The 288358-nt window shown below is 42.1% G+C and overlaps 2 long non-coding RNA genes across 2 annotated transcripts in view; both read left to right on the top strand.

Moving 5' to 3' along the window:
- Positions 1–79194: 79194 nt before the first annotated feature.
- Positions 79195–273172, top strand: LOC135329889 (uncharacterized). The gene is made up of 4 exons (XR_010391522.1): positions 79195–79251; positions 147270–147342; positions 249562–249680; positions 273087–273172. It is a non-coding gene; the product is annotated as an uncharacterized LOC135329889 (long non-coding RNA).
- A 14326-nt stretch (positions 273173–287498) lies between these two features.
- Positions 287499–288358, top strand: part of LOC112981037 (uncharacterized) — a 19516-nt gene continuing 18656 nt past the window's right edge. The window contains exon 1 of the long non-coding RNA XR_003258582.2: positions 287499–287558. This is a non-coding gene — a long non-coding RNA (uncharacterized LOC112981037). The remainder of the gene's footprint in view (positions 287559–288358) is intronic.

Raw genomic sequence — 288358 nt, 5'->3', positions numbered from 1 at the left:
GAATGACGTTAGCATGGGGTGAAGGAAGGCTAAAAGTACTTCTAGATCCAAGATCTGATCCTTATTTTCTTGCCTGGAATAGACATTCAGTGCAGGCCCTATGCTGTTTCCCTTCCATGCTGGTGCGTGCGTGTGTGCGTGTGCGTGCAGGTATGTGCCCTGTATCCGCACCAACAAAGGATGCATCTCCCGCAGTAGCAGGAGCAGGGATGCTGACTACATGCGCGTTGTGCCACTAGCTTTAGTTCTCTAGGATTTAACTCCTGGTATGCAACAACAGCTCTGTTGTGACACTAAAAAGCAATGAAACGTGCGGGTTTGCCACTTTCAAAAAGCAGGCACCTTGAATTATATCCCTGAAGGGACCTGGGAAGGTGAATGCCATTTTAGGTGTCCAGTGAGGCAACATTCAGGGCCAGGAGCCCTGAATATTGAATTTTTATTGTATATGTTAAAAAGAAAAATCTAAGAGTGAGAACTGGGGTGAGGGGGAGGTAGAGGTGAGCACCATGCCCACCAAAACCATGCTGAAAGCATGCGCAAATAGACATGGGAGTTGCTTCTAAAATACTGTCTTGGCTCAACTTAGTGCAGGACTTCCAAATGTTTTGTGCACATACTAGAAAGCTATCATACGTATAGTGGGTCACGTTGTTCTCGTTGCTTCTGTTAAAGAGCTTCCATTTTACCTACGTAATTAGCCACTGAGAAATTCTTCTCCCATGGTTTGGGTGCTGCCCTGGCTTCCAGCCCCTGACAGGGATGGGCCGGAGGGACCCCAGGCCTCCCAGGCCCCAGCCGCCTGCTGAACAAGGCGGCCCTGAGGCCTTTCCCTGCTGTTTCCTGGCGGGGAGGTTGGCTGCCCTGAGGTTCCCCGTTGGTTCAGGTTCCTGGTTGGTTTATAAACGAGAATCCGAGCTGGGGAAAAGCTCGCTGTCTTTAAGGCACTTCACAGCGCACCAGTCTGCTTCTCAGTGCTTTCCATGGCTTGGTTTAGTTGGTCTTCTGTTTGCTTTGAAATACCTAGGCACCACGTGGGCAGCCCCAGTGCCGAGCCAATTTAGTGAGCCCGGTGTTCAGCAAAAGGCCTGCAAGCCTGGAGTTCAGTGCATAGGAAAACTGTTAAATAAAACATAAGCGAGTGCAAAAGTAATCATTTAATGGACATTATGAAAGGACAGTAAACCAAACAGTTTGGTCCAATGGATGATGTATAACATCTGAACAAATATGACAACTAATTAAGGATTAGGTTCTGCATTTTGGATGACAGGCCTTATAAAAATGAACTGTTAGGTTATGTCGGGAAAAAAAAAAAAGCTGCATTTTGCAAATGTCAGGCAGACGGCTCAGTAAGCAGAAAAGCTCAGTTATCCAATTAAAATAAATGTGCAGTGTTCTCAATATAAAAAGCTAAAGCATCCTTATGTTGAGGAGTTAAGATCCTGAAATCTAAGTGGAGCAAAAAGTGCTCTCTATAAAGATTAATGTAATCTATCAAGATTAACATTTTGCATGCTGGCAAAGGCATATAGTAATGTGGTTCAATTCTTGAAATTGCAACCATTAGATTAAGGTCAGTACCAATTTTTAAACACCAGGTAACCCCAAATATTGAATTCAGTTCATTATTTACAACCACAACAGGCTAATAAACTTGCCCTGAGGGCTTGTTATGGGGAATAGATCCCTACAGTAGGTGCTACGCTTTCTTATCTCCGTCTGATCTTTCATGTGAAATGTAAAAGGAAAGCTGCAAAAGCCTTCATCTAAAAGTGATTTCTGATTTATTCAGGAGTTTGATTCCTGTTCTAAGGAAGAATGAGGATGTTTTTGCACGTTGTCGTGTGGCTGGGTGCCATGAGAGAGGCGGCAGACTTGCAAGGCAACCAGTGGGGCCACAGTTGTGGTGATGGTGGTGCTTTTTGTCAATAGATGACTATTGCGTAGCATTGGAAAGCCAGTGGTGGGAAGGGATAGCTGTAATAAAGTAGAATATTGTCTTTTAGAGGAAAAAGAAGCCTCAGCTTTAAGGACTGTTCCCATAAACACCCTAACCCTTTCCTATAGCCCGGTATTGCCCTTTTTCTCTGAACTTAAGGCCATTGGAGAGTTCCGCCAGTCAGTAAGTCACAACAGAGGAATAAGAGCAGGTGCCAAATATTAATATTTTAGTGTGAATTTCAGTATTGACACTGGTATAACATCCCTTCCTCCCGCCACAGTCCCTTTCGTGCATCCCCACACCTCGCCCCGCTTTGTTCACCCCGGAACACCCAGGTCCCCAGAGGCTCCTGCCGCTCGTGAGTAAGGAAACCTGCTCTGCAGCGCTGCTGCGTGCGGCGAAGGGGCGGCACCGTGAGCAGGGTCCTCCCTGAACACGCATCTGAGGGACATGGGCCGGGCTTCAGCTGACAGCCGGCTCGGCAAACCAGCCCTGCATGATCGTCCTCAGCATGGTTAGACATTATACAAGAGAGAAATTTCCACAGATAACTTTTTCTGTTGTTTCTTGTAACATGGCCACGAGCTTATTGCTCATTTCTATTAAAGGGGACTCCTGCAGAGAGACAAGTCTGGGCACGTTTGTATGATACTTCTATTGTTTTATTTTCCTACTTCCTTTTCATTAATGTTGTCAACATTGAAATTTCTGTAAGTCTCCTAGGTCGTTAGACCCAGTGTCCTGCCATTGTAGAATCGATCTCGTATATGGTTTAGTATACCACTCGAGCTGTGCCACATAACGCAGTCTCGCCAACATTTACATTAATTACTCTTTAGTGTCCTTTTTGGATTTATTCCAACTTCTGTATTTAAATAGAAATTCTGAAGGAAGTTTCTAGAGACGGTATATATACCACATGCTTGCTTTTACTTAGCAGCACAGGGCCCGCTCCCTCTCTCATAATTTCAGGGAAGCGGCTATGTATTGGAGGCTATTGAAAAATTATAGCTGGGAATGGCTTGATTTAACTTACACATTTCTTCATGCTTTGCTTGCTTTTGTTTTCATGCCCTTTACCTAATGTCTCATTGGGTGAAATTTTGTTCAGCATGAATCCCCAGTTCAGCTTTCCATATAATCAGTTGGCAACAAACAGAGCTGATTGATAGACGAAAGGAAGTATTATCTAATGCACTGATGAAAAGATCTGCATCTGTGTTGCTGCAATTCATGTAACAAGGTCCAAATGCAAAGTCTCTAACATCCCTGTGGGCTCGCTTTGGAGTTGGCCCAAAGCCCTCAGCCTTGTCTACAATCTTATGTACAGCTGAATCAGTATAGTATAGCTGTACAGCTATATACTTTTCTCACTGCTACATACAACATCTTGTTTAAAACAATGTTCTGAGTCTATGAATTCACGGATTTTTGCATGTCTTTGTGCGTTTGTATTTGCAGCTTAAGGCAGCTCTGAGAACTTAAACAGAGCTGCCCGATTTCTTTTTTTTTAATGTTACCTGGGAAGAGCAAGCCCAACCGTTCCTGAAGTCTGCAGCAGATGAGAATATTTTTACATTTAGGTTTTTTACATGAACTTAGTAGGCTGAAGCAGTTACCTAGAATCATGACCTGCAAGTTAAAGAAAAGGAGTCACTGTAGGAGCCTGCAGCTGCCGCGCTGTTGCACCACCGACTGCGGCCAATTATTCAGCTGCCGCTCGCCAGCACTGGAGCCCGTGGTGAAATCCCCACACTTTGCCTTTGACTAAAACCCCTAGCAAACCATGTGTTTTGAGGCCAAAGGTTTTATATAACGCTGAACAGAATGTGCCTTCTCCTTACATTGTCTTATGATACTCTGCTCAGATCACACTTTGCTGACCTCAAAATTCATCTTTTCAGGTTGTGAAGACAAACCCAATCACATTGGAAGTGCTCTATTTTTATTGTGTCTTCAAATGGGTAACATTTGTCATTTTTAATAGAAAACAATAAAGACAGCCTTCAGGTAGCCTGTATAGAGCAATGGGTTTTTGTCTGCTTGTTTTTCAGACAATTTCAAAGTGCAATTTTAAATATTTGGGAAATGTGAAGTTGTAATCGGGAGGGGCTAAAAGAGCAGAGAAATGCGTCTTCTCTGTGCGTTTTCATTGTCGGACAGGCAGCGGACTCTTCCCGACCTTCATGATAACTGACAGCAGAGCAGATCTTTGCTTTAAGCCAGGATTTAAATCTGCCCCTTTGACCAGGGCTCCAGAACCGGCTCAAAAGCCTTCAAAGGCTGGAAACTTATAACCACATATATATTTTCTAAAAGGATATTCAAGGCATTTGCAACAGAGTTAGCATGAAACAGGGATTTCCCAGAGTTGTGCTCTTTTCCCTTTCTCTAAGCTATCTAACAAGCAAGCCACAGCCAAAGAAGAAATTGTAGACACAGCTCACTTGCCATTAGGTGACTGCAACAGCCCTAGAATGAAAACTCGTGGGGAGGAAGCATGCTTGTTTTCCCAGGCTCCCCCTGTCCCCCCCGTCAGATGGTTTTTAAAGCAGAAAGCAGTAAATGATTCCTGGGAGGGACGTGCGCTTTGGGCTTTACCAAGGAGCGTCAGAAAGGAATTGAAGTTTGTGAGGCCCCCCCGTTCATAACAGCATTTCTGTCCAGTGTTGTCGTGAGAGGTGGGAACATCAGGCAGCTGTGCCAGAGGGAGAACGGGCACGCGGGGCCGTAATGCTCCTGCCTGGTGCGATCCTACCGCCCCCGAAACGCCACGGTTCCCGCGAGGCGCCTTGTGCGGGACCGTCGCCCCCCGCGGCGCTGAGCACCTCCGCCAGCCCCACCGCTCCGCTTCCAGGAGCTGCCGTCACGTCGTCTTGAACACCGCCTCCGATGTCCACCCCGAAGGGCAGCGGCCCGACTCCCTAGCGTCTGAGAGGAGTGATGGCCCTGGGGATGCGGATGTTGTTAGTTTACAGGTTCAGCTGATAAAAGGTATAGGTGAGGTTTCATCACAGACATGAAAGATCTGGAGCCCTGTTGCTATACAGTTGGAAAGCAAACCAAGTTGTCTCGGGGAAAACAAGAAAGGAGAAAAGGAAAAGAACAGTTTTATCTGGGAGCCTGAAAAGCAGCTTTTATCGTGTACTCTCGCACAGCTCTCATGCACTGAGCTTAGCGAGAGGCATGCGCCTGTTGCCAAAGGTGGTAAGCTCTGCCGTGCAGAGGAGATGCCTGTGGGATTTCTCTGGATTCCAGTTCTCAAAGCAGCCTACTGCTAAGCCGTGTTACAAAAACTCTCCACTTTCCCTTGTTTTCCGTTGACTTTGTCCCCTATTAGGGGTTTCTTATAGTAAGAATAGCTGCATGCCTGGGCAGGCACAGGTGTCATTTGTGCATGGAGATGCAGTTGGCCAGGTCTCGCCACAGCATGCAGTGCTGCTCATCCTGTCCGAATCCAGGCCCAGATCCCTCCCTCTGGAAAATGAGCGGTGGTGCCGTGAATGCGGTAAGCAGAAGGACACGACCTGCTTTCTGATAGCCGCCCTTTAGAGCTTTGTTCTCGGTGGCTTTGAGGGGACATTAATAGAGAAATCTTTTTGTCCGGCTCCGAAATAGAAGGTACACATGCAAATTCGTGCTCTCATGCAGTTGTCCACCTCCTCGTCATTTGGGCAACCTGCAGCCTGGCACTGCTGTGTAGAACTTTACACCTGTGGAGATCCCATCATGGGGTATGGGATGGGAGATGGACTATCATTACTGGAGCATCCTGGAAAACACGGCCCCGGGAGGATGGATTAGTGTAAGAGAGTGGGAGATTTTTAAAAGCAGAAATCAGGTATCTTACTCATAGGGAAGGTTGGGAGGAACGACCTCTCAGCAATTACCGCGGCAGCAAAGGCGCCGAGTCAGCTGAAATGTGGGTCACGGATCTGCCCGAAAGGGGTGGGAGAGCTTCAGGGAGTTCCCATCACACAGCAGGCTGTGGACAGGATTAGTGCGCACTCCCCCGAAGCTGGTTCCATGAGTGTGGTGCTATTTCAGTGTTTTCAAGCTGTTTTGTATAAAAACCAGTCAGTGTTTTAAAGGCCTGGAGTAACCTAACGGGGCACGGTCCAATTCTGGCAGATGCAGAAGATGGTTCCTCTGCGTTTGCCTAGGTCTTTGACAAAGGACACCTCCAAGATCTCTTTTTTAACCTTGGCATTTCTACACGTGTTTCCAAATTGGAAAATTTGTTTTCTCCCTTCTTTTTCCATTTTTCCATTCCTAAACCTAAAAGTTCATTCTGTTCATGATTAAAAGAGACAATGTAGAGTCGATTTTTTTTAAATTTAGATTAAATAGAAATTAAGACCTTAATTTGCCGATTAGTAGATTCTCTCTAAAAGATGTATTATATGAAGCTCTGTTAATGTGCTAGAATACTTACAAATAAAAGCATTGTCTTTATTTATCTTTGATGATTTAAAAAAAAACTGTATTTTTAAATACAGCGTCTGAACTAATGCAGACAGCTGACAAGAAAAAAAAATGCCTGCAATTTTCTAGACCTTACATGTTGCTTCTTTTTATTGTTTTGCTGAAAAGTGACCGTTGAACTGTGTATAATAGTGACTATATAGTATACATCATGCAAATATTGCCAGTTGCTTTTAAACTGTGGCTCCTTAACCTTGTTAGAATCAGAAAGGATACAACTTTTTATTTTGTCAGCTTGCGTTAGCAGCTTACTACTTATTTTCTTATGCACTAAGAAAACTCTAATGCTAAGCCTTACTGCAGCTCTTGGCTTGACTCTCTCCTGCCTGCGTAAAACATGCTCTAAAAACATGCTCACAGACTAACGTCACTGAATTTTCTCAGAAACTCACTTGCTTTTGCTCTTCCTCACAAATAGCAAAACTCAACCTCAGACAGCCTCTTCAGTGGACAAGCAGCTGTGCTGCAAAAAGTAGGTGATACACTGCACTTTTAGCCAAATAATCTGGCTACTGTTGTTAGCAAGGTAATCTGGATTAGTTTCCTCCTGCCAGAATTACATTTAAAATTAAAAAAAAAAAAAAAAGAAAAATAAAGAAAAGTGCATTTATGCAGGTATGTGGAAGGAAGCTACTTCTGAGGCACGGAAGGAGTGTTGCTGAGTCAGCAGAAGCTCGGAGGCTGAAATAACTTTAAGGTTGCCAAGAGGAAAAGGCGTAATGTCTCTGGTGCTCGCGATCATTCTGCAGAAAACCAGGTAGCATTAAAAGAGAAAAGCCTCAACGAGCTTTTGTCTAAGAACATGCATGCAACAGTATCAGTAGCGTATTTTAATCAAATGAGAGACAATGGTATAAATTTGATATTTCTGTGATTATCTGCAGAGCTCTGCCCTACTAGATCAGCATCTAAAGGGACCAGTTTTCCATACATTCAAGAGCGGATGCCGAAAAGCAAAATTATAGAGGAGGTAAACATTTTCTGCTAGGGAGATAGGAAGCCTACAGATTTTTCAAATGAGCTGAGTAAAAAACTAATTTTGGGCAGATCTGTATATTTTTCATGTGCCATAGGCTAGCTTGTCTTTAATCCTTGCCCACCAGATTTCCCTGACAGAAGGAGCCACAGACCTAGCAGCGTGTAGTTTCAGTGTAAAAAGATGGCTTTTGAAGTCATTGAGGGGATTTAGTTTTTGGCTGAAAATTCTGCCAAAGCAGGAGAATCCACAGCTGTCCTCCTCCTGAACGAGCCCACGTGGCAATGGCCCTCTTTCAGCCATCTCTTGCAGTTGCTGAAGCTGAATTTGACCTTAAAGAGTTTACTGCGGCCTTGCTCCTTCTCCGCGGCATCCCTTCACACCCACCGCGCAAGCGCAAGAGCCGCCCCGAGCTCGCGCCCGCCCCAGCGCTGTGTGTAACGGCCCGAGCTAGGCTTAAAGGGTAATTGAAAACTGAACTTTCCCTAGAATACCAGCTGCAAGAGCAAAGCAACTCTGCTGTGAGTCCATTGATCATGTGGAGAAAAAGGAGGAACCGTTACATAGGAGGACGAAGCCGATGATAGTCTCTGGGAGCAGTAACTTTGCCCATTAAGCTGCTTCTAATTGATCCCCTCTCCAATGGAGAAACCCCCAGGAGCTTATAGCACACCCGTGGGACGCTCCGGCCTTAAACCGTAGCGGAAACTTGTGCTACAAGGTGACAGAAAACAGCAACAGAAACGCTGCCTACGGACAGCGACGCGCGCTGGCATGCCCTCGTTGGGCCTGGCCACCTTCCTGTCAGAAAGGCGGACCTGGAACTGGAAAAGCCTAGAGGTGGGCTACCCCAGGTCTGGGAAACTGCCTTACGGTGGGCGTTTGCAAAAGCCTTGGGACTTCCCCTAGTAACAGGTGGTGTTGCCCGTAGTGGAGTGGGTTTTACTGGCAATATTACTCTAGTTCTAAAGATTAGTACTAAAAGTTAGTAGCTGCAATTGCAGTGTTTCCAGGAGTAATTGCATTCCTACAGTGCAGCTCATGAAGGTTTTCTGAGACCTTATTTTGCATTTGGTCTAGGAGGCAGCAGTTTACTTAAACAACTCGGGGGGGGGGGGGGTTGTTCTTTTAAAGACTGTCTCTTACGATTCCCAATATTCAACGAGAGGAGCTTGAGAAGATCAAACAGAGAGTAAAGATTTAAAAAGCATAACAGAGTTGGGCATTGGGAAAAATCCCAACCAACCAAATAAATGAAGTTCTCCCAAAGATTCCTGCTCCCTCGTATCTTAACCAGACTTTCAGGGGAAGCTGTTCACTAACCGCCATAACTGTCTTTAGAAAGGACTCAGAGAAGCGATGTGTTTGCAGAGGAGCAGCCCCCGACGCCCTGGTTGGAGCCCTGCTTTCTGCAGACAGTGCTGACGAGCAGAGTAAAAAGCAATTTTAAGGGGCTGCTCCTTCCACAGCTACCTTCGCTTTCCAAGGCAGGATCATCTGTGCTGCGAAAAGCACAGAGGCACTTGCGTTTCACTTTTTGCAGCCAAGACATGTCGCAAACCAAGTCAGACCCTGGTTTTAAGGCCTTTGTTATTAGCTCCTGACTGATATATAGCACTGCGACAGGCATAAGTTTTCTCCTTATTCAGCATGAAATTAACTTGACATGTTCAAAGCCTCAAAGCTGTCAAGCTAGGATCATAATCACCATTAGCTTCTTCAGGGGCATCTTCACAGCCAAACACTAAAACGTAATCTGTGCATGCAACTACTCCCACGAGCACGGCTTGCACTGCAGCAGTCGTTCCACACATGCTCAAGAGCAGCCGTGCCCTGGCCAGCCTTGCAAAGGGGCAAAATAAGGAGCGAATATTCCTCGTGCCCTCCCTCTGCCTTCCCACCGTAGCCCCAAAGTTGTCGCAATCCAGCCCAAAAGTATTGTTTTAAACATGCTTGTAATGAGTAAATGCACCCGTAGCCATTTGGATCTGGTATTTTAAATGTTTAAATGCCTTTTGGGAAGCTTTTAGGCTGAAACATTTTTGTTAAGACACTGAAATATTAGTAAATCTTGCAAACGACACAAGTTTTAATGTTCCTCATTTCTGTGGTGCTACATGCTGTGCTAATGACCCGGTGACTGGATTTTCTGCTTTTGAAAGCAGAGCTGCGTGCTGTAAAACTTTCATCTAAGTTGAGCTGCCTCTCTCTAATGAATTTTTTATTTGTTTACTCGTTGTTTCACTAGAATTTAAAAGTAGCAATTAAAAAAAAAAAAAGAGCACACCCCCTAACGAGGAACTCGCCTTAACTCTAAGTCACTAACTCTAACATCATGATGGGAAAAGCATCATGCTATGTCCACTAAAGTGAAAAGAGGTAAAGAAAATGCATATTCTTTACATTTTGCATGATAAGAGATGCATTATTCATGTGACGATGCTGTATTTCACATTAGCAAATATATCTGTGGTGGCCAAGCAGCTGTGCCTATGCATGCCACTGCATAAGCACAGTGTGCTGCTCGTTTGTCTCACATTCCTGGTGACTCTTGCACATATCATCAGGCCCAGCTTACTCTCTTTCCAATCTGGTTTGCTCATGTCTTCCATACTTAATATAGGATAACATAAATTATATCAAAATAGCAGACAAGATTCTGGGTCTGTTCCTTTACAAGCATAGGACATGCAGTTCCCTCATACATTAATTCCATGCTTAGTCATGATGGTGTTTAGTACTTAGACTGGAGACCCTCTGAGACCCAAACGCTCTTTCACGTGTGACCATGATGATTTTATGGGATGATTTCCTTGATCTCCATTTTATTTATTTGTTTATTTTCCTCTGCTATGATTGTGACATTCTTAAATTTTCCAGCTGGTTGCTCCATTCTGTCACAGAAAGGTGTGACATACCTAGGACAGCCAAAGCTGCCCTTAATCCAGTGTAGATGGAGGAGGCGGAAGCCTGTGGCTTACGGCAGCAGAAGGAAAGCTCCCCGTCCACCTGCAGACCTGCAGCTGTGAAACGGGTCCGGCACCAACAAGGGGAAACCAGTGCCAGCAAGGGAGGCATCAAAGCCACCCAAGCCTGAGCCAGGCATCCACACCAAGGGGATGCAGCTGGTGCCAGGAGTTGGAGGCACCTTTTTGCTGCCTTAATATCTCGGGAGGTTCATTACTTGCTGGTGATTTAGGGATCTTGAGGAGAGACTGCCAAGATTTGTCTAGTTTTCAGACTATTACCTCCTGCTCATCCACGTGGGCACCAACAATCCTGCCGGGAGAAACCTTTTCTTTCCACATCAAGGCAGGATGCCTTGAAGGGCAAAGGGGCCCAGGAGAGATCTTCATGGCCATCCTCCTCAAAGCACAAGAAAGGTCTACGCTGACTTGCAGGAAGTCAAATGTAAGTGGCAGGTAAATGTAAGGCTGGTCTAGATGAACAGGGTACTTCTGAGTGAGCTCCAACAATAAAAAAGGAAGTGCACAGAAGGTGGAAACAGGAAGGGGCTACCTGAAAGGATTATACAGACACGGCTCGTGTATGCGAGAATGAGGTTAGGAAGGCCAATGCTCAGCTGGAGTTGGAACTAGTGGAAAATAAGAGGGGCTTCTTTAAGTACGTAGCAGCAAAAGGAAGACCAAGCAAACTGTGGGGCAATTTCTCAAGGGGTAGGGGACCTAATGTCAAAAGACATGGAAAAGGCCAAGACCATTGGCATTTTCATTTCATCAGATCTTATTGGTGAGGTTTGCCCTAAGGTCTCCCAGGTCCCTGAGCCTAGTGGTTGAGACTGGGAGAGAGATGCATTAACTACAGTAAAGGAGGATTTGAGTTAGGCACCATTTTAACAAATTGGACCTACATGGAGCCAGATGGAGGTGTCCAAGGGATGCATCCAAGAGCTGACCAGTGTCACTGCAAGGTCTCTTGAGATCATCTTTGAGGGGTGATCAGTGGAAGTTTCTGATGACTGGAAAAGGGGCAAATGTCCCACCATCCTTAAGGCAAGGAGGCAGAGCCAGGCAGCTACAGGCTGCTCAGTCCCGCCTCAGTCCCTGTAAAGGTTATGGAGCAACTGTGAGACCTCACCACAGTACTCACTCCAGCAGCCTGTCCAGTTTTGGGCCCCCAGTACAGGACAAACATTGGCAAACCAGAGTGAGTTCAGAGGAGGGCTACCAAGATGGTCAGGGGGCTGCAGCACACGGCATATGAGGAGAGGCAGAGAGACCTGGGGCTGTTCAGCCCGGAGAAGAGAAGCCTTCCTGGAGCTGTGCAGCAAAAGGACAAGAGGCAACATCCACCAGCTGCAGCAAGAGAAATTCTGATAGCTATAAGGAAAAAAATTTTCATCATGGGGATGGTCGAACCCTGAAACAGGCTGCCCAGAGACGCTGCAGGAACTCCAGCCTTGGAGACATTCAAAAATGTGGCTGACCAAGGCACTGAACAACCTGCTCTAGTTGATGCTGCCCTGAGCAGGAGGTTGGACTGGACAGCCTTCAACCAACCTGCATGGCCATAGGGTCCATGGAGCTCAAGCTCAGAGAGGTGAGGCAGCAGCCACTTGACCATTAGGCAACTGTGAGAGCAGATTAAAACCAGCTCAGGCCAAAGCCAGCCCAGACAACTCCTGAGGCATTCCTTGCCCACACTCCATCTCTGAGGTCAATATAAAACCTACAGCCTTTCACTAGAAATGGCAAAACCCATCATTACTGGGCTACAACTTGTATCTAGTCCATGTGCAGTAGATACTCCTCAGAGTCTCCGCCAAGTCCCAAGTAGTACCTGTTGCGTTGCCCTAAGACTTAATTAGTGTGTGCATGCATCTTTTTAAACCAAAATGCCCCAAACAAAGCAAGTACTATGCTGCATCCCCCTGGAATTGTTCTTTTTTTTTTTTTTTTTTTTTTTTTTTTTTAATAGCATGACTCAGTGGTTATGGGTTACATTTGAAAGTGCAAAACCTTTAGGTTAGGCCTGTCCCCGGTGAAGGAGGCCAGGCTGGTGTGGTCTGCATTTCCATAGCTGGTTTGAAGCAGACCTTGCAACAAACTGTCCTGACAACTGCGCACGGCTTTTCTGCCAGAGGGGATCCGCTGGCACGCTCCACCCTCCTCCACGTTCAGCCATGGGAGAGCTGCGTGGCCCTGCAGGACAAAAGGCCTAGGCTGTACTTACCCAGGTGGTCATTATCAAGCTCGATGCTGCGATCATTGATCGTTCTGGCTGAATTCGCCAGTTGAACCATGGGACACAACAAGGTGGGCCCGGCGATGCCTCCTGGCCTCGGTCTCCATCTCCTCTGCCATCCTTGGAGTCGCCGCATCGCCCTGAGACATCCTGAAGGGATTAACTGGCATTTTGTCCCATGGTTGGTTTTGCCCAAGAGCAGAAAACATAATGTGCATACAAAAATTAAACCCCCAAACAACACTTTTGTTAAAAAAGCACAGCAGAGACCAATATTTACATCTTGCTTACTTACAGTAGAGTTGGTCAAAACATGTAGTTAGAAAAATATATGGTTGCAATATAGTTATTTTTGCCTTATTTCCAAGCCAACTATAAAGATAAAAATTGCTTAGTTCAGGTGCATAGGCAGCCAGTAAAAGTTTGCACATACTGGGAATACCTGACGTTTCCCTTTTTGTGCCTCTCCTCAAATTGGCTCTTACTTACCTCTTCCGACGCAAAGCTGGGTCTGGCGGGGAGCCTCGTGTGCATAGGAGCATTGGGCTGCCAGTCCCCGGCCACGGCTCGCTGCTGTCCAAAATGCACTGACGCTCATCCATGGAGCGGTGCGGGTCACCACACCAATCAATGACTTCAGTTAAAAAGGACAGGAGGAAAAAAAAAAAAAATCATGTTCTGGGTGAGTTTTGCTCATCTGCATCCTTTCCATGCCAGAGGTGCAGCCCCAAAGCAATAACAACAGCATCAGCGGGAGCAGGAGGCTTTGGTGCATGGACAGAAACGAGCTATTGGGGGAGAAAGCACAAGTTTTTTCAGTGCTGCTGATGGAGGCAGTGCAGATCTGCACCCCAAGACATTTGGCTGTGATGCTGAGCTGCCCTCAACGTGAAGCCTCTCCTCCTCCCTGTCTTTTTTCTAAGCTGCCCTCCAAGACTTCCTGTTGCAGATCCTAAAGCAGAGACAACTGTGTTTTTGAGAGCTGTAGGTCTTTATTATGGTAAAATTATAACATCTAAAATCCAATTCAGGCCTTGCTATAAATAAGGATAATGAAGAATTTAATGATATTTCCACTAAAATTATTTAGAAGGCAAACTTTAAAAAATGACACAGATCATTAACTGGGAATATTTCTCAGAAGAGATCTGTTATATTAAAAAGGCCCTGAAATTACTAGCGTTAATCAACTGTATTGTATTAAAAACTCTGTATAGATTAATTAAGTACTTTATATATGAAGGAATAAAAAAAAATGGTGGTATGGGGGGGAATCACAGGCTTGAATCTTGGTCTTCTGTTGTGCTGCTTTCCCTGCACTTCTTGAGTACCTAATTTAATAAGAATTCAGATGAAATAATTTCCTCTTGGTTGGCCTAAGCTCCTTTTAATACCCAAAGTCCTATGCAACAAAGTTCCTGGGTAGGAGATGGGCACCGCTTTTCCTGCCGTTTCCTCCAATTCAGACTCTGGCCTCTTTTACCCCCCCCCGGCTGCATCTGGTCAGTAAGGGCCAAATGGCACCTGCCAAATACAGCTTCTGCATTTTAACATTCAGCTGTGATTCCTTGGCTCCCGCCTACAATACCCGGCATTTCGAGGTGGTCTCCTGTCCAAACAAATCTGTTATTATGGCTTAGCCATTAAGGTCAGACAAGGTGTGTGTCCACCCCGTGCACCTAACGCTCTGTCTGCTCGTGAGGGCAGCTGAGCCTCTACATTACCAAAACCCGTAGGTACAAACGCCCTTGCGCAGCAATGTCCCATCAAACCAACCCCATTTAAAAATACAGAAATATTTTTTTAAGATGTTGTCAAACAGGTAGGCCACGGTCTGTCTTTCTCCTTACAGCAACCAAATGAAGCTGCTGCTCCTCCCTCGGGCTGACACAGCCTTGCGCAACGCTGCAGACCAAGGCAGTTTATCTGCTGATGGATCTGCAGCAGGATCAGGCCTGCAGGAACCTCTTCAACATCATAGTCAAGGGCTCCAGGAGCACACGGTCTGCTCCTGCAGCAACTTACATCATTGGCATGTGCGTTTTATAAAATATTGGAATATTCAGCTAGCCCTTTTAGAAAAATGTGCTTTGCTATTACGGCACATGAAAAGCAAACTTTTATTTGCCTCACTGAATGTTGCAACAACATTTTTCCAGTTCAGCTTTTCTCAGATTCACTTGCACTGGAGATATGCAAGAACTACAAAGAAATACCTGAAGCGCTCCCTCTGCCTACTGCGCTTTTACAGTAAAGAAGCACCTGTAACAGTGGTCGATAAAGCTGTCTTCTCCCTACCCTGAGATAAAAGGCAAAAATGTCTTTTCTTCTAGAAAGGCCTATGATGAGATTTATAAATGAAGAAACTTTGGACTAGTCTTCCTCCCATCCTACAGCTGCACACATCATGACGCAGCCCCCTAAAATAGTGAGAACTTGCTAGCAGACATCGGGAATCTCGGGCGTTTGCGAAAGACCCACCCGTACGTTGTCTCCAAGCCCTTACGTTAGCACTACAAACACAGTTTGCTCTAGATATCCTCTGGGCCAGTAACTGCAACTGAAAATGTAACCCAGGAGTAGAACATTACATTGTTTTAAAGTAAATAATTAAAGTCAAAAGCTGGGTGGTTTAAATATCAAGAAACTTCTTCTCAGGAGACTTAGATATTTTTAAAAAGCGGGCTTAATATTAAGCAAATAAAAAAACATGCTTGTACTGTTTGGCTCACTAGTAGGTATTGTGATATATTTTTGGGTCCTACCTTTTTATTTCTACTGCATGGTGTTTTTCATGATATTGGGCAATACAGCAGATTGTGTATCTGAAGCAGGTCACCTGCTGATTTGCTGCAGCTGCTATATAGAAAAATTCCTTAAAACATAAAAGCTCTTCAGCCAAGTCCCCGGTGCTCGGGGAGTCATTCTGTATAAAGGCAGTTTTGTTATAGCGCATTGCACAGTCTGGGCACGCTCTTTAGTTATGTGATAAAAATACTGACATACATTCATGTAAAATGCGAGTGCACTTAAAATAGCCTCAAATGTTTGTAGTGGCAGACTATCACTCAGAAGGAATGAGCTAACTTCATCTTTTTTTTTTTCTAATTTTATTTTATGGAGACAGTAAATCAGAGAATTCCTTCACCTGTGAAGTTCAGCTCAAAGGATACACTTGTAATTATATTAATTGAAACATCTGGGCACTCTCTTACCCTGGAATTAGGCTGATGCTCCATGCAAGACTTATTTTCCGCAATTATTTTAAAAAGCGCAAAATAAGCACTTTTCTGGTGGTTTTGCATTTTCCACTTTTCCCGGTGGTATTTTTTTTAAATCCCCCTCCGCCCCCATCAGCAGCAGCCACTTGCGATCGATCGGCGGCGGTGGGGCAGAGTCCCGGGGCAGCGGCAGCTGGGGCTCCCTGGCCGCCCCCCTGGAGCCCGCAGGAGGAGCGCGGCTGCCTTTGCCGCAGCGTCTCTGGACACCTGCGCCAGTCGTGTTTGTCCTGCCTCAGCCTTTCTTCCTGGTGGAGGCAAGTTTGGAAAAGAAAAGAAAAACCATCTTATTTTAAGTGGTTGGAGGCAGTGCTGAATGCAGAAAGCAAAGCCTTGGGGTGCAGCTTGTGCCAGGCTGCTGAGGTGGCGCCGGGTGCCTGGGGTGAGGATGAGGATGGTGATGGTGATGAGGGGTGACACTGATGTGCTCAGCTGGAGGTAGCAGGGTGACAGGGACTGCGAAGGTTAAGCCAGGCAGGAGGAACATGAGGTGTTTGGCTGAGGAGGAAACAGTGGTTGAGGGTTGTTGGTTTTTAAAGCAATCTGATAATGTTACGTTAACCACACTAATGATGAAAAAGCTTTTGTGTAAATGCAAAGGCAAATGCAAGGAGTGTGTGTGGAGTCCCAAGACAACTGGGGAAAAAAGGAGCATGAGGCTTTTGATGTGCTCTTATCCCTGAAAAATAGGTGGTGGTTTGCGTGCTGCGTACAGACAGTATCACATCACGCTGCAGCGTGTCCCCGCAAAGCAGGGGCGAGAAGCACTGTGCAAGGCAGGCTGTAGCCGGCTCTGGGTGCGAGGGGTCTGCTGCGGTGCGGGGGCTCCCGGCTGCCAGCGCTTAGCCAGGCAGGAGGGAACGTGGGCCCCTGCAAAACAAACGTACAAAAACCCCAAACGAGCAACAAACACACAAAACAAAATCCTCTGAGTGTGTGGCCTGCCAGCGGGAGATGCACCGCTTCCATGGTGCACGATTAGAAACTTAAAGTGGTTGTTTGGCACAAGAACCCATGTGAACTGGAGTAAAAGCCTCTCAACTGGCTTTTTTCTTTTTCCCACCTTTTGTTGGGAGATGCCAGTTAAGAAGCCTGGACTCTACTATAAAGTTGTTTGAGAGGGCAACAAGGTCAAAGCAAAAAAAGCTGTGAACTTGGATGAGGGGAGGTTAAGGAAGATCAGCTGAGCCTCTGCCTTAGGGGAAGACTCTCCTAATCTGTGAAACACTCTTACAGCCAGCAGCAGGAGTGCAGGTTTGAAGAAGGAAAAAAAGTAAATAAATCCCTAGAGGAGCTACTGCAGTCCCTTAGGGGAAAGGGGAGGGAGGAGGGGGAAACCTCACAGCTGGGAGCAGGAGTGGGGGGAAGGTGGAAATTTAGGGTGAAAATGTTCTCTGGGCAGCACCGAAAAACTCCCTCCAAACTGCCCATCTTCTTGCTCGGTTTGTATTTGCGAGGCTCTTAATCTCTCTTAATTCAGCAGCAGCAGCTGGTTTGCCTGTATTACTAGTTTCCTTCAGGTGATACCTGGTCACCAGTGTTATTGTGCGTAGTGCTAGCTGCAGGAGTACAAAGACTATCTATACTGTAATAGAGAAGCCATTTTCTATAGAAACATTTCATGCCGGCCTTAACGACCCGGCGGTGAGCGTGCTGCAGGAAGGGTCCCGTCCTCCGGTGCTCGCTCCTGCTGGCCTCCCCGTCTGTGCTGGTGGAGCCAGGTCATTGCCTAGAGGCAGCGGGCGCAGAAGTGGGGGAGAGAGGTAATACAGCAATCACGCAGATTTAATGTACTTTCTCTGTAAGCCGTTCACAGTATAAGTGCCTTGTGGTTGGACAGACCTGTTAATATAGCATGAAAATACGCTTCTAAGTTAGCGTGTCTCAGTGAAGGTTCACGCGCATAGACTATAGGTTCATCAGGTGGATGGTGTGTCTTCACAGTCATTCAGACTGTGCTTAGAAGAAAATTGATAGGGAATCTCCAGATCACTGTGATTTCAGTTGTCTGAGCTGATGCAAGCAACCAATGCTTCTTATAAGGCATTGTGTTTTTAGGGCATGTGTTATTTGAGGGTAAAGAATATTTGCACAGATATTAAACATAACTGAGAAGAACTGGGCAGAACTTGTCCTGCACTGGGGTTATGAATATCCATATCTGAGGGCTTCTCTTTTTTTTTCCCCAGAAATTTTGGTGTGGAGAATTTTAAGTACTTTATTTTGTTTAGGCTTGCTAAATGTATAGGAAGCAGCTTAGGGCCAGGTTAGTGCTGGCAAGCCCAGTGCTTTCAGGAAGCCTCAGCTTTGCTGCATGTGCACCTCCTCCGTGGGTAGGATTCTGGGATGTATGGGCTGAGCATGCTGTGCGTGTGCTACCTAATTCTGATGTGTGCACCAAATTAGCTTCAGCATGCATAAACTGGGAGTTTGTACGTTCTGGCAGCCTCGGAAGTGCTCTGTGTGTGTAGGTGTGTTCTTAAAATAGGTTCCTGTGCGTTTAATTGGTACCTTAAACTGAAACACAGGACTACACTATTCGGATCTGAATAAGACATAGGAAACTAAAATAGAGCTAAAATTGAGCTGACTTGCTGCATAAGCGAGAGGTTTACTTTTCAGCAGTAGTTTGCATTAGCGGTAGACAACCGTCGTGATGTTCTTGCTTGTTCTGTTATGGCTGCAATGCCCTGCGATGCAGACCTGGCACTTCTGCCCCTGTGCAGCTATTGCCGGGAAGCGAACGAGCTATTGAAAGGAGACTTGGACTTCAGACCCTGCAGCAGATGCCTGGGTTCCCCCTCCCCGGGCATCGAAGCGGGGAGCCCGGCCCTCCGCGTGGGGCACAGCACGCTGCCCTGCCTTCCCGAACAGGTGGGCCTGCACCTCCCACGGTCTCCTACTTAATTTATTTATTTTTAACAGCTGGGTCAAAAGTAGAGATGGAAAAAACCCCAGGAAACTGAAATTAGAAAAGCAGTTATTCCCAGCATTGCGTTAGTATTAAGCATAAATTACCAAAGAGAGTAGGTCAGATGCAGTTGGACGGCTGCGAGCCCTTGCCAGGAAGGCATTTACACGATGTACAGTAAGTCGTCAGCGCTGCTGTGTCACCTGGGAAAGCTGTATTTACATCTCTGCCTACGTTACCGTTTCCAAACAGCGCTATAAACTGGGGGCTGGAGATGGTATTCCCATAATGTGTAGGGTAGATACTTGAACAAAAGTATAGCTTAAAGATCATCATTGTTTTGACCTTTCTTTTCCTTTTCTTCTTGATGCATAATGTGATCAATCAATAGCTGCTCTGGGAGCACGGGGTCAATATAATTTGAGCCAGTTAGTATGTCAGAGTGATGCCGCTTCCAACACTGCAACGTTGAAACCTGGCTCTATAAGTAAAGAAGCATGTAGTAGAAACTAGTTTGGTAAGGGGAAGGACACTTTTCTCTGAAAATCTGTTTAATGGTTTACTTATTTTAATGATGAGGTATCACTTTTGCATTATTCCTAAGCTGACAAGTCTGGATTTATGCTAATATAAATGATTTTGGAAAACAGAGATGGTCAAAAACCTCTGGGAGATCTACCCTGATCTGAAGCAGGTGAAAGGAGAGATGGAGACAGATTGTGTACGTGTGAGAAATTAGCTTTGACTCTCCTTAACCAGGTTAGCCTGAAAAATTCTGGTTCTTTAAATCTAAACATGAACTATAGAAAAATAGCATAATTTTCACTGCGTGCCAGACTTCTGATTTACAAAGTAGCATGTTAGCTTGACCAAACTCCTTACTTGACCGAGGTTTTTTGTTTCTCTGTAAGAAAAGTGAGCGTTATTTTACGGGTGGAATTTTTTTTGCCCTGTGAGTGCTGAGAAGCCTTTGGGGCACCACGTACTGATTGGGGTAAGCCTTCAGTTCATGGTACTCTTCCAAAGACTTTTTTTTTTTTTTTTTTTTTGTAGACAAAGAAAATCTTAGCTTACAGACTTAATGGAAAACATGAACCATCTGTGAATGTTACTTGCAGCTCATTTGCTTCATTGGCAAATATTAAACTGTGTTGTAAAGATCCAGTGAAATTATGGAAATGGGTTTTAACATTAAAATCAAAGTGCAATTAGAACATTTCACTGCATAATTGTTTGGCAGACTAAGATAGTAAGCAGAAGATACCCAGCTTTCTGATTTATTGGTCACAGGTTGTTTCTTTAGAACTACAGAAGCTGGGATACATTTTTATATTTATATTTTTTAAATGATCTACACAGTCATGAAAAGACAGTGCATACATATGTAGTTTTCCTTTTTTGTATGACTGGTTTTTACATTTTCAACCTGTTATCTCCATTTTCTCTAGCCCAGCATAAGCTGCAACTTGCGTGTTTCAAGGAAGCAGAGACGGCAGTACCTTCGTGTTTTACTGTTGTGTTTGTCCTTGTGTAGAAGGTATAGCCTACTTGTTTTTCTTATGTCTAAGTAATAATTAAAAATGTTTAATCATCAATGTGACAGAGAGTATTTTGTAAGTAAACACCACATTGCAACAGACATACAAATAATTACAAAACATACCAATTAAATGTGTTCAGAATTGAGAAAGAGGTTAAAAATGGTATCGATGTAGTGTTGAAATCTCTTAAAAGAAAATAATTAAGTGTGTGTGTGTATGTGTATATATATATAAAAATATATAGTTAGTCATGCTTTTGGCAAATAAGTTGCACTTGTGATACGAATGGTCTCTGCTTTGTTGCCTTCTATGGATCCATGAAAAATTGTAAGAGCTGACCAGTGATACGTGTAGTCCTTGTGCTTTTTATTTGTGTACAGGATGCTCAGGGTAAGGTTACATTTATCGCCTTGAGCAGCTGGACACTAGGAGCTCAGCCCTGGACATGGAGCTCCAAGTAGCTGAAGTTACTGCACAGTTGTATTTTGTGTAAAAGCTTTTTGAAGCGAAGACTGTTTTGGAGATTTTTTTTTTCTATTCAATATTTGTACAATAAGGTCCTATATGTGACTGGATTCCAAGGTACTACTTTAGTGCAAATAATTTTTTTTAATTGCATACTGTGAGCTCCAGACTAGCTTCAAGAGTAAATATTTAAGTACCTCTAATATTGAACATTTGCTGAATGCCTTAGTATTCCTGTTTGTAAGTGTTTAGTTTGCTTATTTGGGGAATAATGTTAGTCTAAGGAGGAGAGGGAAAAAAAGTGTGGCTTTCCAGATTATCTTGTTAGTGAGTTCAGCTGGAGTTAGGAGTCCTCAGCACTTTGCTAGATAAGGTGAGGAAAGAGAAGCGTGGTGGATGACTCCAGCCCTAAGCTGAAGCTATATAAGCAGTATTGCTCCTTGTGAGGTCAGAGCCATATTTCCATGCAGTATGAGGGTTAGTTACTCCTCCGGGAGCCCTGTTGCTCTGGGGAAGACGTACATCGCTTTCCTATTTGAGTTGGGAGCAGCTGGGTATTGCTGGTTCCTGGGGGTGCAGCAGGCAGACTGGTGGTTTCCAGCAGTGCAGCTGGGGCAGGCGTGAAGCACGTGCCCGTAGCACACAAGGGCAACGCGGAGAAGCGGTCCTTCCCGTGACAGTCGGTTCCAAAGCCAGGCGTTTCCAGCGGCAACCTTAGCTGCGGCAAGAAGGTTTCAGTCTTGGTAAGTGCTTCAAACACAGAAGCATTGAACCTGGGGAAGGGCTTTGATTCGGCTTGTTCCCGCTCACCTGTGTGTAAAGGGATGGGCTGCTTGTCTCCAACAGGAGATCCCGTGCTCACGGTGGTTTTGGACGTATCAGGGCTCTTACCACTATGTAGCTCCAGTTACGCACCAAAGTTGTGCTGTTGTTGAAAAATTACGTAAAGTAGTTCTCCAGTTTCTACTGTTCTGATGAGAAAAATGCGTTCATTTAGCCATTTACTTCCAGACCACTGTTGCGTTTGTCTAGCTCCCTTTGACAAGCTGGCGGCCGCTGTGAAAGCATCGCCGTGGCTGGCGCTGTGCGTTAAGTAGTGCTCAAACTTTTGAGGCCTTTTAAGGTGCCAGGGGACTGGTAATCACCTGTGTCCCAGCAAGCTCCAGTTTTTCCTCAGTTGGTGGAAATGCTGTTTTTGTGCATGTGTGCATGTTAACCATGATACCTTTGCCAACAATATCTTTGGGCAGGGAGGAGATGTCAGGGCTAAGGGGTTTTGGCTCGATTTTTGGCACAGACCTGCTAGCAGTGGCTAAAGCAAGCCCTTTTATCTGGCCCGTAATAACCTCTGTAGCTACCTCGTGTGTCTGCATCCGGGAAGGATAGTTCTCCTTGAAGCAGCATCCGCAGATGTGCCCTTGTTGGGGCAATCTTTCAGAGATGTGCCGTGTTGCGGTGGAGCCTGGGAAGCCTGTTAGGTGCTCAGGATCCGGAGCTAAGGGTGGGAACCAGGTGGTAGCTGAAGGCCAGGCAGCAAATCGGGAAGTGGAAAAGGAGGCCGAAGGCTGTTGTTCCCCAGCCCTACTTTAATCCCAGACTCTCATCCTGACGCTGGGCTGGCACTTCGGATAGGGTCTGTGCTGGCTTCGGGGACCTGAGCTCGTTCTGGCTCTGCACAGCGTTGCCTGGAAATGTGAGCTAAGACGTGCTGACACGGGTTTCGGCAGGAGACCCACCTCTTTGGTTTTGAATTGGGGAGTCTGCCAAGCCCGAGTGAGCTGAGACGTTTTGGAGCAAAGGCAGGCAGCTTGCTTTGTGTATGCTGGACCGGCTTTCTCGAATGTGCTATAGGTGTTGGTGTGCTGTGCCTGACAGTCTGCTTTTCTTAGTGCCGCTATATATACACATCAAACATTTCTCTAAAGATAAAGAAAGAGCTTAAACAAAAACAAAAAAAACCTTGGCAAGCATCATGCAAATGAACCTGTCTGCTCAATAGCGTTTCCCTGCAAACACCAACACAGCGTAGGTCTTTGTAACATGACAAATCAGCTGCAGCAGCAGGAACCTAACTGAAAAATAGCAGCTTTTTTCTGAGCACCTCTGGAGGTTAATTGATGAAAGGATTTCAAGTTGATGAACACAACAGGAGGATTTGGATGTTTTCTCTTGGACGACAACCTGTATAGTCTGTGCTGCTAAGTATTTAGGTAGTGAGAACTGTAAGGATGAACAAATTGAGATGATCTTTTCTCAAAAAATAACTTATATATTTCATATGAGTATGACTTTCTCCATTTCGGTTCGAAATACCTTCCTCTTGCTGCGAAGTCTCAGCTCATTTCAGATCTCTTTGGGGACCTTGGGCTTAGATGCATGTGCACAATAATCCACAAAGCGGACGCAGCAGGAAGATGACCTCTTAGCTGCGAGTCCCTGTGGATGGGAAGCAAACAGAAAGGAATGGACTAAGGCAGCTTCGCAATATGAGGCCGGCACACGGTGGTGATAAACGCTGGCACAACGCTGTTGTCTAGCTTTCAACAGAGCTTAAGTCTTGCTACCACCACTGGGAAAACTAATAACATAACAAATGAAACTATTGTTCAGTTTCATTAAAAAGAAATCAGATAAGATGGGCACAATTGAATTAGCCGCTCTCGGCGGAGCTGCTGCTCGTTGGCGCACGAGGGATAGTGCCTCTAATAGGATGTGTCCCGGGGAGCTGGGGCTGGTCCAGCCGCGGCCGCGTGCCCCTCGCGTGCAGGGCCGGCGCAGCCCGCCAACGCCAGCATCCCTGGCTCAGCGCTGCCGTCTCAGCACGCTTTCTGCAGCAGCCTTAGCTTGTGTTTGCAAGGTTGGAATGCTCGTGCCCCTTAGCCTTCGCTCGGAATTATTATAGGTAAACTTATCAATTATGTGCTCATTTTATGTTGGAAAACTAAATAGTTTTTGCCCTACAATTAACTAACATGGTAGTTATATACCTCGACCTTCTTTTGGCTTTGAGAAAGCTGTTGAAGGAGTCGCTGTTGAGACCTGCTGGGATTTCCGAGCTACGTATTGACATGACCCGATTCTCTCTGTAATTTATGTCACTGCAAAGTGTCTGCAAGCACAAACAGAGCAAACTGGGACGCAGTGCTTTGTATTTATGTAATGCAAGATAACGAGAGCGTAGAAATGCCTTTTATACCTTCAGGTAGTGTGTGAGCATATCTATCTAACCTGTAGTGCATGGAGCAATGTTTTGTTTGCAAAAGTATACAAAGTCAATGTTTGGTAAAAGTTGAGGTAAAAAGGGGTGAAAGGATGTATGCTTTTTTTTGTTTTTGGGTTTTTTGATATTTTAAGACAGCAACGCTAGCTAAAATCAAGGCAGTAATCACCTGTGGAAAACTTTTTTGGGGGAGAAACTTAAAAACTGCAGAAATGATGGAAGCTCTTAGGCTTTAAAATAATACCTGGGGAAGGCGGGGTGGGGTGGGGGGTGGTGACGCAGGATCATCAAGTGATACTTTACTTCAGGTTGGTGCAATAAATCATAGATAATACAAACACCATATATATGATGTTTGACAAGGAAAGGCATGTTTAAGGAGGCTAATCTGAATTAAGATTTGCAGGGGATTACCTAGCTTGCATTAAACCCCTTTGAAGTCTTAGTGTTAGAATGTCCTTAATTCAGCTTAGACTCTTTATTTCTTATATAAATTAAGGTTATTTAATTCTGAACTAGAGACTTAACAGTGCTTATTTTTGCACCTTTATTCTGCTAAAATTAATTTTTCAGACTTCTTTTTAGTAAGCTTTCAGCTGGCTTCCGCTAATCAGAGCGGCGTTGCTATAGAGAGGCTTTCTTCTTGCTCCCCAGCATGGTAGTCTGGGGACTTTAAAGGAGGGCAGTAGCCATTTTGTAATACTCTATTACATTGTTGCATCTTCTAAAATATCTCTTATGTCCTCTCATTCTTGTGGAAGTGGCGCGTTCCTGCCTTTCAGGTTTAAATAATATATTATGAGATTTAAAAGCCTACTGTCCTTACATGATCAGAGTGAACTACTTCATTTTCAGTGTGTGAGGAAATGAAACATTTTGTAATAGAAACTTAAATCTTCTGCCTGTGGAATGAAATGACCTTGCATGGAACAAGATTTAGATTTAAGCCAATGGGCACTAAAACCTGCTATATAGAGTCTTGTATTTTCTGCTAGCTGCCGTTTTGTAAAATCAAAATGGAAATTGTATTCTGAACGCTTTTATTTTAGCAGATTTAAATATAGTCATATAAATAAAAGTATTAGATGTCGAAGATTGAGAGTTAAAGAGGAGAAGGGAAGATTTGAGCGCTGATATTCTGGAGAGACTGAGGACGTGTGGAAGTGTGTCCCCGAGGGAAGGCTCTTGAGCTGCCCCGGCGATGGGCACGCTCCTGCAGTGTGAGCCTGCAGCGGGGAGGGGGACGAGCGCAAGTGTGATGTGACTCTCTAAAACCAGAATTAGATTAGGCAATTTATCTTCCTTTTTCTATTTTTAGTGTAGTTTCCAACGTTCAGCTTTATAGTGCTGTAGCTTTTGTTACTTAGAAGAAATTGTGTTTTGTTTTGGCAGAACAGAAAACAAAGCAGGCTAATGTTCAAAGTCATGCTGGAATCGATAGGTATTAAGTAGGTGACTGTTAAATTTTATAGTAAAATCACATGAGGATTCTGCATGGAAGGAAAAGGAGGTATATTGAGCTCCTGCTGATTGACCTCTCTGCAGCTCTCTTAGTTTTGGCCTTTTGGTGTCCAAAGCAAAATTAGAATTTGATTCACAAAAATCCACTTTCAGAATGGATTAGTCTGAAGAGGAGTTAGGACATTCACACATGCGGCTGTTCAGAAATGGATACTGGAGTTTAAATTTGTGCCATCTCTTAATCCAGGTCAACTTTCAAGAATAGGGAAGTCCTATTAAGTAGGTTTTAACCCAGTTCATTTAACAGGCTATCCAAGTTTAGTACTGGAAAATCTTAGCTTTACTGTAAAATATGTGTTCCTAGTGATTAATACTAAATGTCTGCTTTTTTTTTTTAAAAAAAAGGTACATGTTGAGTATGTATTGTAATATGACTGTACAAACATGTTCCAAAGCATCTCTAATATCATTAGTGATAACTTTCATTAGTGTGCCTTTATCTCTGCATTTCTTTGCATGACAAGTAAAATGATACTGAAGCATTCTTCCAAGCTATCTTCTATAAGATAATGTTTGTAAGCACTCTGAGGTATTCAGATAACTTCTTAATGAAATGTGAAAGTATTTGTATTGCGTATTATTGGATAACTTCACTGTAGTTCCAAGGAACTACAATACGTACTGTTTTTTGCTGTTCTTAAGTTTCATCCTTACATTTCATTTCTTTACTGAAGGAGGATCCATTAAAACTCTAAATGCACCTTAGGGCCTACTGCCTACGTTGATGTTTGTCTTTCTGTAGAACATAATACTTTTATTAAACTGATGCTTTAGTTTTATCGCTTAAACAGAGTTGTGACCAGGGTGACACCAGTTGTGACAATCTGTTATCAACCAGTTATGAGAAACAGGGAAACAAGTCCACAGTGGAAAAAATTGGGAGGGAGAATATTGAAAAGAGGTCTTAGCTCAAAGGCAAAATATAGGCCATCTGTAAGTATTCAGTGCAAGCAATGGCCTATTTTAAAACACTGTCCAGATTTCTTAGGCATGCATGAGGTGAAAATTAAAGCAAGTAAGGTAGTATTTTCCTGTAAGACTTCGTGAATGGTTTTTCACATACTTATGATACTGAAATGTTTTAACTGAAGACAATATAATTTCTATATGTATATTTTTCCCTTATAAAAGTTCTTCTTGTGACCACATTCTCAATTCACCTGGCCTATGGCCATCTTTGGGGAACATTCCCAGAAGTTGTAGTCCCTCTATTTAATCATGGATCTAGGAGACTTTCAAAAGGGACAGTGGGTTACTGGTAGCATGTGGTGATGCTGAAGCTGAACTTTAGCTGTCTTGGCTGGGAGCAGGAAGAAATTCAGTTGTTCACTGTATTTGTTGTTTCCCTTCTTTCCTATATCCACTTTTGTTTTTCAGCTATATGACTTTAGAGGCTTTTAGAAATAACAGTCACATTCGCATCAAATTGTGAACTCAAAGGTTGATAGAAACTGCTCGCTCAGCTTGCTCTTGGATCTTGGGAAAACTCAACCGCTGTTCAATGATGCTTTGCACCCTCTTGCTGGGGCATGAACAGCAGCTCCCAGTAGTGCCCGACTGCCAGAGCGCTCCTGAGCTGGCCGTTTGTCCTCTGATACCCTGGACTTGGCTTCAGCGGTGTCATTTGTTGAAGCCTGCAGCCCAGGCGATGGTTTCAGTCCCTGCGTAATCCACGCCGTGGCTGCCTGGCTGCCTTGGCTTCCCTTCCCAAAAGGGAGCGGAGGTGCCTGCGCTGCCGTGGCACCGTCGGCGGCCTTCAGGCCTGCCGCTCCTCCAGCGAAACGGGGCGCCCGCGAGCCTTTCCGCAGGGTACGGGCACCGCCAAAGCAGCCGGGTTTTAACTCAGTGCTGTGAAGTCCCTGCGGGTAAAAGAGCGAACGCATGGAGTGAAGGTTAAAGCACTGCCCAGATAGTTATACGTTAATTTTTCTTAATGCTTGTGGGTTCTCTGCCCAGTCGACTGCCCCTTCTGGTAAGGGGGACAGACTGTTCCACTCGATTTCCAAGCCTTTCAGTAAAGGGGGTTAGTGGACAACTGTTCCCTCCTTTTCTTGTACGGATTTGCATGTTCACAGAACTAGCTTCCTTTGACGTTACTGTTTGAGAGTGGTTTTCCTTTTTGCTTTCTTCTTTTCGGTATCTGCAAGAGATGTGTCCCACCTGGCTGTTGGCATCCACCCCTGCGTTCCTCAAAGGAGCTGAGGGTTCTGCGAAGAGCTCTGCAGGCTCCCGCCGTGTCGGCGTCCGCGCCACCCCTCCGCTCACCTAACGCGCTGCTCCTTGGCACCCAAAGTGGGTGCGTGGCTAAAACCTTTCCACGTACTGTGCGTGCGGGTTAGCAAGGTGGGAGGACCGTATGGCTTCAGACTGAATACTGGCTTGAAGGAGAGTCAAAATCCTGTGGTCGTTACTGAGAAAAGGCACTCGCTGTGACACCAGTGCTGCACAGGCATCTCGGCAGGGAGGCAGCTGTCCCGGCTCCTGCAGCGACGGGTCGGGGCTTGGAACGGGCAGTCGCACCTGCAGGGTTTTGAAACTATTGGCCCCAAAAGAAATGGCGCACTGAACTTCCCATGGTGAAGTTTTGTACTCCAGCAGGTAAGTTTAATGTGAATGAGAGAAAATTGGTGGTGCCAAACTAATAGTGCTGTTTAGCCCTTAACATTTACTCTGTACTTAACATTTTCAACAGAGGATAAAAACCATTTACTCCTTAAGAGGCCTTCTGTTTTTTTTGTCTTTCCTGTTGCTCAAAAGTGAATATTCAGACTAGGATGAAACGGTAAGTAAAATGAAACAAGAAGATAAGCATCTAATGCAAGTTACTTCCACTGGAAGATGGCTCTGGTTTACAAAATGGCAGCCGCAGAGGGCAGCTTCTTGGAAAAGTAATGGTGGTATGATATGAAAAGCAGTGAAGCCACAGCTGCTGTGTAACTCTGTACCTTGCAGGCTGGTGTATGTCATCCAAACATAGTCAAATTTAGAGGAATTGCCTTCTGTAAAGTGAGAGCGGTGTTTATTTAGGTCTGACTCTTGTTCTACAGGTCTCGTTCCAGTCAGCTTAAGCGGAAATAAAAACCAGTCCCAGTTCTGGCCTTAACCCCTTTGTTTTGTCAAGTGGGACTGCCAGTGTGCCCAGCTCCTGTTACCCCAATCGTATGGGGAAAGCTGAGAGGAATCGTTCCTGGGGATTGTTATAATAACTGTAAGTGCAGAGTCGACCCGTAATCCAGATTGCTTCTCCTGCATAGCTTAGCTTCAAGTAAAATAAACTTGCCATGATCAGCTCCTACTGAATGAATGAGTAATGCCCAAATAATGTATTCTGTATCTGCAGTGATGAAACGGCAGCACTCTTCATTGCCTTAGCATTTGTGATATTGCCACACTGACGACACACTTTTTTTTGCACTGCTTATGGTGCAGGTTCCTGTCAGTCTGAATTTAATTCATTTTACCTTATTGCACCAAAGATTAAATCATGTCATTTCTGTCTGTGGCTACATGTGGTTGATTTGTGGTATATGTCGAACTGGTGAATACATAACATAAGATTGATTACGATACCATTTCTGAGAGCGTAATGATAACTTCTCATGGCTTTCAGCTCTATCATTGTGCTGGTGTCAAGCTGCTCCAAAATGAAAGGCAGTTTGGGAACCCATGTTATATGTGTCATGTTATCTTATGGGAAAAGAAGGTGGGGAGAGTACCAATATTAAAAAAAAAAAAAAAAAAAAAAAAAAAAAAAAAAAAAAAAAACCCTGGAGAGAAAAATCACACTTATTCATTGTATTTTTCTGTAACATAAGAACTGTCAAAATACTCAGATATTTCACAACACCATGTAGAAAAGAATGCGTTCAAGACAGTACAGCGAATGGGGCTCTGTAGCATCTTAAAATGAGTAAACCAAAATCTGCATTTAAGTTTTAATGCAACATAAGTGGATTGTTTTTTTTCTAATGGTGCCTTATATGAATTGTGAAAGGTCAGTTTTCAGGTTGAAGTTGATGGGTAATGGGAAGTGCGATGGATTGCTCGGGAGCCTCTGCTCACATGGTTCATCTTTGTAAAAGAGCTCAGTGATTTGGGCGCCTCTTTAAAGGCGTCGGAAGTAACGTGATTCTTCAAAACCTATTAACTGTACGGCCTGGGTTTCCAAATGGACAAAGTGTCCCACTGATGCCATGCAGGGTACTGAAAAGCCCATGGAAAGGGAAAGCTGGCATCGGGCAGCATTTAGAATTTAAGCAGACAAAAGAAATGCAGAGTAAGCGGAAAAGAAAATTTGAGGCTGGTGCAGAAATTCAGTAGCAGATCCAGAAATATCTCTAGTGTTCTGGGCCCCCCTCACTCATCTTCAGTGGCAATGAAATGCCTGGCACCCTTGGCTTCTTGTCCTTGCCTATGCCAATTATTTCTTTATATATCTTTCTTCTGAATAACCTGACCAAAGCAGGGGAAAAAAGTGTTTTGTCAAATGTAGAATTTACCTGTGGTCTAAGCCATGAAAAAAGGCAGTTCCTACTTCTGAGGGAGCAAATAATTTAATGCCATTCATCTTGAAACCCAGCACTCCAAGGATGGATGCTTTATGTTGGAAGAAAATCAAAACCTTTTCTTTCCAATGCATGTGCTTTTGCATCTAGAGCTGACCAACCACCAAAAGCTCTATAAAGTGGGTTCCAGTGTAAATGAGCAATAGATATCCAGTGATCTTCCTGCAGTAAGTGAAAATCTAATGATTGCTGGATGCTTTCTTTCACATGTTCGCTTCGCAATTTTTTTCGTTTTCCACCCACGTGCTGTCATGCTTTGGAGGGGATGCAGGTGCTGGACTGTGGACACAGCACATGTCAAAGCCAGTGGGCGTGCTTGCTGTTTCCCTTTGCTCCAAAGCATGGGAGGACTGAGGTATGCTCCTCGCTTGTGTAGTGATCGCGGCAGCCACAGAAGTTTCTGTCCAAAGCCTGGACTGAATATAGGTGCTGTGGATGATTAACTATGCACACGTGTTAAGTGGTTGGAGCGGGCAGAGCCAGCAACAGAGCCACTGACACAGCAAGAAATGAACATGTTGGGTGACCCTGCGAGTGGGACAAGGGGCAGAGCGTTTTGGGAAGAGCATTGGCTTTGCTGATCGGCGTTGGGGCAGGGAGTGGGCGACCTGCCTCCTGCCTTGAATTTTTGTGTTTGGAGAGAGGCGTCTTCTCGTCCGTTCCCTGTAAGCAGCCAGTACTGCATCAGCAAAACACCCCGCTACTGAATTTCTGCTTGTCGGGCTCCACCTTCGTGGCTCCAAATGACAGCAGACTGTTTAGGCTAACAAGAGGTAATCATCAAAGACCATTCCAGTGCAATGATCGCTTTTATCCTCTGTCCTAGCTGGGCCTTCCTGTTTGTATAATGGTGTTTGCGAGTACAGTTTCTAAGCTGGGTAATTTAATTTAGCTCTTCAAATAACTAATACAATACTTGAAAGTAAAAGCGGATTTGATTTGTCTCTAACTACTGTACACATGCCTCAGGGACTGGCTTGTCTTACCCCTTCAAGATACAGTAATTGGACAACTGCACTGACTATTGGGTGCTAATGAGAGATAATACTATTCAAAAAGAAAATCAGCCAGCAATTAATTCTGTCATGCACCTCAGACACTGAGTTAAAAGGCTGTGGTCAGGTATGTCCTGATATGTTTTTTTAACATGGCTTTGCTAACTGCTTTTGAGCAGTTATAAAAGAAGTGTTTACTGAAAGTTGCTTCCTCCTAACATGGTATTTTCCTATGAAGCATGTTTAAGAAAATTGTTCCTCAAACTGTTTTTTTCAGATCTTGTCCCATTTAGATACTGTCTTAGTGAATATATAGATGTGGTTAATTTAACTAATTTACTTGAAGCTTGATTATGGAAGAATCAGTTATTTACAAAAAAAAAAAAATTGTGTTTTTGCTGAGTATAATCCATACTGGTAAGAAACTGGAGCAATTGCCATCCTAAACATATGAGTAGATACGAATTTTGTGGCTGTGCAGTATGTTCAAAGTATGCCTCAAGTCACAAAGGAGAAAACTGTTGTTTGAAAGTCCTGACCTAACTCGTGTCCACCTTATGGCTCCCACCTTGCTCTGAAGGACTTGGAGCCTGCTCACGAAGTGTGCTGCAGTGCCCCAGTGTAATGCCATTGACGTTTGCACCCGAAAGGTAATTTCAGAAAAAGGTAGCATTTTTTTCCAGTCTCATACCCCAAACCCCTGCAGTATGATTTGGACTTATTGCTACCTACATTGTTACTGTGAAATGTCTAAAGATATTTACGGTCTCTTTTCCCATTTCTTTGCTCTTTTACCTTTTCTAGTATCATGTTGAAGGAGTTAGTGTCTTTACAATGTCTTTCAGACTTGCTCTGAGAGAGCGCAAAACATGCGCTTGTGAGGTCTTCCCCACCTTGCTAAACTCTGGTCCTCCTAGTCTCTGAAAGCTAAAGCGTGCATTATTTCTGATGGCAAGTTCTGTAGGACTGCAAGTTGGATATAGCCAGAAAATCTTTCCAAAATACAGAAAATCACCATTTGCCAGCCTGCTTTGTATGGAAGTTAAGTACGGGATCAAATAAGGAGGTTAGGCAGTGAAAGTTTGATTGTGGGCTATTACGTTGTTCCAGAGAGACCTGGGGGATGATGCTGCTTTTGCTCAAATCAGTTCATTCATCCCAAAGAAAACTAATGTCTGCTTCCCCAAATTATTTATGATGTGGAACATATGTGCCTTAAGTCACCTCTTCCCTCTAGTCATTACAGGTGATAAATCTGTGTGACAGAGGCATAACAATTGCATAAAGTAAAGAAAAAGGAAGAGAAGAGAGGGAGTAAAGAAAGAAGTCTGTAGACTCTGACAAGGCTTTTTGTTCATTTTTTGCTTGTTTTGTGAAAATAAGCTGAGGAGTATCAAGGATCAGTTTTGCAAATATCTGTGTGGTCTTTCATTTTACATAAATTGTTGTGTGTAATGTTTGCATACCTGCATTTCCTAAAGGTTCTTTAGCTAGAATGCTGTAATTGCACCCTTGGGAACCACTATTTTTGTTTCTCTCCAGAAAAACTTCACTGAACACTCATGACTACAGCACTCCTAGCCACTTCAGTTGCTCTTTTCTAATTATTGAGACTGCCAGCAAGGGGGACCTCCCCCCAGCTTCAGCTGAAGAGCTTGTCTACTTCAAACTGAGCATCACTTCATAGTAAAACTTTTTCTTTTTGTAAAAAGAGGTGGGAGGGAAATTGTGGTATATCTTTCCCTTAGTAAATGCAACACTTTTTTTTTTTGGTCCTATTTTTACTGTGTAAGTTGCTAGGAAATTGAGTTCAGAGTACTGAGGACACAGTTCAGAAGTTTTGAACCCTAATGTACCTGCTTTACTGAAGAAGAATAATGAAGCAGGATAGCCTCAACTGCTGGAGTAGTCTCACTCGATTGAATTGCATCAGCTTCAGGCAACTCGATTTGAACTGTGACACGAGAACCAGAGTGCTGTAAATAGTGTGGCTGTGTGAGCAGCACCCTTCCTCCTTTCCTTACCAAGAAGAATGAATTTTGATAATTTTGAAATGTCTGGGCATCTGAACTCCAAGCTGTTTGAGTCGGGCACATATCTATCTTCAAACAGATATTATCTACATCTGCTGTGATTTATTCGTTCACACAGCAGTTTGTTTCCAGCTACAATTTTAAGTTGTAAAAAGGTGCTTGAAAATTTGAAGTGTTTCTAGTAGGGATAGAAGAACTGGTTCAGGCAAAATAAGATTCAGTTCAAGCACATGCTTCAACTTTTCATGAAAGTGTGGGTTAGCATCTTTGGGGTTGTGGGTTTTTTCCTCCTCACACTCCTCTGTAATTCCTAATTTTGGACAGAAGCAGATGGACTGAAATTCTGTCTTTCCCAGTCCCCCTTCCAGGAGATGATATTTTCACAGGGACAGATTCACTGGCATAATTGAGGGAGGGAACTGGCCTGCTGCATTTCTGACCTAACTGAAGTCTGGAAATAGCACAAGAAAGTGAGTTCTTGCATGATTTCTTAGGCAATGGGAAAAAAAATGCATCTTACTTAAAATTTTTCTTTAAAAATTAACCAAGATTTTTATAAGGCTCAAATTATTTAAAAGGATGTTATATGGATGTAAGTGTTGATTAATGCTGCATAGAGCAAGGAGGAGCTTCTCCCCGAGATGCCCTGGAGATGATGCGGTGCTGCCAACGTGCAGGTGTCCCAGATGAGGTGGAAGTGGTGGGAGGTCTGTGCTGTCTGCGCTCGGACCATGGGAGTGGAGCACAGGGCTGTCCTCACCCCTGTACCTGTGCAGGGACTCAGGGTTTGCTTTATGCAAGCACAGTAACTACTAATAGTTGGAGGAATAGTTGGAAGCTAGAAAGGTCTTGAGGAAAGGATCAGATAAGCTGCCACTGCTCTTGCTCTTCCTGGCAGTCTGCTTGTGGCCACAGTTGGAGACAGGAGACCGATCTTGCTGAACCCTTGTCTGAACCGGGAAGATAGCTCTTTGCTCAGCTTGTGGCATGTTATACTCTACGAAGGTGAAGCAGACCCACAACCCTGAAAGGCTGACCTCTTCCAGATACTGAATCTAAATTTTAGCAAGAACCCATCTGTGGCAAAGAGGAGAATAATTAATATTATACATTGGTTCTACTACATAAGAAAATTCTTTAATAATCCTTTTAATGTCTATACTTGAACACTAGCCAGCTGGCTTGGTAACTGCAGGGAAGAATGGCTACCCTTTTCCTCCAACAACTGTGTTTTCAATCAAGTAAGCTAAATTTTTCCAAGATCAATACGAGATGAACAGAAAATGTTTTGTTACCTCAGGAACTGTCAGTCTCTCTGATTTTTCTAAGCTGACATAAATAACTTCTGGGGCAACAAATATACGTCCTCCTGCTTTTTGTGTGTGTGTATGTTCTTTTTTTTTTTCTAATGTAATTCATGGACTGAAACTTAGCTTGAAATTGAAGCGATAAGAAGGCTTAGAATGCTGCAAAACACTGCTTTAATTTGCAGCGTAGAAGTAGCCGAAGCTGACAGCAGGAATGAAGCTTACCAGAGCACTGGAGGCGGCATAAAGCGTACGTGGTCTGATGCAAGGCAAATGTAACCTCTGTGTAAAGCACACAGCCTTGGAAGAGTCGCATCCTTATCTCTGTCCAAGTAGCATGCTCCTGAGGTATGGCCCCCACGTCCAAAATGACCGTTCCTAAAAAATATTGTTGTCTATGTGTCTATTTGCTGAAGAAAGTGAAACAAAGGTGAACCCAGCAAATTGCCTGAAACCAGGCAGCCTGGGATGCAAATCTGGGATGGATGTTGCAGTTAAATTTACTCCTTGTTTGTGTCCCATCCAGCCAAACCAAGCTTATTTTAAAATTTCCAGGTTCTTCAAATAGCAGATTTCATCATTAAAACTCAAAAGACTTGAGGAGGTCGCTGCCTTCATACTTGCTTTACAGGCTTATACTGAAGCTTGGTAAGTCCTGAGAGCAGAAACAACAAGAATACATCCTACATCGCCTATCCTGTGCTCTGAAAGTGCCTTTAAAGTGTAGTAGTGTTACCTACCTAGCAATTGTCCCCAGCAACCTCTTGAGATCTGAGCTATTAACTACCAGTGAATGAGTATATGTGCTGTGGCCTTTAACCTCTTCTTTGGGTTCTCATTTCAGATGTTTCTTTCAATAACTTCACTAGTTTCCTGCTTCTACTTTTTTGCCACTGAGAATTTTTCCAGAGCCATCTCTAACATTTTTATCCTGTATCCCCAGGATAGAAATACTTACCTTTTCTTTCATATCTTATGTGCAATTTTTTGGCCCTGACAATTCCTTTCATTCTGAAAAATATGGCTTTAGAGAAATCTGTTTTAAAACCTAGCAGCAACTCGGACTATTTTTGTCTGTAGCTGTTCCAAAGAAATACCGGTTGCCAACTTGTCTTGAATGCCGCAACAGTAATCAGCACCTCCAGGTAATGGCTTCTGACACACTTTTGTACAAAATGTTGCTGAAAGCTCGTGATCTGGCTCTTCGTTTTAGGCAAACAAAAGAAAATGCTGGGGGAGAGAAAAGATGAAAGCGTTTATTCCCTCCCCCTCTGAGTGAGTGCTGTGAAAAGGGATGAGGAGGTGTTGGGGGGGGATCCTGAGCTTGCAGTGGATGAGCAGAGGGACACCGCTGCTGTCTCTCCAAAGGAGCCGTCACTTTACATTACGATGCCGAGCTATGGCAGAAAGCCACCCGGCGTGGGCACGCTTTGAAGTGAACGTACTTGACCTGCTTCGATTTCCCAGGCACACCAGCTTGGATAATGTTGAAGGGCAGGGGAGAAGGAAAGATGCTTGCTTGCCAATGTTAAGGGAATAAATAAAAAATTAACTAAACTTTTTGCATCTGCTGTTCTAGCAACTTGAATGCTGTCCCAATGGCTTTTAACCTTTTTTGCCAGGCTTTTGAGAATAAGAAAGTTTTAAAACATGTCCTTTAAAATTCAGCTTGGGGAGAGCAGGACGCAGCTGCCCTTTCCTGTTGTGTGCTGGGAGGAGATGGAGCGCCCGTGTTGACCTGCCGCTGCCCCAGGCTTGGGTCGCCCTGGGAGAAGGTGCAGCCGCTGGTCCGAGGCAGCGTGGAGGCCAGCTCCCCTGGGTGCTGCCCAGGGCATGGTGCTCCCCTTCCTCCTCTGTCTTCTGTGGGATGCTGGTTTTGACCAGGCGCTTGGCATTCAAATGCTTTGTCTGTACGCAGCAACAGCTGCCATGATGAGGTGCTTCAGCTTCCTTTTATGTCCAGCATCGTTGTAGGCGTAGTTTCTAATCAAATAAAGCTATGATGAGTACGTTGTAATGGTGGCAATTAATTATCTGATATGAATGAGGCAACTTTTTCCTCTGAACGTGGCTAAAAGAAAAATCGCCTTCTGTTTCATGAAAGGTAGTGCTCAGATAACTTAAAGGCCTCTCAGCTGGCCTTGAAACATCTATATATCAGACAGAGGGAAGCCCATAGAGAGGTACGACCCCCCCCCCCCCCCCCCAATACTCCTTATGGCTAGGTGATGAGGAAAAGCAGGGCACGATGCATGGCCACTTTGGGCAATAGGGTGAGGAGCAGCGCTTGTGCCTGAGCATGCGTTTGCCTTTGGCAAGGAGGTGACTCATGGGCAGTGCTGCCCCAGCACCTGCAGTGCTGCAGCTGTGCAGTGAGAGTGCTAGCCGGGCCATGGCTCTTCTGCTTTGGGTTTTTTTGTGGTCTATTTTATTTTTTTTTCCCTACTCTCCCTGCTTGAAAGGCACAGGATAGTGCTGGGTCACTATGACTCCCCCTTACAAATGTTTGAGGCTTCAGCTTTTCACGAGGGCCGCTCTCGGCGCGGACTGTAGTGAGAGGCGCTTGATGACAAGTGCCACGATGGCTGGCTCTGAGAGCAAGGACTGTCCGCTAGCGGAGGGGTCCGCTGGGAGGATCAAGCACCCTGACAATGCAGGGTGACGTTTGCTCTCATATGCTGGATTTTCACCTGGTTTTAACAGCTCGTGCCAAGCTTGCAACTTGAAGACTTTCCACATAAAAACCCTTCTTGTGAGGGGCTAGGTAAACTTTTTCACAAGGGGAGTGTGTGCGTGAAAATCTATTTATCCAAGAAAATACATTATTAGTATAATTGAACCTATTTAGGATCTTGCTTAGTTATAACAGATAAAGCTAATAATGAACACTGTGTCCCATACCCTGCAATTTATTTTTGCAAAGACAGACTGATGCATTGCCTGTGTCTGGACACATCTCGGGGTTGGATCTACTGTAATATTCAGCTGCTAAAATGGTGTACTTGCTTCTAGCACTGCAGGCAAGGGAGCAATCTTTCAGCAGCATTCAGGACCTCTTATGTGGTGCTGCAAGTGTGGGATAGAAAAGGACATCTTTGAGGTGATAGGCATTTGTTTTATAGTGGAAATATGAGACTAGTTTATCCTTACTTTCTTAGATTTTGTTGTCTTTTTTTGTAGATACAGCACAGCTGTGAGTCTTTCTGCATCTTTGCAGTCTTCTATTTGATTCTTCAGTATGCTTATTTTTTTTCTCTTAACTATAACCTAGTCTTTCCATTGTTAAAACAACTTCATGTGTTATTCCCACAGAGGCTGAAAGACTTAAAAATATGTTTTGTGTTGCTCTTAATAAAAGCTCCGCCAGTCCTTTTTTAAATGTATCTCAAATGTTCAGGTGTCAGATGTCTGTGAATATTTAAAACAATACATTTAAGACTGTGTATAGTTAATAAGTCCCTTATGCTGAGGGAGACTAGGGAAGGGGTAGGAAATAATGTATCCAGCAAGAGTGTGCTCTGTATTATGGGGTCACGTAGAAATGCATTAATATCAGGGAAAAAAATTACAGTACCTTATCTCTATGAGTTAATTTTAAATCTTGTTTGTGTCCCTCTTAAGATACAGGTCTATTAAACTTTCTTTTTGTTCTCATCTATTTTTTAGGCTAAAGAACTGATCACGCCCCAAGCAAAGCCATTCTTTTTATTCTTCTTTGATACTATAATGCTTTATACAGCTGATGTAATAATATCTTTTCTTCCACCTTTGCCACCTGACATCCTAGAAATAGGATTCATCCATTACATGTTTGTTCTTTTGCATTCTCTATTCTCACACTGTAAATATTTGACATCAGTTTTGAAGTTGTTATAAAAACTTGGCTTAATTAAAAATATCAAAATACATAACTGTGCATCTACAAGAGGATGGGTTTGAACTGGCTACTTACAAATAGTTTCAATATCTTTTTATTCCTTTTTGCATAGCATCCTTCAAAGGTGGGTTTTGCAGCAAGTACAATAGGATTTCTGTAAAAGTAGATAATGAGAGAATGAAAGTTTCCATTCCATCAGGCACCTCTGTATAGAAAATTATGAGTTACCATATTTCTTGAAAGCATACTTAAAGGACATTTTAGAACATCACATGTAGTAAGGCATGCTAGCAAAAGTATTTCATAACTGCAGCTGAATTTTAAATACCCTCTTGTTTTTTATGCCTGCAATCATCTCAAAGCCCAAAAAACAGCTAGAGGTCAAACTAAATGAAATGGTGATATGATCAGGAAGCTAGGCATATAAATTTTTCATTTGCGCTAGTAATTGCTTGAAGATATAAAATAAGAGATCATCTTGCAAAGTTTTGCTGGAAGTATAAAATAAACCTATGGAGAAAGGTGTGTGAATTACTTTGATCCATGATAGTTCTGTGTTTGATGTCATGACTGAATTGTATAGTTGATCTGAAAAGCTATCTTTTTAAAATAATACCACCTAGGGCAATTAGCTGGGGACAGTGAAGGTTATCCCCCCCAGCAAGAGGAGTTTGTTGGGACGGGGGTCTGGGTATGCGGAAAGCAAGACTGCAAACAGCAGCGCTTGAGGTTTTATCCAATGCAATACCAGGTGCAGCTTGATTTCATAAAACAATAACCCCTGGCTGATGGAGTGTAATATGGCACATCTTCAAGAATAAATGAGACAAAATATTCCAATTACAGACCAATCTTACTTCTTTCTATCCTGAGCCAAGTCTTTGCCTCAATTGTTCAGCAACAGATTACCCCGGCAGCACGAAGTACCACGGAGGCTAACAAAGTGGTGTCTGCTCAGAGAGATTAACTGGTGCTGGGCTTCTTATAGGGAGAGTTCTTAAAGGGAAAAAAGCAAGCTAATTCACAGCAGATGAGACGCCAATGTCTTGTTCTTTGTCTTCAGAGGCGCCTTCTGTGCCGCGTTCACCAGGATTTTTTTTTGGAAGCTGTTTTTTGAAGATTTGTGAATGCCTTCTGCACAACACATGGTGCAAGAAAAGAAATCAAACCTACAGCAACAGTTTTATGGGGGGAGGGGACTCTTAAAGTGTAGAGCAGTGACAATTAATGCACAGTCAGGGTTTAACCTAGCCTGAAACCTTAGGATAACGTTTCACCTCGGTCTTCTTTGTTATTAAAGGCCTGGATGTAGGTTAACTGAGCTGGTTAGAGAGCTGAGGCTGTAAAGGAGAGCTCCTGATACCAGCTAGTTCCTTGCTTTCTGGAAATATCTCTTTAGTGGGAACAAGCAGTTTTTAAAAACAAAAAAATCCAGCAACTTTATGTGGTCCTATATTATTCCTGGGACAGGATAGACAGTGACTGCTGATGATTCTGCATCTGCCTGTTCTTCAGTTTAAAAACACCAGTTTTGCTGACCTTGTCTTGGATTGTATTGCGCAGTATGCGCTAAATCCCTTTCGGGTAACACCCACTGGATGTTTCCCATGGCTGGAAGGCCAGAGCGATGTTATGGAACAAATGATATAAAAAAACATTTGGAGAAAGTGATTTTTCAGAATATAAAAAAGCTTGGAGTCCTAGGGCATGATAATGAAATGTGGCACTTCATTGTGTTCAGGTGGTGGTGGTTAAGGGTTGAATAAGGTATCTGCTGTTTATTGGGGTGTGGGCTTGTTAGGTTTCAGCTGCTCAGATCATGGACAGCTTGTGGGTAGAGAGGCAAAAGCAAAAATAAGATGCAAATCCAAAGGTGCTAGCTAAGACCCAAGGCTCTGTAGGACCAGGGCTACCAGTGCTGACCAGGTGCTGCACATGGCCACAGGGTAAAACAAGAGACCGCGTTACCTTCAGCTGGAAATACTGGTGAAAAATACTTAGTTGCTTCAAAACAGCAAACTGAAGAAAGGTGTTGATGCTATTTTCTTCATGCATTGTAAGTAATCTCGGGCACTTTTGTGTCCATGTGGTGCTTGTTTGCTTCCTAAAGGCAAAGTTTCAGGACCCTTTTCTCCAGCCTGCTGTGAAAGAACTGTAGAGAAAATGTCAGACCAGACATGCAGCTCTCTCCTTCTGTACCCTACTGGGCTACACAGGTTGTACAAATAATGTTTTTTGTCTTGTTTTTTAAGGTTACATAGTTCTTAAGAGATATGATGGTTCAGAATATGTAAAGGAATGTGGCAGAAATGTAATACCTGTTGGAGGCCTTACAAATGCATTACATATGTCTTTAGGGCAAAGAAAGAAGCCTTTTTGCTAATGCCCTGAAATGTGTGCCAGGTCTTCAGGGCATGCTACGTAATGTGGCCCTGAGAAGAAGTGTCCTACTTTCTGAGATGCAGAAGTTAAGACAATGAGTTAGAGAACTAGATGGTGAGGAAATAATGAAGGAGACATCAGAACTAATTGCAGAGAGAGATGTCACAGAATTACTTCTAAAATTGTGTGCTAGGGCTATAGAAGTGGTGCCAAATTAACTTCTACATGCATGTTGAATGTATTAACCGTTTGCTTTCTTTCTGTAACGTAACTAAACAATTAAAACGTGTTCTTCGTGTAACTAACAGAAAATATTGCCCTAAGGAAAGTTTAAGGGATAAGGAAACATTTATGGGAAAATGATTTTCTGCCTATTTAGCTGTTAAGATGACAACACCACTATTTTGCTTATTCCATAATTCTTTGGGCCAGATTTAAGTAAGATGTGCATTTGAAGAGTCCTAGTGAAATTCATGGGAGTTCCTTTGCTTCTTCCAAGCTTAACTTTGCCCTATTCCTATCATTAGTTTGGGGGCAACCTGTGTCTTCAGGATATTGGATTTGCTGCACCCACCAAATACAGCAGGAAATTCTCCCTCCAAAGGCAGAAAGCAGATTTTTATTCTGATGTTTTTAAATCCACCTTTTCTTTGAATTGAGGAGGGGGGGAAATCAATTCTGCCTAGGTTACATCTAAAAATGAGTGAGGTAGCCTCACTGCAGCAAACAAGCTTAATTGAGATGCAGGTGTGTGCAATCACATTGTTCAGGCAATTGAGCGCAGTCGATAAGCTACTAGGCTTCAGCTCTCTGTGGGCCATTATAAAGGAAAAGACGCAGCATCTGTGGTATGTTTTTTCACTTTGTTTTGTGCTTGTACGTAGAGGCATAGTGATGATGATTCTGTGGTGTGATCTCTGATGTGTAGGAAATCACCAGGAGATGTTAAGGTCCTCATTGCAGACTAAATCCTGGCTTGCTGTGTTAGAAACCATTGAACAGTTGGAAGTAGCAAACCCATTTGTGACTCCAGTGGCCAAGCAGAGGGGCTGTAGAGCTCATGTGTGAGACAGGCTTCAGCTGACCACCAAAGCATCACTGTGGGAAAGAGAATTTGATTTGTTGCTCTTTGCTGCAGTTAAGGATAATTTGGATAGTTAATCAAAAGCTTTTTTTGGTTAATGCTTTCTTTTTTTTTTTTTTTTCCTGAGAGTTTAAAAAAAAAAACAAAACAAAAAACAGAATTAAGTTCTTCATTAGTAACCTTAAAAGTGAAAAGATGTTCTTGAGACATTTTCCAAATGCAGAAGCACTCTTCTGCATTTGCAGCTGTGGGACATGATGTTTCAAAGTGCGCTTCTATTTTCAGTGCCAAATACATCTTAATTTTATTTGGCACTCAGTAAATATTTATTTTTATTCTCCTAGAGATAAAGGATTTGCATGCAAGGTTTTGAGTTGCTTTGAAACAATATTTGTTTTGATAATTGGATGCATTTACCCTGTGCTGCTGTTGCTTTTTTAAAATGGGTTGGTGGTGTTCTTCGATGGGCTTTGTCCTTTAAAGATTTGTTTACAAAAACTATATTCTTTGCCTAAAATATATTACATACTGCATATTTGTTATATGATCTGTGCAGAAGGAAAATTACAAAATTGTTCTATCCATTAAATTTCTGCCAAAATAAGCAGGGGGAGGGGGTTATTTGTTCCTTTTTTAAGCTATTTCAACACCTGGTATTTATTTAGGGTGCCATCAAGGACCCATGTTGTTCTCAAATGGCTCTTCTCTGATCTCCTCTCTATTAGTCCTTGGTTGAACACGACAGACTGCTTTGCATACCTAGGAAGCTTTATTTCTCGCTAGGTAGGATCACGTGTTGACATCTCTTGGGGAGTCCCATATGCCAAGGTACCTGATCTGGTCCTTAATGCCTATCAGACATGTGACAGGCCTCAAGAGCCTCTCTCAAACTTTCTCTCCTGTCACTTCGCTGTTTGTAAAAGCTAACTTAGTGGCATGCATAGAGTATAGCAGTTACAGGTTCTTAATGTATGCCTTTCAAGAAAGAAATTAATGCTGTGCAGGCTGCCTTACCTGCAGACGTTCGTTGTTGCAGTGTTGCTGTTCTGGAGATGCCGTTAGCTCTGAAGTAGTGTTATAGTACTTCAGTTATTGGGGAGCAAAGAAGAGACACTGAAGACTGTTGCAGGTTTAAATTCCTGGAAGGAAGCATCAAATAGTTAAGTTTTGCATATTAGGAAAAGACGGGGGAAAGGGGAGTCAAGTCGGAGGGTGACTTTGCTGTACAGGAGGACAGGCTTCAGCCCCAATTACCGCTCTAGGAGATGCATCCTGGTAATTGATCAGCAGGATGTCTCTCTATTATGGCATAAACTAATTTGTTTAGATCCTCTTTGAGGAGCTGAATGTTGTTGATGACTTGTTTTTTATTCTTACTTTTCTTCAGAAAATTTCTTAAATTATTTTTTTGACACTTTCACGCTCATTTTCAGTAGTGAGCTTTTGCTGATCCTATATACACTTTTTTACAGGATTGTCCAGATTCTGTGGTTGCATATTGTTTGGTTAGTCGTATGTGTATGTTTTCTTTTACGGGTCAGCTGCTCTGTCTTTCAGACAATGTGATTCATTCTTCACTAGCCCCATTTCACAGAGGAGAGGAGGTCAAAATTCTAGAGTTTTTTTTATTAATTCTTTTTTGTTTCATTTCACTGGATTTCAAAGAAGGAAAATGAGGTTTTTTGTTTTTTTATTCCCCCCCCCCCCTCTAAAGTCTAACTATTTACTGAGCTTTAGCAACAAATGCTCTTAGTTCTGGTTGAGTTCTTTTCTAGGGTTGTGAAATAGTGGCACAAGTGCATGTGATATTCTGAATGCGTGTCTATGTGCACTTGCTGCGTTAGTATAGAAGACTAAGTTAGGTGATGTCAGTCTCTAGTTGTACGTATCAAATAAAGGGATAACAAATACTTAAAGTCATTCTAATACACCCTTGTATCTGCCACATCAGTGACTGCTCATTGCAAATGGGATTATGCAGCAATATAACAAATGTATTTTGGTTTCTATCCTCCAGCAGTAATCAGTTTAGGAGAAAGTAGGAAGAAGATTCTCTCTGTTGTATGTTTTCCCCCATGTTCTTTCTCTGATTGCTGTTTCACTTTTAAGCATTTTTTTCTTAAGCAAAGGATGAAAAATGCATATACTGTCTTGAATCATACTTAATATGATAGAATTCAGCATTTGCATGTCAGTGTGTCCTACAGCTCTGTATTTGTGCAGTAGAGAGGTGAACTAAATCTATCAGGTGGCACCTGTTTTGACGGCATCTAAACTTGTCCTTGCATTTTACATTCAACCTTTTGTGATATCTGTGCAAAGTATTAGAAAAGTAAATTCCAGTAACCAGATTTATGCCAAGCCTGAACTCTTTCGGGGAATCTGCTACACCTTGTGTATTATTAACTATGTAGTTTGGTTGTCCAGTATGAAAGTTTAGATAAGTCGATTTGGGTAGACAGAATACAAAATAAGTTTTTGGGGCTTTTCCCTTTATTACTTCATTTTGCAGTCATATTATCTCACTTCATAAATACATGTCTTGTTTGGAAAGTCTTCCTGGACCATTTATGTCAGAGACAGAAGTTCTGCGCGCGGAAGACCTTCTGTGTGAGAAGTCACTCCTGCTCTGCACCCTGCTAGCCGCAGGCACTTGTAACCTGGGAAAAGCAAACTTGCTGCCCACTCTTTTGGTGGTGGCGTGGGTGCCACATCACCCCGACGATGGCCTCAATGAAGTGATGGAGCTGTTCTCTGATGCGATACAGCTCAGATAAGCTCAGTTCTCAGAGATGGTTCTTCAGGTTGAGGCTTGAGCCACGTGAAGACGCTTACGCTATGTAGCACACAATCTTTGAATGGAGAGTTTTGTTTCCCAGGCTGTCAATTCAGGCATTTTACACCAATACTAAATTTTAAATGAAAGTCTCCTTCCAGCAACGTATGGCAGCTATGCACAGCTGTGCAGCCTGGTGCTGGCACTAATCCATCTGCAGCGCGTGCTGCAGACCAGTTGTTTATTTAAAGTGGCGTGTGAGGGTCTCCTTGGGAGAGCTCACAGCTTGGCATTGGGCAGGGCAAGAGGGTAACCTCCCTGCTGCCTTTTTGGAAATATTTCAGTGGAGGCTATAATTGGTCATAGGGTGAACCCCTCTTTTTGGGTGGAGGGAAGGGGCAGTGCTTCAATTACTGAAAGCAAATTTCAATTTTTGTTGGATGGCTTAAGATTTATCACTAGCTTTCGTTTCTCTATCTTTTAAAGTCAAGAAGATGGTACAAGGATGAATACCTGCTCTCTTCCATGCATCTGCCTTATCGGTTGCTGTGCCAAAGCATGAAAATTCCTGTGACAATGTTACCGTTTTGCTAATGGTTCATGCCCTAGTGGATACCCTCCATTGCCCTAAAATATGCAATCATTTAATTGTCATTGCAATCCTATTATATTGCCATTATGGAACGTCTGGTGGGGAAAGCTATGAACATGCTATTAGTGCTGAAAGGGACAATTTACTGAATCTCACTAAATGCCATCACTTCTCAAAAATGAATCAAAATTACTTTATTGTGCATGTCTGTCTTTAATATTCTGCTCAGATAATGATCGGGAGCCATTGATCACTTTCCGAGTTGAGATTCTTTGCACAATTTTTAGTTGGTTGCAACAGTAGGAATGCCTACATCTTGCCTGGGCTTCTTCCTGCATCCCTTGTACCAAGAAAAAATAAAAATAAAGTGAAATTGTGGGTATGGGTTTCAAGACCTTGTATGTAAGTGACCTGCGCAGCCCTATTTCATTCATTCGGGGTTCTGTTCCCTTCATTTTCTGTGTCCGTTGCTCCATGAGCTCTTCAGAGCGTAGAATACATTTCTGTGAGCATTTGAAATAACATTGTACTATGCTGTGTACAATCTCACTTGAGGTCTCTAATTACTACCAAAGTACAAATAATTAACTTGCTGTGTGTGGCTCTTGCGCTCGAAGAGGACTGGTTGCATTTGAAGCACGTGCAGCCCTTTCTCGGTGTGGGAGAATGTGCTTATCAAGTGAGCTTAAAATTATAGGCTATTCCCAGAGATGGTTTTGGGGATCGGTGAAGTCGAACTTCTTATTGATTCTAGAAATTGCATTTCCTTCCATGGATGGCAAGTTGCAAGTAAGGCTGAATGGATTATTCCCTCATCTTTGAAATTACCATGCAAAGAGCTATGGGAAATCCAAAAGAAAATGTCTTTGTGGAACACTATAGGGAGCAACAGGGCCTTCTCCAATGTATTATAAATGCTGGAGAAAAAGCTATTTTAACTATAATGAAAAAACTATCTTACAAGTCCCTTAACATCTTTATAGTTCAATGTCTTTGTAAGTGCACATAAAACAAACCGAAGAGTATTACATGCAAATTATGATTAATAATTTGAGCTCAGGGGGGCATTAGAAATCTTAAGGTGTGATAATTGAGAAATGTATCAGGATTAAGAATGTGGATATATGCTTATGCTGCAAGTATGCTGCAAGTGTGTCTCCAAGCAAAGCAAGAATAATTTGTTTTGACTCTTTCCTCATTTTAATGCATGTGGTATATTTATCTATTTCATAGGGGTTCTGCAAAGACTTTTTTTTTAATCTTTGTTTTCTTCGTGGTAATTTTGAATTTGTAGTTCTGGGACAGCTGATACAACACAAACAGAATTATTACTATATAACTTAGTTTGGAAAGGGGGTTTTGAAAAGCAGTTTTGAATTGGCTTGTGGCAATTTTGTTGTACATAAACTCACTTTAACTGCATAAAAACTACTATACTGCACTTAGAAACCGCAGTGAATGTTCATTTAGACATTATGAATAACTGCAGTTAAGTAGAAGTGAAACTGAAATAAATCTGAATTTTATTTGCACTTTTCCTTCAGTTTATGCCATTAAAGCTGCTACCTTTTTCTCAAGCTATGCCACTGAGCATAAAAGCGTGTGTGTGTATATCTGTGAAATGCTGAAGTGCCGCTTGCCTACACACACCGTGGTTTGTAACTACAGAGGCTATGCAGTGAAATTTTGACTGCTGGACATTATTCCACAGTTGTTTGTTCCTGTCATGGAAATGCAGTAACACTAATGTGAGATATGGCACAGAAACGTGAATATAAACTTGAATAAATATTTCTGTGAACTTATGCGTAGGGGATAGTCGATGTCTCGGTGACACCTATGCCTTGAGAACGGAGATGCTGCTGAAGGGCATGGTGGGGGGAAGGTGGGTGAGGGCCTCCTCCTGCTCGGGGTGTCCTAGGTCGGGCTTGCGACGTGCCAGAGCTGGCTTGGTCCTGCCAGCACAGCCGTGAGGGTCACCCTCATCCTTTGGTCTACATCAGAGTTTGGACTGAAGGACTGCAAGTAACTGTGGGTCAAAATTTCCGAAGGACTTTAGTGATTCAGGCACCTGCTTCTCGTTTTCAGAGGTGACTTACCCGCTTGGGGAAGCGGGTCCACAGAAGGTTAACGCGCTGCGCCTGCCGAGTCGGTTAACAGCTCCCGGAGGCTTCGCCACCACAACGGGGGGTTGCTGACAGCTTCCTCCATTTGTCAGACTGCAACCGCTTGTATTTTTTTCCTGCTGTTCTCGTTTTGTGTCGTCAGCTCTCCCGATGGGCACGGCAGGGACCCAAAGGGGCGGTGGTCGCGCCTCGCGTGCCAGCGAGGCTGCGTTCGCGGCCTTGCCGGGGGGCTGGGAGGCCGCAGCCGTCGGCGGGTTTGGCGCTGCAGTAGGACGGCGCGGACGGGGCTGCAGGTCTGCTGGGACGTGTGCAGTGCGTGGGTCTGGAGGACCTCCAGCCCCTCAGCAGTGTCAGTGCAGTTTCATCTCTGCTGTCAGTCTCTAAAAATAACCCCCAAAGCTGAACCTTGCTTAAACTCAAACCCGAGTTGCCTCCTCAGTGGGGTGTCGGAAGTGCAAGGCCTGCTCCTGCTGTGGAGTCGTTGGGGTAGGTGTTAAATACATGGGGATCGGTCCCCAGAAGAAATTTTTGTCTCATGAACACTTCATTTGATGTATCAGGAAAAAAAGTTGGTATTTTGTGTAACCGTACCCCTGCTATGAAGAAGGAGACATAATTATATTCCCGCTATATTTCCTTCTCTGTTTTAGAAAAACAAGTATCAACGTAATGATATGTCTGAGAATGGTTTGAGCACCCAAACGTGTATTTTCTGCTTAACAGCTGAGATTAAAGCAGAGCTAATAGTGAAACGTGACTCAGATGAGGCCATGATTTCACCACCCAGAATTATCTTTATTTTCTCTCCCACTGTTTCGCATTCGTGTGTTTGAGTCACGTTCCTTCACCGTTAGACTCACGGTAGCGTGCCTCCTCGTCTGGCAGCGCAGTAGTGCCGTATTGCCCGCGCTGGCGGCAGGCCACAGGCTTTGCAGTGAGTTTGCAAGGGCTCAGGAGCGTGGCTGCTCAGGCTGGCTTTGTGCAGACTTGCCTTGACCTTCCTGGAGATTTTTTTGCTTGGCTTATCTGTAACAGCAACTTTTCTAATGATCAAGGGGCTATGCCTAATTTGCTTCATGTTTGATTATCTGTGTATGGTGTAACCACGGCTTTTATATAGCCGGTAGTAACGGGGAGCGACTCTGGGCAGCACGAGGGGTTTCTGTCTCTGGCCTGTGGCAACCACTGCCGTTGTCCGAGGAAGGCCGGCGCCCGCAGCCGTGGGGTCCGGAGGGGTGAGCCTCACCCCGGAAAAAGGGCTCAACAGCAATACCGGGCGTACAGCAGTGTCGGCGGTGTCACTGAGATTATGCAGTCGCTTCTTCACTTTCTGTAATAATTAAATCTGGACTAATAATAATTCTTGGATTAGACTGTTAATATTTGAGTAATACTCATAACAGGTCTCTGCCTGTACATACCAGGTGTACTTTCTTTTTGCCCATAGCAAGAATTTGAGTGCAACTTTGAGCCCTGGGCTTACCATGGGACAAATGAGAAGCAAAAACCTTGCGGTTTGCTGGAACGAAGACTGGCGAGAACCTGAGCAGTGGCTCCAGGATTTATCCCGCAGTGCCGTGGTCGTCCTCCTCCTATGTAACTTCTAGCCTCTTTCATCATGTCCATGCCCTTTCCCCTTGAATGAGTTATCTACATGACTGAGGATTCAAATAACCTGGAAAATTTTTAATTCAGGCCCCAATTAATGAATATAATATATACCTGTGGTGATAATAACTTTATTAGCATGGAAACTGTAGACATCAAAGCATCATACCAGGCAAAACCATCTATTTCTAATTTAAGAGAATGAAAATTAAGGTGTATTTTGTCTGAATGGAATCACATCATAACTGGAGTTCTGCATAGTGAGCAGAAATCCTTCCATCCTAAATTGAAGATTAATAACATGGTAGGTTTTTATGTGCAGTGTGGCAACTGAAGCATTAGGTTGCAATACAAGCTTAACATCACCAAACACTTTGAATTCATTCTTTTAACACCTGCCAAGTGTCTGAAGAGGTATATGCATGAACATTATTTTTGCTTTATAAATAAGCTTGAAACAGTGTTCCTACCTTAAAGTGAACACTTTCAATAAAGAGGAAATGCTGCAGCTTTTGGAGCAATAATCCATTGCCTCTGTGGATAAACTGAGGCTGAAGGCAAAGTAGTTTATCTCTATGTAGCGTTGTAACTACATTATCTTTTGCCTTATAAAAATGAGAACCTTCCTGTTAGACTACAGGCAATGTAGAGGCTTTTTCTGCAGCTTCTTTAGTTTCTTTTCCAAATTCGTCTCCTGTTAATCCTATCCTGTAATTATTTGTTAAAGATTTGCTTGTTTTTTTTTTTGGTGTTTCCTCATCTCTCCAAAGTGGGAAGTTTATTCTTTCTACTGAAATATGATGTTTGAGGTTTATTGTGTAAAATCTGAGTGTGTTTATTTTGGCAAAATTCTGTCATCTCGTTTTCCTTTCTGAGAACAAGGGGACTGGTCGTGTTTAATACCATCTGCTCAAGCAGTGTCGTGTAGGGATGACAACTGTCCTATGTGGTTGTGGGGTCAAGTGCAGCTGGTTCGGGAATCTGCCCCTTGGGATGGGGACGTGAGGGGCAAAGGTGATGCTAAATTTGTTTGATAGGAAAGATGATAGCCAAGCTGAAAAACTTTCCCACTATTTAGGGGTTGATTGTCATATTCTGTAGATCAAGTTCACATTTATCTTCCCTCAAGAAGGATAAAGGGACCAATAAGTGTGTTTTCTCATCCCTTATCCTTTTTGCCTCTTTCTTTCATGGATTCTTAGATTTACTTTTGTCTTGGAAAAAGCTGAAATCTACTGGTGCAGCAGGTTAGCTTTTATAGTTACAAAATTTAGGAGGCAGTGATATCCTTTCCATCCAGCTTTGAGTGCTTTCTAAAATCTTTATTGCTGTAATCTTTCAAATTCAGTAAGAATCCCTGACCTTTGCTTCCTCCATTATTTTGGAGATGTTACACCATTTCAATTCCCCAGTACTGCACCGTAGGGCAAAATATCTTTCCTTATGGAAATGGTATAGCTACATGAATGAGATCAACAAGTCTTCCCTCTTTCAGGTTATCACAGTAGATGCTGTAGCAGAAGGAAGAGAATCGGACTGTGCTTGTTTACAGATGTAACTACTACTACATCGTAGAATAGGTATAATTAAAGTGGACAGATGCTACCTAAAATGGAGTGAAATACACTCCTAACCTCTGAAGATTAACTATAAATAAACTTACCAGTCTTTAAAAAAAAACTGAAAAGGCACTTCTTTGAGAAAATAATTTTTTTCCTTATGCTTCAAATTTTACAAAGAAGACTCATTTCCATTCTATTCTAAATTTTGGGGTCCAAGTAACAATCCCAAAACTTATGGGGTAGCTGCTAGAAACAGTGGATTCTTCCTAATCTTTTCCCATCTCTGTACATATTTGTTGTCTCTCTACAACATATAAGTATCTTTGGATGTAATCAGTTTAAGTGTGTGTGTATATACATAATATACAATGTATATATGTGTGTGTATTAGACACACACATACATGTACCTACATCTATATGTAGATTTGCTCACAGAACTGTGGCATGGGAGGAACCTCTTATTTGAGTTATAAACTGGGATTAAATGTGGAAGATGTGAAGACGTTCATGAAAGGCAAAGACCTCTCTAGCAGGTGGAAACATTTCTGCACAATCTAACCATCTTTACTGTATGGGTGGAGGAATGACTGTGAAGAGTTGCTGCTTGTCAAAGTTAATGACACTGTGTGTTTTTACACTTGTGCTGATGCATTAAATGATGTCAGAAGTGCCCAGAAGACCACAGTAATACTTTTCATTTAAGAATTTATTAAAGTATGTTTAACATTTTCAGTTACTTTGCAAGTTTGAAGGAAAAAAAGTACAGTATCTCATAGGAATATATTTGAGTCTCTGAGGAAAGCATTTTAAAACACACGTAAAGGGCACCGTAAGTCCAATTAACATATGAAAGTTGCAGTCGTGGAGTTCCTTGAAGGAAATTAAGAAAAATGTGGGGAGGAATATTTACAGTATACAGTTTTACACTGATCAACAGCTCTGTGCTCATTAACAGGCACATCCCTTCTAATTTGTGATCTCATTTGTACGGTGTCAACAGCTCTCAGCAGCGCCTCTTCACCTTCTATTTACTTAAAACATTTTTTTTTAATCAAAAAGAAAACTGGGAGCAGACTCAGCTCTTCAAACCCAGCAGTCATACCGGGACCTATGCGCTCTGCTGATAACCGGCAGGGCAGTTTCGGTGAAGTTGCTGGCATTTTCTATACGTGTCAGTCTTTTCACATCTGAGTCCCAAACTGTTCAATATTTTCAGTGAATTACTGCAGGCTTTGTGTCATCTTAAAAGGGTTTAAGAACTGACCTTTTTTCTTAATGCCGTATTATCAAAGTAATCTTTTCTCTCACATTTTGTGATGTGATAAAAACATGAGACTGCTGTGATTTATACAGGCAAATTTGGCAGTCTTTGCCTGTTTACTTGAACTGTAAGATATAAATCAAATTTGTCCATCCCAATGAATAAGTTATTTGTTATCTGAAAAAGTACATAGTGTGTTAGCGGATCAGGCATAGATAAGGTGTTGCTATAATAACTGTGTGGGTTAGGCTTGATTTATTTACAGTTTAAGCTGTTTTCCCCCACTTAATTTAATGTGCTTTTTTTGGTTTGGTTACGTGAGGTGTAGTTGACTTTTTTGTAATTTTTGTAATGTACTTTAATACAAAAGAAACTTCTATGATGCCAGAAAATATTTTCCATATGGCTCAGCAATTTTTTTCTTTATAGGAGAAAATATATTTTTCCATTCATTATATACAATTTTCTGCAGGCAACGGCTATTTTTAAATTTTTTTAGTGTGTTCCAGTATGTCTTGTAACTTTGATCACATGAATTGTCATGAGTCTGCTTAGGAGAGATGCTCAGACCGACTCAAGTAGTTTGACTCCTTTCCCTCTTGTCTTCAGCAAAGCTTAAGTCCTGTGAAATTGGGTCTCACCAGCATGAGTTGGGCCCACTGTTTATCAAAAACCTGAGTGGGAAAAAATTACAAAATTCATGTGACTATTTGGTTAGCTACGATCCTGCTAGTACTTGTTCCTTTGCTGGATTCATCTCAACTCATGCTCTGATTATTGTAGAAACTCACAGATGCACAGAAGCAGAAATTGGGAAGGAAAAGTAGTATTCTGTACTCCAGGAATTATTTTTAAAGAGCTCGTTGGTAGTAGTGTTATTTTATATAAACTCTGTCTCTCTGACTAGTGGACTAAGAGGCATAGGACTAGCGGGGAGAGAGATCGTGACCCCTTTGGCTGCCTGAGGGTTTGTGAGTTTGCAGGAGTTAATGTACCCATTCCTGGTAAAGCAGCTTCTGGTTTGGTGCTGTCGGGAAGGCAGAGCAGTTTTTGCCGTCTCCCCGCTCCCCACCCATCTGGAGCACCCACGCAACGAGGCCTCCAGAAACAGCTTGCGGTTATACACTGCGAAATCTCTCCCAGTGAAAAACAGCAGGGGGAAAAATAGCAGGGTTAAACCAAGAGCATTTGGTTATGCAGTCGGCTGAAGTGTAGGCTAAAAAGGTTTGAGATATCGCTACCCATCAAGAAATGAATTAAAATCAAATGGAGTGGACTGAAGGCAGCCGTGCACGCTTCTTATGTGCGGTGTAATATAGTTCTGCAGCGATCAAAATAGCTCTGTGTATACTTGGTTAAAAACTTTGGCTAGTCCTCATTACAGCCATCTACTCTAATACTGCTCCTCTTCCCTGCCGCACTATCGATAAGAGGGGAAAGGAGGCCTGGCAGCGCTGCTGTGGAGTGCGTCTTTTCCCAGCTCCCGAAGAGAAGACAAGCTTTTACAGCGGTAGAGCGAGTGAGAAGCCAAGCTCTTTCCTCAAAGCACAGTCTCTGCTTAATGGCATTTCTCGCTACGGTGCTGTTATTGAAATTTGTGTGGGTGATGTCAGTTTGATAGGCTCAGCACTTTTAGGGGACATTGACAGAAACTAAATTGGAAAAATGCAACAAATGTTAGGTTTTAGCAGAGTATTGACTTAATATAGATTGAACAGAGGAGAAAAATATTGCGTGGTGTGCAACTTGAACTTCACATTGTCTCATTAAAGACTCTGCAATGGATAACGCTGTCTGTCTGTTTTGCCCTCAGCTGTAGACCTAGCAGATCATTCATGTAAGCAGTAATAATATACCACTCTGTGGCACTTCGCTAGAACTGCCACAAGGTATTTTGAAAATCTGTTTTTATTACTTACAAAAATCTACCCTCCATTTATTTCTGTATAACTGTTTATTTGCTCCTTCCCCACTTTATTTTCCCTGGTCCTGCATCTGTTTCTTACTCATTTGTTTGACCCAAATGTCTGTCTTATACATAGCAGGCAATCATCTGTCCCTTGAAACCCCCAAGTCCCCAAACCTACGTATATAATTAGATGTATTTGCCTTTTTTTCTCCTCCTTTTAGTAGTGTATCCAAGGAAAATGTGTTGGAAGAAATACTAGTTTCTATCAGTGGGAATACTTTCTTGGTGTCTGGATTAAACTGATTACCTGAAAAATTGATAACTGAGCCAATCAACTTAGATTCTCATAAGATAAAACAATAAAAGTCTTGCAACAAAAGCACAGTGTTAGCTTTAGATTTTTTGTGTTTACATGCTTTTCTGTTATTAACTTCAAGCCTCCACTCGGGAGGTGCCGAGGCTGTGGCCGGAGCGCGCAGCCCGGGCTCGGTCCTCCCGGCGCTGCCGTTGCCGGTGCGCACCCGGAGCAGCTCGGTCTGACGTGAGCCCCGTTGGAGCCCAGCAGCGCGGGCTGGCCTGGCCTGCTGCCCCGGTGGGGAGGACGTGCCGTGTCACCAGCAGCACAGAGACATCCGTGTTGCCGATGGTAGACCCAGCTGGAAAATGCTCAGCTGCTGGGAAGTCTGAGGTAGCGCCATGGCGATTTTCCTCCTGACTTCCACCGAAGCCATCCATAGCTCTTTGCCCGTTCTGGAACTACAGTCCTCCATTACAAGGCTGGCTTCTTGCACCTTTACCTTGCCAAAGCAATTCAATTTAGCTTATTTCTGTGATAGTTTCCTAGAAATTGAAATCTCTTCCTTTGAGAGCGCTGCCCGTGAACTGCAGCAGCGCTCTGGTGGTGTGGTTATTTCCTCGGAGAGCTCCTGGGGCCTGTAAACGCGCTGGGTAGTTAATTGTACATGGCGCGGTTTGGAAACACAACTGCGTCCTCAGACTCATGTAGGACTTGTACTTTCCACAACTGTATTTAAATCAAGCCTGGATCTGTAAATATGTTTTATTTTTAGTTTATTAAGGCTTGCTTCAGGTTCTTGGGAATTGTTGATATTGAAAAAATATAGGTTCTTCTCTGTCTTTTCATTTCACAGCTCATGTGTGATGCGCTGCTGTACATATCACATGTTACTTTGTAGCATTTAAAATATTTGCATTGGCGTTGTTACAAATAGAGGAAACCTAAACAAGGTTTTGCTTAGGTAGGAAGAACTTCCAGAATGTAATCAGCGGTGATTGGGCAGTAATAGGGTCCACTAACACATCAGAAATAACGTAATGCTCTGCCTCGAGCTGAACTTTGCTGACGTGGCTGTGAGGAGCAACTCCTACCGGGTTTCAGTTGGGTGTTTCATGTGGAAGTGGGCAGAGGTTTGTATCTCCTCAGGGAGAATGGCTTTGGTATTGAATGTTTGTATCTGCCTGAGAAGGGAGAAGGTCTTGGTGAGATGGTGGACCTGTCTGCAGCATGCTCCCTTTGACTGCCACCACTGTTGGTGGTGAAGAGCAACTGGGTCGGTTACTCCCCGTGAACTGGTTAATATGGTCTTATTGCTTCCCACTCAGAAAATAAAATGTATAGCTAAAACATAATTGCCGAACAGTAAGCTTTTGGGCAGCAGGAACTCACAGCATTTGTGGAAAGCCTCCTGTAATGGATGTGTGCCTCGATCATGACTTTTACAGGTGGGGAAGGCTGTAATACTGGTGCTTAGAGCATCCTATTTTCTAAACGGTAATTCTACAAAACTCAATATTTACATCCAGCATTGGCCAAAAGCTTTTTTTAAAGATCACAGTATGAGTTTATGGAATAGCTTCTGGAATAATACTGAGTTTTGCACCACTTGAGCAAGAAAAGGTGTTTGTCTACTCTTTAAAAGGCATATACGACCCTTCCTGACCAAAGCATAATGTGACTGTTAAATCCTACAAGAGCCATAGCAAAGAATATTATTAATATTTCTCCAGCTTGTATTTATTTCATGACTGCAATGCAAACATTGGATATGATTTCCTGTTTCGAAACAAATGCAGTTATAAGTCTTCTATCCAGTCTGCCAAGGAAAGATGCAACATCCAGACAGTTCTTTGTACTGTCAAATGAAATGAGGCTATTTTGACTAGTGTTTAGAATAAACAACATATGGCATACTGCTGATTTTTGCTTGTGAAGGATCATATTGGATTCCCGTATGTGATGATATAATTCCAACTACATCCCACAAAATAATGAAATGGCAACTCAGCATGTTCTTTAAACAATGTCTGAACCATAAAAAGTTATAGTTCTTCTTGGCTTTGTTCCCATACTTTCCCCCTTTTATTAAGGCTAATTTCTTAGCCTTTGAGTAATTTCAGTTGTCTCGAAGGATAACAAAAATATGTTATGCAGACTTTCTCCTTTCTGGAAGACAAGTATTTTGCTTTTTTAATTTTTTTTTTTTTTTTTTGCTTTTTTTTCCCCTCTCCCTGCAACAGCCATTGATAGTGACTGTGGTTTCAGTCTTCTGACAATAACTAACCTTCAATCTAAAAACACATCAAGGACAGCAATACATGAGTACTGCCAAGTAATCCCTGAGTTTTGGGAAAGTAGCTTGTTTGTGACTCCCTGCAGAGGAGGTTTGGAAATTGGAGGCCACAGCACCGATGGGCAATGTGATTGGCATTTGAAGTGTCTTTCAATATTCATCTGAAGCTGCTGCTCTCGGAGCTGGGCAGTAGAGAGAGTCTTATGTCTTCCATACTGTGAGGCCTTATTAAGATTCATGTTTTATAAGGACTGGTATTGCAAACAAAAATGACATACATCCACTGTTTTAATGAACACATCCAGTATTTTGTCATTTTCAGGCTAATCTCATGTTGATCAGGCTTTTCCAGAATGTGAAGATAGTGATTTTTAAGATACTTAAAGCTTGGCTGTGAAATGTGGTTTTGTGGTTAAGTAAACTTAAGGCTGTGCTATATCCTTCCTTCCCCTTGCACCTGCGGATTTGCTTCTGCCTTGTGTCGGCATTGCCGGTTATTCAGCGAGTTTGTTCCATTCTCTGGTGTGGCTGAGCTGCCTGGTGGCTGATTTTCTTCAATTAAAAGAAAAGAAAAAGGAGGAAAAAAAAAAAAAGAGGCTGATCAGCTGTTGTGTGTCTCTTGTTAGAAAAACAGTGAGCATTAGCTTTAGTAAACACGTTTAGACCTTTGGGTTCATGCAAGTCCTGTATCTCCAAAACCTATTGCACTGCCCTCTTAAATCACCCAGTCTGTTTAAACCCTAGCTTGGATTATGCGCTTAGAAAACAGATCGGTCACTTCATGTAGGGGCCTTCATTTGGCTGTGCGCGCTCTGGAGTTACCTGGTATGATGCATGTGAACGCTCCACCTGTGCTCTGCTGTTAAAGATTACCAACACCAGGTGCTTTCTCTTAATGTGTTAGCTGTGTAATCCAATATATATTGTGATTGTGCCCCCTCTTTACTTGTCTTACACAAATTTTATATTATTTCTATTGTACTTGTTGCAGTTTTCCTGCAGTCTAATTTTCCAGGAGCATTAGATTTCTACAGGCTGAAAAGTACCTCAGGGAAAGAGCTCGTTAATTGGTTATTCTTTTTTGTAAAGAGCTATTTTTGTCACTCTTATAATTCCTTCCCATCTGTGTGGTTGCTTTCTCAAAAAAGAATAGCAAATCTACTATATCAGAGAGCTGATATGCCTATTTTTCTCCTAACTTTTTGCTGTTATCTTCTTAGGAGTTCCTGATGATACATATGTTGTGTATGAACTAGATGCCCTTTCTGCATTCCCTTTTATTCCTTTCTTCCCAAAGGCTTCACGTTCCTAAAATTTTAATGTAAAAACATTTTTTTTGTTTTAAATCTGTCTTATTCTCAGATGATCCTTAACTCTGTTTTATGCAACCATTAAATTATAAGGTGTCAGCTTTTTATTTCTGCCATTTCCTTTGCCTGATCCGCAAGCCCCCAACCCGAAAGCGAACTTCAATTCTCAAGTCTTCTGAAAACACTCCCGTTCCTGGGAGCTGCTGGTGGTGGTACTCGGTGGCTGTGTTTTGGAGCAGTTGCAGGCGGCGGACCCGTCTGGGCTGTGCTCGCTCTGGAGGCAGGCGCGAGTCGGCGAATGTGCAAGCGCTGGACGACAGCTGGCCTGCAGGTGTACCAGCACGGATTTCTGACTGGGTGCTTAGAGGGGAAATAAATGACACATTTTTAACCCCATGACTATCTTCATGACTGGTATTAAGTTCCCCATACCAAATAATGATGGGATTTGGGTAGGTTATAGACAGTATAGGGGAAAACAGATTTTTTTTTTTTTTTTTTTTAAACCAATGCTAGACTTTTCTAAACCATGTTCTCAAAAAAAAGTGTGTAATAATTTTTGCAGCGACGTTGTAGAAAACAGTGCCAGGCAATGAGATGTCAAACATCAGCACTTCACGCTGGAGTTTCCTGGGGAGAGCTGTGAGGCTCCCAGTGGGCCGTGCAGATTCGGGTCCGGGCTGCCGTGTCTCGTGGCAGTGCAGCTTCAGCTGGCTAGCTTAGCTGGTCTGATCTGGGTTAACCTAGCGATGATTGCAAGGCAATTTGGGTTGGTAATTTTCTTGGCAGCTCGGTCCCATGGGAAGGCTAAAGGTGAGGTAAGAATGGCAACTCAAGTTGCACAACACAACATGGGTTGTGCTGTGTTTGCTGCTATTTTAAATCAAGTTGCTTAACACAGTTTAAGGAGAATATATACCTATATTTATTTTTCTCCTGGTAAAGGCATTCTGTAGGGTAGTCTCCACATATGCCTCAGTGCCAGTTAAGTATTGCAAAAAATATTTAAAAATGGTTAAAATGAGTGAGATGCACAGAACTGAACCTGAATTGAGCAAAGCTCAATGAATGAGGCAATATATTCCTGACCACATGATCTCTGTTGCAAATGGGGATTGATGGCAAAGCAGACTGACTGTAACGCATTGTTTTCAGATAATCTGTACATCTTTCATCTGTCTTTCAGTCTGGGAGCTATGCAGCTATTCTCTTTTAAGAAGTAAGTAGGAAACACAAGGTTGTTCAGTGGGGCCAACTCTGACTTAACTAACAAATCAGGCAGGTCCTAATGGCCAGGTCATTTCAAAAAGTAATGCAGATGTCTGTACATTTATAGTGTTAATCCTCTGTATATAAAGCCTGGAAGCTTGAAGATTACAGATAAAAAAAGAATGGTTATCTGTGACACAGTATATTTTGAAGAACTTTTCATGCCTAGTGACCTTTAGACGGTATAAAAGTTGTTGGGAGGCTTTTCCTGTTTGTGCTAAAACCAGACTGTTTATAGAATTGTTTAATGGATCTTAGCTCTTGTACAGGTATAAATCAGCAATTGTAAATCTCATGTTTTTCATCTTCATTTCTGCTACTGATGACTCTGATTTTGAAGTTATCTATTTAAATCCGTGTGTGCACACAGACACACATGTAAAAATAAAACTTCTGGCCTCCACTTAGTAAGCTAAACCAAACAAATGTGTATGGCCAATGTTTATTGCTGGGAATAATGGACTAACTATTTTCCTGTTAGACTTCACATAGCCTTGTTATAATAGGGTTTCCTCAATGTAAGCGGAAAGAATTTTGTGTATAATCTCTACGTATTTATCAAAAGGGTTGTTATCTGTGTTGTAATTACAGTATGCAGACTGCTTTTATGTAGCAAGAGAACTAAAGCTGTAATAAAGCCAGGGATGAGTCAAAAAAAAAAAACAAAAAAAAAAACAAAAAAAAAAAAAACCGCAACGAAGTGGTGATGTTGCTAAAACTCATGGTTACTGTCATCTTTCTAGCCTTGTCAAGGTGCTGAGGAAGCTCCACCAGGAGGAAACCCTCCCACAATTAACATGTCAGTCTACAACATGATCAAGCCGTGCTGAAGTCTTTAGGAAGCAATTATTTTTAGATGTTTATGTTCTACTCTGCTTTTCCTATTCTTGTTCTGAGATGAGGATGCAAGTTAGTAGATAGGATTGTAAGATAGCTGAGTTTTTTTTTCTGTAGGTCTAAAAGTTTATATTGTACAATTAATTTCTTTGAAGCATGGAGCTTTACCTGTAACAGATTTTTTTTGTTGATGAAACCTTAACGTTGACATTTGATATTATATGGCTTTGTTACCTATTGAAAAATTTGCCCTGTGTATCTATTCCATAACAACATTAGGAAGAATGCTAAGCAAACAGATTTAACTAAGAGGACAACTGTGCCAGAAATGTTACTAGAATATACAGTAGTTCAGGTGCTGATGGCTTTTCCTAAAGAAGTATGGATCTATGGTGAATTTTGTATATAATCCAGCCTTACCGTTGGACAAAACCTTAAATACATGACAGTGGCGTAGCGGCATTCAGCTCAGATGTGACTGCGTAAAAAATATTGACTCTACTTGTGTTAATGCTGTACTGAAAGGTACTTTGCACAAGAACTGTTTGAAATTAGTTCAGTTTGCTCCCCCACTGTAACATATGACATTTTTCTAATTAGGGCAATGTTTAATTTACTGTCTCATGGCTTTTTGAATAAATATAAATTGTCATACTAAAGTGACAGGTGTAAAACCCTGGGTAGCTGTGTTAGAGAGGTTAATTTGCTCTTAATCAAATCAGTTCTGCTTCACTTTCTCATGGGGAGTGAGAGATAATAGGCCTGTTTAACTGGAGATTAGGCAGCCTTTTTCCTGGAATTCCCAAAGGCTTCACCTGAGACTTATTGTGTCGTATTCTCTATAAAGATATTTGAATGCATCAACATTTAAATAGGTGCTATGTCTACTCACAAGGGTATTGCATCACCTGCTTTTGGTTCAGCAGCGACGAAGGGGGACTTAGGACTAGAGGAACTGGAGAAATGTGATCGTGTGGAGAGTGGCAATAAACCACCCAGGAAGAGACCACCAATCCCTGCCCGTAATAGACTATGCTTCTTGAGTTTGGAAAAGAAAGAGGGATCAGGCTTTTTCTGCTCATTGAACTAGGAAGGAGGAGAAGGTCCTTGCACCATCTTTATATTCTGTAGTGAGAAAGGTGTCAATATGCACTCTTCTGGGAGGTGATAAGAGAGGTAAGAAAAATACATAAACCAGCTGGCCAGTTTGCAGGAAGGGAGGACAAGGCAGGGATTCATCGGGGAACGTGTGAGCACGAATAAGAAGTTTGCTTTGAGGATCATGGATGGAGGCTCTGTGCCAGAAGGGCTCTCGCTGCAGCAAGTAGAAGGATTTGATGAGAAGGGGCAACGCAAGTGTCCTGCCATGAGGGGTGCAGGGGAAGAGCTGTATAATGTGAAAAACACTGAGCAAGCCAACTTGGGGGAAGACAAGAACAGGCTGTAGAAATTTTATGTACCAAGAGAGTAATCCAGTGTGTTGAGGAATGTCTGAGGCTATGGATTGGAGCAATCAAAGTCTGGTTTGCCCGTTGCATTTGAGAGAAGTGTTTGGCCTGGGATTCTGGGTCAAATTCTAAGCTTATTTTTGTCATCTTCAAATTATGTCCAGGCATCCCGCCGCGGGAGTCCATGCGCACTGGGCGAGTGCAGCAGGGTGGGTTGCTGCTGGTTCATGCACAGGGGAAGGGATGTAACAGGTGGGTATTCATCTGCCTCAGCATCAGGGCAAAACTCTAAACAGTATTAACTGCAGTGGGATTTGAAGCTGAACGTGTGCTGGATTTGGGCCTTGAGTTACTAAAACGGGAGAGAAAGGTATCTCTTGACCAAGTCTGTACGTGAGGGAGAATCGGGAAAAGTGGCTATGCTAGATGCAGAGGTCTATGTGAATTCCTCCCTAGGCGATTATGCGTGAAGAAAACCCACCTTACCTTTAATAATTTAGGAACTGGGAAATTAATTTTTGTAGTCCCTGTCCATAAATGAATTCTGCGCTAGATTAAGTCTGACTGTTGTTTGCGTGTGTATCCTTTATTCTTGGGTTTAACATGCAAAGGCAGATTCCCACCATGACCAACTCTATTTATTTGAATGGGATTTGTGTGAGCAAAATACTCAGAGAAATGTACCTGGTTTTATTTTTGCATAACCTCTGTTGATATGTAAAACAGGCAAATCCTCTGACATGTTTCGAGCCCTATATACTGGATGCGCTGAGTAAAATAAGAAAGATAGATACTATCGCTCTTCTATTATTTATGAACTATAAAGTCTTTACAGTGGCATTGACAAAGGGTTTATAGTCAGTACACAAGCTGGTTATACCATAAATTGTAATGTTATATGATAAACTGGAAGTTTATAGCAGTAGTAGATATCAAAGAAAAAAAATGAATTTTGGTCTGAAATGATCTATCATGGGATGGAGTTGCTACACGTTTAAATATTCAGCCATTTTTGTCTTCATTTATTTTGAAGTTACTGATAATTCATGTGCTACAGAACCAGGATTTATAGGTTTATTTAGAGACTGCTGTGGGGGGAGGTAGGAATAGACCCTTTAAACTTGAGAACAACATATTCTGGTGCAGTAGCTGAGAAACACTGATGCAATTAAATTGATTCAAGTCTTTGGTTTCCAGCTCTAGAGATGGCAAACAGAGCTGTTGCTAAATATTTGGTCTGTTGCTACAGGGCTCCCAACAATGCAATAAAATAGTTGGATTACTATTTCTAGGAATGTAAATGGAAACTACTTACAGCAAAAATGTCTTAAACATAATTTAATTGCTTTGAGTTTACATAAAAACTAAAAGCAGTAAAATGTCAACAAATGTTAATTCCCCTTCCTTTGTGAGTCTCGCGCCTTCCTTTAGCTAATGATTCTGTAAACAAAAAACAAAAATATTCTTACTGTTTACTTACAACACTTTTCATTTAATTCAAAATAGCTCTTTGTAATTTTTCCCATTGTAAGGAAGTGTGATGTATTAAATTCTTAATTTCTCATGGTTCTTTTCTCCATTTCATGATTTTTTTTGTGTATAAGCACATTACAGATTGAATGACACTACAAACTTAACTAAGAATTTGCAGGTAAAATCAGATTTTGCCAGCTTTTAGAACTGACTTGAAATATAAAGTGTATCATAGGAATTGCTGGTAAGCTTTGCTACCAAGCTTTGATAACTGTTGTATTATCTTAATTTGCTCTATGCACTAGAGTTAGATATATCCAGGGTTTGTGAAAGCTTAAGATTTAGGAGAGGTTTACCCTCTTTGTAGCTGAATATTTATGGCCGTTGCCCAGGTGCCAGCCTCCGAGGAGGACTTTGTTGCTGGTGGTAACTGCAGCATGGTGGTAAGACCTAGGTTCACCAACTGGAGCTAAACTCTCTGCGTTGGGCGGTAGGGAGGCAGATGTAGGATGCAAGCAAAGCTAGTGCTGCCTGCCTACCTTTATCAAACAGTTTTCCGTGCTTTGTCTCCAGTGGTGCAAGCGAGCAAGTCCTCCCGTTCTCTCTGCCTGGCGTTTCCTCCGGGGGCCTGCGCTGCTCTCTGTGGCCGAGGTGTTCCTCAGAGGTGAGGATATGTATGTGGTGAGGGGAGAGGAGCTTTAAAACCTCTTCAGCGCTCAGCAGAATGGCATGAAAAATGATGCTTGGGAGCAAAATAGGAGCCATATTTCAGTCTCTCCCTATTGCCAGGGGCCCAGGTAATGTCGGAGCGTATGTGCAGCACATATTTGGCTTTCCTCCAAGCTCCCTTCTAGTGTGGCTAAATAATGAATATGTATGAAAGCGGAAATGGGGGCGTGCTTTTTTTTTCTTTTTCTTCTCCTTTCCTCCAAAAGAAATGTTTTTGTTTCTGGAGAGAAGTAACTGATGCTTTTCCCTGAAGTACAGATCTTGCATTGTGTACATTGTTAACGTACAATGCTAAGGATGAAACGCTGTATCTCCCCAAGCCATTTCTCCCTTATTTCTTGAGCTGTTTTTTCATGCAACATAGCTGTTTTCAGTTGTGTCATGTAGCAGTCGGGCGGTCTTGTTTGTTTTAGTTACAGCAGAGGAATCTTTTGAAGAAATAAATAAATAAATAAATTGGGGGGTTAGACTTTCTGCTTGTTTTCCACCTTCTATAATCTTTGATGCTCCCACAAAGGTAGCGAAAAATTGGGATTGGTAGCCTTTCCTGATTTGCAATGGTGTAAAGAAACATGTATAGTAAGACCCGGATTTTGGACATCTGCTCTCTCTCCATCACTGATGAACACAAAGAATAGCTCCTCAGAAATTTCAAGTAGTGGAGCTTTATGGCTGCTTTGGCCACTGTTCTACCCTGTAAACAATAATAAAGTCAACATTAGTGGGTACAAGAAAGGGTTTTGTGGAGATGGGCTTGGGTTTGTGGTCACCCCTGCCGCTGCAGAGGAGCACCGGGGTGTTCCCAGTGGGGCGAGTTCGCCGTTTAGGCAGGACGCTCACAGGAGAGCGGGGGAAAAGGCGCAAGGAAATGCTGTTTACCTGCTGGTGGCTTTTGTTTGTGCCTGGTAGGTAATGGGACTGGAGGGAAAGAGCTGAAATGAATGTTGGGGGCCTGAATGAGGTCATCATTGATATCCGTGAAATACTCTTAAGGTATTGCTACCTCGTAAAAATCTATAATGAGCAGTCATAGGACTGCATACATTTGTGAGGATTTATGGGTTGTTCATGATGTATTCAGTCATGAATATGATATACACCGTTTTAATATGAAATACTTCTTTGGGTCATAGTTGTTCCTTTTTAATTTCCTGAGCAGAGTGGTTTCTTCTATGAACTATGCTAGTATTAAACACATCTTTAGCTCTTCACTGTAGGTAGCAATTGAAAGCTTAAGCTATCACTGTGATAGGCACTAACTTGAACTTGTCAGTGAGTCTCAGCTGTGGAATTGAGCTCTGGATTTGGTGGCTCTGGTCTCTCCCTTCATGTGGGAGAAGCTCATTTAAATTGGTGCAAAGTGTAATATCATTAGAGGCCCTTTAAAAAAAAAAAAAAAAAAAAAGTGCTGAACTTGTGTTTCTGATACAGCACTTGCTCTCTCTCTCTGCCTCTGAGGTAGTTCCCAAAGGTAGGTGGGATATTTCTGGAAATCTGTGCGAGAGTAGGCTGTCCTTCCTGTGGCCATGCTGCCTGTGGTCTGGGAGGATGGAGAATTACCTAAGACATGCAACAAAAATGCCTTTAATGTAATTTCTGCTATAGAGGAAAACTGCCTGTTATACAAGCTAAGATAACCCATATTTTGGTACCTCCCTGGTGTGTGCTTGCTAAAGAGTCAGTTGTAAGTACAGGTGTGCTTTAGTACAGTGCTTGGGTCTCTGGTAGCTCAAGCAATTTCACTCATCTACTCTAGCTGTGTGGAAGTACCTCTGAGTCTCTTTAGACTGCTAAAGACAGCTGGCGTCTTGTCCTAGTCATGAATATTTTCCTAATAAATGCAGTACAGTATGAATTATTTTCTTTGGGGAACCCCAAAATGCAAGCCTGTGTTATACCTTAAATTGAGGTGGAGAGATGTTTTCTGCACTCTCATTGTATGTGTGAAGCTGGTCTTCACTACAGTTACTCTAGAAAGAAGAGTGGAGGTTGATCTCTGCTTGTGCGCACCTCAAGCCGACGTGCCCGGCTCTGGAGCACATCATCCCGCAGCACGTTGCGGGGACACCGTTCAGCTCTGCGCAGTCAAAAGAATGGGCCTCTGCAGCCGCAGTGAGGGGGCTGCGGAGATGTGCTACCGCTTCTCATCTGTCGCTTCACCAAGCTTGTCCCAACAAACTATTAGCGTTGGGATTTTTAACTATGCAGTTACAACACCATCAACTCTGTATGATCAAGAAGAAATATGGATCATGACTGACATCTGAGAAGGTTGGTTATATTTTGTTTAGAGTCTTACTTTTTTTTTTTTTTTTTTTTTTTTTTTTTTTTTTTTTTTTTTTTGCTTCATGTCTTGGCACACCCTAAGAATGTAAGCAGAGCTTTGGATTGAAAAGATAACATCACTTTAGCTTGCATTTTAAAGCTCGAGCAAACGTACGCTAAAGATGTGTATGTTATACCTTAAATGCATGTAGTTCCTCTTAAGTCTTCTAATAGCAATTGTGGCTTACATAGCTCAAAGCTAATTTTGCAACAAAATCTTCCAAGTATGGCATTTAGAATACCAAATTATGCTTACTGACTGAAATTAATCCTGACTGTGGAAGGCCCTGCATACAACTTAAACCTTCCATTAAGAGCTCAAGTGATCCTTCTGAATTGGGTGTAACTTCACCCCAACAGAGAAGAGGGGTAGCACAGTGAGAACAGTCTAACCTCTACAAAAGAGGCAAAAGCCTGAGCAGCTAATTGGTTTGGATCCCTGCAAGAACACTGTGGGTGAGCCCATCGCACAGAGCTTAGGGACAGTAGGCCCTCTGCTCTATGTTCTCATATTAAGCATCCAAAACTTTTTTCAAGACACTTGTTTGAACACCGTCTGTTTGAAAGATCTTTGATTTTTCCCCCCTGCCAATTATACAAAGTGCCCCTCCTCCTCTCCTGAAATTTTAAATGATAGAGTCATGAAAAGATGACTGAATATTTTTTTCCAAAATGGAAAGCGTACTTTTTTTTTTTTTTTTTTTTTTTGAAAACTATGGTATATATGGAGAAATTGTGTATTTTGGGAAGAAACTTTGCACCGGAACATGTAGTTCTTTCACCGACTTTGTATAAGTGAATAAAAGATTCACATACATGAATCATATGAGCTCATGGTATGTATGGGTAATGGTTCTGGAAATACATATAGGCAGCTTTCTGTATATTTCTACTGTGTAATGTGATATTAAAGATACCGAGCCCTGTCACTAGAAGCGTATGGCAGCACAGCGTGGAGCTCTGTGCTAGCCCTGAGTAGCAGGGTAGGAACATCAGCGTGCCACAGCGGCTGTGCGGTGTCCGCATCTGAAGTCAGCTCACTGCCACAGGCTGGCGAATTCTCTGCGCTTCTGTGTTATATCTCTTGTGATGCTGATTTGCCAACTTTGCTTTTGTGGTATGTTTTTGCAATTCATGAGTTATTTCTCTAAAAAAAATTATGTTAAGGAATGTTTGCAGCACAGGCGTGTGATGGTCAACCCCTGGTTGTGATGGCATGAGTCCAATTAATGCACTTCTGCTATAACTGTCTTTTTAGCATTTTCAGTGAGAAGTAATTGAAAGCATAAGACTTTTGAGATGTGTATGCTGCTGACAGTATCATTATATAGGCACACTGGTTTGCTTAAAAAGAGGTTTCAGTAAATATGCTGAAGCTTTCAATTGGCATAACAAAAATGTCTAGAGTTTACTTAAAATGTCTTAATTCTATGTAACCCCAACTAAAATACCTGAAGTCTGCATGTTTGGGGATTTTTACTTAGACATGCAAGGAGAAATGTTCAGAGTTTCCTTCTCATCTCTGCTACTCTGCTGCCTGAGGCAGAGAGCCAAATTTGAATCTGTCCATGCTTTCCTCATTAGGAGAGGAAAGGACGTGTCCCAGGTCCTCTCGAGCTAACACTGTAACACCTGTCTGGCTTTAAACATCGTCAGGCCTGTGAAGGAAGAGGGAGCTAATTCAGGACGAGGAAGGTAATGGCCAGGGTCACCTCTGCCCCTCCAGCGAGGGTGGGAGCTGTGTCGGGGTTGGGGCACCGGCTGTCACGGTGCTCGGGGAAGGCACGCGGCTGTCTCTGGGTGCTGAAGCTGGGAACAGGGCAGGGTTCCCCTGCACTTTATTGCCATAACTCGCTTTTAGCTTGTTCTCTAAGAAAATGAGGCTTGTGCAATTCCATTGCCATTTATCTGCTGGTTTGTCTTTCAAACTTGCAGTCTGTAGACCATCTCAAATTTGAAAGAGGAGTTTCAAAGACAAATAGAATCCTGGGATTTGGGGATATGCATCTGGTAGAGGAGACACAGGGAAACAACTGCCATGCGAGCTTATCCTGGTTAGCACCAGTGAATTCACACGTGAGAGAATTGCTATAAATGGCTCATTAGCAGGATGCTGTTCAATCAGAAGTCACAAGGAGCTTCCAATGTGCAACAATCAGGCTTCTTTATTTATGTAGCTATTTGCCTCAATACCTTCAATATGGGGATGTGCATTTTAGAAACGTAGTCCACAGCCTTAGACCTTTTGGTTTTGCTCTTATATGTAATTGCATCTATATTGCTTTGGGATTTTTCAGTCTGTCTCACTACTTAATGTGGTATGTTGTGTATTGTTTGGGTACTCTACAACTATCTTGTCCTCTCTTCCAGCAGTATAAGATGATTACATCACTTTATAGTAGCGGTTTGTGTCAGCCTTTGAAGCCTACATGAATGCAGAACTTGGTATAGGAAAGCTAAAACAAAGGAAAAGGGAAGAACTCTCTAAAATAATTAAGCAAGTTTAGCTAGTTACTCGTTTTGCACTACTCAATATGCCTGCATAATTTTTGTTGCCCAAGCCATCCAGAGATTAAAGTAAAGCTTTCCTATAAAAAGGAAATACTTCCTCTATCTGTGCGACTCCCTATAAGGCAGAGGAACACATATGTGCATATTTTACAATACCACTAAGCCTACATTTTTCATTCTTTTTAAGTCTTGGTAGGTTTGTGTGGCTGTGACCGTTGGGCCTTTGATCAGCCTTGCTGCTTGAAATCACGGAGTGGCTAATAGCTTCCTGTTAGCGAGTGGGTGGAGATGAGCACTGAGGCTTACCATCGCAATCAGTTGCTCGGGGAACTCCTGAACCGAAGAGTTTTGGAGTGATTTTAAAGCAGGAGTTTGAATTCACAGAGTTTGAAGTTTGCACTGATACCAGAGCCTCAGCATGGAAATGACATAAGATCTTTCTAAAGAGTGAGTTTGTGAAAGCAAACACAGAGGGTGCACAGGACACAAGTGGGCATAACTGATCAGATCAACCAGAAGAGCAGCCCGTAGAGAGATGTTGGTCTATGTAAGGAAGATCCAGATTTGTCCTAGTGCTATTGAGAATCAGAAGACCGTCCTGTAGCTCTCTGACCTGTAGGCCTGTCCCTTCTCATCTCAAATGCAGGGTCAGAGGCTGCATTCAGCCTGAATAAGGGAATCGGTGATGTCCTTAGCGCTATTCTGCGCTATGGGAGACCTTACAGATAGGACCGTGGATGCTGGAAGAAAGGCCGAGAAATCCAAGAAATGTTTTTAAGTGTCTTTTCTTTAAGATAAATGAGATGGAAAGTGAAAAGTCTCTTAAGCGAACTTCTGGGCATATCAACAGTGTGACAATATATATAGTACTGACTTTGAGAGCCAGTGGTGGTCTTTTGGTGAAAGAAAATTTGTACATTTGGGTGGCCTCTAGATCAGTAGAGTGGTGAAAACTAGTAACAAGGGAAGAAATAATAAATTAATACTTATTTTGTGTAAAAGCATGATAATGAAGAGAAAATTAAGTGAGATACCATGGAACTTAGAGAAATTGAATTTTTATGTGACTTGTATCCCAGTACTAGGAGCCTGCTTAATAAAAGGGCATAACTGGAAGTACTGCTTCATGAGTCTGACTCATGAGGCCCCTTACTGAAATAGGTGACATGACTCACATGCCTGAAGTGTTAGAAATCAATAGTTATGACTTATTTAGGAGTGATCTGGGAGGGATCTAGAGTTCCTATCTTTTTCAGGAAGGATGCTGAGTCAAATGGGGAAAGGGTGATTATTTTTTGCCTTTTCCAGAAGGCTTTTTCTGTGTTTCCCCCAAAGTTTGTACCAGTAAAAGTTGTTCTGTTCTTGGCCTGAAACAGAATTTTCATCTAAGCTTTTTACTATTACAAAATCCTAATAAAAAACCAAAATAGCAGTAAAACAATTTTGCCAAAGAGCTTCTTGGAGATCTCTTGTCTGTTTAAAGACCATTATTTGATGCTAAAAAAAATATGGCAAAACATTAAGTAAATGCAAGAAGAGCTTTAGAGGACAATGTTCTGCAAATCCACGGTTCTTATTCTCTCTCCTGAATAGTGCATCCGATCCCTGACTGTCAGATGAATTGGACCTTGAACTGCAAAAGGCATTATCTTCCATTGGGAAACAATGTTTGGGAGGCATCAAGGAGTACACTGAGAACAAGAGCATCGTTTAAGGAATGAGTAGCTGCTGACTCACCAGAAAAATTCTGCAGTGGCAGCTAATTTACGTATAACGATACTTAGGATTTGTAAACATTGCCTTGCATCTACTGAGAACTGTGCAAACATCTAATCATATATCACTTACACAAACAGATTAGTTCTGCTAGCCGCTTTGGACTCCTCCTTCCTGAGAGATAGAATCCAATCTGTAGTCTCAATTTACCTTGTTTATCCTTTGTCACAGTAGTTTGTCGGGACAGGAGGAAGTAAAAGTCCCAGAGTTTTCCAAGTTGCTTTAGGGAGTTAGGTATCCAACTCCTGTGGAATTTCAATTCAATTCACATCTTGCCTACAAGAGATGGTAACACAGAAATGTCTTTATTTCTTACGCATAAAACATTTATCTGCCTCGAGAGTTTCACTGTGAGGCTGAGAAACACCTTGAATAAATAGGAGGAGGGAAGCAGATTGACATGGGAGGTGGGGGGGGGGGGACTTTGAGACTATAGCTCAGGATGTATGTTGGTGTTCTGTAAATTGTAATACTTGGCTTTTCAACCCCCTTGCTAAGTGACCCTGTTTGGTAGATGAAAATGAATAGATTCAGTCCTTTCTAGACCTTTTCAGGCCGTTAATATCTCAGTCCAATGGTCCTTTCTAGACCTTTTCATGATGTTAATATCTCAGTCCAATGGGGCCGGAAGGGTGTAAAATGAGAGTGATATTTGACTGCTTTTAAGTAGTTAGCTTGATCTTCCTGTCAAACCAAGCTAGAAATGATAAATAAATTTACCCATCTGAAGACAATCTTCTCCAAAATTTTTCCAGCTATGCATCTTAAAATTTGTCTTCATGATTTTTTTCATCTTCCTCTGCTTAAACAGAATTTCTTTTTAACAATAAGTGCTTGCTAGCAACACTGAGAAATCAGGATTGCCCCGGAGAGGAATGGGAAGGGGTAGCTGTCTGACCAAGGCCACCAGACCACAGCAAATCACCTTGAATCCAGAGAGCTTGTGTGAAGCAAGTAGTAAAGGGCAGCTCTACAGTGAAATGAACTCCTGTAATGGAAAATATGGTATTTCAAAAGGTACTTAGTGTTCAATGCCTTTGACTTATGATTTTCTGCCAGAAATGGTTACACCAATGGAACTTAGGGAAATAATGATTGACAGACCTGGGACTCCTAATCACCCAGAATGATTTCAAAATGGAGACTTAGTCTCCCAAAGCTTTGCACTGATGTCCTCCTCTCGTTCTAGGCACGTGGGTTGAACGGGCAGATGTTGTTATGCCTGACCCTTGACAACATGAGAGCTCGTATGAGTGCTTCTTCCTTGATTCAGACAAACTCAAGCAGGTTAATTCAAGCCACCTTTTTTGATAATTAAATGCTTCTGAATCTGCTTATCTGGATGTTTTCATCCATTGAAATGGAGAAACAGGCAGAAGGGAACCTCATGGAGTTCAGCAAAGGAAATGACACATCCTGCACCTGGGTTGGAATATCCCTGTGCAGCCAGGGCGACCCGCTGGAAAGCAGCTCTGCAGAAAAAGGTCCAGCTACTTTTCTTTCTTTGTGTAAAACTCAAGCCACCAGGTGGGCACACAAGCTACTGTGACATTATGGTTGCTATTGCTTTTCAGTGGGCTCTGCCCTTTGGGCTTGAGGATGCTCTTTTTGGGCAGCTCTGATGGACCAGGCACTCAACTAGGCCTCCGTGACTCTGGGCCGAATTTCTGCCCCAGCCATGAGCTGTTGTACATTCTCAAAAAGTCTTTTTGCTCTTAAATGATAGTTTAATAAAATACCATGGATCTGTGAGAATGAAGCCATAACAAGTTCATAGCATAGAAGACCGTGTATGTATACATCCATAGTGTGGAACAGTAGAGGCAGAAGGGTTAAAACATTGGAGCAGGTTACCAGAAAACCTGCATGAGTATCAAAAATATGCATGTTTCTTTATTTCATTTACTTTTTCACAAGCAAAAATGGGCCTTTTGAAAAGCTGCCTAGAAACCGTTCTTACTAAGCCATAAAGGCAACACGTAAGTGCCCAGAAGGCTTCCTTTCTTTTCTTTTATATGTGTGTAGGTGGGGGTAAAGCAAAAAAAAAAAAAAAAAAAAAAAAAAAAAAAAAAAAAGACTTCAAAGATAGATGTAAAATAATTTTCCTTTATCTATTATCTTGCCTACTGCAATGCACTAAAGCAGTTTTGAGAATGCTATGGAATTTAACATTAAACAAAAATAAGCAGAAACAAAAATCTGTTTTAATTTCCTCCTAATTACTTGCTCAGAATCTATCAAGCTGCGAGTCGGGAGAATTGAAGACAACAGGCAGAGTAATATTTCAGTATCTTTGTTTTATATACAAAATGTGGTCATTTTGTTACTGGACAAAAACAAAGTTGTGGAATTTGGTTATAAATATAGATAGTCAATTATTTCTCCCCAAAATATTTTTAGTGATCTCAAGGGAAGTTAATCTTGTGATCGCTCTTCCCAGCACTGTTGGCTAAGAAAGGATTCCTTCCAAATCCCAGGGAGGTTCCTGTAAAGCTGCTAAACAATATCATAAATTAAAGTAATATTGTTTTAAGGGCACTACAGCTCAGCATTTTCATTCCTATTTTCAAAGAAGAGAAGTATTAGCAAATATTTTTCTAAAGACTGGAAAAAGAAACAGTTGGAGACTGGAATTTCTCTTGCCTCTGTACTAGTGGGTCTTCTACACCTCACTACAACTCACAAAAATGTTGTCTCGTGTAACTGAAAGGAATGCACGGGCTTAACATTTGCACAGTGTTACCTGATCTGTAGGACAGTACTAAATATATTTGGATTATTCTTATTTTGTTTGTTATTTTGTTTCTCTATTCCAGGTTTCAAGTGTTATCTACTATGCTTGGGAAAGTATCCGATTTGTTTTCTGAGCAAATTGTGCTCCTAAATTCCTTTGAAAAATTGCTCTCACTAAATCTGTTATGGCTGTAATTTTTTCTAGAGATAAACAACATCATGTGTCTTTTCCTTCTTTGTTTGCCTAACAAAATAGTTCGATTAATTCTACACTACAGGTATGGCAAGTAGTTATAACAAATATATAAACGGGGAGAATTTTACAGTTTTTTGTTTCTGTTTTTTTTAGCTCTATTAAAGTTGAGAGGTTTGTATTTAAGCCATCACAGACCATATACAAGGGCCTCATCTTTCTCTGCCTAAAGCTGAGGCTTGAGTTTGTTAGGTATTTTTTCTATGTTGGTATATTTCTATAAAACAATGGTAACAAGGTTTCTGAAGTTCTCCGATATTAAGATGTGGGAGAGAAAGCAATACCTACACAAAATTTTCCTTATGAAATATTGTGTAAAGGATTTTGGTAATCTATAAAATTCTGGTAGGAAAAAATCTGCTTTCCCTGGATTCCCCTTGTGAGGGGCTTTTTCTTATAGCAACAGCAAACAAAACTGACCCCCCCACCCCCTGGAACAGCATAACTTCACCTCTTCCACTTTGCCAAAACTTCAAGGATTTAAATAGTGGTAAGAATGCACTTAGCTCACGGACAGACGCCTGAAGCCCGGATCCAGCTTTTGGGAGAAGGTGGGGGGGAAGAGGGAAGGACTCTGCTCAGCATGAGATGCATTTATATAATGACCCATGGAAAGCAATTATTGTTTTTGGTTTTGCCTTTCTTATTTTATTGTTTATCTGCATATAGCTTTTCTTTCTTAGCTAACATGTGTTTTCCAAGTTGAACTTCGTTGAACACTTCAAATAATCACGTTCCAGCTTATTATTCTTCTGTGGAAAAACTCATTTTCCTTGCTGACCTTCTCTTTGATTTTGGTCATTTACTGCACTCAGTGGTGAGTTCTGCTTAGTGACTGAATTACTGGGACATCTATAGAAAGGGGAGTTTCAAAAAATCCTGTTGTGGCCATTAAAATGTTTGCCTGAGCCTAAGAGGGATTTCTGCAGGCTCACAAAGAAACTTCTGGTGTAAGTATTGTTGCACAAGATCATGGTTTGGATACAAACTTTATTTTTCGGCGGCATTATCTACTTACTCCACCACTGTAAACCCCTATTTTCCTTGGCTTCCTCGTCCTGAGTGAGAACTATAAATGTCACAATATGCTGAGTTAATGAGGGAGCACCAGCCTGGGCTCTCTGCATGTCTTTGCTTTGTGGTTTTAAATCAGAAAATCAGATCCTTAAATTTATCTGAACATAGCGTCTTTTTTGCCTGTGTGGTTTAATGTGGCTTAATTAACGGATGTCTTAAGTGAGGATTCAAGTGCCCATGTAGATTAAATGAGCCAATTTAGGATCCTGCAGGAGCCGAGTCCCTCTGAAAATACATTACATCTTTTCTCCCACAAAGGAATACAGAAAACGCTTAGAAGCCATGAAAGGAAAATGGAGCAGACAAGGACAGGAAACTTTGCTTTTTCCTTCATTAGAGGTTTCCATACAAGACCCCTGGAAACGGAGCATTTTGCTCTCATCCTCCAGGCTCTTGGTCCTGGCGCCCCAGGAAAGGAGAGCAGGAGGAGCTCCTGCGGGCCCTCTCCGGCAGCGTCCCTCGCTGCTCCACGGAGCCCGGGGCGCGGGGAGCGCTGGCAAGGGCTAGCAAGCACGCGCGGATAACCTTCCAGGGGTATTAATGAATTAGAAGGCTCGTTACTGTCTAACGTTAGATACTTTGGACTGTTGCTGTTAAAACCTTAATTGGGCTGACAACAATTTCTGGGCTTGGCGTCTCCCTGGGGCGTTCCCGTTGGCCCGGGAGAGGCTCCGCGTGCTCGTCGGGGCTGGCAGATGCGATTTTGCAAGCAGCATCATGGCCGGTGCTCTGCTGCCCCAGCAGCCCCATGTCACTTGAAGGCATGGTCAGGGGCTGAGCAGTGTTTGGCATTTTGGGAAATTTCCAGTTATTTTCTCATGTGTGCTCCTTTTTACGTGGTTGAATATTCATCACAATTGCAAAGCAGCCTCCTAAGCTACGAAGCCAACTTGTGCATAAATGAGGACACTGTAAAGTTCCTTATGTAGAAAAATTTTAGAGATCTAACAGCAAGTCAAGGAACTCTGTGTTATGATATTTAATTTCCACAGAGACGTATCACATCAAGAGGGAGGAAGGAGAACGATGTAGTTGTTAACAGCTACCAAAAGCAGACACTGGGTTTAGAATTAAAGATACACGAGTCAGAATCAAAAGACTTCTCTGAATTTAGCATCTGAATCATACTACAGATGATGTTACTGTTGAACTAGGAGAAGTGTTAGTATTAAGGGTATTAAGCGGCAAGCTCCTATGCGTACTGTGGTAAGAAGTTATCCAGAACTGCATCCTTTCTGTGAAAGGGCATTTATGGAGAGAGGGGGGGAAAAAAAAGAAGTAGAGGCTCATCACAACTTGCACAGACTCTGAGGCAATTAACGGTGAAGACTTCAGGAAACAGAAATGGGATTTGATAACTAATTGCTAAGAGTAAACATGGCAGAAATGCTGAGGTCCTGGTTTCAGGGGGGAGCAAGGCTTCTCAGTCTATCAGGTGCTCTTGCAGATGTTGCCATTAGTTATCTCTCTGTAGCGTTTCAGTGTGCAAGTGCCTGTTTTGAGATACTTTGGGCCTGACTGAAAAATAACAGTGACGACTGAGCACCTGGGATGCCTGCAGCATTCAGTCCGGATATGTGGGTGCAAGAAACGGAGTCACCACTGTCAGTGACCGAGCTGCCAAGAGCTATTTCAGTATGTAATTTATCATGAGAAGGTATGTTTTGGGGGACTATTCAGGTTTTGCCATCTGAGCGGCTCTGTTGTCCTGCTTGGTTCGAAACGGGCCGTGGCGATGCGGTGACCTGCCCAGAGGGCTGGGGCTGAAGAGACAGGCTTGGAGAGACCTCCGGACCCGGACTGGAGCCCACAGCCTTGAATTTTCAGCTGGGCTGCTGGCTCTTCCGTGGGGGATATGAGATCTGTCTCGTTCTTTAGCTTCCCCCATTAGAAGGCTTGTTTTCTTCCAGATGAGAAGTAGGAAAGCATCTTCAATTTTAGAAACATTTATGATACAAGAAACTGTTTTTTGCTCAGCTCTTTTTGCAGCTGTAGTGAAATAATAAGACATCTTGGTGGAGACGAATTGGAATCCTAGAAGTAGTATTGGAAAATATTCTTCCAGCTCTTTAATACAAATACTTAGCTTACATGGACATTTTATTGTGAACCTTGTTGCATGTAGCTGTTTTTGTGAAGCTATTCTGATGCTCCTGAGTACCCTGCACAAAAGAAAACATCCTCATTTTGTTACTTACTACTTGCAGAAATTACTTTGCTTCTTATGTATAACCTAAATATAGATCTGTGGCTTTGTCTTGATTGTTATGCCCTATTGAAGTAAAAATACGGTTATATACAGTTATACTAAAGCAGCAGTAGAGGAAAAAAATTCTGTGGTTTGTGTAGGTAGCTATTGCACTCTCTCATTTTGCTGGGTTGGCTTACAAGACAAAAATGTTCATTCTTTATTTGTGTGAACAGCCAACTGTAGCAGCACCAATGTCTGTAACTGGATTTCATTATGGAAATTCAGCTAAAAAGGGCCACAGGCACAAAAATCCATTAAAATGTTTCTATTGCTTTACATATTCTTCTGTGATAAAAATAGCCCTATATTTGAATTTAAGAAGCTTTAGCCTAAAGGGTAGCAGATGGATATTAAGGAGATTATAATAAAGAAGGGTATTATCAAAAAAAAAAAGAAAGAAAGAAAGAAAAAAGGCAGATGGGGGAGTACCATTCTTTCATCTTTAGGGAAACCGTTTGTAAGAGCAAAGGGTATTCCAAAAGTCTGATCCCTTCCTAGGTAATCAATAAAGACCTGTTGATTGTTTGTGTTGCTACCGGAGTGCTCGATTAAAGGGGGGAAAAAAAAGGGGGGGGGGTGGTTCTGTAAGAAACTGATACAACTGGCAGCTGAAAAGTTGGATGGATATAGGAAACTTGCACGGTTGTCAGTGTGACAAGGTAAAATATGATGTGTGGCTGCAATTTGAGTGTATTTTGAAATAAACAGCAAATGCTGCTTGGTGTATTAGGAGCTCGAAGACAGCCCAAAGAAGTTTTTGAGGATGTTCAACCATTGCCGATTTTAGAGACAATTTCCCCTGCTGCAGGGCAACTTCATGTCCAGACTTGTTTTTCTACCCTTGCAAATGTGTCCAGACAGATTTAAAGGGTTTCTTATGTTTCTTGGAAATTTCTGGTTCCCTCACAGTGCAGAAAGAGCTTTCCAGCAGGTAGGTCAGGGTTGCTGCTTAAAATACAGAAATACATATTTGCCTATGGTGGCCGCACAGGTTGGTCGCACGGTTGGCGGGGTGGGGTGGGGTGGGGTGGGAGACTCCTGGGTCGCTGGAGGGTGGCTCCGTCCCCTGAGGTCTGTGACGCGAGGGGGAGGCGAGCCCTGCTCTCGCGTGCGCTGGTCCGAGGTGGCCCGTTTCAGTCTGCTGGGATTAGCTGGCTTCAGTGGACTTGACGTCTGCGTGAGTCAGGTTGGACTTTTCCATCGCTTTGGAGGCTGCCTGCCTTCCCCTAAGAGCATCTCAGCGATTGCTTTCCTTTTCTTTGCTCCCTGCTTCTTGGCAGAATATCGCGAGCTGTGTTATAAAGAGAGATTTGCTAGACATTGCTCACGGTGCTTGAGTGAGCCCTGGGACTTTTCCAGTGCAAGATAAGGGAAGAAAGGGAGAGGGAAAAAAGGAAACAATTGCAGGTCTTAATAACTAAGAAGGGTTAAACAAAGAGATGACTGCTGCAGTGCCTAAATGTTTTTGGCATCCCTTTAATGTGAAACCTTTTCATCTGCGTTACACCTTCAGAAGTCAGATCTCGCTAGACTCCCTTTGAGTTTTGTGTTCCCATTTCTGTCCTAATTACCCCTCTCAGAGTGGGATTGCTTTTCTGTCTTAGCAGAGGGGGACTTTTTTAATGCAGCGTTGTATTTTTATATATATATCTGGAGAGAGAGTCGGATTCAAGTCTTTTGTTCTTGGCACTCACCATATGCTACTGTTTAATATTTAATCAGCCCCACCTCATCAGAAACACTGCTGGCCTCATTAGATAATTAATGGCTGCCTGCGTCTCATTTGCTTCAGTTGATACATCTGCAGCCAGTAATTAGAGCAGGAGTTTATTAGTTGCACTGGCTTAGTTTATTTGTGGAGCAATCTCTCCTTTGATTGAAGCCGCTGGGACTGGCATATGTGGCCAGCCTGCCTCCCTGTTCAGCAGGGCTCTTTTGTTTACATTTTTGCTACAGTTTTGCAACACTGCACATCCTGGCAGTCCTAGGAACAGTTGGTGGTGAAGATTTGCCTTTTATAATTTAGAAGATAATTGGGTAATTCAATGCGGTAAAGCTACTGCAAAGCAATTCTCCTACTTTGGGGAGGGGGGAGGGGGAAATCTGGTAGACAATTTGTTCATTTATAGGTTTTTTTTTGTTTGTTTTAATTTTTCAAACATCTTCATAAAAATCCTCTGGACCTGTGAAGGGTGTGTGTAGAAGCTGCAGAGCACAACGTCGAGCAGGCTTTGAGTTCGCAATTTTTGTCTTGATGTATTAGCTAAAGCCAAACGAGCGTTCGTAAGCGCTGGTGAGTGATCACACGCCGGTATCGGTAACCTGCCTTACTTAATGAATTCCAGCGCTAAACCTCTCTCCTTGGTCTGTCTCCTCATTTGCAAATGTATAAAATTTACTGTGATATTTTCCTCTGGCCCTGTGAATTTTATGACAAGTCTCTCACTGAGCAGTCTAAAAGAAAATGGACTATATTAAAATGATGAGATGAATTGTTCCTGCCTTTGAGAAACAACACAAAACCTCGTCGTGTCGGGATTCAGTCCGAGAGCGCCTTTCCTGTCATTATACCTTTTCAGGTACAAAGGCAATTCTGATTAAGTGGGTTTGTTTTCCCCCACAACAAGCGTCTTACAGGTTTTTTTTTTCTCCTCCTGTTAAGTAGGTTTCTGTACTGATGCTTATCCAGCCGGTGTAAATGAGGAGCTGCTCCCTCCTCTTGCCTGGTTTTGCCTCGTGTCTTTGCCTTGGCGTTGCTTTTGGATGTGTATCGGCTCCTGGAATGGCATTTGGGTGTGTTGAGTAGCCTGTAGCAGGATGCAAGAGTTAACAGTTAATGCTGGGAAGAGATCTGTATCCTATTCAATTATCTTTAGTACTGTGAATAGAAAGGCAAAGAAAATTATGTTTATTTTTTTGCATTTTTATTCTCAAAAGGGCCAGATTATTCAGTCGGCACTGATTTCCCTCCCCCCGGCCCAGTGAGAAAAGGCAACGCCGGCTGTTAGCTTTGCTGTTGCCCTCGGCGAGCACTGCTCTACGGTGAGTATCTCTGCTTAGGTCTCGCCCCCGGGTTAGCCTGGCAGCTCTAACCACGCTTGCCCGTGTCCAGCCTCGCTTCTGCCGTAGCGCTGGTGTCTCCGCGAGGCTGCGTGCCCCGAGGCGTGCGGTCGAGCGGCTGCGCCCCGCGGTGGCCTGTGCCCCGCGTCACCTCACGGCGGGAGGGCCGGGGCAGGCCGTGCAGCGGGGCCCTCCGCCTGGCCGCGGGGTAGGCGGGTCGCGGTCCAGAGGAAACCAGCCCTTCCTTCCTCACCCGAGGTAAAGCACTTCCAGGCTGGAAGCGTCCTCGGCTTCTGGAGGGCTGAGCTAGGAGCTGTCCTGGGTTAATTATGCAGTTAGAGACCCAACTGCTTGATGAGAACTGGGGCCACCAGCTCCCCGCTCCTGTGCTTTTCACACAGTAGTCCAGCGCTGCTGCCATCCCCATGAGAACTTCCTCCCATTTTTCTGTGGGTTTGGGGTTTTGTGTCTGTTTGGTTGTTTTTTCCCTTCACTTTGTGAGCCCAGTTTTGCAGTGAGCCCAGCAACCTTGGTCTCACAGCTAGGAGGGGTGCCAGCAAGCAGTAGTTGCACCATAGCTCCAAGCACTGGCTTCCTTATCAGTCTTCGCAACCTTACAAAGTCCTTTCTTCTCCCAGATAATCCTTTATCGTCCCCCTAGCTCCGCTCCGCCCCGCCCCGCCGGCGCTGGCAGACGGGCAGCTCTGACAGCTCTGCCCTGGTGCGGAGGCTGCTGCTGGCTTTGCAACTGGCGTCCCCAGAAGCGGCTCCTGGGCTCCGTTTTGCTTCTGTTGTTCAGCCACGTCACCGGAGCTTTTTGTTTGTGTTTTTGTGTCGGTTCCTCCGCAGCGAGGAGAGCTTTGCAGAAACGGGTTTAGCTCCTCGCTCCGGAGCAGCCCTGGGGCGGGAGAGCCTCGGAGCAGGGAGCGCTGCCGGTGCCGCGGGCTGCCCGGCAACAAGTGCTCTTCCCTCTCGGACCTCCCCCGGCTGCGTGCCTTTGGTCCTGCGTCCTCGTCACGGCTGGCTTTTGCTTTACCCCATTACTGGTACGGGGCCATCTGCTAAACCATGTTTGGGTAACTTTCTAAATAACAGTGCTAGGTGTGCCAACAGGACTGATTTTAGCACTGGGTATCCGTAAGTGTTGCCAGTACCGCTTCATGCGTTCTGCCTATTTGAAATGATTGTATATGTGGGTTAAAAAATAAAAAAATATGCAAACACCAGCTCTTTGCTGACCCCTCCAATGTCCCATGAACGCTGTTTCAAATGCCAGGTTTTTGATGGCCGAGTTTTTAACAGTGTTACGTTCCCGGATCGTCTGTGTGCTTGCAGAGCTGGGTAGTTAACTTCCCACGGGGGCATCAGAAATCGCGGTTCTGTCGCGGGGTCCCCAAGGCCGTGCCCCGTTTCTGCTTCCCGCACACGGGAGCGTGCTGCAGGGCTCCCACGCCGGGCGCGGGCACCGTGGGGGCACCCGGAGCCGGCTCCTCAGCGCCCTGGCCTTCCTCCCCTGCTTGGCGCTTCGTGCAGCCCCCGCGCACCATCTCTTCGGGCTGGGGAGCATTATTCACCCATTTTACATAACCCTACCAGCAAGACTTAGGAGACTAAAGAACTGCTCTTAAAATTTCACAAGGTAAGGAAAAATTTCCAGACTTTCGTTGGAAACTTTGACGTAATTCAAGCATGAAACAGATTTCTGCAAGCTGAAATGTGAGAGAAATTCCGTTGACATCTCATATAATAGTGCAGCAGACCCTAGGACGCGCACTACCTCAATTATAAAATGATGAAAGGTTACAATAAATCTCCCCGTATGTGTCACTTTTCCTCTCATTCTTAAAACGCTGTAATATCCTTGTTGTCAAGTTTATATATTCAGAGCCTATCTCCTCGCAGTAATCTTGGGCTCGCTGTTCTCTCCGAGGAACACAATTATGTTAGTTCCAAATAAGGGCTCTTTGATCTCTTTTTATTCCTCCTTTGTTTCTGCACAATGAAAGCGAGAGGAACTCAATTAAAGTGCCTTAGTCCGCTCTCTTGACAGAAGTTGTTACAAGTGAAGGGTTTGATTCTCTCCTCGGTTAAACTGGTGTTTTGCCAGCGTAGCTACGCTGATGTGATCAGGGTTGTGTTGATGGAAAGCTGGTATAACGGAAAAAAGGATCAATCCTGAAGTTTCTCCAAACAGGCCATTTGAACGAGCTGCTACTTTCTTTTTCTCAGCTGAATTGAAGTCAATTTAATTGGCTTTCAAAGCAGGCTATTCAGTGAAAGAGCCCCAAACTGAAGGTGACCATATTTTCAACATGAAATGGGAAAGACATGTCAGGGGCAGTATTTTTGTTTGCATTAATATTTTGTAATCCTATAAAAATAAATTTAAAAAGTGCCTGTAGCTGTCCCTGCTGCCAGTCTCTAATCCAGGAGTGTTACTCCTGGGTTTTTTCCCCACAGTAAGCTGATGCCCTTGTCATGCACCAAGTGTTACTACCGTCTCTTTCAAGCAAAGGCACGGGTTTCAGGTAGTACGCCTTCCTTCAGCTTTTGTTTTCCATCCAGATAATATTCCCCATCCTGAACGCATGTTTTTTAGGTATTACATCAGTCTGTTCATGGTTAGATCCAAAGATAGTTTTTGCTACAGCCTGCAGATGTGGAGGAAACACTTGGTAATTAGGAATGAAATAATTCTTTTGAGGAAATGGAAGATTTGAACATAACTAGATATATTTTTCTCCAGAAAGTAACTTCAGACATGAACGCATAATTAGAAACTTGGAATATCCCAGTGAAAATAGAATACATAGACTCTTTACCCTATACGAAATATAGTGGTGGGTCATTAGTACTTTGTATAACTGCAGTTTTTCACACAATATTTGGCTTTTCCCTGTTCAGTTCTTAATTTGGGTGTTAATAAGAGTTAGGCCCTTTGGAATATGTCTGGACAGATGATGTGTTTTAGACACAACTTTAAAGGAATGAGACCAAATCTGACTGGTAAGGCTAATCTTTTCAGTGTGTTTTGTTTTGGCTTATGGGGTTTTTTTTAGATGCTTTTGCCCCCTTTTATATGTGATTTTAATTCTTTTAGCCAATTTCTTTTGAAGATTTCTCTACTTGTGCGTGTGTGGAAAGGGAAACATGGGTTATATGTATACAACACAGCCATATCTAAAAGAGCATTGTTAGTACTATAACACACATCAAATGTTTTCTCTCTTTTGTATGTTTTCTTTTGAGAGACCATTTTGTCATTATTTCTGGTGCAAGGGTTTGTACCAGTCCTTGGGGTTATCCCAAGCTGCTGGCACAGGGCGCATCAGCCTTGTTCATCTGTAACGCTGTTGTGAAGCTCATGGCCATTGGGCTCTGCAACGTGTTGGAGGCTCCTTGTCAAGCCCTGTCTGGGACATGGTTTGGTTTGGCTTCTCCCTCGGGATGCAGTTATCCCGGTGCATGATGTGTTCGGAGCCGCTTTTCCTGTTAGCCCCCAGAGGTATGAGAAAACCAGTCCACGTAGTCAGGTTAGTTACCGTCCCCCCGAGTCATCTCCTCCCTTCAGCCTTACCACCCTTCTCGCTTGGATCCATTTCCTGAGCCTGGGTCTGCCCCTTCCTTGCCAAATCTCATCTGGTTTGCAAACACCATCGCCCTGCTTTACAATGCTGCCTGTGTGCTGCCAGATGAGACTAAGGAGAAACTTGGTGACACGTAACACTAGCAGTACTGGACATTGCCATCAGAGGAACGCCTCAAAACTTTTGTTTTTCTGAAACCATTCTTCCCCTTTTCTCATGTTTCTAAGTAATAAGGATGAAAAAAGCTGATGTGCTTGCTACCCAGATGATTGAAATTACGTGCAAGCAACTGATGAAGGGCAAGTAAAGAATGTAAATATGGGAGGGGTTTTGCTTTCTTCTCCAACCTTATAGTCAATGTGGACTTGTGTAGAATGCCTCTAATGACTTCTGGGATATTGTATTAATTCTTGTTCAAGCGAGTTTTCTCCTTGGATTCAGAGCCAATTCAGTGATTAGGGAATGCTTTAGACAACTCTATTTCCTTGGTGTTTTTTTCACCACATGCAATTTCTAATGCCAAAGTGTGATAGTCTAAAAGAGTCTGGTGAGAGATATTATTTAGATGATAAAATAGGGAGATAGCAAATTCTGAGATTTTCTGAAAGATATTTCTCAGAGGTGATTTGTTGCTGGATCTGGCTGCTGTATCATGCTGTACCTCATATGCTTAGAGGAACAAAAATAACCAAAGAAAATGTGCTTTAAAAATGTTTAGGGGGGAAAAAAATCAGATATACATAGAAAATCTTCACTGCCGTGTAACAAGACTATTACATTTTTAATATATAGCATAATGAAATAGTTCAATCAATGCTATTTATCCTGTCTGTAATCCAAGAACAGTGGGCCAGTCAATGAGATTAAAGGGCAGGAATTTTTCCAATAAAAAGAAATACAAAGAATATTACTTGTAATATGTAGTTTATGACATTCAAGATCCAGGGGGGTCATGTATTGAAAATACAGCCATGACTGAAACTAAAGGTGCAGATAGAGCTGTTCAAGAATTTTCTGATTAAATATTATTTAATTATAAAACATAATCACTCACAATGTGAGTGTTTTGTGTTGGGGTGGAGGGAAAACCGTGCGTGAGCTTCAGCTGGAAGACCTTGGTGGCCTCCTGCCATCTCGCTGGCTGGGTGCCTCTGCCTGGGCTTCTGCGCCCACGTCCTGGGGAGGGGTTACACAGGTCCCACCTTGCAGAAGGCTCTCGGGAGCCGGACCGCCATCCTCTTGCCTAGGGATTTGTAGCCCATCTTGGGCTGTGCTCTCAGCCTGCTCCTACCTAGGATCTTTGCAGAGTATATTCCATTTTTCTATGCATGAAGTAGTTGAACAAATTGGGGTGTTTTCTTGTTTATTTTTTTAGCTTTTGGGAAAGAATACTTTTGAGTTCTCTTTTTCTATGGCAAATAGAACTACTAGTTTCGTCTTTCTGTAGAATGAAAACTTTTTAATGTTAACATTTTATCTGGCCTGCATATGGAGCTTTGACTATCTAATTCATTTGCTTGTTAGTGAAATCCAGGGTGAGAGATTTGTGTTTCAGAATCTTGCGTTTTAGGTGTGGCAGGAAAGTCACCTGCTTGCGCAGATGCGAATCTGCTCACACGTAATGCTGGAGCGCAGCACTAAGACATCGTGTGTAGCAGTACTACACTGAGCTTTCTAATCTGCTGCACCGACTTAAATGGCAAATACTACCCTAGAAAGGATGAGGAGGAGAAAGATGAGTTAATACTCAGTTTCTGCCTATGTTTTTTGGTATAGTAACAAGATACAGTTATGATACAGTGGCTTCATTTCATATCTAATTCTGCTTCCCCCCATTCACTGGCACAGGATGTATATTTGCTCCGAGGAACCTGTCCTTTCTTTTTATCTGCTGTGCACAATGTAGGAGGTGGTTGTGGGAGCAACGCAAATCCACTTAGTCATGTGCAACCTCCCATGCATTTGGGCCCTACAGTACTATAGCACGATTTTTCTTTTTCCCTCCTTCAGTTTTACCAAGAGGGGAGGTTTGTATTGCGAAAGTGAGCTCAGTGTGAGCAAAGGGGTCTAAATGCTGAGCCATCTCTAGCTTGGTTCACTCTTCCCTGGCAGAAGGAATGCTATTTGCACCTGTAATGCAGACAGTCATCTTTTCAATATTAGAGTGTTTTATTCTTATTTATCTTGCTTTAATTTGGGAGTTCTAAAGCACTGTTCAAAGTAATCAGGTATGACAGGGCTAGGGTTAATTAACAGTTGGTGTGCTGCCAGCAGCGTCTCGGTGATGGTATTGATGATGATACTGATCTCATCTGATAGGCTTTGCGAGGAAAAAAATCCTCTCGGAAGAAGCAAAGAGATGATGATGTGAATGCGTAGGGATGGCAGGTGTCCTTCCTGCTGCTTTATGAATGTGTCTGAAGGGTTTCCTATGTGAGCAAGAACAGAGGCTCCACCTAACCCTTATCTGTACCAGACCACCAAAATGCATCTTCAAATGACATCAAACACTTGTCTTAAAACCACAAAGCAAAGAAGTATAAAGCAGAGTCTGCAAACCCGTCTGCGTGAGCGCACCAAAGCAGCGTCGTCCGTGTGCTCCTGAGGGCCGCTTGCTGCGGGAAGGCGTGAGCAGGTGCTGTCCGCGGGCTTTGGACTCGCCGTAGTTCAGGTTCCAGATGGGCAGATGCTCGTGGATGCCGGCCTCACTGGGAGCCGCGCCGGGGTCGGTGCCGGGTGGCTCTGGAGGCTGGGAAGCGTTTGCTCTCGGCGCAGCTGCCGGGCAGGCAGTGAGGATGTTCGCGCCCTGCCGCTTTCCGCTGTCGAGTGCACTGCGAGGGTTTTCCCCTCGCGTTGTCTACTGCAAACAAAACAGGCAATAGCATGTGAAGAAATACCTTAAGAAATACAGAATATTACAAGCAATAGGACAAGATCACGTGAGCGTTTCTGAGAAGCTTTCTGGTGAAGCAGGTCGGTTTTTAAAGATGTGCATTATAAGACACGGACAAATAACTTCATCCTTCGTGGGCCAAACCATTCTTTTACATTTACAAAGCTGTCCATGAACAGAATGCTCCTGATTGATTTTTTTATGTAGACAAGCTGCAGATTTACTGTGTGTTCTGAAATTATTTATATTTTTTCAAAGCATTCAGATCTCAGAATAAAACTTAGTTTGACCTGATGCATTTAGATGCCAGACTCTCATTGACCTCCCCCCCCCCCAACAAAATTTATACTTTCTTGGTTCTTTTGGATTTCTGTTGCAAATATTCCTGATTAAAAGCTTAACGTTTGTGGTGTTTAATGTTCACGTGTGTATATGATGTCATGTTTTGTCAGCTTTTTGACTCCACTTAAATTTGATTCTTTCCTGTGCAGCTTCTGACATTGCAACCATTTTATTTGTCAGACTTGCCTCTAAAACTTGTGGCTGCTGCTTCCTTAGCACCTTCTAGACTCTTTTCTTGAGCACAGATATACTAGTGTTTTGTTGTAAACTATACTAATTGTGCCCATATAGTGAAACATTGTTTTCAGAAGCAGGCTAAGCACTTACATTTCAGTAACAAGTCAGATTAGGTTTATCCAAACTACTTAGTTTGATTTTCAGAATAAGACTCGTATTCTGTGACACTGAAGAATTTTTTTTAAAAGAACTGCCTTCAACTCTTATCTCCAGCCAAAAGCTGAAATACGGACATGATTCTGACCATATGATTATGCCAACTGGCGAACTTAAAGTTATAGTCATGCATAAGTGCTTTTCTGAATAATAGCCAAAACTGACAGTATGGCTAGTTTAAAGTTGGCTGTTTTTTAACAGCAAACAAAAACAAGTGTGTTTTTGAAAATTTTCTGTTTTATACAAACAGCAATTACAATAGGCTAGAACATGATTCTCGGGCCTAGCTGTTTTGCTTTCAGTATTAGTTATCATTTTCAAGTACTGAGTACTATTATTGTTTATTTTATCAAAGCATGGCAAGAATTGGAACCAAACTGTGTTTTGTTCTCCGTGACTGCAGTAAAAAGAACCTTGCATACTCCAAAGGGTTTGCAGTCTGGAAAGTAAATAACTTTCCCTGACTTTTTTTTTTCTTTTTTTGAGCTCTGACAATGGTAGAACAATATTTGTACAAGGGAGTTAGTTTGCTAGGTTTCTGCCAAGATCAGAAGGGGGGGGGGAAAAAGAGGATATTTTTAGGGGGGCTTTGATACCTTTGCCTATGCTTTCTTGTAACCTGCCAAAAAGCATTCTGTGTTGTCCGCACTTTGCACAATGGAATGAAAATCCTGCCCATAATGAGTCCAAGCTTCAAGCTGTGAGATGAATCTTTAAAGTCAGAGTGGCCTTAGGGAAGCAGTTGAACCGAACGTTTATACTAACCTGCTGGTTGCACCAGTCCAGTGCTGCAAGGGCACTTCGCCCGGTGTCAGTCCTGTCCGACGTCCCCCAAGTGGGGCTTGTGATTGCTCTCCCCTGAGTTGCCTGTCGCTCAGATACTGCTCTGATACCGCATATGTTTTTCTCTGAGGGTTTAAAGGGTTTCCAAGACATGGGGAGGTCTCGGGTTGGCCACCGGCAAAGGAAAGCCCATCGCGCTTTGTGACTTCGTGGTACGTAGACCAAAATGCCGAGGTGAATGTTGTAGATGGTGTAATCGGTGTTCAGGAGAGACCTCTCAACGTGTTCAGTGCACGTGGTTGAAAACAGGAAGATGTAAAGTGTTCCTAAGAGTTACAGGATTACCCCTTAATTGTTGTTGTCATTGCTTTTTTGACCAGAGGAGCCATAATGCCTGTTCACAGGCTAAACTGTCTGCTCTGTCCTCAGTAAGCTTGTTGTCAGCAGTGACCCTGCTAGTTGGTGATCTCTCTTCAAATCAAAGTCCCTTGTCACTTTGTTTCATGGGTAGCCTCAGCATTAAGTTTGTTTGTTTATTTATTTATTTATTTTTATTTTTTTTTTTTTGAAAAAAGAAAAATCCTATCTGTTGGCACTTTTTGCCCCAGCATTTCCATGTGGAAATGGGCTGCACACACCTGGATACTTAGTTCACGTTGGGGCGTTCTCCTGGGGGACTTGGGCTGCTGCAGGATGTGCGTGCAGCTTCCCCGAGCTCAGGGGTAACGTGTAGCTGGGTGGAGGCATCAGCTTTTCTGGTAAGCATCATTTCTGTGTGCCAAAGCAAGGCCTTCCAGGTTTGTCTAAGAGGGAGGAGATTAAGGACAATATTCAGCAGACCTGGGGTTTTCTTCAAAGTGTTGTTTTTATAGGCAAGTATCTTATTTGTTTCAGGGATCAGTGTAACCATCCGTTACTAGCCTTAAAAACCCAAACAAACCTAAAACCCAACAACGATAATTTTTGTATTGGTCTGATTTAAAGTGTGGAAATTTATAGCTTTGATGATGGAATTTGACTGCTGAAAATCTGCCCTGGGCTGCTTTTGTCCTCCAGTAAGTCCCCAAAGCAGCTGTATAAACTCTAAATTAGTGGGGAATGGAGGTGCATATGGCTTTTGCTGGGACTTTGGTAAGGTAACCAAAGATGAGAATTTATTTTTATGCACAACTTGGAGCAGATTCTCAATCCTTATTAGCAAATCAAGTATTTCTCTTTTTAATTGCAAAATCTTTCTTTGGACAGAACCAGTAGAGAAGGGATTTGTTTGACAGTTTTTGTTCTAGTTTTCTTTCTGGGGGATATTTTCAAGAAAACAGGCAAAACAGAGTTTTACGTTAAGGTTTAGTCAAGGGCAAGTGATAACCTGTCTAAATAAAATATACCTCTCTCCATTTAGAAAGAGAAGTTCTGGCAGTAGTTTGCTCTGCAGTATTTTTGGACCCTGAATTTCCTGCAAGAACTCTGAACGAGCAATTGCACCAAGGATTTTGTTGTTTCCATGTTTCCATCATGCAAAGACGCAGAATGCTGTAGGGAAATTCAATATATTGATGACCCTGGTGTTAATGTTAACTTGGGGGGCAAAGGATGAGAGATGAGCCTGCATCACAGAGAACAACTACAGATTTAAATCGGACCTTGAATGTCTTATTTGAGCTGCTTGGTTTTGTGATACCTGTTTAGACCATCTGTATTTTGATAATAACAAGCTGTGCAAAACAAAAACAAAAGCCCTCCAAACAAAATGTTGACAACAAGATATATGGTGTAGATCCTTTTATGAGTTTAGTTTAAAATAAATGTACTTCACTTCTCACAGGAACCTCTTCTTTTAAAATGTCCCCTCCTCTAATTTTCGTAAGTATAAGCAAATGAGCTTACTTTTTTCTCAAACATACGGTACTTTATCAAACTTGTATATAAATTACTTGATTCTTCATACTGCTGATATTCTTTCAATTGTTTTAATAGACTATAAAAATGGTAATACTGTGGTAAACCATTAAACGCTTAGCCATTTAGCCCAGCAGTATTCCTTGTTTAATAGTTTTACTCATTTAACACTTACGATTTGTAACAGAGTAAATCTAATTTTAAAGTAGGTTGAGGAAGTTAAACCACCTCTGGGGAATAAATCTACACTCCCTTACCTGGAGGGCAATACTAATTGCTATCTAGACCCCGAACAGGCTCAAATGAAGTCAAGCTCAAAGGATTACTAATGAGTGAGGCCTATATTGTATGAGCTAAAAGTCTTTAAATGCTATTTTTTCCTTGAGAAACTGGCTGAACAAAAATTTTCTGTCTGAAAAAATCCATGCAGGCAGTAGACTGCCGGTGCTTTTAAGCATTAGTAATTATCAGCCTTCCTCCTTGGGATGTTAATGATAGTGGTTTGACCTTACCCCAGCATCCCTATCTAAATGTATAACTTAGCCATCAGTTTGCTTTAAATCAAGCACTAAATCTGTCTGAGTGCCATTTCATATGGATATTAAAAAAACCATCAGGGTCTACTTGGCAGTTTTTGTCAGCTAAATCTTGGGCAATTCTGTAAATAAATTAATGGATTAAACTGACTTTTTTGTTGTTTTATAAGTTTTGCATTCCCTTGAAGAGGAACATACCTCTATTTATTTTAGTGCAGATGATCTACTCCCAGATATACGTGTGTGTTTGTGTGTGTGTTTGGAGTTGTGTAGTTATATCAGTGGCAAGGCAGGAGAACTGCTTTGGGTGGACACCTTCATCCTTTCCATCAATTTTCTGCTCTTTATGTGCAAATCTTGAGCTAGCTCTATCTTGCGTTTGTTCTGTTTCCCCCCTTTGCCCACACTGAGTTTGGTTCCTTTAGTTCCAGTGAAATCTTTCAGGTCCTTTAGTTTTGGTGCTATATGGGAATGGAAGCATCAAAAATTGATTAAAAATAAATTAGCAGGCTGCCAAATCAAAGTATGAAAGTGCTTGCAATGATTAGCTAAAAATGTTAACAGTGGATAAATTGTAATGTAAGAAGCTTTGCTGGGCATAAGAGGTTGGGAGAAAGAAGGTTAGGTGTCTGTTCCTCATTTAAATCCTGTTCAAGCCCAGAGGGTTTAATAGATACTTAAGTGGTGCCCCAGAGAGCGCGACTGGAACTCGCATGATGCAAATACCTTCATCTGACTTTCTGCAGCAGCTGAATTTTGCCCCCAATGGCCAAGCTCAGTAAAACCTAGCCCTTTTCTTTGAATAATGAAGCTGTGGAAAATCCAGCAAGTACATGGAAATCAGAACTAGGAACAGACCCTAGAGGATTTTTAACCTAAATAGAAGAAGCTGTATCTTCAGCTCTGAAAGCTGTTACTGTTTCACTATTCTTTCTTTTTGCCTCTGGGATATTCCCGAAACGCGCGCATCTTCTGTTTTATGAGATGTACTTGGCTCCCTTAGATGTGCAGCGAAACAGGAGGAGGTGGACGATGGCATGGCCTCCAGCACTTTGTTTATGAGAACATCCTTCTAGCAATTTGATGTCTGCATGAGGCAGAAGAATTGTTTCCAGTCTGCCCTTGAGCTGTGGATCAAGCATTTTACTTCCTCTTGCTCTTTTCTGCTTTAAAGCATTATGCTCCTATTCCGGAGTCTTTAGACAGATGAGATTTTTGTCATTTGTACTGGTGTTTGAAGCACTTCGAGCTGCCTCTCTTTTTCCTAGCCGTCTTTCACAGTTGATCAAGTGTTTCTCACTCTGCCAGAGAGCCATCCCGAGACCAGCCCCAGCGTGTTGTTGCTTGTGCGTGGTAGCTGTGGGAAGGTGATATGGTACAGTCATTGCCTCTAACTTATTTTGTTGTTCAGTATCTCATAGCTTAGGCTAATGAAAGGGGATTGACTACTCTGCTGGCCAAAACTGCGCCTGAGGCTGTGTATCTATCCGCAGCTTTGCCCATACGAGGCTTGGAGAGCTGCTGTGACCCTGGCCAGCTCCCTCCTGGGACAACCACCATCTCCACCCGACCCTTCTCTAGTCCTGCTGCTGCTCATGTTCAACAGTCCTCAGCTTCTCTAAAAGAAATGTGTGACTCCTAGGATGTTTGTTTATGTGTTTTCTTTCTTTTTTTTTTTTCTCTCATAATGGAAAATAACCTAGCAAGTGATCATTTGTGTATCAGCTAGTTGCTAGGGCCAAACTGGGGAGCAGCACTGGATATATTCCAGTGCTAGGAGAAGATGAGAAGATGTGCTGTCCTTCGGACTCCTAGCCCACGGTGCATCCCGTCCGGGGCCGCCGTGCTGCTGGCAGGCAGCCTTCCACCTGCCTGTATTTATGTCCAAAATACCGCTGAAAAGTCCTGTGTTTGCTGTTGGAAATTAAATATTGACCCTTGCTACATTGCCAGATTTATTTGTGATAAAAACGATCGTGTTTTTCTTCCTTCGTAACTCACGTCCTCCGTATGTGGTGTCTGAAGGGTTGGGGATTATCTGATGTGTTAGTTGCCTCCTCCAACGAATTACAGGCGTTGCCCTGCTGTGCCCTTGTTTATGTGGCCGGTTGATGCCAGGTTTAATTCATATAATAAGACCCAGAAATATCTGTTGCTGAAATACCACTGCATCATCTGCTGGCAATGCCGCTTCCTTAATGGTGATGACTGCACATAGTACTGCCTAGTTATCGTATTGCTAATTTACAGAAATGAATTTCCTTATCCATCGAACGTTGAGACACATACGTGCAATTTGCTAGTTGTACCTTGTGCTATTAGCTCTTATCCCTCCACAACAATTTGCCAAAATAATTGCCTGAGCCACAATGACCTTGTTATGTGATGTTTCTGAGTGTAAGATATGCAACAATTTTTTTCTTACTGTAGCTTTCTTGTTTAAATTAGCATAATTTCTTCTTAAAAACAACCAGATCTGACTCCCCTCCATTCAGCAGTAGCACAGACAGAAATTGCTTATGCCATTTTTACTTTCTGTTATTATTTTAAGTTGTGTTTTTATCTTGTTTTGGAAGATAACTAACAGTAAGATTAAGAAGTAAACAGCAGCTTTTATGGAGCGATTCTTTATCATCTAGTTTGTTTCTGTAATAATAGCTTTAACACCAATGGCAAAGTGAAATTTATAATAAGGAATATTTTCCTGAAGAGTTTGCTTTTGTGAAATCTGTCTGAAAATCTGGGCAGATCAGAATTATAAGGGTATTTCCTACCCTTTGTTTCCTGCCTCTTTTCCAGTTATTAATTTACAAGAGGACCTTTCTTCTTACTCTGTGACAGTCCGTAGTGAGAAACTGTGCCAAAATTTTTGGGGAACACAGATGAATTGTGTTGATCGGATCACCCTTTCTCACTGGCCTTACTGCAAGATTTGGGGGCATGGCCTCCCTCCGCAATGCTGACTCTCTCTGAAGTCTTTGGTGTTTAATGCAGGATGTACACATTTTGGTGTTTGTTATGATTTCTACCAACCTACCCATTCCAGAGGTCAGGCTTCCTGGTCCTCCGATATTGTGCTTATGATATTCCATACCACCATATCTACTGGTGTTAACACTAGGTAAAGTTGTACGTTACAATACACAGACAGTCACAGGTTTGCTACTTGAATCCCTTGAGAGCTGTTGGGTGCAGACCATCTGTTCCTGGGGATTAGTTACTATTCATTTCATCAAATTATTCTAAAACCTTGACAGGTCAGTTTTAGGCTGTATCTCCTGCTCACCGCATGCAGAGAATCCCTCCAGTCTGGAAGTACCACGGAGCTGCTCTGTGGTGAACACCCCCGTGCTGGATTCCTTTAGTTTGCCTTCTAGTATGGTCTCCTTTCACATCCGTCAGCCCCACGTGCTTGGAAAGGCTTGGTGCTTCTTACGAGTATTTGAAAAAGTTCACCCTTCATTTTCAGTCCTTATGTTCAGCTTGCAAAAATCCTTCCTAACCACACTTACTCTTTCTGAACTTCTCCTCAGTTCCTGCTTTATATGGCAATTACTCTAATACACTCTGGACTCTATCACCCATTGTGTACATGACTCTTGACTAATTTGAGTTAATTGCAAGTTAATTACTATTTAACAGATTTGATTTTCTTCATTATTTGCTGAGCTACATGTTAAATTATGCTGTCTTTATGAGGAAATGACTGGCTGCAATTACAGATATATTCCATGTTCAGACCATTTGGCACTGTTAGATCTGGCCATAACTTCTTTGCTTATGCTGTTTCTTTTGTTTATTCTGAAACCCAATTCTGGAATATAGATTGCCTTTTTACTCTCTGACACTTCTGCTTCTATCTCCAGGAGTACAAAAAGCTCTTCTGTATGTCCAAGACAATGTTTCTGGAAACTTTATAATAGATGTGCAAGTTTGGGAAAGACATGATACTTTCTCCTAGTGGCATTAATTGCTCTGTGACCAAACAAACTTTACTATAAGTTGTGTAAGATTTTTATTCAGCTAATGTAAAGCTAATGGAGACAGGCTATACAGCATATGCAGCAAAGTTGAACAAAATGCTGTTTCAGTTTCTTTTGTATGATAAATGTTTGATAGAATGGTTTCTGTAAAATTTGGAATCACAGAAAACTGATTAAAAAGAGAGAGATCATTCTAGAATACATTTTGTAATTGAAAGTGATTCCATCTCTGAAGTACATAGTGAATATTGGATTAATGCTTTTAATTGTTGTTTTGTGCAGGGAGTTTTTGATGGAAAAAGGTTGCAACTGTTTGCATGGATGATCGTGTCAGAGAGCTCCATGTCTGTAGATCACAGAAAATAGAGAATTAAAAATATCTTTCATTATGACCTGTGCCTTCTAATAAATGGATCTATCTGACTTCTTGCAATGACTTCTTGTAGATGCGGTCTTAGGTGGTAGAGCTGGTATTTATCTTCTAATTTCAGAGAACTATGGTCCCTTGTTAATATGGTGCACGTGGTATTATTTTGTATAGTTTAAGTAGGTTACAGTACTGTGCAGTTCCTTGGTAACTACTAAAAAAACCCAGCATAGCCAAATATGATTCCCCAGGTATTTACCAATTGTCACAGGTTTCATAGCTTTTTCTGAACAGTATGTATGGACATAAGGTGGTATTTGCTTATTCTACAAGTAATCTGAATAAAATACTTGAGGAAAAAATGGAGCAGTGTGTGTGGGGGGGTCAGAGTCAGAAATCTGAATTCTAAAGTGTCCCAGTCTCAAAAACTGGGTCCCGTCCCCATTCACCTCCCCTGTTTTTGCTTAGCTGGGTGAGTGCTGTACTATTAACTGTTCAACTACAGTTTGGACTTGCAGTGTTTTCATTGTACAAGATATGTTTATGACCCCAGAAATGCAAAGTTTTTTAATTACCTATTTTTATTCTGCAAGCCGCTTCTTTCATCCCTGGAAAGGGGAGGAACTCCATTCCCTTGTCTCTTCTCCTCCACTCTGACCTGCCTCCTGGCAACCGAAGTCTTGACCATTTAATGTTTAAAACTTTCTGAAGGTTTTGTTAATGGACACATCCATCTTGCTTTTGTCACATGTGGGTTTCCTCATCTGCTCTCATTTTGTGAGTGTCACTTGCAACTTATAAGCAGCCTTGAATTTTGGTCTGTTTTCTACTTACAGAATTAACTTTATCATGTAATTTTGAATTTCTGTCTGAAGATGGGCTCACATATTTGTGTTCTTGGAGGAATCACAGATTTAGAAAACATTTATTTTCTTACTGAGACCCGTCCTGTTCCATTTGAGGCAAGAATAAAAACTCGGTAGGTAAACTTTCTTAAACCCACAGTAATTTTATGTGTTACTGAAACAAAAAGATTTAATTCTGAAGGAGAAAAATGCGTCTGTGGCAGTGTGTCTGTGTATTTTAATTCCTTCTGTCTGACTTTTAATTGTCTCTTCGAAAAGAGGGAGTAGGTAGTTATATGCCATGCGTTCAGATTGTAGACTTAATCTCTGCGTAAGAGAGGTGGATGTTTGTGGTAAATGTGTCTTTCTTAATGAGGACTTGCTGTTTGCTATGAGCCACTGTCACAAATGATAACAAACAGCACCCAGGTCCTGTGGTTGCAATAGGAATAAAAAATGGCTAGTGAATCTTTCCTCCACAACCATGTCTTATAAGGAACAGCAGGTCCTCATTACCTGTCCACAGTAGCCGAAAACTGATTTATCCCCCGACGGCCAGAGTGCTGCCTAAGCTTGTTGTCTTTGCTGAATTATTTTGAGAGGCAAAAAAAAATATTTTCTTCTTTTTCAAACCACTTTTGTTGGAGCTGCACTGAGGATGATTATGTTACATCCAATCCATTAGCTTGCTAATGGACTTTCTGGACACTGAGCCCGTGAGCGGTAAGAATTGCAAACGCGTGTGATTCAGACAGAGCTCCCCAGCTGACAGGTAATCATCTGATTAAGAAGTGGGAAATCAGATTGCGATCTCTTTCAGAGAGGATTTGCCTTATTGTTCCTGCTTTAGTGGCCAGTGCACAAGACCCTGCTCTCCATATGGAGAATATGAGAAGTTCTGTAATGCTTTTATGAATAATATTGCCTCCTTCAGCTTTCCTGCGTGGTGTTTTTCACCGGACTTCAGTTACCCTGGGCTGCAGGAAGGAAGCAAGCATAGGAGAAGCAGCAGAAACGTATTTGGCTTGAAAGGAAAGAATGAATCAAGATCTGAAGAGGGTGACCGCTTCAGGGAGGTTACTTTGGTGAAAGGAATGGAAACCCTGATTATTGAGTGTTCGTTTTTAATGAAGTCAAAAGGAACCATGGAAGGTTGATGGAAGGAGACCAGTTTTAATCTACCTTGCAGCCCAGCATAAATATTTACAAGACTTTCCACAGATGCCAGGCTAGACAACTTAAAACACAACAGTAGACCTGTCTTGGCTAGCCTGGGTCTTCATGCTGAGTCTTTGAGTAGATGAGCGGTAAAGCCGGGCCTTTGTGGAAAAGGCTATTACGTATCCCATAGCTGCTGATGGTTATTGCCCTTCATTTAATGAGCATGACCACACCAAGAAAGAGCTGCCTTGGAGTCTCCAGGGCCTTACTGGGACCCTGGAGACTCCTAGATGCAAGCCTCAGCCTTGAAGTTGAAAGATACATATCCTTGTCTGAATTATGCCTGCTGCAGGCTCCATGATATGCTCCACATCACTTTGTCAAAACCTAAAAAATGACCCCTCCCCTTAAAAGGTCCACATTTTGTAAATATTTAGAAGCTTCTGGTTCCTGGAGTGTCAGTCCCAAGGAACCTTACAGGAAAGACTACGGTTAAAATAGCTGTGAGTTCTGTGGTTCTGTTTTCCAGTGGTAAAATGGAATTAAAAGAGAGGAGGAACAGATGAGAAACCTTTGTTGGAGCTAATTAGAGATGTTTCTGAATGGGGTGAGTTATGTGAGCAGTCCATTCTGTCCAAAGCCAGAGATGCCTGATTTCGGCAAACTGAATGAGAAAGGAAGTGGTAGGCTATCTCCAGAGGAAATTCCTTTAGGAATGGGAGGGAAAACTTCATGATCAGTAGGGTCTCTTTTGTGTTGTTCCCTCTCAGAAAGGAGTTTGCACCAGTCTAAAGCTTGTACAATTACTGCTTCTTTGCAGCAAATCACTGAAGCAACTGACATGAGGAGGGGAAAAAGATCTAATTCTGTGCCAGTTGCTGTAGGATTTGAGACAGCCTTCACTGTCACAAAAAGGAAACCGTGAGGCAGCAATAGCCATATGCTGGAGTGGATGCAGGCTCTCAGGATGAAGATGAGCATGGGTGTTCTTGGTTTATGGCGGGTTGATTTGGGGTAAGGATGACAATTCTTTTTTTTATGGAGTCTCCGATAGGAGCCAAGAGCTTTTTATGAGCTGGATACCTCCATCTTTCCCCCTCACCTTCTCAATATATGCCAAGAGAAATGTTCCTAGAGGCATGGCTTGGGATGTGAGCAATGTTGGGAGTTTAAGGAATCTCTGGATTCACTTCTGTTTATGCCCGCTGTGTTGTGGGGTGAGGGTTCTGGTCCAGTGCTTGTGGCTGCATCTATTTCTCCATGCTGCGTGTGAGATGACTGTGTAAGTAGAACAGTTAATATTATAAGGACATCTTGCAAATCGTTCCTTTTTGGGTCTTAGTTCAAATAGATGTTATCCTCATTGTTAAATGTGTTCAAGCCTCTCTCTGCCCCTTACGTGTCTGATTAGCCTTTGTGTCTCAACCTTTACCTCCAAGCTCCTCTAAAGTTGAAAGTTATGACTACATTGTGTGTCCCCAGCGTAAATGTTTTTGCTAATATCACCCACATAAATGATTTTTTAAATATATTTAAAAAAAATAGACTTGGTTTAAGACAGTTAATATTGTCAGGGTGCAGCAAGGGCTGGTAGCGATGGGGCTCCCCGTGGCAGCAGAGCAGGGCCTGTCCCGCTGCCAAGTGCGGGAGCAGAGCAGTCGGGACAGCCTGAGGCATCGGGGGGCTGGCCAGGCCACTAGTGCCCTCAGGACCCTGACAAATGTGTTTTTCATGTACAGATAATGCTATTGAACAACCAGTACAAGACACCCACACCAAAACCATGGTCTTTTTGATGAGCTGATGCTGGTCTGGAGGCTTTGCACTATAGCTATTAGAGCAACTTAAAATAAACACGCATTTATACAACGCTCTTCTAGTTTAAAAATCCAACTTTGTTAGCGTGTGATTAAAACACATTGGGTTTTATCAATTTTAAAAGGTAATTGTTGAAACAAATTGGTGTATCTCATTTCATTAATACTGAAACAAGATATTTCTATGTAATGAGCTTTTGTTTCAGCTTTCTCCTGTAGTCATTTAGTATTCATTTCATAGTGATATATCAATTTCATTAATTAAAAATGTTTAATATGGATAGAATATCTTTAATATGAGTATTAACCTCTCTCACATTGTGAAGCAAAAGATGTCTCACCAAAGGCGCAACTACTGGGCTCAGGAGTTTTTCTGTCTTGAGGCTGTGAAGGTCTATCTGCCCGCTGCCGTGAGGTTAGCAACACGTATTTTCAGTGCTGTCTGGTGGGATATGCTCTCCGGTGCTTCAGCTGCCCATGCCAGGCAGGGCTGATCTCTGTTCCCATAGAGAAGACATGCCAGAAACTAAGTGTTTGCTTTTGCTCAAAAAGAGACCCTTCATTTTTTCCCAGTTAACAGGAACAGTGATGTGTGTTCCCATTTTCAAAAATTCTAGTGGAGTAGTAAGTGGAGAATTTGAGGAAGGATTTGGGAGAAGTATGAGAGTTCTAGTTAATAATTTTTATGAATAAGTTGGCTAGGAGGTGTGTGGGGCAAAGGTAAGAAGCTGCTTTGTCTGTCTGCCATATATTTTTTGGATTTTTATCCTGATATTTCATTGGAAAAAAATAATTCTTTTTTGGTGGTGTTTCCATCTGTGCAAAGAGTAAGATGGCATATTTGTTTTTTAATGCAACAAATTAGGCCAGACTTCTGTGTCGTGGACATGTGCAGTTGGAGCAAGATGGGAAGCAATGGTTCCTCTACCATGAAAGTGGTGTATATGTTTGTTTGTTTTTAAAGTAGCTCAATATGATGCTATCTAAAAGAGAGCCTGATGGATCTCTGCTTAATTCTTACAGTGAATTGAGTGTCTCAGATCTTTGCCCTGGCACCTGGACCATTTTTTTGAATTTGGGGGGTTGAGGAGAACATTCATCTGGATGTCTCTGTATTTTGACCAGAAATTTCTCTTTTGTGCTGGAAAAACATTTCTAATAAGCCTCCCATGCTGCTATGTTATTGCAGAAAGTTTCAGTTTTGTTAAATCAGTATTTCTCAAAGCAAAATTCAACAGAAAATGAAAAACTGGCCTTGTTAAGGCAAGAGTGGGGAGCTGCCATCCTCTGTCAGACTGGGGAAGAGGAGGCTAGTAGCTATTACCAGGGATGATCTTGTAGAGGAGAGCTATGAGCATAATTCAGAAAACCTTCTTGGTGCATGACTTTAAAAGATAGGCATCATATCTGTGTCAAAATTATACTGAAAACTTCTCTGGTATGGGTGAGCAATTTGAACTTTTTATGTTTCAGGGCTTTTACATTTGCTTCATGTGTTTTTTGGACGTGGTTGGTTTTTCTTTGAAAAACAAGATGCTTCACAGATCACAAAAGGAGAGGTGATGTGGCCAGCAGATTACTCTGTTCCTTTTTCTTCTCTAGTTTTATCTTCTGTCCCCGAGTTCCAGATTGGACTTAGTTTGCTGTTCCCATGAGGTGATGGGAAGAGGGGAAGTATGTGACCTGAAATATCAAGGTCTGAGCTAAAAGGTGAAGCAGAGAGTTTATAATATGACAATGAAATGTCTGGAGGCAAATAAGTATCATATTAAATTTGTGTTAACAAAAATGACGTAGAACGTGCAAAGCTTGATTTTTTTTTTTTTTTTTTTTAATCTTCTCCCCATGAGACAAAGTTTTTTGCATTGTTTTGGAATGATATCGGCACAAATTAATGCCCCCCCCCCCCCCAACTCCAGAACACTCCTCATTTCTTTGACAGCGTTCTTCAGCGCAGGAATTTTTTACACAGTATGCTAAACGTTACTAAGTCTTCATTCATCTGTTCATCTCCAGTAGTATCTTAATTTCTTAAAAGCATCTCAGCTGAAAACTTAGAGTTTTTATTTTTGTATGATTCCTGGTGAAAGAATTATCGGATGGTAACTCAGACTTGCTGTGATCCCTGTTGGCAATATTCACAGAGGCTTTAATATGATTTTCTTAATCTTTAGAGGGATTTGTGTAAGCATGAAGTATTCAGATGAACTGAAATTCAGAAGAGCATTTCATCATTCTTTGTTACTGGGTTCTTCAGAGAACTGGACTTCTGCTGCTTGGCATTTCTGCTTCACGCAAACACACTGGGGCTGTTGCTTCTCCAGAAGTAGTGCTCACTGGAACAGCCAAGACTTACAAATTTGGCTAGAGGTTTCATCATGTCTTAATTTCAGATTTTCACAAGGAAATTACCTATCTGAAGTGCTGTGTTTCTCTTTTACCAAAGTTAGCTACCCTCAAATGGTAACATCTGAGATCCATGTTCAGGTAACAGATTTTGTGAACGTACCCGCTAATGCTAGCATACAAATCTTCCTCATTTTCTCTGTATCACTCTTTCCAGTCTCTGTTTCTTAGAGTCTTGGAAAGCTTACAGCTTTTCAGGAAACCCCATGATGTTTATAGCACTATTTATGTCTTTTTGTTGTGTTTTAGTGAGGTTTTTGTTTAATCATCTTTTCAGAAACTTACACCTAGGTCTTTGGAAAATTATTTCAGTCACAGGTTATTCCTTGGGTATTAAATTCTAGGAGTTGGAGCAGCCACACAAGATGAGCAGCTCTTTATTCTTTTGCATACCTGGTTTGCAGTAGCTTAGTTTGCTTGTAAGTTCTTTTTCTGTGAATATCAGTAACTCACGAAGGGTGTACAGACAAACTTGTGCTTGCTTCATTTTCCCAGAATCTTTAGAAGTGTATTCCTTGGAAAGTGCCATTTTTATAATAGATAAAAGCTCAAAGCTTTTATTTTATTTTATTATTATTTTTAAGCTGATCCTGTAGTGGGCAGAGCCTAGACAACGGGAAAGGAGAGCCCTTCCCTTTTGAGATCCAGGTAGGTCTTCCAAACTGCACTGGAGGAAGACTTTTACTGTTTTTTGTTTGTTTGTTTTTTTAATGTTTGGAAGATGAGGTACAATGGACAGTGTTCTTCATGTGAATGCTCATAGGGGATGCTTTGTTAAAATACTGAATGTACTTTGAACATCTGTAGAAAAGAGCCTTCAAAAGGAGGAAGGGACTGTTCTTGCTGTAAGGCATCAGGGAGAGCTCGAACTCCAGAGTCCCTCTTTGAATTCTGCACAGCTTTGAGCATTGGCTTAATTTCTGTGTACTTTACTGTACTTCACTGCATTTTGAGAAGTTTGCATATGAAACTGGTGAGAGTTCAGAGCCAGAAAATATCTTGAAGTATGTTAATCACATAACAAGATGGAGTTAAAAAGACCGTTTGGCTTGCAGTCTCCAATGTAACCGAAATAAAGAGGAGGAGAAGGAGGAGGAAAAAAAAACAAAAAAACCCCACAACCTTCATGCCTAAAATGAATGTAATACATGAAGGTAATACAAAGGCGAAAGACAAATTGTTCTCTCAAATCTTTTGAGTTCTAATAATGTGTTTTTAATACCTCAGATAAAGAAATAGATTCTTTATATCTGATTTCTGTCTTGCATCTGGTTTTCTGTAACCACTAAAATATTTGTGGTGTCTGTTTGAGAAAAGTCTCTGTCCAAGCTTTTTAATGTATTTATTAAAACGACGGTACGGTTCCATTCCTTGCTGTGATCAGGGTTCCCCTGGCCGGGCGGCTCCCGTGCTGCACCCAGCGAGCGTGCCTGCATTTCTGCATCGCTGGTGGAGGGCTTCGGCCGTAATGGATGTCATAACCCGCTGCTGGAGCTTTGGAAAAAATTGGCCATCAATCATAACATATAGTCTTTTCAATCATAGTCCCCAGTAAATGTGTTTTCTTTGTTTGTTTGGATGCCGTTATGCTGTCATTTAACAGCACAAGGGAAAGGGGGAAAAAGTCCTTTTAATGAGGCTTTGTGTTCTTTTAATAACAATGGATTGTTTCATGTTCAATTTAAAGCGTGCAGCGCACAAATTCCTTAGCAAATAGTCTTTTAGTTGGTTCACATAATCAAAAGCAGTGCAACTGGAATACGGGTTTCTGCTCTGATCCTTGCTTTCTAATACCCTGGAAAGAACAAACATTTTTTTGCCATTTTATACTTTGAAAAGTCAAAACTTTCTTCCTCGTGTAATTGCCCTCGCAGACCTCATCAACGACGGTTCACATGCTGTGTTTCCCTGATCGCAGACACGTCAAAGCTTGCTTTTTGCGGAATGAGAGGGTCTTTCGCCACCATCACCAAGCCAGCCCTGTTCCCTGCTTCACGCTAGTTCTTGCCTTTTGGCTTTATCTTCTTTCCGGATGCCTATTTAATGTGTTCAGGTTTTGTACTGCCGCACGGCACAGCAGGACCCCGGCGTACAACTTGTTCCACAATAGCTGAGTTCTTGTTTGACCTTGTGGGGTTTCTTTCCCTCCCTTTTCAGGATGAACGCGTAAGTTGTTGGGGCTCTGTGTGGTTGGGGTGTGAGAGTTTAAAATGATTAAATTCTTATTATTATTTTTAGGTCACTTTGGTAATGAATTGATATAGTCAGTATTCTGATAAAGGAATCATGTTGGCATGCCACTGTATGAGGGAAGCAGTTTATAGATTCCTTATTTAAGAACCTTCTAGTTGTTTTAGCTACCAGCTTTATTCTGAGGAAAAGCTATTTTAACACAGTAAAGCTTAGTAAAATTCATAAATATGACCGCATTCCTGTTCTGACTTTCATGACTTCATGATGGTTGTGGAAACATTGTCAGAGACTGAAAACAGTTGCATCAGCTCTGTGATTTAATAGAAGCCTGTGGTATTCAAGAACTTTTCAGGAAAAACTATCATATGGGCTTTTCATAATAATTGTTCCTTACAGGACAGTCAACAAATACGTATCTCTTTTCCTCTAGCAGTTTCACACTGTAAAGTACACCTACAATTCTGCATTTTTTTCTTGTTCTGGAAGCATCTACACAATGTCCTCCTGTGAAGAACTTGTGGGTAAACTTCAGTCTAAAATTAGAGAGAAACCTTTGTCTAAAACTAGAGCGCTGAAATTATGGAAGACAAAGCATGTTCACAGCAGTGTTAGAGAGACTACTTCTATCACACTTCTTTTTTTAGTCTCAAATATCTAAGTGAATTTGAAGTATTCACTGCTTTTGTGACAACCATTAGCTAATAATGCAAGTAGTAGATACTCATCATTTTATATACAACCAGAAAAAGAGTAAATGATGTAATACAAACACAAGACAGAAGTAGAAGAAATGTTTGGATTAACAGGTAATCATTTCTTTTAAACAGATTGTCTGTCAGAAAATAGTGCAAAAATGTAGTTTAAGTGGCTTGTTTCTTTCTTTAAGAGATTGCATTTTATCTTGAGCACAGGTTTTCCTTGCCGTGTGATGTAAAGGTAGCCATGGTAACTAAACATTTTAATTACTCCTTTACAGTGCATTAAGTAAAGAGTATATAGAACACTCACTTGATGGCTGCACTATTTAATTCTGCTTTCTTTTAAGTAATATTTCAAGACAACTGTTCTTATTTAAAAATAAATAAATAATGCAAAAATAAACCTGTCCTTAAACCTAAACTAAGAGTTATAGCTAGAAGCTTTCTTTTTAAGATTTCTATTTTATAAAATCATATGTCTACTGCAACTCATACCTCAATACTTACATAGACCATAGCATACATAATACATTTTTTTTAATATGCAGAAAACCAAGATGCTGAATCTGCAAAGGAGACCAGAACATTGCTTTTGAAAGTCTGTTGCTGCATCTGACTGGCTGAATGATGGTGAATTTCTGTGCTTGTAAAATCCTCAGCTTTCATGAAGAGCAGGACAGCCCGTGACTCTAGCAAAGTGCTCCTACTTTGTGCTGCTGTAAGTCAGCAGCAGCTCTGCAGACACTGGGCCCTGGGCAGATGTGGTGCCTCCGAGAGGGTTAAAGGAGCGCTTGAGTTAGTGGCAGTCGCTATATATACCTCCTCCATCAGCTACGGCAGGCTCTTCTCACAGTGCTCTTGCCAATTTTTTGGCACAAAATGAAAACAAATATTGAACTCTTTCCCTAATCTGTAAAATATTTTCAGTTGCTGTATGCATGTGGAAAAAAGATGTGCCTGTAGTTTGGTGTCTGGATCTACGTTGTAGGGGAAGCTTGTCAAGATGGAAAATGAACAAGATTGTCAAGATTGAAAATTAATGTTTTTTCTTTGGATTTTGGATATGTGAATACTCCAAAACTCCATAGACTGTGTGAAAAAAGTTTGGCAGTGGGCTTTGTCATTATGTGGTACTTAGAGTTTATGCCTGCCTTATGTTCTTGCTAGCCAACAACATTATATTTCTGTGTATTTGTTTATTATTATCAGAGTTGACTACTATGTATATTTAGTACAGCCTGTGGTCCTCTAATTTATCAGTTCAGCAAACTTCTTGTGCTGAGATATGTCCCATGTGCTGCTCTCCTAATAAGGAGTGTGGCTTTTTAGGGGAAAGTTTTAGTTTGCCAACTTTCTTTTCTGTGGAAAAAGCGAAGAGGTGCTGGTGTCACGCGCTTGATAAGGATTTTGAGCTCTGACCATCCCATGGGCACTGCAGTTGAGGCACTGGCTGACAAAAAATGCAGTCAATGCATTTTCTTCATGTCAGATTAAGTAGTAAACTTCCTGTCAACAGTTGTAAACCTCTTGTAATAAACCTCCTCAAAAACCACTGGAATCTTCATACCTTGGAAATCTTCATTCTGGTTCTTTTGGATGGCATGGGAGCTAATAAAATGGAATTACCATGGTAGACTTAATATTTATAGAACATTTCTTTTTTAAAGAAAGAAAAAAAGCAGTTATTTCACAGCAGTTAAGATTCTCCAGTCTTGAATCTTTTTCAGAATCTCACAGTTGTATGATTTAATTGAGAAGAAGAAGAAAACAATGAGACTGACAGCTTGGAGGCAGCTTACCATTTAGGAGTCGCTTACAAACCAGTGCATTGAAGTAGTTTCTTTGGCGCATTGGTACTTACCTCGCCTTTGAGTCACAGGTGTATCAATGCGCTGGCAGTGAAGAGACATTGCGGGTGAGTGATGGTTTTCCCTGTTGTACATAGTTTTAGGCTTCCTGGAAGGTGTGCAGAGGGTAAGCAAGCCTGTGGCATTTGGTGTGTCCTTTCAAGTGTGGTCAACAAAAAAGCTTGGGCTGCACAGCCCAAACCCTCATCCTTTATATTCTGAAATGGTCACTTGGTCCTTCCTGAAGCCGTAGGAGGGTAGTGGCAGGATGGGTGACTTTGAAGGGGTGTAGCTCGCTGTGCTTACACACGTCAAAGCAGCGATGCTGTTTGAGTGGAGGCACTGGGGAAGCGGGAGAGATCCCTCAGCATGGCAGCAAGTGCAGCAAGTTAGAGCAGCAAAGTGTGGATGAATCCAAGCGAGGAACTGAGGGAAGCAAAGGCTTTGTGCACCTGGCATGTCTCCTTTTGAAGCCAAAAATTATGCCGGATCCCACATGTGGGTTGCATTTGCATTTGTAGAGGTTTCTTGCACATTTGCTGTGGGGAAAGATGCAGATTTCTTTATCTGCAGTTGTACTTGTGCAAGGAAACGTGGATTTAAGATACAGAGAAAACATGTCTTTGATTTCCTTAAAATAGAAGAAGAAAAATACTTGATCCAAACCTTCCACAAGATTTATGGAGAGACTGCTCAGGGGTTATTGGGAGCATGGTGTTGCCTGCCAGGCACCGTGCTTCCCAAATGTGCAGAGCAGCTGAGCAATCTGACTGTGCTTTTTGCAAACTGGGTGCCTGGGACATAGCCAAATTAGATAGGTAGTTTCTCAGTCTTGGTACGTGAATAAAGGAAGGTTGCATCTCCAAGTGTCTGCCCCTTAGACTGCAGGGAAAACAACTAAAAGGGGTTGATAAGAACGAATTCCCTAAACCACAATGCACTAGAAATTTTAAAAACAAACAGACAAACAAAAAAACCTCTCTTCTGCTTCTGTTTGAATATTTCTTCAGAGTGGACCCTACAGGAAGAACTAGTAAGTTGTGTTTCATTTTGAAAGGGAGAGGGTACTCATTAATCAAGTGGAGAATAATCTGAGAGTCAAAGGTCCCTAATTAGGTTTCCACTTGGTATGTGTTTTGTTTGTCCGACAGACCTCTTTGGCAGCAATGCAAAGAGGCCCTGAGATATTTAGAGCTGTTTGTATTCGATATATGAACTATCACCCACGTCTCTAGGCAAAGAGTTCGCACACACACAAATGAAAATTCACCTGCCCTTCTCCGAGGTGAAGGGGTTAATCCCCAAATGGCTGCAAACCGTATGTATGTACGAGAAGTCGAGATTGCAGAGCAGGGCGGTAGATGCTGAATGTGCAGAATGGCTTAATTTCCCGCGTGTAGGTCTGAGCAAGGTTATTAAGAGGCCCTTTCAAGTTGAAGATTTTCCCCAGGGAAGCTCCAGAAACACAGCTGCCTTAAAAGGAGAGAGAGAGAGGAAAAAAAGTAAAAATAAAAAGGGGCTGAAACGTGCAGAGGCTGGCTATGTGCTGCATAGAGTCTGGGAGCAATATTTCATATAAACCCAAGGTGAGGCAAGGCAGCAGCGGAGGGAGGAGGGACTGGGTTTTTGTCGGTGCTGCTCTGGCTCCTGATACCTTACTTAGATGTGTTGCAGGTGTAGAGAGTTGCTGACACATGAGAGAATAAAACCTGCGAGTGCTGCGCAAGTGAGCGTTAAATCAACAGCTATAGCTGAGAAAAGGAGGAGAGAAAAAAGTATGGGCTTGTTCTGGCTGATGGTGGCTCTGGAATCGGTCCATGCACAACTCATGATTTGATGACATTTCCAATGATGCAGCAATGTCAGTGTGAGCAGCATCCACTAGCTGCTGTCAGGGTTGTGCCACATATATCGTGGACCATAAATAATGAAGGATTATTCAGCTTTGATAATGGCTCGTTCTAATGGGAGAGCTTGGGAATAACAGGCTAAAAGCAGGCAGGAAAACCCCAGCTGCTCCACTGCCAGCACCTGGAGCTCAGCAGAATGGGGTTGCTCTGGTGCCTGAGCAAGGAGATCAAATATTGGTGGTTCAAGATCTGGAACAACATGGAGCCCTAGCGATTTGAGGTCCACACAGCCCAAAGCTGCTGAACAAGTGGTGCCTCGTAGCAGTGCTCGGTGCGTGTCCGGGAAGAACGAGGGCACGTTGCCCTGGTGGGAGAGGGGCCTGCCTGAGGGAAGCAGCAGCCAAAGTCAAAGAAATCTTTTGTAAGGTAAGAGAATACATGCTATAGTTTGCAACAGCTGTGTTCCTAAAAGGGTTAAGATCTCTGAGAGATTTTTCTAGAACTTCTCCAAAACATTGACCTAACTCATGAGAAAAACAAAAATGTGATGCAGAAATGGAGGAAAAAGCAGCATCTACATGAGGATGTGTGCAATTTTTGAGCTATGTGAAGAGAAGTTAATGGATTCAAAAATGCTTTGCAGAATGAACATCCACTTTCAGTACGGTCATATGTCCCTAAATAAGTCCCGAAGAGTCAAGAGCGTGGAACAACTGGAGCCATTGCTAGTCTTGGAGCCAAATAGCCATAGAGTCCCTCTTTTGTAAAATGGTAGCAGAAAAGGTCTGCTCCAGAAGAGCTGGAGCCTACAAGATCTTGAAAAGCCATGAGCAGTTAGATGGTGCGGAGAGTGCCAAAACCGCGTTACTTCTTTGCAGTAGTTGTGGTGGTTCAGGATTACCTTTTGTATGTGGACACGTGAGCATTTTTCCCTCTTAGACCGTGTATCTAGAGCTATTTACTGGGAAAAGGAGTCAGGAAGTATACTTTGTGGCTGAGAACTCAGATCTGAGTAACTAACGGCCCAGAGAAGTTGTAGAGTCTCAGTCCTTGGAGATATTTAAAAGCTGTTCGGATGTGGTCCAGGGCAACGTGCTGTAGATGACCCTGCTTGAGCAGGGGGGTTGGACCAGATGATCTCCAGAGGTCCCTTCCAACCTCAACCATTCTGTGAGTCTGTGAACTTTTTAATATAAGTATTTAACAATTAATTATTAAGTAGTTAAATAAAACAATGTTCAGTTCACACACAAGCTGAGCAGACTGGGAAATGCTGACAGAGAACATGTTCAGTCCTGGATGTGCTTGCAGTGAAAGTGGTGTGCACGTACCACACGACGGCTGAGCTGCGAGCAAGAGTCATTCTTGTGTATTTGGATCAGAAGCTAAATACTAGCACGATCGCTGTCCCACACACGGTAAATTTGTCCTGAGCCTTTCTCCAGCGAAATGCTAGTGGAGGGAGGCTGCAGTATGGAGAACAGGTCCATCTAACTGCATTGCATCTTGTGCAGTTGTGGCTGTATAAAACACTGCTCAAAGTCCTGGCTGACTTTGTTCCTTGGCAGACTTGATTATCTTTGAGGAATGCTATGTAGCGTCTCAGGCAATGAGATGTTTAGTTCTTTCTTTAAGATGAGCGATTAAAATAGTTATTTCTATAGTTTTGTCTCAAAAATAACCCAATATAAGTAGGTACCTGAGAGAACAAAGTATAAAATAACTAAAAGTTTGCATATCATATAGCCTATCAGTGTTGGCTTGCACAAGTGCTGAATTTTACTCTGAAAGAGTAGAAATATTTTGTGGTGCCTTGGTAAGAGTTTTTTGCATTCTAGAAATGGAAATTTTCAGGACCCCTACCATGTTCTGAAACGTGTATCATATGGCATCATTTTCTACTTTCTAATTAAAAAAAAAATCCTCTTGGATTTCATATAAGGAGTGTGAGAGACAGGATTATAGGATAGAGCAATTTTTAAAGCGGCCTAATGACTGACAACAGGAAAAATCATGTTAAATAGCTCAAACCAGCTGTTTATCAGCACTGGGCAGGTTTGCATAATATGTTTGTTTTGGAAAGATGCTAAGGAGAAAAAAAAAAGAAAAAAGGTTTCCTGGAAGGAGACACATCTATGGAAATGTACTGGAAAAAAGTTGGGAGTTTGGTTGTTTGTTTGTTTAAAACAGGGCTGCTTTTCTGGTGCTGTCAAGTGCAGAACTGAAAATACAGAATAGAGTTCTTAACAATATCAGCGTGCCTTTGTACAGATAATGAGAATTAGATAATACTTATGCAAAAATCCATTCCTGCTTGTTCCAAGTTTTGATAGTGGTAGAGGAGGATGACTCATTCTTTAGTGTAAATAACTTTTACTTAATCATCCACATGACTTTTGAATCATATTCTATGTATCTGATGTACCCTGACAAGCGTTTTACCCAGCTTAGGTTGCATATAGGAGAAATCTTTGTTTCACTCTTAGTATTCAGACTCATGCATAGTTGTATTTTAACCTTCTCCTTGTTCAACTCTTTAATGGTTTTAAGTAGACTAAAGAGCTAGAGTGGTATTTTTCAGATTTCAGATGATATTTATGCCAAACTTCTGAAAAGCATGCAATAATTTTTTGGATACTTGGTGAGAAAGGTTAAATTTTATAAAATGTAGATTATTCCCTCTGAATTTTTTTTTCAGGAGGGGGGCAATTAGCCCATAATTAATTTAGTGGAGTAATTAGCTGAGCTTCAGTTAGGCCTGCAAATGATTAGCACTTCCAGAAATGAAATAATCTTGCTGAAACTTCCAAACTTTATCTTAGAGTTTTCTGGAGTAGCAATTTAGGTCTCCACTGGGTTTGGAAAAAATGCACTTTTAGCCAGCAGTGTCATGTAGCTACTGTGCTGTGACCCCAGGCTGTAGTACCATGAGAAATCATTCCTTCCGCTATTTGAAATTTGTGACTCATGTCTCTGGGTACCATGAAAAGGGTTTTTTGACCTGTAGCAAGAGTCCAATGCTAGAAAAGTCACTCATCAAAGTGTTATAAGAGCCCAGGCCACAGGAAACGGCGTAGGATTGTAACAGAGATGCAAAGGGCCTGTCGTGTCCCAGCAGGCTATTCTAGTCCTTGTTGCCATACCTCAGGGCAAATGTGGAAAACAGCACTCAAAAATTGCCCAAAGTTGCAAAGCTGTCGTTCTTACAGCGGGGGCGTGTATCTACGGGAGACGTGGTAGTGAAAAGAGTTACCTGCCATAGGAGTGACCTTCAGCTTAATATGCGGTTGTCTGTATTGATTTTATCTTACAGTATGTTAGTGAGCAGGAGAGCAAGATGAGCCAAATCCTCCTTATTGTTCTTGAGTGCAGCAAGACTCCTTATGTGAATACGGGGACCAGGAGGTGACTCTATAAAAAGAATATTTAGCTGGGTTTTTAGATCATCTGCCAGATTCTAATCTCTGTAGGCATAGAAACAGTTTTTTTTTCTTTGACAGCCATGCATCTGAAATTAGAGTTTAACTCCTACAGTTGTCAAAATAGATTTTCTGTGGTGTCAGAGCTTTCTCTGGCATCAAAAGAGTATTCTGTTTAAGTTTCATCTGTGTCTTATGAAGACTTAGGTTAGGCTTTTACATAGGCTGCTTTCTCCTCTTCAGTTAGAAGCCTAGGTGCAGCTTTGCATGCCCCCCAATTATTATAATTTCCCCTAAAGGGAACAAAGCTTATAAGTAGCTTAGATGATGTATGCCATTGAAAATTATACTTGTATACTGTATCTAACTGTAATAAATTTATTGTAACTCAGTGGCTAATACTCTAGGTATATTTTTATTCTAGACTTTTTTTATATATATAATTTCAACCTAAGGAGCACTGAGGCAGTTGAAGTCTTCTGTGTAGGTCAGAATGAGGGCTGTTATAATGCAAGAAGATGCACTCCTCAGCCAGGAGGAGTTTCTAGAGGTGGCCCAGTGAATTTGTAACCTGAGCACAGGTAGGAAATGTTGCAAAACTTCTTCTCTGAGAGTTTTTTTTTTTCTCAGTCTGGAATCATTGCCTCTTTCTTTTTGCTTTCTTTATTCCCATTTCCAAACAAAACACAGCATTAAAATATACATAAAATCAATAATTTAAATCGGTGCATCTAAGATGGTGCTAAACACTTTACCCTCAGCACAGATTTTATTCCATGAAAATAGTGAGCAGCTTCATAAAGTTCCCTTTGGGACCATACTACTACTGCAGTGTGGTGCGGCTGGCAGCCAGACAGATGACATGGAGTTGAAAGGTCATATAAAAATATCACAGGAAATAACACATTTCCTTTTTCTCTGAAGTAGGACTTTCTGACAACAACAGGCTTTATCAAGTGTGAGGAAAGAGACTACACTAAATATTAGGTAACTACAAGTGTGAAAACTCTTTAGGCAAAGTAACTAAGGGGATTGCGTATGCGAGAAGACCACTTATCTCATGCCCTTAACTGGCCACTAGGAAATGATATGCTCCCATTTGTTTTAGATTTCCTGCAAAGCTTATTTCCTCCATGATAAAAGTTGGAGGGCTGGGATTCCTTTTTTCCTTCGCTGTAGGTAAATGAAATTTATGCTTTGAATTAAACTCGCCTTCTGCGTTTGGAGTCAGTCCATTCGAGATCCTACGCTAGGAAATTCAATTTTCCAATTTGGAGAAAGTAGAGCTGGTAGAGATCTTAGTCATCTTGTCTATCATCCCGCTCCAAGGCAGGATCAACTGTGCTTTTTTCATCCCCAACAGATGAGTACATAACTGTTCTTAAAGATCTCCAGTTAAGAAGCCTTTGCAGCTTCCTCAGGGTAATCTATGCTAAGCTTAAGTGTTCTTACAATTAGAAAGATTTTCCTAGTATCTAACATAAATCTCCTTAGCTGCAAGTTAAGCTCATTAATTCTTGTAGTATCCCAAGTAAAAATGGTGAAGACATTCATCCCTTCCTTTTAGTATCAAGTCTGTTACCTCATTCTCTTCCCTTCCAGTAGACTGAGCATCAACAGTTTATTTAAGCTTTTCTTGTAGGGCAAATTTAAGACTTTTGATCTTTTTTTTTCTTTTTTTGTCCCAATTCTTTTTTCCAAATTCAAGCTTTTCTTGAACAGCAGTGCCCAAAATAGATATACTATTTCAGATGATACCTAGATCAAAAGGTGTAGACAGAGTTGTTATTTCTGGAACATAGCAGGATATACTTTTGTTTACACTTCCCCCATGTACTTCCCTTTCTTTTAGGGGCATGGCATTTGCTGAGTTGTAAATAACTTAAGATCTACTATCATCTTCTGAGCTAGTCTTTGGGACTCTTACTGAATGTTCACTGTGCTGTGTTCGTGCCTCTAATTTTCCATGTCCCTTTTGGATTGCATTTGTTTTTTCCAGATTGCTTCTCCAATTAATCATAGTTGGGGGGGGGGAGTCTGGGGGGAGTTTGCTTTGTTTGCACAGCTTTGGAGTTCTTTTGGAACGCTGCATTTATTTGAGTGCTCTTAAAAAAAAAAAAAAAAAAAAAAAGTGTACCCTCTCTAATTCCGTTGCAGAAAATATCAAACAGTATGAGACCCAGTCCAGACTGGAAGGAACCTGGTTTGATGCATTTCTCTTTCTGACCATGGATCCTTAAAAGCTGCAGAAAGTGGTTTTCCATTCAATTCTACATCAGCATTAGATAAATCTAGTTCATGGGTGGGTTTCTTGTTTTCTTTTTTTTTTTTTTTCTTGATTGCTCCTAAGAATGTGTCAACAAACTCAAAGTATCGAGACGTTTAGCATCTTTGTTTTTCCATTTTCCACAGGCCTTGTCATAAAAAGCAATTAGATTTGTTTCTTGCGGCTGTTTTGCCAAACCTGTTTTGACTGCTTCTCATCCCTAGAAGTTTCCAAACGGTTTGATTATTTGTCCCAACGTTTTTCCAGGAGAGTAAGCTGGCTCTTCTGCAACTGTCTGCCCTCTGCTCCCCCCGGCGCGTTAACCGCCGACCGGCGCGGTGTGTGTCCTTCTCCTGCTCGTCCAGAGCTGCACCATTCGCATGAGTGACAAATGATCGTTAACTCTGACATTGCCTCAGTCGGGTCTCTACGTAGCTCATGAAAATTTAACCTGCTCCAGCGGTTTTGAAAACATTTAGCTTATCTAAATATTCCTAAATTGTTCTTTCTCTGTTCTGGAGAGAGATTTTCTGCCCAGAGTCATTGGTATTACTCATTCTTGCTACCTGCTTGCAGTTGATCTCACTAGTGCAGACTGAAGCAAAAAAGAGATTAAACTTCTTGACCTTCTCCCATTTCCTCTCTCTAGCTTTCCTTCTCTATTAGTAGCAGTTCGGTAGCTCTTTTTTTGGTGTCCCTCTTATTACTAAAATGCTTTCAGAATGATTTCAGGTAACTCTTAGGTCCCTCGCTGGTTGTGTCTAATTGTGTGCTCTTGGCTGTGCTGTGCTGCGTGTGTGCCTGTGCTATTCTTTTGTACTTTTCCTTGTAATTCAAAACATTTTTCACTCTGTGGCCTTTGACATCAATAAAGAGATCTGTGATTTAGAGAAATGACTACCTGATAATTTTCTGTTTCACCTGCGCACTCAGTTTGTGTTTGCAGTTTTACTGTTTTTTGTAAAGGAACTGCTGGCTCTCCTTTATCTCTGATTTTTCTCTCTTTATCTTTACATTTTTCTCTCTTTATCATTAAAATTTGCCTGTTGGAGATCTGACTGTAAGAGGTCTGGCAGTTCTTGAATCTTATTCAAAGCATATTGAATTCTGCTCTCATGAAGTCTGTTGGTTTTATTTAGCTGTATTCCCTCTCCCCTTTCCACGTGATGGCAAGCTATTAGCCGACGGCGCCTGTCGCGGGCGAGCAGCACGAGGGATGCTAGCGCTGCGCTAGCGTCGGGCCGAGGAACTCGTTTCCTCTATCACAGGCAACGGGAAATGTGGCGGAGCGACCTGCTTGGGTGTCGGGGAAGCGCAGGAGCTAAGGGGTTTTTGAAGAAATGGAAACAGGGTTGGGGAGGGACAAATCCTGCAGGAAAACTTAAGCAGTGCGTGTGATGTGACAGCTTCAACACTGCAGTCTGTTTGTATCCTCAAATCAAAAAAAAACATATGGAAGTTGCGTGATGTGTTTCTCTTGGAGCATGTCCCCCAGTCCCCGTGCTTAGCAGCTTTTAGTGTTTCTTTGGGGTGTGTTTTCCTCCTTGGGCTGGGGAACGTGAGGCCGCTGAGGACTCTGCCGAGTTGGCTTGGTATTAGAGAGGAAACTCTTCACAAAAGAAGGATGAAGGGAAAATATTAAAATAGTATACGCTACCATGAGAAAAAACAGTGAGCAATTGTGACTGAGGTTTCTGTTACTGGTCTACACAGGCAGGAAGGGTTTTATGTTTTGCTTTTTGTTTGTTTGTTTTTTTAAGGTATTTTTGTGTTGATTGTTGCCTATGACCCAAAGCAGAATACCTGATAATCTAATAGGAGCAAATATTATATGTGACGGAGAAACTTTTCCGAAAAGTCTGGATAAAGCCAACATGACTGATATTCTCACTTTAAGAAGCCTTTCACTTCAGGATATGGCTAATGAAAAGCTATACACACTGATTTCCCATTGTAAGTGCATAACTTAAATTTTCATGCCTCGGAACAAATCTATTCCCCTTCCCAGTCAAGTTTTTCTAAGACAACGTTAAATTGGATGAGTAAATGAGCTGGCAAAATCACTACTGAAAGGCCCTTGACAACACACCAATTTCAACCATTATTTATGGTTTTTTTAGTTTTAGGAGACCACAGTAGATATTGTCCGTAAAAGCTAAAGATTTATGTCATAGACATATATGGGGGGTTTTTTCAGTGCTTTGTGAACTGCACATTAAGTGTATTTGTCACATGAAATACAATTCAAAAAGGTACCTGGTGAAGATTGTCTATTTGTTCTTCCTTGTTTTATTCCTTGCCTGCATCCGCAAGGGAGTAGCTAGTTATTTTAGTGTTTGGAGAATTCTAGAAAGGATCAGATTGGGCTTTCTTTTCTGAATCCATTGCGTGGGGCAAATACAGATAGTTAAATCACTGAATTTGCTAAATGTACCATCTACTTCATAGTTTATATTGCTTATTTTGGGAGGAGGGAGAGTGACGTGATTTTTTCCCCTAATCTTCTCTGCAGTAAAAAATTGAAAGAATTCTCTTATTTTAATTCCACAATGATATCTACCGTGTAATGTTTTTCTGTGCACAATGTACTGTATAATCTTAAGATCAATGAATTTTCTGTTTTGCACAAAAGTGCTATGTGCATCAAAAAACATGTGGCAAAAATGGATTTTATGCATATTTTAGATGCCTACTGTACCTTTCATAGTGAACAAGATTATGAGCATCTGAAAACGATCACTGAGCGTAACTGGGAAGATCAGCCCCAATGGAAATGCACCATCTAAAGCAGCTTTATAAGCATAAAATATTAAGAAAGCAAATGTGTCAAATAATAACTTAATAACACTTTTTAGTAAACGTTCTGATGCTTTTGTCTGCTGCTGCTAAATCACCTTGTGCTTTACATAGTAGTTTCAGTACAGGCTTCAGTGCTTTGAAACCTGCGTAGAGCGTTAACAGAAAGAACTTTATTTTGTATGCTTCTCTGGGGCCAGGATAGATTTCTCCAAAAGGGGAGTTGCTATGCCTCAAGTTAGGGTAAATTTGCAGTGCGGTGGTAAATTTGGAGGCTGTAGCACGTGGCGCACAGAGAGGCCCAGGACTGGGTTGGTTCAGCCTGGAGGAGAGAAGGGTTGGGGGCACCTTGCTGCTGTCTGCTACTGCCTGAGGGGAGGGTGGAGAGTCCAGGTGGAGCCGGGCTCCGCTCGAGGGTGTCTGGCGATAGGTCGGAGCAGTGCTGGCGGGTTGGCATGGGGGAAATTCCAGCTGGATGTAAGGAAAAAAACCTTTTCACCGTAACAACAGTAAATTATTGGAAGGGGGCCCAGAGGGGTTCTCCATGCCTGGAGTTGTTCAAAGCTTGCGTGGGCAGAGCCCCAATCAACCTGCCTTAACTGCGCTTGCTTTGCATGGGGATTTGGGCTAGAGGCTGCTGGAGATCCCCTCCTGCCTTCTGTGATTCTGGGCATCACGACCTAGATATCTGTCATCTATCCTCATCATGTCTTTGCTTTTGTAAAGAATATCAGTGCTTCCAAAGCCAGTTTATCTCAAAGGAATGAAATGTCCAGGAATGTTTCTTAGTCAAATACCTGAAGAATTTCAGGTAGACGTGAAGGCTTTCAGGTTTTTCTAGAACCAACCAAACCTCAATTCTCAGTTTTGCAGACTGTCCCTTGCAGTTCTGGATTTGCCCTTTAAATTGTGCAGTAGCCTCCTGAATAAATTCTAGAGGGCATAACTCACTTCTAAGCAAAGAAATACAGAATGAGATAGACTGTGCTCTGAACCAGAGCAATAAATGCATATGTCACATGATGATGAGTCCTAGAAGAAGCTGCATATGGGGAACTGAATTGTCTGACCTTTGTATGGTCATTTCATCCTTTGGTATGTTTGATTAATGTCTACATAGCTACTTGCTGTGTACGTTATTTTTATTCTTTTTTTTCCCCAAAAAATTCTGTAAAATACACCAGTAACATATAATTTTTACAGAATTATACCTTTCTATATGAATTTTATATTCTATCATAGAAAGATAATACTTTTTTTCCCTCCAAAATTAAATAAACATTTAATTAAAGATTTTCTCTTCAAAATGGAGTCTACAAATATGTAATCCCAGAGCTACAATTTCTCAGCCTTCCTCCTCTTCTATGAGATGTTGCTATGGTTATTACCCTGCTGGGTAGTGAAATGCAGTAATTTGTTTAGCGATTCCTTTCTTCCACAGTACCGTACACATATATAGGCGTCTTGCATTTAGTAAGTGCACCAGTGTGACAAGTACACTGTTTCTCACAAATCCTTCTAATCTGAGTGATGGTTTGTAAAGCATATATCTTTTGCAGTAGTAACTGAAATTCTTATGTAGTAGGAATAAATTTATCTAGTAGCAAATATAAATGTAAAGAAAACTACTCTAAGTATTTCCTTTTCCTCTCTCTAATTTGATGACCCTTTTCTTTGATGTAAGGGGCAGCAGATATCATGGATGGTATCTTTTTTGTATTACTAGGACATGATTTACTTACATGGCAAAAAAATCCAAAGGTTGAAAGACAGTGCTTCACGGGCCGTAATCAAGGTTAGATTAAGAGCAGCAGAATGGTAGGGACCTATTTAAGAAAAAGGAGGATAAAATATTCCTGTTATATCTGTTATGTTTTAGTATGATCTGGCTTTCTTCAAATCTTAAAGCACCATAGTAATATAAATGATAAGCAATAAGAAGATGCACAAGGGTTACTTTGAATAAGGCATGCATCTTGAAAATTGCACAGTATTTGCAAGCTAGGTAGTTTATAGGATTATAATTCCTGAAACAGTGGGGCAGCATTGAATTTAGAGAAGTATTTGGAAATGTAGAGGAAGGTTTTGTGGTGGCAAATGGGAGGAAAAGTTTGGATTTTACTTGATAGATGGCAGGTATTCAAGGCATAAAGTTGCAGAGGAGCTGAATATGATTGCTGTGTTAGCAAGGTGCTGCATGGCAGAGGTAGTTTTCAAGGCTTAAAAGGGCAAAGAGAAATGAACTGGTATGTAATAAAAAGATGCAAGGAAACAGGCTGCAGGTTAAAGAAGAGTGCGGTCTATTTAGATACAAAGCCTGGAAGATGGATGTCTGGGAAACCTAGCAGAATAAATCGGTAGCACACTTTTTGCTTTGGTAATTCACAGGAAGAGATGAGGTTTGATGCTGCCCTGTCAGCACTGAACATACGTGTATGCATCTCTTGATGCTATTTTTCCAAGAGGATACGTATGTGCACCTGAGAAAAGGGCACAGACTAGTTAGGCTTTCTGCTGGAGGGAGGCGGAGGAGGAGTCCCTCCTCTGCCTGGCAGCGAGGCTGAAGGTGGCACATGCTGCTTTTGCGAGTCCCTCTGCTGCATGCACAATAAGTGGTTTAGCAAGATACCGTTCTTCTGCCACAGTGATGCGTCTTTAGCTTCGGTATCGTTACTGCCCCCATTCCTTTTCATATTGCAGGAATCTATTCTCTTGTCCAACCTCCGCCTATAGGAACCAGCAGGCTTTTTGTTTCAATTGGCAAATTTCATTTTTAGACAACTTAAAGTTGAAAGATACCTACTAAACGTGTACAGTACAGCTTTATCCAGGCACACGGTGGTTATTCTACTGTGGATTCTCCTTTGTTTCATTCAGTCTTATTAGGAATATTTCAAGTGGTAAAAAATCTACCTCTCCTTCGGGAGAGTATTTGTTCTGTAGCCTAATTAATCCTACAATCAGGTTGGTTTTTCATGTTATTTGAACGGGATGTTCTTAATTAAATCCCAGCCCTTCTTGCTTTGCATGCTCAGCACAGGGCACTAGGACTGATGGTCTACAGTCGTTCTTATCGCTTTTTGTGTACCAGAGCAGCTGCCTCCTCAAATCTTTGCAGCCGTACTCCGAAGGCTTTTTTTCTACCATTTTGTCCATGCTATCTGCATGCTTTACGCATCTGTCGCTAGTGTCTCAACACACTCTTCTGTTCATTTTCCTGGGATGAAGTCAGTTTTTCTTGCAATTGTCTGGAATATTCTTTGTTCAGTCTTGCTGAAAGGATACGTCTGTCAAATGCACCTGTTTATCTGTACCGAGTTGTCAAAAATTGATGCATTTTTTTCCCCCGGAAGTATACACAGAGATAAATCATAGTGCTGAGAACAACTCACTTTTACTTTCACAACTGCCTAGGATTCTCCTAGCCTTTTATTTGCCTCACGATCATATAGTAAAGTCACAGTAGACTGTAAGTTCACACTGTTTTTGCTGTTGAGGTGTATCTATATTTCTGCTTCAGGCACTGGTGTAAGCCTGTGAGATATTTCCTCAAGCTTGTAGATACTTCAATGTACAGAACAGTACAGGACCTGAAGTTTTGTGGAAGTTTTGACGGTCGGTATGACATGCTTCCAACTTTTATTAGTTTCCATTATTTAATTTTTCTGCAAGTCTTTCATCACTGTATTCCCTGCTTTCACAGTCTTCTCTCTTACTTTTCCTCAACCAAACAAGGCAAATATAACTTGAACTTGGCAATAGATATCTTCAGGAAGCCCTTGGGAAAGAGTGTGTGTTTTTAAAGGAAGGAGCTCAGGGAATGAGCTTAAGTGAAAACAGAATTCTTGAATGTGATGTGCAACCTTTAAATTCTGTGCAAAGTAGGAAGAAGAATACAGAGATGGTTTTTCCTCTGAAATATTAATTGCAATAGTAATACTGGAAAAAAACCTGTAGATTATGATCAACAAATTATAATTGCATTGATTGTAAATCAGGTCGGCTTGCTTATGACCTTGCCCACTCAAGTTTGGAATATCTCTAAGGATGGAGAGTTCACAACCTCCCTGCGCCTTTCATCTAGTGGCTGAATATCCTCATCGTGGACTAAAATTTACCTTTGGTGAATGTGTGTGTTGGCTCTTCCTAGTTCTGTCATGTCCTTGGAAATGGCTTCCAGGAGAATTTGCTTCATAACCTTCCCAAGGACTCAGGTGGAGCTGTCCCGACTATATTTCTGTGGATCCTCCTCTTTGCCCTTCTTGAAGATGGATGTGAAATGTGCATTTTTCCCAGTCCTCAGGAATCTCCCCTGACAGCTGTGCCATTTGGAAGGTGACAGAGCTGCCTCACGGTGCTGTTGGCCACTTCCCTCGGCACCCTCAGATGTGTCCCTGCTTGCTGCTTGGATGTGAGTACGTCCCGTTTGCTTAAACGGTAGCAGTCTTCCTCTGTTGTCATAGCGCGTTGCTCTGCCAGGGCTGCCGCTACTCAGAGGGACCCAGGTGGCCTGTGGGTGGATCTGGCCATTTAAGCCTGAGGAATTAAATACTTCAGTCCTTCCCGTATCCCTTGTCACTAGGTCCTTCACCTCATTCAGCAGTGGGCCTTCATTTTCCTTAGTTTTCCTTTTGCTACCACTGCGCCTATAGAAGTCCTTCTTCCCGCTCTTCGCACCTCTTGCCGGGGGTGTTTCTCCATGCTTTGCCCGTGTTGAGGGGTTCTGGCCTTGGAGCAGCCGAACTGGGAGCGTCGGCACGCGGTGGCGTGGTCCCCGTGCGTGGCTCCAGCAGCTGCGTGAGGACCGCGTGTCCGTCGGCGCGGGCAGGGAGCAGCTCCCGCTCGCTGCGGCAGGGGAGAGCCGGCACCTGCGCTGACGAACGGGAGCGTGCCCGGGAGCGCAGGCCTGGTGAGCGCAGCGCGGCAAGCTCTCTGCTCTTTTCCCTGCAAGGAGTTTCACCTTAGTAGACTGCTTCAGGCAGGGTGTGTGTGTGTGAAATAAAGTACAGGTTTACAGAAAATGACCCTGGGTGCTGTTGTAGAGAAACTCCTTTAAACTCTTATTCAGCAATAAAACATTAAAAGCTTATTTCCTCTATTCTTTCGACATCTGTGTCTTAATGACCTGGAAAAGAGGTATTCAAGCAAAATATAGCAGGACTTTAAAGCCCTAAGGGAATTCCATCACTAAATTCTCTACAATTATTTGACACCCACGTGTGCTGGCTTAATGTATTAGCCTGAGAATATGTTGACGAGTTCACCAGCAGTTTCACATTAAAATCATTGAGTGGAGTGTGGAGATTGTTTTTTGATCTTTACGTGGTGAAGCAAGTTTAATAAATATTTCATGAATATAATTATTTTATGTTAACTATATCTTAGCATCCATTATTTTAAAAGTAACTATTAAACTGATAGGAAGTGAGAAAATACATATAGTTATACTACTAAAGGGCAGTGAATATTTTGTGAACTGGCTTCATCATCAAAGTAAAGAGGTATATAAATGGAGAGAAAGTGCAGTTGAAATATTTTACTTTTTTGTGTTCTCATCTTTCTTAAGGAGCAAATCTGGGAACCTGATTTTTTTTTCTTCTTCTCTCTCCAGTGAAAAATGATGATAAGATTCTTTCTTCTGTGTAGAGTTAAAGGTTGGATCCTTTAGCCTCAACTAAAATGATAGTGGTTAATGGAAGAAGTGTATCTTGTAAATTTGTAAAGTGAGGGCAAATTTTTTAAACTCCCCCCCTTCATAAAATGATTAAAGAGAAAAGGTAGCATAAAGATTAAACAAAGTTTGGTTAGTGTGACCTTATGTCCTTGTTAAATCCTACTGATAAATAAGAAAGGCTTTAGACTGGAATGAAAGTAAAATTGGTTGGAGAGAGGCTATACACATAGTTTTTCTGATTTCTCAGAGGTGCTAGAAATAAAGCCAGGAAGCTTTTTTTTGAGGTGTACCCAGATTTTCAATGTAAGTTCAGGAAACCCAGGTAAAAATGAGTTGACCTTAAACAGCATAAACTTTATGAACACTGTGGGAAAAATATCAATCACTTCAGGGAAATCTGGCTGAATATCACAAAAACATATTAATTTTGATTGAAATTATTATTTCACTATCTTTATCTTTTAGGCGAACAGGCATTCCAGTGGTTTGCCAAAAATCTAAGGTCTAATACGTTCCTGGTAGTTGATGTTGGGCAAGGTAGTATTATGCCTCAGTTTCCCTGTCTGTAAGTGGGGATAGTGATACTTATCTCTCATAAATTGCTTTGGGAACTTTAGATTATAAAAGTTGAATATAATTATTCATTATATTTGCTTCCTATGAATATTCTAGTGAAAGCATTTCACAAGGGGATGATTAATTTTCAACAAATATCGGAGACTTGAGAAAATGAGTTTATATCCTCATAAATATAAATGTTCTGTTTCAGATATTGAGGAAATGTGGCATATTTGTGCTCCATACAAATGAAGGCAGTAATCTGAAACCAGCGACACTGAGCCCACACGTGTTCATCACGTGTTCTGTCATGCCAAGGGCTAGCAATATTCCCTCATGCCAAGAGGGAATGATTCTGAGTAAGGGATATATATAAAAATATATATATATATATATATATATATATATAAATATATATATAAATATATATATATTTATATATATATATATTTATATATATATATTTATATATAGATGTGTTTTAGATGATAGTAAGGAAGAGAAATAGATGCATAATATACTAAGCTGTGATTATTTCCACATATGACCGAGGTAAAACATAAAGGATGTTCAGTCTGACAAGGTTTAAGACTACAAAGAAACCATTGTATCCATCAGTTTGTGTGGTATGACACAGGTTGTGACTATCCCGTGAATATCACAAATGTCATTCAAGTATCGCCATATGGATAGCGTTGTTTGAATAGGGTATATATTTGGAAAGGCCTGGAGATGTAAAGAAACGATGCATCTGTGATTTGCTTTTACCGGTTTTGAATTAATCTCCGTTCAGCTTCTCGCTATTGTTTTTCTTTCTCTGCCCATTCATTCCAGTATTTTCTCTCCATGAAGCTGCCAAGACTTCTTTTAGGTGGCTAAAGAGATGGCGTCTTTGTCTATCAGTAGTAAGATGCGTTTTCTGACCTTGAAATTGTATTTGTGATATATGTGCACTCACCCTTTAATTTCTGAGCTTTCTCTAAAACTGTGACTACCAGATGCCGTATAATCATATGGATGGTAGCAATGTCTTGTTCTCGCTCTTTACTGGTCTTTCTCTATCAGATATTGGATTAGTTGTTGTTGTTGTTGTAACTAGCCACCTAATAGAATATATGAATTATCTTCCTGCTGTGCTCTCTACTTTTCCAGAATTTGCCAGAATTGAGGCTCTTGGGGATTCAGCGAGTCATATGCTAGGCAGGTCCTGCGTTCCTTGCTCCCGCCTCTGTAATTCTGCTTTGCGACTGTTTCAGTGCAACTTTATTAGGAGACCTGTCATTCACCATGGCTTTTGTCACTGTGTCATCCACAAATTTTATTAGTGGTATTTGCATTAGCCTTCAACCTGGGGATCAAAATGATTCTTGTTTTAGTGATTCTTCTCTTCCTGCCCGCCTACCCCATGGATATGCTGGGATCTGCTAGCATCTTTTGCCAAAGAACAATTTATATGTGTATGGGGATGTTTTACCTTTTAAAAAAATGTCTCAGTGTAGGAATGTTCATAACTTCAGAGCATGACAAGAAGAAAAACAGTTCATAGTCTAAATAATTAAATCTAATAAAAAGCACAAAAAGCATATTAGAATATTAGAATAAATAAAAAAGCATATTAGAGTATCAAAACTGTCATTTTCATCTTGCCAGATTTTGAAAAAGGACATGTAGGCAATAGCTTTTCAATTGTTTGAGAAAAATATTGGAATGTAGTGCAACCACAAAATATTGGACTATAAGAAAACACAATTGTATTTCACTTTGAGGATCATGAGTTAAGAAGTGAGCAGGAGCGAGAGAGACCCATCTCCATTTGTGCATAGAGCAAAACGATTACAGGTTTTATTACAACTTACTCTGTGCCCGAGAAGCTATGGACAAAATAGCAGGACTGCTCAGAAATGTGTTGCATTGGCAGAGGCACTTTGGGGCTGGCTAATCCTGAATTTAATTGGTGACATTATTAAATAGCTCTTTTCATCAGCAATGAAAATTGAGCCCTCTCTGGAAAGACATGTCTGAAGCTGTCGGTAATCCATGTAAGGAGCAATCTCCGTTTCTCGTGGTGGGAGACCAGAGGTGGCAGCACTGACGCGGGGGACAGGAGCCAAGGAAAAGCTTCGGATAGTCCGAAACAAGTAAAGCAGCACCAAAGAACGCTGTCAAGCTTTCTCTAGGATGACTTGACGAAAATTATTTTCACTTACGGAAGCGTAATGAGTAATTACTGCCCTGTGGCAGGTTATAGGTCAGCAAACATTTGCTCTGACCCGGGCTAACGAGCTGAGGAGGTGAGTGACTTCATTAGTGGGGGTGTTACAACAGCAGAACAAAAACCCCAGCAAAATCAAGCAAACAAGCCAAAGAGCTTTATAGTTTTGTGAACTTTTATTTTGTTTTTGGCAGAAGTGTGAACAGATATTGAATTGTGCCTGAAATTTGTGATTGTTTTGTCACTCTTGCTGCACCAAGGGATTTTTTTTTTTTTTTTTTTGGTGGTTATCGTTAAATAAAAACTGCCAGTGAAAGAGTTGAGCTAGAGGAACATATTTGAAAGATTCCTGCACCAGTCAAACTCGCTTAGCCCCTTAATCCCTTACATTGGCAGCTGAATCCAAGAGACATGTAGTAGTGCACCGAGGAGCTATAAACAAACAAAGCTGGAAGCTCTTGGCACCTTAAAAAAATTGCCTGTTTCTCGTAAATACATTGCAATAAAACAATAGCTGCTAAACATTAGTGGAGAAGGAAATCAGCCATGAAAAACTCAAAGTAGGTGGCCTTCCAACTGTGGGGGAAAAGCACCAAGAGAGAGGTTGAGATAAATCCTGCAAATACTATATGAGTTTTTGAGGGCTTGTTAATAAAATACAGTGGTAGAACACGTGCAGAAAACTAAACTGGTTGATCCTATGGAGAGTGGAGTATTAGTCTCATGCATACAGACACTCAGTCTCCTGCTCTTTAAATTTTCTTTGATTACCTGTTATACTACACCCGCCTTCACCCTTTCTTACCCCATGAGTGCTCACATTCCACTACCTTTTTCCTATAGAATATGGGAAAGAATTAAACAAAACTAGATGTCAAATTTTTAAAGTGCAGCAATGACAGGAAGAATTCATTCTCATCATGAAGAATGTTTTACTGTGAATAGTTTGAGTATCCTGTGAAAAATGCAATGCAAAGAATTTTTGTGCTGACTTAATGATGCATGTACCTAACACTGAAAAAAAGCAGCATTCGAAATTCCGTTAAGTTTTACTGGGTTGCAACTCTGCTACATTTAAAATGTTACACTCCTGTAAAATACAGACTGAGGGAGAAATAGTGGCTATGTGAAATAGATGGCATATAGACAAATTAAAGTTTCTTAATTGTCACGTTAGTACATGTAAGACGCGTGGCTCTGACTAAGCAGAGGGGGCTCTGGTTGTTTGGGAACCTTTGCACCACCGAGCATCCTAGATGTGCCCGATAGTGCCATTTGGTGTTGCTGGCCATGAGAGACAGAATATGTATGTATATTTTTGTTGTTAGCAGCAGGCTTCTCAGGGCAGTCAGCACCGCAGGAGAAGTGTTAAGTAGCTGGTGCAGGAGACACATCCTTCCCAACAGTGCATGTGCAGCTCAGTCACTGGAGTCAAGATATGCCATAACGTGTCGTTAATTCACCACAGAGTATTAACCGTGTGCCTCAATGCTGTTTTCTCTGGAGATGAGAGAAACTCTTTGTTGGCTAAGTATGAGTTAAATAGATATTCCCTTTTTATTTTGCAGTACTCAAAAAGCCCTCAAGTTGGGATGGTATTTTAATGGCGTGTTTTCCATCCACATCCTGAGGTTTGTTCACTGTTTTGCATTTGCTACGTCATAATTTTGTCCTAGAATTCAACTGAGACTTATCTTCACTTACCTGAAGATCTCCTCCTCACGCTGTCCTGTCAGTGGAAAGGAGACAAAGTGGGAGTAAATTGCACTAACGTTCAGTGCTGCTGCATTGTCACCGAGATGTAAAGCAGTATTATTGTAAGTGAATATTGTGTCCATCTGCTCACTTCGATTCCCATCAAAAAGGAATTCTCTCCTTAGCTAAAGGGATTCAGCAGGAGATGGTGAGCAAACTAGCTTAGATTAACGGGAATGACAGTAGCACTTTTTGTTACGTGCCTGATTTAAGCCAGTGGAAAAGAACTGAGTACTGTTACTGGTTTTCTAAGCAATCATGGTTCCCAAAAGGTACCATACTGCTACCTCAGTTTAAGGAAGGGCTCACTGGGGAAAAGTTATCGTCTCCTCACTGGTATTTTAGAAGAGAGAACCTCTGTGTGTGCGTGTGTGTGTGCACATGCTGTGTCTAGCAGTACAATGAAAAATTAATTAGTACTGGGGAGCAATGATGGCTTGTTAAAATGAAGTGCTTGCTTCAGAGGGGTATTCTTACAACGTGTGTCCAGTGCGATTTATTAAAAAACCAAGTTAAGGGGAGGGATCCCTAATGTGTTTAGAGAAGCCGTGATTTGGTATTTGAGCCCTGTATGATAACAGGATAGCTTTTGAAATCCATCTAAGATCTTCCTACCAGCTGGGTTTCATTTCAGAATCCAATGCCATCGTTAAAGGACAAGAAAGCTATTTGGTCTCTCATCTGCATATCCCGCTGCACCAATTTTCTTAAAAACCAGCAATATATTTAATGGAGGATTACTCTGTAAGACTCTCTTAAAACTTCTGATCTCGACTGTGACTTGTGTTGACTGATGCCAACATTAACTTTATGAATAATAATATCTGTTTAGTGTCAAAAGCAATCACTAATACTATAGTATCTGGTGCTCTGAAATTTTCTTTACCATATATAAGACCTCTGTGTTTTTGCAGAATAACATCATGTGTTTAAGAAAAAACAACATAAGTTATGGTTCTAAATATTTCACTCTTCTGTTCTTTGTCCTACATTTAATTTCACAGGCTTGTTGCAAAGTGAGTATGTTATGGTTTTGGCAAATTCAGATGACATCCTTGCAGAACGTGTGGGACGTAGCTGTCCGTAGTGCTAGAAATTCAGAAAGCTAAGTTCACGAACGAGTTTGGCAAAAGCTGTGAAAAGTTGGGAGTCAGTGGTTGTTTTTTGTTTTATGGAAAGAAATAATTCAAGAATATGTTCTGGCTGAGTTAATATTGACCTTTTGGAAGAGGATAAAATGAAATGCTTTTATGATACTTTTAAGAAGTAAAAATGGCAGAGTATAGAAAATAGATTATTATGCAGATATGAAATTTGAGAAGAGTGTGTAGAAAGGTTGCAATAAATGAAATTAAGGAAGACAGTTTTCCTCCTATAATTAAGTTTAGACCAGTTGCAAGTTCTGGCCATCTAAAGGTGTACAGCATCTAGCACAGCGTGAAGTTATGGTCTTTGAGGACTCTTAAATGTTACCCTAATATTAATGTATATTGCCACCAACTTTGATTGTACGTATAACATCTTAACAAATCAGTTTCATACAAAACATGGACCCTGAGAGAACAGGTCTCTACTAATCTGCTTCTGTAGTGTGTCTAATATAAAAGAATTACCTGCGTTATTTCTGACTCTAGGTACAGATGCAGAGTGTTGAGGGTCATTACTACACCCCAAACTATCTATCTCTTTAAAGTGCAGCTGGACACACGTGCAGAAAGGATGCTGCGGAAAAGACTCTGTTCTTGATCAAAGAAAGTGACGGTCTGGAGAAAAGTGGCATTTACAGTCTCTTCTCTGTGGCTGTGTTATTTGAGCCTAAAACACAAACAAAGTAAGCATATATTGGTGACATCTGCTTTTGGATCAGGAATAGGTTTTGTAGACAATTTAGTCTTATTATAGAAAGAGAAGAGCAGTCACTGAGTTGACGTGCGTTACTGTGGATCTGTCACTCTTTGTGGAATTCCAGTCCCACGAGTAGATCGCCTGCGGGCAGAGACCGGGGTGCGAAGCCTGAGGTTCAGGGAGGGTTTCTGTTGAGGTGATAGCGAATCAGTTGTCTGATGGCTATTTCTGAAGAGTGGGGACTAGTGTGGTAATCTCGGTGAATGGGAAAAAGCATTAATGCCATTTACATGCCTCTGTAATTGTATAGAATCAATAGAAACAGGAAATAGGGGCAAAGAAAATGTTTCTGATTCTAATGCTTTCTTGTAATCCGGTAATGATCACTAATGATTAAACCTGGCAAACATGAGTAATTTTTGATTAAGATGTTATTTGTAGCTGCCTTCTTTCATGAAGGGCTCACAGAAGCAGAAGGCTCGTTACTGGCCAGCAAAGATGTGGGTTTTTTCGTTTTTTTTTTTTTTTTCTTGAGATGAATGGTAAACCCCCAAAGCTAGCAGTAGCAAGAAGTAGGGTGAAGGGGGCTGTGAGTGAGGAGAATGACCACGTAGCGTCAGCTGGGTCATACTGGTCGGTGCCTGTGTGGGAGCATGTATGGGCTTTATCGTTTGAGTCCCTGGTCTCTCTCTGGCTTTCAGCAACTCCGGCCAGATAGTGATAACGGTGAGTTCACAGGTTTTAGAGGTGCGGCATGGCAGCTGTGATGGTGTGCTTGATCCTTTCACTCCACGCTTTCTCTTAGTGTCAGTGTGAACTTAAAATCTCAAAACCAGCATATTGAGGGAAGAAAGTGAGAGGCAAATAGCTTTTACTTGCATTATTTTATTCACTAATTGGGTTTAACTTCCAGCACTGCTATTTTGGCCCATTAATTTCTGACTTCACGCTCCCCTTGTTTACCAGAAATTATCTCAACACAGCTGTTTAGTTTTATGAGTAGGCAGTTTTGGTTTGGATTAATTCAGTCTTTCTGTCTTCAGCTTTTGTTGACTTCACTGAAATGGTTTTATGCATCAGCCTGAACTTCTATTCTCTTGGATAACTAAAATAGATTTCTCTGTGCAATTGGAGCTATAGAAAATAGAAGTAGTATTGTCTTTATTTCACTGACATACACTTGCTGTTTTAATTTGTTCTTTTCTCCCCTCATTTTCATAGTGAACTCCAGGAAACTGGAGCAAAAGTAATAGTTTAAAAAGAAAAGTCAGTTCAAGAACATATGAACCTTATTTTATATTCCAACATGAATTTTAACACTCTGCCTTTGCTTAAGAGAAAATTTGGAGGAAGATTAAATTTACTGTGTATACTTAAATGTACTACCGTTTTTAACTGAAGCATTTGTGCTGAGAGCTTGGCTGTTTGGTAAGCAAGCATTTGCATTACTGCAAAATGAAAAAAACCCTACATCTTAATCTCATGTAGAGATGAAAAGAGGGAAGAATGATAACTCAGTTCAGTTTAAAAGTAGCAATTAGCTAAAGCTCTAATAAATCTATAGATTTCTTTTCTTGATCAGAGATTTAAACTGCTTTTAATGGAAAGGATTGTGATACATTTCTGTGATTTTTTCCATGCTATTATAGCATAAAATTCAATGGTCATGTAGGACAGCATAGCACCATTGTCCACAGATTCCAGATTAGAAACTATAGGGAAAATATAGAGCTCTACAAATCTGTATTTTATCTTGTATAATGTTCACTAAAGCTTTACAGCAGGCTTAATCAGTTGAACATGAATTAGTGATGGATATCAAACAAAAAATAATGAATTCCAAATAAATACTTATTGCATAATTGAAGTTGCAAGAATTGTCTATGAATAAAATATATTTGTATTTACAATGCATAAATTCAGTTGTGACACTGTTGGCCATAAACAGCTTTCTGATGGAAGCATTGATGAGCTGTGTTAAATTAGTAATAGGCTGAATACATTTCTTAATTATGTCACCAACTTCATGTGCAGGAATGTTGTCTGAAATAAATTGGGTGCCATTTGTTCTGTCTGCACTATAGGAATAAAATGGTGGGGTTTTTTTGTTTTTTGTTTTGTTTTGGTTTTTTTTTAACTGTAATATATGCTCAAGAGCCTCAGTTAATGACAAAATCTTTAGAATTAGTCTTTTTCCATGTGTGTGTATGGGGGGGATACTATGTAATTTACTTCTGCTTTGCCAAATTTTTATGTATGTGTATATATATATATATATATATATGTGTGTGTGTGTGTGTGTGTATATATATATATATATATATATATTTTTTTTTCATCAGCACAATAATTAGTATATGTTTACATGTGTTGCCGAAAAACATAACTCTGCTGTTCTGGGCCCTTCTTAAAAATCGGGAAGAGTTATAAAAACACTGAAGATTTATATGCATATTGTAGTTTTCACAGAAAATATTTTCCAGTTGAAAAGAAAAAGAAAAAAATATATATAATTTGGGGATACTCCAAGGGTAGTTCTGGAATGAGGAGTTACCTATGCAGCTGCAATGGAGACAGTAAACTCTGCTGAAAAACTCAGCTTTAGGAAGAGGGAGTCTCAGAAGAGCGGCAGCTTGGCCGTGTCCAGGTCTCTGGGAGGCCGTGTTATGTTATTTAGTGGTTAGGGAGAGTAATGATTTCCAGACCTAGCTGTACTTTGTGACTGACTCAGCGTGTGACCTTTGTAAACCACATTTGCTTTCTGTACATCAGTTTCCTGTGTGTAAAATGGGAACAATATTTACAGACACGGCTAGGGCACTGTGAAGTTTATGTCACGTTTTTAATCCATGGAGCTGAGCAATGGTCGGTCACTACAGCGGTAGTTTTTGAAAGGTGATTTGGGCAGTGCCACACGTTTCCATAAAAAGCATAGATGAGGGAAATCTGCTTTTTCACGTATGTCGAGCGTAGAGCAGAGCCCGCCTCGGCAACGCCGTGACCGCAGACGCTATCCGGATGTGAGAGCTGTGGTTACGGGCCATGGAGAAATGGGAGCTCTAAGGAGGTTCCTGCAGGGAACAAATACTGAGCTTTGTAACGGGGAGCTGCCCCTAAGTGCGAAGTGCAAAATGGAAAGATGCTTGTTTGACACTGTTAGAGGTGGGTAAGAGATGGCGGAGGGGCGTGAGGCCAAGCGCGGTGGCAGGGGAAACAAGGAGGGAGGCTGGCATCACTTGAGCCAGGGATGGCATCAGAGGAGGAGGGTAAAGAAATGGCTATATTTGAGAAAGACGAATGTGGTGGGGAAATCAAGCTGAATAATGTCAACCAGAGCTTCTGTCAACTTCAGCAGTATCAGTCTATGACGAATATGCCCAGGCGCTGTAGCTGGGAGCCCTGGGGAAGCAGTGGTGACCTGTCCTTTCTAACCCATGTAGGTAAATGAGTGGAAAATTAACGTATGGATCCGTTCTCACTGGTGCACTTAGCACACAATTTCTGAAGTATGGAAACATGTTAAAGCAAAATATTTCGGTGGATGAATGAAGGGCAGAATGGAAAAATAGCAATCCATGTACGCAATGGCTGCTTTCTGACCGACGGTGCACCCCTGTGAGTACCTGCTGCGTGGTGCCAGCGTTCACTTGGGCTGCACACAGCTTGACTCACTGCGCTGAAGTGCATTATAATCCGTTTGCTGCAAGCAGCATTGGGTTCACATTGGAAAAAGTGCTTGCGATCTCTGAGAATTGTGACAGTCTCTTCTGGAAAGCTCACGGCAGCTGTTTCCGCAGCCTCTTGCTCCCCTCTGTTGAAATGTGGAAATGCTTCAAGTCGCAGTATTGCCTTTAGCCTGGTCATCAGGAAATTTCTAGATCTGGGCTATGGAATAAATCCTTTTATGAGTGGTAAAGTTCTTCACCTTGTATGTTTAAATTTTACTGGGAAAAAATCATAGGAAGTAGGAATCCTATGATGAAGGGTAGTGTGAATAGCATAGGTGGGATCTCCACTTTTTTTTTTCCTCCTCCCTTCTTGGGATACTGTGAATGGTCTTCAAATGAATGAATATAGATAAGGCACCTTGTTTGCTTCATCTTTTCATCTTTACTGTGTGTTCTGCTAGCTGAGAAAAGATCACAAAGGATAAAACCGAGAGTGCCTTTTTTTTGCTTGGAATAATGACAAGTCAGAGCACAAGCACGCATGTAGGCAGTGTTGCTTGAACCCCGATGGGTCTCAAATTCTGGTTCTGCCCGAGGCCAGTGCCAGCCTCCATTCACTTCTGCTGTGTCTGTCCACAAAAGAATTGAACTGTTGAGTTTTTTGCTGTTTATAGTCTTTAAGAAAGTGATGAAACCGACATTGTCCTTCAGAAATCTGTTTTATTATGGCATGCTACTTTACGACGAGCATAATATTTTGGTTCTACACACATTTGTGGAAGAACCATTAAAACAAAACCCTGCAATATCTGTGGGCTAGGTTTTGAGGGGAAAAAATGGCATCACACAAAATATTCTTTAGAGGAACTTAGCAAGAGCACCACTATTTTAGCACTTGGATAGAGTAAACTTTTACATCCTTGTGGCAGTTCCAGTTGTGTTCTGTTTTTCAAGTGTTGTCAAAAATTATAAAACATAAAAGCTTTCAAGCACTGAAGATTAATCCTTCCTCCCAGAAAGATATAGATTGTAGTCAAATTCTATAAACCTTGTTTTGCTTCCAGCTACATATTTTTAAGTATAATTCTGAAGCAATATCAAAGCAGATGGTACAACAGCAGCATTGAAAAAGCATTTGGTGTATTGTAAGTGTCAGGTTAGAACTCACAACCTGATGAATTGCACTCAAGTTCAGTGCTAAAATGGTGCCATTTCTGTCTTAAAATAACTAAGTTAAAAACTATTTTCAGAAGCAGAATTAAAGTAAAAGAGAAAATGAATAACCCATATGTCCCTTGTTATTTTTAAATATTTAAGTGTCAACTGCAATTGTGAAGGCGATGGTTGTGCTTATTGTATTGCTGTAAAGCTTTCCATTTGTTCAGAATTTTCACGCTGTGTGAACATGTTTTCAGAGACCTTTGTAGCTGGTAGTGCTAGCAGATACGGTAGTTTGGAGTTTTACGTAATACTTTGAGAACAAACACACTTTTGCCTCTGAAAAACTTTGTTTTAAAGGTAGCAAATTCTCAGCAATATCACCGACTCATCGGGCGATAGATGAAAATTGCCCTTTCTAACTATGAGCTATGTCAAGTGCTGAAGCAATGAAAGTTCAGTTTCTTCACAAATGTAAGGTTAGATGCTATTCAATATTTCTGTTCAGATATAGGGTGCTGAAGAAAAAAATACCTTAGGATTTTTCCAAACTATAGATAAGAGTCTGCAAGAGGCAGCCATTTAGTTGGCAATTTCCACAAAGAAATTCGAGATTTTATTCCCCTGTTTCAGGTTTTTTTTTTAGAAACTAGGAAGAGAGAGGGCTGGGAGAAACTCTGGAAGAAGACGTTTCCGTGCTCTCCTTCTTAGCAGGAGCATCCCCCATGGGCAGGTTCATAGCGAGGATGTAGAGCTGTGTGGATTTGCTGTCCGATGGGCTCTGACAGCAGCAGTTATCTTGTCTTGACCATTGACCTTACCTCATCAATGGCAGTGCTGCCCAAGAGGCGGCTTTGGGAGGAGAGCCAGATGCTGGTTTGTGTCTGGAGCTATGCTGGTTCATGGGAGGCTCTGTGACCTTTGAGAAACTTGGAAATGCAAAGCACGGCTTGCTCCTAAAATGTGCCACTGCTCTGAAACATGCTTTTGTAATGGCAACCCATACCCCGCGAGACGTGCGTGTTCAGCGCTGGTGTCGCCGATCCCCGTGGGGGGGGGGTGGTGGTGGTGATGAGAACACATGTCTCCTTAGGCTGGGTCTCCCGGATTAGCTTCGTATTTCAGTTGTGCCTTTGTTTCTCCCTCACGTTGATGGCTTTTGGCAGCCTTAGCTGTAGATTCCTACTTCTATTTTTGATTACTCAGATCCTGACTTAGAGACGCACTTTAGGAGTGCAAGAGGTGTGTGCCTGTGTCTTTGGACACGGTTACCAGCAGGCTGGAGCACCACTCGCACAAAACCACGTTTGGTAATAAAACTTCCACATCGCTTCTGGAGTTCGGTGCATCTTCAGTGTGAAGTGGAAAGATGCTGGCAGTGCACATCATCACACATATCCCAGAGACAGGTGATGTGACTAGTTCATGCTACTGAGAACATGAAAGGCTTCCTCCTGTGAGGTTTTCTGTGACTTCTAACATGCAGAAGTCAGCTGTATCTGAAGAGACTATCAAACCGAAATGCCTATCCAGAAGAGTTTGTGCATAATAGGTTTGTTGCTGTAGACATAATACAGAGGGCATATTGTCGGAGAGAGATCTGAAACGCATTGCTGAAAACAGCAACAACAACAATCAAATTCTGAAGTGAGGAAAGACAAAGGTGCTGCTGAGCCTGGGAGAGGGACACAGAGCCGGGCATGCGGGACCTTAACGCTGCTAATGAGGGGGGTGGGAAATCCTTGTTTTTCCTCTTCTTTCCTCTGGGGTAAGTCTGTGCTTTCGTAATTAACTGTCACCTTAGCAGGAAACTTGGGGAATATCTGCATTTGTTTAACCTCCTCAGAGCCCTGTGCATAAACTGCCAGTAGTGCTAAATAAAGAGTTAATGAATGAGATGTTTGTAGATGCTTTACGTATTTGCACCTAAAATGTGGGTTTTTTTCCTGTAATTCAAACTGGCATCTAGATCTGCAGGTTTTGACTGACTTTTAATGTAAAGGAGTTGAACAAGATATTCAGAGACAGTAGCATAGGATTTGAATCCAGATCTGATAGTTTTTATTTTCTTTCTTTCTTTTTTTTTCTGGCTCAGACTTGGGTAGAAGTGTGTACTGCTAACTTATGCAACTGTGAGCTAATAAGTGATGTGCACATAGAATAGGGATCAACTAACAGAAGTTTAGCTGAGCTCTTATGGCACAGCCAGCAGAGGAAATGTAGCTCACTTAACTCGTGTAAACTTTCTTTTTTGCAATGTGACTGGAACTGGGACTACCAAGGAAAGTCATTGCTAAAGTCTTTCTGTTATGGGATGAATGATCAAGTAGTATCATGTGGGATTTGTTTGCTTCTAGCTAGTGTAAGTGCAAGTTTTGTGCAGTCCTGAGGCTGTCCCCTTTCCTAGCCTTCTGAGGCTCACGTTGAGAAGAGGGCATCATTTGAAAATTTGGAAGTGAACAAAGTGATTGTGGTATGTTGTGTTATTTCCTTGGATGATGTTTAGATAGTAGGAGATAGTGAAATACAAGCTAATTCCGTAGTCTCAAATCAAGGAAAGACAGTGTTTTCTACCGTGCAGGACCTACCACAAAACGCGAACATTTGGGCAGCTTCACTTTGCTTCCCGCCGTGGCCAGCCCCCGCCGCGCACCTGCTTGGCACATGCAGCACCCTGGGGCCACACGCGGTGGCCTCGGCCCTGGGGGCCCTGCTACAGGATTACCTGTGCTCGGAAATACTTCCTAACTTCCTAACGAGGCCCCTGGTGTCGCTTATTAGCAGTAAAGTGTGCAGCTGCCTTCATCGGCATCAGCCACCTGTTTGCACATGTGGAAACGAGCCCGCCTTGATGGTGCACGGCATCTCCTGGAGCTTTTCCTGTTGGAGGAGGAACCTCGCTTGCTCTGGGCCGGACGCTGCCACCTGGCACGCGCCTCTCCGGTTTGTGCGTTTCTTTCTCTGCTCATGGTATCGGTTTCGGCCTCCTGCCCCGAGCGGAGGAGTGCCTGGGGGGGCGGCGAGGCGAGGCGAGGCGTGCTGCCCGTGCCGGGGTGGCCCTGGCACCGCAGCGCTGCATCACCGCTGGCGGCCTCGCCGTCTCCGCAGCCTCGCCTTTTTGGAAATCTGACGCCTTTGTGAGGATGCTGGTTTGGTTTCCTTTGAAATGCAAGCCAAAATATTAACTTTCTAAGGGAATACTTTAGAAATAAATGAGTGTAGGACTAATTTTATTTTTCTTTTCCTGTTATTACATAGGAAATAGAGAGATGAATAAGATATTCGAAAAGATAAGTCACATATCCACTGTCAAAAGAATTTAAGTTGCAAGGCAAGTTCTGGGCAAAAAGCTCCGCTTTGAGGGGCTTTTTTCCTTTGTTCTGTTTTGGGGGTTGTTGGAGGGGTCAGACTGGTTTATTGTGCGGTAATTAGTGCTTCATTATCCTGCAGATATTACAGTGGTACTTGCAGGCTGTGCTGAAATGATTGCTGAAGACTAAATTGACAAATAAAAGGAAACAAGGGAAAGGAAACTAAACGCTAGTACCAGATTTGTTGCCTCTCTCAGAGCTGGGGAAGGAGGAGAGAAGCGGGGGAGAGAGAGGGGCGTTTTCCTGCCCCTGTCGAGTGGGTGGGTTTGTCCCCCGGCCGCGGGAAGGTGTCTGGAGGGAAGCCGCCAGAGGAACCAGAACGAATACAAGGATTTCATTTTAAATCCGAAAGATCTTTTGCTATTATCTTTTAATTAAAAATCCTGGAAAATACAAGCCTGAAAAGCTGAAAGAGACTAGGAGCATCTAGTGAGTAGATGGCCTCTTCCAGCACTCACCGCTCAGGGGCCTTCAAGAGCCTCTTTGCGTCAGGGTCGAGTTCCTCTAATCGGAGCTTTGCGTACGCTGCTGTATCCTGAGATCAGTATCTTCTGAGTACTGAGCTGCTTTCTTGTCATTAAGAGTTGATGTTTCTGCTCATCATGGCTGCTTCGCTGCAATAACCTGTCCCTGGAGGATATTCGTGCCTGAAGCCACGGATGCCGGGAGGGGGCCGCACGTGAAGCGGGGAGGAAAGGCCTGGTGCTGCCGGACGAAGGCTGGAGGGCAGTGCCGGTAGCGGGGCACGCCGCGCGTGTTCAGGCAAGGGGGTATAGAAATCGGAGAAGAAAGATGGACTATTAGGTCTTCCATCTAGTGCAATCCCTCACTAACATGGGATCATTTTCCTACGGAAAATTCACCTGGGTTTTGTATGGTCAAGTTTTAAGTGTTTCTCATGATAGGACGTTTGGCACTTTCGTTGTGAGATTGTGCTGGAGCCAGGACGTTTCACCAGTCAGTAGCGTGCTAATATTCTGTAAAAAAAAAAAAAAAGTTCCCTGTGGAGAAATACTAATGAAATACTGCCACTGCAGAAATTCTGCCCATAAAGAGCCTGCAAGAAAAATGAATGGCAAAACTCCAGAGACAGAAAAAAGATTAAATTCAAAATGGCAAACAATGAAGGAGAGAGTTCTTTAACTAGTACAAATCTAAATTGTTTGAACTTCATTATCTAAAAGGTCTCCCTACCCGAAACCTGTGTTGCTTTCACCACCATCTCTTAATTACAATGAAAAAGTCCCTTGAATACCTGACACTGTATATTATCTGATCTCATTCGTTGTTGCTCATGATACTCTCATCATTAAAATTGTTATTTTTATATATATATATATATATATATGCATGCTTATTATATATTTCAAAAAAGAGTGGAGAGGTTCCTGTGAACCGCAAGCTATGAGCTGTAATTTAATTACTTTTTCCCCTTACATATGAACGAGAATTTGCATAATTATCCCCCAAAATTCACACACCAAAAAAAAACCCCAAGAGCAGTAAACACCAGCACCAAAAATCTTTCAAAATGTCTTTCTGGGAATGAAGAGTTAGGTTATCAGTGTGATTTCACACTGCCCTCTAACCTTTCTGTATTTATTCTAATTCCCTCTAAATTGTAGTTATGCTTTTATCTATACCCTATGGTTGTCAGGAATGTTGAAGCTATATTTGCTTTCCTATGGCCATATCCTTTATCCTGGCTACTGGGGACAGTAAGCGGGTATTTGCTTCTCTGCCCAAGAGAGATTATTATTTTTTTTTTTGTCATGGGAGGAAATAAAATAATCGTTTCCTCTCTTTTTATGCTTGGATCTTCCACAGGGTATCTCAGAGCATTCATTTTCCAAGTAGAAAGATGCAAGCTGTTGCTACTTTACTAAAGTTAAGAATTTTCCTCTTACTTTTCTTTTTAAAACTCTTGAAAGTTCCAAGTTCTGACTTTTTTTCCCATGTAATAGTAATTTCAAAATAATAATTCCATTTAATTTTGCATGAGTATTTGCAAAGATGTCTGTAAACTAATAAATAGCTGAAGAGACTCCAAGCCCAAAATTATGCAAAATACCTGTCAGGTTGGTTGTCTTTATCTCAGAGTAACTCTTTGCAATGGCAAGGTAAGAGAGCTAGGCTGTGAGGAAGGCAGACCTCAGATGTGGCAACTGCTCGTGCTGTGGGTAAACTTCTTTTGACTAATAATTATTCTTTTAAGTAAGTTTTCATCTAATATATCATATTACCTGAGAAAGAATAGTCCAGTGAACCACTTAAATATTGTAAAACTTTCTTTTGCATTCTTCTGTAGTAAATGCTCCTCTCAGTACTGACCGAAGCCTGCACATCTACAGATGTCAAGAAAGGGTGCAAGAGCCTTGTGGACTCAAGTGTCAAGGCTGAAATCCAAGAAGTTGCTACTGACTGCTGTCTACCCAAATATTCTGCTTTTGCATGTGCAAATGCCTTCACAGGGCTGAGTGTCTTGGAGACTGTCTCGAGCCTGCCTGTGGTGGAGCAGATATTTCCCAGCTGAGCCTCCCAAAGGGCTCTTGCTGGTTGGTATCCTCAGCGTACGCACTCCCTCCCTGCATCATTGACTACTTAAAGAAAATTGCATCCGTTTTGAACATTTTTTAACACATGCTAGAAAATGGCTACAATGACACCTCCCTTTTATGTAATAACATTAGAAAAAAAATACCAGAATTGTAGGATGTCTGAAAATCTGTATTTATGAATTTAGGTTGTCATACTAAGCATTTTTTTCCTACCCCTATCTGTGGCATCTCGTGTCCTTGTCAAGTGAATGACAGTGTCCAGCAAAGTCAGAGCAGTCATACTGGACCCTGCTAAATCTCCCTGGCTTCAGAAAGTCAAGTGAGTTGAAGAGGACTTTAGAGGTGTCTGATAATCATCTGCTCTTCCTGCAAATACATTTAGATTAGTAGAGATATATAAAAAAAAAAGAGCAGTTGAACACTTTTCCACATACTTCAGATACCTGAGATGGAACTCATAAGGGATATCTGAAAACAGAGCGGTACAGTTTAGTGTGACCTGCCACCAGCAAGGCTGAAATTGGAGACTCAGACCTTCCCTCTTCTCTTTCCTATCTTGCATCAGACTATGCACCAAGCCAGGTATGGCTGTTGCTTGTGTTTGTGGGCTCACTCTCTCTTCTTCTGGAAATAATCCTTTCCTCTTCTCAAAGATGCTAAATGACGAAGTCATGACTCCCTGACTCAAGTGTGTAAAGAAGTTCAGTTAGAGGAGGAGGGACAGATACTTCAGCTGTAACCTGTTTGCTTGTTCAGCGGCCTTCTTGGAGGAGCAGGCTGTTGTTCACAGTAAGCACCCGCTGGTGCCGTTCCTCCTGGATGTCTGCTGCCAGGAGAGTTGTGATCAGGCCTTGTGATTTGGTGGGGACAGTATGCTGCCAACAGAGTCTTGGGTTATCTGGTTCTTTTGCTCATCATCTCCTGAGGAGTCTCACCTGCGTCTTCTACCAATAATGCACTGTCCCCATTCCTGATGCCAGTTATGCTGGGAATCCTGCCATAGGCTTTATTCAGTATAGCTCAGCGTAAGTCTAAATCAATATGATGTTTGTAATTGCCAGCGAGAGCCTGACTTTGCTCAGCTTTCAATGCCGCTAACATCAGTGAAGCTGAATCAGCTTAGCAATGGTGGGAAGACGAGGAAGAAAGGCTCCCAGCAGCAAAAGTCTTGGGATACCTGTCGTCCCTGGAGGACGGCTCCTCTGCTGCGTCTCGCACCCCGGTGGGGCTGGTCGTGACGACTGGGCCTCTGCCAGGCCTCGCGCGGGGCGGCCGAGCCTCTGTGCAGGACGGGCCACCGACTCCTCGGTGCCCTTGGAGTCTCTGCTTTCCGGTTCGGCCGTGCCTCCCTGTCACACTAGAAATGGCAACTTTGCAAGTGGCAAACCTTTGGGTGATAATGATCAGCCCAGTTTAGCTGTCATTCTTTTAATTACAAGTATGGAAAATAGGATCCTTAAATAGCTCTGGCTTCCCTGTGTATGTTAATAATCTAAGAATTAATATAAGAAGATATGTGGGGATAGGGGCTGGTTGAAGCAAAGCCTTCAGAAAGGAGAAGACCTGATAAAAGGGCAGATCATGGTTACAAAACAAACATGGTTAAGGTATTTTTATAAAACACGTAGAATTAATGGGATAAATGTATTTATTTGGATTTTTTGTCCTTTGAGAGTGATACAAGGAAATTGTCTAATATAGTGCCACCGATATAAACTGTAACTTTCAGGACAATTCCACTGTAGTGCTGCAATCTTTTTATAATGGTGAGCACCTCCCTTTCTCTTTTCCAATATTTATTTTGCACAGCCCTTCAAAAATAGTGCTCTCCCTTTCAGCAAGGATTTTGTATAATCGCAGAGTGTTTGCAGTTACGATTAAGGTACATGCTGTACTTGCGGCCAATTAGTTTAATTGATGTGAAGGTCTGAGTACGTCTTAAGAGGCCAGGATTTCCCCAGCCGAATGAGCTGGCTTTAAAGAGCAGCAGGAACAGGGTTTGCAGAGGAGAGAAGGTGGGAACTGTGAACACGACAGCCTCTAATGGCATCTAGACCGGGTCAGAACTGGATTTGGGGACGCAGGTTTATGTATGACACTAGTGGGCTAGATGCAACTTCATCTGCTTAAATTTTTTTTGAACTTCAATCTTTTTTTAATCTAATCTGCTAACTGACCTTGTCTGCTCCCCAATGGTAACAAACTTTGCATCGGAATTTTCACTCAAGTTTTTTTACGTTTAGTATAATTTAGATGGAGTGCAGTCTGGGCCCTGATTCAGGCTGGTGTCTGCTTCTCCTGAACATCATAGAAAGAAGGGGGGCAACAACAACCTCCGAGTTTAACCTTTTGGTGAGGGGGAAGGTTTTCACAGCAGCTGCCAAGCAAGATGAGAAGAAGCTGGGAAATCACAACGGGCAAACAGCGTGGGGAGGGGGACGGGGAATGTCATGCTCCGATGGCTCGTTTGGCTGTCTTCGCTTTGGGCTGCTCTTTGGTGCAGTGCCCGTGTCCCTCTCCAGGCTCGAAGTGCACATGTTTTCAAAACAGTTGCCGGGAGGAAGAAAGGAGGGGAAAATGAATCTCTTTAAAGAAATTCAAAGATTTGAAATGGTAAGATGCCGTACGGTGACTGAGTGCTGCTCCCTTGCAGTGTCAGATGATTCCTTTACTCACCGACATTTTAGGTTCCCTGTTTTTATTTTTATTTGGCTCAGCTCCGCTCGCAACTGTAACCCTTTAGGACTTCTGTCTAGTAAACTCCCGTTCAACCCATTGGGGATTTCAACAATCTGTCGCCGCAGTCTTTTACCGCGTTTTCTTGTTATTTATAGATTGGATCTTGCATCACTGAAATATTTCTGCCATATTGTTCGAGATAAAGCCAGTAAATTCAATATGCCATTGTGTAGCCCCTGACTTGCCTCCAAGGCCTTGTTTTTCACAGAGTAAAGAAATACTTTATAGAAGAGTGGGAGCTGTCTGACTGCGAAATGGGCTTGAATAATAACACCAGTCTCTCAGCTGAAATTTTATACTCTAGATGAATCATCAAGTGCTCATTAAACATCTATCTGCTGGAGGAATAGATAACAAATCTTCCTCTTGATGTTACCCTTAGGATCAGGACAAAAATAATTTTATACCGGAATGTGAAAATGGCAAACTTGACCAAATCGTAAGAAGTCATTCCACTTCCATTTGATTCTAACCTGCAAAACACTTGTCTTTTGATGTTATAATAACACAACATAAGAGCACTCATTATCCTTGGAAAACCTGCTAGTGAGGCAGGGAAGGGGCAGTGTCACATTCCAGGCTTCTCGGACAAATTGTCTTTTGGCTTAGATATTAAAGGAGTATCTCATTGCACCAGAACACTGAAGGGCATCGGGGCACATCATGAAACCGAAGAAAACATGCAGCTTTTTCTAAGACCCTCTTTATTTTGACTTGTGTCTTCCTCCTGTGAGCTGAATTTGGTGGCGGGAGGGAAGCTTAAAAGTGGTTATGAATCAGTTTTCTCTTCCACAACCCCATTTTGGGAATGACAAATGTGGATGAGGCTGAATATTTTGATGCAACTCCTTGCTATATGGTTTGAATGCTGTAGCTTTTCCTTAGAAGTAAGGGTTTGCCTGTGCAGTGCCATGACCGTGTTTGATGCCACAGCGGCAGCTCTGCCATGCTACCATTGAACTTAATTTCCTCCTCCTTCCTCATGATGTATGACTCCTTATTTGCACTGTGTTCAAAACGTGGGGTAATGGCTACGCTCATTGTGTTTGCGTTGTAATCTTGTATTTTAATCGCATTTCATTTCAATGCAAGTTAAACTTATTACTGCAGGGACATATACTGTTTAATATCATGACTATACCTTGAGTCATTCCAGCATGGGTGATACTTGCATGGGAGCAGATGAGCAGTATTGTTGGGTGTGTCGACGCATGTTAAATGGAGTAAATTGAAGCTGTGCCCAACGCTTTCCCCTTCTTTGTGCTCAGCTGCAAGGTGTGGGGGAGAATGGAGGACTGGCCTTGCGGCAGCCTTACCCTGAGGAGGTTAACTACACCTGCCGTGTCTTAATCTTCCTGGTGCGATTTGATCACAAGGATGTGATCAAGCTTATAGTCCTGCATTTATATATGGAATTCTCCATGCTTAAAACTGTTCAGGCCTGAGTGCCAGATGATCAGAGCTCTCCCAAATCCCTGTTTTCAGAGTAATAAAAATCTCTGGGCTGAGCTAACCCAAGGTCTTAATGAAGAGACAGCAATTGTGTTTTTGAGCTGGGTTAGCTGGTTGAAGAAAATTGAGTGAGTAGGAGAACAAGTTAACAGTAAAACCTATTGAACATTTAGGCAAACTGGCTGTCAAACTGAGCAGTCCTCTCTTTAATCAATAAATTGTCAACTTTAGTTTTGCACAAAATTTTGATTTTTGATGTTTTCACAGGGTAATCTAACTCTGCAACCTTAGTGAATAAAATTTTCAGTTCTACCAAATTACATACCATAACCTTGATGTATACTTTCCAAGTGATTTGCTGTTTTTTTTCATCCCCCATTTAAATGAGAAGCCACAAGGAGCAGTTTTCAGCTTCTTATTACTTAATCTTAATTGCAATATCTATTAATTTAGATGGCAGTAGTGCTTTAATGATATGAGAGTCAGTAGATGGGTATTGTTCATTAGGCACAAAAATGCTGTGTGTTTTGTTTTGTTGGTGGGTTTTTTTTAACCTACTTAATGTCAGTCTTGTTAGATGTAGAATACTGTAAGGATGAATGGGGTAAAGATGTTTCGTTTACAGCAGACTGAGATGTCTTTGAAGTGGTCTTGGTAGAATAAATGAGTTGAGTTGCTACGAGCAAATGTCCCTCAATTAAACCTGCCTTTACAGGTGTTCAGCTTCTTGTGATTCACAATTAAAACAGTGAACTTAGTTGACCTTTTTTTGGCAGTTCATGTTTTGTTTACTGGACAGGACTTCCTGTCAGGCTGGTGTTTGCATTGCTGCAGCTGACACATGCTTTTTGGAAGTCTTGACTAAAAAAAAGCAGAGTCCGAAGAAGCTGGCCGGGTACCGTGGTGGCCAGCGGCCTGTCCCGTGCTGCGGCTGGTGCCGCTCGGCAGCACCACATCCACCTATGGATTTCCAACGTTTAACGTTCCATGTGATGTGATCCGTCAAATCACTGCTGAGGGCAGAGAATTAGCGATGAAGCCCTGTGCTTTATGTGGATAACGGTGTCTTGCTACCAGCTTGCTCTTGTCTAATGGCAAATACAAGGCTAAAGAAGCAAGCACAGAGGAAGGAGTTGTGGCTGCAGTTAAGGATGTTCTTGTGGTGTTTTGGTTTGATGGCTTTGTCCTGTTATGAGGTGATACTTGTGAGAGGCAATCACAGTTATCCCCACTCTGTGCTTCATCCTAAGAAAGGAAAAAGAGGTGATAAAACTTGTCTCTGTTTAGAGCTAGTGGCTGGAGCTCATCCTTGGCCTGACTTGCCTCTGGTATATCCCCATGTCCCTGCCCGTGGCGGAAAAAAGTGACCAGCCTTCTGCTGTGATGGAGACAAGTCAGAGGAGGTGAAGGACTTGGTTTGGTTTGCTCAGCCATGTGTGAGGAACAAGAAATACTGGGAGGATTTTTTTTTTGGCTAGGGGGTGGGAGCAGCTTGCTTTCTCCCCACTTGGTTTGTGTATGAGGAAAATGAATTAGAGCAGCTGGAGTCACAGAGCACCTTCCAACCACGCTTGGTCCTCTTCACCTGCAAAAGCGAGGCAAATGGCTGCTTTTTCCAGATATCTTTTTGATGTCTGGTAGGGAAATCAGGCTGTAAAGTAAGTTGAGGTTGTTAAAGTCCCATGTACTCATGCCTTTGAGCCGCTTAACAATGTGCACTCCACCAACAGCAATGTTACACTGCTGCCTTTGGAAATTCTTTGAATTACTCTGCTTTTTCACTATGGTAATAAGACCTTCTGAATCATAATAGAATTTATGATACTAAAAGCGACAAGAGAGATCATTTAGGTTCTGATGAAAATATGCATTATTGTATTCTAAACTAAGAAAGAGAAAGCACTTAGGAGTCAAGACATATATTCTCTTTCATGTGGTGCAGCCTTTTTATGGAATTATTTGCCTTTTTTTATCTAGGTTCCATTATGGCCTGGATATCAGATCCAATAATATATTTATATTACGAAAAAGACGTTATTTTCAGATATATGAGCACTCAAAAAATCTTTCTTTTAGATGATAATAATAATAATAATGATGACACTTCCCATTTAGAGAGAGCTTTGCATTTTCAAACTGCTGTGCAAGCATTAATAAATTGGGTCCGATCCTGCAAACTCTTAGCAACTAAATAGGTGACTGCAATGGGACTTCCTTTGTAAGGAGCTGCAGGAAGCGGGCCCATTATATGGATGAATTTGCAACCTCCAAATGTTGGAGTAGCCATGTATCCAAAGAGATGTGTTTGTGTTGTTTATGTGCACTACACACACACTCTCCCTTTGCATCTTCTTGGAGTTGCGTGTATGTATGCATATATAAATATTCAAGGAGCTAAATTGCATACTTCCGCTGTTCCTCCTCGATTCCCTCTCTCCTTGGATATCCGCCCATTTTCCAAGTGAGGATGATATGACAGAAATCTGCCTGTTTTCCATTTTATCAGGGAGGATGTTACTTGGCTAGGATCTAGAGCTAAAACAAGCTGTGCTGGGGAGCGTTTTGTGCTCTGTACGGCTGGGCTGGGGTTGCAGGTGAAGGAAAATATTTGATGCAGTGGCCACCAGGTATCTCCTCTCCATCTCTGCGAAGCAGCGTCTTACTGTAGAGCTGCTTCTACCACTAAATACCATCTTTGTTGGAAACTCTTTATTTCATGATCTGACATGATTGACTTAAGCTGCCAGACAGGACTTGCTGTAAAAACAAAAAATCCCACTTTCATCTTTCTGTTCTTTTCTTGACAGTCCTCGGTACAAAGTTGTCAAATAAATAAATAAAAAGCAGCTGGTTGCTACATGCTGCCTCCATCTTCTACTCTTTGCAGGATCACTGGTGGCTCCTTTTAGCCTTCAACCCCTCTTCCATTCTTTTTACAGCAGGTGAATGCACCAGTGGTTCTTAGGTCCCATTTAAAATCAATGAAATTGATCATTTAAAAATGAACTATGTTGGCCCTACTTTTTAATATTTCTGCAAAGTGGAAGTGAGTATGAAGTAATGTTGTATTAAAAAAAACACACACAATATAGCAAAGTAAAGGATTGTAAACCAAAAATATAAAGCCAGTAGCATTAATTGTGATCTTGTGATCACAAATTATAGTGGTAATTAAGAGCATCTCCTTTTGTTATATAGAACAATTGAATAAAATAAAGGACTTGCCCAGATAGTTAGGTGGTAAATCATTTGGAAATATTTCAGAGGAAAGTCAGTAACCAAGGAAACATGAGTTTTACCATCCCAAGTTTGACTAGAGGTTGATTGGGGTAGTGCTGAGGTTTAGCTGAAAAGTTTTTACTTCCCCAGAAACTTGAGTCCAGCTCGCAATAAAGAAAGAACCACTAGGACAAATGGTTGCATCAGTTACACAGTTCTAAAAATGCTTTTAAACTGTATATGAGCAATTGCAACAGGTTTTGATGTTAATTTAATGTACCTTGTTAGCACTGCAGATACCACTGTAATAGTCACTTTTCATTACAGCTTCAGCACTAGCACTATTTTTTGTGTATGTGGTGAGAAAGAGGTCTTTTTTACTAGTAGTATTTAGTAGCTGTTACCAATATTTTCTATTCGGCTTTTAAGGTTTTAGTAAAATTTGCAGATTTATCACAGTCTGGAGCAAGATTTCCCTGTTTTTTCAATAATGCTCTTTCAAAGCCAGCATTGGTCATTTACATTTCTGCTCAGTCTCAGGGTGATGCTCATATAACATAAGACTTTTGGAGATTTCCTTTCTAAAACTCAGAATTACTCTATGCATTTTATGAAAAGATACACAAAATATAATTAATTCTCCTGTTCAAGTGGTGAGGAAAATTTACTTGAGTTCGGGCAGTTTAACTGTCAAATTTGAATGAGTACATCTGTGCAAAAAGTATTTGCAGCCCTTGTTGTAAAGGCCGCTGGTAATTCCTGCTTTAAATGGATGGATAAATAAGACAACATGCAAGAATCGTAAAGTTTAAAATTGAATTTTTGTACTGGCTGACTGATCAGTGGTGTTTTAGAGGAAGCTCATTGAACGGCTCTTTGAAAGGACTCTCAAGGAAAGTTGTGCAAATCGTTAGGGCTGTTTGATTTGTGTGTCCCTCAAATCGAGGGAGGTCATCCCAAGTGAGAGAGACTTCACGTTGTCTCTTGTTTGTGCTTTCCTTGAAAAATGAAGTACTTCTGTATTTCAGGCCTAGTGTCTTAACTGATGCAGCTTCCTTAATGCCTTTATAATAGGAAGGAGGAAAGGAAAACCTATCAGTGAGGAGCTCTTAATCACATGCATATATTACACTCTGCAGGATTTTTCTGGCTCATTTACTAGATTCCTGATGCCCCAGTAATTCTGTCTTTCAAATATTGCCTATTTTAATCAGCTGTTAAGTAAAACTCCAAACATTTCTCAATCTTTTCACATCAAATGCAGGTAAAGACGTTAGAAAGCATGTGAGTGGCAGTTCATTAAAATTGTTTAAAAGAACAAATTATTATATTGATGTGTAAAGGAAGCAATAAATAATTCCATCAACCTGCTACTGAAATGGTCTGTGGAAATGTACAGTGCAATTGCATGTGGCAAATGGATCTTCTGTAACTGAATTTTTCTGAAAGAAGCCTAGCAGTTTTCTCACTGTTTTGTTATGTATACACTGATATATGGGGATAAGAGTTGCTATTGGTTTGAATTGAGCAAAATATTTATTTTTATTTAACAACAGTATGCCTTGGCTGTGTATTTTGATCTTCTGAGTACGAAACAGTATCAAATCTTAGGCAGCATGGATTTTCCTTAGCTGAGGTTTGTGTTTTAACGTTTTTGAAGGAGGACTTGCCGTTGCAGTAATACTGATCATGCTTCTTTGTTCAAATCTGCAGGGCCAGGCGTGCTCTGGTGCCACCACCTCCTTGCTCCGGGGATCTGCTCAGTTTGGCGACTGCATTTCGAGAGGTAGGAAATGTCATATTCCACATCCCCCACAGGGAGAGAGATTGTGCGGTGAAATCTGTAGCCAAAAGAAGTTATACCTAAACTCACTGTTGGTGTGCAGCTAAAGATGTGTGTGACAGTCATTGAGCGACTGCCCAGTTCCTGCCATACTTACTAGCTGCCGCTTTCGTGCTCATCCAACAAGAGGAAATGTGGGTGTTGCTTTGATCTACCAGGTCACTCCCACTTTATTCTTGCCATGACAAACGATGTTAAATTTTAGTTATTTTCATTTGTACTATTACAGTGCCCTGATTCCTTGCACAATTATGGGGAAAAAAGATTCGGAGTTCTCTTTCCTGTAAGTAGGAACATCCATGACAGCAACGGGTGTGCACAAAGCAGAGCTGCTCACTGAATTCACAAAAAGGGATTTCCCATGCCGCTTTGGCAGGAGCGGTTAGAGGGGTGCTTTGCAGAATGTCTGGTTCTTTGCAAATATTTAGTAGTAGAGGTGAAAGCAGGTGGTGCCGAAGAGGCTGTGGTATAGTCACCTGGGTTTTTTGACTAATTAAACTCCTCGTGTAGCTGCTAAGGTTTGTGTCTGTTTATAAATGCTTTCAAGCAGAACTTGACCTTAACTTCTGCCGCTCAACCTAATTGCGTAACTTTATGGTAACTCTGTTGTGTGCCTTCACCCCTCCCGTAACACCTCAAATCGGAAGGAATCCCTCTTTTTCTGTGGTTCTCCTTAGCCAGCTAGAGAGACTTTTTTTTTATGGGTCTTTTGAGTGTGGCTGTACTGGGAGACCCCCCAGTGAACGGGACTTGTGGAGTGCGTGCCCCTGGCAAGCACAGCCCCGTCCCACGCGTTCACCGCCTCGCTCCGGACATCTCCTTCTGCACAGAGCTATTTCCTTTACTTTTAAATTATATTTAGACAAACAGAGAACTAAGCAGACTCGCACATATAAACAGTGGACCCCCCATGCAGGTTGATAGCTGCCTTGGAAGGAAGCACGACTGCAGAAAAACAACGCAGTAAATTACACTGATAGGAAAACAAAGCAGTTAATCTCCTTCCACGTGCCCTTCACCGAAGGCAAAACGCTCCCCTGCCCCTCTGCGCGCTGCCATTTACCACGCAAGCAAACAAAACAGAAACCTAATTGTCTGAACTGATCCAGCCTGTTTCCAGCGCTGCAGTGGCGGGATCGTCCTATTGAAACGGGCTTTCATCTGGCAGGTCCATTTGTCAAAAGCAGAATGCGTTGGAGAACGTTTTGATAAATTTCTGGTGAAATATGGATAGGTCTCTCAAAAAGCCATTCAGCAGGTAACTTGGTGAGGTGCTCTGGAGATGTCTGAGGTTAATATTGGTGGGGTGTGTAAGTCCCAGGAGCCCCAAAGAGGCACGGGGGAGCAGGAGGCCCTCATTCCTGGATCGGTGGTGGGCTAGGTGAGGAATAAATGATAAGTTCTGGATCATCTGCCTGCAAGAGCAGATTAGAGACTGGGAAATAAATAGCCGCAAGCTTTAGATTGGCTTGGTGCCAAACTTTATGATTTTTAAGCAGTTTCAAGTTTTTTGTTTCACATAAAATTACACAATGTATTTTTTTCTTACAAAGCACAGTTATAAAGAAGAAAACAACTTTTGAGAGTTGAAAAATATCAACTCCATTTTCATGAAGCAGATCTCTGTTAGACTATGCCGCTGAATTTCAAATGTCTGAAATCCTGTACTTTGGAGGTAATTCCATGATCCAAAACACCTGTTTGTACCAAGAGATTTTGGTTTTCTTTTTCTGAACCGTTTTGGCTTTTCAAAGATGAAAACAGTGTGTCTGGTCTGTAAAACGCTTTGATTTATCAGCGGTAAGCCATGTTGTTAGCAGAGATAAAGGACCTTGTTTACAAGGTGTCTATATCCTCAGAAAAAAAGGAGTGTCCAATAATTGAATCAGGTGTCCTGAATGTATAGATTAAACTAGAAGGCCAACAGCAAACATGATGAACTTCAAACGAACAGCTTCTCATCTCTCTGGGGACCTTCATTAGCGAGTCACCAGAAAGGCAATTACTGTACAGTTCTTGTAATGACCAGGATCAGACACAAGCAATCAGCACAGTAGGCAGCAAGAAAGCAAGCAGAAAAAACCTGTGAAAATATGCCATTAAATCTTAATTATTCTTCAAAAGAAAACAAGCACAACTAGGGGGCAAATAACTGTAAGGAATATATAAAGCTGTATCAAAACCTGCTGGCTCAGGGCAATGCTCTTTAGTTATGAGCAGCGGCAGCGTTTATTTAAAGCTAAGCACTATGCTCACAGACCACTCAGACGTAAAAGCCGGAGTAAGAGCTACTCTTTGCTTCCACAGGATCATTCCTCAGATTAAGAGCCCGTCTATTGTTATTGTCTGTGCTATTGTCTGTATTCTGCCTGTAGAAGCCACGGGCAAGGCTGGGGCCCAGGTGTACCGACACGCTGTGAAAGGCAGTTTTTCCCAGAAAGAATAGCTTAAATTGCAAAGGGGGAAAGGCTGTGATAGGAACACAAAAAGGTGGGGTCGGGAAGGCTGCGCAGCAAAGCTGGGTTTCACCACACCCCAGCCCAACCTCCTGGCCACTGGGCTTGTCTGCAGCGTATTTGGTGCCTGGTCTGTGGGGCGAATTTACCCAGTGATGGTCCCCAACTCCTGGATCGTAGGAGCTGTTTCTTGGCTGCTAAGTGTCCTGCTGAGCTTGCGGCAATGCCCTGGGAAAAGCCTTTGGCGATTATGGCAACAGGAGTTTCTTAATTAGGCTCAGTCTTCTTCATAAGACATAACTATCAACTTATAAATAAGGTTATTGGGAAGAAGTATTCAGAAAAGGAGATGAGTGCAAGGTTACTAACAGTGCATAGTGTAATGTGGGTCTATGGCGTGACTCTCCTTGCACAACATGACACATGTCTGTTTTTGTATGTGTTATTTCCATCTTTCAAAAAGATAAAGCTGTTCAGGATCAAGAGGACAAAAAGGCAGAACAAAAAACTGTCCTGCTGTTAGCGTAAGATTCACCTTTCTGAAGCCGAATTTCTACAAGGTGCAAAAGGTTGAGGTTTGGGGCACGCACTCGGGCTCGTTGCTTCTTGTTGCAAAACACATCCGTAAGGAAGGCTGCCGAAAAGAGGGGGGGAGCCACCCAGCAGAGGGATAGTGGTACTTGTAATGGCTATATAAAATTGATCTGTTTATTTGATAAGCACATGTAAATTCTCTGAAACTTACTGGCTGCCTCCACACGGAGGGAGGTTTGACCATAACACCGATAACTCGCCCCGAATATCCTTCCTTCACAGAAGTGCGTTGGGGCAGTTACTTACTTGCCCTGTTTTGTGGATATGGCTCCAGAGTATTGTATGAGTAATTGTCTAATGACTTTTTCCTGAGTGTGTTTTCCATAGTGGACCATATTTTCCCTGCAGAAAGAATAATTATGTAAATAACTATTATCAGAATATAGTGTGCAGCTAAAAAGTGTAAGATGTATTATATGATCATATATTTGTATAGTAAGTCTGGTTCTGTAAAAGATAAAAGTGAATATTGAAACTGTGGTACTTTATTTTTATCTGTTCCTGTGCATGTATCACCTAAGGTATTTGAACAGTTTAAAGATTTGTTATATCTGATACAGGCTATTCAATGTGGGAAATTACCCAAAGGAAACAGTGGAGTGTTTTGCATCCAGAACTCCCAAATATGAGGACAAATTGGTGATGCATCAGTGCTTTCGATTTTAGTGTTGACTGTCGTAGTGGTATTCCCTCAGTAAGGATTCCTTTAGTTTTCTTGGGAAATCAAACAAGATAACAGGAATAATTAATCTGTTGTGCTTCTAAGTATTGGCTGATCTCCCCCCCCTCCAGCCCCCCCCCCCCCCCCAAATTGCCTAGTTTTTCATCTTTTTATGTGCTAAATTGCTGGTTAACTTGGTCTGTAGGATAAGTCTTAGTTTTAAGTCTAGAGAAGGATGTGGTGTGTCCTAAAGCTGGTTGGAGGAAGAAGGATGCATTTTCCAGTGTTCTGCTTTCAGCGACCACTAATAGAGAAAAAGTTGAGATGACATATCGCAGTAGAACAACACATTACATTCACAGAACTGAAGTTCATCCTATGGTAATGTCCTTCAAAATACCTTATTAGACCTAAATCAAGCTAGTTCCTAAATACTTCTGATCAACGTGCTCTACTGGTGCAGTTGGAAGATGGCTAGGTTTATTTTCAGTAAAGCTAGATTAGAAAATAGAGAAATATAGATGAGTAACACTTCTTGCTAAAAACACCTATCTGTTGTTTTAGCATAATTATTGAGCTAATATATGTTGTAGACTAAATCTCAGTTCTGAAAACCAGATTTTCTGTGTATGAACTCATGGTAGTTTCCTGGATCCTTAACGCTTACGACTTCATATTACAGTTTTGTAGTATGCATATATTTCCTCCTTTCCCCTCCCCCCAGTGTGCCTTTAAAATATGCCACTGTTGTTTTCTCTCAAGCAGCCAGAGCGAGAGAGTTAAAATTAACCTGCATAATTACCCAATGAATCAAAACGAACCAGGTAATTGAGGCGCTGCGCGAGCTGTTTCGTGAGCAGCCGGTCGTGCAGCCGCGCGGTGCCGGTGCGCCCGATTCTTGTGACTGCGAGTCTGGTTTGAGCATGAGTGCCGCTTCTGCTGGGGTCTGTCTCCCCAGCTGAGAACTGCAGCTAATGGTGCATATGAATATTTACTTGGTGGTTATCGAATGCCTTGCCATAGTTTATAAACTCTGCTTTTGCCAACCCGTGTGCAGACCAGGGATGCGTGCACCTTCAGAACATCCTTCACAGGAAGCCTCAACTGCAGCGCGCCTGAAACGTAGCTGCTTTGCAGAATCGGTGTGTACTAAGCAAAACCTAATCAACAGATTTTCATGTTCTTGTCTTCCTTTGGCACCTGCAATGTTTTATCAAGTTCTCCATGAACCTAATGTGAATTAATCAATGTGAATAAACAGGTATTCATAGGGCCGCCATATTTCTGCCAGCAAAAAAGAGCAAAACCCTCTTACAGGCATCTTTTTTTGACTGCCAACCCTTGCCATTGACCTAGGTCTCCATGTGCCACTATGGCCAGCTGTTTGAAACACCTGAATCATGAAGTACCTCCACACATTTACCATAACTGTGTCTGCAGAGTACATTTGATACATATGAAGATGACATCCAGGAAAAACTGGATTTATAGTAGCCATAGGCAGGCTGCCACATATCCAGAACCGTAAGTGTTATTTCAAGCTATACATGGGTCTCTGGAACAGTGAGGTCAAGTGACTTGCCAAGGTTATCTAAACAAACTGTCACACTTGGCACTAAAATTCAGCAACTCATGGCTCCCCAATTCCATGTTCAGTTTATTATCAGTGCCTATCCTTCAAGTGCTATACAGTCTTTATTTTTGCATCAGCGTGCTCTGTTTTAACAATTAGTATCAACTGTCCCTACTTTGCTCCGTTTCTGTATGAGGTTAACAGGTATTTATTGCCAGCTCCCATGAGACTGTGACATGAGTTCATAACCAGAGTGGAGAGGTCCTTTATGGCAAGACATTTTCTTTCCAAGCCTTCCTTTTTGTTACTTTATATTTGTTCTTTGCCTTCCTGTTCACCCTTTCCTATTTTTCTTGACAACTTTGAAGTCAATTGGGCTGACAGGTCAAAGGCAGCAATAGTCTTTTCTTATGATCAGATGAAGCATATCACCTATGAAATATTCTTAGATGGTGATGTGACCTGGAGCAAATCTCAGTTTGTTCCCAAATACTGATCTTCGCAATTGTGTTAATTTTCTGAGCAAAAAGTGGTATTGAATTCTTTAAATATATATTGTTCCAAAAATAGTTTTTAATATTAAACTTGAACAGCTTTATTTGTTGCATTGTTGGTGCTAACTTCTTAATGTTTTTGGCACATTTTGTGTCAAGCTTCTTTTTGGAGTTTGCTCTCTTCTCATCTGTGTCAGTACCTGAGCTCTGACACGGTTCAGATCATGCTACAGGGTTTTGTTGTTGTTCAGCGAGATTTTTGATTGAACATTTTGTCCTGGCCATGATGCATGACAAAGAAAGATAATATTTTGCTGCTCTAGTCTGGCTACGCATGTATACTTTTGAAAGCAATTGAAGCACCATCTGGAACTGTAAGAGAAATGTAATGGGGAAAAGGAGGAGGTACACAAGGTAGCTGCATAACAGTGGTGCTTTGTTTTAGAAATCTCAGAGTAAATGTAAAGTTGCTGTTTATCTTTGAGCAGTTCATCTTCAGATGGATACCTACTAGAAGCCAAAGCCTTTAAAAAAATAGCTACAGATTATTAATTTTCCAGCTTGAGTTATCTTCTTGGTGTTTGATTTCTACTGGGACATACTCTCGGCAATCAAACCCTTTAAAGACTTCTGTCACTAGGTCTGCAAAACTGGAAGCACTAGAAAACATGGCTAAATACTCTCGAGTCTTACAGGTTGGTGCCTTTTCTGGTAGCAGCTCGCTCACAGGTGCTTCCTTCTTTTGCTTCTTTAAGCTTGCCTTTAGGAAGCTCCTAATGTGGGAGAGTTGAAAATGTATATATGACAATAATAGTATAATGCCACCTCTTTCCCAAAAGGGAAAATTGTATCAAGATACAAAGGAGTTTGTTTATAATTTCCTTTAGTTTTAATAGCAGCTAATCTATGTGAATGGATGGCACTGCAGAACATTTCAGTTTCTTACTCCTCTGTTACTTTTTTCAGACCTAAAGGGTCAAGCAAAATATATGTTCAAAAAAAAAAAAAAAAAAAAAAAAAGAAAAGAAAAAAAAAGAAAAAAAAAAAGAAAAATCAGTTTAGGAAAGTTTTTCAGCATAATTATTCTATTTGACTGCTTTTTTTTTTCCTGGTTTCTTATTGCGTATTGAAGTTTCGTGTTTTTGTCAATGAGTTTTGTGCCCAGCCTTTCTAGGTTCAACAGCTCTCCTGCCTTTGAACTGAGTTTTGCCCTCGTTAGCTGGATTAGCAGAGTTGACACAACAGGGTACGAGCGTGCCCAGTGTCCCCACGCTGTAACCAGACAACTTTTTTAATACGAGGAGCAGCAAAACCAAGAAACACAGTAGCTACATGTTTAATTAATACCTTACCTTGTGTTTGCTTTGCCCCTAGAAGTTCAAGACTTAGTTGCTGTGAATTTCATACTGTGCCTGTGTGTTTTATTCTGGAGATGCTGTGAGATCTAGGTTGTCCGGCTCCTGAAAATACTTTATGGATTTCCTCCACACTCTGGAAGGGAGGAGCATTTTCAGCTGTGGTTATTGTTCTGGTCTCTTCACTCTCAGCCTGGTGAAACACCCTAACTTTTCCATAACTAATGGTGCAAGTAATTATTATTTTTAACAACTCATTTGCCAGGAGATGTTTTATCTAGAGTCATCTAGATCATTCTCTTTCAACCGCCTTTTCCCAAACCAACCCATAGGGCAAACTAAGTTTTTATTGTAAATATTTCCCTGACCTGGTCTAGCCACAAAGTATTATTGTGTTATTGAAGATCATTTCCATGTCCTTCATTTCTGTTTACATCATTAGATAGATGAGTAGCAGATAAAAAAAAAAAAACTAGTACTTTCTATCTGAAGGCATTTAAAATTAATTTAGAAGATTAAGCATACCTGTTTCAACAGCAGGAAGCACTTTGCGGTACTTGACTGTTAGCAACAGCTAATGAAAGACCAAAGGAAACGTTTTTACTCCATTCACAATGAATAATTTTGCCTTACTGCTAGTTTTCTTCTTGAAATATAAGCCAGAGATATATTTCATCATTAACCTTTTGAACCAGGCCAAGTATAATTGGCAATTCTCCTGCAACCTCCATTTGTCTGTATTATGCATTCCTTTTATAGAAGAAGTAATTGTCATTTTTTCTGTGTACCGTTTTTTCAGCCAACCTTTGTAAAGGATCAGAAACATTATAAAGCCCCTAAATGATATCCTATTCCATCCAGATTTAGCCAAACAACAGTCTGTGATGGTATTTCAATCTTTTCAACGTGAAAGAGGAATACAATTGAGAAATTCTGTAAAAATGAATAAATGAGAGTCTCTAATTCGTTGGATTCTTACACTTCCCTCTGTTTAAGTCAGGTTAAAAGGTTCTTGGAGATGCTGATGCTACCTCTTAACATATCGTAACACCCAACAGTGACTTGAAAGTTGTGCCATGACGTACACCTATCTTGTCTGAAATCATCTGGTGTCAGTGATGATGCCCTGTGTTTACTGAAGAGGTAATCAAAGATTTGGCCAACTGTAGCTGGAATTGCTTTTTAATATCTTAGCTGTCAACCTGCAAATATGTCTTTTTGACAGTATATTTGTGGGAATATATATGACATTGTAACAGATAACAGAACAGCCTTAACGTCAGGAGGAGAAAAGACTAGCTTCAATCAAGATGAAGGATGATATGTTTCAGTGCTTTTATGACAAGTGGCAGAAGACTTCAGAAAAGGGCTACACTAAGATTTCTGATGGGCTTTACTTACTGAATCAGTATCGCCCACCCCATTGCTTGCTTGCTGATTGCCCTTTCCATCTAATCATTATTTAATAAATTAAAAAAAAATCAGGGATGTGATTTTTATTTCTCTTACTAGTTATGCTTCTGCTGAGTGCGCTGTTCACTAGCGGGTACTAGCATGCTGCTTTACAATAGAAATGGCACAGAAGCGGCATAGATTTTCATAAGAAATGCAATTATCAGGCTGGTAGTTGACGGTTTACCACTCCTTTGGCCCACAGTTTGTCATGTGAGACAGAAGCTGGAGTAGTGTTTTGATATATTTGCACTAGTCCAGCTAACTTTTGAAGTCTGTGGGAGCTGTGCCCTTGGCCTCCTCCTGAGCTGAGCATAGAGCACTTGGCAGGTGGATTAGCATCTTGAGATCTACAGATAAAAGTCATTAGAGGGGAACTGGAGGGTATCCAGTGGTGGCTTTGCTTTCATTATACAGTGCTATATGCTTTCTGCATCAGATCTGCCCTCTTTTGCCTTTTCACATCTCCAAATTAACTCTAGGCTGAATTGCTAGTCATGAAAAGTTGCCGTTAGGGATATGGTGAGTCAGTGGCCTCTGAACGTTACCAGTTCATGCATCCATTTCTTAAAAACTTATGGTGGAGTGACTTAGTGGCCCATCGGTGTCTTGGTTTGGGAACCCCAAATCTTTATACAGCTTCTTCTGAGAGTTCAGACTATGTCCCATAAGAGGGTGTATGCATCCAGCAGGTAGAACAGCGTACCATCACAGCTGACTTGCATATCTCTGCTGATTGCATCAACAGGCTGGCTTTGAATCGGGTGGGTCTGGAGACTAGATGGTTTGCTCTCATACCTGTGGGCTGTGACAGCTATCCCAGAAATGCAAATCTCAGGGGTTTACAGTGCCCTGATCGTGATGTTTCTTTCCACCAGAGAAGAGGGAAGGTAGGAAGGGTAGAGAACTTGTATTTTCTGCAGTTTTCATCAGATGTCCTTCACGTAGCTAGGAAACTAGGAGTCCAGGGATTGCATTAGCTAGTCAGTTGTAATAATTCTGTTTAATCCAGGAGAGTAGTTGGGTGGTGGTATACTGCTATATAACATAGTGCTGTGCTACAGAAAGTAAACTTGCTGTTTAGTAAGCTGTTGTATGGATGAGAGAGACTTTCCTCAAAAAGATTTTAACTGTTCTGAACAAATCCAGACTTGCCATGTGAATCCAGGTTATTGCGGTTGGTGCGTGTTTGACTTAAAAGGCTAGTGGGTTGCGAGAATAAATATTGCTGTATTCATCCAGTTATGGCTCCTTTTTTTCTTTAAATCTGTAACTTGAAGCTGTTAGAGGTATTAATTCCTCTCATTAATAAAAATAGACTGCTCGCAGTTTTATAACCCCCTTTGCAGAGGACTGTGTGTTCTGTAAATATCAGTCAGACTCGTTCTGCCAGAACACTGCCTATGAGGTGGATAAGTATTATTACTAGAATTATTAGGGAAACCAGAACAGTCCGAATCAATTTTAAAGTAATTAGATTAGGCATTTTAGATCCGTAACTTTTGGTGACTCATTGCAAGAAACTCCATTCTCCTGCCATATGGAACTGCAACCTTTTAAAAGTAAAATGAAGAACCTAGACACTAAAGCCTTGGCTTGGCCAGTCTGGCGTAGGAAGATGGTGGCCAGATTGAGAAGAGAAATGATAATCTCATTTGTCTTTTTCAGGTAAATGACCGCCTTCATCATTTGAAGGTATTTAGTGTTTTGAAAATATTCTGTCAAATTTCTAACAGAGGAAAAAGGAAAAAAAACCCCACATTGTCTTAATTCCTTTAAGTAAGGATAGGGACAGAGACCATTTTTGGATAAAATACACCATTTTGTATAATCGTTCGGTGTAGTTGTACCTGTAGGAGAGTGCTGCTGATATATTCAGAACATTACTCCAGTTGCACCCTCCTGTACTACCTGCCTGCAAACAATTACGTTTCATGCAAATGCCGGTATGCGTGCACGAGCACCAGGCTGGGATAACCCTGCACTTCTCTGCTGGTCCTGTCTATCTAAAATACTGTAGTCATTTCTGATCGCATTACTTGACAAAGACAGAAAGAAAACTTTTAAAAAAGACGTTAGAAGATCTTTCTCAACGTGCTTGGTTCCAAGAGAGCATTAATTCTGCTGAATAGCGAAAGTAATAGGAATCACTCAGCTTGCCTTAAGGCCATGACAAAACTATAATCTGTTTGTTGATAATTCTGCAGCCCTGTGAACTGTTCTCATTTGCTCCATAAATTGTACTGAGGAATAACCTTTTTTGAATAACAATATGTTAATTTCTCTATGTTTAAGTAGGGTATAAGTAGTTAAAATAGAAAGCAGCCCAAATACAATAGCTTCTTATGATATTGCACACCCATTAACATAAACTGGAACCCAACAGATCAATAGTTAAATACCATTAAAAGCAGTTCTGAAAAAAAATCATAATTGACTGTGCCATATGTCTTGTTTTCTTACCACACTGTCTTCAGAGTGAAACACAATCACCGTTCATGGGGAAGCTAATTATCTACTGTCAGTTAAGCCCTCAATAGCTGATCTCTTGGCAGCTGGTAATAACTTCCAAACCCCACTGCACACTGCAGTCAAACACATGTTTATCCACTGGAGAAAGATGGGGAACAGAGCTCATCCGTTCCCCAAACACCACAACCAGCAGCAATTGTCCTCTTCAGGTTAGCTTTCCTTGACCGTTTCCCTTCAGTTTTGGACTTTCCTTTTCTGTGCCTATTTAAGGCTCAAACATTTTGAACCCCAAATGATGGAAACATAGCTTTGGCTTTTGCCTTCTGCTTTCAGTCAACATATGAAACTATGCTCAGAAACCTTATCTTGTGGTTTTTGCCTAACAGTTTGTTGGAAGTTGCCTTTTGGTATGTTTTCACTGAGAGATCATAGGTGTTTTGACTGAATTTTGAGTTTGCTAAAGCAGGGAATGAGAAATGTGGTGACAGAGAGAAGAGCTGGCTTGGAAGTCCATCCATACTCTGGTGTGAACTTCTCCCGGCCGTGAAACTGCTCCATCTCTGAGTGTCACCCACGGGGGGCCGTCCATTTCCCACACTGTCCCAGGTTATCTCTGATTCTTGTCCCAAATTTTTCTCATGCTTTGATCTGACTTGAGGGCCAGCAGTATCCATTGGTTTTAAATTACATTTTTTAATATAACTACTTTATGAGCTACTTTGTGTATGAAGAGCTGAAGGTCAAAGTCTTTCAGCTTTGTTCCATTACCATAAAAATGACAACAAAACACTAGTGAGTGTGGAAGATGGAGGAAAACAGAAATACGATTAAAGGGTTTTTATAGCTCTTTTGAATATAAATAAATGTTCAGCAATAGTGCTTGATTTGGGAGAACATGAAGGAGAAACTCGTGTTGCTTTAACTGCTTAAAGGTATGTGGGGAAACTGAAGGAACAAGATAAATTCCATGCAAGTTGTAAATGATAGGTGTACGGAGCACGACTGGCTTGCATTCAGGTGAGCGGTAGCACTTGTGCCCGCAGTAATGAATTCTCTTAATAGATCTACAGTGCTGAAAGGGCTCTTCATTGTTCCCTTTGCAGTCCTGCCTCAGACAGTTCCCCAGCATTGAGAGACAATCTCAGTTTCTTTGTGCCCTAATTTCTGATTTTAATAACATTTGTTTTAATACATCTCAGGGATAGCTTGAGTTGATTTAATTAATGGTTGCAAACTATATTTGTATCCTCAGATTAAAAGACCCACTCTGTATCTGTCCGTCTATCTTGTTCTCCATCACAGAAGTATTTAAGGTCCTAGGCATTATTGTACACAAAGGAGGAAATTAAAATGTTCCTGGTGATTGTTCCTCCTTGTTAGGCAGCCACATTTTTCATTGCTTTTTGGTCAGTGATATAGACTGTTGTAAAGCAGTGAATCAATAGATGATTGGTGTCGCCTTTTCTCTTGATTGTCACCGTCTCCACTATAGATAGATCTGATCTTTTTTCTTCTTTTTGGCTCTCAGGAAAGAAAGGAATTGCCAGAATAATAGAACAGTCTTTAGTGCACTTCCTCTTTTTTTCTCATCGCACAGGCATACACATCCATCTATTGCTATTGTAATGTGCTTTTGAGGTGTAAAAGGCTATTTAGTACATCTTTTCAGTAACTACCTCTGCATAATAGGAACACCAAAATTGAGGGTACTTCTCATTCTCAGAACAACTGGAATACTTCTAAGTAGATGAATAAATGAGCTCTTTAAGGAAGAGCATCAGGAGAACCAGATAAGCTAGTGATATTGTAAGATCCATGAAAATAATTCTCTTAATGCTATTTGGATATTTAATTAAACTGTATGTTCTGATGACTCTGAATATTTAATATATGTTTAAATATCTGCCTTCATTTTGTTTACATTTTCAAAACTCACGTGCTTTACTTATCCTGATACTAAGTGCTGTGCTGAACATGGAAGTTTGTAAAGATAATAGCAATGTAACACAAACCTTCTTAAAAGGTAAAGTAACCATGCCGGTAAAGGACTGTCTTAACAGTTTAGTCCTTAAGGTCCAGAAAGTTTGTAACTGTTTCTCTGTAGCAGCATATGCTTCTATGGAAGATCTCATGGCGGATCCAGTCTTGTCCTCTCCTTGTCGGGTTCCAGGCAAATTTTGCCCCACAGCTGGATATTTTTATGGAGTGCTCTGTGTGTCCAAATGCCACATCTGTGATCTTTCTGTAAAAATTACAACCTAGGAAATCGAATGTCTCCAGCGAAGTTTTTAATCTTGTGCTCTGGGATGAAAGGCCCGTCTGTTGCTCCACCACACCAACTGCCTGTGCTGCAGAGGTTGTGCTGACTCGCTACACAGATGCCTCTTGCACCAAACGGCAGGCAGCTGGGTTCCTCGGACGTAATGCCAGGAGCGGGAGGGAAGGGGCGATGGGCAGGAGACAACCGCGTACGAGACGGGAGGTGAACTAAGGATTTAGTGTGTGATATTTTGCTGATCAGGGTATCTGCATGCTGTGTGGTGAGGAATACTAAGTGAGTCCTTCCATGCTCCTCTTCACCCAGGATCAATGTAAGATGAATACTATGTCTAGAAGAAAGCACCCTTTGTTCCTGAGAAAAGAAGTGGGGCCTTGCAGTAATATGCATTTTTCATTTTGCAAGTGAAGTACTATTTTTCAGTGTTTGGGATACAGCAGAGAGACGTCCTAGGAAAGGAAAGCCAAGTCCTTTATAACAGAAATGCAAATAGAAATACATTGCTGCGATCCCATTCTTCCGTGACTGCCTGTTTTCCCCTTTTATCCAAATTACTTTATTTCAGAGGTCTGTACAATTCCTGCTGCTGTTCCTGTGGCTGTTTTCCCACGGGGATGATTGCTCCCTGAGGGATGAGACCCGCCAGGGTGAGCGGAGCGCCCGTGCGCGGGCTCGGGGAGAGCTGCGGCTGGGGGCCGGCGAGCGGCACCCTGACGTGCTTCAGCTGCAGGGGGAAAAGGACCTGCTTCAGAAAGCCTGGCATGGACGCGGGCTAGCGCGGGAGGAAATGGCTTGCTCCTCCAAATCGAGTCATCCTGGAGTTTATCTGATCCTGCCGCTTCACGCCTCTTGATCCAGTAACGCCGGTGTCTGTTTGCCCGGGCACAAAGGTGGATTACTCTGTTTTCCCTCTTCCTCACTCCTACATACATCTGTGCACACAGGTTGAACCCATTTCAATGAAAAATGCGCTTAGCTTAAACTACTCATTTGTGACTAGCACTTCTGCAGTAAAATCTTACGTTTTATAAAATTTCTTTCATCTGGGAGGTTTTGATAGCTGCTTACATCATGAAGGCTGCAAATTATTTGTAAACAAGGCCTTACTATTTGCAAACTTGGATGTTGCTTTGTAAAGTAAGATGGATTGAATTATTACAGGCAAATTCCTAACGTTACTCTTGTTTACAGCATGCTTCCCTTAACAATAAATCTCCGAGCCCGTGGGCACTTTCAATTACTGCATCTTCCTTGCTCAGCGAAGGAGCTCGTAAACCTCTCTCGCTGCCGTAGCACTTCGAGATCTCTGCGCGTAACGAAGGCTGTGTTGTCTGGCAACGCTTCTTGTAAGAGGGACGTATTAAATAATTTGTGTGGCTCAGCTATGCCTACAGTAAACATGGGTTACGCAGATGAGTACAGGAAACTTGGACCTTTCCTCACAGTCTTAGCTAGTGTGCATATGGCAAAACTTTATTGATATGCTCTGTGAAGGATGGGTAGGAAATACCATGGAGCTAAATCTTGAAAAATTATGCAGGATTTTTCTGATGTATGAAAGAATGGAAATTTTTCCCAGTATTAACTCTCTCAAATGTACTGCGCTGAACCGAAAGTGTATCACTTCACAGTATTTCAAGTTTTATGCATTTTAGAGAAACCAGAAGTTGCACCTGCTCAGGCATAGATATCTCTCCTGCAGTGGGTTTTACAGCATTATTTACATAGGTGTCATATTTACATAAACTCTTTCTGGACCTACGCAGGTGGCAAAGGAATATACACTCTCATTTTACAGATGTAAAAATGAGGTGTGCATAGGAAATAAAATTTACCTTTCCTGACAGCCCTTCTTTTCTACTCACATCTAGAGAAAACACGGAGAATGTAGGAATCACAGCTGACAAGTCCTAACAGTTTGTCCTGTGGGTAGCCTCCTTTTAAGGTTGTAAGGAGTATGGCTTTTTTTTAATAGAAATTACCATTTTCTACTTACTCCAAGTGAGTTAACTGAAAATAAATAAATAAATCCAAACCCCTATGAGAAACATAATGGTCCAAGTTTTTTGAACATGGGTAGCTAAAAGTAATTTCTGAAATTTGTGCTTAGATGTATTGATATAGTAAATAGATTGAGTTGCTAGTGGAAACTGGAAGCGTTCAACATTTCTGAAAATCAGTCCAACCTTAGTTACCTAAATGTCCATTAAAAAACTAATTTTAGGGATGTTAGTTGGAAAACTTTGATGAATATTACCAGTGTTGTACTAAACTATTAAACAAGTAATAGCAGAAAATCTGTTATGCCTCAGCATAAAAATATTCCTTAAAATAAATAATAATAAAAATATATGAAGCATACAAATCTATCACAAAATAACTGTAATCTCATTTTGTAACAGTAATGGATAGATCGTAGCAAGCTTCACTGATCTTTTTTATGCCAAATTTGTTTTCTATTTATCAAGTGGGATGTAAAATACAGTGTACCTTCCTATATGGTATATCAGTGTGTAAACTCTACTTCTGCTAGGCAGCCCGCACTCCTTTAGCAGTTTAACTTTCAGGTTTAACTGCCTGCAGCTGTCAAAAGTTTAATTTGGGTCAGCAGCAGACCTGTGGCGGCTGGGAGTCAAAAGAAAAGGGCGAAAGCCAGGAGGTCTGCTCTCGCTTGGGATGCACTCGCTCTAGAAGTGAGCAAACCCAGCATGGTATGTCCATCAGGTAAAATAGGGCTCAGGAGGCCACCAGGTCCATTGCTGTGACTTGGGACAGAAGTAGCAGTATCTGTTGGCCTTCCTTGCCCTTACTAATTTCTGTGGTCATGGATAAAAACCTTTTGATTGTCATTTATATTTGGCTTGCTTTGGCGCATTGTTGTATTTTCTGAAACCTGACTCAGCCGTGAGGTGTACCATGTGCCTCTAATGTGTTGACCCCGGTAACACTGCAGGTATTCAGTGTCACAATGTGATGCTTTAACCCATAAATCTTGAAAATAGAAGGAAATGTCACATTAGAATGAAGAATTGCAATACTCTGTCATCCTTGATAAAGGAATATTCTTTGGCTTGCAGAAATTTAAAACATGAAAAAAGTTGGCGTCAAAAATGGCTATTCTGGAGGCTGTGGAAATGGTGGGAACGTTAACGGTTGCTGCTGCAAATGATGTTTGCTGTAGTAGATAGATTATGCATTTCTGCCTTGTAGAAGTAAAAGACTTGCTTGTGCACAAGTGATGTTGTTAGCTTGCCCTTAAAGACTTGACTTGATGCAGAGCACCTCCTTTCCCAGGTCTCTTCGTCATGCTCTCGGCAATTGAATGATGTGGGGCAGGTGAGTCTGTCCTAGCACACGGAGACTTTATACTTCAGAGCTGGCTGTCTGGGTCAGGTGCTCCGATGAAACTGCTGGAGCTGAGAGGTTGTCCTCGGGTCAGGTATGTTTGAGGTGCGTTGAGGAGGCGGAGCGGACAGTGTGAAAATAACTGCGGTTCCAGGGCCAAAGCCTTTAGGGAAACAGTTAATCCAATTTGAAATTATTGATGCTAGAAGCTCAAGTTTTAATGATGTAAGATGTAAACAAAGAGAAGGGCCTGAAAAGATGTTCACTGTTTGTTGTACAATCTGGTTGGCTGTTTGCTTAGTTCATCACTGCTGCTGGTGTATGTGGCATTTGTATCTTCTCCCAGCCTTGCTCCTTATCCTACGCTCCACATCCTTGCCGCGGCCCGTGGACCACAGACATTTGGGTGCTCTTCCTTGTTCCTCCCTTCCTTATGACAAAGCTGTTAAAACCAGCGTAGCTCTAGGAAACACTGCAGTTCCTGTGAGGTAGCGTATTTTGGCAAAAGTTAATGTTGCTGAAGTTTTTTTGTTTTTTTTTGTTTTTAACCAGTTTATGCAGACTGACAGTGGCAGTTACTGATGGGGGACCCCAAGTGAGAGCAGGGGGTGCAGGATGCGGATGACGAGCCTGTGCAGTGAGCACTGCTTCTCCGCAGAGACAGTGCTTGAAAGGATGTCTGACCTCTAAAATACATTAATCGTCTGCCTCTGATGTAAATCCATTTCAGAGGGAAAACATTCATATATTTGCTATTGCCTTTCATGTTATACGTAGAGCAGAGCAATGATAAATTTTCTTTCTCTCCCACTTATTTAAGAAGAAAATTCATTTTGTGTGGAACAGACGTGTTTTGTAGAGTTATTCTTTGTCAACAGACCATCTCTTACAATATACCATCTGAAGTCTATAAATCTGTTATTTTTAGAAGGCAACACGTGCAAAAAATGTACTCCATCTAAAATATCAGCTCTTGGATGGAAAACTACTACTTCTTAAAGCCAGTTGTATGAGTGACAATGCAAAATTCATCTTAATAAGCACATCACTTTATGACTATAACAGTTGAGAGCATTTGGCAACATTTTAAATTGAATGTTAAAAGAATTAAAATTTCTTTGTCATTAATTTTAATAATACACATTAGTAGCAGGATCTATTACCCATTCTAGAAAAATTGCAGCACTTTCCAAATAATTTTAAAAGAGGAAAGGTATCATTCAGTACTACAAAGGGTAATACTGTATTGCAAGAGATTTATTGTAATTTTAAAATTAGTAAATTAGATGAGAGCAAAAAAATGGCAAATATGTTTTTATCAGGATAGGTTAAAATGCTGATACTTTGGCAAGTAATATAATCCAGATAGCCTTTAAGGTTTGCATTCATGTTCACGCGCAGCTGGAAGCTGTTAGCTAGGATAAGTGGGTGACCTAGGACAACAGCTCCAGCTGCAGAAAGCCAATCTCAGGCCTTTCAGAAACCAAATCTTAGTCATCTCTTCTTCTTCGTAATACTCCTCTAAGGAACAGCAAGATATTTGCCTTTTAAAACAACTCTCAGATCCAATTATTTAACAGAAAGAGATGCGAAAACATTAAACAAATTAATAACTGCCAAATTAACACAATTTCCTACACTTATGCTTGGTGGCTGAAGACAAGTTTAGCAGCAGTTTAGCTGTCCAACCTCAGGACAATGAAAACCAGCGTAGAGACACTCTTTAGGGGAAATGTCTTCCACCGATATCGGACTTAGCGTTAGGAATCAAAACTGAAAGAACTAATTTAAAATACATTCCAATTATCCACATTAGGAAGTTATATGTCCTTCGATTGCAGGGTTTAAGAGTACCTGATTGTATGAACGGTCAAAAGCAGTTTGCTGTTGACATTACCAGATCAAGGCAGTTTCAAAGTCGTATTGCATCTTTTTTTCTGCTTCATAGATCCCTCTAATGAGCAACTATAAAGAAACACTGCGGAGCTGGTTCAAATTTTGATTATACAGAAAGAAGTCAACTTGACTATGATATGCTGTGTTGCACCTGGAGGGCTTAAATAGCCATAATTTGATTTAACCGGAGAAATGAGCAAGCCTGTCAGGATAGAGGGAAAAGACTATACGCTAGTTTGACAGCATCCTTTTCTGCTAGAGGAGCATTGGAAAATAATATTATCGTTCTGGCCACTTTGAGATTCACACACTTATTGACCGTCTTCCTCAATCTTTGTAGCTGCAGGTTACAAGGTTTTTTTTTTGCACATACTCCGTTAGCCTCTGAAAATGTAATTTGATATCATTTCTGAAATGAAAACAAAATCTTCCTAATTTCTTAGGTTCAGGATCTAATTTGTTGTGACTCATAAGTAACTGCTGGGTTAGAGGTAACTGCATGGATTTTAACCATTATTGCAGTGTTCTGGATAATACTTTCTTTGATTCCCTGAAGTTTATTGATATTCAAAATGTTATAAAATGCTGGATATGGTGTCTTCTAAGTTTCTAAAAAGCTGTAAAGACAGTAGGAACTACACACTGGGCAGGAAACTGTTCTTGAAAAATAACCACATACAATACAAAACACACCTCTGGCTCCAAAGAAACCCAGAACTGGATGCAACATGGGCAAACATGGAGTCAGAACTAGAATACAGCCTCTTTTTCTGTAGAAAATTCTATTTGCAGTAGTTAGAAAAATATTGTTTATAGTAAGGGGGCAATTGGTAGACTAAAATCAGATTTTTTTTTTTCCAGAATTGGAGTTTTGCTAGCCATTTGGGGCTAGCTTGCTTTCTTAAGGAAAAGAGTTGTAATCTTTAGTATCTATTCAGTCTATTTGTTTGCAGTAGGACATAAAACAGGACTCTAATGCTATTATGCCAAGTTAAGGTTTCATTGTATTAAATCTATTTTGAGTCATATCAGTAAATAATGCAATAAATATAATAATAATAATAATAAGAAAGCACTCCATAGGCTCACAAGCCTGTTATGAACTTAATTAATATAAAATCAAAACTAAAGCTTATCAAACTGTTTGTCCAGCAACAGTTTCATTTTCATGGGCAGTAAGATCTGGATGATTAGCTTTTCGATATTCATTAGAGGATCTGTTTCCATTTGGGACCTTAAATCTCTAATTAGCCTTGCCACAGCGAGAGCACCTGGGGAAGAGTGCAAGTGGGCTTTCTGGGGCTAACGCGGATGTGTCCCAGGAAGGCCACGGGGGAGGAGGCGATCTACAGTGTTTCTTGCTAGTGCCGAATCGGTGCACGGCGTGTGTTTTGGTGCTCTCGGTGATGAGTTCTAGCATATCCCTGCTCCAGGAGTGTCTTAGAATAGGTCGCCCTGGGCCTCCAATATTTGGAAAAGTTGCAGGCCCATGAAATTTTTGAATTTAAGGATACATGCTGCCTTCTGCGACCACTTCATATAGTCTATAAGACCTCTTGCAAAGATCAGCCCTGTGCTGGACAGATGAATGCTGTTTAAATGAGAAGGTGCATTTATTCAAATGGAGCAAGTGTTTCTGAACAGTTTGATCTTAGAACGTCGTCGCCAACACGTTTGTTTTTCTGGAAATTATGTAGCTACGTATGTTCATGGCCAGAAAACACTCCTCATCCGATGGACTATCTTTTACGTCAGTGCTTTTTGGGGGTGTCAGCTGTACACATTTCTGCTCCTAATTTGACTGAAAAGTTTAAGACAGATAATCTCCCTAATATGCTTACTTAGTCCTGTGGGGATTGATAGAAAGAACCTAAATTAGGTACTCTTTATCGCTTGCTTCTTGGCTCTCCTGTAGCTACTAGGCAAGTCTAGGGAAGCTAAGCAGCAGAACGGGGCAAGGTGAGCACCTCTGCTTCACAAATTCACACTGAGCTCTAATTTGGGCAATAACCAATGGAACCCCCCTCCCCGGCTGTCAATTTGCATATTCAAATAAAAAATGAGGGCACTCTGAAAAGGAAACAGAAATTCAGATAACTTATAGACTGACTTAGTGGGCTGCACAGAAGCGTATCAGTTGTTTTCAACCAAGTAATAAAAGCTGTAAGACCATTTGACTTTGGGTGTATGTTATCCTTAGGCAAAGTATCACACATGCATTCAATTAGCTTTTGCAGCACACTAATTTGAGTTTATGAAGCATATTGTCCCCACAGCAAAGAAGTGCTGCAGGGCTATTGTACAGTAGTATGCGCTGCAGCCTTACATGATTAATGAGTTTTTATTATTACTGCTAGCCTACACAAGCAGATTTATGAATTATCCAAATTTAATGTCTAGGTGGCCAGTTCTTCCTGCGCTTTGCATCAGAAATTGAACTTTGCTTTATCTGAAATGTGAAGTTTATTTGAATAGAAACAGACTTTTAGCATTTAGGGACAAAGGAAAATACGGGAGAGCTTGGTGTAAAATTTGCGCATGGACAGCTCTTTTTGTGAAAAGGGGTAGCTTTGGAATTCAGAGGGAAGCTGTAATTTTCCTTAAGGAGCTCTTTATGGCGGGATTAATCATGGGGAAAAAAACTTAACTTTTATTACATTTATTTTAAAGTGAAGAGTCTTATTATTAAGCTGGTATTGGATTTTTTTTTAAGCATTTCATACATGCTAAAGCTTTATTAGCAACATCTTTCTCTTTCACTCTACATTTAAAAGTTTAAAATATATTCTTAGTTTGCAGTCTTTAAGCAAGTGGAGCTAACTTCTGTTCCCCTTCTGCTGCTCCTGAAGTTCGTCCCGGTTCAGAGGAGCGTACACTGTCCAGGCCTTGAGGAAGAAAAAACCCATGCCCCAGACCGCAGTCGTTCCTTGCGCCGTATCCATTGGGAACAGGAAGGTATTGCAGTACTTGTCCCTCACGCAGCGTAGCCACGCGTGGATGCAGATGGCTTTTGTTAGCGCTGGGACGTGGCCGAGCGCGCTGAACAGATGCCGCCGTCCCCGTGCGCCCTCACCGCCGCCCGCTGCCTTGGGTGACGTGGCGGTGGAGCTACGCTGCCAGAGGTGTCGTAACCGCGGGCGAGCTCCGCGGAGCTTACCGAAAAGCCGCCTTTGCTTTCTGTAGCCACAGTAACCGGAACTTGAGAAATGTCTTTGGAGAAGTTGCGTGCTTTAGCAGAACTGTAAGGTACATCATTCAGTCCTGCCTCGTCTGTTCTTAGGTGAAAGAAACACCGTTCATTACATTTCAGGACCACACTTGATAGTAACCTTGCCCTCGCCTACTTTGCCGAGAGATCTTCTGCATTTCTTCGCTATATCCAATTCAGTTGAATAACCTAACCTAAACTCAAAGAGTAATGGCAGTCTGGAGTTTGTCCATGTGATTTCTTTGGCTAATGATGCTATATTACAGTGAATTGTTCATATTTACTTAACTCTCTTCAGTCTTCACTGTTTAGATTTGCAATAGAAGATAGGCATTTGATATGCTGTTGTATTCCTGGGATGTGCAAACTATGTACCCTCTTTAGAAAAATACAATACTGGGAATCTGTTCTTCCATACAGCAAGAAATGTAGAAAGTATTTTTTTTCTCCTTGCTTATATACATGAGCAAATGTAAGTCTAGATTTACCTCTGATTCCTTTTGCTAGATAAGAGAAATTTTTTGTGACCCAAGTTCTGAACTCTGAGTAAAAGAAAATGTTAGGCATTAAAGTATAAATAAGATAGAAGCAGTGGTTAACTTTCACAGATACAGAAATACACAAAATACTTCAGGAAATCATATTTTATTGCAGGTAGGCCAGGTATGAAAGAAATGCAAAAATTAGCTCCTGAAGGAAGGTATCAAAATATGCAGTTGCATTACCAGCTTGACTGTACTCATTAAAGTACAGCCTTTCTTCTCTCCTATCACCTTTTCTTACATATCGTTGCTCAGCTAAAGCATGATAGGGAGAGTAATATCCTTTTCCTAGATTATTTTTCTGTTGAGCTAGTGGAAAAAAGGTTAAATGAAATAAAAATGTCGTGAAATATAAAAATACAGTGTATAGGTAACATAAACATAATATATTTATATTAAATATAGTTAAAATGTAGACAGGCTTGAGGTAGACTAGGAAATAAAGCCCCTTACTGTTCCCAGCAGATCAGTCACGGATGGTTTTGCCCCCACCCAGGCTGGGCCAGCAGTGACTCCGTGGGCACCTGCCTGGGATGAGATTAGCCCACTACCAGGGGAGGTATTTATAACTCACATGTACATAATTCACAGTGTTTCAGAGATTTGTTTCATTCACCGAAAGCATTTAAGGGGTCTGATTCTATATCTTTTGAAGTTTTACCATTGATTTTGGAGACAGCCGTATCCAGTCTTCAGTAGACAGTTAACTGACATAGCCACTTTCTCATTTATTTCTTCTGGCTACGTTTTAGAGCTAAGTAAAAGCCATTCTTGAACACAAAAGGAAAAACAGGAAGGGAATGATGAAGTCTCAGTGGTCCAGAACAGACATGCTGCTGACTTTGAGGCTGAGCCGCTTTGACAAGAGAATAAAAGCAGAGGACTTGCTCATGTTTACAGGATGCGTGTCCCAGAGTGCTCTTTGCATCCCAACTATCCACAAGAAACAGCTCATCAGCAGAAAGCCTCCTAATAAATCTATAAAGACCCCTCGGCCCTTTCCGTTTTGTTTCAGCGATCCTTCAAGCTGTAAGAATGGTCTAAACCCCCTTTCTTTCCCCACCCTCTTGTGAAGCAGTGGTCAATGTGTAGCACTGGGGAATGCAGTTTGTTTTGCAGCCTTTTCACTGATTTATAAGTTAACTGGTACATAACTCTATTGCTTTATTTGTCCCAAATGAATAACTCAGTCTGGCTAATTCATACCTTGAATTAGGTAATTTAGTTTCAGGACACTTTGTCCTCTATTACAGCTGTATTCTTCCTAGTTTTGTAGACTATTGTCCCCTCCTCTTTCCCCCCCATTCCTCAAATCTTCCACATTTAACTGGTTACACAGCTAGGAATATAATGTTCCAAAGATATAAATAATAATGAGCTCCTTTAATAAAATCAGACATAAGTTATGCAGCAGACGTCAATTATAATGGATTTTAAAGGTTTTGATCTAGAACCTGGGTGGCATTACATTTAGACTAATAACTGTAACTATGATTTATGTGTTTGCAACTGAAATGGTTTCAGTGCTTCGATATATGTCCAAAGTAAAATTTATAGTCTGCTACAGAATGTATAAATAATGAACAGCCATATGTCATATTGCATTTAAAAATTTGACTTCTTCCACAGCCAGCATAAGGTAAAATGAATTAAAATTTTAAGTTCATTGGGGATCAAGTTACTCTTTAATACTTTAAAGGAGCTCCACAAATACAAAAATGATTTAATTACATTTTTCCCCAGAAAAAAAAGATATTTTTAAATTTGCAGCAGTGTTCAAATTAAACCACAACAGAGAGTAAAATATACGCTGATAAGAAAAGAAATGACGTACTTTTCTCTTAAAACTGATTGCCGCTAATTTTTCCCGAGATAGCAGAACTAGAATACTGACTATTGACAAAGAAATGCTACACCAAGAAATGGAAGGGAAAGAAGCTATAATTTCCAAAGTAGCCTTTTCCCCCCACCACCCCTTCCCCTCTCCCCAAATGAAGATTTCATGTTGGAAAAAATCCATAATTGAGTCTGGTAAGATGAGCTGCATGTGACTACGTGAATACACACTGCAATTTTCCAGTTGGTCACTGGAAGATTTAAAGTGCATCCGACCCTACCATTTGTGGTCCATTTGGAGCAGAAAGACCACCTGCCCCTCGTCTACAGCAGGGCTTGTTTTTCGGGATGCTTTTATTTTTCTTCTAAGTCTTGGTTTAGACTTTTTAGCTATTCTTGTTACCAAACTATTCTTGTTTTCTTCTTTTTCCAGTTATTCTTCAGTTTGATATTTACCCTCTTTAGAGAAAGGGACGGATCAGAAGAGGCCGGTGCGCTTTGTCTAGGCAGAGCCGGTTGCGCGGGTGGGAGCGCTCTGGGGCTGCCCCAGCGTTGCTGCGCTTGGGCGTCGCGGGAGGCCCGCGGAGGTGCCGTCGCTCGCTGGTGCTGGGGTAGCCGGGCGGAAGGACGTGGGCTGGCTTGGCCGCTGGCAACCCGAATGTGCGGGGCCGCTTTTAACTACTGCTGTTTAAGGAGCCGCGCTCGTTAGGGCGGATGCAAAGGAGACGGCCGCGTGCTTCCAACGCGGGATTTCTCTGGCTCCGCGTGCGCGGCGTTTTCCGTCCTCTCTGTAAGAGGGGACAGAGTGGAGCAGGGGCTTGGCCCTGTGGGAAACGACGTGCTGACGTTTCACGCCGGGAGCCTCCCCTCCTCCCATCCCTGCATCTGTTTTACACCAGTAGTTGCTTCTTAAAAGTATTAGGCAACACTTTTGGCATTGCTCGCGGCTCGAAGCGTCTCTTCTCCGCTTATCTGGGCACGCTGCCCCCCTTATCCCCCGGCCTCGGCCAGCTCGCCGCGAAGCAGAACTACCCGCAGGGAATATCTGTAGCGGAGGCATCAGCGGAGGTGGCACCTCTTCCTCGGCAGGCCCGCCTTTGTGTCGTTGGGAAGTTATCTACCTTCTCATAGGAAACGCTATTGATTTTTGGCTGTTTTGTCAACTAGTCAATAGCCACACGCGGAGGCTGCTCCTGATGCGTCACATTTTTTTTGCGTTGGGAGAAGCACAAGCGCGCGTGGCGCTGCGAAGCGGCAGGCTGGCGCGTTTCCCCTCGGGCTTTAGGTGGCAACACGTGCGCTCGGCTCACCAGCGTCGCAGTCCGTTCCGCGGTCGCTCCGAAGAGGCGTCCGAGCGGGGACGAGCGCCTCTGCCGGGGTGCGGAGCTGGGCCGGGGCGCTGGCGGCTGTCCTGCCGCGCGGGGCTCCGCCTCGGGCAACCCGGCCCGCGGGAACCGCCGCCTCTGCCGCCGGGAGAGCAGCGAAGGAGGGAGGAAAGTGCCCCCCGGATTTGAAAATGCTAAGTAAATTCTTAATATACTTTAGGAAAAATGTGATTGGTTGAGCTAAAACGTTAAATGAAAGATAAGCAGCTCAAATTAGCTTCAAATGAATTTCTTTGAATAGGCTTGCAGTGGTTTTTGTTTTGTTTTGTTTTGTTTTTTGAAAGGGGGGAAAAAAGCGGAGGAAGAAATAATTATTTTATGTGAAACCAATGTTTTTTGCCTGAAATGGTGTGTTTTAGAGAACCAAGGTGCTTTGGCTTGAAACAAAACGTTTGGGGTTTTTATTGTCAGCGTAGGCCCCTTGTTTATTAATTTGTTTATAAGTTTGATGTCCACACAAAACCACTGTTTAAGAGTAATAAGTATTTCCCCATCTTTTCCGCCTTTCTGTGGCCAAAATGATTTGGTTAGTTTGCAAATAGGTACTCTTTTCCTGAAACTGTGTTTCTTAGTTGCAGGTGTTAGTTTTAATAAATATTTGCCCCCGAGAATATGTTAGTTTCTGGCCTGACTTGGGCAGTTTCTGTTTGCTGAACTGCTTTCCTGCGTGAAGACAGGAGCCCTGGCACGCTGGGAATACTTAGGATCAGCTCGGACATAGCGACCCTGAACTGCGCGTAGGATGCCCATGACCACGCCGGCTCCCCTGGGGTGCCCTCCTTCACCTCTCGGTCGCCCAGTCCTTTCAGCCGCAGTGGTCGTGGAGCGCCTTCCCTGCGGATCAGAGCAGCGGCACAGAGATGTTCCAGACTTTAACTAAAATCACGGGCTTTGCCCACCCTGGTGATCCTCCTGAACGCTTTCCTCGTGCAGGTGTAGCCTGAAGTTGGTGTCCTGTGCGTGTGCCGGCGGTCTTCCCCGCGCCGGCCCCAGAAGCGCCCCTCGGCACCGGCTCGGAGATAAGCTTCAGGCACTTCAAATTTGGTCTTTACATTGGCCTCTCTGTTCTCAGACTTTGCCTGGGGTTTAATGCACATGACTTTTGGCTGATAATACCGCTGCACACTACACCAGGAAAATTTAGTTGTTAACATCCTTCTAACTAACAGATCTATTAAAAAAAAAAAAAAAAAGGTTTATTACTTACATACATAACATGAAAATGTGAGTAGTGTAAAAGGAGTTCAGTCTAATTACTTTCCATTGCTAATGAAGATTATTGCATTAAAAGAAGGCTTCCCTATATTATCTCACGTGCTTTTGTAAATTACTGTTAATGTTTGTTTTCTAAGCTAACGCTGCAATTTCAACCCGTTAACTGTGCCACGATTTCATAGCATGCTCCTTCCCCTCTCCTTAAATAACGGCGATGGGTGGCGAGATGCGGTTGCCACTGAACGGCAGTGCTGCAGCCCCGCGTTGCAGCCCCCTTAGCTCTGGCTTTCCGTCGGTGCTGGCTCTTAGCACCTCTGCCTTTGATTAAAAACCAAAGCAAACAAGAAATACCCCCAGAGTTACTATACAAAATGTCTCATCTTTCGTCCTCCCCATCCTATTTATTTATTTCGTATGAGCTTGGGTTTTCTAGGAGGCAATAGAATCATTAATGAACTTGGATAGCGCTATTAATATTTCATTAACTTTAACCTGCTACTCTCTTTCTGAGTTTCTTTGATACATTTGGTATTTTCTTTGCTTTAAGATTCAGTGATTTATAGTACTTTTGTCTGACTTGTGTGATATAACCAGTTCATGCTTTACAAAGGGACTTTCATCTTTTTTTTTTTTTTTTTTTGGTAAGAGAATAACTTTTAGCATAAATGGCATTAAATTGTCTTTTGGGATAATTTCAAATAAATCTGTGATTCTGAGTGAACAGCTCTTTCTGAGCTTCAGAACGTCTCTTCACCTGAAGTTATAGCGCGAGCTGAGAGCTGGGGAACAGGAGGTGTCGTTCAGAGATCGGTTTGCTTACAGCTATCGAATGCTGGCCAAAAAGATGGGATGGTGAGTTTTAGTTGGAGCGGTTTGACTCAGGCTTTAAGAGCTCTGGGAGATGAATGGCATCCTGCGGTCTGACCATGGAAATGGATACACTTCTCTACGAAACACTGCTGATGAATAAAATCTGTGTACACGTTTGCAAGACTGGGACAACACAGAGCGATGAGAGAAGTGCCTTCACAGAAAATCCACGACGTGGGATTTTTTGCATCACTTTCCCAAGCCCAGCTGCAGCACAAGTGTAGCGCTCTGATTTCTGTCCTGCTGTATTTATCCAAGAGAATAATTCTGTAATTTTCCTGTGCTTTGGCAAACTCCTAGTGGAAAAGATACCAAGTATCAAAATTCTTAACTTACAGACCCCACTGCGTGTGGGCACCTGTTACTGATGCTATCCAGCAATCAAGCAGAAGTATTGCTGGTTTTCAGTCTGTAAGAACAAAGGTTTTGGAAGAGATTATATTTTTCAAACAGATAAGTCTACATTCATATGTGGCTTATTTAAAGAAACTACTACCATTCCCTGATGGCAATCAGAAGTACCTTCTCTCAACAGTGGCTAATTTCTCTTCCACTCACTTTAAACAGTTGCCACAGCTTTCCAGAGAAGTGGTTGCTTTCAGCTTTTCTAAGGCTTTTTTTGGAAATTAATTTTAGCAGGAGGCTATGTGTAAAGTTAAGTGAGCATAAGAAAAGGCCAGGAGACATTCGGATAGCTGGAGACTTGGGGAAATTCAGCAGTAGGTGTGATCTGCTCTCTCGATTTAATCAGCTTAATGGAAGTATAAATAACTAGAAACCTCTGCTGTAGTCCAGACTTCTCATGTTCTAAAAGTAAAGCATGGAAGTGTTTTTTGGCAAGGTGTAGCTGCTGCTGTCCATAAATAAACATGGTACTTGTGAAAGAAAAGTGTCTGTGCAAATAGCAGATACAGTATTAGTGGGAACCTATATAATGCATTTTTATCATAGATATGGCTTTAATTTCCGACCTATTTACATTTATTATTATTCAGCGGCTGCACCTTGACAAACAGCCCTCGTCATTGAGTTGAACTTGCGCGTTGTACAGGTCTACTACTTAAATCGTGTCACTCCTCAATGTCATCGTACGGTGCTTAGGAGGGAAATGGGAAACTGCTGTCCTATCTGCAGCTGTTCGTGCCATGGACTGAGAAAACATGTTTCTTTTCTCCTGTTGTCACTACTAAAACGAGGGCAGGATTTTGAAAGGTGTTTTGTTTAATCAGCTATATCCTTATGAATTCAAGTATTTATTAATTTGTCACTTACTATCAAGTTAAAGGGCTTCTGGGCTTTTGGGGTGTTTGGTTTTTGTTTTGTTTTTTGTTTTGTTTGTTTGTTTTTTCTTCTGGTCAGAACCACAGCAACTGGACTTTGTCATAGAAGCAGCAAATTTCACTAGCTCATTTAACCTCTACTTTTTTTCCCTCTGATTTCCATGACTGAAAAGTTTGGGGTTTTTTTTTCTTTCCCTTCCTCTTAACAAATCTGTGAATACTTCAGTAAGTAAGGGTCTTAAGCTCATGAATATCTTTGAAGTTGCTTTTCAGATCATTGATTGGGCTCAGGAGACAAGTTTCTGTATCTCATTGGCTTGGAGTTGCTGGTTTGTATCATGACCTTGTGAAATCGGTACTGAAAGCAGCAAGATGAAGATCAAATTATTTTACCCGCTTCCATGAATTTTTGAACACTGCAATGATTTTCATACTTTAAAAAGAAAAGTTTTTGAGCTTTTCAATGATGTCCGTACTTTACAGATAAAACTTTTATGTATCATCAGATACTTAGAGAGACTGAGAAAACAATAGTTGATAGAAATTGGCCTTTAAAATAGGCATGTTACTCTAACTCTTTACTATATTGTCATCAATTGTTATTATTGTATTATCTACACCACATACTTCAAAATACATGAAGAAATTAAAATAACACGTTTTTATGCCAGTATACTTTTCAGGAAAAGAAAATAAAGGGGGAGAACAGGCCTTCAAGAGTCTGATTGTTGTATGGCAGCAGAAGGTAAGCCTGTAAAGTAGATGAAAAACAATAATAATAATAGCACATTATGGTTAAAGTTCAAGGCCTCAGTGAAAGTTGTTTATGACAGTGTAGTTTATATGAGAAATTCCTGTTTCATTCAGACTCTAAATTTGGAGAACAAATTATGATAAACAGATTATTTTTGCCATAATTTCTCCTCTTGATAGGTCTTCCTTGCACATATTTTCTTTTGGGCAATTATCACCAATCTTGTCTTGACCTAAAGTGTGCGTTTTATCTTTTCTGTAGTACTTTGGAGAACTGAGTGAGCAGCATCTTTCTTTCTCCTTGTTTTACTGCTACCTCTCCGTAAGATTTCCTTTTATAATGCAGTATAGCTGCCCCCAAAGGATTTCTGTGTCGCGTGATTTGATGCTCACATTGTTCTGTGCATGCAAAGGCTGAGAGCGATTCTGTGGGTGTGGAGCTTAAGCTGCTTAAAAATCAGCTAATTTTATGCAGTGTTTCCAAGAGCCTGAAGGCTTCGCAAAGGTGTGAATCCAAATCAAAACCCTCAGAAAGTTGCAGGGGTTTTTAGAACAGTAATTTTTAGTTAGGCTTATTCCTGCTGGTGAGACCTGCACTGGCCAGGGGGGAGAAGGAGAGGTGTTGATTTCTTTTGTTCCCTCATGGTATTGAAGATCCAAATTCTGTTTGGAATCTTGCTGGTTTTGTTTCTGTTTTGTTTATGAATCATAATGTCACATTGTATTTATCCTTGAAAATTGTTTTATTTAGAGAACAGATAGGGCTGTGAGATCTCAGTAACTGAAAACTGAATCATGCTGAAGTGAGAGAGGTATTATATTGCATTAGGGTTAAAAAATCAGAACCTTTCTTGATTTTTTTTTTTTAATTGAGCTTTTGCAACTGCAATGGTATACAGTAACTTTGGAAGAAGAATGCTATTTTAAAATTTAATGAGGCTACCCTTCATCTAAACCCTGAGAAAGTTCTCCTTTTCTAGCTCTGAGATCTCCAAGAAGTCCTTCAGCAACACCACGTAGAAGCGTAGGATGCACTTGACATTTGTGAAATAAAGTGTGCATGTGCGCGTGCAATGTTAGAAAGAGGTTTTAGACCTTCTTTGACTGCTAAAAAGGAGGAGACCAAAACTACAACCATATTTTCAGGTCACCCTAAATTAACTTTTGGTGAGCCTGAATGAAAGATTAAACAGGAAATGTATTTCGTACTCCAGCTCCCCCCACGACCTCTCGTCAAAGAGGAAAAGGGGAAAAACGCACACGCCTGCACTCAGTCTTTTAAAGACATGGAAGTAATTTAGGTCAAATTCAGTTCAAATATGATCATTCTGGCTACATCAACGCTACCTTTTTATGAGCCAGCTTGGCACTAGGCATACAGCAAAAAATCAGTTTAATCAGCATTTCAGTTCCTCTGCTGAGGGGCTGGAGAGTCGTTCCGGTGGTGCGATCGCCCTGCTGAGGGGCTGGAGAGTCGTTCCGGTGGTGCGATCGCCCTGGGAGGTCTGACGCGTGGCGACTTGGAGGCCTCACCGCTGTTTCTCGGCCTCTGTGCCACAGGTTATCCTGTACCTGTTACACGATCTGTAATACTGAATTTCATATGTGGGGCCGAATCCCTTAAACAGTTGCTCACAGTTCTTGTAAAGATGAACCTTTAACTTCAGCAAGATTATTAACAGTAACAAAACCATGCCAGGAATATGAGGGCTTTGCTAATAGATTTTTTTGTAGGCTTCTTATGAATTCATTTTACTAAATTGAAATAAATATCTTAATGTAATTGTGAGTAGTTTTCTAGTGTAGCTTATTACACTAATTTGCTTAAAAATTAAATGGTACTAAAGATTATTAATGTAATATTAGTGGAATATATGAAACTAAATTTTGCCAAAATGAGTAGAAAAATAATAATAAATACTTTAAAAAGGGATCGTATTATAAAAGATATGATAGTATAAAGCCTATTGTCTTGATGGATAATTATTTTGGTCGTAGTCATAAATTAATCTATAAAGTAAACAAGACTTACATGTTTAACTTGATAGAGGATTGTCTTTTGGAGTAGGTCACTGCAGTAAAAGAAAGTTATGTATCTACTGAGGATGCCGGCATGCATAACGCTGTAGCATTTGTCAAGCGAGCTCCCATCAGCTGCAATACTCGCCAACTTGTCAGCGCGGCAGCGGTCAGCCCTGCTCACCAACGGCCTGAACCGAAGCCCCTTGAAGTCGGCAGGAGCTGTTGCATTGATTTCGGTGGATTAGCCTCAAAAGCCCCTTCCGTGGGAGAAGCGGCAGCAGCAAGTGAGCCTTTGGGCTGTTCCCCCGCCGCACTCATTGGAAAGATGAGTTTGTTGTTGTCTTCCATTTATTGAGTTCAGGCCTTGAATCTGAGAGGTTTAACGCTAGATTTTCCCTGAGCTTCAAAAATCGTAACTATGCACCAAGTTTTGTACGGTGCAGGGGAACTGGAATTCACCGGTGTCACATCCAGGATGAGGGACAGCTTGTGCAAGGTTGCTCTGGGGCAGTTTGTGATACGACCCAAGCTGGGGGTCCCTGGCAGCTTCACCCGGCAGCTGGAGCGCAGCCACCCCGCGTCCCCTGCGTGGGGGAGCTGCCCCAGCCGGCCTTGCTGGAGGTCGTGGTGCCGGCAGGGGACTTCGGGCCGTGTCAGACTGGGTTGTGGTTCCTGCTGTTTCTACTCCAGGTCTTTCCTCGTTGTCACAATTTTCATGCTGCTTTTATACTGCTTTTCAGGTTGGCTCCTCCCTTGTTTTGAAAGTCTCTTCGGTCCCCTGGTTACTGTTCAATCTAGCTGGTGGTGGGTTTCTTTTTAGCATGGTTGGTTAGGGGCAGATGGTCGTCGTCTTATTTAACATGATCAGTTCTGCTCATTGGATCCACACGTGAATTACACTCGCATTTTTATTAGGTGTGGTTATCCAGGCTGTTTGTCACGGGTGGGCCAGGTGACAGCACCCTCACCTCAGGTGTTGTTATAACCTAATCTCATTCACTTTGGTTCTAGGAAGAGCCTGGCGAGTTCGGTGCATACATAAATTTCATTTACAGTGTTGCTTCCTCTGACCACAGACAGATGTTAACAATTCTGTCACTACATTGAAGATCTGACTTGTTAATTCAAATAGTAGAAAATTTCCTTTTAAGATACATGAGGCTCATTTATCTTGTAAAATCTGGAGATGTTCTTCCTATCTGGGATGCTCATAACTGTATCTACAGGTGATGTTGGATTGTAGGTGATTTTTCTTTTTTTTTCCGTTTGCCGTTTTTCCATTGCACATTTTTCTTCAGTGAGAGGTTTCCCCATAGAGACTTCCCAGCAGTGCAAAACTGAGAGTTTCTTGACTGAACTGTGCATGCCTTGAGTTGGAAGATCCTTACCATGCAGCTGTAAAAGGCCAGATGTTGATTTAATAAACATGTCTCTCCAGGGAACAGATCATTTTTTTAAAGTGGTTACATTGGCATTTGATAGGACTGGATGTCTCCAGAACTTTTAAAGATTTATGAAATTTTTAGGCCAGCAATATGAATGCTACTGTAGGCTATGGTGTCTTTTCCAGTTAGGTTGTGTCATCAAGGCTACTGTAAACCAGATGGGCCATGATAGTTTTGCTGCCTGGGATTTTACCTCCATAGCCTCTGTAGAGCTTGGAAAGTATCCCCAAACTTGATGTGAACCATGGAATAGTGGTAAATTATATGCCACTTTTCTATAATGTGGCTTGAACCCTCTGGTAGTATGTGTGATCGGTGGGTGTTAGAAACGCTTCCTGTGCTTGGTCTCTCTGAAGGATACAAGCAAGCAGTATAATGCTACTTGCAAATGAAAACTACTTCAAATGTAACTGCAGGTTATTGTTTTTCCTCTTTAAAAGTTGTTCTCGAAAAAACATTAGAATTACATGCTGATGGTAGATAATCAAGAAAATCCACACTTTAGGGAAAATATGCCATATGTTTTGTAATTCCAGGACACAATGGGGTATCTCCTTAATGACATCCTCAGTGCCCCCAATTGTATCTTGGTGTCGGAAGACATATGGAGCTTTTTCCCCTTAACTGTGGATTTCCTTCCTGCCACTGTTTTTTCTTACAACCTTAATCTGCTTTTAATGTACTGCAGTTGTTTTTTTCCTGTCAATAATCTTTCATCCCTTGTTAGGCGACTTCATTACAAATGACAGAACAACAACTTCTACATTAGGAGTGAGATGAATGCTTAAATTCAAGTATATTTTTCAATAATTGAGCAGCACAAGAGTTTTGGTTTTGAAGTAAGCTTGGTGTTCTGTGTTAGGTTTTGGCACTGTAAAACCTGTGCATATGAGGTTTCTGATAGCATGAATGTCTTGTGGTGCCCAGTGTTCTGCATGGCTGTAGTTGCTGGGTGCTTGTGTGTGCAAGTCTTTGATGTGGTGCCAGTTGTTGTTTCTGAACGTTTTTATGAGACTGTGGCTGTAGAAGTACCCTTGTGTTGAAATCAGATAAGTCTTAATTATTTAACTGTATGACAAGGTGTGATTTGGCTCTGATTACATAGGAAATTTATAGGCCATCTCTGCTTTTTCTATTACATCTCTTTATACTTCACTACTGTAAAATACAAGATTTCTTTCTGCATATGAGTATGGCAAACTGCCATAGAGAAAATTCAGAAAGATCAGAAAAGAATCTGCAGCCATTTTTTCAAATTAAGGAGAACATGGTTCAAACTCTGCTCTAACAAAGTTTTGGAGGGCTTAGTGATCAGTGCTTTTATTTAAAAGATTTTAGACAGAAATATTTATAATTGGAAATGTCCTTTCTTATTTCAAAGCCTGATGAGATCAACAAGACTTTTTATAAGGCTTTTGAACCTAGATTTAAAATGTCACGCATGAAAGAAAAGCTGATAAAGGAAGACGATTTACATTCTGATATTGCAAGATTTTGTGATGTATCCAGGGCAAGAGAGGCAAGGCACCCATTTGCTTTCCAGGACTCGGGATTTGGGGAAGAATCCAGTGCCTTTCCTACCCAGCTGGGGAGAGGCTTGGCCCTCAATTTCTCTTCACAGCAGCAGCTGCTTTATTAAATGAGGTGACCTGAGAAGCAGTATGCATCCAAAGTGGAGCTGGCTTGGGCTCCTGTTCTGCTACCTAAAAAAGCTGGAAATAAAATTATGACACCAATTCACAGTCCAGTTGCTAGTCTGCTCCTGGGGCAAAGCAGATTTTGATTTTGCTCAAGGCTGGTGCCAGAGCTACAATTTAGTTCTTAAAACTGGTGGAAGTAGTATTGATTAAACAGGAGAGTATAACAGTTGATTGCTCAAGGATTTTACTGCTTAGATGGGAGTGTATTCCCAGATATTGTGCAGGAAGATTTTTAGCCTAAGTTTGAATATTGCAGTTGAAATTTATTACAAGCAAATCTGAGGTTTGCTATTAATGGAGTTGGTAGAAAATTTTTATGATCACCTTATTTTTATAATTTATCAGTGATGGATGGAGAGTTGCTGGGAGCCTGTGGTGGCAGCACACACTGAGGAGCTGAGGAGCACTTCATTTGAAGTGAAGGATTATCAGTCACTGCAGGTTTGATTTCGGGCTTGAAAACAGGCTAATTTTTCAGTCGGTGGCACTGTTGGAGGAGAGGATCCCTCCGCCGCGTTTTGCAGAGGGGCCGTGCGGCAGGAAGCGGAGGGAGGTTTCGCTGCCAGGCGGACGGGAGGGACCAGCTGTTGCCCAGCTGTGGCGCCTGGAAGCTGTCCTGGTGGTCCGCGGGGCGAAGCGCTTTGAGGACAAAGCCGGGCAGGGCTGGCGGGGAGAGGGGACGGTCCATGAACGTGGGAGCAGAGCGCGCTCGTAACCTCCCCGCCTCCTGCCAGTTGACTATTTGGATGAAAACAAAGAACTGAGCAAATTCTACAGATGCTCGAGTAACACCTTCCTAAAAATGTTTCATTTATGAGAGCTCATAAATGAGAGCTTGGGTTTATCACAGTCTTAGTGCAGAGAAATATTTCTTTTTTGTGTGTGTGTGTTAATAGAGGCTCTGTGGGTTTTGCTGCCTTTTCATGCTTCTTTCTTTAGTGGCCTTTTTGAGTGTGGGGGGGTGATCGGCTGCTTACGGCTCGCCGGGGTACCGTTTATGGACGGCAATGTATTTCCCTCCCCGCCCCTCGTGGTTACTGGCTGGTCATCGCAGTAGCCAGATGCCAGGCTGCAGAGCACCGTTTTCCAGCAAACAGCATCTGGCTTCCTGGCAGAGTCCAGGGGCACTCGTGCTGACGGCTTTGGAGCTGCAGCTGGGCCCGGGTGGCTGCTGAGGGAGTATCAGGGCCACCCTGTCGTTCTAGACGCTGTTTACCTTTGGCTCACCTTTGAGTCAGAGTCGTTTAAGCATTTGTGCCTTTCTATAATGCTGTCAGCCATCAGTCTTTCAAATGGCTTTATGTAGAGCCGCTCACAGTTAAGGAGACGAAAGCTATTTCACGTGACCACTTACTTTCTGTGTGTACATGTAAACTATAAATCTGCTCATATACCAGCAGAGTTTACTGGTTCATTTATCTGCCAGGATGCATAGCTCAAATGCATGTATTAAGCCATTTCCCCATTAAAAATGGGGGAAAAAAGAGGATCTGATAATCTTTTCTGTAAATGTAAATGTGCATTCATTTCTGATTATACCCCTCAATTAAAAGATGCAGAACACTTCACTGTTGCATTAAAATTACTGTCATTGCTCTGGTGTGAGTGGCACAGAGGCACCATCCTCCAGTGGGGACCATCTGCACCCGGAGAGGATCATGTCCAGGGCTTTGCTGTTTCCTGGAGCGATCCAAAAGCAGAAGCACTCGGCTAGGAGCCACTGCAACTGAGCCCTCCTGATCCAGCCGCTGACCTGCTGTGACACCTTGGGGGTCATCTCACCTCACTGTGCTTTGTTCCCAGTTCGTCCATGTGACGGATACTATCACACTTCTTGGAGGCCTCTAAATATAGTGGTGGTGGTCACCCTATTGGAGTGTGCGTAGCGCCTGTGCTGAGCAGACTCAACCCTTTGGAGGTTATCCCTACTAGCAGAGGAGTGTCTCTTGCTCTAGACTATCTCATCTGGGATGGTGGTGGAGAAACTGGGCTGAGTGCAACTGAGAGCAGTCCGCCCTTCTTTCCTTTTTCAGGCTCGAGAATATCAGGTTTCTGACGACATGGCATCATTCCCTTTACTGTGTCCACATGATTTGCACCAAGATGGCATCCCCCATAGCGATGTTGTTGTGTGAAAATAAGCAAACAGTCCTTGTCCTGATTTTAATGATGGCATCTCAGATGCAGAATTATTGCTATTACCTCTAATTGCTAGTCCACCCTGTGGTATTTAAAATGGAGTGGTGGCAAGGATTCAATGTACAAATCTATTTATTTATAACTGAGTGACCTTCTGTTCAGTGCTATTATGGATTCCAGCTAGGGAGAGGGATTCAGCTTGCCTGTGAATGTCTGGCTGTGGCTCAGCGTTGACTAGAATATGGCTTTTTTTCCCCCCTGCTAATAATGACAAGGCCTCTGACAGCATCCTGTGGAAGATGGGGAATACCTGAATTCAATTTGCTTGGTGTCCTTTGAGCCAGCTGCAATTCACTGACTTGGTATAATTTTTGATAGGCAATGGCTGGGGACAAAGTCCCATATGGCCTTTTACGTCGTTCTGCCTGGTATATGGGAAAGCAGAAGACTATATCAGTAAAAGAATCTGCAATGTTCTGACGAACATGAAAAACATTATAAACACTGCACAGTGAGAAACCTTGCAGTGAACTTAACAATATTGCATTCGGTTTTATTTTTCCTTGGTTTTCATGCACACATGACCTTATTAAGTTTCTAAACATAAACATATTCCTTTTAAAATACATCTTCAAAGTATACTAGAATTCTAGTCCTATAGGGACTTGACATATCAAAAGAAATTTGCTGACATAAACTGGTATGTAGAGCTTGATCTATTCTAATATATGATTTTAATGTTTCTCATTTTCTTGCCTTGCCAACTCACATCTATCACACACTGTCACATTTAAGTTTCCTAAATTACTGCTTTTAACTTTTTGTCACTTATTCAGCAAAGAGATATATTCTAAAGCTCAGCTTTTTTTTTTTTCCTTGTGATTGTATCTTAATATTAATAGTTTGAGGGGAAAATGGAAATTTTTGCTCAGTTAAGGAGACAGCACTTTTTGATAGATTTGGGATTCAATATTGTCCTGGTTTCAAATTCGAGGCCTGATTTAATTTCCAAGCATTGCATGGAACTCAGTGAAGCAAATGGAATAATGCCATGTGCGAACGGGGAGGATGTTCTGAGCATTGTAATTACAGGCAAGGCAAAATATATCTCCACTACATCTGTTTGTCTGTGATGGATAGATAGATTAATTTCCTTTTGTTTGTGGTACATGTGTTGATGACAAAGTGCTCTGGTAAATTCTATCATTTGGAAGATAAGAGGGAAGAAATCATAATTGCACATTTTAATCAAGGTGCTTTGACCTCAAGCTGACAATTTCGAAGTTGCTTCTTTCCACTTTCATGGCTGATCCTAAGCACCTCAACTTTTTAGCCAATCACTGTATTTTAAGAGCTCTGCACCTTTCAGGATTGGGGAAATAAGAAATGTTGCAGACATACCAAATTCTGAGTGTTTTTTTTTTTAACCCAGTTCTGCTTTTAATAATATTGCTTGTGATTTGGAGCTTGCTTCCAGTTTAAATAATGTTACCTTTTAGCTCCTCATAATACCAGAGACTTTAGCACCACTTCTGCTGTGAGCTGACTCTACTGATGTCTATGGCTCCAAGCTCATCATACTACAAACCCAAGCCCTACCTTCAGCATGATAAAATGTGCAAAATAGTTTTTACAACAAATAAATAGTTTTACCATAAAATAAAGCTTCCCCCCCCCCCCCTTTCGTAGCCCCTCAGAGGATGTTTAATTAAACTTCCATGTCCTCACTTGAACGTTCAGAACTATGAATTTAAGGTCAGGGTGACACACTGTGAACCTATAATGTTGGCTCTGATGCAGCTTTGGTCAAAGAACCCAACCTCATCACTGCAGGGCCAAGCCTGCAACCTCCTTTGGAGTCATGGTATGTTTTCTAGAAGGATATCCCATTTTGATTTAAAGACATCAAATGATAGAGAGTCTTCCAGGTGCCTGAGTAGCTTGTTCCAGCTATCAGGGTGAGAAGATGAAGAATAAAGGCATACAAGCTTGCTCCTTGTCTGACTGGTGGAAGATTGAATTGATTTGTAGGCTTTGTGGCTGGAGTATTTAAAGGAGGATTTTCAAGGAGGGAAAGGAGGCAGCTTTGTGAACGTTGGTGGGAAGCCTGCTGCTGTTCTAGAAGCAACGTGTGATTTGTCAGGAGTGCTCAGTGTACTCATGGGGATTATATTTTTTTTATTGTTAACTTCATGTGCATCCCTGCCTGTACTAATGCGCTAGGAATTATAAGAGCAGTATTTAGAATGCATGTATGAGCAGTTGCCTGTGTTTCTTTATAACAGATACCTAGATGTCAGAGGACCATCATTTGTAGTCAACTTTACACTGGCAAACCAGAAAATGTATCTGTGATGGACAGGAAATACATCAGTGAAACTAATATTGGAGCTTGTGAAAAATTCTTTGTCATAAAAGGTCAGAAAATACCATGTTAGAAATTGTGGCAGATAGCTTGGTTGCCATTTAAAAATGAAGTTTTCCCTGCCAAGCAACTGTTCTTTTACCTGTATTTAGATGGTACAACACTTAACATTCAGTGTACTTTGCTGTGTTGCATATCCTCTGCTGCAGTGTTCTTTTTCAGGGGTATTGTTCTATCGCCCAGAATGTGAAGTGTTGGTATGTCTGTTCTTAAGGGGATCAACACATTTATATTACACAGAAGTCGCACTTCAGTGATTTATTTTGCTCTGCAGAAGTGCATATGCCACACCAGATTAGTTTGCAATAGGATAGTCTCATCTTCCTCTGGTCACATAGGGCAACTGCATAAGCATTTGCTCGAAGAGGAATAAAAATTGTAATATAACTAATCTGCATTTAAACGACTGTCCATCTAGCCAGCAAAACTGGTCGGTAGGTTTGAGTTGTGACACAAAGATCCTGCCTTGCTTTCTCTTCCTCTAAAGAACGAGACACGAACAGTTTTAGTAATCCCTTAAGTGCGCCGTGTTGGGAAGGTCAGCTCCTTTTCTGTGCCGTTGGTGGAACAGCATCCCAAATGTGACACTTGGTAAGTTTAGTTTGATAACAGCTGTCAAGACCTGAAGGTGCCGAGGGATGCTGTTTGCCCCACCACTGTAGTAAGGTATAGGTGAAAAATGTGTAGGATGCTGGGTGAGTCGTCTGCCCTGTCCTCTTCCATCACATGCTACCTTATGATCTTTGGCAAGTCCCGGAAAGTATTTCAGCTCTTTCTGAAATTAGTTGTGCACCTAAATAGTGGGTTTTTCTGTTTCATGGGAGTCGTCATACTTTTTAATAACCCATAACTCATAGTGGGTCTATGAACGTATTTCTGGTCTTAATTTAAGAAAATTTAAAAATTAAATATATCTGCAGGGATTGTCATGATGAGCCAACCGTCATGGAAAAGTTGAAATTTGAGCCTTGAAACAGAAGAGCATATATAGTTTGGTGACTGTCACTTGAGCTCACTGTTCAGGGTTGGAACAAAAAGAGTACTAGTAACGTGCTGTATGCAGTATTACACGCGAATGGTGAACAACCATCTCTCCTGGTGTGTTTGTGTCTCCCATTTAAATATTTGTTAGTATTACTCTTTTTTCATCTTGATTGGATACTCTCATGCCTTAAATCAGCTTTTTTTTGTTGTTTTTAAGCTCTACCTAATCTCTGATTCAATGAAGTATTTAAGTAGGTGAATGATGGCATTGAAATGAATGGCACATGGAAGCTTGGATGATAAGAATTTGCAATATGAAATATTCTACTTAACTGAGTAGTGCTACTCAATACTATAGGTTACTGGCAGTAAGGAGGCGCTCATCAGGTTTTATTTTGATAACATGGAGCTTGAATGTGAGTCTGGGAATAAAGAGGAACTGTCCAGTTGCGCTCTCACGTTCTAAATACTCATCTGTAGACCTTGCACTATACTGGGGCTAGGGAGGAGCATGTCTGCTAGATAGCTGCTACTCCTCCTCCCATACAGGTAGAAAGAAAGTCAAAGCTGGACTTCATTCTCTTCAATTCATCCCAGAGGGAAAACATAATGAACAACTCAGAGACCAAGGATGCTGTTAAGTAACGTATCTGGGGAACGTGAGCACCCTTGGCCAGGTTGCACATCACCAGCTTCTGTAGCCGAACTTCTGTGTCTCACTGAAAAGCAGGACAAGATGCAGCATCCTGTCATATCTTCAGAAATGTTTTGAGATTAAGCCTGGGTAGAAAGCTCTGGTAACTTGCTTCTGAAAACCCAGCACACCTGGAATTTCCCTCAAACGTAGAACATCTTGTAAATAGGAGTGGTTGAGAAATCAGTGAAAAGCATATTCACCCTTCTCATCAAAAAGCTTGGCAATAACTTTTTTGAGTTCTACTAAATCTTCTTGGAAGAATTAAACACAAAATATAATTTACTTACTGCATTGGCTTTTATGGAATGATCCGTGGTGGATATCTGTGACTTCTGTGGGCATACAAACACTTGCTGAACATCAGCGCTGGTAAAAAACAAAAATTCCCGTGTGCTGGAATTCAGGTATACTCCAACAAGAGGAAAATAATTAGACCTTCTATATAAACTGTCTTATACGCACGCTGTGAGTCTTTACATTTAGTACTCATGACCTCTAATGCCTTGACCCTTTACCTGAGCCTATTTGATCTAGTAAATTTATCACAGGTATTTTAGTGATGGGTTAACCGCATCTGTGTCAACCATGGATTAAATCCTTGATGCCTGTCTTCCTGCCACATGAGCTTTATCATGCTGTCTATGATAAAAACCTCTTCCTCTTACCACTTTTTTTCATCTTTATTACAATGTGAGGTAATATGTGTAAAGCTTATTTATTCACTCTAGAGTTCCTTGAAGTATTTTGTGAAATATCCCATGAGGTAATTCTTTTTAACTTTTCCTTCTAAGAGCTAATTTAATTTTGACTTAATTAATATAAGGCATTTAATTAATATAAAATTGTTATGGAAAAGTATAAATTAATATGTAATCCATCACTTGAAAGTGTGTCTTAATTAGTGATGCAATTGCAGAGGGTTTCATGCAGACTGAATGACAGTGGACCTCTTAGTAGGAAACCTGTTTGAGAGAAGGATTTGAGTGAAATTTGCTGCACAACCAGGATGTTGAAAAAAACCCAGAACTTCCATCAATGACCACAGAAAGCCATTTTTCTTTATTCTCTGTTAAAATGGAGCTATATTTTTTTGTGACCACAAAGCTATATATAACAAAGGCTTGAAGTTTAACATTGTTTATCTGGTCATGCACCAAACAATGCTTTCATTTCAATTAAGTGCAGTGGTCTTTGTGCTTCCCAGTGGTAGCTGCTGGACCTGCTGCACTGAATCACCAGTGCAATTTAAAGAAGCGTGAGAGCTCTTTCATTTCAATTGTATTACCAGGATTTGGGAGCAAAGGTGGGGGAAATAAGATAGTATGTCGCAGCATCTGTATTCCAAGCTGGAAGAATCTTCTTGATTTTGGTGGACTTCATGGCTCCTGAGAGCACGAAAGAGGCTGATATGGGATGCCAGTCCTTTGCTTTCTAATTTGGAGAGGGATTATTTATATCAGTGAATGATTACTGACACTTGACAAAGGAGTGATTTCTGATTGCTACCATTGTTTAGGTGGGATATTTTGTTGGTTGTTTTTTTACTCTAAAATAGAGACTCATTTTACCCTAATAATGAGTTTAATACTCCATCAGCCTGGGAAAAATGTTCAGTGGCTGAAGTTTTGCAGTATTAATCCTTAAGTGTTGGTGACTGCGAAGAGTGCAACCGATAAAGCTTACCTGAAATAGTTACACGTGTCTTCGATGTGTTTTTCAAGATGCTTTCAACAATGTTCCTTCTCTTTGATTCATTAATTTTACTCCAACTTCTGGAAGGTAATTACAGCCCTATCAATGAAATAATAAAACCTCCATAAAAATTTTCCTGTGCAACAGTGACAGTAAATACCACAATCCCCCTTTTGCATTCAGTTTTCCTTGGACATGTATCACTAGACTTATGTGGTCCAACAAAGCTATGTGGTAGTCCACGTAAAAGTTTGAGTGAAGGCCATTTCAAGCTATGATTTAAAGTTTTCATAATTATTTAAAATGCATGCAGCTCTGTCAAAATGCCTCACATTTTGTTTCTCTTGTATGTTTTTTTATTTCCTGCTGTATGCATACGTTTATTTACTTAAACCTGCTGCCTTTGAAAAATATGCCAGTCACCTTTGTAGATGTGGGAACAGAGCTAATTAAGGTGATGTGTGTTCCCTGCTGATTTCCTTCTGCAAAGAGGTGCGCGAGAAAACAAAAGTAAACTGAGACATCAATTGAACAGGTTTCTTTGAATGTCTCTCCTGTCAAGGATATCCTTGTGGCTTCACCACGAAGGCCTTAAAAAGACCTTTGGTGTTTTGGCCGAGGGTAGCGTGACGGCAGTGTGTAATGACAGTGTTGCATCACAGTCTGTGCGGGACCTGAGCAAACCGGGATAAGAGTGATTTTTTCGGGGGTGATATGCTTTGCCTTAAGTAGCTGGTTTGAAAGATAGGGTAGGCAATATCACGGTATGTTTTGGTAAAGCAAATGGTACTTTCACTTTTTAATGAAATTTGGGTTGCTAGAAGAGGAGGTGTGGTAGCACTGCCCCGTTAGGAGAAGAGGTTGGGATCTGAGCTAGTTTTGCCGCCTGGGGAGTGTCCGCAGCAGGGGCACGGCCCAGCCCTCGGGTTTCCGTCCGTCGGACGCTTAAGCATTCTGTCCTCCTAAGCCAACGTCTGAACGCTTTCGTCTCCCGCTTATCAGTAGAGCTGCAGTCCCAATACTGAGTGTAATTTTTCTTTAGTTAATGATATTTCCCCAATATCAGTGTTGCTTGAGGCTAAATGATTCATTTGAGTAATGTCAGTAACTATTTGAGATTAAATTATTTAGCTAATTCTTCAGAACTTTGCTCTTTTTTTACTTTAATCTTTTCACTTGCACAGTAGAAAGGGATGTTTCATTTATCATTTTATACCTGAAAACATTTTGAAATTGTAAACAATTCCCATCAGCATCAATTTAACAAAGCAGCTAACAGGAAAATATTTTCAGGTTTGTGATCACCTTCATGCAAATGGAAATGGTGTTACCCAGAGATGTGTGTTCTGAACACGAGACTAGTCATAGCACCTCTCCTGAGTAGCTCAGCACCCTTTACAGGGTAAAAGGGTAACAATAGGTGCTTTTAGAATATATGTAGCATAAACAGATACCATGGTTTGGGATCCTCAGTATTTAAAATATACTTCTTGACAACTTCTGTCTCTCTTTCGTACAAAAAGATAACTTTGAAACTGTTGAGAAATTTTGGCACTATTCACTTAACTGTTAACAGAACAGCCAGAAAAAAATCAGTATAGTAGAGGAGCTAATTTCAGACAGTAATAAGAGATGTTCAAGATTATATGTTTTGACATACAATTTCACATTTCAAATTTAAAGAATAAAAGGCTGTGTTTTAAACTGCTATAGAATCTCCATTGTGAATCCGTCCAGCTTTTGGAAATTGGTACTGGATAATGAATGGATTTATTCATGTCATTTTGAGATATCAACCGACTGTGATGTGTATCTCTAAGGAAGAGAGAGGTAAAGCTAAAGAAGATAGTGAAACAAGAATTCTGCCAGCAAAAAAGCCTGGTGGTGGTAATAATTTTAATTAGGAAAAAAACCAGTGTATACAATGAAAACTTTATTTTGGACTATCCTCTTTCCACCCTTTGGAAAGGTGCCTTAGGCCACTGTAGGAAGCTAACTCAGATTACTGCAGGAAAGCACCGTCCAATGAGATGCATGCTGAAATTTTTTTAGATACTCCTTTATCCATTCTATTTTGGTTACTGTTAACTGGAAGGTCAAAAACTGTTTAGCCATTTCAACTTCATGAGGAATTACATGATTTTTGCCCTTTCAAGATGGCTTATAGTTTAGCAGAAAGTAAAACTGCCATCTCAGCATCAGTGTTAGATAATTCTGCCCTAAGAGTCAGAACTGGCCATCTCTGAATCGCCATGGAGCATCCACAGGCAAAGTCATGTTCGCATGAAGAACATCACTTTTTAGCTGTGGACTTTAAAGAGATACTTTTTGTTATGCAAGCAGCTCCAATAAGATATAAAGGGCACTATAGAGATATTTCAGGGTCTGTGCAGAAAGCTCTGATATTGCTATATTTCATAGGAATACAAAACATCTCTTATTAAAGTCCTGTCTCTCTGTCTGCAGAACATCATGGCAAAACTTGAGCCGAATGGAACAAGGCCACGTTTCCTCCTGTCTCCAGTTATTCTGATATCTTAAGGTGACAGTGGAAACCAAGGATTCTCGTGATTTCTGGGAGTCCTACAGAGACTGCAGCTCAAAACCAGAGTTTCTCTGTTGCTAGGAGTTGTACGAACAGCATGAATAGTAACGCTGCAACATGAGTAGTTTTAACTTTCAAAACTGTATGAAAGGCTTATTAAAGATGAGGAATCTTAGGCACTTGGAGGAAATGGAGAACTCCTGATGTATTGATGCAGAAGCCTTTCTTGCGTGGGGCCTCCCATACGTGCCAGGAATATCTGGGTGCTATTAGGCTAACGCGGCTGGTGAAGTGGAACTGCACATTTTATACAACTCTTTTTTACCTTTCTGGATATTTCAAAATTGCATAATAAGTGAGGGGACCACAATGAAGAAAGTCTTTGCTGATGGTTGCTGTAAGTCAGAAGCCCAATCCTTACAAATAATGTGTAATTTTGAGCTCTGCTCCCATGCTGCACACCAAGGGGATCTCCATGATTTTGTACTTTCCTGTGTAATGACACAATGTTGTTACTACCTTGCAGGACAAATTAAATTTCAGAACAGCCGTTCCCAGCAGGAATGGCTGCACGGAAGTGAAGTCTGCCCTCGGTGGTGTATGACATACTGAGTGCAGATATGATAGTGCTTCAGCTAATTCATAATTTTTGCAGAGGGAAGGATAGCAGTTCTGTCCTAAAATCACTGGGTGAACTTTTTAGTGGCTCCAGCCACAGCTATGAGGTAGAGCTGGTGGCAGCAACATAAAGTAAAATTTCAGGGGACTAGAGAGTCCATCCCAGGATGTGCTTTGTAACAGGCTGCAGATGGGAGCATCTTTTGGGCTGTGATACTTGCGGTTTGGTTCCTGTAAGCTGGTGGCTTTAACCTTAGCTATCGCACTAGGCCAAGGCACATTACCAAACTAGGCAAGGGCAGCTGATGGGAGATTTTTAGGGTAGGAAAGCTGAAAGGTGGATTTCTTCATTGTGGCTGGAAGAGGATTGTTTGGAAAGATGACCTTCTCCTTCCTTTTTTGTCTGGAAATGGAAGGAGTTTCTTAGCAAAAAAACTTGCTGCTTCAGTTTATAAACAGAGCTATCTCAATAGCTCACATGGCCCAGGTGCTACCAGAAGATCCAATATTGTCCCATCCTGGGCATGGAGTAAAACTGCAGCAATTGGTCTTTGCTGTGCGCTGGCTGGATCCCCATGGCTTGTGTTTTGTTGATTTGCATTCTGCTCTGCCCAGTTTTCCAGTGTCTTCTCTGAGATAACTTGATCACAAGAAAATGATAGTATGGTGTCCTTAGAAAATGTTAGTGGTGCTCCTCAAGTTTTTCTATAGGATTCTGAGAACATTGCAGAAGATGGGCTTCCTGTTGCTACCTGGCAGTACTGTAGTGACCTCAAGTCTTGTTTTATATTTACCAAATTGTAGGGTCATCTGTAGACAGCATATACAATTTCCCATTGATTAGGTGGTGCTACTATGGGGAAAAAACTTGAAGGCAGAGACATGTTCTTGCATAAGTTAACCATAAACTAAATACGGTGGAGCAGGCAAAACCTCGACACAGAAAGGATCCCTTTTACTTATTAGCCACCCCGATGCAGTAGGTAACCATTCTGTTTGAGTAATAGATGAGATTATTATAAGATTATGCAGTCACTCAGTTTTAATCAGCTAAGTGGGAAGTCTCTGCTTCCTTATCAAAGGGCAGTATATGAAAAGCGACATCTCCACAGATCATTATGAATGAAGCCTTGTATGAAGGGACCACTCATCTCCTCTCTTAGTAACTGGAACTGCTGCTGAGGTAGTTATGTATTGGGGGAAAAACGCCTTGATTAAAACAGACTGAAATCTAAATACAATTAGACTGAGGGGATGCAGAAATGTTTTTATATTCATTGGGTAACATAACGAGTGCATAAAGTAAAACAAAAACACTAGGAAAAAAGCTCCCTTTCCTGATGAATTGTCCAAAATGACAAATTAAAACAAATCTGTTCTTACAGGCAGTTGATGGAAATTTTGTCTTTTGGGATTTCCATATAGTCCATGCAATACAATGTCTTCAATTCAGTCTGTGCACTTGTTCCAGCAAGGAATTTGGCCTCTCCTTCGTGCTGGGAGATCAAATACTGATTTAATGGGGAAGGAGCAGAAAGAGATTTTAAAGCTTTGTCTTCTCACAGGCACAAACTGCACTGTAGAATTAGCGTATATGGCTATTTGGTTCCTACACAAATCCAAACACTTGCATTACGTATTTGCCCTTACAGTCAGACAGTCAGAGACCTACGTACACAACTTTTGGGCTCGTAGTAGAACAGATGTTGGAACAAAGCATCTATTTAAAGGAGAGACAACATTTTAGAAAATATAGGCCAGGATATATGTATATTTTCATCGCTATTCATGTGGAAAGAAAAAGGTCATCAGAAGCTTTGTGGTGGCAGCGCATCCCCGTAGCCGGTGAGTCCAGCACCGGGCACGTCACTAACGTGGGTGGTGGGACCTGCACAACCTGGGGGTTGTGCTCGTGGTGGGACTGTGGCACCCTTATTCTCTCCCGTTCTCCTGCAGCAAATCAGCGTGTGGTGTCTGGGGATAAATGTGAACGGCCAATGCTCTGTGTACAGCCAGGATTTCACTGGCATTTTATTTGCTGAAGGACGAAGAGTATTTGTACCTGAGATTTGGGTTAGGGCAATCTTTTCATAATAAACAGAAGAATAAACTTTTCAGGACAGAGACTTGTTTCTCACCTTTCTGGTTCACAGTTTGTGCTCTCTACGCACCGCGTAGGAGTAATTGCGATATTTCTGCTCTGACAAGTAGCTTCTGCAGATAGTTCCTCCGAACAAGGTACTCTGATTGGAAGATGTGACGCGTGTGTTGTACGGGTCTCTGACAGCTGGGGCAGCGACACTGGGAGAAAGTGGACCCTTGCTCTTTCTGTGCAAATCTGAATGAGAGAGCGCTTTTTTTCTCTGCTAGGTCACTCATGTAAACCGTAACAGTGCAGAAACGCTAGCACAAATGCTGCTGTCATGTTCAGGCTCTACAGAACATTCTTATTTTATTCTAAATTCTTAGTTTTACTGTAATAAACAATAATTTTTTAGGCTGTTTATTTTTTCTGTCTAGGCCTGCTTTGTATGATAGTAGCATCTGCACTTGGTAGCGTTCCTCTGCTTTTGGTGTAGGATTCCCCAAAGGCCTAACAACAACCTTCACTAGCTTTTCACTAAATTGCACTAACTTCTCTTGGTAACTCTGAGGCTGATAATTTTTTGGGAGCTTTGATGGAGTCAGGAAAATCCCATGTTTTGGAGGTGTCAGCCTTTCCTCTTTCATTTTGTCATAGTATTCTGAGTAAGATGGGGGTGTTACCTTCGTAACTTCACACAGACCTGGGATTCCCATTTTTTGATCTGTATTCCTTTCTCAACAAAGCTCATAAAAACATGTAGATGGAGACTACAGTGCAGAGGCACTTTATATAAACTGTCCAGGTAAACATGAACGCTATTTATTAAGCCATAGTCATATCTTGTATTTCCTTTCTTGCCTTGGCGGCAATGCAACAGGCAGTTCATTTGGCAGAGACAAATCTTCACTTCATCTGGCTATTTTGATATTAGACGTTGACAGTTTGTAATAGGGCACATCTGTTGCATGGGGGCTACCTTGTAAGCAGACTCTTGCTTAGGCTTTAAGGTGTTATACATTTAGTTTTGATGAAGTATTTAAATAATCTACCTTATAAGATTTCTGAAGAGCTGCCATTTGAGCAACTGTAGCCAAGTAAGTTTTGCTGTTTGTGTGACAATGGCTTATCCCGGTGCTCTGGAGCTGGGAAGACAGTCTGGTATCCCGCGAGGATGCTTCGTTTCACAGACTCCATGACTTGCGTTGTTAATGCTTCGTGATGGAGGATGTGCTGTAGCAGCCCACAGCTAATGAGTTGTCCACCACAGACTGTAAATCCGAATGGACTCACTAAGCAGAAAACAGTGCAGCGTTGTAAATGCTTACGTATATTTTTGTGTATCTTCTACAGAGACCATAAACAAGCTATGCAGATACATTCTCGAGTGGTGCTAAATGCCAGAGAAGGAATCATTAGCCGTAACCGCAGAACCTACTGTCTTTAAAGAGGGAATTTGAAATTACCTCTATATCTATCTAACCCTGGCTCCGTTTCGCCCTTGAACAGTTGCTTTACTGTTTTTGTGTTTTATAGCTGCAAAAAAGCTTATTTCTGCCTTGCTCATTGGAGTGGCTGCAATTGTGAAGCCAATTTTGAATAGATGACAGGAATAATTTTTGTGGGCGTTAATTTGGGGGGGGGACTTTTGGAACTGGGGTAGGAGACTGTTGTTACGCAGCTTACTGACTGGTATTCCCTTCTTGCTGGTGATAATTGGTGAACGCTTCTGCAGCCTGGGATTGCAGTTGTTCTGCTGCCACGATACGGTGCCGTTTGACCTTACCTGGCAGGGCAGCTCGTGGCATGCATGGCGCGCCCAGCAGAACAAGGACTTTGCTGCCTTAGTGCTATCTGTATCTCAGGATCTGCCAGTAAATAAGGTGATCTTTCTGAAAAGAAGGATTAAAAAGATAGAACTGGTGGTTTTTTATTCTCTTCCTTTCTTTCATTTTTCCCCCTCACGATGATTAGAAGAAAACTTACTGTAAAGACAAGAAAAATAATTATTTCTGGTAGACTTAGTACTGTCTGAGTCATCAATCCTTCACACAGACCTAGGGCCCAGTTCCTTTTCATTTTATTCCTTTGGCTTCTAGATTTATAATGTTGTTAGGAAAAAGAGATTCAGCCTCTTGGTCTATAAGAACCTATTTAAACATAAAGAGGCATTTACTTACAAATGGCACTGTATTGCCTATGCATTTATCTTGACAGTCCAGTTTAATTTATAAAGCATAATGTGCTTGTAACTCAGCCTGAGAAATGTAGTTTAGCAAGCACTATTGACTTACTAAATCTCTCTTCTCTCTCTTATTGTAAATCTGATAAACCTAAGGAAGCATTCTGGGTACTGGAATCTAAATATTAAAGCAGGGTTCTTCAAGATGATCTTGATAGTACTTCACTTAAAACTGCAGGTTGAGGCAATAGTTTATCCTATTGTGAAGTGGTTTAATCTTTTCTTGATCATTTCTCAAAGATGTGGATGTGCTGTACAGTAAAATTGCCAGATTTGTGCTGAATTGCAGCTTTAGAACCCATTATTCTGAAAAGTTATCTAAATTGAATGGCTTTAAGATGACTTGTAAAGTCATTAGGAGGCTTCTAGCCTTTTATGTGTTTGACCGCACAAGGCGGTGTGATTCATACGTACTCGGAGAGCCAGGCTTTAAATCTGTTGTTTGCTCACCATTTATGTTGCAGAATGGAAGTGTGTGTTTTCCCATTTCCGACAAAGAAAGTGCAACATTTCATTTTAACTTGGTGCTTATATGCATATCTGTTATGTAAATGCCGTAACACGGATGTATTTGCCGTATACATAGTGCCAGGAGATGGAAGGTTATAGCTGGACTGTAGGTTATGAGCTTAAACACAGGCTTCACATTTTGAATGACTGAATCCTCTCACCCTGATGCCTCACTTACCTCTCGATTCCCAGGGGAATTGTAGGTTCCAAGTCTCAAGGAAATTTGGTTCCAAAAAACACATACTGTGATTATACTTCTTGTGGCAACTTAACTCCAGTTTAAGCAGTAGAATTTGATTTTGTTGTGCTTTCTTTTTCAGTATACTTAGAAGTAATTTAAAACTTATCTCTTCACGTATTGTGCTGTGTGATATGAGAACAGCTAACAAGAGTTTTTAACATGTAACTCTGGTGAATGCTTTACTCGAGATTTTTGCTAGGTCTTATTATTTATACTTTGATAACTTTTTAAAATACTGAAATAAGTTTTCAATAAAAGTTGTTGAGGTTTTTTTTTTGCCTGTTTGCTAACTGATTTGGGATGCAGGACTTTTTCTATGGTGTAAAAAGAAAAACTTCCTGCTCTAAATATCTAATAGAAACATGTTCTCACTCTCTGAGTATGCAACAGATTAGGGAGGCACTATTTGTATCTGTCTTTATATTCTTAGCATCATAATATTTTCTCCTGTAACTGTCTTCTCTAGTAAGGTTTTCTGTTAATAACCTTCTTCAACATGACTTTTATATCCAGTTCTTTCAGTGAGAGTTTTTCATTACCAGCCTTGATCTAGCAAGATGTTGTAAAGAGATTATTCCAGCACAAATGGGAGAGGATGCTATCTGTTCATGGACAGATGGCTCTGCACTAAATAATCCTGTGTCCCAAGCCTCTCCTTTTTCCAACTCTATACCTTCCACTAGAACAAAGAATGAATTTGTTTATTATCAGTATTTATTATGGCAATATCTGCTGCATGTTCAGGTAAAGCTTTTTTTCATTGCTGTGATCATGGAGAGAAATGCCCTCAATGTCGTTCACAATTTTTATTCAAGCTGGGGACCCTATGACATTAAAGTGAAAAAGCAAATAGGCTACCATGATTGTCCTGTGTTGTTCTTGATTGGACTGATGTAAATTCTGAAGAACTTGGAAGGCCTGAGATGTGTTATTGCCGTGCACGAGAGTGGCACTGGGGAGGAGAACTGGTGGTGTGCACTTGGCAAAGCCGGCTCCATTCCGATCTCTGCTATTGATCTCAAGCTCACTCGAGCTGGCTAATTTATAAGTATTTTTTTCAGCAGACCCTGCAAGTCAGCAATTTTGCTTCCTGAATCAAGTAAACAGTAGTCTAATTCTCACATAAATCCTGTGCTGTAAATAAGCAGGAAAAGATCACAAGGTATTCGACTTTATCGATTGCCCTATTACTTTTTAGGCAGAATCTTTGTGTTGACTGTAATATAAGAAATCCTCCGCAATGTAGAAAGGTAGTTTCAGGTAGTAAGAATGCCATGTACTAACACAAGACTTCTGTGAAGAGTGATAAATCCCAAGGTGTCTAAAACCTTGAAGAAAGCCCTGTAACTGTGGTTTGTCATCTACCTCTCAAGTCATTGACAGAGGGTGATTTGTAATCTAAATATGGAAAGGAATACTTTTTTCTTTTATTTGAAGTCAGTCTGGAAGAGAAAGATAGATAACAAGAAAAAGATTATTCAATTTGAAGTTGTCTTCAAGGAAAAAATATCAACTCTGGCAAGATTTATAAGTTCCGAATTTAAGATTCAATATAGTCTTAGGCTACTTCATATCAGTAAAGTAAGATTTAATAATTTCAAATAGGAAAATACAATCCGAACCCAAATTGTATACAAAGTGGATTGTGACTTGGTTGGCGTACAACATGCCTATGAAGACCTCTGTCCAGAAGCCTTCACGGGGGTGGGTGCTTGCAGGCTCGGATGGGGCACCCTGTGGAAGGAGGCTGCGGGAAAGGCGTGTGCTGCCTTCCTGCCAGGGTGCTTTGCCCTCGCGTCTCCCCTCCTCTCCTGCTCTCAGTAGAAGATGAGCATGAGAAGAAGAGAGTTTGCAGAGTATTGATGTTAGGCCAGCTGCAGATCGGTGACCCGCTGCCAAAATTTATGGCGTGGTTCATAACTCATTCCTTTTCTCATAGACCCGTTCCACTGCCTTCTCCCAGCTCTGGGTGTGGGGAGGCAGAAAGAAACTCCGAGACGCAAGCGCGAGGTTGTAATAAGCCCGCTCATGCACGCCTCGGGCATCTGGTGGTCTTTACCGGCTGTAGCTAGGAGCAGAGCGGAGCTGTATTTCTGACTAGGCATCTAAAAAGGCTGGTCCCAGAGGCTCGCGTTAGGCAGCGCTGAGCTGGACGGGCTTTTGGAAGGGATCGCCTGGTGCTTAGGGGATTTCCACGGGGAGCGGAGATGAGACACCAAAGCGAGCGCTCGCCAAACTGGCTCAGGCACCAGCAGCGCTGGAACTAGGTGAGTGGTCTGCTCCGGTGGGCTGACCGACCTGGCTCTTGCTTTTGGAGCCCTGCACAGCTCGGGCGCGGCACTGCGCCCTGCAGATACCTACGTGAAGTGAACGCGTTTCCCAGAGAGCTCGGCGGCGAGGACAGCAAGAGCTGCTGAGTGCCGAGCACTTCGGGAGAGATGGTCATTTCATTTTAATGTGATTTACTGAACTTAAGATCAAGATATAAAATAAATCACTTTTATGTTTCCTTAGCAGTGCAGCTGGAATCTACTTGTGCATGTTTTCCATGGCTGCTCTCTGACGTTTGTGTGTTTATTATGCATAGCAATTAAACACCCCTTTTTCCTAGACAAATTAGAGCTGTGCGAGTTTGTGATTCTGCTGGCAGGCTTACAAATCTTGCTGTGCAGAGCTCGCGGTGTTTGCTAATTTTTCTGTGTCATGATGTATCCTGCATGACTAGGGTTGTTTCACTTTTGTAGCAAAGCTATAATGATTTCATACTGATTAAGTGGAAATAACGCCAACTTCTGCAGCTTCTTTGCTTAGTTTTCGAGAGGCTGCACCAAAGACACCCCCTTTCACGCGAGGGAGGGTGAAATGTGTTCTCTAAACTTGTATGCCTGTGCAAGCGTGTGCATATTGGCACGTATTTTGAGCAAGGATCTGCATGTATGTATACAAGCTGTAAGACGCAGGTAAATGCTAATAGGTGTTGATGATAATTTGCGATCCACGCCTCTTCCGCAACATGAGCGTGTCTTGATGCGCCTTTGCTGTGCAGCACCCAGGGCCTCCCTGGGCAGCTTGGCAGCTGCCGGGAGCAGGGCGAGGAGCGTCTCCACGCGTTGCGTGTCCGGCAGGCTTGAAGGTGGGACGACGCCTTTTGTCCTCTGAGGGGTGGGAGCACGGCGTGGCGCTGCGTGAGCAGGCCGCTCTGGGGCGGGAGCCTGGAAGGCCACCAGGCAGGCAGCCGTCGGGCCGCAGCAACGGACCCTCGGGCTGGCAGCACGTCAGATAGGCTTCTCCTGAAAATCTGCCCAGCTCTTACCAAAAATACGTTGAAATCAACACATTCCCACAAACTGTTTTGATTTTGACATGCGGGGTGTTTTTCCATCAGCAAACCCGCTGGAAGCGTTCCAGTCGTTCTTTTCTCCCCCCAGTTGGATTTCCTAGCAGAACCGAAGCGAAAATAATCATCCTTTAGTGAGCATTTTCTGTGATAAAGTGAGAGATGCCTCAGAGGGAAATTCTGCGTGTTGCAGAGCAAGGATACCGCTCGATATCGCTGGCAATCCTCTCGCAAGCTTCGGGATCTCTCCGTAGCCGGCTCGCGTGCTCCGTTCCAGAGCTTTGCTCCCATAAGTGCAGAAACCTTTTCTGATAAAGTCATATGTGCATATCGCGTTGCATGGGTGACTTGCAAGGAGCAATCCCACGCGTCACGGTAAGGAAGGCGGCCCTTCAGACCGAAGGATAAATTTGGCATGCCACAAAATAGTGTCGGAGGCTGGATTTTACCATGCGATGAGCATGTTGTAGGGGCTATCTTCGTCTTGTGAGATTGGTATGAGAAGCTTAAAGAGGAAGACTGGAAGGAAAGAAAAGCAGCAAATAAGTAATTGCAGAGGCTGGAAACTGGAGAGAAAAAGACATGGGGAAAAAGTACATTTTCAAGAGCAGAGAAAGACAGAATTCATTTAGCTCCTTGCCCCCACTTCAGCTGGACTTGAGTTAAAGTAACAGCAACAGGCAGGGGGATGAGTCTAAAGTGCAGGGACTTCTGCAAGCTGAAAACAAATAACGGCAGGGTAGAAAAGGGCCAGGACCTGCACTGCTACCACCAGTTGCATCCAAGTGCCGCCGTTCAGACGTTTAGTTTAACTCCCAGGGGTGGGTCAGGAGGTGGGAGCAGCTTGGGAAGGACCCGCAAGCAGGGAACGCCGTGCGCGGAGCAGCGCAGCCTGCAAAAGCATCAGTAGTTTCCTCTTTTTTCTTCCTGTTGAAAAATAAAAGCTGGGGCCGGGGTCGGGGGGGGACAGATAATCTTCTCCAGGCTTAATACTCTGGAAGAAAATATTATTTTCCTTTCTGTAATGCACCAGCTGAAAAGCTGTTTTTCTTCTTGGAGGTGTAATTATCTGTGCCGGTGTTACAGCAGGGAGCAGAGCCTGGCGGAAGTGTTCCGGCACCGAGCGCTGCGGGCGGTGTTGGGTGCGGGTTTGGGTTTTCCCACATAAAAAAAACCCATAGTGGCTGTGGGAAGGGGACGGACGCGGCCAGGCTGCCCCGGACGGGGATACGCCACGGGCACGCGTTCCCGCCGGAGACGTGAACGGCGCGGAGCAGAGCCCTCTGCCTTGCCTGCCGGAGCGGAGCTCTCCCTCCTCCTGGACGCCCAGCCCTTGGCGGGAGCTGCCGCAACCCCGCGGGTCAGCCCTGCCGTTGGGTCCCCGCTGCCTCCCTGCCCTCAGCTCCGCGGGGAACGTGTTGCTGCCCTTGCTGTGGCCCAACCTCCGTTTAGTCTGTCCTGCCTTTGCTACTGCTCTCCAGATTGCACAACGAAGGACCGGCTGAGGAGAGGACAGTAATTGCTTTGGAAAATCATTTATCTAGCTTCTGCGTTAGTTTGAGACCCTTCAGCACCGCTGAGCCCACGAGCACGTGCCGAGACCTAGCGCGCGTCTGCTGCTGCTGGGCTGCATCACGGCCGGGGTGTCGAGCCGTGCACGCCGCGGGCCAGCTCCCGTCTCTAACCGCACGGGAAAGCCTCGGCAGGTGGTGGAGTCGGGTCTGCAGCGCCAAAAAAGAAAACCAGAATACTTCCTGGACTTATTTGTACTGCTCAGTCTTTGAAGGTGTCTTTTAGTGCTGTTTCTCAGTGGTGGAGAAGCTTTTTGACCAGCAGGGAAATCGGTCTCAGTTTTCCAAGCTGGGATTGTTTCTGCCATAATTTTGCTCCCTGGAAGGCAGGCGCTGACGCTTGCACGGAGGTTGCGAGTGGGAGGAGATGCGGTGTGCTGTGTCCTGAGCAGAAGGACCCACCCGTCAAAAAGCTGGCGGTGGCCTCCTGCTTGTCCAGCTGCAGAGGTTGTACTCGGCTGGTTCTCCGTAATGAAGCTGCTGGGAAGTAACAGCGCTATCCCAAAACGTGTAGCTGTTCCTTTCCGAGGTAGCTGATGGGAGTCCTGAACGTATCGCAGTGGTGTGAGATACCTGGGTGAGCTGCTTCAGGGGACCTGCTCCCAGGTGTGAGCGGGACTTCGCTGTAGTGCTTGAAACTTGCATTTATTAAAGGCTCAGGTTAGCATGAGCCCCTCCCCCCCCCCCCAAATTTCCTAGGTTGTGACAATTTCTGAATGTGATCTGAAATTACGGTTTTGCATCAATATCAGGAGATCAAATGATTTCACAAAATTTGCAATATTGGCCAGGAAAATTTTAAAAATCCCTAAAACTAACTGGTCTGTTTTTGCTGAAATTTACTTAGGTGTTTGGAGTGAAATCAAAATGCAGATCAAAATTGCACATTGTGCCACGCAAAATCTAAACCTAGTTATAACAGTGAGGTGACTGCAAAGTTTATAAAAATACTCAGTCACTTTAATATTTATAAACAGGATTTAATTAATATTGGCTGCATTCACAGACACAATGATTATTAGGAAAAAAAAAAAAAAAGGAAAAAGGGAACAGTCTATTTTTTCCAGAGGGGGAAGACAAAGGAATGTCACTTATTTTGACACTGATACTGTGAATCCCAGGGCACTAAAATCTTCAGATGCCCAAAACAGAGGCTTTCATTTTGTGGATCTGCAATGAGTTCAAAGTAACCTGCTCTGGATTTCAGATCTAATGCACAAATATTTTGATTGTGAATCCAGTGAGTGTGAGGCTCGCGTTTAGCCTGTTCTTTTTTTCTTTTTTTTTTTTTTTTAATAACTTCTGGTTTTGTGGTTTGGGATTTGGCTTTTTGTTTGGATTGTTTGGAAAGACAGCGAAAAATGATCTTTTCATCCCTTCTTGGAAAAATTAATTTTCTTTCAACAGAAAAGGAAAAAGACATTTGAAAGGCGTGCACGGTGCCGCGCGGCCTGTGCAAGCGCTGGTCGGGCAGCGCGGGAGGCGCCGGCAGCCCGGCGGGACGCGGATGCGGGGGGCCTTTGGCATCCGTGGGAGACGGCGAGCTGGGAGCGCCCAACCTTTAGCGGGTTCCGCTGCCACAGGGAGCGTTTTGGGGTGCTGCCGCATGGCCCAGTGGCCAGCCGGGCCGTGGCCGGGGCCGCAGCGGGGGCTCGAGCCCTGCTCATGGCCACCTCCCGCTTGCCGCGCCGCTGCCCCTCCGCCCCCGCCCCCGGGGCTCGCTCTCCGGCCGCTCTGCAGGCGCCTGGCATCACGCGCCGGCGCCGTGCGCTCGGCCTTGTCCTTGCAGTCCTTACCCAGCGTTTCCCTGCGCCTTCTTGTGCAACCAGGGCCTTTGGCATCTTCTGTCTTGCAGCTTTAGCAGAAAAGAAAAAAGCATTTCTCTTCCGTGCGTTGCTCTGGGCCAAAAAGCATCATTGGCTGAATACTTTAAGAGAAAAATCAAAAATGGATGATTACTAATAGCTCTGAGAGCAATTATATAAAAATGGTATTTTTATTTTTACCTTTAGGATTCAGTAAAAATGTATTGCGTAGCTGTAAAGCCATCATATCTGATTTATGATGAAAAATCGTGTAGCAAAATTCTGGAACTGAAGAAGGAAAAAGTCTGTAATCTTGCAGTTCTGCCTTCCTTCTATGGGAATTTTGTTTCTTACCTTCCCTTGAAAAGCGATTCAGAATAACAGCTAGGGAATGTTGGAGTAGAGCATTGCAATTTACTAAGTTATAAAAGCTTGAAAATGGGACTTTACTTAGCACTTAACACTTACTTTTAAAAATAGAAGTTAGTATGACTAAACAGTACATGGATATTTTTTCCACCAGTTTAGATCTTGCCCTTCTTTTAAATCGTGTACGTTCCACAGTGTTTGCTGGTTTCTGCTTACTAGCTTTGCAGATCTATCCAGCAAAATCCTCAGCAATAATCCTTATAACTTAGTGTATTCGTTGGTCAAAAAGCAAAGGACTCTTTATTCCTACTCCATCGGGTGTTAAACTAGCGCTTTTGCTAGCCCATTGATTTAGCCCAACCATCGTTACCTTCTCCCTGGTTTCAGACAGCCTCACCTAAATCTGTAGTGAGGTGGGTTTTCCTAATGCTGCAGCATCCTTTCCCGTGCAAGAGCAGCTTCCCAGACGGATCCCTTGGGGACCAAGCTGAAAAGACCACAGTTAAGATGAACAGAGCCGTCAGTTCCTTCAGTCTTTTGCTTTTTAGTATACTGCCAAGCCTGCAAGATGCTACCTTGTTGGACAGCTGAACCTCTGTGTGTCAATGCAAATCCTTTCAGACCCATGCTCTCCCAATGGCTTTGGGACAGTATTTGTCTCAGCAGTGTCTCACTTTCTTCCCTGGTCAATGGATGCCAAGTTTAGCAGCAAGTCACATTTGTCTCTACCTTCTCATTAATGTGATGGATGTTACATAGGTGTATTTATGCAATTCTTCTTGATCTTGTTTTTGTAGTGGTTTGTAGTGTGTGGTATCATTACTCTGGTCTTTCATGTAGACACCTTTGCCAAGAAGATAAATACTGGCCTTAATCCCGAGTACGAACATCTTTTTAAGCTGTCACCGTGCTCCTTTGCATACGAGCTTATTGAGCTGTTTTGCAGGCTTACCTACGTTGTTTAGGAAGGTAACACACGCGAAATCCTAATCGACAGAGCTGATTCACTGAAAACTTTGTTTAGATTTAGCAAAGGCAAGATCTTTTCCTTCTCTTGTGATATAACCTGCATCTCCAGAAGAAGTGTCTCCTGGTTCACCTTTTCACTGTCTAGTATAAACAGGGTGATATATGGTGCTAGGATTTTTATTCCACATCAGCAAGTGAGCAATATTAGGCATTCGTTATTAATCACGTATCTTTGGAACAGATTTGCATCGTTTGGTGCTTAAATGCTCTTAGTAAAGAGCGCAGTTGCATCGGTCGGTAACCCTGCATTAACCCACGTTCACTCCGGCATGGTGGGATTCACAGTCCTCTCTCTTCATGACAGGAGTAAAATCAATACTTATTAAAATTCCACAGCTGTACAATTAAATGTTTTCCATCAGTGGAGCGTCAGCAGGACCTGGACGTGGGCAAGCTTTTCTTTTCGCTGCTGAGGAGCCGCTGTGTTTTGCAGGAGACCTTGGTGTTGTGGGGTGACGCGGGCAGAGCCTGGCCGGGGGACTCGGAGGAGCTCCCTGGTGCCGCTGCCCGGTGCCGGGCACTGCTCCTTGCCGGGACCAGGCGAACCCCCGTCGCCTGCTTTGCTGGAGGTTTGGGCTGCCTTGCTCTGTTGCTGTAATGGAAGTTGTTTGGGGCCCTATTTTGGCCTGAAAAGCTGTCAAAAAACCTTTTTGGTAGAATGATGCTGTATGTGAAGAGAATCAAAGCGCTTTGCATAGCAATTCCTATGTTTTGTTGCAAACTTAAGAAAGTGGCCTAGTTTGTTTGTGTGTTTGTTTTTTTAATCTAGAACATTTTCCTGGCTATAAAATTGAGCAATTTTCAAAGACAGAGTCATTTGCCTATAATCCTGTTTCCAAATGAAAACATCAATTATTAAAAATCAGCTCTGAAATTAGACAGATACTTGTCTGACAGATATCTATGCGTATGGTTATGTCTGTGCACGTAAACATTACCGCTCGGGCAATATGTTTAGATTAAACTAGGGAATATTTGCGAGGTTGGTTTGTGCCATAGTCACTTTCAGACATTCAAAAAACCTTTGGATGGGTCTGAAGGCAATATTAATTTGTTGGCTGTGTATTTTGTGAGTGTTTTATATGAATGAGTATATATATGATTTTTTTTCTCTGAGAGTTAGCACTTTGAAGGAACGAAGGTGAAAGCCTTGCAGAGCCTGGCTTTCAAGTGGAAGCCAAGCGTTGTGGCGGTTGCCACAAAGTGATGAGAGATGGCAAATGTGGGTATTGTACAGCTCGCGCCCATTATGCTAAACATTTTTATTTGAATTTTGGTTTTGAGAGTAGGTGAATTAATAATTGGCAGTTATTTAGCAGTTCATGTCTTTAAATGAAAATATGAGAAGATGAAATACTGCACTGCTCCGTAATAGATGGTGCTTGTACCTGCTTGGGAAGACCCCAAATCCTCAAAGTGAAATTCAGATGTTGAAAGCTGAGAGCATAATGGTCCTTTTTGACTTTAAAGCTTGAGCCTACCCTATCTTCTGTATGTCAGTGGTATTAATCTCATGCCTGTTTGGTGTTGGCTGCAGAGCAGGTAACTTGGGACTAGTTATTAAAGAGCTAATTGGACCGTTTGCTGCACCCTTGTCCAACGCGCGGTGGAGGTGAGTGTGGTGGCGGCGGTGCCCCGACGCGGTGGCCAGCACGGACCTGCTCCGCTGCAGTGACGCAGCTTCGGCACCGCTGCGCCGCGCCCCGCGCTGATGAGGTTTTTGTCTCAGGAAGGCTGCAAAGTCCTCGCTCGATGTCAAGCTCACCTGTCACGCTGCCCCTGGCTTGAAACGCTCTGATTTTGGTGTTGCCTGTGCTGTGCTCCACTGCGCCCAGTAGAAGTGCCCAAAGACTTCCAGACCAAAGTACTTTCAAATTGGGGGTTAAAAAAAAAAGAAAAAAAAGAAAAAAAAAAGAAAAGATTTTGGTGCCCAAATTGCAACCCCGTGGCCACCCTTCAAAGCAGCTGTCAGGGCAATCCATCGCCACCCACAAAGTGTGTTAAAACTTACTGATGGGCACTCTGCTGGCTCTGATCTGAGTGAGAGGGAAATAAAAAATTCCCGTGAAACAGCAGTTCCCCGGGTTAGGGAAAGGTTTGCTGAGCTCCGTTTGGAGTAGCACGCAGCAGACACAGTATCGCAGTGTAAACGAGGGCTTTGCACAAATGCCCCTGCGTGACACACTAAAAACGGGCAGAATCTCCTTTAAATCGGTGCTGTGCAAACACGGACCGCTTCCCCGGCTGCCCTCGCCGGAGGCTCCGCAGGCAGCTGGTGCAGGGCTGCCGGGAGCGCAGCACCTCCCAGGTGATATTTCAGCAAGAAAGATCTGTTAGTCAAGAGCTTTCTCTGTGCAGCCTGTGGGGAAGAAATTTATAGAGCAATGTGTTACGGGCCTGCTGATTTCTGAAACAGAAGATGGCCTTTTTATTTATTCGCTTGGGATTTTGGTTTTATAGCTTTACCGGCTGGTTCATCTTGGTGTCTTTCAGCAGAGCTTAGGCTCCGGAACGGATGTGCGTTCTGAATAGGATGGTCTGGTTAATCTTTTTGTTTTTATTTTTAATACTTATGATGGCACTGAGATTTCTCTTCTCAGAAAAATATACGTATTTCTTTCTGCCGATCTATTTCTGACTTGTGCTGTCATAAGGATTCTCCCAGGGCACTTGTTGTTCACTCAGTAATTTAAACTTTGTGAACTGCTTTAAACTTTGTTTAAGTTAAATCCCAGTATATTTTCCTCTGAATAATATTTTGCACTCAATCCCTGAAAAACGATGTGTGCTTTATTTATTTATTTACTGTTATCTTTCTAGCTCCGCTGACAGTTTTCCAGCTCTTGCTAACAGCCCCCGGTCAAGTGTCCTTGGAGAAAAGCAGACAAAATAGTCTGCACTGGAATATTTTTGAATTTGGAAGTACACTAATAGAGTCGAAAATTTAGCATGCTAGGGAATGACTGCTGCAGAAGTTATTTGAACCTGCGCTGTTTTCAATACCGCTTTCCCAGTCCTTGATGCCGCCGCGTCTCCATTCAGCGTACATACACCTGTGGGAAATACCGTGTGAGTGCTTGGTTAGCATTTTGGTCACGTCCATTGAAAACAAGTTGGAAAGCAGAGGGAAAACTTCAGTGGAGAATGAGCTCTTATGTAAATTGTACTTGAAATGCAGCAGTCGGGACAGGTCCGTCCTTTCTGCTAGCAAGATAACGCCAGTCGGTGAGTCATGTTCTGCTTTGCTGCAGGGATGCCAGAGGAGAGCTTGCAACTGAGCCTTAGGATTGTTGCTACAAAATTTTCATGATAAGTAAATTTTCCTATTAAATTATGGTCCAGTTATTACAATCTTGCAGCCAGTATGGCGCAACCAGAGGTGTTTGAAGGTAACTGGAGAGCCCCGAACCGTCTTGTTTCGTTTAGTTCACCTGAGGGATCACACAGGTTGTTCTCCCTGTGCTCCTCTGCGGTAGGGCTGCGGCGCTGGTGGCACCGGCCCCGGCGGCGGTGGCACCCAGCGTGTGCCAGGAGAAAGGCCGTGCGGGGCTGGTGCAGCTGCACCCTCAGCCTTGCAGTGGTCAGGACCCCGGGTGGAACCACCACAGCCGGTGAAATAACAGGAGGAGGTCTGTCACTGTTAGGGCCGGCTGTGATACGCATTGTCTTCGCGTCCATGTAATTCCTGCATGTGTGTATCCCCCGGGGGTTTAACCCAAGCTGCTCGTTAATGGTTGTCCCAGTCTGGCAGGAAAGAAAGCCTGTGTGGTGAAATTAATGTTTCTCTAAGGCTTGGCAAGGTTGCACAAAGTTATGAAGAACTTTAAACATGAGAACATTTCTGTTTTCTGTGATGAACAGAGGCTGTCGATGTGGTCAAAGCAGCTAGCTGCAGTGCTGGTTTTATATTGAGCTTTTATAAGGTCGATGCAATAAAAATACAGAATGTATACAACAGACATGAAAAGGTTTCTGTAGAGGGCAAGTCAGTAGTGATGAGAAGCAGGTAACAGTATCTGAGATTTAAGATGTGAGAATGTGACTTGAACAAGAAGATCTTGGGTTCAGTTTTTGGTTTTGTTTTTTTCCCCTGTGTGCAGAGGAAGCCAAAGGCTAGATCTTAGATCTTCTAGGAACTCCGCAGTGAGGCACTGATTGGGTACAGGTATCCTGTCCTCCTGCAGGATGCTGACTTTGTAAATGAAACAGTTGAGACTGTTGCAATGGTAACAAGAGAAGGAGGCCTTGCGGAAGAAACCATGGCATCTCCAGCAAAAGCAATTTTCATAATTCAAACTCAGCCTCTCAAGAGAACTGCAAGGCTTTTAAATCAAAATCACAATAAATACAAATTAAAATTAAATTGTACATCTGTTCTAACAGTTAAGCATGTTTGCAGATTGGAAAAGTTACCCAGGACTGCTTGAGGTGTCTTTTATTTTTGTGATCTGGAATGAACTACCTGGCTCCTTACAGAGTTTATATGGACTGGATGCACTGAAATATGCAGAATTGCTATCCTTATTATTAGCAAATAGGTTCATTAGATCTTTATACAATAGTGTTGGTGGGAGAGTGTGTTTATATTCATCCTAAAATGCAGTACAACCTTCATGGTCGTAAATGATGACACACACTCCCCCAAAGTCCATGACGGTGGCTGAAAACCAGCCATGAGTCCCTATGAGGTCTGGTTCCTTAGAAAACCCAATGGGGTTTGGGTCTGTCTCTCCACAGTTGAGGGTCTGAAGCCTGAAGTTATCACCCAGGTATGTTTGACATAGACTGAGACCACGATCTGACCCTTCCCATCAATAAAAGGCACCAACCCCACTCAGCAACTACATTTTTCACTGGTCTTCCTTGCTCTGCCATCTGTGCTGCCAACTGCTCTCCTAGTGTATATCGTCTGCCTGAAGAAGTGCTAAGCAGGTGTGGCACATGCCTGGCTCGTTGCTGCTTTGCATGTGTAATGTAATTATGTTTGACAGACTTGGTTTGATTGAGAGAAAACTATGAACTGGATTAAATGTTTTTTGTTTAGACTTTATTAGCTAAAGATGCCATTGCATAATTAATTTGTGAATAAGCAGCAATCTTGCAAATGAGGCAGTGAATCAAAAGCACAGGAAGACATTATAGCCTCTTCTCAGGATGAGTTTACACATTTCTTATTTGTAGTATTCATTAAAAATACATAAAGGAAGGTTAACAAAACATAGCAACAAAGAACCACAAACAAACCAGCCAACCACAGAAGCCTTCATATATGCATAAGTCAAGAAACTGAAAGGAAGCCAACTCAGATGCTTGAGCCTATGCTAGACGGTAAAAGCTTTAACTATATTTGGGTTTTATTCCTGGAAGCTTTCTGTTCAACCCAGGTGTTTCAGAGGCAAGATGTCAGTAGGACCAAACGCTTTGTGTTTCAGTGCAAAAAATTCAGAAAATATTTTAAGCGTAGGGAAATTTTTACTGTGAACATTCTTATTTATGCTCAGAGAAGATGGTGTGCTTTACATTTTAGGGATGGAAACAGGCTGTTTTAATTCCTGCACTTCAAAATATTTACACTACTTTGTGTTTGGGTCACACAAGTCACACAACTGTACAGACCACACTGGTAGGAGCAATGGAAATCTGCAGACGCACTGGTTGGGTTAATAGCTTGCTTGGATGCACGCTCTTTCTCCTGTGTTAGGCCTCCCCGCATCCCGTCTCAGGCTGGCCCTGAGCTGGTGCGAGCTTGTGGGCCCATGGACGGGGACCCAGACGAGGCTCCTCAGGGCCAGCAAAGCTTCTTGGTGCCTTCAGGGTCCCGATGGCACACTAGATTATTTGAGATAAATCTACTATATTTCACACCAATTTGTCTCTCTGCTTTCCTTTTTTCTCGTGTGGAGTATTAATAGCTAGCGCTTGTCTTTGGGCTTGTCTTCTCCTGCTGGACACACGTGGTCCTCGCCAGCCTTCCTCCTCGGCACCATCACTGTCACACAAACTTCATGTGGTGCCTTTGGGCACGATGCACCTGCTTATCGCAATGCAGCAGAAACAAGTATATCTAACTGGGACATGCAAGGACGTTTGCACTCTAGGGTACCAAAGATGTAGACTTAAACCAATGACAAAGATGTCCTCAGGTGCTCTTTGAAATCAGAACACTGGATTATGAGTTTCCTTAGTTTCTTCCCGTCCCGTCCCGTCCCGTCCCGTCCCGTCCTGTCCTGTCCTGTCCTTTGTGTTTCTTAGGAGTTAAGAGCTGTCTGCTATCACAGGTATATGTCATATGCTTGTTTATCGCATTGAATCATACTAGTAAGTGATATAAGAGTCAAAGCCTTACATAGTTAAATGTCGAGGTAGCGACATCCGTATCAACAATGTGTATTAGCAAAAGCCCTTAGTCCAAACAGCAGTCTTCGAATGCTACCATAAATACTGGTCTTCCGATAGTGGACTTCAGGGGCTAGATTAGTTTACCAATAAGAACTCGCCAGCCCTATTATGACTGATGTTAATTAAATTTTCACATTACTTGAACTTACTCCTTTGTACCACCATATGAGAGTGAAATCACCCTTACCCCACATACGGAGTGAGAGGACAAACAGGCCTTTGCACAACTATCATATTCCTATACATCTGCAGAGGAAAAGGTATAAAACAAGCAGATTAGAGACTCTCCTCTTGCTGCCTCTTTTTCAGTTTAACGGGAAACAATGTGCTGCTTCTGCTTCCCACCAAAGTTGCATTTCTCCTCTCCAGAGCACTAATCTCTGTCTGGCAGGTTAGAAGATTGATGCAGGCCTATTTAATTGAATTTTTTCCATTCTTCTTCAAATGAAGTTACTTTGTATTTCTTGCCAAGGGTTTATGGAGTGGTAAGATGGCTTATCTTCATTTTTATTCTCATTGCTTGGCCACTGGTCAAACCCTGCCCTCAGCCACATTGCTTTCTCTGTAAGGGGCTTATCATGTTCTCTCTATGTAGCACTTTGAGCCTTGAACGTTCATGCAGATGGGTTATCTGTGCTCCATGTACTGCTCCATCTACAGATAATGATTCTTCCTTCATTATGAGTGCTTAGGATTTTCCATAAATTTCTGATTGTGTTGGCTCTTTCGGTGAAGATGCTCAGAACACGAAGTACTGTGGCAATGCTGTTGATTTTTCCAAAGACTCTAATCTTCTTTCAGGAGCTGCATAATGTTTAAACACAGTTTTCTGTCCTTTGTGGGTTTTATTACACAATTCCTTTCTTTGTTGTTTGAGTTTCAATTGACTCCATCACTTTTCAAATCCCTCCAGCCTTCCCTCAATTTTATTTACCTTAGTCTCAAAGGAGGCCGTGGAAGCTTGAAGGTTATCGATTTTTAAATGAAGAGATTCAAGAAGTTCTTTTACTGAGGTGTCTGCTAAAGTGTTTTCAGGTGGAGAGGCTGTGCTAGGCATGGAATACGATGTTTTTCTGCAGGGTGGGCTCTCCTGACCTGTCATGCAGTGGCTTTTATTTTATATGCATGCTTCTTTCGAGCACTTTCTGGTATATTTTTGTTCAGTTGCCCGACTCAATCAATGTAGTAGCACTTGAGACTGTTCTCATCAGGGTTGCAGAGACAGTGGCATTTCCTGGGTTTTTAGGCTTGTTACTGTGTGACAGGAACGATGACCCTGCTGCAAACCCATCAGATGATCGGCGTTGTTAGAGCGTGGCACAAAGCCGCTGCAGTCAGTGGGGGCTTGGTGTCAGGGCGGCTCTGCACGGCCTCCTCTGTCCGTCTGGGCATTAATGAGGTGCCGGGGCAAACGGTTCTCGACCCTTTCCGAAATGTCCAGAAAAAAAGTGGGAGGAGGAAAGGAATCCCAAAATAAGTTGAGAGTACAGTGAGAAGGGAATGTCTTTGCTAATAAAGAGAGTTTGTTCGCAAATAAACCCGTTAAGGTAGAGCAGGCAAGGGCGGCTTCTCTTTGCCAAGTTCAGAGAGTCTAGATGACTGTAGTTCAAAGAGTGTAGAAACATGGCCCATTTATTTAAGAGCAAGCTAGTATTTTCCTCCCTTTACTTCTTAGTCAAGCTCTGGGATTGAATCAGGATCCTCTGAGCCATGGGTAAGTGGGCTCTACTTCCCCTTTCTCTTGCAAAAAGCCCCTTTGCCAGCGAAGCTGGAAGCTGTGCTGCCAGACATCTTACGCAGGCGGATCTGGTGGTTCAGCATCCCTCTGACCAGCTTCATTTCTTCTTTCCCATGTTGTCTGCGGATCTAGTCCCCATTTAGGCGTTGCATGCTGTAATTAGTGGCAGATTTCATGGTAGCATTGCTAGGAATTGGGAAAGATGAGAAATGCTATGCATGGTGCGGCTGGGGCAGCCTGAGAGGGTGTGAAACAGATGGCAGTGGTGGACAAACTCCTGGGCTGCATTTTATGTTACTTAGCATCCTTTGCATTTCCCAAGGAGGAGCTTTGATATTTTTGAATCTTATATACAAAATACTTTCTGCTTCAGAGGAGTAGTTTGGCAACATGCTAGGAGTAAACGAATAAACTGAAGCCCCTGTTCCGCTGGTGGTCAGCCCTGAAAGATGAATGAGGGTCGTCCAGGAGAGTATCTGAACAAAAATCCAGAACATCTGGCTACTAGAGAAGCTTGGACTTGGAAGCAAATATTATAGTATAGGATTATTTTTATTTATTTTGACTATATTGGAGATATGCACACACACACACACACACACACACACACAAAAGAAGATTGTGTGTTTAAAGAGATGTTGGGAGAAGTCTTTTTCATTACCAAGCAACAAGAAGGGACAAAACCGAGCACAGTTAATATGAAAATTTAATGCTTTAGAAAGTGATACTGATTGCTTTGCCATTGATATAAGCACTTTCCAAGAGATGATAGAAGTTTTATTTCTGTTGTCATCCAGTGTGGAATCCCTGCTTTCGCTTCAAAATTGTATGCCATAAAGTTCTAAGGAATGATGAATCTACAGCAGAGCCTTGTAATTATTGCTTATTTTACATGCTTATAATCTTTGTAATATCTGAAATAAATTTTACCTATTTCTTTCTCCCAGTCAAATATTTGGGATTAAAGTAGAATTAATAACTGATAAAAACAGCATAAGCATAACTAGTCTGTGTATTTTAGAGTTTTCTAAGACACTTTGATTCTGCAAATTTTTTGCCACTGAAGAGTGCAAGGAAAGTCTCTTCCACCTGGCACACCTTGCAAATTGCATTGCTGGGTTAAATATGTGCCATTTACCTCCTATGTGTATGTTAGCAAACTTTAAACCAAGCTGATTATTTGGATATTAAATGTAGCACTTGTGACATACTATATATGACAAAAAATCCTCAGCTATGAAAATTAGTATCTTGCTTATTTACTCAAAAAAGTAACACTGAAAGCTTTCTGAAACTCTTAAAATGATAGAAGATAAGGACTTTCTTGCTCTGAAGCAACTTATTCAAAGCATGGTAGCATACTTGTAATATTGAAGGCTGGAGCTATCAAAGGAGCACAGGGAAGTTGGATACTGGAGTGTCAGCAGGATGATCTGGAGAACTGAAATTGAAAAAGAATATCCTTGGGAAGAGCAGATTCGGTAGATCTAGAGGGAATCAGGGTGGTAGGTTCCTTTAAGCAAGGAAGAAGGAACTTAATAGTAAATGTTCTTTTTTTGTGCATCTTAATCTTCTTTCTCAATGTGGTAACAGTAAAAAGAGGTCCTGACTTATTCTTAAATCTCTTCACATTTTTTTTGATTGAAAAATCGGCCTTGTAACAATTAAGAATTTTAACACATACGAAATTCCTATGACAATAAGAAGCCTGGGTTTGATATGGAAGAAGCACTGTTCTCTGATTAGATTAGTTGGTACCAGGCAGCTTTTTCTTGTCCTTTCTGAAAAGGAGCCTTTCCATTCAGCAGAACCAATTCCCTGCACCTTGGGAGTCACCCTTATGGCACTGGCTGCTAGTTTCTATACCTCTTCGGATAGTTGGCAGAAATAGATGAAATTCCTATTTTATTTCTTTTGCATCTTTTGCATCTTTTATTTTAGAGGAGGATACTCACAGCACCAGATAGAGACTAGATTACTTTGGCCATTCCTCTTGCTTGCACTAAGAGCTTGAAATGTGACAGCTATCAAAGATGCTACATGGTGTTTTTGGAGAAATGGGGGGATAAACAGAAGAAGGTGGTGGACGACATTTTTGTACTGCACAACAGATATATGTATGAGGGACTGAGGAAAATCATCTGGGAATGGAGATGAGTTGAAGTTTTCTTCACTTCCCTTGGTCTTCCAGTATAGTTGTAGATGTCTCTAATGATCTGCTTTTAACTCCGTGTTACCTGATGTTTCAGAGGGGGTTGCAGAAGACCAATGATGTATTTTGTCAGCCTGAAAACACTCTATAGACAAAAGAGTTATATCATGTTCACCACAAGGCAGCCGGAACATTGCTGGTTCCCTTGGACAATGCTGCAGTATAAGTAATAAGTCACTTGCTTATGCTTTGACACCTGACTTAGGCTGGCTTGCTTGCTTGCTTGCTTTTCTTTTTCTTCCTTAAAGCATGCTTTTCCTATTGGTCATGAAATTATCTCTTTTGAAAATCTGACTATAATGTTTGATTATGATCTCCTGAGGCATTGAATCCTATAGGATGACTATATACTAGTGAGTCAGAAGTGTTTTTTTAAAAAAAACCAACTTATCTGTGCATCTGTTTCAAATAAGTGCTCTACCTATTAAAGTGGTTGTATTTTCTTTAAAGTAGAACGGCTCTTTTCTGCCTAGCAGTTCTTTTTTTCTCTTTATGGATCCAACCTTGTCCTACTCTGTTGCACAACATAAATGCAATAGGTCAAATTCTGCTGTTGGTATTGTTTACCTGGATAGGCTGGACCTTCCATGCTCCATGGATTTTTTGCTGTGCCTGAATGAAAGCCAGGATGTTATCGTATCACTTTGTTTTATACCAAATTATGTTGCCACATAATGATATAATTGCCAAACATAAGCAGATGCAATGGTTATAGTGCAATAAAATGTCACAACTGAGAACACTGTTTGTATTTTCATTTAAAAGTTTGGTTTTCAATATGAAAGTTTCTAAAAGTTGGGAAGGGAGTTGCAAGTTATGTATATTTCTTTTCTACTAATACGGTTTTATTTAGGTTTTGGAATTAAGAAAAAAAAAAAAAAAGAAAGTATCAGTGCCCAAACTGTAGAAAGTAGGTGGGGTGTGCCAAGGTCTGCCCAGTGCCGTGTGAGCGCTTCCCTGCGTGAGGACCTGTTAGGGCAACGTGGGACTTCCCAGTGGGAGTGGGAGATGCTGGCATGAGTCATTTGCGAACATGTTTTGCGTAAAGCCAGTTTTAAAAATCACATATTGCACCATAAACTGGATTTTCATTAGTCAAGTTGACCTTTATTGACAGAGAAAAATGTGGTACATTATGCCGAATTAATTTATATGAAATGCAAAAGCGTTATGAAAATATACCGTGCTTTTTTAAGTCTATGGAAAGAAAAATGCAAAAGCAAATATTGTGGAAAAATAAAGGCCCCCAAATCCCTTTGTAAAGTTATTACTTAAGTATTAAGACCTAAACTAATATTTCATGTTAATTGGTTTACTGATAATTTCCTTTCTTTTAATTGATACTGTAGTGAATGAAAACTTGTGAAGTTGCAGATATTTCAATGGATATGATCTCTCTTTTTTTTTTTTTTTTTTTTTTTTTCCCCTCCCCCATCCTGGCTGTATTCATTACTGATAAATCAATGAAAATTGATAAACCCATGATGGAAAAAAGGAATGTATTTGTATTCATTACAGGGGATAGGAGATAATAATAAAATGAAATGTTGTTATAGTGAGATATAAACCCAACCTAAGGAATTGTTCAATATGTGAAAAGCTAGATACATTTCATTACTGTGATATGGAGCAGCTTGATAGCGGAAGCCAATAATTTAAAAAGTCTTGAGCACAGGGTTATGCTGACTATACAGTTCAATACGTTAATTGACAATAAATCCTGCTTGCCTATAAAAAGCACTTGACTAGTCATTTTGAAGATGGTCATGATTTTTTATGATGCGGAACTTTTAATTTACAGGGATGATAAAAATAGATTTACTTTCAGCCACTTGTATTTGATTTAATTACCTAATCAACTATAAATCATCTACTATTGAAAAAGTAATTTAACAGAGATGATATTTTGCTGTCATTTTTTTCTTAAGTATAAGAGCGCCTTTTGTAAAGGGAGCTGAAATAGGCTTTAGATGAATTAAAAAATTCTATCTTTTTTAAGAAAGGATTAGAAGTTCACAGCCAAGATGGCTGCTCTTACTGAAGAAAGGCCCTGATTTTTGGAAAGACTTGTTTATGGTTATCTAGTCTCCTTTTAAGAAAACACGCATTAAAAGAACTGTACGCAGAGGGAGCAGCTATAGATATAAGTGATCCAAAAAGGGCCTGGCATGATGGACCAACTCTGGCAGAGACTGTTCAGAATAATGTGATAAAGTTGAGTGCAGTGAAGATAAACATGCGGCGTAACCATGAAGAAAAAAATTTCTGCGACTTGTCCAGGCAAGGAACGGATAAACCAGCCTAAGTCAGAATGGGAGTGACTAGAGAATTGTGAGGCTCCTACTGTGAATTGTACTAGAATTTTTCATCCCTAGATGGAAACAGGGTGATGAGATTCTCTGTATTTTAATGGCTCTCTCACAAAAACTGACATAGGACATAAAAAATCTTAAAAAAAAAAAAAAGACAAAAAGTGTAAATATAGAAAGATAATGGTAGTTTGAATGAAAAAGGATGAGGTTTTATAAGCAGAAGGTAACTATTAATATTTTATGTTTTCCACATATGGACAATCTTATTAAAGAAGCTGATGATCTACTGGGTATGAAAATGATTCATCCTGCAAGGCACAGGTTCCCAAATCTGGCTTGAAAAATACTGTGGATCTCGAATTCCATTCCCAGGCGGGGATTGGGTTTAACAGCCCCCAAACCATGAGGAAGAGACAAAAGATGTTACAGATAAAAAGCTTTTGCACTAATGCAGAGAGGAAGTTTTGGCAATATGTAATATGGATACTAAAAAGGGATTTAAAATTTTTCAAAATAAGATTTGATTGTAAAGCTTTCGCTGTTTGGTGTTCTTGCTTGGTGGTATTTTAAAAACAGATAATACCCAGACTCACCTACCCAAATTCACCACAGACCTATCTCCTACTGCCTAAGTATGAGGGGAGGGAAAGAAAACAAAGAAGGAACTGAAAATGCACATGGCGTTATCACAAGAAAAAAAGTTCCTGTGGTTTAGATGAGAAAAAAATGTGTGTGCTAGTGTGGGATAGTGAAAATAATAAAAACTAAGAAAGTAGAAAAAGGAAAGATAGGAATAGTCATGCCATTAACGTTATGAACAAAGAAAAATCAATGCTAGAAAATATCTCCTGGAGAATTCGGGCCACTTTATGAGCTGGGAAGAAAGCCAGCTTCTACAATAAGGGTAAAGGAATCACGTGAAATAATGAAAACTGAACCAGAAAGTGGAGATTTGAAACTAAATTGCTGTGATAGCTAGAAGACTTTACTAAATTTAAGGAAATAAACACAAAGTGAAGTATGTATATTAATAAAAATGTGCATTTTTCTTATGGGTAACAACAAGTCCTTAAAAAAAAAAAGTGGGGGGGGAGGAACTGACATATTATAAATCCTGTGACCCTTTCCAAGAAAGACTTAGCAACTTTGCATTTTAATTTGTACAATCAGAGGTTTTTATTCTGGGAAATCCGCAGCCTAATTTACAACCAACATGAAATTAAATCTGCCCTCATAAAACTCCTCACAATTACTATAGGAAAATGAAAATTGCCATATTGAGTTAGACTGGTATCCCTTTATCAGATGAGGCTGGCATGAGGTACTTGGAAGGCGGTATAGAAGGGCCTGAATAGGATAATAAGGATATAGTTTACCCACACAGAAAAATTGTTTTTCCCTACTCAGAGGCTGGATTGCACTTGGAGACATGAAGATGATGTTCTCTCCAACCTTTTAGGGCCTTTATTTAACCCCTACTCAACTGGGTGTTAGCATTCGTGGGGTTTTGGAGCAACTATTCAGAACAGCTGCCCGTGTGCGTGTACTGTTACCAACCTTGTTTCAGCTCTGTTTCTACCTAGAACTTGACTGGAAACTTGCATCAACCACCTTCCTGTGGGTTTGTCTCTGTATGTTCATTTTCTGCTAATAGATTGATGTCCTGACGGTATACCTTTTTTGGCCCGTTTTTTCTTCTGCGTGGCTTTGTTGAAGATCAGAAACAGTAAATCAAAGCTGTTCTGATCGCACGCGTTGGGTCTGCTGACTCAGAGGTGGACATGGCCCTGGTCTACACAGGATTGCAGCCGTCGCGTCGTGGACTTGGACATTTCTGCCCAGAATATGGGTGTAGATGGCCAGGACGTGAACAGGATGTGCGACTTACCTGGATGGGTCAGACTTACCGCACACGGGTGTATATCTACATAGCTGTTCCGCGGTGGCCACGTACATAGCATTTTCTGTCGCTGCTCTAGCCTGGATACTTGATGTAAAATCCTTGCACAAGATGGTGCTAATGGGAAGGCAGAAAGGTACAGAGCCTCCACAGTGCTTTCCTCTGGTTTCTCTCGTCATCGTGTGTGGTTGTGTTACTATGCCTGTAGTTGTTTTATTCCTCTGTGGGTTTGCAAGAAGTGTAATACTGGTTTGCTTCAAGGAGGCTTCAGATGATGAACGGCCCATGCACAACCTTTTGACGAGCATGCTGGCCAGGAAGGAAGTTTGAGTATTAGGGGTAAAAGAATGAATGTCCCAAACTGTTCTTGTCAGTGGTGCTTCAACTCTCTTCTGGCCTAAAATGTTGTCTAGATAAAAGGCAGCTAAACATAATGTTGTGGCTGTAGTTTTCACATGCTAAGCCCAGCTAGATTTTTGGTGTGGGATTGAACTCAGAATATAGTCCTAAAAGAATTACCTGATCGGCAGTGAGCAAGCCGTCGTCACCCTTTGAAATACCGAAGAGTACTTTATTCCCTAAGTACACAGTGGGATCCACCAAGCGCTGATGTTTCTCCATATTTTTAAAGATGACAGTCTCCTCCACAATTTTCTGGCAGAAAGGAAGAGACAACACCACTCTTCTTGAGTGGTTCAGCTCAAGTTACCTGCTATAATTTGCCCAGGTTATCTGTTAGTTCCCTGAAACAGCAAACTGCCCAGGTAGGTTATCTTACGCAACGCATCCTCCTTAACGCACAGTAACTTTTGGATTAATTAGCATGTAATCACTTAAAGGTAAAGGAGATACTAGCACTGCATCAGAGGGAGCAGGAGAGGGATTATGGTGGGAGAAAAGCAGGCATTTTTGATGTCAATACTACTCAGAGCATAGATGTGCTCTTGGGTCCATTAGAACCAACAACATTTTTAGTTGATGTATATGAATATTTCTTAAAGATTCAATGTTCCCCTTTTCTTGACTTCACAGTGCAGTTGTTGCCCTTCCAGGACCAGAGGCAAAGCGAGATAAATGCACCTGCGAATTGCAACAATCTCTCTCCCCTGGCAATACCAGCTCTGCCAGCACCTCCCAAGTTTCTTCCCTCTTAGACATTTATTTTGTGTTTATATACTTGAGCAGGCTAAATGTTGTAAAGACAAAATCCTGATTAAATGTATCCTGCCCAATTATTCAGGAGGGGGAGAGTAGCAGAAAACACCGGAAAAGGAAAAGAACAGAGGAAATCTGCAGTTACTTTGGTGACTGGTTGCTTTGGTATATCCAGTGGTGAACTTGTTTGTGTTTGTCTTGCATAAATTTTTATCTTAAAATAGTCCTTTTTCTCTTCCCACATACACTACAATAAACCCCACAGAGGTCAGTAGTTTTATACTGGCTATAAAGTTGATGTTGGGAAAAAAGCGTGTAATGTAAAACAGACTATAATTGAGTCCTCAGATTTTAAGAATTTTCGACTAAGAAGGCAACGCTTTCCCTATCCCAAGGATGGTTATTCACAGTCACATCAGAGGTGCAGCAGTAATTTGCGTTTAGCCTTATTTCTCCGCTATTCCCAACACAAACGTACCAAACGTGTTCCTATTGTACATATTCAGGCAAAAGTATCACAGACTGACTTGCAGGAGGTTTCCTCAAAAAACCGCAGGTGTAGGCTGTAGGTGCCAGTCCCACCACTTTCATCTTTTTAACGGTGTGTTTCCAGGTATTCTGTCCTTAAAAGGGACTTCTCCCAGCTGAGGAGTTGTGAATGATGTTGGGCATTTTTCTGCTTCCAGAAAAGGCAGAATTGTGCCTTTGTGCCTTTTGCTTTAACTTTCCACTTCCTAAGAAGGTGTACCTGAACGATTGCTGAAGATGTGTTCAAGTTTCTGGTGTAGCTCTCTAACGCGGATGCCCTAATTCCCTCTCCCTGAGCGAGTCTGTGTGTGTCACATCTGTGGTGCTCCTAACGAGTTGCTAATGAGGCTTTGCCAACGTGGGGGCACAGGCCAGGCGGTGCTGGTGCTGGTGCTGGTGCTGGTGCTGGTGCTGGTGCTGGTGCGGGGCGGCTGATGCGCCGTCTCGGGCTGCCTTGGTGAGCCAGAAGTCGGCATCTGCAGGAGCTTAGCTATTGCCGCTCTCCCTGCGCTTAACAAGCACAGTTTCCAATGTCACTCTAAAGCCCCGAGCTTTAAATGAGGTAAGAAAGATTCCTGGCTCTCCTCTGATGCTTTGTTTTCTGAGAAATCTCTATAATCGATTAGTAGTGCTTTGTATACCCTGCTTGGAGTAGGAGCCTTGCATTCTGCATTTTCAAGGGCTGTAGCTGCAAAGGGAAAACAAAATCCTCACCCAGCACTAAGGGAATGGCTGATTTATCAAAGTTAGTTTCACATTCAGAATTGATGAGGATCACATTTTGAATTGGTAACAGATGGAGAAGTGCTGAGTTTTGCCTTAGTGTCTATAATGCTTCTTATGCGGGAATGTGTTTTTATTTCTTGCATAGTTCACTTGAGTCTTATAATTCTAGCAAGATCCTCCATAAACAAAACAAGGCAGTTTTAGAGCCCGCAGTGTCTGCTGACTCTCTCCTCCAAAGAACAGTGTGTCTGACTTTGTTCAAATGATATATAAGCTAATTAAGGTGAAAGCATTTCATGCTTTTTTGTCACTTATTTTGGTTAGTCAAATTATATTCTTATAATCCATTTAGTCTAATATATTTATTCACTTAAAAATAGTGAAAAACATGCGGGTGAAAAGAATAGGTTGGTTGTTGAATTCCCCACTGCTCAGGAAATGGAGCAAAACTGAAAGACTTCAGCAATAAGTGGATGGTGCTGTTGTGTTAATTACCTTTTTTGTACTGACATTTTGGATCAAATTAACCTTTTGGTATGTGTCTCATATGTAAAACGTGGGCGGCTACATTGCTCTGGGAACAGTATATGATCTGTTGTCATTACAGAACATGGCCACAGACCACAGTTCCACATTTCTGCAAGTTAAGAAATAATTTTAATATACTTTTCCTTACTGCTTAAGCTGCTTACTTACCAAGTCCAATCTTCTTTCTAAAAGAAACTCTCTATTTGTGAAAGTATTTATACAAAGAATATTGGCATTATTTTATAGCGACTTTCTAAAGAACCAGACAAGTCTATTTGAAGCTTTTCTTTGGTATTAACTAGATATTTTATCATAAGTGAGCAGGGCATTTCTGGTTCAATAGTCTTTATTGCTTTCTTGAATGCACTTCAACCTCATTCACAGTTCAAGTCTATATAATCCGTATGCCTTTCATACTTTTAAATCCTCTGCAGTGTTTCCTGTATATCTGACTCTGCTAATATCCGCAGAACTCCGGTCTTAAGGAGCTCTCCTGAGCTAGCATAATTCTGCACCGAAAGTGAAATTCACATTTTCGCCAATCCTTTTGCTGCTCGTAAACAAGGGCAATGTTTTCTTTAATGCCAATATTCCCCTGCCCGAATTTTCCCTCTGAAAACCCCAAGTCCATTCCTTACAGTGAAAAGATGAGCTCTAACTTGGTCATTTGTTTATTCGTGCTCCAAATGCTAGTTATAAATTTGTTGCCTGATGGTGTCACCATTTCTTTGAATGGAGTAGACTGTCACTTTGCCTGTATGGCTCTTGGTATTGGATTTTTCTCAATACTTTCTCTGTGTAGTTTAAATGAAATGTTAAGAGATGCAAACATTTAACAAATGCTAAATGTGCAAACAAACTTGACAAGGGTCAGTCAGGTTCTGACTTCTTTTCCTGGTTGGTCAAAGCTTGTCTGTGTTTGCTGGAAGATAAAACTTTTCTCATTTTACATTGAATAGCCTTGCTGTTCACAAAAAAAGTTGAGGTTCTTTTGGAAATGATTTGGTATTCTCTTGCGTGTTACTAAGCACACTTGGGATATAGGTCGATTGTGATAGAGGATGCACATAGGTCTTGTATAGAGCAATGCTTATCCTGGGATGATTTTTGCAGTTTACCAGGCCCTCTGACAAGTTTCTTACACTGCGTTTTCAGCTGCGTGGGGTCAGCTCTGTGCTATTTGGTCCCTCGAAGTGGTAGTTGCTGGTGAAACGCTGGCACGCAGCTCGGCCGTTCCAGCCTGCGCGGGGTTGGGGTGTGCGTTTCGTGTGCTTGATTAACGAGCAAGGGGAACCGGCATTGCCGACGCCTGGCGAGGCGTCGCAGGCAGCCGTCTCTGTCCCGTCTGCTGGGGAAGCGAGCGCAGTTCAGGCCCTCCTGAATGCCTGTTCTGGTCCGCTGCCAGCGTTGCCGTAACCAGAGGAAGGTGCGGGAGAGGGCTGCAGGAGGGGCCGCGGGACGGGAAGGAGCCCTGGCGGGGTTGTGGAAGTGTGGAAGGTCGCCGGCTGCTCGGAGGGGCTGCTGCGTCCGGCGGAGCTGGCTGCTCAGCCAGGACAGCCTGTGCCTGGGGCCCGGGCAGAGCAGGACAAAGCCCAGCATGGTGATGGTAGCAAAAACTCGGGTCTTGTTTTCTTCAGGTCGGAGAGATGGTCATGGCGCAGGCGGCTGGGGCATCGCGCTTGATCCCAGTGCGCCGCGGCTCCGAGGGTTCAGCAAGCAGCTACTGAGTGCTCGGGGTAAGGCTTGTGAGACAGGGAGCAAACCCATTGCAGGGGCTGCGTGGACAGCTTCATGGTGTAGCCGTATTCGCCTGTCTAAACCTCCCAGGCTTTTATCTATCAGTTATCCATCTAAGTCCCGGGCACATTTAAAAAGAAAAAAAAAAAAGAACATTGCAGACTTATATTTTTCCTGGTGGTAAAATGGGACTGCTGCTTTGTGTTGCCAAATCCTCTCCTTGAGGTATCCTGTCAGTGCTTTATTTATCAGTCTATCTCCTGCGCAGTCATAACCATGCATCAAACCTGTTTCCTCCCCGTTTCTGTTCAAAGTGGTGGTAGCACATACGGAGGATATTCTAAATGAAAATTCTTCTAATGAAGCAGTTACAAAATCAACAAGCACTTCTGTATTTATCATTTACCATTCCCTAATCTCTTGAGCTTCAGGCAGTATGAGGTGTTAGAATGGAGCATTAGAAGGTTATGGATCACAAATGTATATTTTAAAATCATATCGTGAGGCACTCTGAAAGATTTCATTTGAGCTATTCCAAAATTGTCTGTTTTGTTTCATTTCGTGCATCTCCTGATTTGCAGTCATTAAAAATGAGAATGCGAGTTCAAGATGGTCTGCTCTAGGCTGTTAAAGTAACTGCAACCCAAAGCAGTGTGCTCGGCTCTGCTTTTGCACTGGAGGCTTCAGGCTGCTCTTTGGTCAGCCTCTTTCTTCTGGGAGCTTCAGTATGGCTTGACCAGGTTGATGGACTTCAGGCTTTGAGTAGCAAATAACCTGTTCTTTTTAATTCTCTCTGAAAATTACCTTTTCAGGTTTTATTACACTGGTTTAAAGAGTAGTGCAGATTCAGGACCATCTGAGCTCCAAGTGTGCCCTATCTTTTCTCCTTGAGCATCATTCAAGGAAGGGTGATGCCAAGCAAACTTAATCAAGGTAGTTTTTATAGTGGTATCGTACTGTCTTGACATGGTCAAAATATAAACAAATTCATCCAGAGGTGCCTTGTTGAAGGTCAGGCAGCGTCCTCGCAGAGATGGGCCAGGGAAGCGTCTCTGTGCACGGGGATAGTCCAGCTGGTGTCCAGCATATCCCTCTGCCAAACGGGGTGTGCTGGGACTTTGGGGACAGTTTTAACCATCTTTCAGAGCATGTGGGACAACTACACTGCATAGGCAACTGCTTGGTGGTTTGGGGGAATAAAATCATGTGGATTACTAAAACAGAAAGAAGCCTTGAAGTTAATGTGTGTCTTCAAGATGTCGTGCTGCATGGGTCAGACGGCAGGTTCTTGCTCCCCACAGGCGTTGGGCTCCGGGGCAGCTGGTGATTGGATTTCGGGATGGGGGAGCCCATCCTGCCTTACACACTCGGAGATGCTTTCAGGGTGCGTAGCAGGAGCGCGGGAGCTCAGAGAGCACCGCTGGGTCCGTGCTGCCGCGGGTGCACCCGGCTGGAGTCCGCCCGGGAGGCACCGCTCTTCTCCCGCCATCTGTCACCGCAAGGATTTCACCATCGCTGTTCTGCCCCTGTCTTCAAGGCTTGTCAAAATGAAGGAACTGTGTTCTGTACACATATCCATATATCGTATTAGGGAGAAATAGCTACTGCCTAGCAAAGATGGAAAAATACAGAAATGCCATCCAAGTATTTTAAAACTTGCCAAAAATGTTTTTATATTGCTATCTAAAGTACTTTAACAACAAAAGAATGATCTTTCTGGACTGTGTGTTGGTTTTTAGGTTTTAAAACCCAAATCAGAACAATTTTTCTCCTCTCCCACATAGCAATGGAAATTGATATGAATATTATTAATTAAACTGTCTGTCTATACCTATTCTCGCCACTTCAACCTGTCCAATAAGTACCTTTAGTTAGAAGACTGAAAGATAAGAGGTATTTTGAATACTCAGAATTAAATCTGAGTCATGCATGTCTTTTTGTCCTGTCTGTTCCTACACACTGCAGTGGTAATGTTTTTACATTTACTTGCCTGAAGATTACCCTCTGCTGCCCTACACTTCGCAGTGAAATTGAAATATTGGAATTGACTACTGTTAGTTAAAGAAAACTTTAGTTTGATTCCCTTACAGGGTCTGAAACACAGTGAAGAAGAACGCACTTTTCTTCAGGTGAACAGCATGCTAATTTTTCTTTAGTTTTCAAGGCGCTGCAGATTATAACTATACAGGAATTAAATAAAGAAGGGCATGCAATAAAATATGTTAATTGTTCCACATTTTCAGGCAGTAGGATTGATCATGTGTTTGTGTGTTACCTGCTCTCCTTAATAGGCAGTAGCTGGAGGAGAGACATATATGTTTTATAAGCCACCTGTACCGAGGCACGGCTGTTAAATTGCCTGCTGTTGAGAGTATGTCACATTTAGATTCGGAAAGCAAGGATTATAATTTGAAATGGATTCTCTATCCATGCAACGATATAACTCTGCTTCTACACGTGCCCCCGTGAGGGTGTCGCAGCAAAGCGGCACGGTGCAGGTATGCGCCTGGCAGCCCGTCCCGGCAGCGCCCGGGCCAGGAGGGGCTGGGGACAGGCGGGACGGTCGCGGGGCTGAGCCTGGGACGTGCAGAGGACGCAGAGCCTGCCTCTGCTCCTCCCCTGCTTTGCAGTGGGGAGAAATGGCGATAGGAGAAAATCGACTCCCTCTGTTCCTGTAAAGATCTGCAATGTCTAGTTCAGTAACACGGCCTGCTTCTCAAATTAGGAGGGGACAGATGCACCTCTGAATCTGGCTGGAGTCCTATAAATTTCACTGAAAGTCAGCAGAGGGGTACGGGTCCAGCTACCCGCCTGATCCCAGCGTGGGCATTAAGCAGCTGCAGCATTCGAGCATTTGGCTTTCAGTTAAAATATCTCAAGTTGGCATTTTCAGTATCGATTACATTAATCAGGAGTTAGCTTCCTCCTGTGGTTTAACAAATCTTGAATCTCCTGTTCTGTATCGTAGGCTAATGCAAGAAGTCTGGGAAGATGGGGATGTTTACTTGCAGAGAGATAATGGATGTTCTTTTGCTTATTCCTTTATTTTGAATATATACCATTATTTGCAATTAGGTACATAATGGATGTTATAAAGAAGTTGAAGTATGGTGCACATTCCTTTATGGTTATTACAGTTTTATTTTCTGCTGAAAAAAACAGTCATCTGCAGTGCAATGCAAATGGATTTGCAAGACTTGCCATTGGGAATAAATGAGCAGAAGAAAATCATTGAATGATTTGACTTTGACCAGATCTTTCTGTGCTTTCCAGCCTTTGGTAGGGAGCCAAATGTAGCTATGGTGACTGTGGAGAGAAGTGGGCTGGGAAATGCAGAATTTTTGCTAAAGACAAGACTGATGGATATGAACTGGTTCAGCTTACATTTATGAATTTGATTTTGTCAAAAGCACATTACAACTTCCATGAGCTCTTTATTCCATAACAGAAGAGGCATGCAGCTCAGCCTGCTAACATGAAGCAAGGATAACATTTCATTTTAAGCTGGAGCTGGCTGGAGGACTTTTTTTTCCTTCCCCTCCAAATTCTGTACTTGCGGATTTCTTCTGTAACTACCACCAGCTGAGGGCTGGCCATGCTGAATGCATTATAACCAGCTTTTATTGCTTGATGATCAACTGAAATCATACCAGGGCTGATGAATTTGTTCAGTTTCATTAAGAACTTTCAAGAAATTCCAAAGTTTAGATAACAGAATTCATTCAATGGCTGATGCAAACGAAGCATAAAATGCAAGTTGCAAAAAGGCTGCAAACACAATTGTATAAGTAGTATAGCTGAAGTGATAAGGCAGTAAGGAAAAGAAAACTCCCTAATGTGTGTTGTTAATTTCCCAGCATAAGTTTTTCAACATAAACAGTTGTTATACAACAGAGAAATATGGTAGAGGTGGTAGCATTGATCACAGGATCTGTTTCCCTCAGGTGTCTTTCTAGCCTCTGCTCGCGTGTTGATGGTCCAGACTGAGCACTTGTAATCAAAGACGTTGCGATTTTACCCACAGAGCTTGCTTTCTGCAGTGCATTATCCGTTGCATCATCCAGTTAGGATGTTTAAAAAGCAGAGAGAGACAGAGGAGAGCATGTCCTACGGGAAGCGGGGAGAGGTTCCTCTCTTCCCTGTCACAGGCTGAACAAATGCAGGCGAGAGCATGGATTCTAGCTTTACTACCAAAATCAAGATCACAGCAAATTTTATCCCCCAAATATTTTTGTTGACATCTGTGGTTTTGCACTGAAGCTATCATTAGTTTTTTATATATAATCTAATATAGCACAAAGAATCGGAGATGCTAAAGAACTAGCAAGGTGAAGGAGTTGGACCTCTAGCAGAAGGAAGGTGGCTGCTGAATTGCAGATCGCTGCACGACGATTCACAGAGAAGCCAAAACAAACCATGTACCTTAAAGCGGTTCAACCAAGAAGTAATGAAAGTGTCAGTCAGGACTTCGGCATCCTTCTTGAATAAGACAGGGTGAATTTAATGAGTGACTTCAAGGAGTAATATGATGGTTACATCCTGAAAGTGAATGGTTTTGCATGATGGAAATTAATTTGGAATATGGGATTACACCAGAGTTTGAGGAATTAATGATTAGCCGTATAAAAAAGGATCATCTGCAGTAGATGAAGAGACCATTAGTTCTTTGAAAATGCCTAGTATCTAAGAAGACTGTTAATAAGGAGACCTTAATAGAAGAGAAACAAGTTTTTCTGTGAACAGCGGAACTAACGAAGTCTGGTTTTCTGCACTTTTTTGCATCTGAAATCCCCTGCATCTCCCTACTTCAAAACCTGTGTGTTCCCAATGCATCTTCCATTGCAGTCACATCGGACATGGCCCCCTCGGTGCCGCGGCTGCCCCAGCAGCCAGTTCCTGTCCCAGCATCCCCATCCCTGTTCCCGCTTTCCTTCGGCAGCTATGACAAAGTCCCTCTCCTCTGCCCGGCTGCGAAGCTTGGTTAAAGCTGAGCAGTGAGTGCAGAGCTTTGTTGGGAGCATATGTATGGACGCACAGAGATCTACTGATCCGTACCTTGTCAGGAGGCTGCGCTGAATCCCGAGGACCTGGGGAAGAGCGCTGGCTTGAGAGTACACCGCATGGCTGGATCCAGTATCGGCCCCTTCCGTTGCTGGGGAAGCACTGGCTCACGTCACTGGGTCCTCGTGGCATACTGAAACCTCAAAGGCCCACAGCAAAAAACAGTGCACAGTCCCGGCTGCCGGCCCCATGGCGCGTGGGACCACGGTGCAAGCAGTTCCCATGGCTCAGGTGCTGGCAGAGGACATCTGGGATCTTGGTCCTGCTGTACTGCCATTACAAACTGATACTTTGATATACCTCTGTATGACCACTTTATGTTGATACACATGTTGTTCATGTTGATATACATGTTTATGTTCAACTTTATGTTGAACCAGTGGCTGGCAAGAGAAGAAAACGTATCCTTTGTTTACCCCGAATGAGGCCAATGCATCAGTATAGGTTAGCAGATGTGACAGAAGGCATGTGGCCTCGTACACGTGTTTTTTCTGGAGCTCGGCACGCTTTCCCCACACCTCTGGAGCCCGTGAAGGCAGAAGTGTGGGAGACTGTGGGTATTTCTGGTGTATGACAGCCTGGGCGTGATGGCACCGTCAGACCTGTCACATACACACGCCGCGGCTGAGCAGGTCCGCAGGATGCACACGTCAGCAGCAGACGTGCTGTGTCGGCAAGCGTCATCTGAGCAATGCAACAAACGTGCATTTCTGAAGCATTTTTCAAGAGAGGTGCTTTAAAGAGGGGCAAGTTCCTTCTGTGATACTAGTAGGTGGTTAAAAGCTGGTTAAAAAATAGAAGCGAAAGGTAGGCATAAGAGCTAAATTTTCATGGTAGAGGAAGGCTATTAATGAGGTCTCGCAGGGCTCTATGCTACTTTGTGCTGTGTTTTTAGAAAGAGTTTCTCTTGCAAACTTTGCTTGATGGAAATTTATGCAGGACAATCTAATCTATAGCTGACATGGAAAAGTTACATGAGGATCACTTAATACTGAGTTACTGGGCAATTAATTCCAAATATTGTTTATGGAGAAGAAAGTAATTCTAACTTCACTTATGTCATTATGGGCTCCAAATTAAATATTGCTACTCAGGGAAGATGTCTTCAAGTCAATGTAAATAGTTCTCTTAAGACATCAGGTTAGTGTTGATTTGCTGCCAAAGCACTAAGTAGAACATTAGGAATTGCGAGGAAATCAAGAGAGAACACAACAGCAAATACCCATTTGAGGAACGATTAAATAAACAAGGACAGCTATATAATGCTGAGAAGTTAACTGGGGAAAAACCATCTATGTTGGATCTCATCAGTGCTCTGATCTAGGGATATTATACGTTTGCCGTAGTCAGACAGATGTCTTGAAATTATCCCTTAAATGCAAAAGGAGCCCATATAAACCAAAGTGTGGGAAGACAGGACAAGAAACAGGAAAATCTTGTCCCGGTTCAGCTACCAACTGACTTCTGATTTTGTGCGAACTGTTAAAGACTTTTTTGGTGCTTGTGAAGTGAACCTAGCCCTCTGGGAGCCATCATTTCCAGTCTTCAGACTATGAAACTAGACCTGTTATCCTCTGAGAGCTAGATTTACATAAATTCCTGTTTTCCCACTGCTGTGCGTTTTTGCATCTCACACAGGTTTAAATTGGTATAGCTCCTCTGCCTCTGTTTCCAGGTGTTGCAGCATTTTAAAGTTTGGTATCACAAGCACATGAATACTGTCTTCTGTTCCTCCTAGGGAATTAAATGACCCTTTGTTTTTCCTAAATGTGGTTAAAAAAAAAATCTTTTTGTTGCTGTATGGGGACTATTACATTATTTTTTTGTGGAATAAATGAGTCCAGAAAGTCATGGTTTGCCACTGCACATAGTTAAAGAGTGAGAAAAGACCCAGAGTTTCAAATATGGAGACCTTGACCCACTTACTTCCACGGCAAACAATCACCTCTAAAAATATTTCTAACCTTTCTTTAAAGTTGCAGGAAAAAAGGGTAAGTGGTTAAAGCATTTGAAGTAGGAAGTAAAGCATTTGTCGTAATAAAGTCCCTTGTTCCCTCTCCCTTTTAGCAGCAGTTTTTGTTTTTAAAAAAGAATTCTTTACTGATTTTTTCAGTTGCATCAGTGATGGGATTATTTGCTCTTTCCTGAGGAAAAGAAAAAATGAGCAGCAGCGATGGCCAGCGCGGCTGTGGTTTGGGCCCTGGGCGTTTGCTTGCTGCCTGGCTAGTGGCAGAGGAGCCGAGGGCTGGTCCCGCCTGCCGCTGCCCGCCCCGGCTCCCGGCGGCCAAGATGCCAAGAGCCCTTTGGTCCCTCGGGAAGAAATCCTCTTCCAGCACGAGCACCACGCTGCGCTGTCAGCCTGTGCGGGCATTGCGCACACGTGAAAACCGTGCTCTTTAACTCCTATTACTGTGCTGGCGACTGTGGTTATTCTACTGCCAAATGTCACCATTACCCGCTTGTGGCGCTTGCAAGGTGGTTTTATGCTCTGTCTTCATTTGGAAAATGCTTTGCTGGCAGGTCTGTATTTCTGGCTGTAAAGCGTTCCTAGCAATCTGGAAAATGAAAGTCTGGTCCGTAGTACTGTGTGCAGCTGACAGTGCAAAGGGGAGGCTCCTGCGTGTGTTCATGCACTACACAGGAAAATACAATTACCCAAACCCACATGTATTCAGGGCATTAGGTTCCTCATGAAAAATTTTATTGCATCCTTAGTAATCCCAAGGGTCTTGTTTAATTACTTAAGAAAGTAATGTGAGGGGAGAAGAGTGTCTTTAAAATGTCTGAAATGGGCAAAGGGGATTTGCAGCATCATGCCAAAGCATCTATGAAAATTCAGGTAAATGCAAAGTCATGTAAAAGTGCAACAAACTTAGAGGATTAATGATATTCAGAAAGTCACAGTGAGCAGAAAATACTGGTTTGGTTTTTTTCAGTTTGAAGGTCAACAAAACTGGATGGCAACTAGGTGCCCCAAAGGCTCATTTCTACTGCATAATCACTCAGAGAAGGATTTGGAAAAACTATCATCTCCACATTTGGAAAAAAATATGGGAAAACCATAATCTCCACAGCTTGTTGTTGAAGAATGGCAATGCCAAGAAAACCTGAAGGCTGTCTGGTCTCCTTATTCAAGGATCCATCGCCTCTGTGATTTCAGATCACTGGCATGAGCACAGACCAGCCCTGAGCCGTGGGTTCCTGTGGGATCCGTCCCATCTCATCTTGTCACGCCGATGTGCCGAACTCTGCTCTAACAGGCGCTCAGGAATTGGAGCTGTGATGACTGAGTGGTCCTTGTGTCACATGGGTCGTATCTTCTCTACCGGCATAGCTCTCAGATTTTAAAAAAAGAGATAAATCTCAAAGAAAACTGTGAGGCCAGAATCATAAGACAGTTTGATCCTTTAATAAATAGCCACTTCATGTAAATAGATGGGAAGAAATAGATCAAAATACTTCTTTCAACAATTTTGAAAGAAAACTGAGAAACTCTTTTCTGGAATGATGCTGTGCCAAACACGATACTTAACAATGCAGTCAGAAAATGCAGATGGCCGAAGCAAGTCATGGCAGCCCTGACTATATCATGCTATATAAACTTCTTGCTCTCTGATCCCAGGCTCTGGGAAAATTTAACTCTAGCAATATTATAAACAGAAATTTCAGGTCTAAAAAATATGCCAGTATAGTTATTGTCAGTTTTAATATGCTACCTAACAGTGTCTTCAGATCTAGATTCATAAATGAACTGTAAGGAAACTATGCTGTGCACGTCAGTTGTGACATAAGATGGTAGTGACTGCAAATCCTTGGAAACACTGCCTGCCTGACCAAAATATTATCAGCACCTCATCATCAGTCACATGGCAGCCTGAAATATTATCCCTCATACGCACATAACAAAAAGTCATTATATGAATAAACATATATATTTTTGAATCACATTCAGTAATATACTGAATACATTTTGCTTAGGTTGACTTCCATGAATATTCAGACAATGAATTTATTGGCAGCAATGTTGCCAAAACAGTAAATCTTAAATGAAAATTAGAGAATATTCATCAGAAAGTTAACGCTGAACTTGGAAGCTGGAGTGGTCATAGTGGACGTGGGCTGCTAAGGACCCTCCTCACCCGGAGGAGAGTCAGCAGCAATGGCACGAATATCAGATACTCCTCATGTACGCTGTGGGGTGCAATTAATAGACTGATAATCGGAAAGAGTTTGGCAGATAATGCAGGAATGAATAAATTATGGAATTGTAATCTGCCAAGTGACAGACAAAGATGCTAAATGTGTTAAATAGTTTCCCATACCAAAACATTCACACTGCATTTTTAATTGAACAGTTTTATACAGGGACATCTCGCCTCCAGGAACCTTCCTAGCTCCAGGTGTAACAACTGCAACGACTCCCAGCCTGAAGCTAAACTTTACTTTAAGTCGAATTAGTTAAGAAGATGCTGAACTGGACCCTGACTCCTCCACCTGTGAAGCGTGGTTTGGGAGGTCACCGCGCTCTTGGTTGGGTTCTCAGTGCGCTGGTGTTGGTTGGCGCTCCTAGGGCGAGCACCCCAAGCAGCTTTCAGAGTTACTCGTGTTGGCAGTCATGGCAAAAACAGGCTTATGAACACGCAGGTGCAAAGCCTCCGTTTACTGTCCTTCCTGAGATACGCTGGCAGCGAGGTGGTGTCGTGAGGTGGAAGGCCCGTGGAGGAAGTGCATGAATAGGAGGAGTGAATCGTGCCTTTCGTTATCAGAAGGAAATGTTAGGCTTATATACGTGCAGGTATTTATTTATGAAAAGCAATGAAGAAAACCACGAGCCTCCTTTAAATAGTAAGACCAAGCTGAGTAGCTAGGATGCATGGTTACTCACGCTGAAGTTTAGATAGAAACATGCACATTAACTTCTCCAAACGCGCAAAAAGTACAGAGCAGTCTTTTTTAAGCACCTGGGGACAGGAGCTTGGCTCTGCGTCTTGCCCAGAGGGCGTAAGCGGCGGTCTGTTGGTGCAGGCTGTAGAGCAGTGCAATGGGGAAGGGAGGCCTGAAAACCAAAATGCGCTTTGCTACTGTGTTGTATGGAAACTACTGTGCAGTCTGGGGTGATGACCAGAGAGCTATAATGGGTTTTCTCTTCCTTCTCAGGGGTCAGTAACCATCCCATCTCTTTTTAAATGCAATTTGTAAGTGGCTCCATCCCCTACCGCTGACATGCCGTTTGTCCCTGCCGTGCCGATAGCACAGCTTTTGGGGGAGTGGCCGTGGATCAGACCGATCGACGGGAATCGCTGAGCTCCTGTTCAGCCTGGCAAGGGGCAGAACCACGGATGGTCCTCCAGTAAACTTCTGTGAGAGGGCAAAAAAAGTGGGATTAAGGACAGGATGCTCTGCTCCTCAAACCTATTTCAGGTTAGCACTGAAACCCTGTTGAAGGCATTCTTGTCATTCCCATTCAGAGCTCCTGCACTGAGAAATCCCGTGGTGTCTGTCCAGCAGCATAACGTGCCCACCTGTAATACATCGAGCTACATCTTGGGCTGCCCTTCTGAATCTAAAGAGAGAAATTTTAGCATTTGTGACTCTACTTTGAGACACCTAGTTTCCAAGTTAATTATATACTTTAATTCTTGTTAAATACAAACCTTTAATTTTCTTTATTTATCAGATTATTTCATTACTTGTATTCAGTGCCGAAGCACTTAAATATATGTCCAAATCCATTAAGGTTTAAAAACCATCAGGATATCTGTATATAGCTGAATCCCACAGTTTAAAGCTGAGTTTTAAAACATCTTGAGGAAAACATAGCAATGAGGCTATGAAACAGTACTGAAAACTCTTGCCAGAGCCGTTATCTTCACATCTACCAATCTGGGCAGGAATTATTTTGTATTTGATTCACATTTCTGTTTGTAATCAGACAATCTAGAAATTTGACTTCTTAAAACGAAAATAGAGATTCTGGAACAGATTCTGCAACCAGACATGGATTTGGTGCTAAATCCCAAGGTTGCTGGACACACAGGTGTCCGTGTGTGCCATCTACTGACCTGTCGGGCATAAATAATAGAAGAGAAAGGAACAGGACTCTAAATTCTTGCATAGGGGTCTCCCCAATGTGGATATAAACTAATAAGAGTCAGATTTACATTGTGCTAACTAGAATTTTATGTTTTTCACAACGGTTAAAACTCTCAGTAGTATTTGAAATAGTGTCAATCTTTCACTTATGTAGTCAAATCCTCTTTTGCAATGGAAGTAAAAATATAGGGAAATAAAAACATTGGTATTTATATTCTGAGACTAAAAGACTAGTAGCGTTTCATACCTACTTTACATTCAGTCTTCAAAACGTTAATGACCACAGGAGATGTAAGGCAGGGCAGAATCAGACCTGAAAGATTTGGTATCTAAACCTGGTTTAACTTGCATCAATAAGAAAACTTCTGTACCTGTCAGTGGAGCTAAACGGGGCTCCTGACATGGTTTTAGTCTTCATATTCCCCAGTGCTATAGCTCCTTTTCATCTGTCAGAGCTTCTAAGCATACTTGAAGTTCAGCATGTCTGATAGGTCTGTCTTTGCATGGGCCGGGGTAATCTTATTAAGATTAGATTAGATTTAGATAGAATGAGATTTATTCATCTAATTGATTTAATAAACATACACATAGCTGTGTATATATGAGCAGGTTTATAACTCCCTAGGCATGAGAGCAGAGTGCTGGACGAACGGAGAACGTGGACTTTTTGCAAGCAGAGAGGTTTGAGCAAGATAAAACCACACAGTGACACAGACTGTCTCAGAGGGGGATAATCTCTGAAAAATTATAATTGTAGCTAAAGGACAGACTGTTCATGAGCTTCTTGTGGATCCCATGGATTCGTCACCTTTATCGATAACGGTAATAGTTCTGCGCTGGTGTGCAGGACTGCAGGTTATGCTTCCCCAGAATGGATAGCCAGGCAGCTTTGACTTGATGGCCGCTGTGGATTTGTCTCAGAACCTGAGTGCTATTTTCCCACTTTTCTGCTTTGTTTAATTGTTTGTTACTCAGAGGAACACTTCTCTCTGACTCAGGCACTAAACATTTTTATATGCTGAGGGTTAACCACTGAAGAAGTTAAGCTTCTTTTTTGATGAAAAAGGAAACCCACATGTGCTCCTCAGGAGGGCTTCCTCTCCAACAGTCGGCATGTATTAGCAATTATCCTTTAGAGGGGAAAGCTGTCTAATTACCCTCTTACCTCAAGTGCAGAGCACTCACCTGGGAAGCCACCAGATCAAGGTTCAGGTCCCATCACTGACTTTGATATTAATTTATGACTTGGCATGTGTGTCTGATAATCAAATAATGATCTGCTTTGCAAAGCTTAGATAGCTGTAGATTTCCAGCGAGCTGGAGTCTTGCTTTTCAGGAGCCTCCTCCCCATCAGCAATAGGGTGTTACATCTTTCCAAACTACTTTTTAGGGTCCAAGGTAGAAAGAGATGTTATTCAAGCACTCCAATAATGGTAAGTTTAACTTAATCTCAGAAAAGAGAAACAAACAAAACAACCACCTTAGAATTTCTGCTTTTCTTCTTTCACTCTCAAATACTTACCTGATATAAATATTTACCTGATTGATAGATTAAAAAAAAGTTCTTGAAGTTTTGGATAATTTTTCTGCAGCCAATCTTTGTCCTCATAAAATCAGTCCCTTCCTTCTGCCTCCTTTATAAGGCAAGTTCAATTATACTATACTATACTATGATGGTGTTAGTTTGTTAGGGGTTTCAGTTCTACCTGAAGAAATGGGGTTTACAGATTTCTCACAGTTACTTTAGCTTATGCATGGACATCCTTTTTACCTAAACATTTTCTTTCCAAAAGATTCATTAACCCCTGAGGTCTTTCTTGTTCTGATCAGGTCATGCAAGTGTCTTTCTCCAGGGAGAAATGGGTCTTCTATTGTACGTTAGATTTCAGCTGGGATATCCTGTACAAGCTATTATGAGATCAGTGAAGGTAGAAAAATAGTCTGAGTCTTGTTTTTTGCAATGCATTAATGTTATTTGTAGACTGATATTTTCAGAGCAGTTCAGGTAGTGTTCCTACTGTTAATTTTACGTCGAAGACATATGTTCAATGAAATATTTGACAGCTGACATATAAAAGGCAGAATTCTTGTTTATAATGTTTAAACCATAGGCAATATCCCAGGTATTTTCTTTCTTTATATAGCTGCAGTATTTAATAACCAAAAAAGGAATTTCAGTAAGTTTGTTTATTAAAACATAAGAAGGACAGGTATTAAAAGAAAACTACATCTTGCAAAACTGTAAGAAGTTATTTTGTCATTTGTAGAGTCATTAATGTTACTTCCCAGAAGTGTTTCATTAATAATGGTCAGATATGCCAAGTAAATTCTTACTGCTGCTGGGTTGTTAAATGCCACTGACTACGCTAGGCTAAAGCAATGCTGCTGAAGTGGAGGCTTGAAACGGCTCTTCAGGCTTGAAAAAGCCTAACTGCTTTGCCTGTGCAGCAGAGGTGAGGGAATGGCTGAAAGAGGCAGGTCAGCAGTCGACTAACAAAGTATTTGTGAATACTGCAGAACACTGGCCCCCTTTGCTGTGCGCTGCTAAGCAGTGCTAAAAGAGGCTATATCAAGAGCTAGAAGAGCTAATGTGTCCTACTGAGGAACTGGTCTTATGTTAATGGTGGATACTTAAGCCTGAATATATGCGTAATTAGTAGGCATTAGTAGTAATTATGCAGTCAGGAAGTGCGTGAACAACCTGAAATGAAAGAAGAAGTTCTATAACTGATAGAGAGTGTGTGAGATGGCATGCAAGGAGCTGGCAGGCTGCACATTGGGGAGCATTATGAATCGTAGTCTTTAGGTGTAGGTTTCTGATCAGACAGATCTCTCTCCAGTGGGAAAGGCCGCCTTTGGAAAATTTGGTTGACACCAACAGGCTTTGGAGTGCCCTTACTAGTTTAATAGTACAATTATGGGAGGTATACTGGAAGAAACAGCTGTGCATATCTACATGCCACAATAATGCTCATTTCTGTAATTTTGGTTCTTTGCTTCACTTGGATCTTAGAATATGTGTTTACAGCATCTGCTGAGAACTTAAGAGACTGCAGAAATGAAATTCAGTGCTCTCATAAACCTTAAACCATACAGGAGTGCCGAAATGTGTACATAAAAAAGTAATAATCTAGAAATTCAAATTATGTGTTCAGTATTCTTTATCGAATTAATTTCTACTACTGAGAGGTAAAATAGTTTAATCTACTCGAAGGAGATCTGTAGTATTTGATGTATATTGCACCCAAGTCTATGGTGACTATAAACCAATTTGATTAGAGATTGCGTAAGTATAATACATATTACCTACAGTGGGAGACAGTGAGTCTTCTGTTATTTTCAAGAACAGGAATGACATTTTCATATCATTACAATGAAATTTTTTTTAGATTAAAGCTTTCTATAAAAATTAATATTTTAAATGAATATTGTTCATCCAGAAGCAATTTCTGTTTTCCTGACACTCCACTTCCACCAGATGTGGCAGGTCCCATCATATGCGTGAACGATAGGCTAGCGTAAAATGCAGAAATACAATTTGTAATAAGAACATGTATCTTGACCATCCTGCCCTCTTCCCTGCACATTCAGTCAACTTCAAATGTTCTCACCAGCTACAAGAGAAAGCTCAAACCAGAAACAGTGAAAAGTTGGGGGACGGACAGTTTTTCCGCTGACATACCTTGAGCCTCCCCCACAAGAAGACTTCTTTTTCTGTAATCAGAATGCATTACCAATTACTTTCCAGAAGAAAAGCTAATTATTCTGTTCCTTCAGATTTAGCTTGTTCCCTGGAAAGTTTAGCAATGGGTTCTGCTGGAAGCCCAGAGGTATTTTTTTCTCATTGCCAGCCTTGCTGCCGCTCAGCAAGGTCAGACTGCGTGCCTCTCCAGCTAATCCTAGCCTGGGTCAATCCTCTACTTTGCTAAAGTGTTGATCTATAAACTTGCTCCTTGTTATGCCTGGCAGAATCCTTCTGCGTTGGCTTCTTTTTACGTCACAAAACAATGTTGACAAAACAAGCTTGTTGAAGGGGCCTTTTCTAATGCTAAGCACATGGCTAATGCTATGTCCAGCTATTCACCACTGTATTTTACACATTTGGAAGCAGCCATACTTGCTCTGCTGTCTCAAACTTCTTCATTTAGCCTAATCATTTGTTTCTGAATTTTTATCCTAGTAATGGCTGAAAAATTCTGAAAGCTTTGATAAACTCTTTGGTCTCCTATGCTCCACGGGCACGAACCGTGACTGCGCGTTGTGGCAAGGCACTCCAGGTTCCCAGGCCGCTGGTGTGCGACTCCCAGGGTGGGATGTAGTGTTTGCCTCCTAGTGTGAGCCACTGCATCATAAATTCAGTTAACTGGCTTATAAACGACATTTGCTAAACTCTAGAGTTTTCACAGTTTTAATTTCAGAACAACAGGATCAGCCAAGGTCAAACTGATTTTCGTAACCTCTCTTCTTGACTCCAAGCCCCGTTTGTTCAGCAGCTCTGACTGCACTGTTCATCCGTTGCTGCGTTTTGTTTGTTGACGAGAAGTCTCCCTTTGCATGCACAAGTGACAAAAGTACAGTGCAACGACAGTCTTGATTGTTGGCAGTACTGCCGCAAAATATAATTTTGAGACCCAGCTGTTAGACGATGCTGTAAGTTTAGGGAAATTTTTGTACTCCCAGTTGAGCCTCTTTAGCTTTATGGATAGTAGTTTAGGTGCAAATTGCGTAGTAGACTTATTGGAGATTCACATGGATGGCAAGCTAAAATATTTAGCTGCTACTATGTTCATTATCTTTATGCATTTAGGTGGATATGCTTGAAACTCACACTGTGTCACACTTCTGTTACTGTGTTGGTAATTATTGGCTGATTACATATACACTCTCTTAAATGCTCCCCTGTGTTAATTCTGTCCTGCTAATTGCTAATTAATTGAACTTTAAATGGTTCATAGGTTGGTTCAGGTTTGGCAAAGTTCCCAAAAGATTGCCTGTAAAGTTTATTTGATCTAAAGAAAAAGAAAAAAAAAAATCATTTACTATAGCTGATAACCTCGGTTAACTAGACGTTCCTGGCAGGATGCAGGTACTTCCTGCGACTGGCAGGAACCGGAGATGCCACGAATAGATTTCTTTATATTTCAGATTTCCACTTCTTACGCATAGTCCACCCTGAAGCTGAAGAGCGTGTTGTTCAATTTAAATGCCTTTCGTCCCGTCTGTGATGCTGCCTTGACAGCCGTGAAAAATGATTTTGTGTGTTGATCCACGTAAGTGTTGCGTCCACTTGGAGCACACGCAGGGGCTCCCCATCCGAAGGAGCTCCTTTGCTCCCCGCTGCCGTTTGTCCCTTGCGCGTTGCAGAGAGCAGCTACGAGGTGCTGCGTAGCCTATCGCCTAAGGGACGGGTGAAGGGCCGTCACGCGGTAAGCCCGGGATGGGTTGGAAGAGGAATCCAGCACTCATGCTGTAGCAGGGGCTCTGAGCAGCCTGCTAGGCTCTGCGTTTGGTCCCTGGTCTGATATCAGCTTCTGCCGTGTCTTGGCAAGCCCTGAGAGCCGCTGCCGATGGCTCGGAAGAGCCTAGATGTTCAAACCTTCTCGGATTGCCCAAGTTTCACGCTGACAGGGAGCCGAGTGGAATTTTCCGTTTTCTTTCTAGCTCACCAAATAAGAACAGTCCTACTTTCTTTTGACTCTGGTTTTATATAACCAACAAAAATGACAGATAGCCTTGAATTTGGAAGATTGCATTGGCCTGTTCTCAGCTGAAATGTTCTGTCATCGTTGACGTATGTGTTTGAATGAGCGCTGAAGTGTGAATGGCCATCTGTCCGGGAAGGACGAGAGATCCTGATTACTAAAATGAAAGCACAGAAAAGCCTGGTGCTTAGCAGCAGCACCGAAATATATATCGAGAGAGTTCTTTTCACACTGCAGATATTTACAGTAGATGGATGATTATAACTCAGCGATTATCTTGACCCTCTGCCCCATGTTTTTCTTGCTTTTCTATATTTGTTCCTCCGCCCCCCAATTTTTTGCGATCATTGAGCTTCCAGTATTTACATCTCTTGTAAAAACAGACAAATAAGCAAACAAAAAGAAGCGCTAGACATTTTCTCCCTTAAAAACGGTTGTTCTTTGAGAAGATGCTGTTTGTTTTCTCATGAAGAGAGACACTCTCTGCCTCATGAGGATTTTTGCTGGAAGTGCTCCACCTGCAAATGAGGGCTTGAACCTCCACTGCCCCGTGCTTGCTCTGCAGCGGGGCTCAGGGCTGGCCATGGGCCCCCCCGCTGCCTCTGTGGGCCTCCAAGGGCTCCGGAGAAAAGGCTTGTGTAAACAGACAGAGATTTTGGTCTTTAGAGGGTTGCTGTGTCTGATTTAGCCCAATTTTGGGGTATGAGTGACAGATTTTGGATATGAGTGGCAAAGGTGCCATTCCAGTGACACAACCGCTGGAGCTGGGCTGGGTTTCACACTAATTTCAATTTTAGGAAAAGCTCCTTACAGAAGCCATTTTGAAAATCACAGCTTCTGAGGTAAAACCTGTTGTTTTCTCAAATGCTAGGGGCTTTTTGGTTTGGGGGTGTTTTTGGACGAAAAAGTTCCCTGTAATATTTATCTTAAAAATTCATGACTCCATTGACTGCTGTTCCAAGGGTTCTGTGGCACTGAACGAGTCACCTGTCACTACCTGTCCAGTCATCGGTCGGATGTATTTTTACAGTGCTCACCTAAATTACTAGTAGTGTAGATATTTGCCTGTGTCAACGGAATTTTGTGGGACTTGATTCATTTTTGGTAAAGCAATTTTTGATTTCTGCATTACTTCCTGTTTTTGCTGTACAAATATGCACGCTCTTTTCCATGCGCATGTAGTCGTGAGGATACGTGAGAGGTCGGTTCCTAAGCTGGTGCCTGTCCTATTGATTTCCTGAGACTAAGCGCAGTTTTTCCATGTTAAGTGTAAGCCACAAAATTTAAACTTGTAGAGCAGCAGATACAGATGCATCACAGTAATAGGCAAGCCTCTACAAAAAATTTCACTTTCATTAAAGCATGCTTCTTCATAGCAGGGTTCTCTGTAAATCACCAAGTCTCTGTGGAAAACTGAAGAGATAATTAGACAGCAGAATATAACTGCAATTTATTTTATTTTTGACTTTACAGTTTAAAGAGCACCTAAGACAGAAAAATATGTAGGAAGCCAATTAAAGTAAGGACATTTTTTCCTTCTTTGTGTTTGGTGGATGGTTCAGAGAGCACAGCAGCTTTGTGTTCTTATTTATTTATTTATTTTGAGTGTAATCTGAGGAAATGAACCGTGAAACGCAATTAATGAAATAGCTGTGCTGAATCGCATAAACTGGTGTCTGCACAGCTGCCACTCATGTCACAAATGCATCTCTCGCCTAATGTCCACCAGGAGAGTCGTTAGCCAGCCGCCTTTGTGGAGGGCCTCCTGTGCTTTAATTTCGGTCTGTAATAGAGCAGGGAGCTGGCTGGGTAGCCTTGCAACGTTTTCTTCCAGCAAAGCTAATGTAAACGGGGACTGGCTGTTGCAGGAAGCGTGTGCTGAGTTGGGGGCATGTGGACAGGGTTCAGTTGCTCGAAGACAGCGAGATATCCCCCCGGGTGGGAACCGTGCGGAGCGGGCGCGGGAGCCGTTCAGCCTGACCTGCACCGCGGCGGCGTGCGGCCTTCCCGTCTCCGGCGGCGCTCCCAGCTCCCAGCCATGGCGCCTCTCTGGTTCCCTGTGCACCGCGGGGGCGGGGGCGGGGGCGGGCTCCCGCCGGGCGACCGCAGCGCAGCGCAGCGCAGCAGAGGAGGGGGCACCGGGCCGTCGGGACGCCCCGCTCGGCTGCTGGGCCGGGGCCCTGGGAGCCGCCGCAGCCCCGGGCTCCCAAACCCTCCGGCCTTCCAAGGAATGAAGGGCTGGGGAAGGCTAAAGGATGCCCCTTCAATGAGCGTTTTGCCAAACTAACCGAGCGCTTTCCGTGCTGCATGCTGTGTTGCCACTGATAGCAGTTTTATCAAGATAAATCTAGTGTTGCTCAGGAGGATATTAATAAATTATGTGGTAATGAAAAATGTGAGGGGAACCATACTCTCGCATCAAGGCCTGATGATTGCTTTGATAGATGCAGTGGCAAGATTTTCCTGACAAGGCAGAAATGAAAAACATGACACATGGACCTTTAAGGGTGACCTCAGAGGAAAACGCAAGTTGCTGAATGATACGAAAATAGAAGAGGAAAACAGAAGCTGGAAGGGGCTCAATGTCAGCAGCCAGACAGATAGGCTGGACTGATCAACTGATCATGGAGTTTAGTGCCAGAAGCAGAGCGGAGAGAGAGGAGCCTTCCGCTGGGTGGGACGATAAATGTCACGGAGGCAGCTTGGAAGTTGTGTCAGGCGTTAAGAATTTCAAGAATAACAGTAGGGGAGAAATTAAGGGAAAAATAGCAGGCTTTTGGTGGACAGTGGGCTAGTCGGGGCATAAACCAGGGGAGTATCATCAATAAACCTGCCTACTTTTTTGCAGGTATTTCAGAAATAATGCTAATAAAAGGTAAATGAATGCAATCAAAAATGTCGTTTCATTGCATTAAGATTTGCATAGAGAGAAAAAAGATTAGCTTTTGGAGACACTTTACTAAAAATAAGACTAGTCAGAACGCAGGCATTAGATGTAAAATTGTAGAAGAATGGATGATGTTGGGGTATGATGCTTGACAGGATTTGAGAGATGTATTTAGCGTTCAGGTCTGCCGGAGTTCCCGTGGAAATGTGCCTGAGCTTCTTTTTTTCTTTCTCATGCTATAGGTGTTTTTGATGCTGTCTGTGTATCTGGTATTCAAAATGGGCCGATACAACCTGGCAAGCAATGCTAACACTTCCAAAATGTGTAACTGCACTTTCTATGAACTGAAAAGTGAGGGAAAATAGTTGCAAAGTAGGACAAGTTATTTCATGCTGATTCTTCTCAATGTTCATACTTAGGGCCTGTTTTCACATGCGTCTATTTGCATGGATCTGTTGAGTCTAAAAAGACAGTGTTTTGATCTCCGCCTCTCCTAGCCCCTGTGTGTCCAGTGGATCCATTTGGAACTTCCTTTTTAAAATGGGTAACGGGTAATCTCTGTTTCTGGAGAAATGCTCAGTTTTCAAAACGAGTGACCCCCAAAGACAAGAAGCAGAAGACAAATTGATTGCAGATGGGGAGTAAAAGGAGACAGTGCTGATATGGTTTTTAAATGCATATGTGGATTAGACTCCATTTAGAAACTGTTTTTGAAAAGCAGAGGCTTGCTGAGTGTGTGTGTGTATGAGGGTGCATGTGCATGCATGGATCTGTGTAGGGAAGGTGTTTCACTTTTCTTTTCATTTTGTGTTGTTGTAAGTACAGGGCAATCACTTGCCGGATGTCAGGAAGGTCTAGCATCTGATCTTGAAGTGGAACATAATAGATGATCTACCAGGGGGTTCAGCAAACATCACATATAGCTTTAAACTGTCATTACAAAGAAAATCTAGGAAGGTGACACTTGGTGACATGCTGGGTGACATTTGAAATGACAGCACTCGCTTTCAGATGTAGCATTCCCTCCTGCTGTTAGTCAAGGTAATCTGTGCTGTGGCTATGACTTCTTTTATTGATGACCCGAATGCCTGCAAAATGGAGGTAATGTGCCTGCGTGTGGTCCTGTCTCACATATCGAGTGACAACTGGGGCAGTAGGAAAGGGGAGCCAGAGAGCATTTGCTATGCATGGCATGATCTGAATCACCGGCATCTGCAAAGGAGCTATAACCTCTACTCTGCTGCTTCTAAAGAGTTGACTGAGAAAGGAATGAAGAGCAGCAAAAAATAGCCTGTTGGAGGAATATATCTTCCTTACTCCATAGACTTCCCAGGATTTGAAAGTTTCATGAGCAATAAAAAGAGCAGTTTAGCGTTTGGGCTTCACCAACCCTCTACTGCTCTCGAGAGTCATCAACAAGTGCTCACCTTCTAGCACGTGTGAGCTGCGTGCTTGCTTTTGAGGGCACTTGGAGCCAAGGGAAAAAGTCTGAGTTGGCTGTGACCTGAGCTTTTGTTGACGGCTTCCTTTCCTTGTTGTGTACCTGTGAGCCAGAGCGTCTTTTGGCTGCCACTTCCTTGCGCTAGCAAGGTTAGAAGGACCCCTCACGGGACTGTGGTCACGAGACTGGGGCAGCCTTGGGGTATGTTTGGACTGGAAGCTATCAGAAATTGGTCGTAAATATAAAAAGTTTGTTGAGTATGGACACTGTTTTAGTGTTTTTTGTTTTGTACTCTTAGAACTACAAGGAAAAAAAAGAGGTGGTTTTAGACATTGTTTATACCTATTTACCATTTTAAATGAGGATGTTTACATTCTTGAGATACCTGCATAAGTCTCCAACTCCAGTGCAGAACATGCAGAAAATCATCAACCAATGGGATGTATCATTCCCATTATATATTGTAGCATTATTCAAGCCACTATATGAAACAATTTTATGAATCAGAATTAGACTTCTGGGAAGACATTCTGCATCGTTTGTTATCAGTATTATTTTAGATGCCATTAACTAGCAATGAAATTTGGATGCAAGTAATCTTAATTGTTGAGTGCTATATTAGCACCTAATGCTCTAATCATAAATATATTTTTTTTCTGGTACTTAAAATGAACTGCTATATTTTAACAATTTGCTCATATTGGAGAAACGGAAGTGTTTGGCTTGCACCCTGTGATGCAGAGGAAGGAAAATGAAGAAGAAGTGAAAAGTAGTACCATACTCCTGTAAGGAGCAATATATACATCTAAGATTCATATTTAAAACTCCTGTTAGTAGGAAATATGGTTAAAATCCTAGCAGACCACCTTTGTAGGTGAAACAAGCAGAGTATTTTTCTTTTTTTTTTCTTTCCTTTTTTTTTTTTTTTTACCCTGCTGTACATTCTATTTAGTGACTGAAGAAAATCCTGTCCACTGCTATGAATGGGTTAACTATATATCTATGCAGCCCAACAGCTGTAGGGCTTAGAAGTGGCACAAAAGCCCTATATTGGTTCCCTCCACAGGGAATGAATTTAACTTCATGAGTGTGATTTTCCACGAACTGGCCTCCACTAGGAATACAGGAATCATCTTAACAGATTAGCCAGCAGTCTATCTAATTTACTGTCCCATTTCTCAAGGCTTATATGAGAAACAATAATTCTGGTTTATGAAGTAGGTGGAAAAGATCAGATATTGGTTGTGGGAGGAAGGGAGGGATGGTGTAGCTACCGATCCCCGTAGTGAAGGGCGTTGGATGGGAAGTGGGAAAGCTGCGTGCCTGATCTCGCTGTTCTGCGGTGCCCTGCACGGTTAAGGGCTAGTTTGGATCACATCTCTCACTGTGATTCTGTGTCAGGATCCTTCTTATGATGCAAAAACTCAAACAAATCTCATCAGAGTACCCTTTAGTTTTCAACAGGGTGGAGGAAAAAGTTTTGTTTGCTCAGTGACCGGCTTCACAAGAGAACCTCATGTAGACACAGTAATAACTCCTAACAGCCCTTTTTTGTTAGAAACAAGCTTATGGCTTCAGGAACCTCATCCAGACATTGCTCTGGTATTTACATCTTCCCTACAGAAACTCTAGAAGGCCTTGCTGCTGTTAATGTGCAGAAGACTTTCCTAGGTCTACTGAAGCTCTTGGTCTCAATGATGTCTTGTGTCAACAAATTCCAGGGGTTGTTACAGTTTAAAGATTAGTACTAAATGCAAACAGTAATATTCATTCAGCTGGCTGAAATCTGTCTGGATTTCTTTCAACCATAAGCAACAGCAAGACACTTCAGTCAAGTGCTTGTTTTTATTCCTCCTGAAAGGCAGCCTCCTTTCTCCTTGGCTTCTAATTGTTGAGCCTACACTAAGTTAAATGGACCAGTCGCTGTACTTTATGCATCTCTGAAAATCCATCATGGGTAGCTTGAAAAAGGAAATAATAACTTTTAATTCTGTAGAGAACCCAGGCTCATTATTGCATATGACCATGGTGTTTGCTGAAGTTGTTTTCAGTCATTCTGATACTTCAGTTGATGAGGTGGGAGTGAGGGCTAATTTCTAATGGAGTGATGCATCAAACCTATTCTGTTCATTTTTATTAACATGTATATTAGCTGTCCTCAATTACAGAAGCATTAGCCAACCCACCATTTTATCCATGTCTAATACTGAAGCTATTTATTATTTTTTTTTTTTAAATCATGATCAGGAGGATGTGATAGGCTTGTTAAGAATAGATAGAGAATAGGCTTATTAAGCCTGCAGGTGTTACCAAGCTGGGAGAAATCTGTATGCTGGATTTCAGGAGAGCAAGTCTGATGATTAGATATATGGTCCCGTTGTTACAGGATGGTGTTCAACAGAGAGAACAGCAAAATACTAGCCTTACATGGGAATAATCAAATGCCTAAACACAGGGTAGAAAACCTGGCTAGGTGGAAATTCAGTGACAAAGGATCTTGGTCTGGTGTTCCAGAGATGGTTCTCTTGGAAGCAGCACCAGCAAGAGGAGTTTCCACCTACCATTGCTCCAGTCATTAGTCTGACTCAAAACTACCTATTTTTTTTTTCTGTTTTTGTTTTCAGTTGGATCAGCAGCTCAGCCTGCAGATGCCCAATAAATGGAACCATCACCAGAGAAGCAACAGGGATGTGCAGCCAGAGTCAGGCTGGGATCACCTCTTTTGACAGAAATATCATCTTGGGTAAGCTTAAACTAAGGGTGAAACTGCCCACATGTTCTCCAGGTTGATAGTGGATGGGATAAGAAGGAATTGTGATTGTGGAAAAGAAAATTTAGGTGAGATGTTAGGAAAAGCCAGTTCTTGATCATGGGATGTTGGAGCAGAGTGGCTGGGGAGGCTGCAGAGCCCCTGCCACTGCCGGTCTGTAAGAACCTCTGATAGGCACGCATCAGTTGGGAATCCATAAGTATGATTTTTCTGCCTGAAAGCAAGGAAACAGATTTAACTGATCTCTTGAGGTCACTTCCAATCCCCTGATTGATATCCCTTAACTGTTTATTGTGCAAAATGAGTAAAATGAATTTTTTTTAAAGGCACGAGGACTGAATTTTGCAGAAATCACCCTTCTCTTTCATTCCTTTCATTGTTAATCTCATCACTGTAGGCAACTGGATTAGCCTCTTTCTGTTTGATCGGTGTGGGGGAAAAGGAGGAAGAAAGAACATTAATCATATCAAATTTCTCTCTCAGCAGTTTGACAATAAAATGGCATTTACAAAGAACTCAGGTCATACAATATATATCTGCCTGTCATTAAAAGAATCACTTTCTAAGCAGTTTTATTAATAGTAGAACTCACTCCAGAAAAGTGTCAGTGTGACCCCACATGCCACATTAATCCTACAAAGATATTCTTGATGGTTACCTCCATCTTGATATCTAGAAGATGCCAATCCTGAATGAACGTCCCAGTCTGTTTCCATAGAGATTATAGGATTGCCTCCATGCTTTGTGTGTGTGGTGGTTTTGTTGGTTTTTTTTTTTTTTTTATGAGCATGGTGCTATTTTGTATAGGATTGTGGTTAACTGTTCATTTTTATGTCTGGAATGACTGGTGAATGCTGATGGAGAAGAGCATAAAGAAATTTGCCCTCACTGATTGTCCTGAACCTTTTTTTACAAATAAAGCTCTCTAGTCTCATTTAATTATCGCAACAACTGAGCATAAAAACTATTAATTGAAAACGTTTGGATTTAGTCGAAAGACCAACTCAACCTTTGAAGCTTTGTGGTTTCATTTTGAGCCTGTACTAGAATTTTGCTCAGTTTTCTTTGCTCTGCAAACTTTTTAAAGCTCAGAAGTAACACTAAAATTGCCTGTCCTTTTTGTGTCTTCACTTGAAGAAAGAATGGAGGGAGCTACAGGGTGGCAGTAGTAGGGGATCATGAATTGTATTTTGTCTTTATTTTATTTAGCATGGATATATGTCCCATAACTTTTAAAATTAGTAGTTCAGGCCTGTAGATCTTACGGATAGGCCCACAGCACCAAGATCCTAAGTACTTGCTAGGAGAAGTCTTGCTCTTATCAGGAATAATTTGCTCGGATAACTGCTTGGATTCCATGGAGACTGATGCCTGGCTAGAATACAGAGTCAAAATAATGCTGCAAAAAGCCCTCTAGGACTGTTTATTCCCTTTTCAGACAGAACTGATGATTACTGCTCCCAGTGCTGTAGCACATCACAGTCCTTTTAATTCATCCTATAAGCTATGTTTTGCATTTTTTCTTCTTTTTGTTAATTAATGAACGAACAAATGTATTTCCTCAAGGTCACGGTGGTCTTGATTCATGACACCTTGCCTGTGCACCTCCTAAATTCAGTTGAACTGAGGCCCTCAGCACACAACAGGTTCAGACTTTTTAATGACTTTCTGATAGAATCTGAGACATGGACAAACTCAGACAATCAGCAGGAGATTATTGGTATGAAAATCCAGAGAGGCTGCAAGGTCCTGCATAATAGTTACAGTAGCTCTTTGAAAAGGTAATAGCATATATCTGATGCCAAATAGATCCCTCAGTCTATGAATTTTAAAATGCAGTATGCAGTGTAGAACAATATAAAGCCAGAAAGACTGCAGTTTATCTGCACTTTGTTGCCTTAACTCAAATACAAAGGCAGCAGTATTATGCCTTATAAGGAGGAAGGTTTGATTTAGTATTTTCTTCCTCTAAATCTCAGACCAAAAGGCAAACACCTTTTTACTGAGAGTGGTCCATGTAATTTCATTATATTCACTTAGAAAATAAATAAGTAAGGTGAGGAAATATATCTGTATGCCTATTACAGTTTTATAAATGTATTGATTCTGGTAAGACTAACGATGTGCTTCGGTGGAATGGTAAATTAAGTTAGATTTAAGCACTTATGGATATACTTTGCTGAAGTGGGGCCAATATGTGCATCTTTGGAGTATATTCTAGTGTGCGTATTTGTAGAAACTGACTGTAAAGATTTCTCAAGTACAGGACTGAACTAAAGGTCACAAAAGGTTGGTGAAATGGGTACCAAATTGGGCAGCAATCAAGGTATCATGGTACAGAATCGGTCTTTCTCTTATTTTCTGTTGAAGAAATTTCACTTTGTATGCAAAACTAAAATATTAGTGAGGTCAAATGAAGAGTAACTCTATAATGTAATGCTTACAGCATTCATCTAGAATACAGAAAACTGTTCACATCAATGCTGTACCTGGAGCTCGCGTGGTCTAGAGGTGTGCTTGTGGGTCTTTCCTCGTGGAAATTGCAGAAGATATGTCTCCTCCTTGCTGGAGATAGGGAAAAGGCTAGATGTTCTTTCTGCGTGTGTCTATGTGAAGCTAGAAATAGAAGCGAAGCCAGGTGATAACTCATCACCTTGTTCTAAAACTCTGCATGTAATGGTGGGCGTAGATTGCATTTGAGCAAATAGTTCGGGGGGATCAGAAGAGAAACGAAGCCTTGCGCTAGGCTCCGTCACTCGTGCCCCGAGGAGCGCAGGGCTGAGCGTGTCACTGCTGGGCTGGGTGGGGCTCACTTTGCTCGTGGTGGGGCTTTTTCCATTCGCCTTCTGCGTTAGCCAGGAAAGCGTTCCCTTTCCCCTCGCACTGGGCTGGGGCACGAGCAGTAGCAGGGAGCTGCAGCCGTGAGCCGAGGGGGGATTTGTTTGCTTGGGCCCAGCCGAAGAATTTACCTCTGCCACTTTATTTTAAAGAAAATAAACTGTGCTTCTGCCCACAACTACATAATTACATTGTACTCTAATATCTCTCGACTTCAAAACGACAGCTAAAGCAGATTAAAGCTGTTTACAGCCTATGGCAAGTAGTATGGTGGCTGCTGGCAATATTTCTTTCTCGCTCAGTAACCAAAGTCCAGTCATAAATCTATATCCTTCTTCAAGGAGGAAGACTGTGATTAAAGGATTCCTCCTACAGCTGTGGCTTGGTGATAAGAGCTTTATGTTCAAACCCTCCTAAGCGACAAAAAGAAAAAAAAAATCATTTTTCATTAAGTTAGCTGCTCTAATTTGGGCAAGGGGGGTGGGGGGACCAGACAAGTAGTTTGGTCAATGACTTAGTGTAGATTTGGTGGAGAGCATTGTATACGGTATTTCAGAGCAGCAGCTGGGATTTGAGAGATAGACGACAGCCCGCGAACCACCTCGGCTATGTCCCCGCACGGCGACAGTTTTCTCTGCAAGGTGGATATTGTGAATTTAAAGAAGTTTCTTTTTTGAATACTTGTTAGCTTTCCTAATCCTATGCCGGAGATGCAGACGTACTCCCTTGAAAAGCTGCAAACAGGAACCAGTGAATTGTCCCTCTGAAACAGCGATGGACAGAAGGAGAAGCCCTAAAGCTCGGTGCTGCTGATGGGCTTTCTTCTGCAGCGGGGGCCTTTGTGGAGCAGCCGGAGAGGCCGAAGGAAGAGCTCCTGGGGAGCTCGGGGGGTCTGAACAAAGGTTTTAAATGCTCGGAGCTGTGTAGTGCTGTTTGACATCGTTGTACCTGGCAGAGCTTAAAATGCATGTTTTTATGATGCCTTTACCACTGAACGAAAAGCCCTGAAACAAAACCCAGCAACCAAGCATGCAGCAGTTCACATACGTTTGCAGGGTCTGAGCATTTCTCATGGCAGAGCACTGCTTGATTATATTGGGAGGCTAATTAAATGATTCACCAAAATCATTGTGGGAATAATATGATGCCTGATACAAGAAGGAAACAGGAGCAAACTCTAATCCCGCAGCAATTCGAGGCATAAGTTATCTCACTGTGACATGTGCCCTCAGTTCTGCTTTAATTTGGCAGTGACAAAGGGCATAGTCAGAGATCCGATGAAATGTTTTTATATTTTCTTAATTTTTAAATTAGAATATATTTATATTGGAATCTTTGCTGGTGCTAAGTTTACAATGTTCAATGTTTAATTTGCATAATAAAGTGCTGTGCAAAATGGGATGAGGGTTAATCAAAGGGTTTTATCACTCTTTTTAATTATCTTCATTATGTTGGAACAAGATGTAAATTTTAATTTCACCTTGTTAGCTAACGTTTTTCACCAAAAGTTTGGATTTGCTAATCATCTGTCATTTTTAATAGGAGCAGATGCTAGTGATTTTTAAGAACCTAAATGCCTCAAGTATTGTAGGCATTATTAATTTGATTGATATACAATTTAATACAACTTAGCAATTATTAATGTCATTTAGCATCAGTGCTGATATTCAGAAAGGTAGCATATGAGTGAGAACAGCAATACAAGAAAAGGGAGGTTTTTTCCCTAGATCTGCTTTTGAATGTAGATACTCCTTTTAAGTTTGCTACTGTAAACACTCTTTCCTCCTCCCTGTCAAATTTTTAGTCACAGCTATCACCTGGAAGGTTATTTACTAGAGGCATATAGTTATCTTACCTTCTGAGAGGCAAGCAGTAAGCTTACTCTTAGCCCGAAGACATTTACCCACAGTGTTTTATATGTTGCATTTATCAACTCTTCCAATCGCGGTGAAGCCAACTGAAAAACATACCTGTTAATGGAAAAGACCTATTAAAGTACTACTGTGTGTGCGCCTCGCGCGAAGCCAGCTGCATCCCGCTGTACCGTAAATCACAGTTAAATGATTGCGCTCCACCGCAGTAAGTGCCAAAAGAATAAACTTCCAGCCAACAGGGAAAATATGCTAACGCAAGAAGTCCAGTCGTTTACCGATGAGTGCTCTTCAGCTGGGTTGACACTAAACGATAGGGGATGTTTTGGGGATGCTTTTTACTCCGGGGTGCTTACGGGGTTTTCAGGCGCGGTGGCTTCCCTCTTGCCCACCGGCTGCCGTGACAGCGGCGGTGTCGATGCGCTGGCCCCGGCCTCGCGCGTCGAACCTCCGAGGGAGGCGATGGGGCTCGGGCTGCGTCGCGGCAGGGCTGAGACGGCGCGAGACGGGTGGTGGGCGAGGGCTGCCCCTGCCAGGGCGCTTGGGAAGAGCCTGGCGGCGGGGGGATCTGCTGAGCTGGGGCAGGGGGGCTGCGGGGGCGCGGGGGCTCTGAGCGTCGCGCGGAGGGAGGGTGCTGCGCTTGCGCTTTCTATCTGAGCAAATCTGCAGGAACCTGACGTTAAAAGTAAAGTGGAGAAGAGCTCCTCATACCGAGAAACTCACAGACGTTAGCAGATGAAATAGTTTGCTAGCTGAAACTGCGGGTTTTTCTTCACTAAGGCATATCTCTGTACTTTAGAAAAAATACTTAATATTTGCAAATTGTTAATAAGTACTTAGCAGTTGCATGCTTAAAATTTTGATGGAGTTGATCTGGATGCAAGCTGGGCTGGATCCAGGCACTAGCTGTTCTTTCCTCTGTCGTCTTGTTCCTCAGCCAAATTGAGGAGAAGAGTTGCCCACTCCTCCAAAACTCCTCTTTTGTGCAGAGACACGAGCTGGCTGCTCCCCTGGGAAGAGCCCAGGTAGTCCTGAGTGCTTGCTAATACGGCAGCATTTGGAGAAGCACAAAGTCTGAGAGAGGCTGTGAGGAGAAGTTGCAGTCTCCGTTTCCCTCCCCCAGAAAATATCTGAGACAGAAGAATCTGTATATCCTGAGTGCAGTGGAGAGGGATAACTGGAGTGTTTTCAGTGTGAAAACAGAACATTTATCGAGCTTTGGATGAAGCTTTTAGGTTCAGGAAAAGCCAATGCTACCAGCAAGTCTTAGAAAAAATGTAGTCCGGAGGTCCCAGGGTGAGTCCCAGGACACCGACTACCCAAAGCGAGTCCTGCTGCACCTCAGACTTCCTTTCACTATGGGTTAGCACCCTGTCTCTGGCTTTCCTTTTTAAGCAGTACAATTGAGAATTGCTGTGACTTTTTTTTATGTCATTGTCCATGTTGCACCCAAGGAAAGCTGATGCACTGACCTAGCAATGTCAAAAAAGGGGAGACAATGGAGTCATTTAATAGATGTTGAAGCTCAAACCCAGATGTAGGTTGCATAGATGAAATTTTGGTTTTTAAGTATGGACAGGTACTTTTTTGCATTATGCTTCAATAAAGCATTTAAAGATAGTTATGAATAATAAGTAAGTAATTTTATGCTGAATGACTGCAGAGCATAGAACTGCACGCTCTCTCTCGCTCTCTCCTTCCTTTTAAGTGTAAAAACTTCTTCCATTAAAGGGCATATATTCCTTTCATTCCTGAGATGCAGCTTCCATTGATGCCAGTTTATGGTCCTGAAACTTTGGCTGAAGATTAAGAAGGAAGGCATAAAAGAGACCTTTATGGGTTTTTGTCTTCTAACAATTTGAATCAAATAGTTTCCCAAGAAAATGTGTTCTACAGGTATTTTAAGTTCCTTCTTTCACAGTAATATCTCTTTTCCTAGGAAACTTACATTTTCAAAGTGTTGTGACATTACACTAATTGAATATACAGCCTCAGAAAGTTGGAGTACCTCTTCAATTGCAGTGAATGCAACTGCGCAGACAGGAGGCTCGCTGCATAATTTCCAACAACAGGAGCAAAGGAAAAGCCATTTCTCAATGAACGCAATATCAGTAACACAAGAGAACAGCAGTTTCAGTGCCTTCTATGTATTAAATGAACTCTTGTCACTGCACTTTCAAGAATTTAAGGAAGGAAAATCTTTATCTGTGGGGATATCCTAGTTTACAGTGAAGTTCTCATTTCCTCTAATTACAGGCCTTCTCGATAGTTAATATTGTGGAGCGTAAGCATGAGATTAAGATAGTTGCATGAAAATACAAACCTTCATTAAGGTTGAGGTATCTCCATGTCCTTCTGCCTAAACGTCTCTCTTCCCCCCCCCCCCCCCCCCCCCCCCCCCCCCCCGCCCCGCAACACTGCAACAGTCTTTGCTCTTGCTGGTCGCAATGTGACAACACGTTTCCATCTGATATTACCCTTTCTGTGAAGGACGTGTAGGAGGCAGGGGTAGGTCTCCCTGAAAGGGTTGTCCACCTGAGACCTGTTTGAGCATTGCATGTGCATCGCAGGGTAGCGCTACTGGCACGGGGAGGAAAAAGCTGGACCTGGCCGTATGTTATTTCTCTTCAGTGTGGTCTACTTGTAGCCTATAACCAATTCCCCGCTCACACCCTTCTTGTAGCTTTAGGTATATATCCCAAGGAGGTGTGAGAAGAAAGCTGCAAGCAGCCACCCCTGCCCGTTTGCAGCACAGTGGCCTTCCTTGTACAGAGCAGTTCCTTCCACAGGGGACTCCCAATGGGGCAGTCCGATTTGTGAATTCTGACTGCCTGATTTTTTTCCTTTTTCTCGAGAAGATTAGCTATATGTATATAGGTTGTGATCTATACCAATGCATAGACTATGTGTATGTGTATTTATATTCATTTATTTAAGAATTAAGTCTGAAGCAATCCAATGCAATGCCTGCAGTTCATTTTTTATTACGTCAGCAGGGTTTGTAATAGTGAATGTGGAGGCTCCGTACCCTTAAAGGACAAAGCAAATCTCATCATCGCTGACTGTCTCTAAGAACTAGGAGTTAAAGTTCAAGGTGATGTTTCACGTGAGCAGCTGGACTCGGATCGGTGCTCCCGGTCGGTGCTGTTGGAAAGGGATGTGGTGCTCCCATCCTGCTGGCTGCGCACTGATGCTGCCTCCCTGGTGCTGGCTCTGCCTTGCGTGTTGCCCCTCTCTGAACTGAGGGATAACCCAGCTGGAAACGTCCCCGGCCCCGTAGCGATACAAAAGGTGAAGAGGTTTCTTTTCAGGATTTGGCGGGGTGAACTGGTCCCCAGTGGGTGGGAGAAGCAACTGTGCTGGTGAGCTGGAGGGGACTGCCGAGCTGGAGAGGCTGGAGAGGGACAAGGACGTGGGAAATTCAGTAGTGTGGTAAGGAGAGCTTCAATTTTCTATGTGTCTTTGGCAGTGAGCAAGCTATTTGGAGCCTTATTGACTGGATTTGCATAGATGCTCATGAGTTTGCAGTTTGTCATTTGCTGTGCACAAATTTTCTTTTCTTTTCCTTTTTCTAATCTCTGACAACATAAACATATGATAAAGTTATGAAGCACTGTTTCCAAAGTGTTTTTAAACGATGGCTGTGCAAATTCATTTTTGTTCAAAAGGCTCTTCCTTAAATAATGAGAGGACAGAAGACTAATAAGAGAATTTTTGTAGGTTCCTTCACCCAGTTCCATCACGGGAAGTTTATATATTTATTTATTTAAAGTCTAAACATCCCAAACCCCTCAAAATCCCCAGTAAAATTCTGCTGCATGAAATACAGTCATTACATGTGATGAACCACCTTTTTCCTACTTTAACACAGAAGTGGGATTGATTCCTTTACACCACTATTCCTCAGCTGCTAGAAAAGTAGCAGAACACTATCTTTTTTATTCCACTTTTTTTTTTCTTCACTTAATTTTTGTGGTGAAGCAGCAGAAAAAGCAGTGTCATCAACAGCAGTTTTTTAGGAGCTGAAACTGAGATTTCTCATAGGGGAAGCTTAAGAGCTGAGAGAGAAGAAAAGAAAAAGAAGTCTAAGACTGTCTTATCAGAATAGGTTTGGTTGGGAAAAGGCCACATCCTTCTCCTCCACTGTCCAAGTGTAAAATCCGAAAACACGGGATATTGGATTCCAAGCAAAAAGCTGCTGCTCACACTAGTGTTGATGTGAGGCAAAGGAGCACTGGGAAGTGCTTCATATCGATGGTTCTCATTCAAGTATTCTGCTTATAAAATGCTTTATGATTGCAAAAGAAAAAGTGCTATAGAAGTGCAGATTATTACTTCCTTTTTCTGGAATCTATGGCTGTGTTAGATCTAATTTTATAATCCTTATGCAAACAACGTTCTGCTGGGAGTCGGTGAGCTAATTGCCGCGTGAGGGCGTTCACGGCAGGGCTCGTGCGTTTGAAGTACCTCTTCTTCGTACAGATTGCTGCTCTTGCCGTGAAGTCCTGCACAGTAGGGTGGGTGACTTTTTCAACATCTATTAAGTTCATTTAAAATAAAATATAATCTCTGGTGTTTAACAATATAAAATCATAGTGTAATTATTGATAATTCTTTTTATATTTATACTATATTAATAATGATGAACTCATTTAGTATTAATGTGGCTCTTCTAAGGACTGCAGTAGTATTTCGTCTGTAATTTATTGTTCATTAATGTATCATTATTAGAAAGTATTTCCCTCTAACATTTTAGAGTTGCTATAAAGCTGAGGATATGGATGATGTTCAGATAAGAATTTACCTTTGCAAGTGGCTAAAGATAAAATGAAGGTTATTTTCATATTTCAGGTCTTATTTATTTTGCAGTTTGAAAGGTAAAAATGAAGCAAGATCTAACAGCTCTCATATATGCCTGACATACTCCTGCTATACAATGCAATATGAGCAAACCTCATATTGACTTGGGAATGAATCAGCACTGTAGAACTACATACAAAATATTAGAGCAATTAAATCTCTGTTATAGTTGCTATATGATTGCTCCTAATGTCAATGTAAATTTTTGAATTAAAAATTGCATGCATTTTCTTAGAAGTTTAATGCAATTGTAATCCCATATTTTGAACAAGTGATTTGTCTAATTTATCTCATGTTGATGTCCTCTTCCCTTTCATGGCATCCGATTTATAATCTTTGGGAGGGACTGAAAGAAATTCTTCATTTATTTTTCAATTCTATTGTGTCTACGTGCCCGTTTCATGAGACTACAGTAGTTCTGTGTTTTGGCTGATTAACTGAAATGTGGAAATGAACGTAATGTTTCACCCAACTTGTTGTTCTGATACCGTTGCAGTTTTTCAAGCCAAATCCCATACTGCCCTGGGTGAGTGGCTGCCTAAGGGGAATCTGAACCCTTCCACCATTAACAGTATTATTTAAAACAAGTTTTAAACCTCTCTGACTATTTCTACTGTTTTTTCGCCATGTGAAGGAAACCACTGTGCTTCTCTATCATGAAAACAATATTGCTGCGCAGGGCATTTGAGTCATCGATGGTCAGTAGAGGTAGTGGATGCCCAGTTGCTAGAGATCGGTGATGCTTTATAGGAGGTAAGTGATCAGTGTGTTTTATATGAGCTGTGGAAGTGCTGAGGATGGTTTGCGTATAAAGCAGCAACGCTTAGAGCGCTCGGAAAGGCAGTAGCGACCATGCACGCTCCCCATCACGAATACGGATGCTGTGAAATCCGAAGCCTAAGTGTATGATAGTAGTCTGTGATACAAACGCAGTACTAATAGCCATTTGAATCATTCATGGATGTCTTTTTAAATAAAGTGGTGTCAGTAGGATGCTGAGTTTGTAAAGATCAAGGGGATGCAATTTAATTGTGCCCAGGTCAGAACCAGGTACAGCGTCTGCTCTTGATACCAGCATGGCTGTGTATAGTTTAACATTGAGAAGTTTTTCCTTAAAATACTTGCTATATTATTGACTACTGTCTTGGTATTTCTGTGACAGTGATAGAGGGCTTCCTCTTAAGCTGCTGTCACTCTAAATGAGATGGCACTAGCCAAAACGGTAAGGGTGGTGCTGCTCCTGCAGCACTGCGAAGTCGTGCTGGTGGGTCAGGGCTTCGCTGCGAGCGGAGCCGAACGTCTCCGCAGCCGTGCCTGGGGAGGGCCCGCATTGAGCTCGTGCTCTATGGGAAGAGATTGCAAGCTGCTTTTTGACCTGGTGGCTCTCTGGAAGTTGTCTATGCTCTTGAGCCTCCAGATTATCTGGGGTATGATGGCTAGTGCACAGTCTTAGTGGTACGTCCTGTGAGAGGTTTGTCAAGAGCTACCTCTGTATTTGTAAGTGCCCTGTGGTTAGTACACAACGACATACAAATGTTTTACAATACATTTACAACAGAGTTTCACATCTCACTATAAAGGGCTCATCAAATGACTACGTATCATTTATATCTGCGTGTAGTTTAGTATGAATGATTTGTTAGACACTTGCACTTTGTCAAAAACTTATACAAACGCATTTGTGTTGCACACTGCATTATAAATGGCTTGCAGAACATATCTATAACCTTGATAACTCCATTCACTTTGTTAGGAATGGCTCCTTGAACAGTTAAAGCATAACAATAACCAAAATGCATATAAACATTTCATAGCAAATCTATTGTTACTTATTTATAACATGCTCACCAAAAGCATTACAGCATATTTATTAAACATTTATAGATTATTTTTGCTGCTAGTAGTATGTGATATAAATCCATTATTCATCTCCCAGTAAATCATTGTTGGGCATCCCTTAAAAATCAAGTGGTACCAAGAGGAATTTGGGTCTGTAGAATTTGAAGAGATCCATTTTAATCATGTACAGTTCAGACTCTGCTTGGTGTTTATCTTTGTTGAATTAAATGATAGAAAGAGAGAATAATTAAGTAGAAAAACAACCCTGAGTAACCAAAGACAGGATGAGAAAACGACTGCCTTGAAACCCTGGGCCCTTTAGCATGTCCCACGTTTAATATCTGCCAGTGATTGCACACTAAGCTCTTGAAATTGTTAACACCACTCCTTTTCTAGCAGCTATTCCAGTGGGTGAGATAGAGTGTCTTCTGAAGCTAATAATTTGGACCAAAGGCTGTTTTCTCTAGCCATTGCTTTCATTTCATCTGAATTACTTCTCTGCCCTGGTTTCCCATACCCAACCTCATTCACTTGTTCACTGCAATAGTGGACAAAGTGCATAGAGCCTTCACGACCCCATGAGTGCATGTGTGTGTGTATGCAGGTAAGCAAACTGATTTGGATACATATATTTTTATGCTCTATGTGGTGTCTGTGGTGGAGAGACAGGAATCAGGCTGCTGTTGTGCTAAATGTGCTGATACAGCCCCGATGTTACAGAGGGGAGAAGGCAGGATTCAGATCCAGAAAGCAGTTAGACAACAGTTCTGTAACACATATCAATAGTTCCTTTTTCCTGTGTAGTTACTTGAATGTTTAAGTAATATGAGCATTGCGTCTCAGGTTGGTGGCAAGATGCTAGGAACGTTTCTCCAGCTATTCCCAGATAGAGATTCTTTCAGTACTTTGCTAGTCAGTACCTATAAATAGATAGAGTAATTTGGACTCTGACCTGACCTTCAGGAGAGCTGGATTCCCAACAGAACAAGCACATCCTTTTGTTGAAGTGACTATGGATATATGGAAGAGTTTTAAATCTGTTAAATTGCTCCTGTTCTTATACACGTTTATCCATTTATTCTTGAGTAACTTTTCCTCATTAAGTGTGGCTTTATGTTACATGTTATTTCTCCTCTTCTGTTCTAAATTATAACCTGTTTAATTAATTTCATTTTAATATGAAGGGAGGGTATAGCTGACTGTTCCCACAAATGGAGGTGCGCAAGTAAAGAATCAGGACAATCTCTGTCTCAAGCTCATTTTCTCCTGGCCTTGGGATGACTGCAGAACACACGATTTGTTGCTGCTGTGCTTGAGTACAATACGGAGGAAGTTAAGAATAACCTATGAAGTGGTAGGGTTACCTGGTTTCTTCGGGTATGTGCAGTCTCCATCTCAGAGCCCTGTAATCACCTTGCAGCCTTGTATTGTTGTCTCGCCCTTACACCCATACTGTAAGTGGGACGTTGAGTTGTCAGAGAAAGAAATTGTAGAAGATGGAGAGACAAGTACAGGGAGCAAAGGGAGTGCCCAGGAGAGTCATCATGAAGTCGGTCTCTTTGTCCGATGTATGTGTGCTTTATGCACTTATTTTCTTGATTATGTTTGGCGGAAAAGACACTTGTTCATATCTTTCTCTCCTTACAGCAGGATTTGTGGGGACTTTGGGAGACGGAGGTGATACCACTGGACTTTACAGCCCTTGTGGCACTGTACTTACACCTATTCTTTGAAGCTATTTCAGTTCTGAGGTTTACAGGTATGGGCGCTTGAATCTGAAGTCACTTGAAGTTATTCTTAGTTTTGCATCAGGAAGAGAGTGAGGGGAAGCTGTCCCGTTCCAAGGCATTGCACTTTTAACTCATTTTAATACCTATAGGCAGGTTGTGTGGAAAGACGCATTTCTTTTCAAATACAAAAACTAGCATCTGCATAGTAATGCTGTTGATTCCTGGGCAGATTATATCAGTAGCTTTACCCTCATATTTGGGAAAGAGAGAAAGCTTATATGGATCAACCTATAAAGCACAATATCAATTATATTTATAACTTGAGTGTTGGTGTTAATGTCAGAAGGGAGACATTTGACTGAATGATCAATAAAAGGAGACTGAGTAAGTCAAAGATTCATTATTTTTGGACTAAAGTGTCCAGTTCAGTTCTTAGCAATGCTAATGACATAACATGGGCAGACTACGCAGACGTTTAGCAAATGTGAGAAGTTCTAGCACACGTCAGTCAGAACGTCTTTCAGTGAATAATCCTTGAGTTGCAGGGTTTTTTAAGTGAATTTTTGCACATACTCCTCTCTTAAACAAATGCTGAGCTTACAGAAGGAGCGCTTGCATAAGAAATCTCCAGTTTGGCTTTCAGGATTTCAGGTGTCTGTTTAAATGCCCGTGTTTTGGATGTGAGAATTCAGCGTGGATCTAATGAAACAGCCTAGCTTAACTTGTTCCAAAAACCTATCGATGCAGCAGCCACTTTAAACAGGTGTTGTTTCTTTAAAAATCAGTGAAGACTGTTAAATTTTTTGGCATTTCCCGGTGCTCATTAGTGTCATCCTCGGGGTCTAAGACGGTCATTATTAAAGAGCGAGCTCCCCGGAGAGGAGGGCTCTGACAGGGGAAGCCACCGAGTGACAGGAGCGCCGCGGTTGCTAGGCTCGTCGCCTGCCGAGGTGGCGACGGGTAAATGAGCTTTCAGAGGCTGAGCCTGAGCGTGTAGCCAACACAGGTGTCATGCGGCATATTCCCCGGAGGTTAAATTTCGGCTCCGCCGCTCACGCTGCCAGTTTTAAAGGAAGGGAAATGTCAGGCGGCGGCGCGCAGAGGTGGAGGCTCTGCTGCTTGTGCGAATGCCACTGGCGCTGGCAGTAGCCGGCTCCGGAAGAGCGGCCGCGGCGCTGCCGGCCCGGCCGCGACCTCCTCGGTGCTGCCTGTTGCTTCCCCAGGCCGCTCCAGCACCGTGCCGACTCGCTCCGGTTGACCTGACCAGCGTGTTTCGTGCCTCTTCTTTGTCTGGAGGTCCTCGATAGTGCTAGTGACACCCCCTGTGCGGCCGCGCAGGCGACATTTGGCGTTCTTCCACGTTTTTGTGGCATCCCGGCTGCGGCTGCCTCCGTCCCTCCGGCCGCAGGCTGTCAGCTCTCGTGGGGCGTCTCGCGCGCCCGGGCTGCCAGCAGCCCACAGGGAGCCCCGCGTGAAACCCGCTGCGCGACCCTCGGAGCTCACCTTCTTCATAAAAGCACGAAACAGCTAATTAAATTAATGAAACAACTGTACCTAGCCCATTGCCTATTTCCTGCCTGCACTGTGCTCTTAAATGAGCTCAGCTAATGAACTATAATGTAATTAATATCCGAGGCAGTGGGGAATACAAGAAAAAATAGTTTTTAAATATTCCAGTATATTTTATAATGGGAGACCAAATGAATAAATAAATAAAAACCCAAACAAAGTTGAAGGTTGTTGGCAGGAGAGGAGTGTTTAGTAAGGAAGGCGGCTCAGGCCGGGCTCCTGGCTGAGGGCCTGCCTGGCCCGTGCGCCCGAGGGGAGTCCCCGCCGCTGCAGAAAGGACTGAAAAGTCCTCAGTATTGTTTTTCTGAGGTCGGCCTTATAAGATCTGTGAAGGAGAATGAGGATTTAAACAAAACCGTGGGTCTAAGCTGTAACCAAGTAGTATGTCGTCCCTGTCCTGTATCCTGCAAAGGCTGGACCCAAGCGTCGGAGGTATTATGAAGGCCCTTTGGTCCAGGCCCGATTCTGCCTTTAGGCTTGTGGAGGAGGAGGACGTGGCCTGCTGGAGAGAACAGCCACGATGGCCAAACCGGCTGTGAGACCGCCTGGTAAAGTGCTCAAAGGTGAAGGGAGAAAGCAAAGCAAACCTGAGCAGCCTGCTGGGGAAATTCAAGTTTTTTTTTCTCTGCATTAAGTTGTGCTTAAGCTGTTGGGACGACAGCGTGGTCGATCTGTTAGCCCTACCATCTCAGAGCCTCTGCAAAGCGATTCACATTCCTACTTCAGCATCTTAAAATCCAGCACTGGTTTTAATTATTAGTAGATTTCATGTTATTATTATTTACTTGCACACATACATTAATCATTACATGGGCTTGCTAATTTTTCGTTTCATCCAAAAATAAATAAATAAAGTGTGACAAGATGCTGGGAGTCCTCAAGAGAATAGGTTCCCCTCTGATGGGCAAGTAACATCTGTGGGCATTTTGCTGGCTTAACAGTGTGTCTATCAGAAACTTGGTGATTCAGAAAATTTACTAGCACTCACCTAATGATTAATTAGCCTTCTCTGTAAGGAATGGAGTCTCTTCATTATGCATCTTGTCACCAAGAGTTTCATCTGCTTGCTGCAACACGTATGCTGGAGACTTAATAAGAGGAATTCCAGTAGTCAAGAAATGAGTAAGATTGTTTGTGTGAGCAGAATTAAAATTCAGATGTAAATATTTAAGACAATCCCCAGGGAGCCTAATCAATATGAGTCTGTGCTGTCTTATGGAAAGATTGTTGTATGAATGAAAATACTGTAGGATACTAATTTTAATTAAAATTAATTGGCTGAGAATACATTACATTACGTCAAAGATAAGAGGCTGAAATTTTTTTTAACAGAAACCTTATTTCATACATCTGTAATGTACTATCTTAGAGTGTTTTAAAGAGAATTTCATTTGCAACATATCTTGACAGTTCTGCTTGGCAAAGCTTACGTATAGCCTGCTATTACATATCGCCTTCAGTTATGGAGTATGTATTCTTTAATGTGTTGAAGGACAAGGTCAAACTGATGCTTTGGGACCTAAATCAAAATAATTTATCATCTGCACGGAGGTGAGTTAAAGATTTCATCTTGTGGATAAACACATTAAAACCTGGCATGTTTCTCATAAAAATATATACTTGGTTAACCATTGCCTCAATTAAAAATCTATGGCTTTACTTTTAGCAGATGACTCGCATTGCACATATTTCAGGAGCTCAGTTCAGATGGTTCCTGTCTGATGAGACGACCACAGTGCAGTTCCTCCACCTCAGCTGGGTGGGAAGCAGATATAATTCCTGGCTGTAAATTGGTGAGCGAATTGCCAACTACCTTTAAATGATGGCAGCACCTCTGTTCCCTCAGGTCATTGCAAGTAACGGTTAGAGCAGTCATAGCTGCCTCTCGCTCCGCCATCCCATATGGGATGGGCCACTGCCATCTCCTCTGAGAAACAGTAGATAGTTGTCAGCAGCTCCATGTTTCCCTCTGAAATACTTTACACACTGATGGACTGCTATTTGTCATCTTAACTTCTCCCTTTCCTCTTACCCTAAAGGGAGTAGATGTGAACGTTTCCCATTTACAAGCAGCAACAGCTGTAAGAAGAAGACAGAGATGTCCAGGTTCTCCACTGGATTTTTTTTATTATTATTATTCTGGGATAATGGAAGGAAAACTTACTTTGCAAAGCTAAAGCTAGGGAGCTTTTTAGATAGTTTGCATGTATATGTACGGCTGTGTGTGTAAATGATTCCCCAGCCAGGCTCATTGGTACGCGGTTGATCTTTTTCTGTTTGCTTGTTTGCTGCGCTGTTGCATCATTCCCGCTGGTGCTTGTGACCCCCCAGCGCGGGAGTGCGGTAGGGCTGGCTCGTACCCCTTGGGCGCAGCTGGGGACCCGCGGCACAGGCAGGCAGAGGGACAACCTGCCTGGGCGCCACTGCAAGGGACCAGCGAACCCAGGCAAGGTTTCCGAATGCTGAGGTGTAAAGTCTGAATCAAAAGACAACACTTGCTCTTACCTGGTCTTTTTACTTATCATCACAAATATCTCTGTTTCCCCTCTCTCTGACAATGACTTTGTAGCTGGAAAGTAGAAAAAGAGCCACAGAGCCTCTGTAAGAGATTCCCTGTTGCCTGGTAAGCTAGGTCAGGCAACAACTTTCACCGTGGATGGATGCTAAAGGAGCCTCCATGCCCTCAGAGACTTTCTTGAATGTATTCCTGATGGTGGCATTGGGCCGTTCTTCCCTTGTGTAGCATCAGGGCAGGGGGTTGCACTGGAAGCTGGAGGCGAGCAGAGGACCAAGACTCCTGGGGGAAGCTGAAGCGGTTAAAGAAATAGAGACACAAAAGTTGTGCTTTGTTTTTCTAATCTAACATGCTTAGTTTGCTATTTTTTCAATGATTAAGATAAATTCAGTCTATGCTATAAAATTAATTTATTAGAGAATTTTTGTGGCAAATAAATCTCATTCTTGGAATGGGTATGTTTGCAGGAGATATCTATTTTTTTTCCTTAATGCATCCAGTAAGAAACCAGAAAAATGCCATGTGATCTGTGTGTCTAATTAAAACTATTCAGCACAGCTTGAATTTACAATTTTGATTTCTTGCAGTAATCTGCTTGTGAACAATCTAGAGGCAAGGAGTTATTCATAGAAACTGTTGAGTAAATAATTTTCAGATAATGAAAACATTCAAAAAAGTCAAGATAGTTAATTAGTGATCAGAAGAAATTAAATTAATTGAATGAATAATTCATAATGAATTATTCACCCAGCTCTAGTTTACATAGTGTGGAAGGTCTGAAGAAGAGCCGGTGTTTGAATTAACTCCGAACAGAAAGCTACATCTCCTGTTTCTGCTGTGTTGAGGTTATTTATTGATGTGTAAAAACAAGCTGGGTGAGCCAGTCTATTTAATCATCTTACTCTTTTTGCTCTGTAATGTGAGTCATGCTGGATTTGAGACAACCATAGATGGTTTGCTTGCAAACGTGCATTAGGGAATATGTGTTACAGGGCTCTTTGTTTTTTAAAATATATTTAAATAATCTGAGAGGAGCATGATCAGAGCTGAAAATGCTCTGTTAAAGCTATAAATTAGTTATATGCCACAGTACTAATGTTTGCAGTTGACATATGTCACAGCCTTGGCAAAATACTTCGGGTTGACTGGCTACCGAATAGAACTGTATTCCAAAAGAGAGTGTGTTGAAGCTTTATTTTTTTATTTGGAGGTTTTTGGGGGTAGAAGAAGGGGTCTGAAGGATTTCTTTCTTTGCTTCTTATCCTTTAGATAAAAATGCTAACTGCAATTAAATAATGAAATGTTGGAAAGCCGGATTAGTGCTGAAGGGACTGAACATTGCACTGCCCTGAGGCGCAGCGGGCAATGAGTGAGCAGAGCACATCTATTTGTCCTTTTGTCATTGTTTTTGCTCCCCTGTGCTATGGAGGAGAACAAAACCTCTCCTGAAAATAGTGCCACAGGACTGCAGGAAAGGGAAACGGGATTGCACAGGAATTTCCATTCCTTGTGCAGTTACAATGCGAAAATTAAGCTCTCAGTGTTTGATGCGAGTGTACATGGAGAAGTGAACAAAAAATAATGAGACAGGAGCTACATCTACTCTATGTTATGAGGTTTCCTCTCCAAGAAACATGACTTGCGGTGGAGGTGCATCTCTTGAGTGTCACGGCTTCGTGCGGTGGTGACTCTTCTGCTCTGAAACGAGCCTCATGAATTCCTGTCCTAGGGAAGTTAGTACCTCTGTTACCATCTGCATGGAGGATGAGGTACAGAGTGAGTGATCTGTTGACTTATGCTACCTGCAGCAGGAGAAGAGGTTCTTGAAACCATGGCTGTGTAGGTAGATGTAGAAGATCTCTAGAAAGCTGAGTAATACTAACTAGTATCACCTAATATTGTCAGATAGCCACAGTGTAGAGAGATGCTATGCTGGAGATGCATTTGCCATTTTTCTGCTTTTCTGTACTTCAGATCAAGCTGGCTAATACAGTGTTGGGCTTCTGTTGGTAGAAGAGCGCCACTGGTCTAAATTACGGGCTAGTTTCTGTAATGCTGGTAAATTTGATCCTGATTGAGAAGTGCTGAGAAATTTTGAAGAGTCTAAGAGTCAGAAAATCTGTGCCGGTAATGACTAAAATCAGACCACAAAATGATTCTTACTTATATTTTATTTCTATATACTTCCAAAGGCAGCTCCCAATTGCCAACATATTTAAGCTCTTAGAAACTCGCCTACAGCTTATTCTGTACAAGAGTCAGGTAGCAGGTGGGTTATGTTATCCATTTACTTCAGGTCTTCTCCACATCGGCAGGTACAGAGTACAACCTGATTGGATGAGAAACATGGGCTCTGACCGCAGGTGGTTCGTGGGGATGTGGAAAGAATGAAAAATATAATTGTAACTGGTTGTGTTAGTGAGACAAAGCAGGCTAGAATTTAAAAGAAGATATCAAGAGGTTGTTGTGCATCACTGAACAGCCATTTAAATTTGACTGTAATAGTACAGAGTTTGTCATGGTGGTTTAGTTAACATGTTCGGTTTTGATGAAAAAGAAAGTGTCTTTGATCGCTCCGCAGAGAGAGCAGAGTCTATGTTTGCAATTGTGCAGGTAGCTAATTCTATAAGGTCGTGCAGTTCAGCATCCCCCTCCGCTGCAGAGTTGCTGAGGGGAGCAGAAACAGAAAAGCCTCGGGAACCGGAGGGGGAAAACGATTAAGCTGTTCCAAAAAAAAAAAAAAAAAAAAAGTTTTTGCTTTATGTTCAAAATTGCAGATTCTGTCATTCTCTTTTATATGATCATTGCGTAAGATGTCATTGATAGCTCAGTGGAGGGACGAATATGCTAAATTGCATTAGATAGCACAAGGCTTACGAAGGTGAAGATTTCGCAGCCCCTTTCAAAGCATGGCAAGATTCAAGTCTTGCATTGTACCATTTTAAGGAAGAATGTTGTCTTTGACACTTTTTAAATGGCTTTTGTTCTGGCGTAGAGGTCAGGAGCTCAAGCCCTGGAGATGGGATTTCTTCAGCTCCTGCCCGCCCAGCCGGAGCAGTCCTGTGCACGTCCCTGTCTGGTGCCACACTCTTTGCTCCCGCTACAGTCACACCTGGGGCCTCTCCGCAGACATCCAGGGCATCACTTAGTAGCAGTTGTGCCGCTGAGATTTTTCATGCAGATTTTTCATGGTGATACCTGGCCTGCTCCACACTGCAAACAGACCAGTTCACTTCTTGCAAGCCAACAGTGGGCAGATGGTGACAACCATAAGTTATTGCCAGCCTAAACAGTTATTGGTCTGCAGATAATATTTGAGGGTGCTTATGGTTTAGTTGAGTGAGGTACCACTGAGAGTACAAAGAAGTGAGCCAAACTGGGAAGGGGGCACTGAAGGGAAGCTGCAGTAGTCCTTCTGCACTGGGTAAGAGGGGCATAATCTGCTTCTGAAGACTGACTAATCCCTCAGCTATATGCCCATACTGCTCGCTTCTGTCATCTGCCACTGCTACAGCCCACTGATTTCAGTAGTGCTGACCTACTTCTGCCCAGCTGTACCGGTTTCGCAGCTGACTCCCCTCTCCGGGACTGGGATGTGTCTGGTTAAGAACAGAGCCAAGCAGGCAAGATTTCTGACCACAAAGATGCAAATTCCTGTCTTTTAGTGATAGACAGAGAAATGGCAAATGGACTTGGAAAAAATGCTGTCAGCTGACATCAATCCTCTCCAGTTTTCTGCGTTTTGTAATTACTATGTATACACACAGTCGGAAGGTCATCAACACTGAGGCCTAAAGTGATCTAATATTTTGGAGCTGTCTTTCTGAGGATGGACAGGGTTTGTTTTTCAGGAAATCTTGCACCATTGCTTCTCAAGAGACGATCTCCACATCCATTCCAGAATCATGCTGTAGACACAGGTTTTATAGCAGTCGCCAGGGGTAAGATGACATGGGAGCTGAAATGCTTCCCGTGGTCCAGTCCTCAGCTGTCTTTGCAAAGGAAAGTGGCTGGGTGCCCAGGCTGCCATTAGCAATGTTATTATTATTATTATTAGGATAACGGACCTCTTCGGTAAGGTGGTCCCAAAGGGAAGATGTTACTTCAGTTCTGCTGTTGTCATAAGTTGTTGACAGCATCCGGTCCATAGTAAAGAGACAGATACTATAAAGAGACATATACTGTCTGATTTTGGGATCTAGCCTGTTGTAAAGCCAAATGCCCACTCCATCACAAGTGAACCCTCAATGGATCATTTCTAATAAATGGATAAATACCATGTTCTACTCCTTACTGCATGTTTCTCTTTTTTTTTTTCTCTCTTGAATCAAGTCACCAACTGATGTTTAAATTTTATTTTTGGGGTTCTACAGCAGGACTAACCTGAAAGAATATTATTTGACCTGAATTATTTTAAAACTTTTGGGAAAGGGATAGCTAAGCAATATTTCATGATTTGTGTGTGCCAATAGTACTGTTAGGTAGTTTAGGATTTCTAGTATGCTCTATATAGAATATATCAATTTATATAATATGATTCCGTTGTTGTTATTACTACAAATGTCTTAAAAATAGCGCAACAGGAAAACTTGACACGTTATAAAAAAAGAATAGTATTTATTGCAGGTTTGAATTTCTCCAGGCAAGCTCACAGTTGTGTCAGTGTCAAGCTCTCAACAATAAGAACCACAGTAGTTTTTCTGCCACCTTGATACGTGTCTTGCAGGAATGTCTGTGCTTAGTTTTTAACGTTCTCTGGTTTGTTCTCTATGAGCTCCGTTGATGTGGTAGATCCCAGAGATGTAAAATACGAAGTCTAAGTGACTGGATGTATGAGGGGCAATAGGACTATTGTGGGTTTTTTGGTGTTCTTTAAAATAAATCCTGTGTATTCCTCTAAAAGAGCATGGCCAGGTGGGCTAGAGCGGCTGCAAGCCTGCCTTGGCCGGGGCTTGCTGTGTTGCGGCTCTGGGAAGCCGCTGGAGGACGAAGAGAAACCCGCTGGGGAGGGAATCTGCTGGTGGGATTTATCTGCTGAATATAGGTAGCCAGGTTAATTTTGGATGCTGGAGGTATCGGCCCTGGTACGAGTTGCTGCTGCAGGAGGGTGCAAGTTCCCTGTTGGTCCTCTGCCGTGTTCAGTGGTGGAGAAGTTGCTGGCAGGTGGGATGGGGCCGCCGGAGCAGGGAGCTCCCGCGAGGCCGAGGGCGCTCCCCAGGCGAGAGTGGGGAAGGACAGCCGCAGGGCGAGGGCCTGCGCAGATTTGCTTTCAAACCTTTTGGTTGGTCCGTCAGAAAGAGATGTTCTGATTAATGTGTGTTTGGTTTTTGAATGTGTTTAGTTTTCTCGAGAGTAAACTCCATGTCCCCAAAAATGTGTTAAAAAGATAAATTTCATTTAAAAAAACAAAAAAAACAGAAAAAAAACAAGGAAAAATGACAAAGAATAAGGGCATTTGCACCACTACAGGATAAGGGTTTTTTGTTAAGTATCCTGAGTGTTTCAAGCACCAGCTCTCGATGACTTTTGACTATGCTGGCAGTCCTACTCCCCATGGCCTCTCTGGGAATAACAGTCTTTACTCTGGCATCTGCATTTATTTATCTGTACAAACCGACAAACTAGCAGAAGATTCCAAGCTGAAAGATGCTTTCAGAGTCACAATGTCCTATTTATTATTTGTCCCAGGAGTTCATAAAAATACAAAACTGTACTATAGCCAGTTATCAATTTTTTCTCTTAGGGATATAAACAGTTTTTGACAACAACTTCTCAAATGTCCCGGTAGCCTGGTACAAAATTGTTTCTGTTGGCAAAACTAGTGAGTACTATCTGGCAGGGACGTTTTTCAGAGAAGCGGGCTTTCCCTCGTTCATTTTCGTCAGTTTGGGGGGATCTCTTTTGTCTTTTCTGAATGGGGCTGTTGGTTGCGGGGGCACCTCCGCAGACCCCCTTGCACCAGGTGGTGGGGCTGACACTGTCTGCAGCTGATCGTGTTCCTCCGTCATTACGCTGTCAAAGGCACAATGCTTAATCAATTAAGGGGAATTTCAAATTGGTTTCAGTGAGCAGTTCCTGTAGAGATAAGGGCTCTGGGGAGTTTATTCCTCCAGCCTTGCAAATTTTAGCTAACTGCCTCGTACCCCCTCTCCCATAGGCGTGAGGCCAAAGTGCTTGCACCAGCGCCGCTACCATGAGAGAAGACGAACGTTTTGGATACTTTAAGCAGAGGAGGAGTCAGAGAAGCAGGAATGTAAGTTAAGAATCACTGCACCTGAAGGTATAATTCTGAATATATTTTGGGGACTCATTTTTTGAGAGTGAAATAGGGCTGAAGGACTGGGTAGCTTCCTAAAAAACTGTATGTTTCATCCTTAATGCTTTGCAGAACCAAAGCCCAGTAAAAGCAGGTAGCACTGATGTGTTATGAACATTTTAAGTGTTGAGGGTCTTTTCCCAGTAAATTCTGATGTTTTCTACAAGCCATTTGCGCGTCCTTTTTCAGCCTGCATGCAGGCTTTCAGGAGACAGTGGTAAGAAAGTCGCACAACTTTTGTAACAATGTCTGAGTGAATTTGCAGTGTTTTCTAGGTAATTTTGCAGTGGTTCCAGGTGAAGAAACAGTGCAACATATCCACATCAGCTGTGTATGCTGGCATAGGCTTACGAAAGTGGGTGCCAGCTTTACATATGCACATAAATGTTTGCTCCTGCAAATTCAGAAAATGATTGAGAAGGCATCTGCACAAACTTCTTACGTTCATATGAAAGCAGCCAGCTTAGAGTTCAGCCATTATTTTATTGGTCATGACAGGGCAGTCAATACACAAAAAGAAATTAAGGAAGTACAGAGTAGAACGGCATGTTTTTTGATGATTTGGGAGAACAGGAGTTCCATTTGCAGAGTGTTTAGCAATGCACTTCATGATAGCAGTGCTTTTGTTATTCATGCAAGACATATTGTGCACATTTCTCAGACGATTTTATGTCCCCCTTTCTAAGGGGAATAAGAGTTGTTTTCTCTATAGCTACCATATATTTGACTTATAAAAAAATTAATTGGAAGTCTATTACTAGGTATGTTAATGGCTTGATAAAGATTTAAAATATAGCACCCAAAATGCTGTACTGTATGTGTAGTTCTTAATACCTTTGCTATTTCCTTTTGCTGTTTGATGATCAGTTTTTGCTGGAATATGTTTTGCAATTACAATAAGAGATTTAATGTTGTTTTGAACTCTGCCAAAGTCTGATTAGATTTGCTGTTTTGGTCTAAGTCATTTCTTTGTGCTTCAATTTTCTCTGTATAAAATGTTTAGATTGCAGGGCTTTAGATTGCAGATCCTGGTAATTAACTGGAAGTCTGATTTTTAGTTCAGCACAAGGTTAACCAGCTTCCATAAAGCAAAATCCTATTTATTCAGAATGAAAGGATTATAGGGAAGATATAAAGTAACAAAAAAACAGTTTGCATGCAAGTCTAGGTTACCAGGATGTCTCCAGCACTGACACGGAGCTCCTGATAGAAGAGAGGCCAGTAGGATCCTCTCAAAGGTTTGGGAGTTTTGGTAGCAATTCTGTATCAGCTCCCAGATCATGAGAAAAATTTCTCCCCATAGGTAAGAGCATGTTCGCTTTGTGCCTTTTTCACTCTTTTTGCTCACTGTGTGATTTCCCCAGGAAGTAAGCTCTGCGGCTGCCTGCATCATTGCAACACTAGAGGTTTTCTGTAGTTGCCTTGCTGCCCTCAGCAGTGGCTTGAATTCCTGCGGGAAGCACGCCTGCCCTGAGACGCTTGGCTGGCAGCCTAACGCCGAAACCAAGACTTTTGAGGCATCAGTGAGCTGCAAAGCTGTATCGGGGAGAGTGTTTACCGAAATATTGCAATATGCTTGTCCTGTGCTTATGCCTTTTCCCAGACAATTATCTTTGGCAACAGAGGGATATAGAGGGCAATGGCTGGACCCTGCCCTGGAATTTGGGCTGACCCGGTATAGGCATTCTTGCACTCTTAGCAAGCAAGATACAGCTACTGCAGTTGTTCATCAGTTTTCAGTGATACTGTGGGTATCGAGCTTTTCATACTGGACTGCCCAGAAGACCCAGCAGAGGTTGTGCTTGGTATGGCCTCATAAGAAGTGAGCCCTGGCCTGAAGATCTTTACAGGCCAGCTAGACAAGACTGACAAAGGTTAGGAGGGAAGCAAAAGCCAAGAGAAATGATGCGATTTGTCCAAAGAGCAGCACAGAGCCAGGAGAAGCCTCAGAGTCCTGTTTGATTGCCTATCCTATTTGCTGTTAGTAAAATCTGACAGCTTAGATTTTACTTTTCTGTTGCAGCTTCTTTTATATATATTTTGAGATTTATTTCAAGTTTTTAATACATCTCCTCATGTAGCCATCACCTGTTTACACTTCTTTATTCTCTTCTGTATTAATGAAGGTCATGAGGTTTTGATTCAGTCACCTCAATCAGGACAAGTCAACTAGCTAAGCGTGTTTCTTCCTAGCTTGGATCTCAATTCAGTTGTACCTATCAGCACGTGATTTAATCCCAGTATTGCTTAAACCCAGTATTTGCTTTTAGTGCTTTTTCTAAACATAGTTTTTTTGTTAAATCAAAGTATTCTGGTGTCTGTAGGACTGAGCAGTTACCCAGCCTCACTCTATGTGTCAGAGTGCTGAGCCCTGGGGAGGATGAAACTTGTTTCTTCATCTGATGTGAACCTCTCACTCTTCAGAGGTCCGTCTTTCACTGCAGAGAGGTGCAAACATTTTCAGGAATCCTGCAAATGAGAATTGAATAGATAGAAACTTTTGAAAAAAAATTAGACAGGTTCTTTTATCTGTCTGTTTTGCTGCTGCTGTTTTGATTTGTTTCTATTCTCCAAACTACCTGAGTTTTTCTAACTCTTTCTTTCCTCCTCCTGTGAAAGACTCCCTGTCTGTCCCCTGGCAATTACAGAATGTATGCCAGAAGCTCCTTCTTCAAAGATATATCTACACAAAAATTCTCAGGTGGGTATTGCTCTCCCTTGATGTGTGTAGCTCTTTCTGCAAAAATAAGAAAATCACACTCTGTCGTTCCCAAAGACCAAGTCAGATTTTTCTTTTTCTCCAGAGTATATTTTAAATCACAGTCACTTTGAATTCCCATATTTCCTTTGCATGCGCATGTTCCCCAGTTCTTCTGTCTGACAGCAGCAGGCAAAACTTCTCCCCTCTACCCTCTTAAAAATATATATACTGTATAGCAATCAGGGGGAGGGAGTGGGGGAAGAGGTCGTTTCTTGTGCTTCACAGCAAAGATGCGGGGGTGAGATCCGCATTACAGGCTAAAATATTGGAGCATAGTTTGAATACAGCAATTCCAACTTTTGAATAATGTTGTTAGAATAACCAACAAATGTTAATAATCTGTTTGCAAAAAAATTCACATTATTCATCAAATTCATATTTTGCCAGTGAAATTAGATGGCTTTATATCACACCTGATAGTCTTTCTTAGTAAGGCTATTCTGTCTATCACAAAAAGAGTGCTCATGTAACACTGAGATAATCCTATATATATGGTCATGATTTACATGATTCAGAACAGACATGAGACTGTCTTATAGAGATGAATGCTCGTTCCTTGCCTTAGACAATCTACAATATAAAAAGAGATGAAATGAGGAGAAGTGAAAAGGAGAATGGATACGTTGACTGGAGATGGGAGAGATGAGAGAGAGGACAAGATGACCATGTTTTGCTTGGGAGACTATGAAGATGTAAAGCAGCTCCAGTGCAAAAGTTTGGTTTCGGTCTTGAGTTTTGGTACACTTCAAAGTCCATCCCAGGCAGCAAAAATGCACATGTCCTCCTCCTTTTGGGTCAGAGCCAGCTGCAGTTCTTGCTATTTGAACTGTGGACAGAGCTGATTCATGTCTTCCTGCATGACATGAAAAAAGGGGTTGTACGCTAGGGCATGAATCCAGACCGTAGAAACCTTTTCTTTTCTTTTTTTTCTTCATAGTGTCTCCAATGCACATTTAGAATATAGTTTGAAATTACTGGGAAAATACTAGTTTACAGTAGTCATAATGAAAAACTAGTTCTTAGTGTTGCACTCTGATGGCATGGATACATTGGTTTTGGTTTTGGCACCTATCTACTTCAAGCTGACTGAATACAGAGTAGTGTCAGAGCAACTCTGCAAATTCAGCAGAGTAGGTAAGTGTGTGGGTAACTGTAGTTATAAAATCAGTTTAATTTGATTTTTACACTGCTGATTTCGGTCCATAGCTGTCGTCTGCATAAAGAATACAGCTTGATGGTGTAAAAACGATAAAAAGCGAAATTTAGATCATGTCGCCCTATTAAGCACTTGATCAAACAGAAATACTTCTGATCTCCCTCAAAATGCACCAGACCTCAGCAGTGGAGGGCACTGTTTTGTGGCCTTGTCACTGCAGAGGAAAAGAAGAGAACTTTGCTTGTTCTACCTTTGTCTGTCTTTAAGCCCAAAAATTTTGGGCATCAGAAGCTTGCTAAAAGATAGGGCATCTCCTTGGTTTTAATAATAAATAGTAACAATGATAATTAATGCTTTCCAATTAAAATACTTATTCTTGCCCTTAATAATGAAGTTCTGGACCTACCATTTAGCCAAATATGTGTGCCAAAGGTGCTTTCAGAAGGATAAAGTTTTAAATCCTGAAGGGAGATTCCAAGTCTCCCCTGGCAGCAGCCCTGCTACCTCTGTCCCAGTTAGTTGCAAGTTGCGTATTGTCTTGGTAGGTAAAGTATGAACGTAATGTGCTGCACTAATCCACCGTGATGATGTACAAGTGCTCCAACCAGTGATCAGATTATGTGAATGAGAGGCTAGAAATAAGCTTTATAATGCTTGTCACTAAAAACCTAAAACAGTCTTTGGCTAAGATCCAGGCAAGACTTATGTCTGTGCCACAGTTTCAAATGGAGAATCGGTGGTCTATATTCTCTGCTGTTCAGAGCCACCATCATCACTTAGACAGGAAATAACAAAAAGAATTAATAAACCCTCAAGCCGTTTTTACAAACATCATTGGACTGAAGTGAGTTTTGCAAACATCAGCATATTTGGACAAATCCTTTTTTGTCACTGAATTAGTATGTTCGGTCTGTCTTAAGCACATGAATATTAGATATTCTTTATGTACTTTATATGTACGTATTTAACTTTTTGTCATTTTTCCTTACCAACCTTAACATGTAGCGTTAAAAGGATGTGGTTGTCATTGAAAAAAAACAAAGAGCGTTGTTTTGGTCATTCATTCATCTTAAAAAAAAAAAAAAAAAAAAAAAAGAAGAAGAAGCAATGCATTTACACTTTAATACTGTGTCATATAAATAGACATCTATAGCTCTGCATACATTATTAATATGGGTTTATTGCCTGCTTTATTGGTTTCACTACTGCTCTTCTCCTGGGAAGCCATGTAAAATACAAAGACTGCACAAATGCCCACATTACGAGAGCCACTATATACAAAGCAAATAAGATTGCACAAGTACAAATATTCACTCAGACGCTCCCTGCAATTCACATAACATAATAACAAACAGTCCATAAATGCAGTCCCCCTAGCTACTACTATTATTTGAAGTATTTTGTGTGCTTTTTTTTTTCTTTTTCTTTTTTAAAGCTAGGACACTTGTGCTGCTATTAGAATACTGAACAACATTTTATTCCTACATTTTGTGACAAGAAAACAAAATTCTTGTTGAAAAAAAGCAGAAAACACATTAAATATTATTCAGAATCATTATAACTGTTTAGCAAATGCTAAAGAGCCCTAGTACCGAGTTTCTGTTTGGTTTGGTTCTCTAAATTTCATGTCTAAACTATGTCTAAGACTTTAACAAAAGAGACATTAGCAGTGTAAAATACATGCAAAAAGGGAAACACTGGACACAGGATTATTTTCAGAAGTTAACCTTGGTTCACCACTGACACCCTGTGCTGCGAAAGCTTCTCGCTTGCCGAATCTCGGAGCGGCGGAGGATGGGTTACCAGTTCAGTGCTCCCCGTTCGCGGAGGTTTCCGGGAAGAATATAGCGCAGACAATTAATTAATCCTTCGCCTTGTGACAGTGACTGGGAGTGTTTGGATAGCGATGCTGATGTGGACACAGAAGCATTTCGCCTTTGGAGGAGGTGCCTGCCCCGGCGCAGGCTGGAGGTGCTCCGCGGCCCTTCGCGTGCCCGGGCGCGAGGGCGAAGGCAGGGCGAGCGGCGCCCGTCCCGGCGCGTCCGGAGGGGCCACGTGCGGGTCCTTGCGGGCGGCGGGTCGCTGAGCGTCCGCGTATCGCCCCTGCTCCTTTCCGAGCGGAGGCTGTGCATCGCCGGGACGTCGCTGCAGGAGAGACGCGGAGCTGACTGCGAGGAGCAGGTATTTCATGTGTCAGGCGAAAGCATCACGCTTAGGGTTTGGTTTCTTTTTCTTTATCCCTATGAAGTGATAAAATCTCTTTTGAATATTTTACATCAAATCTTCATGGAAACAAACTTTCGTGGGGGAAGAAATGAAGGTGAGACAAGAGGATGAAAGATGGTTTGGTGCCACTTAGGTGTAGCGACGTCTCTAAAACAAGCGCGGCGTGATTTAATACTAGATAACAGCAAAAAGCTGTTTCAGTTGAGGCTACAAAAATGGAAAGTGTCAGTGTGGCCCGCGGCTTCGCGGAGCCCCCGAGCTGCCATCAGCTGCCGGTCGCTGCTCTGCTGCCCGGCCGAGGCTCCCGGTGCCCGGGCCGGTGCCAGGCGTTTCTGCTGGGATCCCGGCTGCTCCTCCTGCTCTCGGTGCCTCTTCGTGACCCCTTTGCCGTGATTCCTAAATGCACATCCTCCTTGATTTTGCCCCAGGATTTCTCTCAGGAAATGTTTAAACATTTGTTGATTTATTTTTATTTTATTCTTATTTTTTTTTACTCTCTCCAATACACAAACTCTTTCACCCCCCTCTCTCCTTCGCGCCCCACGCATTTTCCCATCTGTTCCTTCTGTTCTGTTCCAGTTACAACCTTCTGGTCATCTTTCTTCCGAGTTTAAACCTTTCTCACTAAATTTCAGCGTGTTTCTTTATGGACAATTCACAATGCTATCAGTGCCAACCGGCCACGGCATCTTTTTAGGTCTTTCACGTGCCTGAGTTCTGGCAGCCCTGAATGAGCCTGGGTCTCTTGTTTCTCTTAATCCCACGTTGGCATCTCCGTGGCAATTCTGTGCCGCTCTTCCCCCTGTCCGTGGTCCGTCCGTCCATCCTCTGTGCTGCGCCCGGGGTTGCTCCTGGGCGGTTGGGGCTCGCTGGCGGAGGCCAGGCGGGGTGCGGAGAGGCGGCTCTTCCCTGGTGGATCATCCAACGTGAAGGAGCTTTTGGTAACGAAATAGAAACAGAGCAGGGCTTGCTTTATAAAGGTCTCCACATGCCTGACACCTCCTGCTTGGGAGCAAGCGGTCTGATTTCTGCATTGCTCCCCCTGTCAGCATCGATAAGCCTCTCTTACCTGACACGAGCTGTTATTGCCCTTGACTGCTCTCTGTTTATACAAAGGTTAAATCCCCCCTCTAAGTCAATCTGGGCTTTACAGCAATGTGCTATTTAGAAAACAGTGCTTCCATTGAATGCAATAAAGGCAGGGGAATTTTGGCATAGTTGGGGCTTTTTTTTTCTTTTTTTTTTCCCCCCCAGACTAAGATAGGTCATGAAGTAGGTGCAGCTTAAAAAGATTTGTGCATTTTGACAAATCCCAGGGGGAAGGTGGAATTGCCACTGTAGCGGTGGAAGCGCGAGATGAGCAGCTGCCTATCCCTGCCCATGCAGAGGGGCAGCACGGTGCAAGTGGAGTGCCTTTAACCTGGTGTGGACACGGACGTGTGCACACACACGCACGCACATATATACCCTTCCCTGGGAGTGATGTCAAATGGCTCCTTTGCTGTATTGGTGTGACGGTGCTGCATCAGGGTCCTGCTCATCCTTGCAGGCTGGATGGAAGAAACTGGTTGGCACGGCTGGAAGGGTGCAAAATCCCCTTCTACTCCCCGAGCTGTACCCTGGGCCTGATCTTGGCCCCTGGTCAGGCAGAGACCTGGATTTGGTTCCCATCTGTGAAGGGCTTGTGTTGCATGTTCACCAGCAGTGTCCATGAGCTGAGTTATTTTCCCAGTTACAGCGTCGTATTGCTGTTGGGGTTGTGCTCGTTTGGGGCGGTGGGACAGTTTGCCTTGTGAAGCGGGGAGGAGAGAGCGCTTTTGCTCTGCTTTTTCATTTCCTCTTGCCTCCTCGGTAGCACGATGACGGGGCTTTGGCGGTCGGAAGACGCCCGCTTCTCTAACGGCACACTGCGTGTGGAGCTGTTTATAGCAATAGTCTTCCCTCCTCAGCTCCCCAAAGCCTTATCTGCCCTGCTTCTTTTTCTTCCTGCAGGAAACAGGATCTTCGGAGGGTTTCTCAAAGCTCTCTGTAATATTAGCGAACATGTACAGGAAAACCCTTAGGTTATGTTCTACTCCTGGTATCCTTCACTTTAGATTTAAGAAATTCCCTTAAACTCTCATTAGTGGAGACCTTCTCATTCCTATAAAAGTTTAAAGAAAATCTTTGTCTAATCGGAGGTTTAGCCGGGCTCCTTGGCGTGCTTGGAAAAGGAGATCCTTTGTGCTTCTCTCTGCAAAGACAACTGTTATAAAAATGTGTCTGTATTGATATGACCCTCCGGCTCCTTCGTTGCTTTTAGTCTTATTACCTTTTCCTCTCTTCTGCCTTCTGCAAATCTCTTAATTGGTAGGGGGAAAAAGTCAGATTTTGATTAAGCACTGTTGAATCCAGGCAGGATTATTTGTTTTTTTTCTCTTCTGCTGTGTGAGCTGTTGTTGGTCCCTGAGCACTCGGGCAGCGCTCTTGCCACAGGTCCTCGCCTAGGCTGGCCAGCTCTATCGTAGGGGAATTTATCTGTGCACTTTTAGGAGTGGTGCGGCATGAGAAGGGAGGGAATTTCAAAATACTTCGTGTATTTTTCAAGTGCCCTCTTCATGGAGCCAAGTTATCTGGTTAGAAGTGTGGAAAGTCTCACACGTATGATCACAGGAGAAGTTGGAAAACTTAGATCGCTTGTAACTGAGAGAAAGTAAAGATCAGAATGAAAAGACGCTACTGTTTATTGTTTTGGAAGTCTCATCACTTCAAACTGTAAATATGAACGTTTAGAGGGCCTGATTACGATTTTGAGGCTCTGGAGTGAGTCTGGCAGTCCAGTTTATATTAAAAGGAAAATAAAAAGCCTTCCATTTTCCCAGTATGTTCTATCCGAGCTGAGTGTTGCCCTCCTCTTACTCTCTGGGGCTTATAATTAGCTCCTGTATGTGACTTTCTCTTTTTTTCTAAGGAACCGTGCTGCTACCCAAGGAGCAAACCCCGTCCTCCTCCCCAGACACCCTGGAGTTGGCTGGAAGCTCTGTGGTCTGCGACTCCCAGGATTTCCAGTCCTCTCCGCGTTTTCTTCCGTACAAAACACGTAATTACCTATAGTTTAAAGGGATTTTGGATGTAGACATGGCTTAAATGTATTTAAAACAAAAAATAAGAACCCAGCATAAAAATTTCTGTGGCAGACTTGTCACCTCTAGTTCATTAATATAACATACGGGCTTTCTCAGATAACTTTTAACAATTAGGAGTCTTAAGGAGTTCTTGCTACTTAATACACATCCACTGACCTGAATTTCGCAGGCAATATTTATATACTTTTAGCCGTAAGCAAGCACTGGATAAAGCAGAGTAGCTTAAATCTTGGTGGAAAGCAAGTTTAACCTGTTTTCTTTGGCTGCAAGACATTAAGTATCATTAGCAACTTGAAATGCAAAATGCTGCCAGAATGGTACAGATGTTTTTGCCTATGTTGAGGTTACAGTTTATTTCTGTCATTGCTCCAATATTAATTTTGAACTTTATTTTATTTTAACTTTGGATCAAATCGTGACAGTTTAAGGTAAAGAAAGAAGCAATTTTTGTGGCAGTGTTTTGGGAGACAGTAGAAGATTTTTTAAGGCTACCCGGAATATGTAGTGCTGTGAGAAATTCCCTTAGTGAGAAGTGCAGGTATGCTGTATGCATAACATTCATAACATCTTAAAAATAATCAGTGCATTTCACATAGCTTTATAAATAATAGGATTGATCATGTGTGACCATACATTCGCAGGTAAATACATCAGTGCGTGTTCAAGTATCTATTTCAGAGTAACAAAAGTATATTTTTGTTTTATAAAAGTAAACTTCATTAGTAGTGAAAAGTGGCCTCTACATATAGACAGCAGCAATTCTGGTAGCTGAAATCCTCTATGCTGTGAAAGGCACCATAAAGGTTGTAGTGGCAGTAGCACAGCTCCTGCAAATTCCTGGGCATTTACCTCAAGAGGTAACGGAGAATTTTGTTCTTGTGCTCCATTATTTGTCTTAAAGATGGTACAACCAAAATGAGGTACAACTGTGTTCAGATGAGCCAACTTTCATAGAAGTTTCAGGCTACTTAAGCTCAACTCATTTTGTTGCGCTCAACCCCTGAAGAGCGATTAGGCATTGATTGCTTTTGGTTAATATCACACATATTTAGCACTCTTTTTGCCTATGAAATTCCTCCCCATTCAATCAGACGTTGTTCATTTTATTTATGTAGACCCGTTATAAAATTATGTAGAACACGGAAGTTTCTAAGGGCCTTGTTCCCTTAATTAAACAATTAACTTGCCATTTTGGATTTGATCAAAAAATGATTGAACATGACAGTCTGTCTTCCCTCTGGAGCACGTAACTGTGTCAGGGTCAATTATGTTTCCTTTGGAGTCAGAGAGAAAGGAGCTCTCTCATAAATTAGAGCATACTACTGATTTACAGTAGTAAATAACATACATAACTGATTTTGCTAATGTTCTTATAAGATTAACAAGATAATCTGGAGACAATTTAGTATGTCAGCAAGCTGGTTCTTTAAAAATCGAATTACAACAAACTGAAAAGACCCATCAACTGGGTGAAGCTTTTCAACTATTTAGGAAAATGAGAAGATGTCTAACATGAAAAGGTACAGAAAATATTTGATCTATTAAGCAGTGAATGGGAGGCTGTTGCATAATATTGCGATTAATACAAAAGCCACTGGTAGATATTATTATGAGGAATTGCATTTGAGACCTTCCAAACCAAAATCATAAGCATCTACCTCTAGGGGAGCGATGGAGCTGCAAAGCCTGGTCCTCCAGTGGAGCTGTTTTCCAGCTGCCTTTCAGCCTCTTACCCTTAGCGCCAAGTCCAGGGCTTTAGGAAAGACATGGTTGTTGTCGATGATCTGGAGGAGATTATTTCCAATCTAACCAGCTTTCCTAATGTTGAGGTGTCCTCTGCTTGGGGGCTAAAATGCGCCCAGACACTCTGTCTTATCTCAGAAAAGTTCGTCATCCAGCCAGTCGCCTCTGCTGCTCTGCTGGCCCGTGTTACTGCACAGGACAGCATCAGGATCCTAGAAAGCAAAATGAAGACTGAGCAATGCGAATTACAAGCATGCTTGGACCTCCAGTAGCCGTGTGGGATTATCTCATGCAATTTATGTGGAAAACAACTGCTAAGCATTCTTTGGATAATTTGTGGAGGTTTTTTTTCCCTCTATCTTTCCAAAGCTGAAAATTGTTGACTTTAGTCCTAAGTGTATTGTAACTTTATTGAGTTCCAGACTATTTACTGTAAGCAAACATATTCCTTATGTAGTATTATAAAATGAATTAAAAAATATTTTAAATGTTGCATTTATCCCAGAACGAAGAATCTCTATAGCCACTTGTTCTACTATATTGAAGTTAACAGCAATCATTTTGGCACTTGTCCATCAGATGTTTGCAGAAACTGAGATATTTGCATATTGGAAACTGTTCACAGATACATTAAATAACATTTTATTGTGGACATCTGGTCTGCTAAAAATCTGCCAAAAGTTTGGATCAGATAACTGCAGCAATCCAAATTTATAGAAGGAATCTGTTCTGAAAAGATGTTAAAACTACTGTCCCTCTTTTATTTCTTAGCTTTAAGACGACAAGATTTTTTTGCAGAAGCTGTTCTTGTTAAGAGTCTGAGTCGTCTTCCCCCCCCCCCCCCCCCCGAATAGCTTCTCATATTTGTTTCTTGCAAGCTCATAAAGAACAAAGGAATATCTGCATCCCTGGTTACAATTAGCCGATGAAAAGAATGAGCCTGTGCTCAAATATGCTGGGGCTAAAAAAATAATACATAAAAAATTAAATTCTCAGATAAGCTGATGTATGGCTATGCATTTCATAAAATGACTAAACTGCATGCATATGCTTTAGACTGCCTACAACATCTGTAGGTTATGTAGAAATAATTTAACTTCACTCTCTACATTTCGAATGTTCGTTAGATTAGAGCTGTGTATCTTGCACTAGAATTGCTAATTGACTTGTTTTACCAACATTTTTTTTTGAGTGGAATTCAATAGACTGTTCTTTTTTCTTCTCCGCCTGAAAAAAGGAGAGGCACTTTTTTTTTTTTTACAGTTGGTGTTTGATGATACTTATAGTGTGAGCCAAGTTTCAGTATGCCTTACTATATCCACCTTCAACTGAATTTTGACATGTCCCTGTCAAAAGGCCTCGGGATTTGTCAATCAGGCTATATAGAGCAGTAATTAATTTTGTTACAAGACTGTCAGCATCTGAGAAGCGTCTGAGGTGGGGCTGGGCCCTGCGTGGTCCTCGGCTGATCGGCACCGCTCTTTGCTGGGAGGCCGAGCGGGCGCCCGGTGCAGCGCGGCCGTGAAGCAGCGCACAGCAGCTCCCGCTGCTCCTGGGCGGGAGGCCGAGGGCTGCGGTGACTCCTCTGCACACGATAGACGGGTGAAGTGTAGCGGGGGTGGCCGGCCTGGGGCTTTGCTGGGTCACTTCTGGGAGAGGCCTGCGCCGGGGCTGGGGGCTGCAGCTGCTCAGGGTACCCCCTTCGACGGGATTGCTGGCTGAGCGCGGGAGCCCTTTCTCTCCGAAACCGTCTCCGGCTCGCCACGACTGCAGGCACGATCGCAGCATGCACGTTCGGCCATGGGAACGGTTGCTCGGTGTGGCCACACGCGTGACCGGTCCGTAAAAACATCCTTTTTGCTGAGAAGAGGGATGTGCACGCACACGTGTGTGTGCATGCCTGTCTCCGGGGCCACAGCAGGGCTATATATTCTTAAATACCACAGCTGGATTGCTTCACAGATCCGTTTGGAAACACATCCATAGAGACAACTGGAAAGTAAGTTTTAGTGTTGAGGAGAAGCAGCAGCTGATGAAGATGAGGGTTTCTTGCATGCAGTTTGCCATCAACCAGCTAGAATTTATTTGTTAGGTTGTCTGCAGTTCAGCTAGCTAGACATTTCTGCTTTCTGCTTGCTACAACAGCAATAAAAAAAGAATGCTTATGCTTTTCATACACCTACTTTTCACAAACGACATCCCCCCTGCAAAACAGAGCAGGATTAAAAATTGCGTTATTTTGTGTTATGACTGATCTGAGGAGCCCACATCACGTTACAGGCCCTGTGGAAGTAAGTCAGCAGAAAAGCAGAAAGGAGAAGTGAAGACGCTGTCAGTGTGTGCCATTCCCCCCGACTCATTTTGATTAAAATTATGGTTCTCTGACGGTTTTCCAACTTAACTTACGAGCATTACCATGTTTTGTGTTGGGTACCTGAAGTACAGCTAGCAGCAGCAATCTTGAACACAGTCTGGGTGGGTTTCACGCCACTTCCATGGGATTTAACAGGACTGCAGTGGAAGCAGAAAATGGCCAATGCCTCCTGTTTTAAAAACATGTCATTTAGTTACTTATTGCACCGCAAATCTGGCCAAAAGAGTCCCAACTAGAACTGTGCAAGCTATTTAAAAGATAGTCCAGACATGGTGTCAAGTTATGTAGTTGCAGGTGTTATTTTGGTTTGAACCTTTCAATGTGTTCTTTAACAAACTGGCGGTGGTGTGAAAGCTCACGTCCTATTTCAGGCAAACCCAGACTGATCTCTGAAAGCCACAGAAAAACAAAATACGCTTTCTGCATTCTTATTTTTCTTGTACGTTCTTCCTCCCCCCACCACTTGTATCATGTTAAACTGCAAACCCTTTCAATCAGAGATAATTTTTTGTTATTTGTCAGCAGTGGTGTTTTGAGCTTAGTATTTTCTTTACTTTTGTTTAAACCATGCACAATCTGGATTATCAGGTTTTATAAAAATCCCATTGGAAAAGGAATAAAAGTGTGATAAAAAAATATATATATATTTTACTGTATCAGATTGTCTGGCTGACTTCCCACAGATCAAATGGATCCTCATAAAATGTCCGTGCTCTTCACTAAAGGAAAAAGATTTTCAGTAGAAATGCATCTTTCTGGTTTTAAAAATGAAACTTCCCATGCTGTGGGGAGGAAACGCTTGAAGACTAGTTTAGCTGCTTCATCAGTGGTATCTGATAGCCTTCCGTTTCACTTGCTGCAGGTTGCTGGCATCTGAAAAGGGAAGCAGAAACTGAATACCTGCATGTGCATTTTTACAGAGCTGGAGGTAGGTCTTACCTTTCAGTGATCACTGTTGTTAAACAGATGTAATAATTGTTTATTTACCACCCTGAAAAATGAGTGCAAAGACTGTCATTTAGTTTTACCTACTTTTGAGGACAGAAAATTGAAATGTTTTCATTCAAGTTGCTCAGGCAGTTTGAAAAAAAAGACAAAAATTCAAAACCTTACTTCTTAATGTTTGGGCCCTTTTAGGCAATATTTATTTAAAGTTAGTTATATGTTGCTTGATGTGTAAATTTAATCACAGATTATCATGTCATGTTGTATCTGTTGCTGTGCTTTATTAATCGTCACTGATTGCTCTTTCCTGTCCGTATTAAATTGCTCTGTTTGCTGGTCACACACCAGTCCCCATCGGGCGTGTGTCGTGTGCTACCTGCTGGAGAGGGAAAGAGCCGACCTACGTTCGAAGGTCACAGTTCACAAATCGTATATAGTTCGAACTGCTGTCATCTGATTTACATAGCAAATACTTATGAACAATGTGCACCTTCTAAGAAAATCATAGTTAGCTCATAAACAATTTGCTAAAGGCATATACCAAATATTCTGTAATTCATTGTTAACACGTTTTCCTCCACCTGTGATCTTTGCCAGCTCACCAAGCCGGGTGGTTCTCGGTATATAAGCACACACACTGTCATGAGGGGGTTTTGTACGTTATTACCCTGCTTGATTTACTCTGTCCGTAGGAGGCAGGGTGGCTTCCAGCGCTTCCTTTGCTAATGCCATCTTGGCTCGTTTGGCACTTCTGGAGTGTCGGGGATAACGGTGATGGGTAAT

The sequence above is a fragment of the Dromaius novaehollandiae genome, chromosome 14 (genome assembly GCF_036370855.1).
Source record: "Dromaius novaehollandiae isolate bDroNov1 chromosome 14, bDroNov1.hap1, whole genome shotgun sequence".
Lineage (NCBI taxonomy): Eukaryota > Metazoa > Chordata > Aves > Casuariiformes > Dromaiidae > Dromaius > Dromaius novaehollandiae.
This window is presented reverse-complemented; position numbering and strand designations above follow the sequence as displayed.